At 43.9% G+C, this 288,358-nt stretch overlaps 1 protein-coding gene across 2 annotated transcripts; it reads left to right on the forward strand.

The window, feature by feature from the left end:
* The first annotated feature begins 36,182 nt into the window (after positions 1–36,182).
* Positions 36,183–222,587, forward strand: LOC120988657 (splicing factor SWAP). Of its 2 annotated transcripts, none has more exons than XM_040416260.1 (18): positions 36,183–36,418; positions 46,314–46,483; positions 46,962–47,102; positions 63,537–63,613; positions 68,424–68,649; positions 71,876–72,006; positions 79,332–79,464; positions 102,734–102,947; positions 114,656–114,787; positions 114,868–114,961; positions 135,461–135,623; positions 136,890–137,129; positions 150,536–150,723; positions 175,480–175,741; positions 181,040–181,168; positions 210,103–210,261; positions 210,913–210,985; positions 222,134–222,587. In XM_040416260.1, exons 1-17 carry the CDS (start codon positions 36,252–36,254, stop codon positions 210,978–210,980), a joined length of 2,694 nt encoding a protein of 897 aa, XP_040272194.1. In that variant the 5' UTR covers positions 36,183–36,251; the 3' UTR covers positions 210,981–210,985; positions 222,134–222,587. The 2 variants fall into 2 exon arrangements, with proteins under 2 accessions (XP_040272194.1, XP_040272193.1); XM_040416259.1 differs by having other exon boundaries at positions 175,500–175,741.
* The last annotated feature ends 65,771 nt before the right edge of the window (positions 222,588–288,358 follow it).

Here is a 288,358-nt window from a genome sequence, read left to right on the forward strand (position 1 = left end):
GTGTCCAGTGCGGTGCTTGTGGTCCTCGGCGCAAGTTAGGAAGCGTCCATTAACGGAAGGGGATCCGTTACATTGGTGGCAGCAGTGGGATGGCTTCCCTAGTGCGAGGAGCAGCATCCTGGGAACACCAAGCAGAGCTGGAATATTGGTATAGTCACGTATGGTTTGACGCTATGCTGAAGAGGCGGTTGGCTATCTACGGGCCCCACCTAACAGAGGAACTTGTACCGGAAGTGAGGAGAGAACTGGCGGCGTATCTGCAGCAGGAAGCAGAATATCGGGCAGAGATAGCGAAGTATTCCGTCCCTGCGCCCCAGCAAAAACGTGAGTTACAGGGGGCCGAAGGTGCCCTCCTTCCTCCCCAGCGGTAGTGTGTACCCCAGGGGGCCGAAGGTGTCGTCCTTCCCCCCCAGCGGCAGTGTGAACCCCAGGGAGCTGAAGGTGTCGTCCTTCCCCCCCAGCGGCAGTGTGTACCCCAGGGGGCCGAAGGTGTCGTCCTTCCCCCCCAGCGGCAGTGTGAACCCCAGGGAGCTGAAGGTGTCGTCCTTCCTCCCCAGCGGCAGTGGGTGTTACAGGGAGCTAAAGGTGCCCTCCTTCCTCCCCAGCGGCAGTGTGTACCCCAGGGGGCCGAAGGTGTCGTCCTTCCCCCCCAGCGGCAGTGTGTACCCCAGGGAGCTGAAGGTGTCGTCCTGCCTCCCCAGCGGCAGCCTGTGTTTCAGGGAGAGGAGCGCAGCACCCTCTCTCCCCAGCGGCAGCTTACCCTAACAAGGAGAGACACCAATCGCCCAGACGGGGCAGATGGGACCGTGGTCTCTGCGCCTGACCTACCGGGATGCTGGACAGCCTGTCCAGATCCCCCACTACCCTCACCAGGACAACAGGAGGAGGGGGTAAGTACAAATTCCCCTCCCCAGTTAACTCCTAACGTGGCCTCAGGGTTAACAGAGGCGATGTTAACCCCTACTGACTCCCATGTTCCTCTGGCTACTGAGCCGGACTATGGTCTCAGCACCCCAGCAGAAGAGCTGGCAGCTGGGCAGAGTGCAGTCGGCCTCTGCCCTCCCTTAAGTCCCCACAGCATGTTGCCCCATCACCACAGCAAAATACCCAGGTGCAGTAACTGTTTCTTGTGGGTGGGTCACCCTTGTACCTGTTTGTTGTGGGTGGGCTACTCGGGAATTTGGTTACTGTGGGTTGGTGGATCGACTAACGGAGGCACTGACCGACAGAAGGTCAGGTGCCTGGTTAGTCTTCCCCTAAAAGGGGAGATGTGTGACAAACTGCCATTTGCCACTGGGCATTATAGAAAACTTATGGCTAGCCTCCTGCCCTACGACTATGGCCCGGGGACATATTACCCTTAAAGAACAGTGTAACAGAACTATGCCGCATGTCTGGACTGTTAATAGGACCGAACGCGGTCAGCGGTGTATTCTAAAGATTCTGTGGAACTAAAATCGGATGCGCAAATACACGAACACCGCTGACCCTTACCTTCTTCCATACTGAACTTTCAGCTCCAGAGACTAAGTCCCGTTCGAAGATGGGACTTAGTCGTTTTTCTGCATGAAATTGACCGACCGCACAGGCCAAATCTATGGAACTGTTTTGGGCAGGAAATTGTGCTTGCGGTCGGTCATAAAGGACTTCCACTTAACTTTTGATCCGCTCGAGGGATTTGTGTGATTTTTGGAAGTGTTTATGTTTGATGTATGCTGAGTTTAAATTTGTAATTTTTATGGAGATGGAATGTATGGTTTTAAAGTTACAGTGTATGTTTAAAAACTGTATTTTTACTCTCTGTGATAGTTATGTTAATCCATAATTATATCACAGACAGAAGGGAGGATTTTGTGTATTTGGGTGGTAATTCCTGCCCTGTTGTTCCCACATGTGTATTGGTGATTTCCCTTTGTCCTGAGAGATAATTGAATTGCTCTTCGGGTGTCTCCAGGGCAGAGAGGAGGAAACCATGATGCATTGTGGGGACCTGCATAAATACGGGCGGGTAGCCCTCAATAAACAGTTCAGTTCATGTTTTTCTAACCCTTCAAAACAGAGCCTCGTCTCGTTATTGGAGGGAATTGCTGTATCACGCTGGGGATTGCTATGCTCTGCATATTCCCTGGAGGAGAGATCTTTCCCACACGGTCCTGAATGCTGGAGGTTCATTCAGGGTGGAAGGAAGACGGCGCGGCTCCAGTTAAGCTACGGCGTTTGTGGAGTCTGCGGTGGTTGTGGTGTCCAGTGCGGTGCTTGTGGTCCTCGGCGCAAGCTAGGAAGCGTCCATTAATGGAAGGGGATCCGTTACATCAGGTACACCCTGATATTACGAAATGTAAGCTTTTGGTACCTATAACAATATCTCTGGGGGTTAATAAATGGCCGGGTAAGGCCTTTATTGACTCTGGTTCAGCGGCCAGCTTTATTGACTCTGAGTACGCCATTAGACTGGGTATTCCAATTTTTTCTCTTCCTACACCTATCCATGTCATGGCTATTGACGCCACTCCCCTGGTAGGTAGTATGGTGAGGTCATGTACCTCAGAGATTTCTTTAACCGTGGGGGTGTGCCACTCTGAGAAATGTTTCCTCTTAGTCCTGGAGAACTTACCGGTCGAAGTGGTACTAGGGTTGCCTTGGCTCCGATTACACAACCCCACTATTGATTGGTCCAGGGGGGAGTTGGTGAAATAGGGACCTAAGTGTGACTCGTGCTTGTCTGTGGTACAAGCTGGGGTCTGTAGAATCTGATATATTACCCACAGTCATTAGGGAATATTCTGATGTGTTCTCATCACCTACCCCAAAGGTTCTACCACCCCATAGACCTTATGATTGCGCCATAGAGTTAGTAGAAGATGCCAGGTTTCCTAAGGGGCGTATTTATAATCTCTCTAAGCCCGAACGCAAGGCCATGGAGGATTATATTAAGGAAAGCCTCGGTAAGGGGCACATTAGACCTTCTGTCTCTCCTATGGGAGCAGGGTTTTTCTTCGTTAAGAAGAAGGATGGTGGTCTTAGGCCTTGTATCGATTACCGGAAATTGAATAAGATCACTATCCAGAATAGATACTCTCTCCCATTGATTCCGGATTTATTTAACCAGGTTCTGGGTGCAACCTGGTTTTCTAAGATTGACCTGAAAGGGGCATATAATCTAATCCAAATCAAGGAGGGAGACGAATGGAAGACGGCGTTCAATACTCCGGCAGGACACTTTGAATATCAGGTTATGCCTTTTGGACTCAGCAATGCCCCTGCTGTGTTCCAAAACTTTATGAATGATATTCTTAGAGAGTTTTTAGGTAAATTTGTCATTGTCTATCTTGACGACATTTTGATATTTTCAAATCTCATGTGTCTCATGTTAGACAAGTATTAGAGGTGTTGAGGGAGAATCAGTTGTCCGCTAAACAAGAGAAATGTGTCTTTGGTGTACAGGAGATACTGTTTCTAGGGCATGTCCTGACCCCTCACGCCTTCAAGATGGATCCTGGTAAGGTACTAGCTATTAAACAATGGGTAAGGCCTTTATCCTTAAAGGCCTTACAACGGTTGTTAGGTTTTGCCAATTACTACCGGAAATTTATTACGAATTTTTCAGTAATTGCTAAACCGTTGACCGACCTTACTAAGAAAGGGGCGGATTTGGAGAACTGGTCTACTGAGGCCATTACTGCGTTTGAAACACTAAAAACGGCATTCAGTAGAGCTCCCATTCTGATCCAGCCAGATCAGGAGAGACCTTTTATTGTGGAGGTGGATGCGTCTGAGGACGGCGCAGGAGCAGTCCTTTCACAAGGTCCTGCTAGTCTAACTAACCTGAGACCGTGTGCATTCTTTTCCAGAAAATTTTCTTCCACCGAGAGAAACTATGACATAGGGAATTGGGAGTTGCTGGCCATTAAGTGGGCATTTGAGGAGTGGAGGCATTTTCTGGAGGGGGCAAGGCATTGTGTAACTGTTGTCACTGACCATAAGAACCTTATGTTTCTCGAATCTGCTAAGAGGTTGAATCCCCGTCAGGCTAGATGGACACAGTTTTTTACTCGTTTTGAATTCTCCATTACTTTCAGGCCTGGAAGTAAAAACATGAAGGCTGATGCATTATCTCGGAGCTTCCATGCTTTTCAGCCTACAGAGGCACCGCCTGAATCCATCCTACCAGCAAATATCTTCGTAGCAGCCTTAACCCAAGATATCTCGGCTCTCATTAAGGCTGAACAACATCTGGCACCGGCAACCACCCCAACAGATAAGTTGTTTGTCCCCATACAATTTCGTCTCCAGCTGTTGGGTGAGTGTCATGATTCTGCCTTTTGTGGACATCCTGGTTTTGAGGGCACTAGAGAGCTGGTTTCTAGATCTTATTGGTGGCCCACTCTATTTAGGGATGTCAAGTCCTACGTGTCAGCCTGTGAGGTTTGTGCTAGGTCTAAGACACCTAGGACTCGCCCTGCTGGTAACCTACGACCCCTACCCATTCCCAGTAGACCCTGGTCCCATATCTCAATGGACTTTATTACTGACCTGCCGCCGCCGGATGGTAAGACTGTGGTTTGGGTAGTGGTCGATAGGTTTAGCAAGATGGTTCATTTTATTCCTCTGTCTAAACTCTCGAATGCCAAGACCCTGGCGTCTATTTTTGTGAAAGAAATTGTACGGTTACATGGTATCCCGGAAAATATTGTATCTGACAGGGGTGTGCAGTTTGTGTCCAAATTTTGGAGGGCTTTCTGTCAAAGATGTCAGATTTCATTGTCTTTTTCCTCCGCCTACCACCCTGAGAGTAATGGGCAGACTGAACACCTTAATCAGTCTGTGGAACAATTCCTGAGGTCGTATGTTGCTGATGACCAGCAATTATGGGTTAAATACCTTCCGTTGGCTGAATTTGCTTTGAATAACCGTGTTAATTCTTCTGCTGGGGTCTCCTCCTCTAACCCTAAAGAGGATAAACTCTCCTCCGAACTGTGCACAGTTTGGGCCCGGGTTCAATCGAACCTAGAAAAGGCTCAAGTTCTCAAAAACTCAAGGCCAATAGGAGACGTTCCAAGGGGGTGAACTTTCAGGTTGGGGATAAAGTATGGTTGTCCTCCAAGAATCTATCGCTCAAGGTACCTTCTAGAAAATTTGCTCCTCGTTTTATTGGACCGTATAAGATCACGGAGGTGATTAATCCGGTATCGTTTAAGTTGGAGCTGCCCGAGTCGTTCCACATTCATAATGTATTTCATAAATCTCTACTTAAAAAATATTTTGAACCTGTTGTACCGTTGAAAGCCTCGCCTCCGCCGGTTCTTGTTAGTGATGCTGTCGAGTATGTGGTGTCTAAGATAGTGGATGTCAGGAGAGTGCGTAATTCCTTACAGTACCTGATTCACTGGAAGGGGTATGGACCCGAAGAGAGATCTTGGGTATCCGCCAGGGAGGTTCATGCTCCTAGACTTGTTAGAAAATTTCATTTAGAACACCCTGAAAGGCCATCGCCTTTCAGGGCGTGAGGATCTGTGTTTGGCCTCGTTCCCAGGGCGGCTTTGCTAGCTGGGAGGCTCCCTGCTCCTAGGTCTGCCTTGAGCGCCGAGCTGATCACTCGGTGCTCGACTTGTCTGTCTGTCTGTCTGTCTGTCATGTGACGCTGGCCACATCACATGACCCTCAGACCCCACTATAAATACAGGCAGCCTGCTGGCCACAGGTTACCTGTTGATTCTAGGTTCCTGGCTATTTGTTGGACTACTGAATACAACCTGATCCTGTTCCCTGACGATCCTTTGCCTGCTCCTCCTGTACTGCGCATCTCTTCTGGTATCCTGACCCCGGCTTCCACCTGACGATTCTTTGTGGACTCCTGTTGTACTTAGTTTCTCTCCTGGTATTTGACCTCAGCTTTTCCTGACTATTCTCTGCTCATTCCTTAGTACTGCGTAGCTCTCTAGGTATTGACCAGGTCCATTCACGTTCCGTTATTTGTCTTGTCTGTCTTCCCAGCACGTATCCTAAGTCAGGGACTGCCGTCTGGTTGTCCCCTGTCATTAGGACTTGCGAGGCAAGTAGGCAGGGCCAGGTGTGAGGGTGGAGCGCAGGGCACTATCCTCCCCCCTGTGTGTAGTGTACGTACCGTCACAATATCCTTAATGAATACTGATGTTAAGCGAACCAGAACGGGTTTATCTCAAATAAGGGTACCCATTATTATCTTCATCGGCTGTTTATGAAAATTCAGTCTCCTGGGGGGGGGGGGGGGGTCTCTCACTCCATCCTGTCCTTGGATGCCTCCAAGGTCTTTGACAAGGTGGAGTGGAGATTCCTCTGGAAGGTCTTGGGTAGGATGCGGTTTAGAGAAAGATTTATAGACATGATTAATCTGTTGTATAAATCTCCTCTGGCGAGATTGAACATTAATGGGAGTTTGACAACGAGCTTTGCTTTGAATAAGGGCACTCGCCAAGGCTGTCCTATCTCCCCATTGCTATTTGATAGGTATATTGAGCCCCTAGCCCTGGCTGTTAGGCAGGATTCTAAGATTGAAGGGTTTGTAGCAATGGGGGTGGAGGACCGCATTTCTTTATATGCGGATGATATTTTTTATAGATTATACCAGTACAACAGGCCTAGATATAAACTGGTCAAAAACCACTCTTATGCCAGTGGATACTTTTGTACTCTGTACTGAGGGAACCTTGAGCATGTTGAATGTTTCTGATTCTTTTCAATATTTGGGCATAAATATATTTCTCAAGATTGAAGACTATTTACAGCTTAATTTGATTCCATTATTAACTAAATTGAGGTCAAAAATAGGGATATGACTCTGACTTCCTATATCCAGAGCTGACAGAGTCTCCTTGGTCAAGATGGTGATTTTTCCCCAGCTCCTCTATATCCTCAGGAATTCACCTATATGGATAGAGGATTTTTAACCTTATCGAGAGAATTATCAATGATTTGTTGTGGGGAAGAAAGCGGGTAAGGCTTAAATTGGAATATTTAATAGCCGGGCAATTATGGCTAGCAATTATGGCTATATCGTGAATGGGAGAAAAGTGCATTGTGTACCACTTTGGTGAGGAGATCCTCGTACAACAACATATTCACATTATTGGAATCAGGGCAACTGATTAATATGCAACAGGAGTACAGAGAGTCTAAAAAGCTACTATCCAAGGCATGGGACACGATTAGAAGATGGCAGGGAATAAAAGGATCTCTTCAGTGTACTCCCCTTTGGCATAATTCTCAACTAAAGGCTTTAGATAAAATAGCCGGGGACCAGTATTGGCAAAAAAAAAAATATTTTATATGTTACACAAGTGGTGAAGACTGGCAAGATGCTTCCGTTCTTGGTGTTAGCACAAAGGGAGACTATTGATGATTTGTCTTGGTTTAGATATTCCTCACCAATTCAATGTGCACAACAAAAATGGTATGAAAATATATTCTTTATTAATACATACAAGAAAAGTATACATAAACACTGGCGGATAAAATACACAAGACAAAAAATGGGACTCAATGCCTTGCAAAGCACAAATTAAGTTATACTACTATCCTCCTACTGGATGCTAGGACAGATGATTAAACGACCATATATACGACTTACGTCACAAAGATTGGATATACCAAATGCCTACAGCATAATACATTAAAGTGCAAAGTGCAGCACCACAATATGGTAACAAGAGGATAAAAGGTGAATAATAAGGTATACTAACCAGGCAGAGTCCCAAAAACCCTGACGCACGTTTTGCGTTAGCTTCCTCAGGGGATGTGTAGACATAGTGACAAACAGGGCTTTTTATATAGATATTAATAAAACCATATTAAAAACACTTGAGGTGTACCTGATGATGTATGGCCACACATAAGGATGTAGATGGCATGCGTTCCACGTTGGAACACACGCCGTCACTTCCTTTTCAAATAGGTTTGCCTATGTTAGCACTATCCAACTAATGATTAAAGAATTAGATCGGCACTCACAGATACAAGGGTCACGCAGATGCAACAAAAATTAAAATTTATTTGCCTAAAATGCCCTATACATAAATATTAATACTCAATTATTGAAAATTAAAAACATTGTACAGACATTAGTCAACCTGGACGGTTCTTGGAATAATATTGTATCAAATCCAAGGCTCATATACAATGGGTTTGATTAAATCCACATATATACGTCTTAATTATGAGACTAATGGTTCTTCAAATATTACAGTTGTGCAAACATCACACTTCTTACATAAATAGCTGTGTCTCTTTAAAGCAGACAGAAGTAGCTGGATGACTTTCAAAGGGTTACACAATTCTGTTATGAGAGCTTAATAAAGCAAACGTTCGGTAAGAACTTGGTGAATTGGAAGTTCAGTATGCATGCTTGTTTAAGCGGCCAGTATTGAATGTTCGTAGATATTTATCGATCGAACATTTGCGTATTGTATTTATGCGAACCTTCTGATCGAAGAAATTCGATATGGACACCATGAAACAACATTCATGAGGTGCTCACGATTTTGTATTTATGCGGACTTTCAGATCCGAAAGATTCAATATAGGCATAATGGAACAACGTTCATGAAGTACTCACGATTTTTTTCGGCCTTACGTACGATTTAATATAGGCACAATGGAACAACGTTCATAATGTAATGACGTTTTTTTTCGGCCTTACGTATATTCCAAGGCTTCCGAATTACCGCATGCTGTTGGCGTGTGTTGCATTCATTACCCGAATGTCCGGGGTATGTTATCGCGAGATTACCTCTGTGTTTCACTTCCTGGTTACTTGATGTCTTTTAGCGAAGGTTTGCTTGGCTTTCATATCAGGTTGATGTTTTTCAAAGATGTTCACTGCCGGCAGTATTTCTTAAAGTTGTTTATTCTTCTGATGGCACTGGAGACCAATTTATTTGAATGAACCAATCCAACTAATATTAATAATCTCATGAAGACAGTGGAGCCTACGCATAGCTTAAATAAAGGAGGTAAAGTGAATAATTGAAATAAGAAAGAAGAATAAAACTGTAGGGATTGTGTACCGATGTACTGGAAGTGCGATGCGTTCCACTGTGGAATGCAAGAAGGCTCATAGTAAACGGAAGTTCCGCCTCCCACAATCGAAGGAGATGCAACCCTTAGCGTTCCACCCTGGAAAGCATTCGTGAAGATCAAAGTGCATAAAATTACCATCATAGCTGACCAAAATCTATCATCATAATTTCATAAAAATAATAATAATAGGGCTACAAGTATATAAATATAAAAATATATCATATAAAAATATATCAATAATCATGAGTGTGACAATGTGATAAAATATCAACAAACACATATAAAAAAACGCAACATGTGAATAAATACAGTGATAAACTACATCAATGTGACCAGACAAAGTGCATATTAAATATACATGATTAATCAAAGTGCAAGTGCATATAGCAGCATAGGTTAATAATTGAACACAATAATGCTCTGTATAAACTGTCATTTCTATTGTAGATAAGAGTTGTGCATGGCGCACTGGGGAGTTGATTGCCCACGGATCCAATTAGAGGGATGGGAAAATATATTTGCAAATTTGAGTTTATTATCTCACAATTTTAATCACGTATTGATACAATTTAATATTTTACATAGATTATATGTTATGCCCTTAAGGCTTAATAAATGTGGGTTAAGAGATAGTTCTAAGTGTCTACGGTGTAATTTTTCTGGGGCTGATCTCCTACATATGCTCTGGTCTTGTCCAGAACTAAAATAATACTGGATTGCGATTAATAACTTTGTTACTCATAAATTGAGACTCCCGATTCCATTTATGGTGGAATGTTGCATATTGAGTATTTCTCTAAGGTAAATTGCCATAAATATAAAAAGATTCTTTTGAATAGAATACTGTTCTTGGCGAGACTTTTGATCACTCGAGCCTGGTTCTCACGAAATGTACTAAATTTGAACACTTGGATAAACTTGGTTAATAGGGTTAAAAACTATGAGAATGTCCTATATAGGCAAATAAATAGTTAGTAGAAATGGACTAGGATATGGGTCTTTTCCTTGTCCCCAATTTTATGATTCCACTTCCCTTGACTTCTCTTATTCTCTTCCTAAGGCTACTAGTCTTTCTTTCCTTTCTTTTTTGTTGCCTGTATTGGAATGATAGAGGGTTCTGAGAAGCATCGCAAGGGTAGGGAGGGGTGGGAAATGGGTGGATATGGGAAAGTTAAAACAATAATAATTTTATATTGTAATTTTGTATGAAAATGGTTTGTACATCTTTTATTCTAAAAAAGGAAAATGACAGGAAGGAAGATGATGGAGGATCACATGACACTGGGAGGGATGAGGGCTTGCCTTTATTGGCTCAGAGGCTGACAGACGGCCAGATCAGCCAATCAGTGAACAATATTCTGCCGGGTACTTCTACACAGAAAGAAACATCATTCTATGTGAATTTGGGGTTGTAATAGAATGTGTTGTGGCTGTGTCTGCCAAAAAAATAATAGCAAACACAAGACAGTTACTAGGGGCACTATAGGGGCACTATAGTGAGAGAACTGGAGATATGATTGGGTAGTTTTATCAGGTAAAGCTTAGCAAAAAAAAATTTGAGCATTCAATTTAATGAAAACAATGAATAAACTGAAACAGGCTGTTTTTCAGCTGATCAAATGTTTAGGACCACACCTCCAAAAAAAAACTGAACCCCCACAAAACAGATATCCAACTTCCAAACATGAACTCAGTAATGAGTAGCTCCGCCGTTATTGTTTATCACTTCCAAAATTCGTTTCGGCATGCTTGATGCAAACGTTTCCATGAGGTGAGTGGGAACATTTCTCCAAGTGGTGAAGATGGCCGCACGAAGGCCATCTACTGTCTGGAACTGTTGTCCATTTTTTTAAACTTCCCTTGCCATCCATCCCCAAAGGTTCTCAATTGGATTTAGATCAGGGGAACACGCAGGATGGGCCAAAAGAGTGATGTTATTCTCCTGGAAGAAGTCCCTTGTCCTGCGGGCATTGTGTACTGTAGCGTTGTCCTGTTTAAAAACCCAGTTGTTACCACACAGACGAAGGCCCTCAGTCATGAGGAATGCTCTCTGCAACATCTAGACATAGCCAGCGGCCGTTTGACGCCCCTGCACTTCCTGAGGCTCCATTGTTCTACTGAAGGAAAAAGCACCCCAGACCATTATGGCGCCCCCTCCATTGTAGCGCATAGAAAACATCTCAGGTGGGATCTGCTTGTCATGCCAGTAACGTTGGAAACCATCAGGATCATCAAGGTTAAATTTTTTCTCATCAGAGAATAAAACTTTCTTCCGCCTTTGAATGTCCCATGTTTGGTGCTCTCTTGCAAAGTCCAAACGAGCAGTTCTGTGGCGTTCAAGGAGACGAGGTCTTTGAAGAAGTTTTTTGTTTTTGAAGCCCTTCAGTCTCAGATGCCGTCTGATGGTTATGGGGCTGCAGTCAGCACCAGTAAGGGCCTTAATTTGGGTCGAGGATCGTCCAGTGTCTTGACGGACAGCCAATTGGATCCTCCGGCTCAGTGCTGATGAACTGCCTTAATTCTACGTGGCATTGAGTCAACAAGGTGATGATAGCATTCTTTAGAAATGTTGGCCCATATTGATAGGATAGCATCTTGCAGTTGATGGAGATTTGAGGGATGCACATCCAGGGCACGAAGCTCCCGTTCCACCACATCCCAAAGATGCTCTATTGGGTTGAGATCTGGTGACTGTGGGGGCCATTTTAGTACAGTGAACTCATTGTCATGTTCAAGAAACCAATTTGAAATGATTCGAGCTTTGTGACATGGTGCATTATCCTGCTGGAAGTAGCCATCAGAGGATGGATACATGTTCTCATTCTGTTTACGCCAAATTCGGACTCTACCATTTGAATGTCTCAACAGAAATCGAGACTCATCAGACCAGGCAACATTTTTCCAGTCTTCAACAGTCCAATTTTGGTGAGCTTATGCAAATTGTAGCCTCTTTTTCCTATTTGTAGTGGAGATGAGTGGTACCCGGTGGGGTCTTCTGCTGTTGTAGCCCATCCGCCTCAAGGTTGTGCATGTTGTGGCTTCACAAATGCTTTGCTGCATACCTCGGTTGTAACGAGTGGTTATTTCAGTCAACGTTGCTCTTCTATCAGCTTGAATCAGTCGGCCCATTCTCCTCTGACCTCTAGCATCCACAAGGCATTTTTGCCCACAGGACTGCCGCATACTGGATGTTTTTCCCTTTTCACACCATTCTTTGTAAACCCTAGAAATGGTTGTGCGTAAAAATCCCAGTAACTGAGCAGATTGTGAAATACTCAGACCGGCCCATCTGGCACCAACAACCATGCCACGCTCAAAATTGCTTAAATCACCTTTCTTTCCCATTATGACATTCAGTTTGGAGTTCAGGAGATTGTCTTGACCAGGACCACCCCCCTAAATGCATTGAAGCAACTGCCATGTGATTGGTTGACTAGATAATTGCATTAATGAGAAATAGAACAGGTGTTCCTAATAATTCTTTAGGTGAGTGTATATATATATATATATGGAGAGAGAGGGAGAGAGAGAGAGAGAGAGAGATCATTGACACAGTCTCTTAGTCTGCAGGAACTTGGGACATTGAGATTCTGCCCAGTGTAGATATTGGAGTTCATCTAATAGTTAATAAGAAAGAGTGACCAGATGTTTAAGAAACAGGATCCGTTTGTATTGTCTGTAAGGGCCCTTTCACACTTGCGTTGTCCGGATCCGGCGTGTACTCCATTTGCCGGAATTACACGCCGGATCCGGAAAAACGCAAGTGAACTGAAAGCATTTGAAGACGGATCCGTCTTCAAAATACGTTCAGTGTTACTATGGCACCCAGGACGCTATTAAAGTCCTGGTTGCCATAGTAGTAGTGGGGAGCGGGGGAGCAGTATACTTACAGTCCATGCGGCTCCAGGGGCGCTCCAGAATGATGTCAGAGTGCCCCATGCGCATGCATGACGTGATCCATGCGACACATCATCCATGAGCGTGGGGCGCCCTGACGTCCCTCTGGAGCGCCCGGGGAGCCGCACGGACGGTAAGTATACTGCTCCCCCGCTCCCCACTACACTTTACCATGGCTGCCAGGACTTTAGCGTCTTGGCAGCCATGGTAACCATTCAGAAAAAGCTAAACGTCGGATCCGGCAATACGCCGAAACGACGTTTAGCTTAAGGCCGGATCCGGATTAAGGCCTTTCAATGGGCATTAATTCTGGATCCGGCCTTGCGGCAAGTGTTCAGGATTTTTGGCCGGAGCAAAAAGCGCAGCATGCTGCAGTATTTTCTCCGGCCAAAAAACGTTCCGGTCCGGAACTGAAGACATCCTGATGCATCCTGAACGGATTTCTCTCCATTCAGAATGCATTAGGATAAAACTGATCAGGATTCTTCCGGCATAGAGCCCCGACGACGGAACTCTATGCCGGAAGAAAAGAACGCAAGTGTGAAAGAGCCCTAACATAGCCAAGACAGATCTGTCATGAACTCCACTTAAAGTCAATGGGAGACGGATCTGTTTTCTGTTGTGCCAGATTGTGTCAGAAAAAACGGATCCGTCTCCATTGACTTACATTCTGTGCCAGGACGGATCCGTTTGGCTCAGTTTTGTCAAGCGGATAGCAAAATGCTGCAAGCAGCGTTTTGGTGTCCGCTTACAGAGCGGAATGAAGGCAAACTGATGCATTCTGAGCGGATCCATTCAGAATGCATTAGGGCAAAACTGATCAGTTTTGGACCGCTTGTGAGAGCCCATGACGGATCTCAAAAACGGAAAGCCGAAACGCCAGTGTGAAAGTAGCCTTATTTAAAAGCAGTGTTGGACCGACAAAGTCATAATGGGACATTTGTTTTGTTTAATCCATCTGATGTGGCGGTGATTGAAAATGACACAAGGAGGTTTTTTAAACGTCACCTCATTGACAGCTCAAATTGCCAAAGACTAAGTTAATCCCGTTAAATTTATTTTGAAATGTTATTCCTGCTAGTATATGTGAAACTGTTCAAGTTTGTTTTAAATTTTTCCCTAAGTGCAGGATGCATCAGCTGTTTAGCAGAGCCAGGGCCGACAACCGGGGCTGAGCAAATTAACAATAACCACGTGTTGTAAGACACAGCTTTTGGTGGCCTGCCTGCCACCCAACAAGAAAAGACTTCAACCAACCGTCTGCCATGCTGAAGAAGGCCTTGCTGCTCGCACTACTGTTGTCCGGGGTTAGACCACAAACGTAATCGTTCTCTCAAGACTTCCTGCAGTACACCAACCAACCAGCAGGGCTGATGATCTTATACAATGACCCGCAAACCAGTGAAGGGAGGAGCTCCCAGTGTCACAAATCCTCCCACAGACCAGGTTCTGAACTGTTCTACAACCACTGAAAAAAAGCTCTGAAACCTGCATTTAGGATTGTGATTAAATTTGTAATCCCCTCATACATCAACACAGAAGGAGGAGGGGGTAAGAGACTGAATACCCCTGCAATCCTCTCATACATCAACACGGAGGAAGGTGGGGTAAGAGACTGTGCTAGGCAAAGTCACAAACACTGGACTTTAAGTAAGAGCGGTTAAAAACCAGGTTCAAAATTATGGTGGGTGGGGAAGGGGACAGGCCGACATTTAGGTGTAGAAAATGGTCTAACTGTAAGACAGCTTGGAAGCTGTCTTACATTTAGGACTGGAGCTGGATGCGCCGAAGTTATGGAGAAATCAAAGATTTATGAAAAATTTGAAAAAATTTGCAATTGTCTAAATTTGAATTTCTCAGCTTCTAAAACAGATAGTGATACCTCACCAAATAGTTATTAATTAACATTCACCATGTCTACTTTATGCTGGCATAATTTTGCAAATGTCAGTTTATTTTTTTAGGAAATTAGAAGGCTTAGAATTTTAAAGACCAGTTCAGGTTTGAAGTGACTTTGAGGGGCTTACATAATAGAAACCACACAAAAATGACCCCATTCTGGAAACTAAACCCCTCAAATTGAGGCATAGTGATTTCTACCGCACTGGTCAACAACTTCAGGGGCTCTGAAGTCAACTAAAATAGAAACTCCCAAGAAGAAACCAAGGGACGTTGTAAGCATTTTGCAAAATTAATGCACAGCAAAGTGAAAATTACAATTTTTACACAGATATGCCATTTCACTACCCAATATTTTGTGTCCAGTGTGTGCCAGCGTAAAAAGTCAGCCATCTTATTATTATGCTGGTTTTAGAAACACCCTACATGTGGCCCTATTTTTTTGCTTGAATATATGATAGGGCTCAGGAGTATAAGAGCACCATGTGCATTTTGAAAATAATAAAATGTAGCCTTCTGAGGATAGGTAATCAATATTAAAATGTCAGAAAACCCTTTTAAATAAATTTCACTGAATAAAATACCGGTCCTCACTCTTGCAATGCCTTGCTCCCCTTCCCTGTCATCCTGCCGGTTACTTGAACCCAGCTCATGTAGTTGAATGCTGCATGATGACAGGTTGGTTAGTGCATTCCAGCTCACTGGCTGTCCAGCTCTTCTACACTAGTCCTTCAGCTGATACTCTTTCCAGATCCTTTGATCCACCAGTCTCCACTTAGACACGAACTTACATGATTGAACCAATTTGCATCCTAGCAGCAATTAATACTTCCTCTGAAAGTGTCCAAAGGGACAATTTGACTCCTACTTTCCGGCCATTCCATCTCTATACTCATTCTCATTTTCCCGATGTAAGATCGCAAACTGGCCATATAATCCATTGAGAGAACTCCTGAGCACACACTTAATGTAAAGGACCACAGAAGGCGTCCTCTTCATACAGTACACGGCTGGGATGTGAAGCACAGCCAGGGAATATGCAAAATACTGGTCTGAAATCAGCAGGACTAAGAAACACTTTAATGATCTCTGTGCCAAGGTTTTAACAGAGTAAATGCTCTATATGTGTTTTGTATAAGTTCTAGTATATATAGTAGTTCTACTGTGCATTCTTCATATTGCCTTAAGCAATGCTTGGTGGTTCTTCAATTATGAAAAACATAATATTAGCCATGCCCATGCCAATAGGGTGCTGGGGGGAGATAAAGCCCCAGGTGCCATCATTGGTGGGAAAGTACAGCACAAGAGTGTATAGGTATAGGGATGCAGTCCCTTCATGTGGGCCATGGAATGTTCTTCCCACCTTTGGGGGGGCCTTGGGTCTTGTTAGGTGCCCATGTAATTGATTTACCCCTGTGATGAGCTGCAAGTCACACAGCAACTAGTACAGTAGGAAAAGGATGTGCTCGGAGTCTGGCATACAAGCAAGCCTTAATAAAATAGCCAATACACAATTACATGCCCCAGAATTATGGAAAAATTGCCAGTATTGCAACTACACCACGTTGAACAACACTGAGGTATTATAAGTTGGACTGTGTAATGTTTAAAACCGTGCCTCTCTCGTGAGACAAATACACTGCGTTAACCTGCTATTCCACAGCACCCATGGCAAGTTGTTTACACCTAAACTGCACGGGACATATAATGTACATGCACCTAGTTGGGGGATCAAGTACACAGTATAGGTACAGGTGTACTGTCACAACAGTGAAAAACACTGGTTAAGAGTTTGATAAATCTGTCCAGTACAGGTGGCTCAAATGCATCAATAAACATACCCTAATGTGAATGCCAATTAATCCTGGTTTCGACCTGCAAAAAAAAAAAATCAGCCTCCATATAATATTTTTTTTGTAATCCTAGAATAATCCACAAATAATTCATTATAAATAGAATCTGATGAGCACATTCTGACCAGCATCCTGTTTCCATCCCTATCTGTCTACAGTGGGTTCAGTGGGATCTAAAATGAAGAACAAAACACATGTGCTACTTAGAAGTCATTTTTTAAATATGTATGGACCATTAGATTTCTTATCATTGAATTCATCATAATTTGAAGGATGACATTTTATCTCCTTCAATTATCTATTTAATGGATGGCAATTATAAATCCATCAGACCAGGGGACTCCAGTATTTGCTCCTATAACTTCTCTGAATCCAGAGCAATGCATTACAAATCTCTTTGCTGATATTATTTCCTTCTTTGTAAATCTGTCTATTTTTTCAGGCTCCACTTAGTCTAGTGGAAGAGTCTAGTCATTGATGCCAATGTTTAGACATTGGCATCACCATTCATCCACAATAAAAGCAATAGTGATGTTATAACTTTGACACTTTCCTTTTGCATATTTCCACTTATTCAAGATATCAACTCCCCCCCCCCCAGTAATCACAAAAACAGGGTCCCTATGTCCGTTGTGCACATGAGTGAGCACAAGTCCATTCACTTTTATGGGGCTGCCGGAGATAGCCAATCAAGGGTGGACTGGGAACTTAAAGTAGCCCCATATTGTGGACGAATCCAAATTGACAGAAGGTGGAGCTACACTAGTAGGCAGGGACACAAAGAAGTAGGAAGGGCCAGCGATACCTTAGTCCAGCACAAAATACCACCCCAGAAGAACCAAACACCACAGTCAGGGCCGGCGTCATAACCCGGCATCCCCGGGCAAGTGCCGGGGCCCAATGCTCCTGGGGGGGCCCACTGAGCTGCTATGAGCACTTCCATCAATACAGATGGGAGCTCTCACTGCTGTCATTTCACATACGCAGTACCCCTCTGGTGGGCCCTCTGAGCTGCAGAGACTCAGGACACGCCCCCTCTACACAGGACACACGCTGCCTGAGGAGACTGGAGAGAGACCGCAGGGCTGGAGTTGGAGCAGAGCAGTGTGAACACAGTCTGTGAGTGAGTCTGCACTGTGACTGTCTCTTCTCTGTGGGATAGAAGGAAAGGGGGGGGAATCTTCGATCTGCTGCTTCATTCTATTTAGTGGTTTTACTGCCTCATTAAGCAGTTTTCCTCCATGACACCTGCCCCCCCCCCCCCCCATATACTGTCCTATATCACCCTTATGGAGCCCCTGCTGTCTCCTTTCCTCCCTCATGTATCCAGAGCTCCTGTCCCACCCTCCTATCTCCTATTGCTGCCCTGCACAGACCTCCTGCCACTACTTGTATGAATCCCCCTCAGAGCCCCTTCCACCTACTTGCTGTGTCCACCCCTCCTGTCCATCCAGGGCCCCGGGCCCCTGTCTCACTCCTCTCATTATGGTGGCATCTGAACCGCATTCACCATAAGGACCTTCTAACGTCACAGGGTCATGTGACTGTGCCCCCCACCCCGTACTGTGCCCCTTTATACCCTGCATTGTGCCCTCCTACCACACCCTGTGCAGTGCCCCCAGTCATTCCCTGTACTGTGCCCTCTACCCTTTTATCCGGTCACTGTATGGCGGTGTTATCACTATATGGCGGTGTTATCACTATATGGCGGTGGTATCCAATAACTGCATGGCCATAACTGTATCCCCTTCCCTGCCCACACCACTTTTTTTAGACCTGGCATGAGCGGGAAAAGATACAGATTGCGGTGTTAAGGACCTTTGCGCCACATCTGTGTCAGAAATACGCCTAATATAGACGTATTTCTATATAATAAATGACCCCCTAATTGTATTATTATTCGGGGGTAGGGCTAATATCTTTATATTATATAGATTCTAGTGTATTATACTGTGCACTGTATTTCCCAGTAGAAAATGATCCTTGGGAAGCACAGTCCTCACCCCTGACCACCAGGACCAGGTAGCGCTCTGTCAGTACATGGCGGCCTCCCCTTTCCGCCTCCCTGCTCCGCTGTGTACTGGTGCTTAGGGTACTTTCACACTTGCGTTTTTCTTTTCCGGCATAGAGTTCCGTCACAGGGGCTCTATACCGGAAAATAACTGATCAGGTATGTCCCCATGCATTCTGAATGGAGATTAATCCGTTCAGTTTGCATCAGGATGTCTTCAGTTCAGTCGTTTTGACTGATCAGGCAAAAGAGAAAACCGTAGCATGCTACGGTTTTATCTCCGGCTAAAAAAAAAACTGAAGACCTGAATGCCGGCATTTTTTCCCATAGGAATGTATTAGTGCCGGATCCATCCTTCCGGTATGTGCATGCGCAGACTGAAAAAAAGGTGAAAAAATAAATGCCGGATCCGTTTTTGCCGGATCACACCGGAAAGACGGATCCGGCATTTCAATGCATTTTTTCGACTGATCAGGCATTTTTAAGACTGATCAGGATCCTGATCAGTCTTAGGGCTCTTTCACACTTGCGTTATTGTCTTCCGGCATAGAGTTCCGTCGTCGGGGCTCTATGCCGGAAGAATCCTGATCAGGATTATCCTAATGCATTCTGAATGGAGAGAAATCCGTTCAGGATGCATCAGGATGTCTTCAGTTCCGGAACGGAACGTTTTTTGGCCGGAGAAAATACCGCAGCATGCTGCGCTTTTTGCTCCGGCCAAAAATCCGGAACACTTGCCGCAAGGCCGGATCCGGAATTAATGCCCATTGAAAGGCATTGATCCGGATCCGGCCTTAAGCTAAACGTCGTTTCGGCGCATTGCCGGAGCCGACATTTAGCTTTTTCAGAGTGGTTACCATGGCTGCCGGGACGCTAAAGTCCTGACAGCCATGGTAAGTGTAGTGGGGAGCGGGGGAGCAGTGTACTTACCGTCCGTGCGGCTCCCCGGGCGCTCCAGAGTGACGTCAGGGCGCCCCAAGCGCATGGATCACGTGATCACATGGATCACGTCATCCATGCGCATGGGGCGCTCTGACGTCATTCTGGAGCGCCCCGGGAGCCGCACGGACTGTAAGTATACTGCTCCCCCGCTCCCCGCTCCTACTATGGCAACCAGGACTTTAATAGCGTCCTGGGTGCCATAGTAACACTGAACGCATTTGGAAGACGGTTCCGTCTTCAAATGCTTTCAGTACACTTGCGTTTTTCCGGATCCGGCGTGTAATTCCGGCAAGTGGAGTACACGCCGGATCCGGACAACGCAAGTGTGAAAGAGGCCTTACTAATGCCATCAGTTAGCATACATTTTGCCTGATCCGGCAGGCAGTTCCGGCGACGGAACTGCTTGCCGGATCTCTCTGCCGCAAGTGTGAAAGTAGCCTTATTCTGACACTAGGGCTGGGTTCACATCCTATTTTTTTCATCCATTTAATGTATACCAAAAATGTCTGCGTTAACAGATGCCTCAGACTGATGCCGTACAGTGGCGTCCGTTCACCATACAGTTCCATGGTAGAAAAAACATATACGTTGACGTCTGCATTTTTTACTTGACTCTGCAGGATACAAAAACGTGGAGTGCTGCACATTTGTATACATCAAACCGATAGGAAAAACGTAATGTGAACACACATTGGGGGGGAGGGGGGCGTACTAAATTTCGCTGTGGGGCCCAGTCAGTTCTAGCTACATCACTGCACATCTCCTTCTCTCCTCCAGGCCCGGCTCACTGCTGCAGCGGGCCGCCGTAGAGAAGGAGCGCAGGGAGCTGCGGTTAGTGAATGACAGGACCACCAGCTCCCCTGCAATGATAGGTATGTGAGGCGGCCACTGGGGGGTCATTCATCACACTGTGAGGGCCCCTTACACAGTATAATGACTCCCAGTGCCCCCCATTTAGTATAATGATCCCCATTGACCCTCCATTTAGCATAATGATCACCAGAGCCCCCATTAAATATAATAACCCCTTGTGCCCCCTCCATACAGTATAACCCCCAGTGTGGGGGCGACTGGGGGTCATTATTCTGAATGGAGGGTCACTGTGGGGTCATTATACTGTGAGGGCCCTTTACATAGTATAATGACCCCCAGTGTCCCCCATTTAGTATAATGATCACCAATGACCCTACATTCAGTATAATCACCCCCAGAGCCCCCTCCATACAGTGTTCCACAGTGTGGGGGCTACTGGGGGTCATTATTCTAAATGGGGGCGACTGGGGGTTATTATTCTGAATGCAGGGCCACAGGTGGTCATTATACAGTGGGGGGGGGGATTGGGGGTTCATTATACTGTGTGAAGGGCCACTAGTAGTCATTATACTGTATAGGGGCCACTGGGGGTCATTATACCGTGTAGGAGCCACAGGGGGACATGTCAATGTAAAAAAATGCCTCATGGGGGCCCACTGGGATTTATCGCCCAAGGGCCCACATGAACCTGGAGCCGGCCCATGACCACAGTGCAGCACAAAATATAGTGCAGCACAAAATACTGCCACTCCCGCTGCAGTATTTAAAGGGATATTGCAGTGTCAGAAGTTATCCCCTATTCACAGGATAGGGGATAACTATTAGATCGGTGGGAGTCCTATCCTTCCTGGAAGAAGTCTCCCTGGATAGGATTGTTTAATTATCGATGGGCAGTCGGTGCTACTGCTTTTGTTATTGCATTGTGCATTATCTACAAGATGCTTTAATGGCCGTCTTGTGGCGGGCAGTTCGGCCTTTGGGTGTTCCCTCCTCGATGACTCCACTTTCTCCTTGCAGATGCTACATGCGAGTGATGCTGCTGCATCTGCACAGTCATGTGGGGAGGACGGGATTGATTTAAACCATGACAGCGTCCTATTCCTTGTGGCTCTGCCACGGTCGGCTGCTCTCCTGGTCAAGGTGAGATTTCATAGATCTCCTATGATGACTGAACTGGTCTCTGTAGTGCCGGTATCTTGTGCCCCATTCTGCTTTGCTCTGGTCAGCATGAGTTGTAGTATTGTCATGGTGAAGGCCAGGTGTACTAATCGGTATATGTATTCTTTGTCTAGCCTTTCAATCGGGGTCTTTGAGTTCCACAGTAGTTCTTATGCTTGTTAGTCCTGGTATAAGATGGTGCTTTTCAGACATTATTACAGACTGCAAATTAAAATCCTAGGGCAGGCAGAATAGCTCTATAACAGTTTTTATTCTGCTCTATTATAGATGTATCAGAGCTCTGGAGATAGAGACTCATCGAGTAGAACATCTTCTGGAAAACAGAAACATATATCCTCCAGATTATGTAACTCCCCCAGATGGGAGAGAATGTTATACAGGTGAAACTCGAAAAATTTGAATATCGTGCAAAAGTCCATTTATTTCAGTAATGCAAATTAAAAGGAATTGCATTAATGCAGCTTAAAATTAGAATTTTGTGAAAAGGTTCAATATTCTAGGCTCAAAGTGTCACACTCTAGTCAGCTAATAATCCATATCCCCTAAGCAAAGGGGTACCTGCAGCGTACTCAAGTTGTGTGCAATAGGTGTTTCTGGGTGATGTAGTGCAATATACACTAACCTGGTACAGCTGACTCTCTGCAAGGGCAGGTATAGGTAGAAATAGTTCGTGACGCCAGTGCCAAGTAAACGGTGGCACGCCGTTTGCGGATGCAGGAATAAATTGAGGAAACGTAGTATTAAAACAGAACTCCAACTTTAGTAGTTTTCAAGCAGAGACAATATTGGAATCGCAGTTCCTTGGCATACAGTCGATTTTGCAATTCGGTCGATGCAGGCAATTCAGTTACAGCAAGGTGATTACAGAGTGTTGAACACAGGACTTGCAGCACAGGAGCTTGCACTCTAATTCTGTCTGATCCTGGAATATAGCATATCTTCACCAAGGCCCATTAACCTAGTTCTGGCTTTATATCCTTGGTTATAGCTTTAATAAGTACCTCCTCTGTCTTTCTGAGTACCTCTTGCTTTCCTGATCTTTGCCTCTGTCTCTCTCAGCTTCTGGAAACTTCCTCAGGCTCTTGAGCTAACATATTCCTGTTTCTGCATATGGGAATTCAGGAGGGAATCTTCTCCTGGACAGCAGGCTTCAGGCCTGGACTTGTCTCAGACATGGTCTAATCTCCAACTGTAGATTACAGACACTAGACTCCGTCTCCCTTGCACTTCCCTGACTGGGCCTTATATAAACTAGGGCTCCCTAGCTCCCTCTATTGACTAGAAGCTGGAACGACACCCCTAGCAGGCCTGTACATGCAAGTTTCAGTAACAGGAAAATACATACATTACATGACATTTTATAAAACTGACATATAACAACTTCCCCATAAGTAGGAGGGACGACAGCACACCAAGTGACACTTTGGTAGTGACGGGTATTACAGTTCCCGTACACTACATACCTCAAAATCGTGACTTTGGGGTTTTATAAATTATAAGCCATAATCATCCAAATTATAACAAATAAAGGCTTGAAATATCTCACTTTGCATGTAATGAGTCTATCTCATATGTTAGTTTCACCTTTTAAGGGCTCTTTCACACCTGCGTTCTTTTCTTCCGGCATAGAGTTCCGTCGTCGGGGCTCTATGCCGGAAGAATCCTGATCAGGATTATCCCCATGCATTCTGAATGGAGTGAAATCCGTTCAGGATGCATCAGGATGTCTTCAGTTCCGGAACGGAACGTTTTTTTTGGCCGGAGAAAATACCGCAGCATGCTGCGCTTTTTGCTCTGGCCAAAAATCCGGAACACTTGCCGCAAGGCCGGATCCGGAATTAATGCCCATTGAAAGGCATTGATTCGGATCCGGCCTTCGGCGCATTGCCGGAGCCGACATTTAGCTTTTTCTGAATGGTTACCATGGCTGCCGGGACGCTAAGTCCTGGCAGCCATGGTAAGTGTAGTGGGGAGCGGGGGAGCAGTATACTTACCGTCCGTGCGGCTCCCGGGGCGCTCCAGAGTGACGTCAGGGCGCCCCACGCTCATGGATGACGTGTCGCATGAATCACGTCATCCATGCGCATGGGGCGCTCTGACGTCATTCTGGAGCGCCCGGGAGCCGCATGGACTGTAAGTATACCGCTCCCCCGATCCCCGCTCCTACTATGGCAACCAGGACTTTAATAGCGTCCTGGATGCCATAGTAACACTGAAAGCATTTTGAAGACGGTTCCGTCTTCAAATGCTTTCAGTACACTTGCGTTTTTCCCTATCCGGAGTGTAATTCCGGCAAGTGGAGTACAGCCGATCCGGACAACGCAAGTGTGAAAGAGCCCTAAGTTGCATTACCGAAATAAATAAACATTGCAGGATATTCAAATTTTTCGAGTTTCACCTGTATATCTGCTCGGACTACAGGGCTTAAAAACCTTTCCAGTGGAAGATCAACCCTATCCAATAAGGATGTGTTATTATGGATGAAGGAGTTTGTACATTACGCTTTTGCACGGTTTAAACAGTCTGTTATAAAAGATAAAAACGACATAAGAGAGGTGTCAAACAAAGAGGTGATTCAAGCAATGTACAGAAATTATCATTATTCATCTCCTAGAGAATCTGAGGTGGTCAATGAAAATAGCCTTATAAATGAAATTGAGTGGTCTGAGTTCATCCGAAGTCTATTCGCATAAAACTTTGTTGTAATACTGAACCTGAGTTCGGTATCAAGGTTTTTTACAGTAATAATTAATTCACAAAGTTATTACACAAAGTCTCGCAAGACTTTGCGAAGTAATAACTTCAGCTCATCGGAGCCAATACATTCTAATACTGTACGGAGCTCCCACTCCGTACAGTATTACAACAAAGTTTTATGCTTATCGACTTCAGATGAAGCAGCCGAAGTCGATTCGCTCATCCCTAGTCTGAGTATGAAGAAAGTCATCAGGAATTAAATTTCTCTTACAGATGTCTAAACTGTTTAAAGCTTTAGGCCGTAGTCCAAGAGAAAGTTGTAGATTAAAGGTATATCTAAGAAGTCTAGTGCATTTAAAGCAGGAAAACGCCAAATAAAAGATTTCAAACCATTTTTGTGATGGACCAGGAGGAGGAGAAGCAATGGGGAGACCCTCCAAAGGTTGATGTTCCTATTGCTAAGCTTTTTAAGTGTATGATTTAGTGAAGGCGGCTCAAATTTTACTGACCCCATTGCTCATAGAATAGATAATGCATTACACAGACATTATCTTTCAGCTTCAGCCCAAGCCAAATCAGGGCTGTCCTCTTATATTTTCACAAAGGTGGTTGCAGCAGTAGTGGTAGGTCTGAAAGAATATGGAAAAAACTATAATTCCATACCTAGACAACTGGCTGGTGAAGGCTGGTGGTGCTGAAAATTCTCGAAAAAAACACACCTGCAGATATTTTCAGCAGGCTACAGTCTCTAGAATGTATTATCAAATGGGAGAAATTAAATATCACACCAGCCCAACAGAAGCAATTTCTGGCATTCATCTAGGACACCAGATCAATGACCATCTATCTTCCTCCAGAGAGACTAAGCATTCTTCACCAGGAGGTAAAAATTATGAGGCAGCCCAAATCAGGATCTCTTTGTCAGATGATGAAGGCATGGGGGCTGATGACAGTGGCCAGCCAGACGGTACAGTGGATGAGATGGCATATGAGAACACTGCAGTGGGGAATACTGCAGAAATGGAATTGAGACTTCAGTACTCTGGACAAAGTAACAATAATCCCCAGAGAGACGAGAGACTCCCTGAGGTGGTGGCTCGACTTTAAGAATGACAAAGAGATTAATGTCTTTAAATCTTAGAGAAATGAGGGTAGTTTACAAAGTCCTGTTGCATTTTCACCTCTCGGTTTAAGGAATAGCCATTAAAGGGTTTCTGTCACCAGAATTAACCCTATTAAACTGGCTGACATTAGCGATGTGCTAATGTCAGCAGACCCTAACTAGCATATTCTTATGCTTATGGATGCGCCCCTTACTGCACAATTTTAACTTTTATTATATTCTAATTAGCCTCTAGCAGCAGGGGGGGCGTTGCACCTGCTCCTAGAGGCTCTGATTGACAGGGCCAGGCCAGCGTTGGTCTCCTCCTGTTCGATGGCGAAATCTTGTGCCTGCGCCGTCACATTCAGTATTCGCGCAGTGAGTGAAGGACGCTCGCCGGCTTCCTCACTGCGCCTGCGCTGAATACAGCTGGGCTCGCAGAGAAGAGGGAGGAGAGAGCTGTGACGTTGCTGGATCCTCCTATGTGGTAAGTATTTGCCTAATTGACCAGTGCTTTATTCCCACTGATACCACCAATGATTAAGGGGGCATTAGAAGAATAAATATTTTATACAAAAAACGTTCTACCAATAATAATTATATTTATGACCACTATATCACCAACAAATCAAATTAATTTGGCCACCAGATAATATATATATACAGTGCTGCCCATAATTATTCTTACCCCTGGCAGACCAAGGAGGACGCCACTTCTCCAGATAAGGCACACAAAAGCTCGCTTGACCTTTGCAAAAGCTCATCTGGACAAAGAAGAAGATTTCTGGTCTTCTGTGTTATGGTCAGATAAAACAAAAATTGAATTGTTTGGTCACAATGATGTTTCCTTCATTTGGTGTAAAAAAGGAGAAGCCTTCAACCCAAAGAACACCATCCCCACTGTCAAACATGGTGGTGGGAACCTAATGCTTTGGGGGTGTTTTTCAGCCAATGGACCAGGGAACCTAATCACAGTAAACGGCACCATGAAAAAAGAGCAATACATGAGGATTCTCAACGACAACATCAGGCAGTCTGCAGAGAAACTTGGCCTTGGGCACCAGTGGACATTTCAGCATGACAATGACCCAAAACACACAGCAAAAGTGGTGAAGAAATGGTTAGCAGACAACAACATTAACGTTTTTGAGTGGCCCAGCCAGAGTCCAGACTTGAATCCAATTGAGAATCTGTGGAGGGAGCTAAAGATCAGGGTGATGGCAAGAAGACCCTCCAACCTGAAAGATTTTGAGCTCATTGCTAAAGATGAATGGGCAAAAATACCTGTGGAGACATGCAAAAAGCTGGTCTGCAATTATAGGAAGCGTTTGATTGCTGTAATAGCCAATAAAGGCTTTTCTATTGATTATTGAGATGGGTATGAATAATTTTGGACTGGACACTTTTTGCTCAAATGTAAAGCTGATTATTCCACAATAATGCCTCTTGTACATCGTCTTATTATTTTTTGGGAGACACCTATGTCATTTCCCGTCAAAAAATTACTTGCTGGTTGAATAAAAGTAACTTTAAGTCAAAATTTGCCAGGGGTATGAATAATTATGGGCAGCACTGTAAATAAATATTATATACAGTTGGAAAAATGGACAGCACTCCAAAGCTATAATTCCTTGAGAAAGGCTCTATGGATGATCCGAAACGTCGCTGCTGCTATTTTGTGCCACATGGGTGAATACATTTTTCAATTTTTTATAGCTTTGGAGTGCTGTCCATTTTTCCAATTGTATTTTGGGCTATCAGCCTATGCCCTAGGACATAGCACCCGTTTATGTTTATTTTCATTTTCGGTGCTGCCAACTTTTCCTTTTGTATATATATATATATATATATATAATATATAAAAAATACGAAAAACCGCAACACATGCAAGTGGTGAAGAATGTGTGGTCCTTTATCCACCCATGCTGGGCTTTTTTCTATTTTATGTTTATCACTGCGGTCAAGTTTGTACTGCTGGCACTCCTTCCTTAAACTTAGAAATAAGGTGTGCTGCCCAGATTTTTGCTCTTTTTGGATAGATAGATATATATACTGAGCAAAAGAGCAAAAATATAAACGCAACATTTTCGGTTTTGCTCCCATTTTGCATGAGCTGAACTCAAAGATCTGAAACATTTCCTACATACACAAAAGACCCATTACTCTCAAATATTGTTCACAAATCTGTCTAAATCTGTGTTAGTGAACACTTCTACTTTGCCGAGATAATACATCCCACCTCACAGGTGTGGCATATCAAGGTGCTGATTAGACAGCATGAATATTGCACAGGTGTGCCTTAGACTTCCCACTATAAAAGCCCACTCTGAAAGGTGCACAGTTTTGCCTTACTGGGGAAGGGGGGGGGGGGGGGCGGTGTCAGAAAACCAGCCAGTATCTGGTGTGGCCACCATTTGCCTCACACATGCCGCAACACATCTCCGTCCATACAGTTGATCAGATTGTTGATTGTGGCCTGTGGAATGTTGGTCCACTCCTCTTCAATAGCTGTGCGAAGTTGCACAATATTGGCAGGAACTGGAACACGCTGTCATATACGCCGATCCATAACATCCCAAACATGCTCAATGGGTGACATGTCCGGTGAGTATGCTGGCCATGCAAGAACTGGGATGTTTTCAGCTTCCAGGAATTGTGTACAGGTCCTTGCAATATGGGGCCGTGCATTATCATGCTGCAACATGAGGTGATGGTCGTGGATGAATGGCACAACAATGGGCCTCAGGATCTCGTCACGGTATCTCTGTGCATTCAAAATGCCATCAATAAAATGCTCCTGTGTTCGTTGTCCATAACATACGCTTGCCAATACCATAACCCCACCGCCACCATGGGCCACTCAAACCACAACGTTGACGTCAGCAAACCGCTCACCCACACGACGCCACACACGCTGTCTGCCATCTGCCCTGAACAGTGAAAACCGGGACTCATCCGTGAACAGAACGCCTGTCCAACGTGCCAGACGCCATCGAATGTGAGCATTTGCCCACTCAAGTCGGTTACGACGACGAACTGCAGTCAGGTCCAGACCCGATGAGGACGACGAGCATGCAGATGAGCTTCCCTGAGATGGTTTCCGACAGTTTGTGCAGAAATTATCTGGTTATGCAAACCGATTGTTGGCTGGTCGGATGGCTGGTCTCAGAAGATCATGGAGGTGAACATGCTGGATGTGGAGGGCCTGGGCTGGTGTGGTTACACGGTTACACGTGGTCTGCGGTTGTGAGGCCGGTTGGATGTACTGCCAAATCCTCTGAAACACCTTTGGAGACGGCTTATGGTAGAGAAATATAAATTCATTGCACGGGCGACAGCTCTGGTAGACATTCTTGCAGTCAGCATGCCAATTGCACGCTCCCTCAAATGTTCCGACATCTGTGGCATTGTGCTGTGTGATCAAATTGCACATTTCAGAGTGGGCTTCTATTGTGTGCAGTCTAAGGCACACCTGTGCAATATTCATGCTGTCTAATCAGCACCTTGATATGCCACACCTGTGAGGTGGTATGGATTATCTCGGCAAAGGAGAAGTGCTCACTAACACAGATTTCGACAGATTTGTGAACAATATTTGAGAGTAATGGGTCTTTTGTGTATGTAGGAAGTGTTTCAGATCTTTGAGTTCAGCTAATGCAAAATGGGAGCAAAACCAAAAGTGTAGGAACACACCTCTGGGCTGACACAAAGTATCCAGTGCCAGGCTCATTAACAGCAACAGTGTGGCGACTTAGATACGTGCTCGTCACCCAGCAGACGGTCATGCACTATGCCATCCACTAATATACTTTTGTCGTTTTGAGTTTTAATGTCCTTATCAACATTTGCACTATCTAGAATTTTTTTGTCTAAAGCATTTATTCTTCTAATGCCCCCTTGATCATTGGTGGCAGGGGCGTAGCTATAGGGGGTGCAGAGGTAGCAGTCGCTACCGGGCCCAGGAGTCTGAGGGGGCCCAAAGACCCTTGTGCCACATAAGAAGACAACAGTATTATAGCAAATGCATACTGGTCAAGTTGCTGGCTGGAGGGAAGGGGTTAGGTCAGGAATTTGGCATGGGGGGGAGGGAGGTGCCGTTTCAATTTTTGCCTCAGGCAGCATGAAGGCTATGTGCTTCCCTGTCCCTGGCCACAAAGCACTGAGGGAAGGGGGGCCCAAGCTGAACTCGAGCACCAGGGCCCATGAGCCTTTAGCTACGCCCCTGATTGGTGGTATCAGTGGGAATAAAGCGCTGGCCAATTAGGCAAATACTTACCACATAGGAGGATCCAGCGACGTCACAGCTCTCTCCTCCCTCTTCTCTGCGATGCCGTCTGTATTCAGCGCAGGCGCAGTGAGGAAGAGGGCGAGCGTCCTTCACTCACTGCGCGAATACTGAACGGGACGGCAGGAGGAGACCAACGCTTGCCTGGCCCTGTCAATCAAGTAAACATGGGAGTTGAAAGAGGTGGGCGATCAGAGCCTCTAGGAGCAGGTGCAAAGCCCCCCCTGCTGCTAGAGGCTAATTAGAATATAATAAAAGTTAAAATTGTGCAGTAAGTGGCGCATTCATAAGCATAAGAATATGCTAGTTAGGGTCTGCTAATGTCAGCCAGTTTAATAGGGTTAATTCTGGTGACAGAAACCCATTAATATCAAAAAGGACAATATCACCACAGTAACATATCTAAACTGCCTGGGAGGTACTCGATCCTTAACCTGTTAGCTGTAAACATCAGGCAGAAGAGCACACTATTGAAGACCCGATCTGCCCCTCCAGGGAAAATGGTCCCCACACCAGGGTATCTTTCTCCAGATCACAGAGCACTGGGGCCAACCACAGGTGGATCTTATGGCTTAGTAGCCCAATGCCAAAGTAGCCCAATTCTGTTCCCTGCCCAATCGCAGTGGAGCGCGTCACAGCCAGCGAGAAGGTGAGCTTCTTTTTCTCCAGGGAGAAGCAGAAGACCCTTGAGAAACATGTCAGTCCCCTCCTCCCTGTACCGATGCTACTAATTAGGATATAAGGCGGCAAAAGTGAACGGGGGGCACAGCGGGGGAATGGAGCAGCCGATCTGAAAAAAGCGCCCTGATATCTACTATCAAGCTCTACACTGCCAGGTACTAATATTGTAACGTCAGGACCAGTGAAAAGTCCTCTTTAAAGACGTATGTAGAGCGTACTAATTGATTTAGGAAGACAGACCACCTGTTTGTTTCTCACACAGGAAGAACGAAGGATCATAGGTTACCAAAAGCTTCGTTAACCAGATGAATAAAAGAGGCCATTACCATATATTATGTGCAGAAGGGTCTTGAAGTTCCTAGACTTATGAAGGTTCACTCAACAAGGGCCATGTCCACTTTATGGTCAGAAAAGAACTCTATTCCGATAGATCTGCAGAACAGTATCTCGGAGTTCATCTAAGGCTACTTTCGCACTTGCGTTTTGGCTTTCCGTTTCTGAGATCCATTCAGAGCTCTCACAAGTGGTCCAAAACTGATCAGTTTTGCCATAATGCATTCTGAATGGAAAAGGATCCGCTCAGAATGCATCAGTTTGCCTCCGATCAGTCTCCATTCCGCTCTGGAGGCGGACACCAAAACGCTGCCTGTAGCGTTTTTCTGTCTGTCCCGGGATGCGTAGCCAAATGGATCCGTCCTGACACACAATGTAAGTCAATGCGGACAAATCCGCTTTCTCTGACACAATAGAAAACAGATCCGTCCCCCATTGACTTTCAATGGTGTTCACCCAGGCCAGTGATACTAGTCGTGATGTCACTGGGCCAGCGGTAAACAGTGAGAAGGCCGCGGCGCTGCTGGAGCGCCGATGCTTTCTCAAACAGCTGATCGGTGGGGGTCCCGGGTGTCGGACCCCCGCCGATCAGATGCTGATGATCTATCCAGAGGATAGATCATCAGTTTAAACAAAGTGCAGAACCCCTTTAAAGGATCCCAAAATGATTCATTCAATGATATATCCTGTCCTATCTTTCAGCCCCACTGGTGCTACTGCTTTGGACTAAAGAGAATTTATGGTGATTAAAAATTACACTGGTATGGCATCAGTGAGAGAAAAAGTCTTTAAAAAATCTATTAGATATTTCTCTCTAGTGATAGTCGAAATTACTGCAGCGTGTAATGGGCATCGCTAGAGAACTGCTCCCCATGTTTTACACTGAAGATGCAGTATGGACGGATGGGATAATGTAGGATGGACACTTTACTGATGTCTGTGTGTTCAGTGCGAATAATCTGACGCTGTAATCCGGGTGGCAAGTGCTCATTTTCTCACTGCTTTTTGGGGAAAAAAGATCTGGTTTACTGGACAGGCGGCAGCCCTAACTGGTTACGGAACCCTGTAAAAAGTAAATTTTTGAGGGGGAAAAAAAAGCAAACATAATTTCTGCTGCTAATTTGCATAATTGGTAACCTTTGCTGCAATTGTTGGCAAATCGCAGCAAAAGCCACTAAGCACCCTGTAAAGGCCACATACACTATTTGTCACTGTTTAAAAAAAATATTTGTGCTTTTTTTTATTTTTTATTGTGCTTTTAAGGGTGGTTTCACACTAAGGGGGGGATTTATCGTGAGGGGAATATTTGAAGTCAGTTTTGCATGACTCTGTTGGTGTACTTATTACATTTATCAATGTTGTTTGCCTTATACCTTATGTCTGTGGAGGCTCCAATTCTTTGGTTTGGCTCAAAGCACTGATCAAACATGTGAATGAGGCTTAATGCTGAGGAGAGGAGACCAGAACAGGACCTCTCACCGGCACACGCTGCAAGTTCCTTGCATTCAACTCACTTGTGTCTAGCCTAAGGCCTCATGCACAAGAACGTACGTATTTTGCGGTCTGCAAAAAAAGGATCCGCAAAAAATACGGATGACGTCCGTGCACATTCTGTATTTTGCAGAACGGAACAGCTGGCCCCTAATAGAACAGTACTATCCCTATCCGTTATGCGGACAATAATAGGACATGTTGTATTTCTTTGCAGAACGGAAATAAAGACATATGGAAACGGAATGCACACGGAGTAACTTCTGTTTTTTTTTGCGGACCCATTGAAATAAATGGTTCCACATATTGGCCGCAAAAAAAACGGAACGGACACGGAAAGAAAATACGTTTGTGTGCATGAGTTCTAAGGATGTCTGCACGTGTGGCAGATTTTGTGGCAGAAATATCTGCTACTGAAAATTTGTTTTGTTTCGAGATGCTTGCAGAAACCCATGTGGTTGCTGCAAAAAAACTCATTTGGATGAATGGAACTGATTTTCAGGTGCAGATATGTCTGCGACAAAGTCTGCAGCACGATGCACCAAATTATTACAGAGGCTCATGCGTCGGCAGAGACTCGGCCACAGTTTAGGCAAGACCGTGTGGCCATGCAAGCCATGGTGGTGTTCAACTATCTCATAAGGCCTCTTTCACACGGGCGTCCCGGATTTGCTCCGGATGCATCGCGTGCGCATTGCGGGAAAACCGCGCAAGTAGGCATGCAATTGCAGTCAGTTTTGACTGCAATTGCGTTCCGATGTTCAGTTTTTTCCGCGCGAGTGCAATGTGTTTTGCACGCGCGTGAGAAAAAACTGAATGTAGTACCCAGATAAGGTGTTCTATTCATTTTATTATTTTCCCTTATAACATGGTTATAAAGGAAAATAATAGCGTTCTTAATACAGAATGCTTAGTAAAATAGTGATGGAGGGGTTAAAAAATAAAAAATTAATAACTCACCTCATCCACTTGTTCGCGCAGCCGGCATCGTCTTCTTTCTTTTTCTTTCAGGACCTGCAAAAGGACCTTTGATGACGTAATCGAGCAGGTCCTGCTGAATGAAGATAGAAGATCCTTCTATCTTCATTCAGCAGGACCTGCGCTGACGTCACCACGCTCACCACGCGGTGAGCACGATTACGTCATCGAAGGTCCTTTTGCAGGTCCTGAAAGTAGAAGAAAGAAGACGATGCCGGCTGCGTGATCAACTGGATATTTTTTTTTTTCTTTTTTAACCCCTCAATCAACATTTTAGTAAGCATTCTGTATTCAGAATACTATTATTATCCCTTATAACCATGTTATAAGGGAAAATAATACAGTGAATTTACTTTAAAGGGATCCAGGGTAGCTCATCCCGATCGTTTCCTAGCAACCATGCGACAAAATCGCACCGCATCCGCACTTGCTTGCGATTTTCACGCAGCCCCATTCATTTCTATGGGGCCTGCGTTGTGTGAAAAACTCAGAATATAGAACATGCTGCGATTTTCATGCAAAGCACAAGTGATGAGTGAAAATCACCGCTCGTGTGCACAGCCCATTGAAGTGAATGGGTCCGGATTCAGTGCGGGTGCAATGCGTTCACCTCACGCATTGCATCCGCGCGGAAAACTCGCCGGTGTGAAAAGGGCCTTAGTGTGCTGGCACACGGTGCAGTTCTGACATGCATTCAGGATGCAGTCACAGAGACATGCACTACTTTGATCCTTGATGCGGACCAAGCACTCCCATTGAAGTCAATAGGTTTTTCACGGAAGACTAATAGGAGATTTTTTGGAAATTTATTTTCAGCTGAGCAACGTCAGGGAATTACGGATGACACGAGGATGGTAAAAACGGACACACGGACCAAACACAGATCCTTCACAGACAGCTTCGCAGATGAAACACATAAGCTTTTTTTCACGGACGTGTTACTGACACGTAAATGTGGACGAGGCCTTACTCTCTCCTTATTGGTTTTGCATGGTTACTGAGCGGCCATCAACAATGAAATGAACTAGCTGAAAAGAAGCACAAGCTGCACGGCAACACCATGGCTGTAACCTAAGGCACAGCGATTGCTCGGTCCTGGAAACACAGTCCATGTGTCAGCTGCATCTCCAGTGACGTCAACTGACTGCGCCTAAAGGTCCCTTTAGACAGGACAATGACTGACTGCTTGTCAGTGGATGAGAGCGCTGCTATTACATTCAGCAATCTCCTCCACAGTAGGGGGAGGAAAAATCACTAGTGCCACTGCTTATCCCTGTACAGAATTATTGCTTGCCGGCAAACAATGATTTAGGTGTTCACATGAACAATCCCATTACCCGATAAACCAGCATTTTGTACATACATCTGGTGAAGCCTTATTCACACGTCAGTGATCTCCATCAGTGATTGTGAGCCAAAACTAGGACTGGAGCCTCCACAGACATAATGTATAAGGCTTCATGCACACGAACATTGTGCGTCCGTTCCGTGCATTGGGGACCGTAATTTGCGGTCCGCAATGCACGGGCAACGTCCGTGCGGCGGCTGGGACGGATTAAGACCTATTCAACTTGAATGGGTCTGTGATCCGTGCGCACCGCAAAAAAATAGAACAGAAGCTCTCCGTAGTGCTTCCGTGGGGTTCCGATCCGTGCTTCCGTTCCGCATCTCACTTGATTGCGGACCCATTCAAGTGAATGGGTCCGCATCCATGATGCAGAGTGCACACGGCCCAGTGCCCGTGTATTGCGGACCTGCCGTATGGGCACACAACGGCTGTGTACAAGAGGCCTAAGGGAAAGATCTGCCCCTGTTCTGCGTTTAGAACCACACCTGGTTTTGGCTCAAAATCAATGATGGAAATTACTGACCGAACACTGACATTCCGTTCCGTTTGGTTGCGTTCCCATACCGGAGCGCAAGCTGCGGTTTTCTTTCCATCATGTGACGCGGAGCAAAACTGATCCATCATGATCCACAATGCAAGTCAATGGGAAGGGGATCCGTTTTCTCAGACACAACAGAAAATGGATCCGTCCCTTATTGACTTTCAATGGAGTTCATGACGGATCCGTCTTGGCAATGACAAAAATATGTTAAAGATAATACAACCGGATCCATTCATGACGGATGGAGATGGTTGTATTATCAGTAACGGAAGCGTTTTTGCTGAACCCTGCCGGATCAGGCAAAACGTAAGTGTGAAAGTAGCCTAAAAGGCCCTTTACAATAGTCAGTTCCTATCTGATCGCGGGTCTATTGCACTGTACTCACATCATGATATCAGTACAGTACGATAGCCCAACGATCAGATAGAAACTCACTGTATTATAAAACGGTATCACGGGAGCCACGGTCGGTCCAGGACTGAGCATGGTCAGGTGAATCCACCCTCAGTGTTTGGTCAGTATTTGATCAGTGATTGTAAGCCACAATCAGAAGTGAAGCCTGTGTAAAGATCAGGTATAATGGAAAGATCTGCACCTGTTCCTGGCTCACAGCCACAAGTCACTGAGCTCAAGTCCTTCCTTTTGAACCCACTTCAGGCTTTAGCTCAAAAATCTGCATGAAGAAGAGTGCCAACAAAAAAAGTTCTATTTTTCTGGGGGGAAAAACACACACCCTAAAATTCAATTCCAAGAAAGCATCCCTCTACGGAAAAGCGCCTCACACTAGTACATCATGCCACCAATAGGCTATGCCAATAATGCCACTGTGTGACCAGGATTGTATCAGACCCCAGCCTAATGATACAATCCCTGCTCCCGCCCCCGACCACAGCGAAATAGACTTCATTTCCAAAGAAGCACTTTCGCGCCCACGGAAAAATGAAAAATTAAACAGCGCTGAACAGAGGTTTATTTCACACTGGAGAGAATCCTAATATGAAATATTATTATTATTTTTTTTTACAAAGCCCGCTGCGAGGTCTGTAAGGAGTATGTCGAATCTGCCGTGAAGCAGAAGCGGAAGTGGGAGTTTGTCCATTTTGTGCAGGGCACGGTAGTGACTGAGGCCCGAATTCGTTCCGTCGTCATGTTATCTGGTACAGCACGGAAGAAGAGCAGCGGGAAGGCGGCCCCGGAGCTCCTGGTGTTCGGCTATGCCTGCAAGCTGTTCCGGGACAACGAGAAGGCCCTGTACCACGAGCATGGGAGGCACCTCATCCCGTGGATGGGAGACGCGCAGATTCTGATCGATAGGTCGGTTGGACGCTCATGACACTTGCCTAACATAATCTAATCTGCCTCGGATTTGTGTTTTCAGCGGCTGTGGTGACCCCTCCGCTGCTAGACTGGCCTGCGGTACCGTGTGCTGTGTGAATGGCGACTCCCTTCTGTGTCCCCCTCTCTATTACAATTGGTGGGAGATCAGGAGACAGGTGTTCTTGGCTGCCATGGTTTACAGGCAGTGCACTCCTTAGGTAATGGATGTGGGCCATAGGAACTTTAGACTTCGAGACCTTCCTATGGTTATGAGGAGATCTGCATGTAAAATGTACTAATACCATTAGGCACCTTGCAGATCTACAAGGGGTTAACATGATGGCTCCTGTGTCTTAAAGGGAAACTGTCACTAATTTTTTGTTGTTCAGAGTGTGACACACACACACACACACAGCCCTTTTTGTAGTCTGTTTTTATTTTCTGGTCTCAGATTTTCTCAATTCTGTTTCCAGAACATGACTATGGGGGCGGCCATCTTACCTGAGAGGCTCTTGCTTTACGGCAGCCCCATGGGCCATAGACACAGTGGACTGGAGGGGACCTCATTGACTTCTAAAGGAGAGATTTCTAGGCATACTCTGTCTAGGTTCATTGCTGTGTCCACCTATTGTAAATGGTCGATCCTGTGATATATATACAGTACAGACCAAAAGTTTGGACACACCTTCTCATTCAAAGAGTTTTCTTTATTTTCATGACTATGAAGGCATCAAAACTATGAATTAACACATGTGGAATTATATACATAACAAACAAGTGTGAAACAACTGGAAATATGTCATATTCTAGGTTCTTCAAAGTAGCCACCTTTTGCTTTGATTACTGCATTGCACACTCTTGGCATTCTCTTGATGAGCTTCAAGAGGTAGTCCCCTGAAATGGTTTTCACTTCACAGGTGTGCCCTGTCAGGTTTAATAAGTGGGATTTCTTGCCTTATAAATGGGGTTGGGACCATCAGTTGCGTTGAGGAGAAGTCAGGTGGATACACAGCTGATAGTCCTACTGAATAGACTGTTAGAATTTGTATTATGGCAAGAAAAAAGCAGCTAAGTAAAGAAAAACGAGTGGCCATCATTACTTTAAGAAATGAAGGTCAGTCAGTCAGCCAAAAAATTGGGAAAACTTTGAAAGTAAGGGCTATTTGACCATGAAGGAGAGTGATGGGGTGCTGCGCCAGATGACCTGGCCTCCACAGTCACCGGACCTGAACCCAATCGAGATGGTTTGGGGTGATCTGGACCGCAGAGTGAAGGCAAAAGGGCCAACAAGTGCTAAGCATCTCTGGGAACTCCTTCAAGACTGTTGGAAGACCATTTCAGGGGACTACCTCTTGAAGCTCATCAAGAGAATGCCAAGAGTGTGCAAAGCAGTAATCAAAGCAAAAGGTGGTTACTTTGAAGAACCTAGAATATGACATATTTTCTGTTTCACACTTGTTTGTTATGTATATAATTCCACATGTGTTAATTCATAGTTTTGATGCCTTCATAGTCATGAAAATAAAGAAAACTCTTTGAATGAGAAGGTGTGTCCAAACTTTTGGTCTGTACTGTGTATGTATGTGTGTATATATATATATATATATATATATATATATATATATATAGTGACTGTCATTCTAATCCTGTCAGTGATGATAATGAGATGACTGCTCAAAAAATAATCTATGCAGAACAATTCGGCTTAGTGGCCAGTGCAAAAAACTGCATGATTTTTTTCCCCTCTCCATTAAAAAAATGTAATAACTAAGGCTTCTATACCTTTTTTCTTACTGATGATCTGTCCTTTTGGATAGGTCATCAACATCTGATCAGCAGGGGTCCGACGCATGGGACCCCTGCAGATCAGCTGATTGAGAAGGCAGCGTCCCTCGCAGTAGCACCGCGACCTTCTCGCTGCTTCCCGCAGGCCAGTGACGTCACAACGGTTCCATGTGCCCCGAGCGCCCAGACCATGTGAAATCGTTGCAATGTCACAGACCTGCGAGAAGGCTGCGACACTACTGCAAGCACCGATGCCTTGTCAATCAGCTGATTGGCGGGGGTCCTGGGCGTCAGACCCCTGCTGACCAGATGTTGCTGACCTATCCAGAGGATAGCCTATCAGTAAGAAGAAGGTATAAACAATAGGTCATTTTCTGATGACACGTTCCCTTTCATGTCCCTCATAAGCCTCCATAAGTATTTGTGTGCACGGATGGTTGCAGGCCTTTCTACTAGCGAACTGGGTAAACAGCAAAGGTTGATCTAGAAGGAGTCTTGCTGTGAGACGGTTAACGGACTGCTGGTTAATGTTGGTTGGGATACAGTAGATATGTTTCATTGGAAGTCATGCTGAGTATCTCATTAGGCTTTCAAACAATAGGCATAAAGAAGATGGCGCTGGTCTGTTGGGGGGTCCTGACCCCGAGCCTGGACAGGTGACATGAGCGGAGATAATACAGGATCATCTCCTCACTTTGCAGATGCATAAAATAAAACCTCAATAATAAAATGCAACAGTCGTATCCATGAATTTTTTGAAAGTAGATGCCTGGCACGTTGTAAAGAGGCCACCCAGCGCTCTACAGTCGGGCGAGAAGTCTTCCAATTTTGCATTGAACATGTATAAATAATCCTGTTTATGGCTAAAAGACTAACCCAAGCAGAAGCTGAGACACACAGCACCATCTCAAGATAGTTTGTAATCTTCATCAAACGCCAACTGCACGCCAGCTCCTAATTAGGTGCAAAGAATGATTAGACTGTTATCAACCCTATAGGGTCCATCCACACGTCCGTGTGTGTTTTGCGTATCCGCAAAACACGGACACCGGCAATGTGCGTTACGTATTTTGCGGTCCGCGCATTGCAGGCACTAATAGAATAGGACCCGCATTTCCGAATCATGCAGCCCCATAGAAATGAATGGGTCCACAATTCCGTTCCGCAAAATGCAGAACGGAATTGCAGATGTGTGAATGGAGCCTTATTGGAATGAAAGGGGTTGTCACCTCAGCAAGTGGCATTTATCATGTAGAGAAAGTGAATACAAGGCACTTACTAATGTATTGTGATCGTCCATATTGCTTCCTTTACTGGCTTGATTCATTTTTCCATCACATTATACACAGCTCGTATACAGTGGTTGCGACCACCCTGCAATCCATCAGCAGTGGTCGTGCTTGCACACTATTGGAAAAAGCACTAGCCTATCTGCACTTTCGTGGCTCCAGCCACTAGAGACGCACTTCTTCCTGTAGTGTGCAAGCACGGCCGCTGGATTGCAAGGTGGTCTTAACCGTGGATACAAACGGTGTGTACTGGTACACTTCAATACATTCTAATATCATGGAAAAGTTCATTTCTTTTCAGTAATTTAATTCAAAAAGTGAACCTCCTATATTCTATAGATTCGTTGCACACAGAGTGATCTTTTTCAAGCGTTTCTTTTAATGTTGATTATTATGGCTTACAGCTAACGAAAACCCAAAAGTCGTCAGTATCTCAGAAAATTAGAAAGTGTTTCAGGAAATTATTGTAAGTTGATGCCATTGGATCTATAACTCCATAGAAGATTAGTAATTGGTTCCAAAGCCCCCAAATATCCTCCTAAAATAAAATATGAAGTTTTAAGAAATGCCCCATACAGATGAGCGAGTTCCACACATCAGACTTAGTGTGAGTACGCGGCAGCTCCTTTCCTGACCTCCCAGCACTGATGGGGTCGCATAGCATTATAATGATTTATGATGCTATGTAACTCTTAGGCTGGGTTCACACGGGCACTGCGGGTGAAGTGCGGGAAAAGATGCGGGTGCGTTGTGGGAAAATGCACAATTGTTCCGCGTGAGTGCAAAGTGTTTAATGCGTTTTGCACGCACGTGATAAAAATCTGCATGTTTGGTACCCAGACCCGAACCCGGTCTTCTTCACAGAAGTTTGGGTTAGATGTAGTGTAGTATTTATTATTTTCCCTTATAACATGCTTATAAGGGAAAATAATAGCATTCATAATATAGAATGCTTAGTAAAATAGGGATGGAGGGGTTAAAAAAATATAAAATAATTTAACTCGCCTCATCCACTTGTTCGCGCAGCCCGGCTTCTCTTCTGTCTTCTTCATGGTGATGGATCATGTGACGGACCATGTGATGAGCGCAGTGACGTCACCGCAGGTCCTTTTTCTCCTGGGCATCAAAGAAGAAGACAGAAGAGATGCCGGCTGTGCGAACAAGTGGATTAAGGGGAGTTAAATTATTTATTTTTAATTTATTTTTTTAACCCCTCCATCCCTATTGTACTAAGCATTCTGTATTCAGAATGCTATTATTTTCCCTTATAACCATGTTATAAGGGAAAATAATAATGATCGGGTCCCCGTCCCGATCGTCTCCTAGCAATCATGCGTGAAAATCACACCGCATCTGCACTTGCTTGCGGATGCTTGCGATTTTCATGCAGCCCCATTCACATCTATGGGGCCTGCTTTGCGTGAAAAACGCACATTATAGAGCATGCTGCGATTTTCACGCAATGCACAAGTGATGCGTGAAAATCACAGCTCATGTGAACAGCCCCATAGAAAAGAATGGGTCCGGATTCAGAGTGGGTGCAATGCGTTCACCTCCCGCAGTGTACCCGCACGGAAATCTCTCCCGTGTTAAAGAGGCCTTACAGTTCTGGAATGTATTGGATAATACTGACAGCATTATATCAGTGTTATAAAATACAATCCGTAACTCTAATGGTTACATATCATCATAAATCAATATAATGCTATGCGACCCCATCAATGCTGGGAGGTCAGGACAGGAGCTGCTGCAAACTAACGCTGTGATGTGTGGAACCTGTTCGTCTGAAAAGGGCCATAAATAAGGCAACTAAGCCAATTTTCCTTTGCACCAATTTTAATAAATCTCCCGCATGGTGTCGCAATCGACTCAGTTGATCAACACAAAACGCCTATAAAGGTTCCCCAAGCCTTTAAATGGTCCCTCAGCCTGGTTCAGTAGGCTGCACAATCATGGGGAAGACCGCTGACTTGACAGTTGTCCAAAAGGAGGGTAAGCCTCAAGGCCATTGATTAAGAAGCTGTCTGGGGACCACATCAGAAGTGTCTTACCTGGTATAAGGAGAAAAAGGACTGGAGTCCAGAGTCCTGTTTTCAGATGAAAGTAAATTTAGCATTTTACTTGGAAATCGTGGGCCCAGAGTCTGGAGGAAGAGTGGAGAGGCAGACAATCCAGGTGTTTGTGGTCCAGTGTGACGTTTCCACACTCAGTGATGGTTTGGGGAGCCATGTCATCTGGTGCTGGTCCACTGTGTTATATCAAGTCCAGAGTCAGCGCAGCCGTCTACTGGGAAATTTTAAAGCACTTTATATTTCCTTTTGCCGGCAAGCTTTATGGAGATGCTCATTTCATTCTCACCACTGCCAACACTGCCACAGGTACTAATACATGGCTTAACCACAGTATCACTGTACGTGATTGGTCAGCAAACTCGCCTGACCTAAACCCCATAGAGACTCTATGGAGTATTATCAAGAGGAAGATGAGAGACACCAGACCTAACAATGCAGATGACCTGGACTCCATAACACCTCAGCAGTGCCACAGGCTGATCGCCTCCACGCCGTATAGATGCAGTAAGGCTACTTTCACACTTGCGGCAGAGTGATCCGGCAAGAAGTTCCGTCGCCGGAACTGCCTGCCGGATCCGGCAAAACGTATGCCAACTGATGGCATTTGTAAGACTGATCAGTCTTAAAAATGCCTGATCCGTCTTTCTGGTGTCATACGGCAAAACGGATCCGGCATTTATTTTTTTCACCTTTTTTTCGGTCTGCGCATGCGCAGACTGGAAGGATGGATCCAGCATTCCGGTATTTTAAATGCCGCAACCAGCACTAATACATTCCTATGGAAAAAAAATGCCGGATCTGGCATTCAGGCAACTCCTCCGTTTTTTTCGCCGGAGATAAAACCGTAGCATGCGACGGTTTTCTCTTTTGCCTGATCAGTCAAAATGACTGAACTGAAGACATCCTGATGCATCCTGAACAGATTACTCTCCATTCAGAATGCATGGCGATATGACGGATCAGTTCTTTTCCGGCCTTGAGCCCTTTTGACGGAACTCAGTGCCGGAAAATAAAACCGCCCTGACCGAGCATTGATTGCATACACTGTACATCTCAGGAGGCCAACATTTCTGTATTAAATATCATATATAATATTGTAACTTTCCGAGATCCTGACTTTTGGGTTTTATTAGCTGTAAGCCATAATCATCACCATTAAAAGGAACGCTTGAAACAGATCACTCTGTGTGTAACGAATCTGTAGAATGAGTTTCACTTTTTGGATTTGATTCCTGAAATAAATTAACTTTAATGATATTCTAATTTATTGAGATGCACCTGTAATGAAAAACTGAATCCAGCCAGCAAAGGAGACAATATGGACGATCAGAATACATTAGTAAGTGCCTTGTATTTACTTTCTCTACATGATACATGTCATTTGCTGAAGTGAGACGACCCCTTTAAGGGTATTTTTTGGATCCGCTACAGGTCTGTTAACCATTTCAGTGTAGGACTCCTTGCTGTGTTGAGCTCCATGTTGCACTTAGGCATCACCTTTGTTTTCAGTAATGTGTAGGAGGAAGTTCTTCGTCGATGGATTGTCCCATTGTGTCCTGGATTGGCAGCTGTTTTTGTCATTAGCGGGGTGGAGGGGGTACCATCATGAAATCTTTTTCCTATGAAAATCTATTTGCACTTTGGAGAAGGACAGAACCTTACTCCTGTCTCCTTAATAAAGTCAGTTTGTCAACTCGTCTTTCATATGAAAAAGATTTAGGATGCTTTCTTAAAGGATTTCAATATTATGTCTATACTCGGTGTGCCTCCTATTTATGTTCACTTTCAACTTCAAGCAGATATTTAATTGCTTGGCAAGCCTTTCATATAACGGGTGTATTTGTGACACTGTGAAAGTCCTCAGAGCTGCTCCATCCTTCCTAGGTGGATTCTGTTGGCATGCTGCCAGCATTTTAATGACGCCTCTTCCAGTTATGTCATATGCAGATGAGCAGTTAAGTGCACCGCGGTCAGGCCCAGGCCACTCGTGCCTTTCTCTGCCAGTCCTTTCCTCTTCTTGATTGACAGGCTCAGGTTCCAGCGTAGAGGGAGGCGCAGGCAGAAGGAGCAATGCTGCACAGAGTGGCTTGGCCTACAACAGTTTCTCTCCTATCCACAAGTGTCTGATCTCAGGAGTCCATCGGTCAGACCCCTGCCTATCAGACACTTATCCCCTATTCATAGGACTACTCCTTTAACTACTCATTTACATATGGATTAAAAGTACTTTTTCTCCAGAATATAGCAAAGGTATCATTACATACAGCTGAGCTAGCCCTACACGGCATTTTGCCTGGTCTATGGCCACATTCACACGACTGTTAAAAAAAAATCCTTGCCTTTCTGAAAAGCAGACGTTAAAAATGGTCCCCTTCAATTGTATGTGAAAATGGGCAAAATACGACATGTTCTATTTTTTTTTTAAGTCTGTTACTTACTGGCCGTCAAAAAAACTGCAGTGTGAATAACCACCTAGACTACCAGTGTTCTTAAAACAGACGTGCGACAGCCATTAAAAAACATCCGTCTCACACATCAGTTTTCCACTGTAGTGTGAATGTAGCCTTACAGTGAATTTCATGGTGACAGGCTCCCTTTAAGGAGGACCCGTCAGCTCTTCTGATTTGCTTGGGTTAACAATAAAATGGGACATGCTTTTTTATGGGTTAGGGGGCATGGCCTATTATGGTAGTTTTTGCTCCAAATGTGCGTCACAATTCTGGTATAAAAACATGCCTGAAAGTAATCCAACCAATAGTTGGTGTAAAGACAGAGAACTATGCTTTAAAGAAGCACTCCCACAAAAATCTTTATTCTCTGATCTGTTAGGAATGTACATGATGTAAACTGTAGTGGAGATAATCTTCTTACCAGTCACTGTATTTGTGAGTTATAACCTTCCTTGTGATCCTTAGCTGTGTCATGTGACCAACACTCTGACTTTCCTAATAACACAGCATCTTATGTGTGGACAGAAAGTCAGTTTCTCTATGTATTCCTATGGGAGCCTCAATGTCAGTCTCATAGGAATAAATAGAGAAGTAACTTGACTTCCTGTCCTGTGTCAGTTGGAGATCAGAGTGCTGGTCACGTGACACAGCTAGGAATCAGAAGGGAGGTTATAACTGAAATACAGTCACTAGTAAGAAGGCTACCCTCACTACAGTTTACATAATGTACCCTTCTAATGGACACTTGTAACGGAGGATATGACAGCCTTGCCAAGTTATGCTACATCTACTGGATTTTAAAGCTTAAAGGGGTTGTCTCATCATGGACAATGGGGGCATATTGCTAGGATATGTCCCCATTGTCTTATAGGTGTGGGTTCCACCGTTGGGACTCGCACCTATATTGAGAACGGAGCCCCGCAAGGACTCCGGTCCGGCCACCACCAAGCCGGCTCCCCATAGAAGTGAATGGGAGCATGCGCGGCCCCCGCTCCCATTCATTTCTATGGGGCCGACAGAAATAGCCGAGCCAGCCCTCGGCTATTTTCGCCGGCCCCATAGAAAATGAATGAAGGACGGCTGCACATGCGCAGTGCGCCCTCCTTCACTTGCGGGGCTCCGTTCTCGATATAGGTGCGCGTCCCACTGCTGGGACTTGCACCTATAAGACAATGGGGGCATATCCTAGCGATATGCCCCCATTGTCCATGATGAGACAACCCCTTTAACCTAAATGGAAAGTACACTGTAATGCATCCTTTACAGGGTATGAGCACTATTAAGTGGGAGTGCCTACTTAATAGTTTATGGCACGCTTTAGTGGAGACACTGAAGCAAGCCTTCAATTGAGTTAATTACTTTGTAAGTTAAGGAGGCTTTTTGTGGACTATTATGTGGATTATTCTTCATCAACTTTATGTATGAAGAGTCTATCGTCTGTATTGATGGCAGCTCTAACACATTTTTAAATGTGTAGTTCAGGGATCAGCAGCCAAGCATCAACCACTGCCACTCCAACTCCCAGCATGCACATTTCCTTGGCTGTTCTCAGAGCTCTCATAAAATGAAGTGGAGCATGCTGGGAGTTGCAGTTTCACTGCAGCCAGAGTGCTGGAGGTCACTGACCCCTGGTGTAGCTACTTATCCAAAATGAGAGTATAGCTGTCAACGTCAAACTTTCTTCTTAAAGCCTCCTTAAACTACATATGTATGTTCTGTTTCCATATGTGTGTGTCTCTCTACTACATAACAAGAACTTATTTCCTCAGCCATTTGGCTAAGGGTCGAACCTAGCCATGATTTTACCACCAAGGGATCCACGTTTCTGCGGTGAAGATTTCTGCTGAGAGACACGGACTAGCAGAAAGAAGCGAGAAAATTTCCAGCATTTGGTTCTTACGGATAGGTATTTATGTGTTCGGGTTCGTGTGAATGTACACTAGAAGCTCCCCCCTAAAATATAAGTAATACGTATACTTTTAGTTATACGAATGGTTGAAAAAAAAAAGGACATACGGTAAGAGCTTACAATAGATTGCCAGCTGGCATTTTGGTATTCTGATCTATTTCTAAAGAAATGGGACCTCTACAATTAGACGTGGCAACTTTTACATTGATAGAACAGTCTACACAATGTACAGCTGAATGTCTCTAAGGAGTTAAGTTACTCTCCTAGAATACTTGAGACCTCTGTAGCGAGTCTGTTCTATGACAGGGCAGGTTAGACCAGTAAGTTCTTCTCAAGACGTATTGACTTGTGAGGTCCATTGTGCTGACCGTTTGCTTCATGTTGCAGGTATGATGGACGTGGTCATCTGCATGACCTTTCCGACTATGACACAGAGCACAACTCGTGGAACCGAAACTATAATTTATCCGAGGAGGAGGCTCGAATAGAGGCGTTATGTGATGAAGAGAGGTATTTAGCGTTGCATACGGACTTGCTTGAAGAGGAAGCAAGGCAAGGTACATTACCACTTACTGACCTGTGCCATAAAATAACTCCTGCCCTCTGTTATACAGTATGTACATTTGATTGGCATCTTTGATTGTGGTATACTCACTCTTTCTGATATTATCTATTTGACAGTACCCATTGGAATGGAAAACAGCTCTCTGAATGTGGACCGCAGGATAGTTTTATTTGTAGAGACTTATCTGTGCACTGGAATATACTCTCTTTACTTAATTAAAATAGACCCAAAAAGCAACAAGTCGCAGACAAATCTTCAGAATCCTGAACTTTGTCATGCATGTATGCTACCAAATAAACTTGTCAGGAAAAGTAGTTTGCCTTTTTTCCTGTTCATTGATGTGAATATATTCATATAAGACTATTGGCAAAAAGTGGTGGCATAATGGCTTTCACGCAGTGTGCTGAAGCATGACTTGATTGTATTTGCCTGTAGATTATTTTTAATACGTGTTGGTATTTTCCTTCAAGAGGAAGAATATAAACGGCTAAGTGAAGCCCTGGCAGAAGATGGGACATATAACTCTGTGAGTTTCCAATACAAAAGTGACTATTACGATCCTTCCCAGCCCACAGAGGAAGAAGAGCCACAGAAAGACAAAGATGACAAAGGTATTTAATGGATTTTTAATGCTATAAATCGGCCTACTGCATCCCATTAAACTTCCCAAGTTTCTTTGTTAAAGACACACTCCCACAAAAAAATCTTTATTCTCCTGCCTGTTAAAAAGGTACATGATGTAAACTGTAGTGAAGGTAATCTTCTTAGTAGTGACTATATCTGTGAGTTATTACCTCCCTTCTGATCCTCAGCTGTGTCCAATACTGATCTCCAACTGACACAGAACAGGAAGTCTGTTACGTCTCTATTCATTCCTATGAGACTGACACTGAGGCTCCCATAGGAATACATAGAGAATCTGGCATCCTGTCCACGTGTGTGTCAGTTGGAGAGAAGAGTGTTAGTCACATGACACAGCTGAGGATCAAAGGGAGGTTATAATTCACAAATACAGTCACTGGTAACAACATTACCTTCACTATAATTTACATCATGTACCTTTCTAACAGATCAGAGAATACATTTTGAGGGAGTTCTTTCGAAAAACAGCCTTTTTGAGCAGCAAAAGGCTGGCCTCACTGTGTGCCACATGGACCACTACACTTCCAGGTGTACCCAGATGTCAGTGGCACATGCATAGTTTGCATCTGCAATACTCAGGCGGCAGCAGCAGCAGATCCTCGGTGCTTGTGTCGCTACTCATGCCTGAAACGAACAGTGTACGGATGGAAGCAGAAGGCTAGTTGTTGTTGTTGTTGTTTCTGGTGCAGGTCTACTGACGCTCAGCTCCTATTCATTTTAATTTGACCTGAGGTGCAGTATGGTCACTACACACCATGCAGAGTGGTCAAGTGCAGAGAAAACTTTGCCTAAAATTAAATGTGTGTATTTTTGTGTCCACAATATTTGGATGGTCTGCATTTCTTTTAAAGGTGTATCCAATTTTAGAATGGTAAATTATGATCCGAAAATACAGTCAGTATTGTACATAAGCAGAGCTGAATTTATCATTCAACATTGGAAACCTTCATCAAGCTTGACACACAGTGCAAGCTGCTTAGTTGAGCATTTTATCCGGCAGTAGGATACTGTCATGGTCTTTGTGGTGTGCGCTGTGACACGGTGGCCATGCTTGCTGTTGCCAGTGGCAACGTGTTGTGGTTGCAGCATGTAGGTGCATCCTCCTTTCTCATGGGGCCTTCCCTGTCTCGTGCCGGAGGGGTTAATTATCTAGCTGGTGGGGATTTAGGTGTGTCCTGGTTGTGGCCACGAGGTTTATATTGCCTGTGGCCTGTTGGCTGGGTTTAGTGTTCCAGCCTTGCTGTGTGCTGGAGCTGTGCTCCTGCCCGGTCTCTACCATCTGCCCAGTGCTTGAGGGCCACCTTGTGGAACATTAAGGTCATCTATGTCATTCCGTTGTCTACCTTCCCTTCACTACCCTTTCATATGTTTGGTGATGTTTTATGTATAGGTGGTTGTTGTCTTGTCTAATGGTTGTTACATGTCTGGTCTGTTGGTGTCTGTAGTCCAGCATGTTTGCTAGACATGTTTCCTGTGTGGTGTGCCTCCGGGAGGAGGTCTCAGGGTTCCCCGGAGGAGGAACCACTAGTCAGTGTGCAGTTCTGCATGGGGTTCCGGTCGTCGTTGTTTGCTGCGGCAGGTAAGTTTCCGTTGTTTCTGGGCTCTTACCTGCCGATGCAGTAGCTGTGCACTGTCTGTCCCTTTTCTTGCTGCTAGGCATGTGAGACTCCTGTTCATCCGTGTCGTGGAAGAACAGGTCGTCTCTCCCCTGCTCCTATTCCAGGGATTATCAGGGCGACTTAGGGTCTGAGGTTCTTGGGTATGAGCTGTCTGGGTCCGCTCATATGGTTAGGAGTCAGGGCGAGGATTAGGGAAGCTCTAGGAGGTTACCAGCTCCCTTTTCCTGGTGTCCAGGCCTAGCTGCTTCCCAGTTTTCCCACGTTATGCGGTAGGGAGTTTTCCCCCACTCCCCATCGTGACAGATACTTGGTCTAAAGACCAAAAGAAAATCCCTAGGGCAAGCTTCATTCAGACTTCAGCTCTGAATCCTGCAGTATTGTGCAGCTCTACAGCATAAGCAGTGCCGTACTTAGATAAGTAATGCAGTATATTTGCCACAAAACCCAACATTTTATATAGAGTGACTCTAAATGGAAACTGCTAAATGCTTTTCAAAGGTAGACATCCGCTTTATACAATTAATTTCCAGTCTGAACCAGCATTTAGCTGATTTTAAGAAACTGAGGTTTTTTTTCCATCTTGCCATCGAAAAAATTGATGTCCCTTAGCTGTATTATAATGTCTTTATGAATGGGCTGAACGATTCCTTTCATCTCGCCTGATTAGTATTCATTGGGAACAATTGTTGTATTGACCCTGGGTAAATACATTTTTCCTTTGGACGCGTACTAATATTATTATTATTTTTTTCTGCAGAGATTTGATTTTGCAAATTGGCCAAATGTAAGGATTTTTTATGAACCGAGTCTGAGTAATAAAGCAGAGAGGGGGAATAAGTGACGTGATTGCCAATTTTTCTTATGGTTGAATTGGTAGAGGTTCATTCTGCCTCTTCGGGCCACATTATTCATGTCAATAAATAGTTTTCCAATTTGACTTTGACATTTATGCTGGGGTGTTAACAAAGGGCCTTCTTTTTAAAACCGGCAACAGTTCTTAATATTGGTATTAACTCCTCCAGCCCTGGTCACCTTCTGTAAAGGTGCGTATAATTGTGAATGTCGGTTTTTGGACTGCAGTCACTTTCACGGTCCAATTAGTCATTGTTTAGAACCGAGAAGACTATCCTCAGATGACACAGAGAGCTGTATATGCTAATGACTGTCTCTAGTGCACAGTATTTCATCTAGGTGAGTGGGAGTACAGATGCTGGAGTATGTAGGCAGCTGTTTGGACTACGTCTGCCATGTGTTCTTCCCCTCAGTTTATGCTGTATATTAGCATTGGTCTATTATGCATATTTAAATTAACTTAAACTGTAATAACACTGTCGGGCTTTGTAATAATTTTTTCATGTTACCCTGCACATAGTTGTCTCTTCATTACATTCTATGTCCTTTAACGGTTATTAGTATTTTCGTGGGGCTACTCATAATTATTGGGTTTGTTGAAGCATAGTTTCAATTCAGTTGTAATAGATCATTGCACTTACTAATGAAAAGCACTTTGCAGTATACACCGTAAAGAGACTATGCCTACTGTCAATAATCCATGCAGGACACCCCCAGTACCCCTTGTTTCCTGGGATTCTAAAATCACTGGAAGCCTTATTCCTTCTGGTGCAGAGGTGTGCTTTTTGTCATGTAGCTGCACTTAAAGTGGTTATGTCATGATTGATGGAAAATTGGACGTAATACAATACATGACAATCTTTTTAAGATTGCTGGAACCAGCCCTGTACCTCACATGGATCCAGGGCTCCCCTTATTCTTTGCTCCAATTGCTCTGCTAGATACTCTTCAGGCTGGCAGCTCAGGTGGCGTGTCCTTCTCTTCCTGTGACGGCTCAGGTGGCGTGTGTCCTTCTCTTCCTGTGACGGCTCAGGTGGCGTGTGTCCTTCTCTTCCTGTGACGGCTCAGGTGGCGTGTGTCCTTCTCTTCCTGTGACGGCTCAGGTGGCGTGTGTCCTTCTCTTCCTGTGACGGCTCAGGTGGCGTGTGTCCTTCTCTTCCTGTGACGGCTCAGGTGGCGTGTGTCCTTCTCTTCCTGTGACGGCTCAGGTGGCGTGTGTCCTTCTCTTCCTGTGACGGCTCAGGTGGCGTGTGTCCTTCTCTCCCTGTGACGGCTCAGGTGGCGTGTGTCCTTCTCTCCCTGTGACTGTCACAGCAGCTTCTAACAGTAGATATGGCTGGTGGCAGCTGAAGAATGGAACTTGGCTTGTGCGACCCCCCCTCAGTAAGTGGACGTGCACATTACTATGCAGATTAAACACCATGGAACGCCATTATAATGCGCTACGGATTTGACCGCGCAGCCGCAGTGGAAAAGGAGAGAGGAGGAGAGTAAACGGGCGGGCAGAGGCACACGGAGGGCAGGGTTATGAGCCGTTGAGGAGGTGCTGCCTGGGGCTCGGACGATTGAGACGCCGCCCTGGGCACTTGAGAGGGCGCATTTACAGAATCTTAAAAGTTCATTTTTGGCTGAAAGAAAACTCCATTAGATACAACAAAGGTACCGTTTTTTTTTAGTTCTGGGTGGCACATATAACGCTATTTGATCAGTCTAATATGCTCAAATGTGGTGACAGACTCCCTTGATCCTGGGGGTTATGGAACAAAAAAGTAAAGTGGAAGACCCAAAAAAATTTCATCAGCACTGAGCCGGAGGATCCAATTGGCTGTCCGTCAAGACACTGGACGATCCTCGACCCAAATTAAGGCCCTTACTGGTGCTGACTGCAGCCCCATAACCATCAGACGGCATCTGAGCATCTGAGACTGAAGGGCTTCAAAAACCAAAAACTTCTTCAAATACCTCCGTCTCCTTGAACGCCACAGAACTGCTCGTTTGGACTTTGCAAGAGAGCACCAAACATGGGACATTCTGATGAGAAAAAATTTAACCTTGATGGTTTCCAACGTTACTGGCATGACAAGCAGATCCCACCTGAGATGTTTTCTACGAGCCACAGTGGAGGGGGCGCCATAATGGTCTGGGGTGCTTTTTCCTTCAGTGGAACAAAGGAGCTTCAGGAAGTGCAGGGGCGTCAAACGGCCGCTGGCTATGTCCAGATGTTGCAGAGAGCATTCCTCATGACTGAGGGCCCTCATCTGTGTGGTAACGACTGCGTTTTTCAACAGGACAACGCTACAGTACACAATGCCTGCAGGACAAGGGACTTCTTCTAGAATAACATCACTCTTTTGGCCCATCCTGCGTGTTCCCCTGATCTAAATCCAATTGAGAACCTTTGGGATGGATGGCAAGGGAAGTTAACAAAAATGGACAACAGTTCCAGACAGTAGATGGCCTTCGTGCGGCCGTCTTCACCACTTGGAGAAATGTTCCCACTCGCCTCATGAAAGCATCAAGCATGCCGAAACAAATTTTGGAAGTGATAAAGAATAACGGCGGAGCTACTCATTACTGAGTTCATGTTAGGAAGTTGGATTTCTGTTTTGGGGGGGGTTTAGTTTTTATTTGGAGGTGTGGTCCTAAACTTTTGATCAGCTGAAAAACAGCCTGTTTCAGTTTATTCGTTGTTTTCATCAAATTGAATGCTCAAAAAATGTTTTGTCCCGCTCCCATTTCTTCTTGTTGCATGTTGAAGCTCTACTTGGAACCTTGTTAAGATCCAGCCATGCTAAATATGATTTTTTGCAATTTTTCAAGTGGTCTTAAACTTTTGATCAGGACTGTATATGCTCCCATCAACAACATCTCTTTCAGGAAAGTCAATGCTAAACCACATACCGCATCCATCACAACAGCATGGCTTCACCTGAGAAGAGTCCGGGTGCTGAACTGGTCGGCCTGCAGTGCAGACCAGGAAAATGACCCAGGACTGTTGAGCAGCTAGAATTCAACCTCAGACAAGACTAGGACAACATTCCTCTCCCAAAACTTCAGCAATTGGTCTCCTCACTTCTCTGACATTTGCAGACTGTTGTTAAAAGAAGAGGGGATGCTACTCAATGGTAGATATGGCCCTCTCCCAGCTTTTTGGAGATGCATTGCTGTTTTGATCTATGATCTATTATGTAGAAAATATGGATCTCGAAAATTATTGCATTCTGTTTTTTCTCTACATTTATTTACATGTTACACTGCATCCCAACTTTTTTGGAATTGGTGCTGTATGATAAAATAACATTTCTTGGTGGCACAACCTCTTCATCTAAATGTTTATTGTTCTAGAGTGTCATGTCCCCCACAGTTGGTTTGATGCTTAACATCTTGGCTAATACTTTATTAGGAGATAAAAAAAACTGAGTTTTGGTTAACCCCTTCAGCACCCTGCCATTTTTCACCTTTAGGACCCTGCCATTTTTCACCTTTAGGACCCTGCCATTTTTTAGCAAATCAGTCGTGTCACTTTATGTGGTTATAACTTTAAAACGCGGCCATTCTGAGATTTTGTCATCACATATTGTACTTCATGACAATGGTAAATTTGAGTCAAAATATTTTTTATTTATAAAACAAATAGCAAATTTACAACAAAAAACAAAAAAATTGAAAAATTAACACATTTAAATTTCTCTACTTTTATAATCGATAGTAATACCTCCAAAACTAATTACTATTTTACATTCCCCAAATGTCTACTTCATGTTTGGATCATTTTGAAAATTACATTTTATTTTTCTGGGACGTTAGAAGGCTTAGAAGTTTAGAAGCAAATCTTAACATTTGTACGAAAAATTCCAAAACCCAATTATTTAAGGACCAGTTCAGTTATAAATCGCCCCATTTTAGAAACTACACCCCTCAAGCTATTCAAAACAGTTTTTGTAAACTTTGTTAACCCTTTAGGTGCCCCACGAGAATTAAAGGAAAAGGGGAATGACATTTCAAAATTTCACTTTTTTTAGCAGACTTTAAATTAATCTATTTTTTTCTGCACCACATCCTTCATGTTAAAAGCCAAACAAAACCCAATCTATTACCCTGAATCTGGAGTTTACAGAAACCTCCCATATGTGCTCAAAAAACCATGTATGGGCGCACAGCAGGCTTCAGAGTGGAAGGAGCACCATATGGCTTTTGGAGAGCGGATTTAGCTAGAATGGTAATTGGGAGCTATGTCGTATATGAAAACACCCTGAGGTGACCCTACAGTGGAAACCCCAAAAAAGTGACCCCATTTTGGAAACTACACCCCTCAAGGAATTATTCAAGGTGTGTAGTGAGCACTTTGACCTCAAAGGTGTTTCCTACACCCACATTTTTCACTTTACCAAAGGGTAACAGGACCAAATGCGCCTCACATTTTTTTCTCCATCCCCCCCCCCCCGAATACGGTTACACCCCCTCCCCCCCATATGTGCTCAAAAATTACTTATAGGCACGCAGCAGGGCTCTAGAGTCAAAATATGGATTTTGCTGACTTGAATTGGCAGACATTGATTTTAGGTGCCATATCGCATAAAAAAATTTCCTGAGGTCCCCAGAAATTAAAAACCCCAAGAAATGACCCTATTTTGGAAAGAGCACCCCGATATGAACATTTTAAGGGGTGGAAAGGGGCGTCTCACAGAAGGTAGAAACACTTGTTAAACGATTTCAAAGCACACATTTGTGAAAATGAAATAAAATTATCAGACCCCAATTTTTCACTTTCACAAGAGGTTAAAGGGGGAAGTTCAAAGGATGCTCTCCTTTGCCCTGCGCTAAATTGCGCAGGGAAAAGGCATTTTTTGATCCGGTGACGTACCGGGGCTCTCTATGGGGCTGCCAGGAACCCCGGTGCCAGTAAAACGGCTAGGGCAGAGCTAAAGCCCGCCCCATCAGAGCCGGTGATATCACCGAACACACTGCTGGGCGGAAGTTTCCGCCCGGCACTGTGTTATTGAAAACAAGAGCCCCTGCCCTGCGCGATTTTAGCGCAGGGCAAGGGAGCGCATCGGAGCATCTGAGGCTCCGAAGCTAGCCTCAGGGGGGCTGTCCGTTTGAAAATAAGGGTATGCTCGGGTTCAGCTCTGAACCCGGACAACGCCTTTAAAGGAGAAAATGCACCCAAGTATGTGTTCCCCATTATCTCCCCATTTGGGAAACACCTACTTTTGGAACACTCTACAAGGAGAACGGGCCCCGCACCTACAAGGAGAACGGAGCAAAGAAAGTTGAGGAGGGCGCACCGCGCATGCGCAGCCTCCCTCCATTCATTTCTATGGAGCCGCCGAAAATAGCCGAGCACTGGCTCGGCTATTTCCGTCTGCCCCATAGAAATAAATAGGAGCTGTGGCTGCCCATTCACTTCAATGTGAGAGGCGGGGAGCTGCGCCCGGTGGTGGACCCCGGGGTCCTCTAGCCACAACTCTCCCCGACTCCCCACCTCTGGGACCTGCACCTATCAGACAATGCGGGCATATCCTAGTGATATGCCCCCATTGTCTAAGATGGGATAACCCCTTTAAGTGTAAGGGGTGTGTTTGTTGTGTTTTCACACGTGAAGGGGCTTGTAATAAATTTGAAATATAGAAAAAAGGAGTAGAGAGAAAAAGTAAAAAAAAAATATATATATATAAATAAGATGTTGCGTGTGTGTAAAAATCTGCACTAAAACTACCTAACTAAAATTGATCTCTATATACCGTACTTATGTGAGTGAGTGACCCAAAACGTGAGTAAAAGGTTGCTGAAAGCTTTGTTTTGTGAGCTGACAGGTAGAAGCCCTCCAGCAGATAGACGTTTTATGTGTAGTGAGTGCCGGACAGGCAAGGTTTTCTTAGGTTGCAGATAAAATAACAAAACAACAAATCAATAAACCTGGCTATAAGTTAGCTTAAAACGTATACCTCGGTGTCTGGTCTGAGTTGGATTGAACAGACAAGTGTCCTTTGACCCCAACAAAGGCGATCCTGAGCATAACCCCTCACAAGATATAGATCTCGAAAAAAGGATCATCATTTGTTCACTATGTGGCGTGCAGTAAGCTCTATATAGCTTTAAAAAGAGATGAAGGAAATCCCTGTTATCTTTTCCTTTTTAACCTGTAGGATACCAGCGCCGTACATGTACAGTGCTGGGAACTGGGTCTGAAATCGCAGGTACGGCACCTGATCAGCTGCAGGGTTACGGTAGTCACTGATAGCCGGACCCCTGCTGCATGTGCCGGCGTCTGTGAAAACACCAATGCCATGGCATTAACCCTCGCATTGCCGCTGTCATCGCTGACCGTGGCATGTGCGGTATCCTCACGGGTGTCCATCTGGTCCCCATGCTGCTGTGATGGGGACCATCGTGGCTGTCATCCCTGTGAGCCCCCTGGATCTCACAGGAAGCAGGATGTAAGTGTATTACATTGAGTAATACACTTACAGCCAATGCATTACAATACAGATGTTTTCTGGTCACCATGCCTCGCCTAAAGTGTAAGGCCAAGCGATCAAAAAGGCGTATTTAGCTAAAAATGGTAGCAATCAAACCGTCATCTCATCCCGCAAAAAATGAGACCCTACTTAAGACAGTCGCCCAAAAAAAAATAAAAAATGGCTTTCTGAAAATGGCGAGACAAAATCAAGATTTTATCCTGTTCAAAAAGGCTTTCACTGTGTAAAACATAACAAAAATAAAAGACATATTAGGTATCGCCACGTCCATAACAATCTGCTCTATAAAAATATCACATTATATGCCCCCTCAGGTGAATTCTCTAATAAAAATATTTAAAAAAACTATGCCAAAACAGCCATTTTGTTCACCTTACCTCCAAAAAAAGTGTAATGCCAAATAAATCAAATTCTTTTGTGCCCCAAAATAGTACCAATGAAAACGCCACCTCCATCCCGCAAAAAAAGAGCCCCCACATAAGACAATCACTTAAAGAGGACCTTTCACTTGTATAAACTATGTGAACTGAGTATGCTGCCATATAGAGCGGCGCCCGGGGATCTCGCTGCACTTACTACAGGGAGTGCAGAATTATTAGGCAAGTTGTATTTTTGAGGATTAATTTTATTATTGAACAACAACCATGTTCTCAATGAACCCAAAAAACTCATTAATATCAAAGCTGAATATTTTTGGAAGTAGTTTTTAGTTTGTTTTTAGTTTTAGCTATTTTAGGGGGATATCTGTGTGTGCAGGTGACTATTACTGTGCATAATTATTAGGCAACTTAACAAAAAACAAATATATACCCATTTCAATTATTTATTTTTACCAGTGAAACCAATATAACATCTCAACATTCACAAATATACATTTCTGACATTCAAAAACAAAACAAAAACAAATCAGTGACCAATATAGCCACCTTTCTTTGCAAGGACACTCAAAAGCCTGCCATCCATGGATTCTGTCAGTGTTTTGATCTGTTCACCATCAACATTGCGTGCAGCAGCAACCACAGCCTCCCAGACACTGTTCAGAGAGGTGTACTGTTTTCCCTCCTTGTAAATCTCACATTTGATGATGGACCACAGGTTCTCAATGGGGTTCAGATCAGGTGAACAAGGAGGCCATGTCATTAGATTTTCTTCTTTTATACCCTTTCTTGCCAGCCACGCTGTGGAGTACTTGGACGCGTGTGATGGAGCATTGTCCTGCATGAAAATCATGTTTTTCTTGAAGGATGCAGACTTCTTCCTGTACCACTGCTTGAAGAAGGTGTCTTCCAGAAACTGGCAGTAGGACTGGGAGTTGAGCTTGACTCCATCCTCAACCCGAACAGGCCCCACAAGCTCATCTTTGATGATACCAGCCCAAACCAGTACTCCACCTCCACCTTGCTGGCGTCTGAGTCGGACTGGAGCTCTCTGCCCTTTACCAATCCAGCCACGGGCCCATCAATCTGGCCCATCAAGACTCACTCTCATTTCATCAGTCCATAAAACCTTAGAAAAATCAGTCTTGAGATATTTCTTGGCCCAGTCTTGACGTTTCAGCTTGTGTGTCTTGTTCAGTGGTGGTTGTCTTTCAGCCTTTCTTACCTTGGCCATGTCTCTGAGTATTGCACACCTTGTGCTTTTGGGCACTCCAGTGATGTTGCAGCTCTGAAATATGGCCAAACTGGTGGCAAGTGGCATCTTGGCAGCTGCACGCTTGACTTTTCTCAGTTCATGGGCAGTTATTTTGCGCCTTGGTTTTTCCACACGCTTCTTGCGACCCTGTTGACTATTTTGAATGAAACGCTTGATTGTTTGATGATCACGCTTCAGAAGCTTTGCAATTTTAAGAGTGCTGCATCCCTCTGCAAGATATCTCACTATTTTTGACTTTTCTGAGCCTGTCAAGTCCTTCTTTTGACCCATTTTGCCAAAGGAAAGGAAGTTGCCTAATAATTATGCACACCTAATATAGGGTGTTGATGTCATTAGACCACACCCCTTCTCATTACAGAGATGCACATCACCTAATATGCTTAATTGGTAGTAGGCTTTCGAGCCTATACAGCTTGGAGTAAGACAACATGCATAAAGAGGATGATGTGGTCAAAATACTCATTTGCCTAATAATTCTGCACGGAGTGTATTATCCCCGGGCACCGCTCCATTCTCCCGTTATAGGCTCCGGTACTTTTGCTCCTTAAGTTATAGTAGGCGGGTCTTCCCTTGTCCTGTGGGCGTCTCCTTCTCCTAGGCTGCAGCGCTGGCCAATCGCAGCGCACAGCTCACAGCTGTATCAAGGCACCTCAGTGGGAAGTCTGTGGGAAGGAAAAAGTGTGGCAGAAAACGCTTCACAACGAGAAGAGGTGACCGGACCCTGAGGAAGATTGTGGAGAAGGACCGATTCCAGACCTTGGGGGACCTGCGGAAGCAGTGGACTGAGTCCGGAGTAGAAACATCCAGAGCCACCGTGTACAGGCGTGTGCAGGAAATGGGCTACAGGTGCCGCATTCCCCAGGTCAAGCCACTTTTGAACCAGAAACGGCGGCAGAAGCGCCTGACCTGGGCTACAGAGAAGCAGCACTGGACTGTTGCTCAGTGGTCCAAAGTACTTTTTTCGGATGAAAGCAAATTTTGCATGTCATTCGGAAATCATCAAGGTGCCAGAGTCTGGAGGAAGACTGGGGAGAGGGAAATGCCAAAATGCCTAAAGTCCAGTGTCAAGTACCCACAGTCAGTGATGGTCTGGGGTGCCATGTCAGCTGCTGGTGTTGGTCCACTGTGTTTTATCAAGGGCAGGGTCAATGCAGCTAGCTATCATGAGATTTTGGAGCACTTCATGCTTCCATCTGCTGAAAAGCTTTATGGAGATGAAGATTTTATTTTTCAGCACGACCTGGCACCTGCTCACAGTAAAAAAAAAAACACTGGTAAATGGTTTACTGACCATGGTATTACTGTGCTCAATTGGCCTGCCAACTCTCCTGACCTGAACCCCATAGAGAATCTGTGGGCTATTGGGAAGAGAAAGTTGAGAGACGCAAGACCCAACACTCTGGATGAGCTTAAGGCCGCTATCAAAGCATCCTGGGCCTCCATAACACCTCAGCAGTGCCACAGGCTGATTGCCTCCATGCCACGCCGCATTGAAGCAGTCATTTCTGCAAAAGGATTTCCGACCAAGTATTGAGTGCATAACTGAACTTTAATTATTTGAAGGTTGACTTTTTTTGTATTAAAAACACTTTTCTTTTATTGGTCGGATGAAATATGCTAATTTTTTGAGATAGGAATTCTGGGTTTTCATGAGCTGTATGCCAAAATCATCAATATTAAAACAAGAAAAGGCTTGAACTACTTCTAAAATATATGAAAGTCTAATGTTTATCAGTACATTACAGAAAATAATGAACTTTATCACAATATGCTAATATTTTTAGAAGAACCTGTACAAGTGAAAGGTCCTCTTCAATAAATAAAAACCAATGGCACCTGTAAACCAATCCATCAAAATCGGCGCTCCTTCCGTTCTGAATCGTGCCATGTGCTCCTACAGCAGTTTACCTCCACATGTGGGGAGTTGCCGTATTCAGGAGAAAGTGGGTAACAAATTATGGGGTGCTTTTTCTCCTGTTACCACTTGTGAAAAACAAGAATTTATTGGAAGAAATGAAACTTTTCATTTTCACAGCTAAGTGTTTCCAAATTCCGTAAAATGTGCAGGGGGTCAAAGTGCTCGGTACCCCCCTTTAATATATTCTTTAAGAAGTGTAGTTTCCAAAATGGGGTCACTTTTTGATGGTTTCCACTGTAGGGGTACGTCAGGGTCTCTTAACCCTTTCATGACCAAAGGTCATTGATGCCCCAGTGTCCAGGTCAAAATTTACAAATCTGACATGCGTCACTAAGTGGTAATAGCTTTGGAACACTTTTACTTATCCACGCCATTCTGAGATTGTTTTCTCGTGACACATTGTACTTCATGACAGTCATAAATTTGAGTCAATATATATCTCCTTTTTTAAAAAAAAAATCCCAAATTTACCCAAAAAATGTAAAAATTTGCAATTTTCTAAATTTCAATTTCTCTGCTTCTAAAACAGAAAGTGATACCTCATAAAATATTTATTACATAACATTCCCCATATGTCTACTTTATGTTGGCATCATTTTGGAAATGTTATTTTATTTTTTTAGGACGTTAGAAGGCTTAGAAGTTTAGAAGCAATTCTTAAAATTTTTAAGAAAATTTCCAAAACCCACTTTTTAAGAACTAGTTCAGGTCTGAAGTCACTTTGTGGGGCCTACATAGTGGATAACCCCATAAATGACCCCATTGTAGAAACTACACCCCTCAAGGTATTCAAAACCAATTTTACAAACATTATTAACCCTTTAGGTGTTCCACAAGAATTAAAGGAAAATGGAGATGAAATTTCTAAATTTCACTTTTTTAGCAGATTTTCTATTTTATTACATTTTTTTCTTTAACACATTAAGGGTTAACAGCCAAACAAAACTCAATATTTATTACTCTGATTCTGCGGTTTACAGAAACACCCCACATGTGGTCGTAAACTGATGTAAGGGCGCACGGCAGGGCGCAGAATGGAAGGAGCGCCGCATGGTTTTTGGAAGGCAGATTTTTTTATTTTTTTTTATTTTTCTACCGATCGTCTTGTGCAGGGGCTCATTTTTTGCAGAAAGAGTTGAGGTTTTTATTGGTACCATTTTTGGGTACATAGGATTTTTTGATCATTCATTATTACACTTTATGGGACAAGGTGGCCAAAAAATTGGCTGTTTTGGAACAGGTTTTTTTTTGTTTTTTTTACAGCGTTCATCTGAGGGGGTTAGGTCATGTGACAGTTTTATAGAGCAGATCGTTACGGATGTGGCAATACCTAATATGTATACTTTTTCTTATTTATTTAAGTTTTACACAATAATAGCATTTCTGAAACCAAAAAAATGATGTTTTAGTGTCTCCATAGTCTGAGAGCCATAGCTTATTTATTTTTTGGGCGATTGTCTTAAATATGGGCTCATTTTTTGCGGGATGAGGTAACGGTTTGATTGGTACTATTTTGGGGTATATTCGCCTTTTTTGATCGCTTGGTTTTGCACTTTTTGTGATGTAAAGTGACAAAAATGGCTTATTTTTTTACACCGTTTTTATTTTTTATTTTTTATGGTGTTTATTGGACGGGGTTGATGATGTGATATATTTATAGAAATGGTCGTTACGGACACGGTGACACCTAATATGTGTGGTTTTCTGTTTGTTTTTTGTTTTTTTATAGGAAAAGGAAATTTATTTTTTACATTTTTATTTATTTTTACTTTTATTATTTTCACATTTTTTTTTATCAGTTCCCTTTTGGATCTTGAAGATCCAGTGGGGCTGATGGTTGTACTATACTTTGCAATGCTCTTGCATTGCAAAGTATAATACAATCAGATGCCTGTAGGTGGCAGCACTGGACGCCTATACCATGGCAACCGGATGCCTTTGCAAAGCGTCCGGTTGCCATGGCAACCATCGGGCGCTGCGATCGCAGCAGCCCTGATGGTTGAGAGAGAGGGGGCCCCCTCCCTCTATTACCCCCATGGATGCCGCTACTGCGGCATCTATGGGGTTACAGCAGTGTCAGCATAGAGCTGACACACGCTGCTGATGGCGGCGGCTCAGGAATGGAGCCGCCGCCATCACACACACACACACAAGGGGGACCGCATCGGGGGCAGGGGGCAGCGCTGGAAACGGGGGAGGGGGGGCAGCATTTTACTTACAGATCGGGGCAGGAGGGGGCGGACCGCTTCGGGGGGGCAGGATAAGATGATCGACACGAAGGAGGCACAGATCGGTGCAGGAGGGGGCGGACCGCATCGGGGGCAGGACAAGAACAAGGAGGGGGCACAGAGGGGGCTTCAGGACACATTACCGATTTCAGGCTGTGATCTGCAGAGCGCAGATCAGAGCCTGAAACCGGCATTTTAACACTGCCGCGATCCGATTGGTTAGTCTGCACAGACTAACCAATCGGATCAATTGCCGGCAAGGGGCCACTCTGATTGGCCCCTTGCCGGCATTACCGCACTGTATGCTGTCCGTGACAGCAGCAGGACAGGGGCAGAAGCTTAAATCCAAGCGCTTTGCAGCGCTTGGATTAAAGAGCTGCCAGAACGTGTATATACGTGGTAGCTGCACGGGGCATGTGCAGCTATCACGTATATATACAGATTGCAGTCGTGAAAGGGTTAAAATAGAAAATGGTGCCTAAAAACATTATAGCAAAATTTGCCTCCAAAATCCAAATGGCGCTCCTTTCCTTCTGACTACTGCCATGTGCCCATAGAGCAGTTTACTGACACATATGGGGTATTTCTGTAAGCTGCAGAATCGGAGTAATATATATGGAGGTTTATTTTGCTGTTAACCCTTGCTGTGTTGCAAGAAAATATTTAAAAAAAATCTACCAAAGTGAATTTTGGAAATTTCACCTCAATTTTCCTTTAATTCTTGTGGAACCACTAAAGGGATTACAAAGTTTGTAAAATTTTTGGTAAATTTGGGATTTTTTTCATAAATAAAGGTGAAATATATTGACTCAAATGAAGTACAATGTGTCACAAGAAAACAGGCTCGGTACTTTCACACTTGCGTTGTGAAAATCCGGCAGGCAGTTCCATCGCCGGAAATCCATGTGCAAACGGATAGCATTTGTAGACTGATCCGAATCCGTCTAACAAATGTATTGAAACACCGGATCCGTCTCTCTGGTGTCATCCGGAAAAAACGGATCAGGTATTTATATATATTTTTTTTTGTTGCATTTTTAAAGGTCTTCTCATGCGGAGACTGGAAAACAGGATCCGTTTTGCCGGAACATTTGGTGCCAGCTCCAGGATTAATGCATTTTAATGGAAAATAATGCCGGCAAGTGTTTCGGAATTTTGGACGAAGAAAATACTGCAGCATGCTGCAGTATTTCCTCCGGCCAAATACCGAGTGACTGAACTGAAGACATCCTGATGTATACTGAACGGAATGCTCTCTATTCAGAATGCATTAGGATAAAACTGATCTTTTTTTTTCCGGTATTGAGCCCCTAGGATGGAACTCGATACTGGAAAACTTTAACGCAAGTGTGAAAGTGCCCTCAGTATGGCTTGGATAAATAAAAGCGTTCCAAAGTTATTACCACATAAAGTGACACGTCAGATTTGCAAAAATCGGCCTGGGATTTAAGGTGAAAAGTGGCTCGGTGCTGAAGGGGTTAATTTCATAATGAGAGAAAATAAAATCAATGAAATCGGTGCAGGAATAGCTGGGTAGCTTTCCGCATTTTCTGCTGAATACTATATATTGTATCGAGCTAAAGATCTATCAAATTGTCTTTTTTTTTTCTCTGACTTCACTTTTAACTTGGCTTTTATTTTTCTCCTTAAGACTCAAGTGATGTTGAAGATAATGAAGAACCCTTCATTGCACCAGAAGGGTTAAATGTCCCACCTGATGTTGAACTGGTAAGCATAAATTCAGGGCATGGTTTACACTTTTTAACATGTCCCAGTGAAATGCTCAACAGTAAAACAGTGGATGTGAACATAACAATCCCTTTTATCTGTGTTCTTACTAGTGTTTCTCTGTATTAGGCTACTTTCTCATTAGTGCTTTCAATTCCGCTATTGGGATCCGTCATGGGATCTCAATAGCGGAAGAAAACGCTTCAGGTTTGTCCTCATTCATTGTCAATGGGGACGAAACGGAATGGACCAAAATGCAAGCAGCGTTTTTCTGTCCGGGATGTGGTGCGCAGCAAGACGGATCCGTCCTGACACACGGTGTAAGTCAATGGGGACGGATTTTGTTTTCTCTGACAAAATAGAAAACGGATCCATCCCCCATTGACTTTCAATGGTGTTGAAGACGGATCCGTCATGGCTATAGAAGACATAATACAACTGGATCCGTTCATGACGGATGCATGCGGTTGTATTATTGTTACAAAAGCGTTTTTTGCAGATCCATGACGGTTCCGCAAAAAACTCTAATGTGAAAGTATACTTACTCTGTTTTGTCATAGTTCCAGAAGAACATGCTTGTTAAAAGGGTTGACCCTTCCCAGACACTGGTGGCATATCGCTAGGATATGCTATAAATGTCAGATAGGTTCGGGTCCCACCTCTGCGACCATCTCTTAACTCCTGAAGGGAGGAACTCCCTCGAAGTGAAGGAGAGCACATCATGCATGTGCAGCATGCTCTCTATTCACTGCTATGGGAGTTACGAAAATAGGGGACATCCGAAAATAGAGCGCTCTGCTATCAGTGAATGGAGAACGCCCTGCACATACAAGGACACCTGTTAAAGCAGCCCTAAATAATAAAATTCACACATCTTTAACACACCCCTCCATTCACTGCCATGGGATTGCCTGCCGGAAATAGACAGTGGTTGCATGATGCGCTCACCTTTACCTTGGTGGGCCCATTCTGGAGATGGGAGCTGCTCGAGAGCATATCCATAGGATGAGAATACCCACTTTTAATATTGCTTTTATTTTCAGTGAGATTTCTTAGTTTGCTTCAGTTGGCCTCCCTCCTGTCATGTTTCCGTTATTCGTGTGGCCCATTAGCCTGTTGAGTAGTGATTTTAATGTATTTGTACCATTTGGACATCTGTAGCATATTGCTAAGATATGCCTTAAATGTCCGATAAGTGCAGGTCACACTCCTCTCCAGAACAGGGCTCCTTAAGTAAATGGAAAGCACTTGGTGCAGGAGTGGCTCTTTTTTGCTTCTATCTTCAGTTCTGTGCTGTGGTCACATGACTGTCCATGCAGCTTTTATTTCCTGTGATCTTTTGTCCATGGGTGTGTCATATCAGCAGCAGGGGCAGTGATAGACACTCCCCTATGTAACTAGCTGGTGGGAGGAGCTATAAACTAGCTGGGTGGTGTTAGGGGCAGTGATAGGGGAGTGTTTATAGCTCCTCCCACCCAGCTAGTTACAAGGACACTCCCCTATCACTGCCACTAACACCACCCAGCTAGTTTATAGCTCCTCCCACCCAGCGAGTTACATAAACTAGCTGGGTGTTAGAGGCAGTGATAGAGAAGTGTCTATGTAACTAGCTGGGTGGGAGGAGCTATAAGTGTTGCTTTGGGGGCACTTCGGCAGCTGTGGCAGAGAGGTGCATCATGGGTTTGGTTGGATTCAGCACAGGCAGTGCCTACATACAGGATTTAACATAACCAGAGTGATTGGTTTACATAATGGAAAAGGGTCAGGAGAGTCCAAATTGTGGAAATAAAAATCCCAGGGATGGTGTACATGAGGTAAGCAACTACAGATCTGTTAAAAACCATAGTAATCCCTGAAAATCCCTTTTTTATAAACTCCTTAACATTGAAATTGCTACATCTACGAGGACAAGCTGTAAGGTTATGCAAGTGGAGGAATTAGCAGGTGTCGCTAAGATTTGCAAATTATCAAATTTTCAAGCACCTAGCTCCAATCTGTGGCATGTGGGGGCATAAAAGCCAGATGGAAAGCAAAGTTCTTTAGCCATATGAAACCTCAAAAATCAGATAGTCGTATGAGATGATTGTTGTTCTTCCAAATACACCAACGAACAGGAGGCATCACACAAACTGGAATGACAGCAAAAATTCACAGATGGGCACCTTTGCACAGATAAATAATCTAATTAGAAGAATGACACGTAGTAATACATTCTGTAGTTCAAGTGAACTTGGACGTCTCATCCCAAGCCAGGACAGCAAAGCATCAGAAGGCGTTTGCACAGCATTGGACTATGAGCTGGACAACCAGCTACAGGTGTTCCATTGACCTCACGTCACAGCTGTCAAAGGCTTTCATGGTGCACAGCTAGACGGCAATGAAGGTCTGTCCTCTTCAGTGAGAAGTCCTCCTTTTGTTTAGAATACAATGTAATGAAAAGGGCCTTCAAAAGGGAAAGTCACACCAATCCTATTCCTGGGATTATGGTGTGGGTTGGGATAATGTACGGTAGCTGGACCCCTCTATTCTTTATTGTACACAAACATCTCAGCATTACATTGATTTGGTTGTGGAACCAGCGGTCCGGCCATTTCTCCAATGTGTCCCACGAGTCGTCTTTCAACAGCACAATGTCAGGCTGCATGTTGCTCATGCTACTGTAGGCAGCCTGCATGGCCTAAACGTGCTGCCATGGCCTCGGGCATCTCCAGACTTGTCTCCTATTGAGCACATCTGAGACATCGCTGGTTGGCAATTGCAGATGGAGCTGCCAACAGCGGATCTAGATGATTTGCATGCCCGAGTGCATTCAGCATGGCAGAACATTCCTCAGACAACCATTAATAACATTATTGATAGCGTGCCATGGTGTGTGTATTTATTAAGTATCAAGTATGAGCACCATGTGCATCAAGAGATGTTTTAAAATTTTTAATATAGTTTCCATTTGATATAATTTGAATATCATTAATATGTCTATCAATCCCATGATTTCCATAACTACACGACTTTTTCTTTTTGGGGTAGCAGTTTCAATGTTGTATTTATACAGTTGGGCCTGGAGATGCTTTTAAGGCCTCATGCACACGACCGTATTTTTTTGCGGTCCGCAAAACGGGGTTCCGTTTTTCCGTGATCCGTGACAGTTTTTTCGTCCGTGGGTCTTCCTTGATTTTTGGAGGATCCACGGACATGAAAAAAAAAGTCGTTTTGGTGTACGCCTGGCCGTGCGGAGCCAAACGGATCCGTCCTGAATTACAATGCAAGTCAATGGGGACGGATCCGTTTGACGTTGACACAATACGGTGCAATTTCAAACGGATCCGTCCCCCATTGACTTTCAATGTAAAGTCAGGAGTTAATATACCATCTGATCGGAGTTTTCTCCAATCCGATGGTATATTTTAACTTGAAGCGTCCCCATCACCATGGGAACGCCTCTGTTAGAATATACCGTCGGATTTGAGTTACATCGTGAAACTCAAATCCGACAGTATATTCTAACACAGAGGCGTTCCCATGGTGATGGGGACGCTTCAGGTTAGAATATACTAAAAGAACTGTGTACATGACTGCCCCCTGCAGCCCCCCCCCTGTAGTTAACACATTGGTGGCCAGTGTTCCGGCCCCTCCTCCCTCCCCTGTAGTTAACTCATTGGTGGCCAGTGGGCCCCCCCCGTCCCCTGTAGTTAACTCATTGGTGGCCGGCCTCCCTCCCTCCCCCCCCTGTAGTTAACTCGTTGGTGGCCAGTGGGCCTCCCCCTCCTAATTAAAATCTCCCCCCTGTCACTTACCAGTAGGAGGAGCTCCCGACCGGACGCAGACCATCGCAGCTCGCAGGTAAGTATAATGGTTCTACAAATTGCTAAGTAACCATGGCAACCGGGACTGCAGTAGCGTCCTGGTTGCCATGGTTACCGATCGGAGCCCCAGCGATTAAACTGGGACTCCGATCGGTACACTCCGCTGCCACCAATGATAGGGGGGAGATTTTAATAAGGAGTGGGAGGGAGGGGAGAAGGCCCACTGGCCACCAACGAGTTAACTACAGGGGAGGGGGGGGCCGGCCGCACTGGCCACCAATGAGTTAACTACAGGGGAGGGGGGGGCGGCCGCACTGGCCACCAATGAGTTAACTACAGGGGAGGGGGGGGCCGGCCGCACTGGCCACCAATGAGTTAACTACAGGGGAGGGGGGGGGCCCACTGGCCACCAATGAGTTAACTACAGGGGAGGGGGCTGCCCCCTGCTGCCTGGCAGCACCTTCCAGGGGGCAGTCATGTACACAGTTCTGTTAGTATATTCTAACCTGAAGCGTCCCCATCACCATGGGAACGCCTCTGTGTTAGAATATACTGTCGGTTCTGAGTTTTCACGAAGTGAAAACTCAGCTATGAAAAAGCTTTTATGCAGACGGATCTTCGGATCCGTCTGTATAAAAACTAACCTACGGCCACGGATCACGGACACGGATGCCAATCTTGTGTGCATCCGTGTTCTTTTACGGACCCATTGACTTGAATGGGTCCGTGAACCGTTGGCCGTGAAAAAAATAGGACAGGTCATATTTTTTTTACGGCCAGGAAACACGGATCACGGATGCGGCTGCAAAACGGTGCATTCTCCGATTTTTCCACGGACCCTTGAAAGTCAATGGGTCCGCGAAAAAAAACGGAAAACGGCACAACGGCCACGGGTGCACACAACGGTCGTGTGCATGAGGCCTAAAATTGTTCTAAGGAACCTTTAGGAATGTTGCAATGAGTTTGTAAAATTATTTTAACTTTTTTTTTTATTTTTATTTTTTCAGCCAGCCACTGCAAAAATGCATGCTATTATAGAACGCACAGCGAATTTCGTCTCCAAACAGGGGGCTCAGTTTGAGATCATGTTAAAAGCCAAGCAAGCCCGAAACTCCCAATTTGACTTTTTACGTTTTGATCACTACCTCAACCCTTACTACAAGCACATCCAGAAAGCCATGAAAGAGGGACGCTATACCACACTCGCAGAAAAACAGAACGAAGAGAAAAAAAGTATGAACTAAGTTTTACTTGGTCCCATCTTATTTTTATTACTGTTTTAACATCAGAATTTACTTTTGTAGCTCTTAGAAATTGCCTGCATCAAATTAAGCCCAGACTGTGCTGCTTGGCTCTTCCAGCTGGTTGAAAGGGATCATGGTGGAGGTAGAACAGTGGAGTCACTATTTTAAAGGGAACCTGTCACCATGAAAATGTGAATTAAGCTGCAGGCGGAAAGTTACAGAGCAGGAGGAGCTGAGCAGATTGATATATAGTTTAATGGGAAAAGATTTGGTATAACTTATAATTAATTATTTAAATTCCTGCTCATTCTGGGCTGTAAAGTCAAGTAGGCGGTCCTGTCAGTGATTGACAGCTCTCTCTGTATACACGGTCATAGAGGGAAGGCTGTCAATCACTGACAGGACCGCCTCCTGGACTTCAAAGCCCAGAATGAGCAGGAATTTAAATGAATGAAATACAAGTTATACTGGATCTTTTTCCACAAAGCTGTCTGTCTGCTCAGCTCAAATAACCTGTTCCATGTGTTTCCCTTTAATGGATTTCAGCAGATGTTTTAACCATTTTGCTGCTGGGGGTTTGGGACTGTGTTCACACTTTTGACAAATTGTGAAACTTTCCACAATGTGTGGCTGAGATTTTTTAAAAAATGTCATCCACTTCGCTGCTGCAATAAATACTGTGGAAAAGCCACATCATTTACACCACTCGTGGCCATACCCTGAAGTGACAGGACACAGAATCTCTGTAAATGTTAGGGAAAGATAGGGTGAGCAAAAATTCTTGTATCAGAGACCTGGTGGTCACCGAAAGCCTGTACAGGAAAGGATGACAGTATCAGGCTGTTAACTTCCAGCTACCGCTCCCATGTACAGAACCAGGAGGTAACATTTTTCATCCAGCTGCAGACTTGTAATAAGTGCCGCTTCCGCATACTGCAGCTAGAACTTTGATCCTCCTTGGGTTTTCTTGACATATAAAGGGTAAAGAAAAAAATGGCACTGGTTTTATTTTCTTATAAAATTATTGCCACAATATAGATACATGTTCCCCTAGTGTCACTATATTCATTCAAGGCTACATGCACTCGACCGTATGTGTTTTGCGGTCCACAAATTGCGGATCCGCCCAAAAAAAAGGATGCCATCCGTTTTGTCTTTTTTTGCGGATCCATTGTAACAATGCCTAACACGGACAAGAATAGGATGTTATATTTTTTTTGCGGGGCTACAGAACGGACATACGGTGTGCTGTTCGCATTTTTTTTGCGGACCCATTGAAATGAATGGGTTTGCATCCTCAGGACTCCAGATGGCGACAAAATTGTCGCAAATGCGACCTAGAATTGCTAAATGGCGACAAGACTTTGTAGTCTTGTCACCATTTGCGCCTAGACCCGCCGCTTTCACAAACTGACATGGGACGCGCTGCTGTCAGCGCGCCCATGTTCTCAACAACACAGGGGAGAAGGAGGCAGTCCCTCCCCCCTATACTGCCGCTGCCACCAATGGGCTGATAGCAGGGAGGAGGAGGGGAGGGGCTATGGCCACTGCACCACCAATGAATATCGTTTATGTTGAATACAAACGCAGGTTGCGGGTGCCGGACATATCCCATACCTTGCACCCAGCCTCTGTCTGCGCGCTGCGATCCGCCGCTATTAGGCTCCATTCACACGTCCGCAAAATGGGTCCACATCCGTTCCGCAATTTTGCGGAACGGGTGCGGACCCATTCATTCTCTATGGGGACGGAATGGATGCGAACAGCACACCGTGTGCTGTCCGCATCCGCATTTGCGGAGCGTGGCCCCGATCTTTGGGTCCACAGCTCCTCAAAAAGATAGAGCATGTCCTATTCTTGTCCGCACCTGATGGGTTAATAGCGGCGGATCGCAGCGTGCAGTCAGAGGCTGGGTGCCGGGTATGGGATATGTCCGGCACCCGCAGCCTGCGTTTGTATTAAGCATAAACGATATTCATTGGTGGTGCAGTGGCCATAGCCCCTCCCCTCCTCCTCCCTGCTATGGCCACTGCACCACCAATGAATATCGTTTATGCTTAATACAAACGCAGGCTGCGGGTGCCGGACATATCCCATACCCGGCACCCAGCCTCTGACTGCACGCTGCGATCCGCCGCTATTAACCCATCAGGTGCGGACAAGAATAGGACATGCTCTATCTTTTTGAGGAGCTGCGGACCCAAAGATCGGGGCCACGCTCCGCAAATGCGGATGCGGACAGCACACGGTGTGCTGTTCGCATCCATTCCGTCCCCATAGAGAATGAATGGGTCCGCACCCGTTCCGCAAAATTGCGGAACGGATGCGGACCCATTTTGCGGACGTGTGAATGGAGCCTAATAGCGGCGGATCGCAGCGCGCAGACATAGAGGCTGGGTGCAAGGTATGTGATATGTCCGGCACCCGCAACCTGCGTTTGTATTCAGCATAAACGATATTCATTGGTGGTGCAATGCACCGAACCATCAACCGCAGTATTATAAATCAGAAACATTGGTGGCGCAGTGCACCCCCAACCCCCCCGCCCCCCCACCAAAGTATTATAATCATTGGTGGTGCAGTGCGAACCCCAACCCCCCCGAATGTATTATCATTGGTGGTGCAGTGAGCCCCCAACCCCCCACCCCTCAAGTATTATAATCATTGGTGGCAGTTCCGATCTGAGCCCCAGCAATGTAAGCCTGGGGCTCCGACCGGTGACACTATTGAAGCCCTGGCTGCCATAGTCAGCCTCCATGCTGCTGTGTGCACAGAGCAGCAGGGACCGTGTGAGGTCCTATTCACCCTGATAGAGATCTATCAGGGTGAATAGGACAAGGGATGAAAGATCCCAGGTTCTAGCCCCTAAGGGGGTAAATAGGTATTAAATAAAAAGTAAAAAATAAAAAAAGGTTAAAAAAAACAAAACGCCAAAATATTAACTTTTAAATCACCCCCTTGCCCAATTTTACATATAAAATATATAAACAATAAAAAAATTACATATCGCCACGCCCGAAAAAGTGCGAACTATTAAAATATTTAAAAATATCTCCTATGCGGTGAACGCCGTAACAGAGAGGAAAAAATAAGTGCAATTAATTTTACAACAAAGCTTTGCTTATGATTTGATTTTCTGATGATATTGCTTGTGTTTTATAGAATAGACAGTTTGTGTTGTTGTTTGTAATAGTGATCTTGTTAAATTCTTCTAGAAGCTATGGCTAACGGAGACAAAAACAGTGGCAATGATGAGGACGATGATGATTATGATGAAGACGGTGATTACTTACATCCAAGTCTTTTTGCTTCGAAGCGTTGTAGTAGATTGGAAGAGATTACTAAGGTATATATCATTACAGTGACTTGAATTTCTAGTGAATTCCAGAACTGTGAATTTGCATATTAGTCAAAGACCTTGTGTGCCATGCTTTACTTTTACTATTTTTTTAGGGTACTTTCACACTTGCGGCAGGATGGATCCGACAGGCTGTTCACCATGTCGGATCCGTCCTTCCGCTATTTCGCTGTGCCGCCGGACCGCTGCTCCGTCCCCATTGACTATAATGGGGACGGGGGCGGAGCTCCAGCGCAGCACGGCGAGAGCCGCCGGACTAAAAAGTCGGACATGCAGGACTTTTAGTCCGGCGGCCTTTCACCGTGCTGCGCAGGACCTCCGCCCCCATTATAGTCAATGGGGACGGAGCGGCGGCACGGCGAAATAGCGGAAGGACGGATCCGACATGGTGAACAGCCTGTCGGATCCGTCCTGCCGCAAGTGTGAAAGTAGCCTTATTTATTTATTTTTCATTTAACCCCTTGAGTCACATTCAAATTGGAAAAACCCTCCTTAAAATTTTACTTTTTTAAATTGTAGACTGAATTTGTCTGGCATGCTGTACATTGTGCATGTGATCCTTGCCCAGCTGTAACCCAGAGCGCATGCATGAGAATGAGTCTGTTACTGTAAGCAAGGGGGGCAAATTACGTAAACATTACGCATCTTCTTTAAGGACCATTAAGGCCCCTTTCACACGAGCGAGTATTCCGCGCGGATGCGATGCGGGAGGTGAACGCATTGCACCCGCACTGAATACTGACCCATTCATTTCTATGGGGCTGTGCACACGAGCGGTGATTTTCACGCATCACTTTTGCGTTGCGTGAAAATCGCAGCATGCTCCTCTTTGTGCGTTTTTCACGTAACGCAGGCCCCATAGAAATGAATGGGGTTGCGTGAAAATCGCAAGCATCTGCAAGCAAGTGCGGATGCGGTGTGATTTTCACGCACGGTTGCTAGGAGACGATCGGGATGGCGACCCGAACCTTATTATTTTCCCTTATAACATGGTTATAAGGGAAAATAATAGCATTCTGAATACAGAATGCATAGTAAAACAGGGCTGGAGGGGTTAAAAAAAAATAAAAAGTCATTTAACTCACCTTTATCCACTTGCTCGCGTAGCCGGCATCTCCGTCTGACTCTTTTACTGTATAGGACCTGTGGAGAGCATTAACTATAGTTTAAGGACCTGGGATGACGTCGCTCCGGTCATCACATGGTACGTCACATGATCTTTTACCATGGTGATTCACCATGGTAAAAGATCATGTGACGTACCATGTGATGACCAGAGTGACGTCATCCCAGGTCCTTAAACTATAGTTAATGCTCTCCACAGGTCCTATACAGTAAAAGAGTCAGACGGAGATGCCGGGCATCGCGAGCAAGTGGATTAAGGTGAGTTAAATGATTTTTTTATTTTTTTTTAACCCCTCCAGCCCTGTTTTACTATGCATTCTGTATTCAGAATGCTATTATTTTCCCTTATAACCATGTTATAAGGGAAAATAATACTATTTACAGAACACCGATCCCAAGCCCGAACTTCTGTGAAGAAGGTGCTCTTTGGAATGTGGGCCCCTTTGCCCACCTAGGCTGCAAAAAAGTGTCACACATCTGGTATCGCCGTACTCGGGAGAAGTTGGGGAATGTGTTTTGTGGTGTCATTTTACATATACCCATGCTGGGTGAGAGAAATATCTTGGCAAAAGACAACTTTTCTCATTTTTTTATACAAAGTTGGCATTTGACCAAGATATTTATCTCACCCAGCATGGGTATATGTAAAATGACACCCCAAAACACATTCACCAACTTCTCCTGAGTACGGCGATACCAGATGTGTGACACTTTTTTGCAGCCTAGGTGGGCAAAGGGGCCCAAATTCCTTTTAGGAGGGCATTTTTAGACATTTGGATACCAGACTTCTTCTCACGCTTTGGGGCCCCTAAAATGCCAGGGCAGTATAAATACCCCACATGTGACCCCATTTTGGAAAGAAGACACCCCAAGGTATTCAATGAGGGGCATGGCGAGTTCATATTAAAAAAAAAATTTTGGCACAAGGTAGCGGAAATTGATTGTTTTTAATTTTTTTCTCACAAAGTCTCCCTTTCTGCTAACTTGGGACAAAAATTTCAATCTTTCATGGACTCAATATGCCCCTCAGCGAATACCTTGGGGTGTCTTCTTTCCAAAATGGTGTTATTTGTGGGGTGTTTGTACTGCCCTGGCATTTGAGGGTCTCCGCAATCATTACATGTATGCCCAGCATTAGGAGTTTCTGCTATTCTCCTTATATTGAGCATACAGGTAATGAGATTTTTTTTTTTCCGTTCAGCCGCTGGGCTGAAAGAAAAAAATGAGCGGCACAGATTTCTTCATTCGCATCGATCAATGTGAATGAAAAAATCTCTGCCAAAAAAAGAAAAAGGAGGGGAAAGGCGTCTGCCAGGACATAGGAGCTCCGCCCAACATCCATGCCCACTTAGCTCGTATTCCCTGGCAAACCAGATTTCTCCATTCACATCAATCGATGTGGATGAATAAATCATTGCCGGGATTTTTTTTTTTATATATACAAAGTGTTTGCCAAAGTATATGAACACCGCCACCTCCTCAGCTCATATGCCTCGGCAAACGTATCTTTTACTGCAGAGGAGAAATCTCGTCTTGCAGCGCCGCATACACCGACTTGCGTGTAATCTGACAGCTGCGCAATGCTTCTGTCCGAATGCACATCAGTGCTGCAGCTAGTCGATCGGTTGGTCCACCTGAAAGGTAAAAAAAACAAAACAAAAAAGAAAAAACCAGGCCGCAACGCAATAAATTTATTAACTGTTGAACAGAACATAGAAACTTTTTTTAAACTTTTTTAACTGAACGTTTAACTTTTTTACTTACCGGTATTTTTTTTTTGTTTATTTTTTTTTACCTTTTATAGAACAAACCTCTCCTTCCCCATGGGACAATGTGCAAAGCGCAAATCGCCCAAAGATGTGGCGAAGTACGTTATGCACTTTATCCCAGGTGAAAGGAGAGGTTTGCAGCAGCTGTGAGTGAATAGGCCCTAATAGCCCTGTGTGCCTGTCCTGGTGAGATGTGATCCCTATGCTAGGTGTACCTGTGTGTGGTACTTCCGGAAACACTCTCCATAGCATAGGGCAGGGTGGTCAGCACAGTCAGGACAGAAATAGCGGGTGTCACGCCTTATTCCACTCCTGCTACGGTTGGGTTGAGGTACCAGGAACGACACTGGGGAAATGTCGCTCGTGTAGACGGCTAACTACACTGGTGGATGGGGCCACGGAACCTCCTGGGTAAAGGAGGTTCTCGATGATCTCTTCCTGGAATTTGAGGAAGGATCCTGTTCTCCCAGCCTTACTGTAGAGAACAAAACTATTGTACAGCGCCAATTGAATCAAATATACAGACACCTTCTTATACCAGCGTCTGGTTCTGCGGGAAACTAAATACGGAGACAACATCTGGTCATTGAAGTCCACCCCTCCCATGAGCGCATTATAGTCGTGGACACAGAGGGGCTTTTCAATGACACGGGTTGCTCGCTCAATTTGGATTGTCGTGTCTGCGTGAATGGAGGAGAGCATGTAAACGTCACGCTTGTCTCTCCATTTCACCGCGAGCAGTTCTTCGTTACACAAGGCAGCCCTCTGCCCCCTTGCAAGACGGGTGGTTACCAGCCGTTGGGGGAAGCCCACGCGACTAGTTCGCGCGGTGCCACAGGCGCAAATCCGTTCTAGAAACAAATGCCTAAAGAGGGCCACACTTGTGTAGAAATTGTCCACATAAAGATGGTACCCCTTGCCGAATAAGGGTGACACCAAGTCCCAGACTGTCTTCCCACTGCTCCCCAGGTAGTCAGGGCAACCGACCGGCTCCAGGGTCTGATCTTTTCCCTCATAGATCCGAAATTTGTGGGTATAGCCTGTGTCCACATAAAGATGGTACCCCTTGCCGAATAAGGGTGACACCAAGTCCCAGACTGTCTTCCCACTGCTCCCCAGGTAGTCAGGGCAACCGACCGGCTCCAGGGTCTGATCTTTTCCCTCATAGATCCGAAATTTGTGGGTATAGCCTGTGGCCCTTTCACAGAGCTTATACAATTTGACCCCATACCGGGCACGCTTGCTTGGGATGTATTGTTTGAAGCCAAGGCGCCCGGTAAAATGTATTAGGGACTCGTCTACGCAGATGTTTTGCTCAGGGGTATACAAATCTGCAAATTTCAGGTTGAAATGGTCTATGAGGGGCCGAATTTTGTGGAGCCGGTCAAAAGCAGGGTGGCCTCTGGGACGGGAGGTGGTGTTGTCGCTAAAATGCAGAAAACGCAGGATGGTCTCAAATCGTGTCCTGGACATAGCAGCAGAGAACATGGGCATGTGATGAATTGGGTGCGTTGACCAATATGACCGCAATTCATGCTTTTTTGTCAGGCCCATGTTGAGGAGAAGGCCCAGAAAAATTTTAAGTTCGGAAACTTGGACTGGTTTCCACCGGAAAGGCTGGGCATAATAGCTTCCTGGGTTTGCGGTTATAAATTGTGTGGCATACTGGTTGGTCTCTGCCACGACTAAGTCCAAGAGCTCCGCAGTCAAGAACAGCTCAAAAAATCCCAGGGCCGAACCGATTTGAGCCGTCTCAACCCGAACTCCAGACTGGGCGGTGAAAGGGGGAACTACTGGTGCGGCTGAAGTTGGTGACTGCCAATCAGGATTTGCCAGCACCTCAGGGACTCTAGGGGCTCTACGGGCCTGTCTGTGCGGTGGCTGCGACGGGGTAACTATTGCACGTGCCACCGTACCAGCTTCAACTGCCCTTCTGGTGCTCGCTACTTCACCAGGTTGTACGGCAGTGCTGGTACTAGGTCCAGGAAGGGCTGCGCTGCTGGTGTATGCCTCACCACGTGATCCGGCAGCGACAGCCCCACTCTGCTGCTCTTGAAGCGGATCCTGCGTAACCTGTGGTCTAGCGACATGGGGCCGGGTACGCCTGGTGCTGCCAGGGACCTCAACCTCCTCGTCCGAACTTTGGGTCAGAGAGCCACTGCTTTCTACAGGTTCATATTCTGACCCGCTAGATTCGTCAGATGAGGGTTCCCACTCCTCATCCGACTGGGTCAGAATCCTGTAGGCCTCTTCAGAAGAATACCCCCTGTTTGACATTTTGGACTACTAAATTTAGGGGTATTCCCTGAGACTACCCAAGAAAAAAAGCAAGCCTGTCTTACAAAGGGGAGGCTAGCGAAGTACCGGAGGCCGCTGCGGTTGATAAAAAATATCAAAACAGATTTTTTTATCGCCGCAGTGCGTGTAAAATGAATGTGCAGTGATCAAAAAATATATATTTTTTTGTCACTGCGGTGGGGCGGGCGTGGGTGAACGCACGTGTGGGCGACCGATCAGGCCTGATCGGGCAAACACTGCGTTTTGGGTGGAGGGCGAGCTAAGGTGACACTAATACTATTATAGATCTGACCGTGATCAGTTTTGATCACTTACAGATACTATAAAAGTACAAATGCTGATTAGCGATACGCTAAACAGCGAATAAAAGTGACTGCGGTGCGGTGGGGTGGGCGCTAACTGACGCTAACTACCTAACCAAGGGGCCTAAACTATCCCTAAAACCTAACAGTCAATACCAGTGAAAAAAAAAAGTGACAGTTTACACTGATCACTTTTTTTCCTTTCACTAGTGATTGACAGGGGCGATCAAAGGGGTGATCAAAGGGTTAATTGGGCTGCAGGTGCGTGATCTGGGGCTAAGGTGTAGTGTTGGTGCTACTCACAGTTCAGTCTGCTCCTGTGCTGGATCCAACCGACGAAAAGGACCAGCACAGGAGCAGACAAGCCATATAACAGATCATATTTACTAATATGATCTGTTATATGACTTGTGATTGGATTTTTTGAAAATCGCCAGCCTGCCAGCCAATGATCGTTGCTGGCAGGCTGGTGACGAAATACTTCTTTTAATTTTGCCGGCCCGCGATGCGCATGCGCGGGCCGGCTTTGAGCGAAATCTCGCGTCTCGCGAGATGACGCGTATATGCGTGACTCTGCGCAGCGCTGCCACCTCCGGAACGCGATCCTGCGTTAGGCGGTCCGGAGGTGGTTAAGGGTACTTTCACACTAGCGTTTTTCTTTTCCGGTGCCGAGTTCCGTCCGAGGGGCTCAAACCAGGAAAAGAACTGATCAGTTTTATCCCCATGCATTCTGAATGGAGAGCAATCCGTTCAGGATGCATCAGGATGTCTTCAGTTCAGTCTTTTTGACTGATCAGGCTTTTCAGAAAACCGTAGCATGTTGTATTTTTACCTCCGTCCAAAAATCCTGAACACTTTGACGGAGCGCCGGATCCGGTCTTTTTCCCATTGACTTGCATTAACTCCGGATCCGGCGCCGTGTGTTCAGTCAAACCGAATCCGGCTTTTGCATGTTAAACCCGAAAAATGTGAAAAAAAAGTTAAAGTGCATAAATGGCGGATCCGTTTTTTCCAATGCATTTTTTCATTGTGATCAAAATCCTGATCAGTTTTCACACGTTTTTCCGGATCCGGCGGGCAGTCCGGTGTCTGAATTGAACGCTGGATTTAAACAACACTAGTATGAAAGTAGCCTTAGATCAGCATTTATTCACTTGTGCAGCAAAGGGCTCTGGCACCTGGCTTTAACACTTGTTTCCATTCAGTTTTCTTGTATTAATGTATTGCAGCTCTGCATGTTTTAGATGTTGTTTTTTAGGCTACTTTCACACTTGCGTCAAAGTGATCCGGCAAGCAGTTCCGTCGCCTGAATGGCCTGCCAGATCCGGCAATCTGCATACAACGGACAGCCTTTGTAGACAGATCCGGATGTGGATCTGTCTTACAAATGCATTGCAAGAATGTATCAGTCTCTCTGGATGTCATCTGGAGAAACGGATCCATTATATATATTTTTTCACATTTTTACCGTTCTGCGCATCCGTAGACCGTAAGGACTGATCTGGCATTGCGGTATTTTTAATGCCGGATCCGGTACTAATACGTTTCAATGTAAATTAATGATCCAGAATTTTGGACGGAGATAATACCGCAGCATGCTGTGGTATTTCCTCCGTCCATAACACCGTTCAGTGACTGAACTGAATACATCCTGATGCATATTGAACGTATTTCTCTCCATTTAGAATGCATTATGATAAAACTGATCAGTTCTTTTCCGGTATTGAGCCCCTATGACGGAACTCAGTCCCGGAAAAGAAAAACGCTAGAGTGAAATTACCTTAATTTGTAATTTTCTTCATATTTTTATATTTTGCAGCCCTTAAAAGTGATGGATCCTGACCACCCACTTGCAGCCCTTGTCAGAAAAGCACAGAATGAGAAGATGGCCTCTCAGTTGCCTGTGAATGTTGCACCTGCTCCCACTACTGAGACAGAAAGCACAGCAGACAGTAAGTGATTATATTTAGTCTATTTCCAGTCCTTTGAGACTTTGTCTTCAAAGCTGCTGTTTTGAGGGGCATCTGTTTCTTTTGTCTCTTAAATTACCTGTTTTAATATCAAGGGTATTTTTAGGTTTGTAGCGATCTTTAAAGAGATTATCCAGGAATGTCATATTGATGACCTGTCCTCAGGATAGGTCATCAATATCAGATCGGCAGTGGTCCGACACCTAGGGCCTCCGGCAATCAGTTGTATGAAGAGACTTCAGCATGCCCAATCCTTTTCTTCCTTTGACATCAGCCGTTGTGGGAGTCAGGAGGTTGCCACACCATTTGGTCGACCAAGCCCGCCGCCAGGTTTGGCAGACAAATTTAATGTGTATGGCCAGCTAAATTCTTACTGGAACACACAAGATAATGCCTTATGTTAAAATAGCTGAGTGTGGTAATGCCAGTGTGGATCTCTTCTTTCAGGTGGCCCCATTGTTACATGGTCCTCTTGATCAGTTGGGGTCACAGTGTGAGGACCTCAGCTGACCTAAAATAGTTCACAAAACAGGGGCTAACTTGCTACCCCTTAAAGAGGACCTTTCACCAGAATAAAGTATCTAAACTGACTATACAGACGTGTAGAGCGGCGCCCAGGGATCCCCCTGCACTTACTGTTATCCACGGGCGCCGCTCCGTTCTCCGGTTATAGCCTCCGGTATATTCATAGTTAGGCTCCACCCAGGGGAACCTGCCGGCGTCTCTTTCTCCTATGCTGTAGCGCTGGCCAATCGCAGCGCTCAGCTCATAGCCAGGCATAGTCAGTTTAGATACTTTATTCTGGTGAAAGGTCCTCTTTAAGTGCAATCTGTTGTTTTTTTTTTTTTTGTTTCATTTCTACTTTGAGTAATGTTTTTGGATTATTTTGCTAACTTGTGTGCATTAGACTTTGTTTTTAAGCAGATCGTTGGTGTTGCATAGGATGATTTGCAACATTTAAATAGCTTTCGGAGGCCCTCATTGCCAGAAACATTGAACGCTAGCCTTCAGTAGCCGAAAGGCCTCATTACTTTAAGCTCATTTTCTCTGCTGTTTTTTCCCTTGACTGATTTAATAAATGTGATTCATTCAGAGACCTCTCAAATAAAGTACATACTGTTTGAGGGTAGAAAAGTACGCTGGTTAAGGGATGTATTTCTGAACTATTAGAAAAACATGCCTGCTTTATACTAGGATTAAAAAAACATGCCTGCTTTATTCCAAAACTTCTTTGAATTGAATGGGGCTGGGCTGTGGACAGATGTTTTTCGAAAGAAAACAGCCATCTTTTTTTCTAGTCCTGGCCAACCCCTTTAAACCATGGTCGGAAAATATTATTATTATGAGTCTATAAACTTGGGCCTGTACTAACATGGCTAACAGTGGATTTTCCTTAAATATAACTGATGACCTATCCTTAGGATAGGTCATCAGTATGTGATCGGTGGAGGTTCCACACCCGTGACTTCTGCTGATCAGCTGTTTGAGAAGGCTTAGCTTAACCTAGTCCAGTGACGACACGTTCATCAGTCACATGGCCTAGGTGAAGCTAAGCCTCATAGAAGTGAATGGGGCTGACTGTGATACCAAGCAATGTACAGCAGCGCTGTGCTTGGTGAGCATGGAGGAGGCCACGGAGCTCACAGGAGTGCTGGTGCCTTCTCAAACAGCTGATCGCCGGGGATCCCAGGTGGCAGACCCCCACTGATCAGTTAGAAAAGATATGTTCTATGCTCTCATGATGAATCTTGGAATTCAACAATGAAAAAAAAAAAAAAGGCCTAAAACAGACTGGCCACTAGGGGGTTAAAACTATTCTGCTTTGACCAGTGCCTATCTTTTGTGACATGCATGGTGATAATACCGTGAATATTCCTTTTTGTAATCTCCTTTAGCAGATTCTTTCCCATTGCATTTGCATAGGTGCTAATGATGGTGTTTCAGGTATGCATAGAAAAAGCGCCGACTATAACCGAAAGTGACACTCTGCGTCTGAATGTCACAACATTTCAAGTACTTGCACGCTGAAAAATAGATCCAATGGTTATAGCCGCCTGCTGAATCTCCCCCCTGCTCGCCGTGACGGCTTTTAGTCTTTGTTATGAGCAGCACCCTCTCGTAATCCATTTTATTTGGTCAGAAATGTCACGCTTCCAGTCTTCTGCTTCCTCCTAATAGGTTTTCACCAGGCGAAAAAAATAAATGACCATTTCCCAGGCAACTTATTTGTGCCTCTGTGGCAAGCCGGCTGCTTTTACTTGGCACAGTACTGGAAGGAGTCATACTGATGTCTCTAATGAATAGCGCATAGATACTGTGTTTTCACAGCCATATGCTTAAACTACACATCTGCATCATTGTAATAGCTTGTTTTCTTAGGCCATCCAAATGAATATCATGTAAGTAGTCTGCTCATTTCCAGCTGTACGGAGATTGTACAAAGCTCCAGCCTCACGTGAAACGAGATCTGATTCCTGGCTAATAAGAATAATTGTTGATGCTGAGTGCACACCTCTAATGGATTGTTTCCTAGGCTATGGGACATCTTGTACAGTCTGGCGTCCAATTTCTAAATTAGATACAAGCCACATTTTGACCTTCTTTTGATTTTGTAAGTCATGGACGTGTGGAAATGTCAGGGCATGTTACCAATTTGTCGCTTCTATAAAATTGTCATCAATTTGGGTTGTGACGTTCTAGTAACAAGGAGCCATACCACTGCCACGTCTAAAAAGTGAAGAGAATAGTGGACTTGATACAGCGTGATCGTCAGTTGTAAGATTATAGAATGTGACCGCAGTGGTCTCCATAAAGCTGATGGAAGATCCGCACCATAGTGCAGTGCTAGCAAAGTAGGTGAGAGTGAGTGCTGCAAAAATGATCCACGCATAAATGCAGTGTGGCTTTTAAAATCTGTAATATAGCAATGGATTTCACTAGCTCAGCGTGAGCGGTGATGGCCACAGCAAATCTGCAATGTGAATGTCTGCCCTGTGTGCAGATGCCCTAAAGGCATTTGTACATATTGAATAGTAAATCATGTGCCCTGACCCTGCACTAGTGACAGACAGAGAAGGATCGGGCATGTTGGATTTCAGGATGCTCAGTCTTTTGTTCCCATGGGAGAGAAGTGGCTCTCAGAATCTAGCAGGGCTGTATTCCCCTCCCTTCACAGAAAACTCATGCAGAATACAGAGGAATAGCTTACACCTAACAGCTATTGTAGGTATATGGGCAATTTTAAAGGGCTTCTCCCACGTCAAAAGATTCACTGACAATAAGCTGATCATAAAGGGTGCCCCTGCTGGGACACCAAGAAATCATCTGTCATCTCTGGGGAGACCTGACATTGAAGACCTGCAGAGGGAAGCATACTTGCCTGCTTCCTGACGCTGGCTTACGGCTCCTTCAGTCTCCATTTGTCATCATCTGGTTTGGCGTAGGTAACATGGTTACTGCAGCCAATGACTGGGTGCAGCAGTGACTTCTCCCCCATGTGACCAGGTGAAGTGGGAAACATGAATCTTGCCCTGAAAATTCTTAGTGTAACTGCCAAACTTTTTATCTTTTGCTAATGTGTAGGGACAGAGATAGGGAACATTTTTTAATATAGTTTTTTTAGGGAAATTGTATATTTATACTAGAAATATTGGGCAGAAATGTCCCTCAGCGGCGCTCCCTCAAATAAGCGTTGCTAAGGGACATCTGTGTTCCTAATGCAGTACAATGCTGTACTAACTAGGAAGATGTGCTGGGTTGGGAGCTGTTGGGTGTCTGCCCTTACTGTTCCCCTTACAGACTGGGGATAGTAGAGTAATAACTATAGATTAAATATATATGTCCACATTTAGTTCCTCTCTTGTATTCCCTACACACTGTGTAATTAACCAGCTGCCGGCAATGCAAGGAGGCAGGGGGAAGCTGCATGCAGTATAGGGACAATTACTTTACTGACCTTATGGAACACTCATTGTAGTTCAATTCTTATTTTACTGACAAGAATGGGGCTTAAAGGGGTTCCCCAGGAAAATGAAAATACTTAAATATTTTATTATAAATATATTCACAAATACCTTTCATTACTTAGAATGGCTTGTTTTGTCTGGGGAGCAATCATTAGGAGAAATAAAATGGCTGCCATCCTATTAGTACACACAAAACCTGTCCTTATCACACAGGAGGATAAGTTACTTCACCACAATGAGGCATAGTGCTGCCTCCTCATTTCCTCCATTCCTGTCAAGAATCCTAATCCTTGACAAGTAGAAAGGAGATGAGGCCGCTTTTTACCTCAGTGTTGTAAAGTAACTTGTCCTCATGTGTGATCAGGACACGTTTTGAGTGAACTAATGGGACAGCGGCCATTTTGTTTCCCCTGATGACCAAACGAGCCATGAAAGGTATTTGAGAATATATTTATAATAAAGTAATATTTAAGTATTTACATTTTCCTAATTCCCCGAGAACCCCTTTAAGGTGGATTTACACTTACACAGGAGCAGACGGTTATTGGGAACTAAGCATTCCTTCCCATCAACTGGCTGCTGGTTCAGTGGGGGTTAAGCGCTGTATTTACATGGAGCAGTCACCTCCACAGTATGAGGACATGGGGTCGCTATTGTGATCGCTCTTCCCTATACAGCTGCATTGTTTCTGGGCAGCAGATCTCTGTTTAGACAGCACAATCTGCTGCCCAGAAATGCCAATTTACTTGCCTGCACTAACGACAGTTTCACTTGTTCATTGGGTGATCGGCTGCACCTTTAGATGAGCAGATTGTCAGGAACAGGCATTCGCAGGAACGTTCATCCCCGATAATCTGCCCGATAATATGTGTTTATAAGCTGTTAGTATTTTAGAGAGAGGTTTATTAGATGATGGGCACAAAGTGAAAATACCAGACAATAACCCTTTATGACAGCTGCTAAATATTTTTAATAAAGACCATTTGAAAAAAATATATTAAGCCCAATGCAATCATAAACAAATTTGTCCCCAAAGGTGTATATTGCCTTTAAGTTTTTTAAAATCAGTAGAAGGAACAGCTCCCCTCTGCTAGATGCTTACAGCTGTGCTAATGGTGACTTTTCAGCTCTGTAGAGCTGCAGGCATCCATTGAAAACAGCAGATAGCCATTGATATCAGTGGGTACCCTGTTATGCATAGCAGGTTCCCATCACATCTAGTAAAAATATCTAAAACATGGCTTTGGGGCAAGTGATATGTGACGTCTACTTGGCGTGGTCCTGCTGTGTGCGCAAAACGTCATAGCCTGTGTGTCGGCCCCTTTCCTCAAGGGTCTCTGCTGCCGGCTCGTCTGAGGGAACACGCGTGTGCTATCCCATGAGAGAATGACAGAGCAGCCTTTTGCCTGTAAAGGTTAGGTTGTGCAGACCAAGCACTGCAGTGCAATGGGAGGGGACCACAAATATTCATGACGGAAAGCTCACTGATTGTCACACCACCCCCCCACTGCTCTGCTACTGCATGTAAACAAAGGGGTCAGAACAGAACTATGCAAAAGTGTACGTATGTGTTTTTTTTTTATTTATTTTTTATAAACTAAATCCTGCTTAACTAATGTATATAAGCCCTGATGAGTTTTATAATGTTTTTTTTTTTTTTTTTTTCATAACTCTGAAAACCCCTTAGTGACCACTAATACGCCTTTTTACTGACGTTAACAAAGGGGGTTTTAGCTAAACGGCTTGTTTTAATCAATCGTTACATGTACTTAAAATGGTGCATTAAAAACTATAACTTGTCCTGCACAAAATAAGACCTCATACAAGTACATTGATGAAAAAACGAAGTTATAGCTGTTGGAATGTAATTTTTAAAAAATGTGCGTGGTCACGAAGAGGTTAAGCCTATCTATGACAAGGTACTGTGACTGGAGTTAGGCTTGCGCCTGTTCTAAACAACCTGCTTGCTGCCAGCATCAGTGTAGACTATGGGTATGCTGCTTCATGGTGCGGTTTTGCTTGACTGGCACACTGTAGTTAAGTCCTGCATCACTCATGACAAGTGCGAATGCGCTATGCTGTTGGGTATCACCAATGTACAGATCAATGGCCTGCATGGAAAATTGAATGGGTTTCCATTCTAGTATCTTAGTAAATCCTGGGATTATTTCATTGCTGCTTTTTTCAAGGTAGCCAGCAGGTTCTGTCTTGATGAAGAGGGAGGCCTTTCTCACTTCATATATGCAGCCTCAAGTTTCGCTGTTAAATCCCGCGACAATCTGCAAGGGAGTATCTGATTGATCTATGCCAAAATAACACACGCAGCAAAACTAGCGTTTAGACTGTTACTACAATCATGTCATGAAAGCAGTGTTTTATTTCTACCTCCCTACCATTTCTCTACAAATACACTTCCATCTCTGAAGCTTCAGATGGTAAAAGCTTGTCTGAGTAACCTGATTTTGCTGTCCCGGAAACAAGAAAATTATAACTTGCAGCTTAGAAAATAGATGACTGGTAATAAAACTCTGGAAATCCATTTCGGTATTTGTATCCTAGTGTAATCGACACAGTGACTATATCTTGCACTAAACTATCATACCTACCGGACTTTACAGCATAGCACATTACCTAGCTCTTTCAATATTTAAAGGACACCTATTTATTTAAGGGTATCTGTCAGTAGATTTGTACCTATGACACTGGCTGACCTGTTACATGTGCACTTGGCAGCTGAAGGCATCTGTGTTGGTCCCATGTTCATATATGTCCACAAAAAATGATGTTTTAATATATGCAATGGAGGCATTGTTGTTACACCTAGAGGCTCTGCTCTCTCTATAACTGCCGCTCACTCTCCACTTTGACAGGGCCAGGCAGTGAAAATGTCATCACACCTGTCTCTGACTTCTCCTAAAGTACAGAGGGGGTGGCTGTTGCAGAGAGAGCAGAGCCTCTAGGTGTAACGGCAATGCCTCCACTGCTCCTAGACATGATAAATGCAATTTGTTAAGTTGAGAACTTCTTTAATTATGTTCGGCTCATATCCATGGTTACGACCATCCTGCAATCAATCAGCAGTGGTCGTGCTTACACACTACAGGAACAAAAGCTGGCTTATGTGTACTTCCGTGGTCCTGGCCACCAGGGAGGCCAGAACTTTTTTTTCATATGGTGTGCAGGCACGGGCGCTGATGATGGAGGGTGGTCGTAACCATGAAAAGAAGTGTATAATGAGATGGAAAAATTTATGAAGCCAGCAAAAGAGGCAATATGGACAATCACAATACATAAGAAAGTGCCCTGTATAAAAGGGGTTGTCTGGGACATATCCCCTTCTTCCCCCACTTAGCCACTCGGACATGAGCATCGGAGCCTTTCAGGCTTTGATTCTCTCCCTTGCCCTGCGCTGAATCGCGCAGGGAAAGGGCTTTTTCTGCAGATCTAGGGACGTACTGAAATTACCCCCTTAAGTATAGAAAGAGCAGAGTTTTAAATGTAAAAATTACAAGTTCAATTTGTTCAAAACAGTTGTCCCTTCCTTCCTGGACGAACTTTGTTCGGGATGTTAAGTGGGGTGAGGTTAAAGAGAACCTGTCACCATGATATGTAGTGCAATCTTCTGGTAACCTGTTTTAGAGCAGGAGGAGCTGAGCAGATTAATATATAGTTTTATGGGAAACTATTCAGTAAAACTTGTGATTTATTAATTTAAATATCTGATCTTTCTGAGCTCCATTTTAAATGTAGCTGTCTTCATCGGTGACTGACAGCTATCTCTGTATACTATAGACACACAGAGAATGCTATCAATCGCTCATAAGACTGCCCATTTGGTTACTGAGCCCAGAGAGTTTTGCTAAATATTTTTCCACAAAACTGTATTTCCCCTTCACCTATGACAGCACCCATGGAGAGACCACCGCCTCCTCCTCAGAACAGGAACCAGAAACCGCTTTAAAAGAGGGACCACCCACTTTACCTCCAGTTCGGTTTCCTGTCCTAAGGGGACAGGAGGGAATTTGGAAACCGCCAAGAGATAGCATAGAGCTGCGGGCGCCCCGGCTGTTTTATAGAGTATTATGGAGGGCTTTACCCGTGCGGCTTAAGTCTCCCTTAGGAGCCGCTGCTGAGTCTGGGCCTCTTTCTCTCTCCTCCCCGCTCCCCTCCTTCTCAGCCCAGGGGAGTTTCTTCCTTCCTGGACCTCTGCGGCCGTGTTGCATGTCCGGCTGTTGGCCCCTTACCCAAAGCCAGGGGAAGGGGCGTGCGCCCGGATGCCGGGGCATGAGCAGTGACGTACTTCCGGGGCAGAAGTAGAGGGAAGCATGCGCTTATAAGCCAGAAGTGGGGGGAGCCGGTGTGCGTGCCCGGGAGAGAAAAGCCCAGCCAGCTCACTGCCTTGCTGGGTGAAGAAGCGGGCAGTTCCTCCATTGGAAAGATTCAGTGTCTGAACATGGCGCAGTCTCAGCGTGCAGAAGCCACTGAAACCACCAATAATACGCCGGTACCACCATGGGGAAAGAGGGGTGATCCCCCTATGTGCATGTTGCTGATTACTCATGGGGGTCATCTTCTGTGTCTAAGGAGTCTAGAAAGGTCTCCAAATCTAAAGACAAGGGTTGTGCTGTATGTAAAAAGAAGCTTCCCTTTGCTTGGGCAAAGCCCATTTGCCAAGCCTGTGTGAGCCAGGTAATGAAGGAGGAAGCTCTGTCTCTGATGGGCAGCATCAAGCAGATGATCCGGAAGGAGGTTAAGGAGTTGGTTAGCGGTCTACTAAAGAGCCGTCCTAGTACCTCGACAGCTGCATCAAATCCTCCCTCTAACGATAGTGATGTACTGGAGGAAGAATGTCTGTCTTTCATCAAATGACTCCTCTGACGGCCAAGCTGCTGGGAAGCTGCTTTCTCATGCAGAGAACATTAATTTCCTAGTAAAAGTATTAAAAGCTACTATGGGTTTAGATAATCAAAAGCCGCCACAGTCTGTTCAGGACTCTATGTTTGAAGGTCTGGGCCCTAAGAGAAGAAAGGTCTATGATGTGCATAAGAATATTCGGGCTGTTATTGCTAAAGAATGGAAAAAGCCGGATAGCCTCAGCGGGGGCCTTTAACCCGGCTATCGCTGCTACTTTGGTAGCTAGATCCCTAAAGCATGGGTGAAGGAGTTAGAGGATCACATTAAAGGGAGTCTGTCACCTCCATATGGCCATATACAGCGCTTACATGTCTCTGTAGCACACCTATACAGGATTGTAATGGTACCTTTGTTCTTTTCTTTAGACTTGCACCAGCAGGAAAAACGAAGTTTAATTTATATGCAAATGAGCACTCGCAAGTGCCCAGGGGCGGCGTTCAGTGTGTAGGTGCCCAGGCTGCTCTGCCTTCTTTTCACTTTACTCCTCCCCAGCCTCTTCCTTTGCCTGCCCTCCAAGTCCGGACCTTTCGATGAGGCAAGAGACTTGGAGGGCGGGCAAAGGCAGAGACTGGGGAGGAGTAAAGTGAAAAGAAGGCAGAGCAGCCTGGGCACCTACACACTGAACGCCGCCCCTGGGCACTTACGAGTGCTCATTTGCATATAAATTAAACTTCGTTTTTCCTGCTGGTGCAAGTCTAAAGAAAGAAACAACACTGGAGAATGTCGCGCTCATCCACAGGAAGCCAGGAGCCCGGACCTCGCCCTGAACCTTGGCGCACAACAAATCCCAAAATGAAAAGAAAAACGGTCCAGCTTCACTGAAAATACTTGAGGATTTATTAAATCCCGTGCAGATAAAAACCAATGTACAGCAATGCAAGAAATCAACCGGTTTCGGATCACTATAGGTGCGGATACTTAGTCATGATGTGCACATCATGACTAAGGATCCGCACCTATAGTGATCCGAAACCGGTCGATTTCTTGCATTGCTGTACGTTGGTTTTTATCTGCACGGGATTTAATAAAGCCTCAAGTATTTTCAGTGAAGCTGGACCGTTTTTCTTTTCATTTTGGAAGTCTAAAGAAAAGAACAAAGGTACCGTTACAATCCTGTATAGGTGTGCTACAGAGCCATGTAAGCAGTGTCTTTGGCCATATGGAGGTGACAGACTCCCTTTAAAGGGGGTACCCCTAGGGAACAGTTGTTATCCTGGTTTTCTACTTTTTATAATGCCCTAGAAGCCTAGATTTTATGGCTGATGCTTCGGCGGACTCTCTAAGATTATCGGCCAGAGCTTTCCGCTTTATCTAATTCTGCCCGTAGAGCTATCTGGTTAAAAAGCTGGAACGGAGATGCTAGCTCCAAAGCTAAGCTTTGTGCCGTTCCGTGTCAGGAGGAGTTCTTATTTGGCCTGGTCCTCGACGATCTACTTGAAAAGGCCTCTGATAAGAAAAAGGGCTATCCTTCCACCAGTCAGCAGCCCCCTAAAAAAAAAATACTTCCGCCCCAGGTTTAACCGAAAAGGTTTCAGGGGAAGAGGGAGGTCTAGACAGTGTGCGGGAGCAGCAAAAAAGTCAAAGGGTTTTCTTTTTTCCAGGGCAGAGGCCTCAAAGAAACAGCCCCAAAGACGCCGGGCCTCCAGTGGGCGGTCGTGTGTCTCACTTTTCTAGTCAGTGGCAAAAAAATCCCAACAGCCCATGGATAAATTCCGTTATAAGGGAAGGCTTAAAATTAAAGTTTCAGAAGCTGCCGGCTGTCGCGGTCCCTCCTGTGACTGGGATCAAAAGATCTAAGAGACTAGCTGCACGTGATGTGATCTGACAGCCTCTCTGGTTTCACTTTTCTGTGTTATTGCTGGGTATGACCACACCTCTGGTCTCAGGTGTAGCTTAAGTGGTCATTCTAACTCCTCTATTTCGTCTGGCCTCACCCATCATGCTATGCGGTTGATAGCTCCTTTTAGGTTGTGAAGAGCTGGTGTCTGGTTCTCCTCTGAGTTCATGCTCGTCTGCATACTTCGGAATTAAGTGTCTTTTCCCTATTTCTTGTTCGTGGTTTCCCCTACCTTTTTGGTATTAGCCCTGAGGGAGTCTCCTGTTCCTTCAGCTGGGAAGGAATAGGTCATCTCTTGTCCTGACACTATTTCCAGGGCCCTTTAGGGTCAGATAGGGCCCTAGGTTCTAGCGTATGAACATTCCTACCATCAAGGTCTGTTTATACTTATAGTAGTTAGGGCTCGGTTTAGGGATTCACTAGGTGATCTTTTCCCCTTTCCCTAGTTTCCAGGCCTAGTACCTTTTCCATTCCCTCTTGTGGTCAGTGTGGAGTGATCTACCCACACCGAGTCGTGTCACCGGCAGAAAGATTAGTGATAACAGATTATCGTTCAGACCCCCCCAAAACAGGCAGCCATCATTTCAGAGGTTTTTTCCATGTTAGCAAATAGAGTATTGGTGGAGGTTCCAAAGCTGGAGGAGACAAGAGGATTTTACTTGACTCTTTTTGTTGTAAAAAAGCTAAATGGTTATTTTCGTACAATAATAAACTTGAAGTGTCTGAACCGTTATATGGTGTATGAAAGATTTTGGATGGAATCCATCAGGTCAGCAGTGAACTATCTCTTGCCAGACTGTTACATGGCCACAATGGATCTCAGGGATGCATATTATCATGTTCTGATCCATCCCCACCACCTAAAGTTTTTGAGAGTAGCAGTTCACCTAGAGAAAAGGATCCATCCTGCATGCTCAATTTCAGGCCCTTCCCTTTTGGACTGTCTTAGCCCCAAGGGTTTTCACAAAGATCAATGCGGAGATGATGGCTCATGTGAGAGAGAAGGACTAAGTGATTATTCCTTATCTAGACGACTTTCTTCTCCTTGCCCAGTCAGGTCACATCTTGGAAGAACAGATTACCTGGTTGAGGGAGGTTCTGGACAAGCTAGGATGGGATATAAACATCGAAAAGTCCAGTTTGCGTCCAAGTCAAAAGTGCAGTTTTTTGGGGATGATCCTAGATTCAAAATCCCAGAGGTGTCTGTTGCTTTTACACAAAGCTCTGCTGATCACATCAAAAATTCAGAGCCTTCTTTCTCAGCAGGTAGTTTCCCTGAGGGAAGCCATATCTGTGCTGGGGCTCATGACTGCCGCCATTCTGGGGGTAGAATGGGCCCAGTACCACTCAAGGCCCCTACAGCTTCAGATTGTGGAGGTTTAGGACAGGCGTATTCTCTCTCTGGATGTGAGATTTCAACCATCAACCCAGACGTTGATTTCTCTGGAGTGGTGTTCTTTGGCACAGAGATGCAGTCCTCTCTTTGACCACGGATGCCAGCCCTTTCGGTTGGGGAGCCCATGTAGAGTCTCCTCTGCTGCAGGGGACCTGGGACTTTGGTTCCCGAGTCCAGTCTCAAAATTTGAGAGAACTGAATGCCATCAGATTAGCGTTGACTCAGTCTTCCGTTCATCGGGGCAGAAATGTCAGGATCTATTCAGACAATATGACAGCAGTAGCCCATATCAACAAGCAGGGTGGTACCAGAGCTCTGAGTCTGATGGCCCTAAGCCATCAGATTTTCAATCTAGCAGAGGATTCTCTCTCATCTTTCTGCTGTGCATCTAAAAGGGGTAGACAACGTGAAAACATATTTCCTCAGCTGTCATCATCTATGCCAGGGTTAATGGTCCCTAGATCAGGGGTTTTTCAACAAGATTTCTGCCTTATGGGGTGTCCCGGAAATAGACCTCTTTGCCACTGGGTCAAACAAAGGTGGGGGGGTTCTTTTCTCTGTCACTGAAGGAACAGCCGAGGGCTGTGGATGCGTTAGCTCAGTCCTGGAGAAGAGGTCTTCTTTATGCCTTACCCCCTCTGAAGCTGTTGCCAAGAGTCCTCAAAAAGATTAAGGAAGATTGTGCTACAGTCATAGTGATAGCCCCCTTTTGGCCAAGGAGGGTTTGGTTTTCAGAGCTCCGCAAAATGTCAATTGCCACCCCCTGGATTCTTCCAGTATTCCGTGGACTACTAGCTCAGGGTCCAATCCTTCACCCAGAAGTAGAGTCTTCACCTGACTGCCTGGCTATTGAGAGGGAAATTTTAAAGAGAAGGGGTCTCTCTGATGAGGTTATCACTACTCTGTTGGCGAGTCGTATGAAGGTCACTTCTGAGATTTGAGAGTTTGGAGGGCTTTCTGCAGATTTGCCAATAGACCAGTTGATGTTCTAGAGGCTCCAGATATTCCACTTGTGTTAGAATTCTTGCAGGAAGTTTGGAGGAAAAAAACTTAGACCTAGCACTTTAAAAGTGCAGATTTTGGCCTTAGGGTCCATTCACACCTCTGCAGTGTTTTGCGAATCCGGATATTGCGGATCCGCAAAACACCCGGGCCGGCTCCCCAGTAGAAATGCCTATCCTTGTCCGCAGCTGCGGACAAGAATAGGACATGTTCTATTTTTTTGCGGAGACGCGGACCAGAGGTTCGGGGCCCCAGACCTGAAATGTGGATGCGGACAGCACACTGTGTGCAGTCCGCATCTTTTCCATCCCCAGTGAAAATAAATGGTTCCGCATAATTGCGGAACGGATCTGGACCCAAAGTGCGGATGTCTGAATGGAGCCTTAGGCCCCTTTCACACGAGCGAGTATTCCGCGCGGATGCGATGCGGGAGGTGAACGCATTGCACCCGCACTGAATACTGACCCATTCATTTCTATGGGGCTGTGCACACGAGCGGTGATTTTCACGCATCACTTTTGCGTTGCGTGAAAATCGCAGCATGCTCCTCTTTGTGCGTTTTTCACGTAACGCAGGCCCCATAGAAATGAATGGGGTTGCGTGAAAATCGCAAGCATCCGCAAGCAAGTGCGGATGCGGTGCGATTTTCACGCACGGTTGCTAGGAGACGATCGGGATGGAGACCCGAACCTTATTATTTTCCCTTATAACATGGTTATAAGGGAAAATAATAGCATTCTGAATACAGAATGCTAAGTAAAACAGGGCTGGAGGGGGTTAAAAAAAATAAAAAATTATTTAACTCACCTTAATCCACTTGCTCGCGTAGCCGGCATCTCCGTCTGACTCTTTTACTGTATAGGACCTGTGGAGAGCATTAACTATAGTTTAAGGACCTGGGATGACGTCACTCTGGTCATCACATGGTACGTCACATGATCTTTTACCATGGTGATTCACCATGGTAAAAGATCATGTGACGTACCATGTGATGACCAGAGTGACGTCATCCCAGGTCCTTAAACTATAGTTAATGCTCTCCACAGGTCCTATACAGTAAAAGAGTCAGACGGAGATGCCCGGCATCGCGAGCAAGTGGATTAAGGTGAGTTAAATGATTTTTTATTTTTTTTAACCCCCTCCAGCCCTGTTTTACTTAGCATTCTGTATTCAGAATGCTATTATTTTCCCTTATAACCATGTTATAAGGGAAAATAATACTATTTACAGAACACCGATCCCAAGCCCGAACTTCTGTGAAGAAGTTCGGGTTTGGGTACCAAACACGCGCGATTTTTCTCACGCGAGTGCAAAACGCATTACAATGTTTTGCACTCGCGCGGAAAAATCGCGGGTGTTCCCGCAACGCACCCGGACATTTTTCCGCAACGCCCGTGTGAAAGAGGCCTAAGTGCCTTATTGAAATTTTAATTGGCAGGTCATCCCTGGGTTAAGAGGATAATTTCTGCAGTTTCAAAGTTATCCCCAGTTTGTAAGGATAGGATCCCTCCCTGGGATTTAAACTTAGTTCTTTCAGTGTTGACTTCAGATCCTTTTGAGCCAATAGCCAGCATTTCCCCTAAGATGATTTCCCTAAAGCTGGCCTTTCTCCTAGATATTCTCCTAGGAGCGTTAGTGAGATTTCTGCTCTTTCCATTGACCAACCTTACTTAAAAATATTGGAGGATTGTGTGGTTATTACTCCTGATCCTTCTTTTTTTTACCAAAGGTATCTTCCTCTTTTCACCGTTCCCAGGAGATAGTTCTACCCTCCTTCTGTGCTTCTCCAAAAAATGAGAAAGAATCAGAGTTCCATTGTTTAGACGTGAAGAGATGTTTAATTCAATATCTGCAAGTCACGCAACCATGGAGGTCCTCCTCCTGTCTGTTGCTTTCCTTTCAGGGTAGGAAGAAGGGCTCTGCTGCACCTTCCCAGGCTATCGCTAGATGGATCAGACAAGCTATTTACTTAGCATACTCATCCAAGGGAGCTGTTCCACCATCAGGGTTCGCGGCTCACCCTACTAGATCAGTCTCTACTTCTTGGGCAGAGAGGGCCTCCGCTTCTATAGAGCAGATTTGTAGGGCTGCCACCTGGCGTTCCCTCCATACTTTTTTCAAGCACTATAGACTTCAGCTGCCTTCTAATGAAGGCCTGGGTTTTGGCCGTAAGGTACTTCAGGCTGTCCCACCCTAGATTAATCTCTCTTAAATCTCCATGGGTGCTGTCAAAGGCGAAGGGGAAAAATGGGATTACAATTACTGGTGTTGTGTGTGTGTGTGTGTGTGTGTATATACAGTGGGATGCAAAATTTTGGGCAACCTTGTTAATTGTCATGATTTTCCTGTATAAATCGTTGGTTGTTACGATAAAAAATGTCAGTTAAATATATCATATAGGAGACACACACAGTGATATTTGAGAAGTGAAATGAAGTTTATTGGATTTACAGAAAGTGTGCTATAATTGTTTAAACAAAATTAGGCAGGTGCATAAATTTGGGCACCACAAAAAAGAAATTAAATCAATATTTAGTAGATCCTCCTTTTGCAGAAATTACAGCCTCAACGCTTCCTGTAGGTTCCAATGAGAGTCTGGATTCTGGTTGAAGGTATTTTGGACCATTCCTCTTTACAAAACATCTTTAGTTCATTCAGGTTTGATGGCTTCCGAGCATGGACAGCTCTCTAAGTCACACCACAGATTTTCAATTCTATTCAGGTCTGGGGACTGAGATGGCCATTCCAGAACGTTGTACTTGTTCCTCTACATAAATGCCTTAGTGGATTTTGAGCAGTGTTTAGGGTCGTTGTCTTGTTGAAAGATCCAGCCCCGGCGCAGCTTCAGCTTTGTCACTGATTCCTGGACATTGGTCTCCAGAATCTGCTGATACTGAGTGGAATCCATGCGTCCCTCAACTATGACAAGATTCCCAGTCCCTGCACTGGCCACACAGCCCCACAGCATGATGGAACCACCACCATATTTTACTGTAGGTAGCAGGTGTTTTTCTTGGAATGCTGTGTTCTTTTTCCTCCATGCATAACGCCCCTTGTTATGGCCAAATAACTCTTTTAGTTTCATCAGTCCACAGCACCTTATTCCAAAATGAAGCTGGCTTGTCCAAATGTGCTTTAGCCCACCTCAAGCGGCACGTTTTGTGCTGTGGGCGGAGAAAAGGCTTCCTCTGCATCACTCTCGCATACAGCATCTCCTTGTGTAAAGTGTGCCGAATGGCTGAACGATGCACAGTGACTTCATCTGCAGCAAGATGATGTTGTAGGTCTTTGGTGCTGGTCTGTGGGTTGACTCTGACTGTTCTCACCATTCTTCGCTTCTGTCTATCCGCGATTTTTCTTGGTCTGCCACTTCGAGCCTTAACTTGAACTGAGCCTGTGGTCTTCCATTTCCTCAATATGTTCCTAACTGTGGAAACAGACAGCTGAAATCTCTGAGACAGCTTTCTGTATCCTTCCCCTAAACCATGATGGTGAACAATCTTTGTCTTCAGGTCATTTGAGAGATGTTTTGAGACCCCCATGTTGCTACTCTTCAGAGAAAATTAAAAGAGGAGGTAAACTTACAATTGACCCCCTTAAATACTCTTTCTCATAATTGGATTCACCTGTGTATGTAGGTCAGAGGTCACTGAGCTTACCAAGCCAATTTGAGTTCCAATAATTAGTTCTAAAGGTTTTGGAATCAATAAAATGACAACGGTGCCCAAATTTATGCACCTGCCTAATTTTGTTTAAACAATTATAGCACACTTTCTGTAAATCCAATAAACTTAATTTCACTTCTCAAATATCACTGTGTGTGTCTCCTATATGATATATTTAACATTTTTTATCGTAACAACCAACGATTTATACAGGAAAATCATGACGATTAACAAGGTTGCCCAAACTTTCGCATCCCACTGTATGTGTGTATGTGTAACAAAGGAGAGAAAAGAATATAGAATGCAGCACTCACCAAAAAATACTCTGACCTTTTTATGTGAATAAAACTGCAAAGAGTCATGCTGGTAAAACAGAGCTAGAAGGCAACAGCCGTTTTGCGCTTTTTCAGGCTTGAAAAAGTGCAACAAGTGCAAAACGGCTGTTGCCTTCTAGCTCTGTTTTACCAGCATGACGCTGACCTTTTTATGTGAATAAAACTGCAAAGAGTATTTTTTGGTGAGTGCTGCATTCTATATTCTTTTTTCTCCTTTGTTGCAAATACTACTTGTTTTTTATGCTGAGCACCACCACTACTCACATTCGATCAGTGCAGCACCAAATTAAATCCCACACCTACAGCAGTGCCGACCTCATCCTCTACATATTGCTACTATGTGTGTATATATGTGTGTGTGTGTGTATATAAATACACGGCTTGGGTGGGTGGGGGGGCGCACTGCGCCACCAATGTTTTTAATACTGCTATGGGGGGCGCACTGCGCCACCAATGATTAATGCTTGGGGGGGCGCACTGCGCCACCAATGATTAATACTGGGGGGCTTGGGGGGGACGCACTGCGCCACCAATGAAGAGAAATCTCTCATTAATTCATATACAGGAGGCGGGAGCTGGCTGCAGAATCACATAGCCGGCTCCCGACCTGTATGAGCGGTAGTTGCGATCCGCGGCACTTGAGGGGTTAACTACCGCAGATCGCAGCTATTGCTCATAGAGGTCGGGAGCCGGCTATGTGATTCTGCAGCCAGCTCCCGCCTCCTGTTCAATTTGAATGAATGAGTAAGTTAACATCATTGGTGGCGCAGTGGCCACAGCCCCTCCCCTCCTCTTGTCTTCTCTCCTCTCATTGGCAGCAGCAGCAGCACAGGTGGAGGGAGACACTGCTTCCTTCTCCCCTGTGCTGCTGAGGGAACACGGAGAGCGCTGAGCAGCGCGATCCTTGTTCCCCATACGCTATCTGAATATCGGCAAAATAGATGCCGATGCCGATAACTGTCAAAATCCTGAATATCGGCTGATAATATCGGTAAGGCTACTTTCACACTTGCGGCAGAGAGATCCGGCAAGCAGTTCCGTCGCCGGAACTGCCTGCCGGATCAGGCAAAATGTATGCTAACTGATGGCATTAGTAAGACTGATCAGGATCCTGATCAGTCTTAAAAATGCCTGATCAGTCGAAAAAATGCATTGAAATGCCGGATCCGTCTTTCCGGTGTCATCCGGCAAAAACGGATCCGGCATTTATTTTTTCACCTTTTTTTTTCAGTCTGCGCATGCGCATACCGGAAGGACGGATCCGGCATTCCGGTATTCTGAATGCCGGATCTGGCACTAATACATTCCTATGGGAAAAAATGCCTGATCCGGCATTCAGGCAAGTCTTCAGTTTTTTTAGCCGGAGATAAAACCGTAGCATGCTACGGTTTTCTCTTTTGCCTGATCAGTCAAAACGACTGAACTGAAGACATCCTGATGCAAACTGAACGGATTACTCTCCATTCAGAATGCATGGGGACATACCTGATCAGTTCTTTTCCGGTATAGAGCCCCTGTGACGGAACTCTATGCCGGAAAAGAACAACGCAAGTGTGAAAGTAGCCTTAAACCGATAATCGGTCGATCCCTAATTTGTTGTTTCATCGCTTCACCTCTCAAAAAATCTAACGCTCCAAATAGTTTCTACGGAAACGACAGTTCCCCCCTCAAAAACTAAACCCCTACTCTGCTCCATAGACATAACTATAAAAAAAAGTTATAATGCTAATGTTAAAAGAAAAACTATATTAATGTGCTATTGCTGACCCAGAGAATGAAGATAACAGGACAGTTTTACAGCCTAGGGAACACAGTAAAAATTGATTTTATTTTTTATTTTATTTTTAAAAAAAAAAATTCTAGCTTCCTATTACATGATATGCAGTATAAAATGGATCCATTGGAAAGTACAACTTGTCCCGCAAAAAACAAGCTGGCGTCTATGTGAATGGAAAAATAAAAAAGTTATGGCGCCTGGATGGTAGAAAATTGCCCTGTTTTTAATGGGTTAAACAACGCAACCTCATTCATCCACCTGCTGTATTGGGTTATTCCCTTATAGCTTTCCTTCCAAAGCCAGAATTCATACTGAAATGAGTTAACCGTATAAATCACTTTCTCCACCAAGTTATGCAGCTTTCCAGTAATCTACTTTATATACCAGTTCCTCACCATTTCCATTGTATCTTTTTGATCGTAAATGGAAACAATATATAGTTGCTGAAAACCTGTACAGACCTAAAACTATTCACAGCTGACTGTTTGCTACAATATGTCTGGTTAATGCAATTGTCTTGCTGATCAAATCGGTCATCTATTCTAAACATTGTACTACAGGTTCAGCAAACCTCTGAGGTTGAGTTCACATCTGCGTTATGAACTCTGGCACTCTTTTCCCGTATACATTTCTGCTTTCGGCCGGACCTATCCAGCTGAAATCTGACATATATGCCAGAAAGCGGCTGGATCCCATTATAGCGCATGGAGATCTAACTGTGCACGGTAGTGTCCAGCTATGCCATATACAGTGCACTCCGGCAGTCTGTTCCTCCGCCGGAACAGACTGCCGGAGTTCACAGCACAGATGTGAACGCGGCCGAAGGCCTCATCAACACGTCTGTTGCCCGGCCGTGGCCATATTGAGGCCCGCAAACAGCTGGTCCGCAATATGCGGGCACCGGCCGTGTGCTCCCCGCATCAAGGATGCGGACCCATTCACTTGGAATGGAGGCACGGAAGCACTACAGAGTGCTTCCGTGGTGGTTCTGTCCGTGCCTCCGCACCGCAATAAAAATAGAACATGTTCTATTTTTTTTTTTTTGCGGTGGAGACGGATCAAGGACCCATTCAAGTTGAATGGTTCTTGATCCGTCCCGGCTGCCACACGGACTTTGCCCGTGCATTGGGGACCGCACATTGCGGTCCCCAATGCACGGAACAGCCGCACAACGGCTGTGTGCATGAGGCCTAAGGCTGTATGTGCCGAGTATCATGTTTTGTAATTTCATGTACTGTGTAATGTCTTTGTTCAATGAAGCCAACAGCTGACATTAATAAAGAAGCCACAGTCTTTTCTAAAAGTTAAAAATTGCACCTAGACATGCCTTTAGAAATTGGCATCAGTCAGATGAAACCAATGTCTGTCTGTATTCTTAATAAGGGAAGGAAAATGCAAATTTCATTGCAGCCCTTACAGATAGGATTGGATGAGGGTACAGTGAGGCTCTCATTACTGTATATTGTGTATAATGTGATGCTCAGTCTCCTCTTGTAATCTTCAGTGATTGTACTAGTAGTGATCATCTATATATGTACTCTACACAGGTTCTGTCCCATCTAGGCGTTCAGTGTAGAACTGCTGAAGCCTTGTGCATGAACTGAAGGATATCCTGTGAGATTCTCTTTCCTGGCATCCTTTGTAGGGGCTACATGGGCCAGTGCTTGAGTTGTCTCCTTTTCATAGTTGCTTACATCTTATATTACAGATACACTAATCCTGATTTAGACAGCAAATGCTTAAAGGGAACCTGTCACCAGGATTTTGTGTATGGAGCTGAGGACATGGGTTGCTAGATGGCCGCTAGCACATCCGCAATACCCAGTCCCCATAGCTCTGTGTGCTTTTATTGTGTAAAAAAAACAGATTTAATACATATGCAAATTAACCTGAGATGAGTCCTGTCCCTGACTCATCTCACCTACAGGACTCATCTCAGGGACAGGATTCCTCTCAGTTTAATTTGCATATGTATTAAATCTTTTTTTTTTTTTTACACAATAAAAGCACACAGAGCTATGGGGACTGGGTATTGCGGATGTGCTAGCGGCCATCTAGCAACCCATGTCCTCAGCTCTATACACAAAATCCCCGTGACAGGTTCCCTTTAAGCCTGTATTAGACTTGCGGATTGTCGGCCAATTCATCATTAACAAGTTTTCGTGATAATCTGGCAGTGTAATACTGCCACCGATTACCCAATAAACGATTAAACATCCTTAAAAATCATCATTTGCTGGTGAAGCTTGTGCTGTGTAATCACCATCTGCTGCCAGCAAACAACTAGTCAGTATGATGGGGACAAGGAATGGCATTAGCGAATGCTCCTACCATACTGAGGAGGAGATTGCTTGATGTAAATGCAGGGGTCTCCTCTGCTAGCAAGCAGATGATTGCCAGGAAAGAACTCTTCCCTTAGTCCCGACAATCGCCTGCTAGATCGTTTAATCTAATAAAGCCCTTAGACTAGACTGTTGAAAGATGTGCTTTATCTATGTGCTTGAGGCTGGATGATGATTCTGGCGAGCGGTTAGGTGGCTCACTCTGTGCCAGAATTTGGCAAAGCTTAAAGGAGTTAACTCATGATCAGATAGATACTAAGGTGAGAAGGGACTAAGCCCCGACCATCAGATGGCCAGGACATAGCGGCATGGGCTTACGCTCAACGTTTTTAGTAGCTCCCATTGCAGTGCATAGGAGCTATGGAAACAGTACAGCACAGCAAGCTCGACTGTTTCCCAGCTTCCGGGTGGTTGAGGCTTAGTCCCTTCTCACCTTATTAACGGTGTGATGAGACAACCCCTTTAAAGAGGCACTGCACTATCGCACAGTTTTATTTCATTTAATAGAGTGTGGTGTAACTTGCAAATTTCTAAATCTCACATTTAATAAATATGCCTTTAGCCACCTAAAATAAAAATAAGTCATGGCTACTATGGGTCTCACTTCCGGATTAGTTGCAGTCCACTACCTGTTGTCAGGCAGAATATGTCCCTGGTAACAGAGACTCAGAAGACGGTTCACAGGAAATGGAGATGAGTCAGAGCTAGCAGAGATCCTGAGACTGGTAAAAGAACTGCTTCTACCCTGCTTCTGAACTTCAAAGGAGCCTCCCATGTGTCTGTGTGATTTCTCCCTTCTGATCTGTTCTGTGATCTCCAGAACTGAAAACAAACCTAGTGGAAAGTATGTCACAGCAGTACAGTGCTGGCAGAAGGGAGACGCCCCCTGCATCTGAGTGAAATGCATCTAACTGTGCAGCTGAAACAGGGAATAATATGGCTGGAAAAAAAACATTAGGGAAGCTCAAACAGATAAAAACTTCACAGTTCTGATTGTACAAAGAAGCTCAGCCATTATGCAAACTTTTTTTTTTTTAAATACTCAGATACGCTTTAAAGGGTTTGACCCGTTTTATTTTTTTTTTTGTTTGTTTTCTGCGCTAGCCAAAGGGCCTATGGAGAAATTCAGACTCCCCAGGTCCCTGCCAGTCTGTTCTAGCGACTCGGCTCCTGGGCTGTTTGGCAGACTTCTTGCTTGGATATGGTCACTTGCAAGGCTGCAGCCAGTGACTGGCCTCAGCAGTGATGTGTCAACCAGCAGCATATGACTTAGCAGTGACGTGCCGCTGAGGCTAGTTATTGGCTGCAGAGGTGCACGTGACTCCTTCCATACAAAGCATTGACATGCAAGGTCCTGATGGGAGAGGAATAAAAAATCCCAGGCAACCACTTTTAAGCCACCTCCACCTTTAAATCTCAGACCGTTAATAAATGCTGTGCTTTATGTGAGGTTTTATTTTTTTGGGTGGAAGGGGGGGGGGAGGGGAATTCTTCTGCCATAATGGAGCATAGGCTTCTTTATATGACTTTAAAAATATGCCACAAAAAGACCCATGTTAGGCTGAGTTCACACTTCAGTTATTTCCATCAGTTATTGTGAGCCAAAACCAGGTGTGAAGCCTACTTGGAGATAAGGTATAATGGAAAAATATTCACCTGTTCTGTGTTCTTTACACTCAGCCTTACAAATCTAATGAATAAAAGTCACCAAAATGCTTCTTAAAAAAAAAACAAAAAAAAACACAAAGCGTTACATGGTCTCTAACCTGGAAATTGGCGGATAGGTTACTTCTTAGATCCCCGATTGCAAATATATTAGCATTGCATTTAAGGGAGAACACCTCCATATTACGGTGCAGTGCACATGCTACATACAGTGGTGAGTGCGCTCCTAGGAACTGTAGAGGCTCATTCTGCTATTGTACAGTTTGTGCATTTTTAAATGTGCTTTTCTGAATATCTGCAGAATGACAATTGACTGACTAAAACTGACTAATTTTTTTTTTTTTTTTCAATAGCTTCTGTGACGTCTACTTATTACAATTACTACATGTTACCTGATGGGACGTACTGTCTTGCGCCTCCACCACCAGGAATGGACTCCAGTGCTTACTACAACCCGTTGCCAGCGGAAGACTGTGCACAAATTGCTACTACATCACAATCCAGCATCTCCCCATCTCTAAATAATGGTGAAACCAGCCAATTATCCCAGGAAGTGCCTGCACCAAGGTAAAGATGGGCCACTGCCCAAGGAATTTAGCTTTTTCCTCCTAAAATTTTGGTTTGTGTGCTCTTCAACGCACTCCTGCAGTAAGCACACTAGCTAGTAACTTCTATGTGTGTATTTCAGTTCTGCTAGACCTAGAATTGTGTATATGTGTATTAAAGGAGTCCCCATCACCTATAGCAGGGCCTTCTCAAACAGCTGATCTGTGGGGGTTCCTGGTGTCGAACCCCCACTGATCAATGCTAATGACCTATCCAGAGGATGTCATCAGTTACAAAGCGTTGAATAAACCCTTTAATCTGTATAAAAATGCACATGTCTGACAACCACTTCATTACGTAGTTTCCATCAGTGATTCAGTCAGTTATTTCCATCAGTGATTTTGAGCCAAAACCAGGTGCGGCTCTAAACACAGAACAGGGGCAGATCTTTCCCTTATACCTTATGTCTGTGGAGGCTCCAATCCTGGTTTTGGCTGCCAGTCACTGATGGAAATCACTGAGCAAACACTGACGTGTGACTGAGGCTTTAGAAGCTGTGACAGTTACAGGGGCTGCAGCAGAAAGGACACATCTCCTGAGCTGCAGCAGCAAGGTCACACCCCTGACCTCCTAGCCTGAACAGAATCCATTAGAGCGATTGGAGAAATGAATGGGGATCTCTGGATCCATGTGACAGGGCTGGTTCTAGCTTTGTCAGAAAGATATATGAATCAGGACATCACCCTTTATAAGGACAACTGTTAATGTATGTTATAATAGTTGCTGACATACTTTTGTGTTTTTGTGGAAAACTTTCAATTTAAAATGATGTAGGGGGATTTATGAAAGCTGTAATCTGGCTTTCTGGCATGCAGGAGTAGCAGGTTTTGCACCAGCAGCATTTTGCACAAATATTGTGGGATTTTGCAATGTTAACAGCACTTTTAAAAAAAGTGTTGCAGACTTGATGAAAGTGGATCCGGACCTCCTCTGCCCAACACATTTATCATCATTTACACCAGAAAACTGACGTAAATTGTAGCTGAAATCTGTTCCAGCCTTGTGTAGATTACGTTTTTGGCACAAGAAAAGCTGATGATAGCTTCTCTTAATAAATTCACGGCATCTTGCGTTATCTGACTTCTTGATCAATCATACACCGAATATGGCTTTGAAAATAAAAAAATATTTTCTTTAAAAAAAAATTTTTTTCAAGTATTAAAAATTAAAACGCAAGAATACCTTTACAAATGTGGTATCATTTGGCCCTATAATGCAGTGCACAGGTCAGTTTTACTGCATGGGGAATACCATATAAACTATGGTGGAATCGCGTTTTTTTAGTTTTTTCCTTCCCTCAATTCCACACCATTTGTATTCCACCTTCAAACTACATCGTATGCAGTGTAGGGTTGTTGCGATACCAAAATTTTGATTCGGTTTCGATACCATAAAAAAGTTTTGCGATACTCCATACCACGCGAAAAAATAAAATACCAAAAAAAAGCCGCATGCATTCTGCATTTTATGGAACGTTCAGCCCATAATCGAACAGTCCTATCCTATTTTTTGGGGGGACAAGGTGACAAAAAAAAAAATCGCGCGTTTTATTTTATTTCTGTTACGGCGTTCATCGCATAGGAGATTTTTTTAAAATATTTTAGTAGTTTGGACATGGCGATATGTTTATTGTTTTATATATTTTATATGTAAAATTGGGAAAAAGGGTGATTTATACTTAATATTTTGGTGTTTTTTCTTTTTATTTAATAACTATTAGCCCCTAAACCTAGAACCTGGGATATTTTAATCCCTTGTCCTATTCACCCTAATAGAGCTGTATTAGGGTGAATAGGACTTCACACTCTCCCTGCTGCCCTATGCATAGTACACACAGCAGCAGGGAGGGGACCCACTGCCACCAATGGTTTTAGTACTGGGGGGGTTGAGGGGGTCGGGGCGCACTGCGCCACCAATGATAATTAACGTCTAATACAGATACAGGAGGCGGGTGCGGCGGCAGAATCGAATAGCCTGCACCTGATCTCTATGACAGTGCTTTAGGATGTCTCTATGACAGTGCTCTGTGATTCTGCCTCCGCCTCCTGTTTTAGGCTACATGCACATGAACCTTGTTGGTTTCCGTGTCCGTTCCGTTTTTTTGGTTTTTTTTTGTGGATAGGATGCAGACCCATTCATTTCAATGGGACCACAAAAAATTCGGACAGCAAACAGTGTGCTGTCCGCATCAGTTTGTCCGTTCCGTAGCACCGCCAAAAAAATAGACCATGTCCTATTGTTGTCCATTTTAGGCATTGTTACAATGGATCCGCAAAAAAAAAAAAACGGATGGCATACGCATGTCATTCATTTTTTTTTTTTTGTGGATCCGCAATTTGTGGACCGCAAAACACATACGGTCATGTGCATGTAGCCTTAGACGTTAATTTTCATTGGTGGCACAGTGCAGCCGCCCCCCCTCCGCTCCTCTCTCCTCATTGGCAGCGGCGGCACAGGGGGAGGGAGAGAGTAACTCCTTCTCCCCAGTGCTGCTAAGGGAACATGGCCGTGCTGACAGCAGCGCGCTCATGTTCTGTGATGCTAGATTGCGCAGTAGCGCAGCCTAGTATCGATAATATGGGTATCGATATTTTGAACCCCGCAACAACCTTAATGCTGTGGTGCCATTAAAAAGTACAACTTGTCCCACAAAATACAATATAGCTATGTGAACAAGAAATTCAAAGGTAGTGGCTCCAGAAATGCAGGGAGTGAAAAACAAAAATGCGAAGCAGAAATTCCCTGCATCACGATGGAGCTAATCAACAAAATGATTATCCACCTTTCTAAATGTACAATAAGGGTACGACCACACTGGTTGCGCAACAGCGACCGTGGCCAGGATTGCAGACTGCCTCGTTCACACGTCAGTGTTCGATCAGTGATTTTGAGCCAAAACCAGGTGCGTGTCTAACCACAGAACAGGAGCAGATCTCTCCAGTATACCGTATGTCTGTGGAGGCTCCAGTCCTGGTGTTGGCTCACAATCACTGATGGAAATCACTGACCAAATAACTGATGTGTGACCGAGGCTTAATAGTAATCCCATAGTGTTGGATTTCTTGCAACTGGCGCAGTGATTCCATTCATTTGTGATCCTTGCCGTGAACAGTGTAGCCATATCCTTGGGTTGTATGTTCATCAGTACATGCTCCACCAGTAGTGGAAATGTTTAGCGTTGCACATAGTGATTTTGGATCCTTAGGACAGACTAATGACCGCGCCATCCACCCTCAAACACTTGAATTGTTCTAGAGAAACTGCACTGATTATAGGAAGATGGGGTACAGGACAGGCACCCAAATAATTCCTACTCGGTATTAAAGCATTCGTTCATTTACAGTTCCCTCGAGATTGTTGTGGTTAGGGATGAGCGGACTTGTGTTTTCGAGTTTAGCGTACAAGGTCTAGGTTATCTAAGAATTCTGTAATGGATTCCGCTACCACAGACTAAGTTATGGTCGGTGATAGTGGAATCCGTAACGGAATTCTTTGATAACCCAAACTTGAAAACAGAAGTTCACTCATCCCTAGTTGTGATGATCTCCCATGACATGTGCCCCATTGGTTATTACCATGTCCCTATATATGGCTGTATATCATGTCAGATCTGCAGGTAGCCAGACACTGAAACGTGACGTATGGAATATAGGTTTAGTGCAAAAATCCTCTAACTTGGGCCAAGCAAAGAAAAAAATCTTCCTTAGTTTCCTCCTTTTAGATTATATTTTTGAATATTCCATCTCTGTTTTTTTTATCTTGCGGGTGTGGAAGCTTACTTTCTGTTCGTGGTTACCTAATTAAATTTCCCATTTTGTCCCCCCTAAATAAGATTTTCTGTTTGAGTAGCTCAGAAAGTAGGTTATGATTTAATTCTGCTTTTTCTGCTGACCTGCCTGCTACAGATAATGTGCTGACACTCTGAAGTTTTATTCAGTAGCATATACATAGAATAGATCCTTCTCTAACATTTTATTCATTTTTGGAGTGAATGCACCTTGATTAAAGTACGCCCTGTGTTTCCTCTCCCTTTTAGTCAGGATATATTTCATTTTTATTTAAGCAAGTCTAATATCAGAGAACATTGTAGAAAATGGAGTACTGCACACTATGGCTACTGGTGCCAGCAAGGACTGAACAGTCACAATCAATAATATAGAATTGCGGCACTCAGATTGTTCATTTGCACTTATTGGTAATTTATTCATACAAAGTTCATCATCCAGGTACATAATTGAACATGGGCAATGATAGAAACAACTCTTTGGTAGTGACGGTGACCGGACGTTTAGGTCCTCGCGGACCTTCTTCAGCGGTCAGTTTGTCTGTCCTGGTGGTGAGGATTATGTAGGGTCTGAATCACCCTGATCCTCACCACCAAGACAGACAAATTGACCACTGAAGGTCTGCGAGGACCGAAACGTCCGGTCACCGTCACTACCAAAGAGTGGTTTCTATCATTGCCTATGTTCAATTATGTACCTGGATGATTAACTTTGTATCAATAAATTACCAATAAGTGCAAATGAACAATCTGAGTGCCGCAATTCTATTTTATAGTATCAGAGAACATGGAGCACGCTGCACTCAGCATGCACCATGTTCTCCTCAGCAGCACAGTGGAGAAGGAGTCTCTCCCTCCCCACTGTGCCGCTGGCCACCAATGAGAAGAGAGAGAGGAGGGGCTGTGGCCACTGTGCCACCAGTGAAGATAACTAACCCATTAATTCAAATATAGGCGGCGGGTGGCGGCCAACCTCTGACAGGGCACTGCAGTCTGCGGCAATTAACTCCTCAGGTGCCACACCTAACAGGTGAACTGCTGCGGATCGCAGCATCTTGGCATAGAGGTCGGGTGCCAGGTATGTGATTCTGCCGCCAGCACCCATAACGGTGGTGCAGTGGGCCCCCCCAAACCCCATTATTAAAAACATTGGTGGTGCACCCCCGTCCCCCCAGTATTAGTCATTGGTGCGAGTGGCCAAAGAGTCCCCTCCTCCCCTCTTCATTGGTGGTGCAGTGGCAGTTCCGATCGGAGCCCCAGCAGTGAAATCGCCAGGATGTCCTGGCTGCCATGGTAATCTCCCTGCACATAGCACAGGGCGGCAGCAGAGAGAGTGTGATGTCCTATTCACCCTAATAGAGCTCTATTAGGGGTAAATAGGACAAGGGTTCTAGCCCCTAAGGCCCTTTTCACGCGGGTGCAATGCATTCATTTCAATGGGTCTGTGTATATGAGCGTTTTTTTTATTTATTTTTTTCATGCATCAGTTCTGCGTTGAGTGAAAAACGCAGAATGTTCTATATTCTGTGTTTTTCACGCAGCCCTGGCACTATAGAAATGAATGGGTCTTCAGTAAAAAATGCATTGCATCTGGAAGCAAGTGCGGATTCAAGGCGTTTATCACTGATGGTTGCTAAGAAATGTTGTTTGTAAACCTTTAGTTTTTTATAGCGCCCATCAAGAACGCATCAAAACGCATTGCACCCGCGCGGAAAAAACTAAACGCAATCGCAGACAAAACTGACTGAACTTGCTTGCAAGTTTCACTAAACACATGCCGACCTAATCCGTCACGCTCCTGTGAAAGGGGCTAATAGTTATTAAATAAAAAGTTAAAAAAAACAAACACGAAAATATAAAATTTAACCACTTAAGGACCACAGGTTTATACCCCCCTAGTGACCAGGCCCTTTTTTACAAATCAGCACTTCACAACTTTAACGGTTTATTGCTCGGACATGCAACTTGGCACCCAAATGAATTTTACCTCCTTTTCTTCTCACAAATACAGCTTTCTTTTGATGGTATTTGATTGCTGCTGAGATTTTTCGTTTTTCTGATATTAATCAAAAAAGACCGCAATTTTCTCAAAAAAGGTGTATTTTTAACTTTTTCTGGTAAAATTGTTCAAAAATAATTACATTTCTATACAAGTTTGTGTCAGAATTTATTGTGCTACATGTCTTTTGATAAATGACATATTTAAATGATATATTTATCGGTTTGCGCAAAAGTTATAGCGTTTACAAACTATGGTACAAAAATTTGAATTTCCGCATTTTGAAGCAGCTCTGACTTTCTGAGCACCTGTCATGTTTCTTGAGGTGCTAGAATGCCAGGATAGTATAAATACCCCCCAAATGACCCCATTTTAGAAAGAAGACACCCCAAAGTATTCGCGGAGGGGCATGGTGAGTTTATGTATGATTAAAAAAAAAAATCACAAGTTAGCGGAAAATGACTGACTGAGGAAAAAATAATAATAATAAAGTTTCCATTTCTGCTAACTTCTGGCAGAAAAAGAAAAAAAAATGTCCCACGGACTCACTATGCCCCTCAGTGAATACCTTGGGGTGTCTACTTTCCGAAATGGGGCTAAATTGTGAGAAACCCTGTAAAGCCTAAAGGTACTCGTTGGACTTTCGGCCCCCTTACGCACCTAGGCTGCAAAAAAGTGTCACACGTGGTATCGCCGTATTCAGGAGAAGTAGGGCAATGTGTTTTGGGGTGTATTTTTACATATACCTATGCTGGGTGAGAGAAATATCTCTGTAAATTGACAACTTTGTATAAAAAAAAAATTTCGGCATTTACAGAGCTATTTCTCACAGTATTAGTATATGTAAAAATACACCCCAAATTTCCATTAGGGGTATGGTGAGTTCATGTAAGATTTAATTTTTTGTCACAAGTTAGTGGAATATGAGACTTTGTAAGAAAAAACTAAAAATAATAATAAAATAAAAAATTTCCGCTAACTTGTGCCAAAAAAAAAAATCTTCTATGAACTCGCAATGCCCCTCACGGAATACCTTGGGGTGTCTTCTTTCCAAAATGGGGTCACTTGTGGGGTATTTATACTGCCCTGGCATTTTAGGGGCCCTAAAGCGTGAGAAGTAGTTTGGAATTCAAATGCGTAAAAATGCCCTGTGAAATCCTAAAGGTACTCATTGGAATTTGGGCCCCTTTGCTGCAAAAAAGTGTCACATGTGGTATTGCCGTACTCAGAAGAAGTAGGACAATGTGTTTTGGGGTGTATTTTTACATATACCCATGCTGGGTGAGAGAAATATCTGTAAATTGACAACTTTGTATAAAAAAAATGGAAAAAGTTGTCTTTTACAGAGATATTTCTCACACACAGGATGGGTATGTGTGAAAAGACACCCCAAAACACATTGGCCTACTTCTCTTGAGTACGGCGATACCACATGTGTGACACTTTTTTGCAGCCTAGGTGCGCAAAGGGGCCCAAATTCCAATGAGTACCTTTTTAGGAGGGCATTTTTAGACATTTGGATTCCAGACTTCTTCTCACGCTTTAGGGCCCCTAAAATGCCAGGGCAGTATAAATACCCGACATGTGACCCCATTTTGGAAAGAAGACACCCCAAGGTATTCCATGAGGGGCATGGCGAGTTCATAGATTTTTTTTGGCACAAGTTAGCGGAAATCTTTTTTTAAATTATTTTTTTTTTTTCTCACAAAGTCTCCCTTTCCGTTAACTTGTGACAAAAAGTTCAATATTTCATGTACTCAATATGCCCCTCAGAGAATACCTTGGGGTGTCTTCTCTCCAAAAATGGGGTCATTTGTGGGGTGTTTGTACTGCCCTGGCATTTGAGGGTCTCCACAATCATTACATGTATGGCCAGCATTAGGCGTTTCTGCTATTCTCCTTATATTGAGCATACGGGCCCTAAGACCCCTGTGTGCCTGTCCTGTGTCACAGGATCCCTACACTAATAGTGTACCTGTGTGTGGTACTTGCGGAAACACTCCCCTATGCATAGGGCAGGCTGGTCAGGACAAAAAACTGTGGTGTCCTGCCTTATTCCAGCCTTCTACAGACACGACATCTTTTTCTTGGGGAACGGTGAGTTGGGGTACCAGGATAGACACTCGGGAAGTGTCTGTCATGTAGCCGGCTAACTACATCAGGGACTTGGGGCACGGACCTTCCTGGATACAGGAGTTCCGAAATGATCTCTTCCTGGAATTTTAGGAAGGATCCCGTTCTCCCAGCCTTACTGTAGAGAACAAAACTATTATAGACAGCTAATTGAATTAAATAAACAGACACCTTCTTATACCAGTGTCTGGTGCGGTGGGACACTAAATAGGGAGCCAACATCTGGTCATTGAAGTCCACCCCTTCCATGTGAAGGTTATAGTCGTGGACAGAGAGGGGTTTCTCAATGACTCCAGTTGCCCTTTCAATTTGTACAGTCGTGTCTGCGTGAATGGTGGACAGAAGGTAAACGTCCCTCTTGTCCTTCCACTTCACCGCGAGCAGTTCTTGGTCACACATGGCAGCCCTCTCCCCCTCTGCAAGTCGTGTATTAACGAGCCGTTGGGGGAAGCCCTGGCGACTAGGTCGCGCAGTGCCACAGCATTGAATTCCGACTATATGTAAGTGCCGAAAGAGGGCCACGCTTGTGTAAAAATTGTCCATGTATAAGTGGTACCCCTTGTGTAGTAAGGGTGACACCAAGTCCCAGACAATCTTGCCACTGCTCCCCAGGTAGTCAGGGCATCCGACCGGCTCCAGTTTTGAGTCTTTTCCCTCATAGACCCTAAAACGAGATGTATAGCCTGTGGCCCTTTCACAGAGCTTATACAGTTTGACCCCATACCGGGTGCGCTTCCTGGGGATGTACTGTTTGATGCCAAGGCGCCCGGTAAAGTGTACAAGGGACTCGTCTATGCAGATGTTCTGATTGGGGGTATACACGTCTGCAAACCTGGATGACAAATAGTCTATGAGGGGCCGAATTTTGTGGAGCCGGTCATAAGCAGGGTGGCCTCTTGGATGACAGGTTTTATTGTCAGTAAAATGCATAAAGCGCATGATGACCTCAAAACGTGCCCTGGACATAGCAGCAGAGAACATGGGCATCTTTAGACCAATAGGACCGCAATACATTTTTTTTAGTTGGACCTATGCTGAGGATAAGGCCCAAAAATATTTTAAATTTGGAAACTGTGACTGGTTTCCACCGGAAAGGCTGGGCATAGAAGCTTTCCGGATTGGCGGTTATATACTGTGTGGCGTAGCGGTTGGTTTCTGCCACAACTAAGTCATAGAGATCCGCGGTGAAGAACAGCTCAAAAAACTCAAGGGCTGATCCTAAATGAGCTGTCTCCACGCGAACGCCAGACTGGGCAGTGAAAGGGGGCAATACGGGTGCGGCGGAAGCAGGGGAGTGCCAATTTGGGGTTGCCAGCACCTCTGGGAGACTAAGGGCTCTACGGGCCTGTGAACGTGGTGGCTGCGACGGGGGAGTTAATGCACGTGCCACCGTACCAGCTTGAACTGCCCTTCTGGTGCTCACCACTTCACCAGGGAATACGGCAGTGCTGGTAGAAGGTCCAGGATGTGCTGCGCTACTGGTGTATGCCGCACCATAAAAAAGATCAGCGCTAGCACCACTCTGCTGCAAATGAGGCTCATCACGCGGGGTATGCAGAACACTGACATGGGATCGGGTACGCCTGACCATGTCAGGGTACGCAATGACCTCAACCTCGTCATCTTCACTAGCGGTTAGAGTGCCACTGCTGTCTACAGGTTCATATTCTGAACCACTGGATTCAGCGGGTGAGGCGTCCCCATCGCTTTCATCCATCAGGGCCAGAATCCGGTAGACCTCTTCAGCGGAATACCCCTTTTTTTTGGCATTTTGGGCTAACTAAATTTAGGGGGTATTCCTCTGAGACTACCCAGGAAAAAGAGCACACCTGCCTAGTAAAAAGGAGTGCTTGCGAAGTAAAGCTGCGATCGCTAAAAAAGATCCAGAAAGCTCAAAAGTGATCTTTATAGCGCCGCAGCGATTTAAGTGTTTTTGCAGTGATCAGAAGAAAAAAAAAATTCTGTCACTGCGGTGGGGCGGACTGAACGCAAGTGTGCGCACAAGATCAGGCCTGATCGGCCGAACACTGCGTTTTTTGTAGAGCCTAAGGTGACCCTAATGTACTGATCTGATTGCGATCAGTCTTGATCACTTACAGATACTATATAGTACTAGTGCTGATTAGCGACAGCGATGACGCTAATCAGTGACTGCGGTGGGCTGGGCGCTAACTACCTAACAAGTAGCTAACTACCTGGCGGTGATAATGGACCCTTACCAGGGGGGTGATCAATGACAGGGGGGTGATCAGGGAGTCTATATGGGGTGATCAGGGGTTAATAAGGGGTTAATAAGTGACGGGGGGGGGGGTGTAATGTGTGTGTGTGTGTGTGTGTGGGGTGCTACTTACAGAGCTGCCTGTGTCCTCTGGTGGTTGATCCAAGCAAAAGAGACCACCAGAGGAGCAGGTATATCAGACGCTATTTACAAAATAGCGTCTGATATACCGATTTGATTGGTTCTTTTAAAAATCTACAGCCTGCCAGCCAATGATCAGCGCTGGCAGGCTGTAGTTAAACTTGAATACTGCGCAATCCTGTGAACGCACGCTCCTGTGAGCGCGCGTTCACAGGAAATCTCAGGTCTCACGAGATGACGCCAATAGGAGTCACTGAGACCTGAGAGCGCTGCCGTCCAGACGCCTATCGGCGTTACCGTGACGGCAAGTGGTTAAATAACCCCCTTTCCCAGTTTTATATATAAACAATAAATAAATAAACCTATGCAGTGAACGCTGTAACAGAAAAATAAATAAATAAAAACGCGCGATTCGCCAATTTTTTGTCACTTTGTCCCCTAAAAAATAGGATAGGACTGTTCTATTATGGGCCGGACATTCCTTAAAATGCGGAATGCACGCGGCTTTTTTGGTGTGTTTATTTTTTTTTTTGCGTGCTATAGAGTATTGCAATAATTTTTTATGGTATCAAAATCGAATCAAAACCTTGGTATCGTGACAACCCTAGTAGCTATAACGTTAATTTAAAAAATATATGATCATGCAGCACATTGTCATAATTTGGGATGAGCGAATCGACTTCAGATGAAACATCTGAAGTCGATTCACATAAAACTTCATTTCAATACGGTACGGAGCGAGCGCTCCGTACAGTATTAGAATGTATTGGCTCCAATGAGCCGAAGTTGTTACTTCGCGAAGTCTTGCGAGACTTCGGGTAATAACTTCAAAAATTTATTTCTACTGTAAAAATCCTTTTACCGAACTCTGGTTCGGTTCCAAGGTACTACAGGTACCACAGCGCTGGATCGGAGGGGGGCGGGAAGCTGATTTGGTTTTTATTTTAATGGGATCTCTGCAGTTTCCCTAAATAAAAATTATAAATTGAACAATCCTTTTAAATTTGCACAGCTTAACTTTTAGAGCAGGAAATCGATATTAAATTGGTGTTGGTTTGACCCTCTGCACCTCCACCATTCAGCTATTTGGCAGTCTGGGGCTGCTGCGTCCTCCTCATTGTTGTACTTTTAGTAGTGTGTGTGCTTGGTGTTACAATACACTACAGTGAATGGTGCTGGCTGTAATACGAGGCACAGCCGCTACTAAAAGTACAGAGCTGTGTCTCACCAGCAAACAATGAAGTGGACGTGGTCTTCCTACCACTTGGTCATTGTGGGTACCAAGAGAAGGGGACCTGTCTAGCAATGATGATCGTGGAAGTCTATCTATCTGCCATGTTAAATGTCAGTGTTCTCTTTTGTTCTAAGAGCCTCTTTGAATTGTTTAATTGCAGCACATTGGCCCCAGTGGTTGCCATTATCCCTCCGCCACCTGATATTCAGCCTGTCATTGATAAACTAGCACAGTATGTGGCTCGAAATGGACTTAAATTTGAAACCAGCGTACAGGCAAAGAATGATTCAAGGTTAGTACTGCTTTCTGATGGGTGATTGACGCTGGACAGAATAATGAACCACATTGTAAAATATCCTTGCTCTTTCTTAGGTTTGACTTTCTACAGCCTTGGCATCAGTATAATCCTTACTACGAATTTAAGAAGCACTTTTTCATGCAAAAAGAAGGCACCCTCATTCCCCAGGTATGGACTTGAAACCTGAAAATCCTTTTGGTTTTATTGACCATTGAATATTTGTCGTCTAAGAAAGCTCACTGAAGAAGGAAATACTATGTAAATGTGTAGACATTGGATTTACAGAGAAAGTAAGCTTACTAATTAAAGTCTCCAAGACCACAAGAAGATGGCTGCTTTCTCTCAAAAACACCACCACACCTGCCCACTGGTTGTGTGTGTGTTAACGCAGCTCAGCTTGATTGAAGTGAATGGGGCAGAGCTGTAATACCAAGCACAACCTGCCTGTGGTGCTGTTTTTGAAAGAAAGCAGCCCTTTTTGTAGTCCTGGAGAACCCCTTTAAAGCCACATATTGAGATATATATATATATATATATCAGTTCAGATTTATGCCTTACTGCAGCCATATGCACCATAGGAGCCTGTAGTCTGGAGATGTTGATTGATTTCTATAGAAGAATTTTCTAGGCATGCTCCCTAACCTGTGGAGGTGAGCTGTGACCTCTTGTGAACCTATTGTGACTTATGTTCTCTATATATAGGAGTTATTTTTCATTGTAATCCTGTTTGCAAAGATAAGGAGCTGACTCTTGGAAAGTGATATCCACAGAACAGGAAGCGTCAACCTGTTAGGCTACTTTCACACTTGCGTTTGGTGCGGATCCGTCATGGATCTGCAAAAATGCTTCCGTTACAATAATACAACCGCATGCATCCGTCACAAACGGATCCGGTTGTATTAGGTCTTCTATAGCCATGACGGATCCGTCTTAAACACCATTGAAAGTCAATGGAGGATGGACCAGATTGTGTCAGTAAAAACGGATCCGTCCCCACTGACTTACATTGTGTCCGTTTGGCTCCGCTTCGTCAGGTGTCCGCCTCCAGAGCGGAATGGAGACTGAATGGAGGCAAACTGATGCATTCTGAGTGGATCCTTTGGCTTAGCGGTCAGTGTGAAAGTAGCAGGATTTCATTTTTATTTATTTTTGTTAAATATACATGGTGAAATGGAAAAATTGAAAAAGAGCTCTTAATCTGTGTCACATAAAAACTTTTAAACAGGACATGTTCTGATGACACATTCCCTTTTAAAAAAATGATTAGTGCATTAATAGCTGAACAGTCTGACAACCATCTCCGAACTATATCTTTTATGATGCCTCTTTTATAGACTTGTCCTTTTATATCGAAAGCAGCCTGCTTTTCATTTCTGGATTGTAGAATTAGCAATCATCCTGCAATGCAATTTGATAAATGAAAATTGCCTTCATTGAGGTTATGTGAAATCAGCATCTTTCCCTCATACATTGGCTATGCCTGAAGTAATTTTATGCAACACATCATTTAGTTTCATTTCCAGAATTGATATTTATTTAAATTTCCTCTAAAGAGGGACCTCTCCCAACCCTTCCACTCTTTGCAGAGTGCATGGTATGGTATATTTTTTGAGTTGTTTTATACTGTTGTGTGTATTTCTCAAATACCGCATTAAAACCCATTCACGTCAACCTAAGCAAACAGTAAAAAAAATTAAAATTTAAGTGCTAGTTTTATTTTTCCTTTAACCATGGTTAAATAAAATCGGATACTAACAAAGTAACACAATGACTTAAAGGGTTTCTCTGGGACTAAAATCTGATGAACTAGTTATAAGCTATCAATGTTAGGTCAGTGGGGTTTTGGCAGAGGCACATCATCTTATCCATAGTTTGACCTAGGTTCTCTGGAACACATCTAATTTTAATAGATGGTTTTTCCATTTTACAGTTTGCTTATACAGAAGGTTAGAGATTCACACTGCCAGCATACGTTCCAGTAGAGAACAGCCTGTTGGTGCTCTCAGGATCCGGCATTGCCCGATATTACCAGAACGATTGTGAATGGATGAGGTGGAGATCCGGCTGCTACCCAGCAAGTATGTCGGGATTCAGCTGCAGCGGTATTTGTCCAGCCAAATCCCAGCATATTTGCCAGATCTCAGCAGGAACTCATCAATGTGGCCGGCGTGCATTCTGATATCATCGGTCCAAAGTGCTTCGGTAGGCTGTTCTCTGCCAGAACTAATGCCAGCGGTGTGAAACAGGCCTAAGTCTGTTTTTAGTTTGTTGTGATTATGAATGGTTTCTATTTAGTTCAGCCTTTTTAACTAATAGGAGACCAGCGCCATACATGTACACAGAACTTACACAACTTCCCGGGGAGGGGAAGAGCAAGAGCCTGGAGTTGTGAGAAGTTCTGACTGGAGTCACCGGGGAAGGAGCGGGGTGCGGGAGGGGGGTGAAGGGTGCACCGAGACCCGGAGGTGCACAACCACTCCCAGGGTGTCATGAAGAAGTCTGAAAGTTTAGACTCATGGTGAGGGGGCAGGTAAAAAGTGCAGGTGGAGAATATTATAGGGGTGCAGTAGAGAAGTTCAGTTATTGGGGTGCATTATTAGGGTCTAATAGAGAGGGGAAGTTATTGGGGTGCATTATTAGGGTCTAATAGAGAGGGAAAGTTATTGGGGTGCATTAAAGGGTTAAAGAAGTCCAGTTACTGGGATGCACTATAGGGGTGTAATAGAGAGGGGAAGTTATTGGGGAGCATTATCAGGGTGTCAGAGAAGCCCCTTGGTTGGGGTGTGCTCCGAGATCCCGCCGACAAACCGGACCGCAGCCCCACTCCCTCCCCATCACAGCACGAGATGTAGATCCGGCAAGAGCTGGAACCAAATCCCGGCCTGGACTCCACAGCGGAGGGAGCACAAGGACGGCCCCGGAGACGCCGACAACCGCGACTCTATTATCCCCCGGACAGGACAAATAATCCGGGACAGCAGAAGGACAGTGATCCCGCAGTGATGGCGGATACAGGCGGTAACGAGCGACATTTCTCTTCAAACCCAGCGCTGCTTCAGTTTTATCTAGTCACAAAATAAGTTTACAAGAGAACTATTAGATGAATGATGAGCCTGGACCAAACATCCTGGAGACGGGATCTCAGTTCTGTCAGCTGCAGCACAGGGATTATACACACAGTGACGTCACAGCGCAGGGATTATACATACAGTGACCTCACAGTACACTGATAAACACTGAAGAGATGCTGCACACATTGACATCACAGTACACTGATCATAAACAATGCCCATGTTGTTTGGTTCTAGACTTCTTTATATGTTAATTTAAGAGGTGTTCTTTTTGTCGCTTAAAATAAGGCTTTATAAGGCAAAAAAAAACGGCTCCTAACTTTTTTAGCTGGCTCCTAGATTCCAAGGAAATTTGTCAAGCCCTGATCTAACCCCTCAGGTGAACAACGTAAAAAAAAAATATATATTAAAAACTGTGTCAAAAAAGCCATATTTTGTTACCTTACATCACAAAAAGTGTAATACCAAGCGATCAAAAAGTCATATGCTCCCTAAATTAGTACCAATCAAACCGTCATCTCATCCCGAAAAAAAATGAACCCCTGCATAAGACAGTCGCCCAAAAAATAAAAAATAAACTATGGCTTTCAGAATATGGAGACTAAAAAATATATATATTTTTTTTTAAAATGCTTTATTATGTAAAACTGAAACAACCAAAAGTTGTCAAATTTACTATTGTTACGTCTGTAACAAACAAAAAATAAAAATTGTGCCAAACACACTTTTCGTGAGGCAAGGTAACAAAAAAATTGCTAATAGAGCAACCAAAAATCATATGTATCCTAAAATAGTACCAATAAGACTGCCTCCTTATCCCGTTGTTTCCAAAATGGGGTCACTTTTTTGGAGTTTCTACTGTAAGGGTGCATCAGGAGGTTTTCAAATAGTGACCTGGCAACTTAAAATTATCCCAGTGAAACCTGCCCTCCAAAAACAATTTGGCGCTCCTTTTATTCTGTGCCTTGCCGTGTGCCCGTCCAGCAGTTTACAATCACAAATGGGGTGTTTCTGTAAACTACAGATTTGGGGGATTCAGAATCAGGGAATTTCAAGATTTGCTTTTAAACTTATAAGCCGTCTAACATCCCCAAAAAATAAAATGGCATTCACAAAATGATCCAAACATAAAGTAGACATATGGGAAATGTAAAGTAATAACTGTTATATGAGATATGACAACCTGTTATAAAAGCAGAGAAATTGAAATTTGGAAAGTTACAAAGTTTTACAATTTTTTTTTTTTTTGGGAAATTTGGGATTTAAAAAAAAAAAATTTAAATGGAAAATATTGACTGAAATTTACCACTATCATGAAGTACAATGTGTCACGAGAAAACAATCTCAGAATGGCTTGGATAAGTAAAAGCGTTCCAAAGTTATTACCACATAAAGTGACACGTCAAATTTAAAAAATGAAACGGCCTGGTTCTTAAGGTGAAATATGGCAGGGTTTATTCATCCTTGAATGTCAGACTATTTTGCCCCACTACCCAACATACCTGATCAACGCTGTAAACTGTTTTTACTAATATTCTAGGATTTTTTGTTACCAATATTGTAAAACTTTAATGTTTGTAGGAAACTTGTGCCCAAAACTGCATTTTTAAGATGCAGTTCCACCAGTACTAAAGATGACTTCTCATGTCAAAGCCATACCCTTTCTCAAATATCTTGTTGGCTTTAGTGTCACGGTCCCTTCTGTGACAGATGTCAGTAGATCAAGGAGACTGGCGGAGCGTGGAGGAATCTAACAGCCTCTTTAATTACTCTTTATTCAGTGTTCATTTGTGACCTCATCCCCTGTTTCAGGTGTGTAGCTTAGTACTCATTACTCTACCCTATTTAGTGTTGCCCCACCCTTCTGACTGTGCGGTAGATATCTTTATTTGGGTTTGGCTGAGCTGGTGTGAGGTCGTCTCTGGTGTTCCAGCTTGTCCATAACTACAGAAGTTAAGTGTCAGGTTTGTTTGTGTTTTGTTTTCCCTTCCTTGCTTGTTAATAGGCCTCAGGGAGACGCCTGTTCCTTCATCGGGGAAGGAACGGGTTGCCTCAGCCCTGACAATATTCTTAGGGCTCTAGGGTCTCCGGGTTCCAGTGTAAGGGCATTTCTACCTATAACGGGTGCCCATACGGTTAGGAGTCAGAGCCAGGAGTAGGGTTACTAGGAGGTGACCTTTTCCTTTCCCTAGCGTTGAGGCCTAGTGGCTTTTCCTTTCCCTCCTGGTTGTCAGATTGACATTGTCTGCTGTACTTTACTTAATTAGCAGTAATTGTATCTGAATCATTTTCTATTTTAAACTATGCATTCAAGGTATAAACGATGTGTCATTTAGTAGCCTGAAAGGAGTCAGATCCTTTTATGTAAATTTTAGCTGAGGACAGTGTATTAACTGCAGTGTTTTCCTTTTGAAATGAAGACACCTTTATACATGTCATGTCCTTGGTAAGGATCTGTGCAATGTGACCCTTTCTTTACTGTGATTGGTGGGAGTCACGCAGAACTTGCTTCAAGATGTTGGGACTGGACAACACTTGCTTCAAGATGTTGGGAATGGATTTTTTTTTTCTGGCCAATCCTTTTGTTCTCCCTGGAGATCAGCTGATGTCAGGTGTCTAGTCTCTCTGTCAAACAAGTGTGTATGTGGGAGTTGGGAGAAATAGCTGATGGCTGAATGGAATGTGTAAGGGCAAAAATCTATCTGAAAGTGTTTAGGTACTATGGTGAGTTGTGAAACCCTAACCCTAATATGAAACCCATTAAACTATGGCGGAATTGCGTTTTTCCAGTCACACCTTATTTTGAGTTTTGTTTTTTTGCCACTTCATTCTATTCAATACTAAATGGTGCCATTAAAAAGTGTATCTTGTCCCACAAATTAAAGCCCTTATACGGCTGTGTGAACTAAAATATAAAAAAGTTATGGCTCCAGGAAGGCAGTGAGTGAAAGACAAAAGTGGAAAATCTCCTGGGTCTGAAAAACTTAAGACCACCCTCGTACACAACAATCAGTGACTGCCAGTCATCTCTGTATACTTACCGTATTTTTCACTTTATAAGACGCACTTTTTTCCCCCAACTGCGTCTTAAAGAGCGAATCTGTCGAAAATCAAGCAGGCCAGCAGTATTGCAGAGTTGCAGGAGCTTTAAATTAGCCTGCTCCTGATCCCGCGATTTAAGTGTGGGGCGGGAGGCGGCAGTTAAGCATTCATTGAAGCTGAATGCCTCCAGCCCGCACGTCCATAGTACGCAGCTGCTGCCTGGGTCCGCTCCATAGAAGAGGAAGGGGGGAGGAGAGCAGTTCTCCTTCTCCACTGCACTGCCGCCTGCACGTAATGCTGATTGGTGGTGTGCGGCGGCGGGAACTGCCACCTCCACCAATAAGCTTACCCCCTCCCTCCAGTCCAGCGCTGTTGCCACAGACCACCAATGGAACTGCTGTGAGATAGGAGGGAGGAAGGAGTTGTAGTGGCCTCCGTCGCCCTGTTCTATCCCCTGTCACCTAAAGTCCCTGGTAAGTGACAGCTCAGGGGCTGACCTAAAAACGCTGTGTTAAATAGGACTATAACCCCCCTCATCCAAAAAAATGCACCCATGGACTGCAGTACATGGGTGCATTCTTAAGGATGAGGGGGTTTTACTCACATTTAATATAAACACATGTCAATTACATGACAGTCTCTGGACAGTATTAATATTAAATGTGACTATAACCCTCCATCTTTAAGAATATACTCATGTACTGCAGTAAATAGATGCATTCTTATGGATGAGGAGGGTTATAGTCATTTTTATATAAACACAGGCCAATTACATTATAGACATTATAGACTCTGGACAGTTCTAATATTAAATGTGACTATAACCCCCCTCATCTTTAAGAATACACCAATGTACTACAGTAAATGGGTGTATTCTAAAGGATGAGGGGGGTTATAGTCACATAACAGTGCGTCATCCAAAGATCTCCCAAATATCCTCATAACAGTGTGTCATCGCTAGATCCCCCATAACAGTGTACACGATTATTGTTATTTTATTAAATATTTTAGCACACCTTTTGGTTCAACATATTTTTTTCCTATTTTCCTCCTCTAAAACCTAGGTGCGTTTGATCATCAGGTGCGTCTTATAAAGCGAAAAATACGGTACTTACACAGACATGGGTATCAATAACTTGGCTCCGTGTACAGCTTAGATCAAAATTACCAAAGACTTAAATGTATAAATTACAAGTTTTACTGAATCTTTTCCCACAAAACTATTTGCTCAGCAACTCCCACTCTATAACATGCTACTGTCAGATTGCATTGCATTTTGTGATGATGGGTTCCCTTTAAGCTATGGCTGGTCATATACATTCAGTAGATGTCTGCTGAACAATCCAGCTTAACATCTCTTCAGACTTCCCCCATACACGTTTGGATCGACCAAGTGTGTATGTGTTCTCAATGGGGCGAGAGAAGAACAAAAGCATCGGGGGAAAATGAGTTCACCTGGTCCTCATCTCCCCTGACATCATATGTCAGGGTAAAGTCAGGAGCTTCCATTACTCATTAGGATATCGGCCAAAAGATGGGGGACCTTTTAAAGGGAATCTTTCACCAGTTTTATGGTGTCCTAACTAAGGCTTACAAACTAATGACAGGTCCTTTAATAAAATGCTGGGTCACTTTCTTTACTTGACTCTTGCATTGAACAGTTCCAGTGCATACTGATGAGTCCTAAATATTCATGAGCTCCTTGCTTTCCCCACCCACCTGCTGCTGTTTCAGGTAGAAACAAACTGTCAGTCAGAGGCAGGTGGGCGGGGAGAGCCAGAAGCTCATGAATTTGGGGACTCATTGGAGCTGTTGGATTTAAAGTGAGGCAGGTTCCCTTTAACAGTCCTCATCGGTGGCTCAGTGGTTATTAGTTAGCACTGGTGCCTGGCAGTGCTGGGGTCCTGGGTTCGTATCTGATCAAGGACAACATCTGCATGGAGTTTGTATGTTTTCCTTGTGTTCGCGTGGGTGGATGGATTACACTAATATTTGGATGCATATGTAAGATATATATAATCAAACATTCTGTAAATGACATCATACATGTATATAGTTTTTATAGCGTTTATAATCTACACTGAACAAAAATATAAACGCACTTTCGGTTTTGCTCCCATTTTGCATGAGCTGAACTGAAAGATCTGAAACATTTTCTACATACACAAAAGACCCATTACTCTCAAATATTGTTCACAAATCTGTCTAAATTTGTCTTAGTGAACACTTCTCAGAAAACCAGCCAGTATCTGGTGTGGCCACCATTTGCCTCACGCAGTGCAACACACCTCCATCCATACAGTTGATCAGGTTGTTGATTGTGGCCTGCTGAATGTTGGTCCACTCCTCTTCAATAGCTGTGCCAAGTTGCAGAATATTGGCAGGAACTTGAACGTGCTGTCGTATACGCCGATCCATAACATCCCAAACATGGTCAATGGGTGACATGTCCGGTGAGTATGCTGGCCATGCAAGAACTGGGATGTTTTCAGCTTCCAGGAATTGTGTACAGGTCCTTGCAATATGGGGCCGTGCATTATCATGCTGCAACATGAGGTGATGGTCGTGGATGAATGGCACAACAATGGGCCTCAGGATCTCATCACGGTATCTCTGTGCATTCAAAATGCCATCAATAAAATGCACCTGTGTTCGTTGTCCATAACATACGCCTGCCCATACCATAACTCCACCACCACCATGGGCCACTCAAACCACAACGTTGACGTCAGAAAACCGCTCCCCCACATGACGCCACACACGCTGTCTGCCACCTGCCCTGAACAGTGAAAACCAGGACTCATCCGTGAACAGAACGCCTGTCTAACGTGCCAGACACCATTGAATGTGAGCATTTGCCCACTCAAGTCGGTTACGACGACGAACTGCAGTCAGGTCCAGACCCCGATGAGGACGACGAGCATGCAGATGAGCTTCCCTGAGATGGTTTCTGACAGTTGGTGTAGAAATTCTTTGGGTATGCAAACAGATTGTGGCTGCAGCTGTCCGGATGGCTGGTCTCAGACGATCATGGAGGTGAACATGCTGGATGTTGAGGTCCTGGGCTGGTGTGGTTACACGTGGTCTGCTGTTGTGAGGCCGGTTGGATGTACTGCCAAATTCTCTGAAACACCTTTGGAGACGGCTTATGGTAGAGAAATGAACATTCATTGCACGGGCGACAGCTCTGGTAGACATTCCTGCAGTCAGCATGCCAATTGCACGCTCCCTCAAACGTTGCGACATCTGTGGCATTGGGCTGTGTGATCAAACTGCACATTTCAGAGTGGACTTTTATTGTGGGCAGTCTAAGGCACACCTGTACAATATTCATGCTGTCTAATCAGCACCTTGATATGCCACACCTGTGAGGTGGGATGGATTATCTCGGCAAAGGAGAAGTGCTCACTAACACAGATTTAGACAGATTTGTGAACAATATTAGAGAGTAATGGGTCTTTTGTGTATGTAGGAAATGTTTCAGATCTTTGCGTTCAGCTCATGCAAAATGGGAGCAAAACGAAAAGTGTTGCTTTTATATTTTTGTTCAGTGTACGGTATGTTTATATAGGCACACGTAGATTGATGGACAATTGATATGAACATGCTCCTGAACACAGCCAGTGGACACTGAGCCCGCGCAGACATCAGATCTCGGGGCAGTGAGATCACATAACAGATCTAGCACTGGGCTGGGGAACTGTGGAAGAGGCTGCAGGGAGCTCTGGGGACACAATATGCCTATTTGTATTGAAATGTAGACTTTGGTTTTTGGGAAAACCCCTTTTAATAAACCATTTTAGCTTTGGCTTTCAGAAAATGTATGCAACCCTTCAAGATGTCAGATGTACTTTGCTTATTCTTAATCTTATAGCCAGCTGTCTTGTTAAGTCTTTACTATGTTGCTGGCTTGGCATGATTGATTGTGGAGAATTCCTGTTAATGAGAAGAGTATGATGCGATGCAAGGCTGCCTTGTTAAATTGTCCTGGGCTTTATCTTTGGCTGATAATTAATTTCGGTGATCTGCACCCAGTCGACTTGTTTAGACAGCAATCTGATACCGCGATACTATTATAGAAGGTGTAGAAAACCATTGTCTGAGAATTGATGGTGCTCTTACATACACTCAAAGGAAACCTGTGATCAGTTTTTACCTCCCTGGCAAGTGTTCTGGCCATGCTATAAAACATGTAAGGACCTTTTTAAAGGTTTGCCTATATTGTGAAACAGCAAGCCTTAAATGATAAAAAGTCCAGTGCCATGTGTAAATGAGGCTTGAGGTGTCACCTGGGCATATACTCACAGAAACTTCCAACCTTTTTTGTCCAATTTTTTCCCTGACTGACACTAGCGATGCCTTGTGTGTAATCCTCCAGCTCGACCATAATGCAATAAACTGGAACAGGATTTTGAGAAATAAAAAAAAATTTTGATTGGCAGAGACCAAACTCAAAGTCTCCCCATTAATTAACAAGGATGAGCAGTTATAGTTAAACTGCGCCTCATCCCAAAAGGAGACAACACACAGGTCATTTTGAAGAGGAAGCAGTGCTTGCACGTGCCGCTACCTCTTCAAACCAGCGATGAACAAGGATTCCTGGAGTCAGTCCCTCACCGATCTGATATTGATGGCTTATTCTGAGGATTAGATATCAAAAACCTTGGTACCGAACTTGGTTCCAAAGTACCACTAGGAATCGAACAAGTTCGGTACCAAGGTTTTTTTACATTAATAATTCCCGAAGTTATTACATGAAGTCTCGCCTGACTCCGCAAAGTAATAACTTCGGCTCATCGGAGCCAATACATTCTGATACTGTAAGGAGCGGGAACTCCGTACAGTATTACAACAACGTTTTTTGCGAATAGACTTCGGATGTACCATCCAATGTCTATTCGCTCATTCCTAATTATAACCATACATTTATGTCATATGGGTGTTTATTCCATGTCTAAGAAAAGCACATTTATACCTTTGGAAAACTGCTCCCAAATGCACAGCTTGGCGGGATTTCTTTTTTAAGTGGCCAAGCCCACCACCCTTCCCTCCTGTTTGCCCACCTAACCTGCCAAGGCTTCCTCCCCTGACATCATGGCTATGCAGGGGAAGAAGTATTCTGTTACAGTATATTCAACCAGGTTTACACCTGTAAGTCACTCTCAAAATGATGCTTATAAACAGGCGTGTATGATGTGCAACCACACATCACAGTAGCAGATGGGTTCTGGTCTTGTAGGTGAGCAGTAAAATAGAAGTGTTGGAAACAAAGTAAAATTGTGGAAATGGGCTTATGCTTGGTAAGCTCACATGTGGCACTTTTATTGTCTGTGGGGATTTATTGTCCCATCTTCAGTGTGTGACCATGCCCTAATATAATACAGTAGTTTGACCCACAAGACCAAACTGTTTTTATGCACGTTCTAAACTTTTTTGACCTGTCATCTAAATATGAGTGGGGTTCTCTTTGGCCCATATTTTGAGCTTATTTTCAATAATGAGGAGATTAAAGAGAATCTCTTAACAGTTTTATGGTGTCCTGAGGGCAATATAAACTAGTAACAGATCCCCCTTTAGCAAAATGCTAGGACACTTTGTTTTGTGGCTTACCCTGCTTGTTTAGGGTGTCGATGACTGTCTTCTGGACAACTGTCAAGTCAGCAGTCTTCCCCATGATTGTGTAGCCTACTGAACCAGACTGAGGGATCATTCAAAGGCTTAGGAAACCTTTGTGGGTGTTTTGTGTTGATTAGCTGATTAACCACCTCCGGACCGCCTAACGCAGGATCGCGTTCCGGAGGTGGCAGCGCTGCGCACAGTCACGCATATACGCGTCATCTCGCGAGACGCGAGACTTCCTGTGAACGCGCGCACACAGGCGCGCGCGCTCACAGGAACGGAAGGTAAGAGAGTTGATCTCCAGCCTGCCAGCGGCGATCGTTCGCTGGCAGGCTGGAGATGTGTTTTTTTTAACCCCTAACAAGTATATTAGACGCTGTTTTGATAACAGCGTCTAATATACCTGCTACCTGGTCCTCTGGTGGTCCCCTTTGTTTGGATCGACCACCAGAGGACACAGGTAGCTCAGTAAAGTAGCACCAAGCACCACTACACTACACTACACCCCCCCCCCCCCCCCGTCACTTATTAACCCCTTATTAGCCCCTGATCACCCCTAATCACCCCTGATCACCCCATATAGACTCCCTGATCACCCCCCTGTCATTGATTACCCCCCTGTCATTGATCAACCCCCTGTAAAGCTCCATTCAGACGTCCGCATGATTTTTACGGATCCACTGATAGATGGATCGGATCCGCAAAACGCATCCGGACGTCTGAATGAAGCCTTACAGGGGCGTGATCAATGACTGTGGTGATCACCCCATATAGACTCCCTGATCACCCCCCTGTCATTGATTACCCCCCTGTAAAGCTCCATTCAGATGTCCGCATGATTTTTACGGATGCACTGATACATGGATCGGATCCGCAAAACGCATCCGGTCGTCTGAATGAAGCCTTACAGGGGCATGATCAATGACTGTGGTGATCACCCCCCTGTCATTGATTACCCCCCTGTAAAGCTCCATTCAGATGTCCGCATGATTTTTACGGATGCACTGATAGATGGATCGGATCCGCAAAACGCATCCGGACGTCTGAATGAAGCCTTACAGGGGCATGATCAATGACTGTGGTGATCACCCCATATAGACTCCCTGATCACCCCCCTGTCATTGATTACCCCCCTGTCATTGATTACCCCCCTGTCATTGATTACCCCCCTGTCAAGCTCCATTCAGATGTCCGCATGATTTTTACGGATGCACTGATAGATGGATCGGATCCGCAAAACGCATCCGGACGTCTGAATGAAGCCTTACAGGGGCGTGATCAATGACTGTGGTGATCACCCCATATAGACTCCCTGATTACCCCCCTGTCATTGATTACCCCCCTGTAAAGCTCCATTCAGATGTCCGCATGATTTTTACGGATGCACTGATAGATGGATCGGATCCGCAAAACGCATCCGGACGTCTGAATGAAGCCTTACACGGGCGTGATCGATGACTGTGGTGATCACCCCATATAGACTCCCTGATCACCCCCCTGTCATTGATCAACCCCCCTGTCATTGATCAACCCCCCTGTCATTGATCACCCCCCTGTCATTGATCACCCCCCTGTAAGGCTCCATTCAGATATTTTTTTTGGCCCAAGTTAGCGGAATTTTTTTTTTTTTTTTCTTACAAAGTCTCATATTCCACTAACTTGTGTCAAAAAATAAAATCTCACATGAACTCACCATACCCCTCACGGAATCCAAATGCGTAAAATTTTTTAGACATTTATATTCCAGACTTCTTCTCACGCTTTAGGGCCCCTAGAATGCCAGGGCAGTATAAATACCCCACATGTGACCCCATTTCGGAAAGAAGACACCCCCAGGTATTCCGTGAGGGGCATATTGAGTCCATGAAAGATTGAAATTTTTGTCCCAAGTTAGCGGAACGGGAGACTTTGTGAGAAAAAAATAAAAAATATCAATTTCCGCTAACTTGTGCCAAAAAAAAAAAATTTCTATGAACTCGCCATGCCCCTCATTGAATACCTTGGGGTGTCTTCTTTCCAAAATGGGGTCACATGTGGGGTATTTATACTGCCCTGGCATTCTAGGGGCCCCAAAGCGTGAGAAGAAGTCTGGTATCCAAATGTCTAAAAATGCCCTCCTAAAAGGAATTTGGGCACCTTTGCGCATCTAGGCTGCAAAAAAGTGTCACACATCTGGTATCGCCGTACTCAGGAGAAGTTGGGGAATGTGTTTTGGGGTGTCATTTTACATATACCCATGCTGGGTGAGAGAAATATCTTGGTCAAATGCCAACTTTGTATAAAAAAATGGGAAAAGTTGTCTTTTGCCAAGATATTTCTCTCACCCAGCATGGGTATATGTAAAATGACACCCCAAAACACATTCCCCAACGTCTCCCGAATACGGCGATACCACATGTGTGACACTTTTTTGCAGCCTAGGTGGGCAAAGGGGCCCATATTCCAAAGAGCACCTTTAGGATTTCACAGGTCATTTACCTACTTACCACACATTAGGGCCCCTGGAAAATGCCAGGGCAGTATAACTACCCCACAAGTGACCCCATTTTGGAAAGAAGACACCCCAAGGTATTCCGTGAGGGGCATGGCGAGTTCCTAGAATTTTTTATTTTTTGTCACAAGTTAGTGGAAAATGATGATTTTTTTTTTTATTTTTTTTTTCATACAAAGTCTCATATTCCACTAACTTGTGACAAAAAATAAAAAGTTCCATGAACTCACTATGCCCATCAGCGAATACCTTGGGGTCTCTTCTTTCCAAAATGGGGTCACTTGTGGGGTAGTTATACTGCCCTGGCATTCTAGGGGCCCAAATGTGTGGTAAGGAGTTTGAAATCAAATTCTGTAAAAAATGACCTGTGAAATCCGAAAGGTGCTCTTTTGTATATGGGCCCCTTTGCCCACCTAGGCTGCAAAAAAGTGTCACACATCTGGTATCTCCGTAATCGGGAGAAGTTGGGGAATGTGTTTTGGGGTGTCATTTTACATATACCCATGCTGGGTGAGAGAAATATCTTGGCAAAAGACAACTTTTCCCATTTTTTTTTATACAAAGTTGGCATTTGACCAAGATATTTATCTCACCCAGCATGGGTATATGTAAAAAGACACCCCAAAACACATTCCTCAACTTCTCCTGAGTACGGAGATACCAGATGTGTGACACTTTTTTGCAGCCTAGGTGGGCAAAGGGGCCCACATTCCAAAGAGCACCTTTCGGATTTCACAGGTCATTTAACTACTTACCACACATTTGGGCCCCTAGAATGCCAGGGCAGTATAACTACCCCACAAGTGACCCCATTTTGGAAAGAAGAGACCCCAAGGTATTCGCTGATGGGCATAGTGAGTTCATAGAACTTTTTATTTTTTGTCACAAGTTAGTGGAATATGAGACTTTGTAAGAAAAAAAAAAAAAAAAAAATCATCATTTTCCGCTAACTTGTGACAAAAAATAAAAAGTTCTATGAACTCACTATGCCCATCAGCGAATACCTTAGGGTGTGTACTTTCAGAAATGGGGTCATTTGTGGGGTGTTTGTACTGTCTGGGCATTGTAGAACCTCCAGGAAACATGACAGGTGCTCAGAAAGTCAGAGCGGCTTCAAAAAGCGGAAATTCACATTTTTGTACCATAGTTTGTAAACGCTATAACTTTTACCCAAACCATTTTTTTTTTACCCAAACATTTTTTTTTTATCAAAGACATGTAGAACTATAAATTTAGAGCAAAATTTCTATATGGATCTCGTTTTTTTTGCAAAATTTTACAACTGAAAGTGAAAAATGTCATTTTTTTGCAAAAAAATCGTTAAATTTCGATTAATAACAAAAAAAGTAAAAATGTCAGCAGCAATGAAATACCACCAAATGAAAGCTCTATTAGTGAGAAGAAAAGGAGGTAAAATTCATTTGGGTGGTAAGTTGCATGACCGAGCAATAAACGGTGAAAGTAGTGTAGGTCAGAAGTGTAAAAAGTGGCCTGGTCTTTCAGGGTGTTTAAGCACTGGGGGCTGAGGTGGTTAAAGTGTGACACTATGAGGGTCTTTCACAATATTCTAATTTTCTGAGATACTGACTTATGTGTTTGCATTAGCTGTAAGGCTACTTTCACACTCGCGTTTTGCGCGCATCCGTCATGGACAGATCCGTTCAGATACTACATCCATCTGCATCCGTTCATAACGGATCCATTTGTTTTGTCTTTAACATAGCCAAGACTGATCCGTCTTGAACACTATTGAAAGTCAATGGAGGACGGATCCGTTTTCTATTGTGCCAGATTGTGTCAGTGAAAACAGATCCGTCCCCATTGACTTACACAGGGCTCCAGATGGCGACCAAAATGGTCGCCAATGCGACTTAGAATTTACAAATGGCGACAAGACTTTTTAGTCTTGTCACCATTTGCGACTAGACCCGCCGCCGCAGCTCTGCCGTTGAATACAGCGGTGGGGCATAGGAGATGATAGTTCTCTGCCCCGCTGCCGATGTTCTTCCCAGCAGCGCAGTGGAGGAGTCTCTCCCTCCCCCCTGTGCTGCTGCCGCCGCTGCTAATCAGAAGAGAGACGGGAGGAGGAGGGGAGGGGTTGTGGCCACTGCGCGACCAATGAAGATAACTGACTTGTTAATACAAATACAGGAGGCGGGTGCTGGAATCAAATAGCTGGCACCCGACCTTTATGACAGGGAGCTGCGATCAGCGGCAGTTAACTCTTCAGGTGCGGTACCTGAGGGGTTAACTGCAGCGGATCGCAGCTCCCCATCATAGAAGTCGGGTGCTGGCTATTTGATTTTGTATTTGTATTAACAGGTCAGTTATCTTCATTGGTGGCGCAGTGCGCCCCCCCCCCCCCCCCCCAACACCCTAGTATAATAAACATTGGTGGCGCAGTGGGCCGCCCCAACACCCCAGTATAATAAACATTGGTGGCGCAGTGCCAATTAGGGTTAAAAATAAATAAATGAACTTACCTCCCCCAATTGATCGCGCAGCTGCCGGTCTCCAGTTCTTTCTTCAGGACCTGTGGTGACGTCACTGAGCTCATCACATGGTCCATTACCATGGTGATGGATCATGTGATGAGCACAGTGATGTCACCACAGGTCCTTTTATAGGTCCTGAAGAAAGAACAGGAGACCGGCAGCTACGCGATCAATTGGAGGAGGCGAGTTCATTATTTATTTATTTTTAACCCTCAATTGACCTTCTACTAAGCATTCTGTATTAAAGAATGCTATTATTTTACCTTATAACCATGTTATAAGGGAAAATAACACAGTTAATAGACTTTTATCCTAGCAACCATGCGTGAAAATCGCACCGCATCCGCACATGCTTGCAATTTTCACGCAGCCCCATTAACTTCTATGGGGCCTGCGTTGCGTGAAAGACGCACAACATAGAGCATGCTGCGATTTTCACGCAACGCACAAGTGATGCATGAAAATCACCGCTTCTGTGCACAGCCACATAGAAGTGAATGGGTCCGGATTCAGTGCGGGTGCAATGCGCTCACCTCACACATTGCACCCGCGCGGAAATCTCGCCCATGTGAAAGGGGCCTAAGGGTGAATAGGACAAGGGTTCCAGCCCCTAAGGGGGCTAATAGTAAGTAAAAAACAAAAAAAACACTAAGGCTACTTTCACACTTGCGGCAGTGTGATCCGGCAAGCAGTTCAGTCGTCGGAACTGCCCGCCGGATCCGCCGATCTGGATGTGACTGAAAGCATTTGTGAGACGCATCCGGATGCGGATCCATCTCAAAAATGCATTGCAAGGACGGATCCGTCTCTCCGCTTGTCATGTGGACAGACGGATCCGTCTTGTATCTTTTTACACATTTTTACCGGTCTGCGGATCCGGCATTCCGGTATTTTGAATGCCGGTTCTGGCACTAATACATTCCCATGGGGGAAAAATGCTGGTTCCGGCATTCAGGCAAATCTTCAGTCTTTTTCGCCGGAGATAAAACAGTAACATGCTACGATTTTATCTTTTGCCTGATCAGTCAAAATGACTGAACTGAAGGCATCCTGATGCATCCTGAACAGATTGCTCTCCATTCAGAATGCATGGGGATATGCCTGATCAGTTCTTTTCCGGTATAGAGCCCCTGTGACGGAACTCTATGCCGGAAATGAAAAACGCTAGTGTGAAAGTACCCTAAAATAAAGTTTAAATCCCCCCTTTCCCAATTTTACATATAAAATATATAAACAATAAACAAACCTATTACATAGCGCTGCGTCCGAAAAGTCCAAACTATTAAATTATTAAAAAATATCTCCTATGCAGTGAGCGCCGTAACAGAAATAAATAAATAAAAACCATGCGATTCGCCATTTTTTAGTCACCTTGTCACCCCAAAAAATAGGATAGGACTGTTCTATTATGGGCCGAACGTTTCATAAAATGCGAAATGCATGCAGCTTTTTTTATAATTTTTTTTAATTATTATTTTTTGCGTGAGATTGAGTATTGCAATACTTTTTTATGGTGACGAAAGCGAATCAAAATTTTGGTATCGAAAACAACCCTACCCCGATCTGATCGGCGTAGCGTTGTCACGATACCAAAATTTTGATTCGGTTTCGATTTGGCGACTAAAAATTTAATTTGGCTCCTAAATTTTTCAGTTCTGGAGCCAATGGCTACTAGGTATTTTTTTTTAGTCTGGAGCACTGTTACATTGTGTGCCAGGACGGTTCCGTTTGGCTCAGTTTCATCAGACACCAAAACTCTGCAAGCAGCGTTTTGGTGTCCGTTTCCACAGTGGAATGGAGACTGAACTGATGCATTCTGAGCGGATCCTTTTCCATTCAGAATGCATTGAATGCCAATTGATCCGTTTTGGACCGCTTGTGAGATCACTGAACGGATCTCACAAACTGAAAGCCAAAACGCGAATAAATGCTTTAAATAATTATGTATCTAATAAATTTGTATAATAGATAATTATATATACTTTATTTAAATTACTGAAATAAATGATATTTTCAATGATACTCTAATTTATTGAGATGCACGTGTATGGTTATGCACTCCTGGCCTAGAAAGCCATAAAATTTCATGAAATAGTTAAGTGAAGACTTTTTATAGAAACATGGGTTATCTGTAGTGTAATATGTACCGTATTTCTCACTTTATAAGATGCACCCCAGATTTTAAAGGAGGAAAATAAAAAATATATATTTTTCATCAAACCTCAGATCCTCAGATCAGACCCCCATAAATATCAGGACATCACATCAGACCCCCATATCAGCCCTCCATGTTAGACCCCCGGTCTGCCCTTTTCTTTTAGACCCCCATCAGACCTCAGATTAGACCTTTTCTTTCAGATCCCCATTAGACTAAAATAAAAAACGTCCTCACCTCTACTGCGCCGTGGCTCTGCTATGGGTCCAGCCTCGCGCCCCCCTGTCTTCTCCGGGCTGTTCTGCACTGTCACCTGACTGCGTGCTACGTCAAGGTCATAGTGTGCGCACTACATCCTGACTCTGTACAGGGTCAGGACAGTGGAGTTCGGACCCTAGCAAGAAGACCAGGGAGGGTGAGTATCAGAAGCGCTAGCAGTGCTTCTTCCCCTCTCCCGGTACCTAATGCATACTAGTAAGCGCTTCCATAATGGAAGCGCTCACTAGTATTCACTTCATAAGACGCACAACCATTTCCCCCTACTTTGGTTGGGGGAAGGGGGGGGGGGCTAGGGGGTGCATCTTATAAAGCGAAAAATACGGTATTATAAATTATTAATATAGAAGGGCAAAGGTGTTGATTTTCGGTAGTTTACACAGTTATGGCCCACCTGGCTTAATCTTTGTAGAGCAAGTTGGCAATCTTCAGACATTTCTCCCTGACAAACTCCTTTTTTTTCCAGTTCAGTAGCTTTTGAACATATGCATTTGTTCTGTTCTCAGATGTTGGGCTACACTGCTGAGCCCTTTGTCTGAAACTGGTCAAGAGGAAGCTTATTTTAAGCTATGGCTAGTCTGAAGTTATTACAGCTGTGTGATTAAAGTATTTTGAGAAGCCTTTAAAGTTCTCTTTATGCTTTGTCTTTTTCCTTTCCGGTAAAGAATAAAAAAAACTTTAATTAGAATGTAATCGTTCATCATATTTCCACATTGTAGTTCATCAGTATCTGATCTGTGGGGGTCCAAAACCCCAGCAGGGCCACTACACTTGATGCATAGCTGTGGTTACGGCTCCATTCATATTGCTGGTTTGGGCAGCTGATTGGTTGATATGCATGACGTTGTACCCCCACTGATTTGGATATTAATATTCTATTCTGAGGATAGGTAATCAATAGCTGGAGCTTAAAAAACTCGCTTTAATGAAGTCTTAAAAATATATGAATATTGCAGAAGTATATGACTAACAATTATTGTAAAACACAAGATAAATATTAAACCCCAGCCATCCCTCTTTCTACTGTAGCATATTCTACAGCACAGTTCGGGGATTGGAATCCGTCTCCTGCCCCAGTGGGGCTCACAATCTCATTTCTGTATCTCACATAACAACCAATTTCACGAGAAATCAATTAACCAGTCTGTGGGTTGTTGGAGTGGTGCAGTCTTATTAGATTCTTCACAGAATTTCCTTTTATTCATTTTTTATTTGCTAGCCACAGTCAGCTATGTCATATTAAACCAGTTAACATATGGAAGAAAATAAAAATTAAGTCTTAATGTGTATAGATCAGATAGTTTTTTTCGTTTTCTGTTGGCCTTTCTATTTTGGTCATCTCAAGTGCATCAGTTTCTGGCTTTGTGATTGATTTAATTGTGTTATTTAACGTTCCAGTCGGAGGATGACTCTGTCCTCGTGGTACTATCAATCGTAGTTTTTTCCTCTGCTGAACATTTTATGAGTAAAAACCCTTTTTTTCTTAGTTTAACTCCAGACTTGTTTTTCCCCAAACAGCCTTCTACAACATCAGACGCTAATGTTGTATCTGCGTCACCCTCAGAGGGCAATGTGATACCAAGTAGTACTGTTCCAAGTGATGGAAACAATGTTGGTGCCAGTGATGCCAAAACTGACTGTGCTGGTAGCAAGCCTGCCAATGATGGAAAGCTCATGAAAGGTATTTTCACAACCTGTTGTTTTTTCTTTTTCCTTTTTCATATGAGCCTTTGTAATGTTAGAATAAACTGAACTTTTACTCAGCTTTCAGGAGCCTGCAGAAGTCTTTCCTTGCCTTCAAGGCTGCCATAAACTCCTCAAAATCCCCTCCAACCTCAAACATGAGCTCCAGGCTAATCAACAGTTTTATGTTGCACTGTCTGTAGGAAGTTTACTCTGATGACAGAGACCCTGATTAAAAAAAAAAAAAAAAAAACTGGGTCACTTACTTGAATTTACCTGTCATTTTACTCAAATCGGTAGCAGTTTCATTCTCTGACCCAATGTATTAAACCGAAAGTTGTGCTCTGTTTTCTGGCTACCTGCAACCACCACTAGAGGGAGTGGAGGAGCTTACTGCATACTGTTATACATGGAGCTTAATAATAACATAGTATGTAGTATGATAGTAGTGTCTACATGCTGTCAGAAAGTCATATTGTACATCTGTCTCTGTGCTGCATGAGTCCAGGTCAGAAGAAATCACATTTAGGCCAGGGCTACATGGCGACATCCAACTTGGATGGAGTTTTTGCGACTGTGTCTCAGCATGTCGAAGTGTGACACAATTTACTCATTACAAAAAATGTTGCGTGACGTTGCTGCGACAAATGTCGTTGTGTAGCCGTACCCTTAGGCGAGTTTCACACTAGTGGTAGCCTTCTCCGGCAGGTGAATAGCCTGCCGGATCCGTGCTGCCGCTAGTGCACACGTGCCGCTGGAGGCCCGCTCCGGCCCCATTGACTATAATGGGGGCGGGCCGGAGTTACAGCAGCAGCACGGCAAACATGCCGCGAGGTGGCCGGAATGAAACTACGACATGTCGTAGTTCTATTCCGGCCACCTCTCGGCATGTTTGCCATGCTGCCGCCGGAACTCCGGCCAGCCCCCATTATAGTCAATGGGGCCAGAGCGGGCCTCCGGTGGCACGTGTGCACCTGCCGGAGAAGGCTGCCGCTAGTGTGAAAGTAGCCTTAGCTGCTAAGTCTAAAAATGTAGCCAATAGAAGGTATCCTTGCTGCACTTTTTACCATCTCCATTGTCTTCTGGAGCTCTAATCTGCAGCAAACTGTAGGTCTAAACTTTTGTGTGGATGACAACCTCCTCGTTTTGGATTATCTATTTTATTTTTTACTGCATTTTCTCTCCTCTGATAATGTTGTGAAATGTGATTTTGTGTTTAGTTCATAAAAGCTCATCTTGATGTTCTTTTTCATTATATTTTTAGTTTCCTTTGCTCCAATAAGTTTTGCAATAAAGGTGAAAGAAACCGACCTTCTGCCGCTTGAGAAAAACAGAGTAAAATTAGATGATGACAGCGAGGAAGAGGAGGATGGAGAAAGCAAAGAAGGCCAGCAAAGCAAGACCAGTAGCTATTCAAATAGCAACCAATTAGGTAGTGTCGGGAACGCTGCAGTAGAAGAGAAGAGACCACAGTTAACTCCAGAGGAACTGGAAGCTAAGCAAGGTACACATATGTTTCTTTCCTTTTTTGGAATAGGTTTTATCACATCATGTTCATCTCATCTAAAGCTTTATAGACTTCTGTTACTCGACTCTAGAGGAGATAACTAACATATGATACCTTTTAAGCTTTGCTTTTCATATATTCAAGGTAATGTGTCATGAGAAAATGTGGGCCCAGTTTTGGTTTTGCCTTTTCATGTTTTCCTCCCCATGTTCCAATTCTTTAATTTTCAGCTCAATTCTTTTATTTTTTGCTGGATTAGTTGTATTTTTGAAGGGCATCATTTAATTTACAATGCCTGTTATTGGAAAATGGGGGAAAAAATCTTTGTGGGGTTAAATTGAGGGGGGGGGGGGAATGACACGATGTCCTTATTCTGCGGCTCAATGTGAATATGGTTATACCAAGCTTGTTTTATTTCTTTTTTGTTTTATTAATTTAGAAAAAAAATTAAAACCTTTGAAAAAAATAAAAATTTTCTTTGCTTTGCTGTTTTCTGACTTTTATATTTTGGTCTACAGAGCTGTATAAGGGCTTGTTTTTTGCCGAACGAACAGTTTTTTTTTTTTTATTGATACAATTTTTGTTGCACGTATGACTTTTTGAACAATGGTATTCAATTTCTTTGGGAGGGAAACTTGACTTAAAAAAAAAAAGGTGAATCGTGTGTTATAATTTTTTTCCCATTACGGCATTCACTGCACAGGAAAAAAATGTAAAATATTAAAATTTTTCGGACACAGCGATACCTGTTTTTTTTTTTAATTTTTTCAAAAAAAAAATTTATTTATATATTTTTAGATGTACAATTGGGAAAGGGGTGATTTTAAACTTTTAATATTGACATTTTTGTAACTTTAAAAAAAAAAAAAAATTATAATAACTTTTAAAGGGATTCTGTCATGAGATTTTACCCCTATAACCTAAACATATGCTCATGTCCGGAGTAATAAGAATAATCCTAAGCTGGCCTTATTAAACTTCACTGTGGCTCTATTTGCCCAAAAAACAGGTTTTTATTACCTGTCAATCACTCACTTAAGGTACCCCCGGGGAGGTCCGTTAATACAGGGTGCCCGGCCGCACCCCTCGCTGTCCGGTGCCCAGTGCCGCCTTTGCTGTTTTCTGCGCCGCCTTCTACAGCTCAGCGCCGCCTCCGCAATCCTACCCGTCCCTCTGCCAGATCCCGCGCCTGCGCACTAGGCTCAGCCTGGTGCGCCGCGGACTCCTGGCAGCGGCTTTGTTGAGCGAAGTGCGCATGCGCCGGCCTGATGCGCATGCGCCGGCCTGATGCGCATGCGCACTTGGCTCAACGAAGCCGCTTCCATGAGTCCGAGGCTCATCAGGCTGAACCTAGTGCGTGGAGACGGGTAGGATTGCGGAAGCGGCGCTGAACTGTAGAAGGCGGTGCTGAGCTGTAGAAGGCGGCGCAGAAGACAGTGAAGGCGACGCTGGGCGGCCGGGCACCCTATATTAACCACCTCCGGACCGCCTAACGCAGGATCGCGTTCCGGAGGTGGCAGCCCTGCGCAGAGTCACGCATATATGCGTCATCTCGCGATGGCCGAGATTTCCTGTGAACGTGCGCACACAGGCGCGCGCGCTCACAGGAACGGAAGGTAAGAGAGTTGATCTCCAGCCTGCCAGCGGCGATCGTTCGCTGGCAGGCTGGAGATGTGGTTTTTTTTAACCCCTAACAGGTATATTAGACGCTGTTTTGATAACAGCGTCTAATATACCTGCTACCTGGTCCTCTGGTGGTCCCCTTTGTTTGGATCGACCACCAGAGGACACAGGTAGCTCAGTAAAGTAGCACCAAGCACCACTACACTACACTACACCCCCCCCCCCGTCACTTATTAACCCCTTATTAGCCCCTGATCACCCCATATAGACTCCCTGATCACCCCCCTGTCATTGATTACCCCCCTGTAAAGCTCCATTCAGATGTCCGCATGATTTTTACGGATCCACTGATAGATGGATCGGATCCGCAAAACGCATCCGGACGTCTGAATGAAGCCTTACAGGGGCGTGATCAATGACTGTGGTGATCACCCCATATAGACTACCTGATCACCCCCCTGTCATTGATTACCCCCCTGTAAAGCTCCATTCAGACGTCCGCATGATTTTTACGGATCCACTGATAGATGGATCGGATCCGCAAAACGCATACGGACGTCTGAATGAAGCCTTACACGGGCGTGATCAATGACTGTGGTTATCACCCCATATAGACTACCTGATCACCCCCCTGTCATTGATCAACCCCCTGTTATTGATCACCCCCCTGTAAGGCTCCATTCAGACATTTTTTTGGCCCAAGTTAGCGGAATTTTTTATTTTTTTTTCTTACAAAATCTCATATTCCACTAACTTGTGTCAAAAAATAAAATCTCACATGAACTCACCATACCCCTCACGGAAACCAAATGCGTAAAATTTTTTAGACATTTATATTCCAGACTTCTTCTCACGCTTTAGGGCCCCTAGAATGCCAGGGCAGTATAAATACCCCACATGTGACCCCATTTCGGAAAAAAGACACCCCCAGGTATTCCGTGAGGGGCATATTGAGTCCATGAAAGATTGAAATTTTTGTCCCAAGTTAGCGGAACGGGAGACTTTGTGAGAAAAAAATTAAAAATATCAATTTCCGCAAACTTGTGCCAAAAAAAAAAAAATTCTATGAACTCGCCATGCCCCTCATTGAATACCTTGGGGTGTCTTCTTTCCAAAATGGGGTCACATGTGGGGTATTTATACTGCCCTGGCATTCTAGGGGCCCCAAAGTCTGGTATCCAAATGTCTAAAAATGCCCTCCTAAAAGGAATTTGGGCACCTTTGCGCATCTAGGCTGCAAAAAAGTGTCACACATCTGGTATCGCCGTACTCAGGAGAAGTTGGGGAATGTGTTTTGGGGTGTCATTTTACATATACCCATGCTGGGTGAGAGAAATATCTTGGTCAAATGCCAACTTTGTATAAAAAAATGGGAAAAGTTGTCTTTTGCCAAGATATTTCTCTCACCCAGCAAGGGTATATGTAAAATGAAATCCCAAAACATATTCCCCAACTTCTCCTGAATATGGCGATACCACATGTGTGACACTTTTTTGCAGCCTAGGTGGGCAAAGGGGCCCATATTCCAAAGAGCACCTTTAGGATTTCACAGGTCATTTACCTACTTACCACACATTAGGGCCCCTGGAAAATGCTAGGGCAGTATAACTACCCCACAAGTGACCCCATTTTGGAAAGAAGACACCCCAAGGTATTCCGTGAGGGGCATGGCGAGTTCCTAGAATTTTTTATTTTTTGTCACAAGTTAGTGGAAAATGCAGTTTTTTTTTTTTGTTTTTTTTTTTTCATACAAAGTCTCATATTCCACTAACTTGTGACAAAAAATAAAAACTTCCATGAACTCACTATGCCCATCAGCGAATACCTTGGGGTCTCTTCTTTCCAAAATGGAGTCACTTGTGGGGTAGTTATACTGCCCTGGCATTCTAGGGGCCCAAATGTGTGGTAAGGAGTTTGAAATCAAATTCTCTAAAAAATGACCTGTGAAATCCGAAAGGTGCTCTTTGGAATATGGGCCCCTTTGCCCACCTAGGCTGCAAAAAAGTGTCACACATCTGGTATCTCCGTACTCAGGAGAAGGTGGGGAATGTGTTTTGGGGTGTCATTTTACATATACCCCTGCTGGGTGAGAGAAATATCTTGGCAAAAGACAACTTTTCCCATTTGTTTATACAAAGTTGGCATTTGACCAAGATATTTCTCTCACCCAGCATGGGTATATGTAAAATGACACCCCAAAACACATTCCCCACCTTCTCCTGAGTACGGAGATACCAGATGTGTGACACTTTTTTGCAGCCTAGGTGGGCAAAGGGGCCCACATTCCAAAGAGCACCTTTCGGATTTCACAGGTCATTTTTTACAGAATTTGATTTCAAACTCCTTACCACACATTTGGGCCCCTAGAATGCCAGGGCAGTATAACTACCCCACAAGTGACCCCATTTTGGAAAGAAGAGACCCCAAGGTATTTCGTGATGGGCATAGTGAGTTCATAGAAGTTTTTATTTTTTGTCACAAGTTAGTGGAATATGAGACTTTGTAAGAAAAAAAAAAAAAATCATCATTTTCCGCTAACTTGTGACAAAAAATAAAAAGTTCTATGAACTCACTATGCCCATCAGCGAATACCTTAGGGTGTGTACTTTCCGAAATGGGGTCATTTGTGGGGTGTTTGTACTGTCTGGCCATTGTAGAACCTCAGGAAACATGACAGGTGCTCAGAAAGTCAGAGCTGCTTCAAAAAGCGGAAATTCACATTTTTGTACCATAGTTTGTAAACGCTATAACTTTTACCCAAAGCATTTTTTTTTTACCCAAACATTTTTTTTTTATCAAAGACATGTAGAACTATAAATTTAGAGCAAAATTTCTATATGGATCTCGTTTTTTTTGCAAAATTTTACAACTGAAAGTGAAAAATGTCATTTTTTTGCAAAAAAATCGTTAAATTTCGATTAATAACAATAAAAGTAAAAATGTCAGCAGCAATGAAATACCACCAAATGAAAGCTCTATTAGTGAGAAGAAAAGGAGGTAAAATTCATTTGGGTGGTAAGTTGCATGACCGAGCAATAAACAGTGAAAGTAGTGTAGGTCAGAAGTGTAAAAAGTGGCCTGGTCTTTCAGGGTGTTTAAGCACTGGGGGCTGAAGTGGTTAACGGACCTCCCCTTGGGCACCTTAAGTGAGTGATTGACAGGTTATAAAAACCAGTTTTTTGGGCAAATAGAGCCACAGTGAAGTTTAATAAGGCCAGTTTAGGATTATTCTTATTACTCCGGACATGGGCATATGTTTAGGTTATAGGGGTAAAATCTCATGAAAGAATCCCTTTAACCCCCTTAGGAGGCTAAAACCTAGAATCTTTAGATACCTTGTCCCATTCACCCTAATATAGATTCCATTAGGGTGAATGGGATTTTCACTGGTGAGCTGTCTCTCTTGCACAGCTTAGCAGGGAGCCTACCATGGCAGGTCTGGGAAAATTCAGAAGCATCCAGGCTGTCCTGGTAACTGATCGGGGCCCCATGATTTCACTGCAGCAGCTCCGATCAGAAGGCAGACGAAGTTGATGCTGATCTCGGCATCTGAGGGATTAATTTACTGGGTTCGGCTTAATCGCCCTTCTCAGTCATTCCGGCTGTGGAGCAGGCTCACCACAGCAGCCCGCTCCATACATTACCTCAACCACATTGACGTAACAGTTTGTCAGGGTGGCTGAAAGGGGTTAAATATTTTTATTTTTACGATACATTTTTTATTTTATTTTTACAATTTAAATTTTACATATCACTATCTGTTTAAAAAAAAAAAACAGCAATTTTCTCACTGGCCACTAAGTCTAATAATAGGGAAGGCCAGCAAATTATATATGTGAAAGTCACTTATTGTGGTCTGTTTACAAGTATGCCAACTTTTCGTAAAGAACGACTGAGGAGAACATTCAGATGGTCTATTGCGGTGACAAGCAATGCATGTATGCAGTGTATAGTATCCCCCCCTGTCTTTACAAGCCCAATCAGATTATGCACCCTGATTGGCAAAAGTGGAAGCGCTTGAATCTCAAATTTGAATTAGTATGTGGCATGTCAGGACTTGTTCCAAATGAAGGTTGATTTGTATTCAAATGTGGCATTCTCTCAAATATACAGCCAAATATTTGTGGTGTTGCATTTCTCTCACGTAGCTTACATGAAAATGGTCATTAGTTCGATTAGTTGAATACTTATGCCTCATCTTCCTCTATTATAAAAAAGGAAAAATAAAAAATGTTATGTTTGAATGTAAATGAGCATGTGTCCGAACTACCTGTAATACATAATACATCCTCTGATGTCCAACACTAATCCAAACCAGCTCCTTGTTCGAATCTATTTTTTGTAGCAGATCCACATGCCTGTAGGCTTTTCGCTTTCATTCTTTAAAGACGATTGACACTTTTCTTTAATTTATTTTTTAAAAATTTCTGAAATGAATGTCATTTTAGTGGAGGATAATTGTTTCGAATTTGGTTTCAGTAAAATGTTTGTTGTTTTTGTCTTCTGCAGTCTGCTTGTATTTTCATGCTTTGCAGACTGAGTCCTGTTGTGTGAAGTCCATCAGACGGACTCGCTGACTGATCGATCTGTAGCCCTTTTCTCTGCTGTCCTGATTTTCAATCAGAAGAGTAGAAATAAGTGCTGTAGACAGAGCTGAATGGATTTCACTTTGAACAGGACTGAGCAGCCTGCAATGTACGAGAAAAAACAATGATTTTACTTGCATTTGAGTAAAAAAAATCCCCAAATATGTCCATAGCCTTTACAGGTAGTGTTGAGCGAACTTCTGTTTTTAAGTTCGGCGTCTAAAGTTCGGCTTCCGGTTAGCAGAGAATCCCGATATGGATTCCGAATTCCGTTGTGGTCCGTGGTAGCGGAATCAATAATGGCCGATTATTGATTCCGCTACCACGGACCACAACGGAATTCGGAATCCATATCGGGATTCTCCGCTAACCGGAAGCCGAACTTAAAACAGAAGTTGAACAGAATGTGTCACCAGATTTTACTGCCCTACCTGAGGTCAACAAAGATAAAGAGCAAGGTAATGGAGGTATACGTCCCTATAAGTTAATGTCAAAACAAGCAAATATGTAAAAGGACGTTAAAATGGAGCAAAAATAATAAATTTTTATTAGTGCTAATAGTGGAAATTTGTGAGAGGTGAAAACCTACAATTAATAAAGTTGGGCACTAAGTCGGTGCCGTATTATCAGAGTCGGGTGCCTAACCATGTGATCACAATGTCCACTAGGTGTATAGTATGTTAGAGGGACACTGTGGACACCCTATATTATTAATACGGACACCTAAAGTACGTGTATACAATTCCACCGCACTAGTGGTAGGATATGGTACTCAAGGAGGCAGAGCGCTGCCTATCCACTAGAAGTGAGCTGGTGGAGTGAATACTGAAAGAATGGTATAGCCTCTGGGAAAGACAAATTGTATGTCTAGATGTAGATTCCCAGAGAAACACAGAGGAATACCATTCGCAGCATAAGGAATACTGACCTGAGGTCAGTGTAAACTGGTGACAGATACCTATAGAAAACACTGGGTCACTTTCTTGAATTGACCCCAACCATTTTGCCAAAATCTGTATTAAAAGCTCCAGCATAGGCAGAGCGGGAGTCCACTTGATGCAGAGCATGCACCAAAGTGACCTCGTATTCATTAGCTCTTGGCTGCCCCCACCCTCACCCCTGATTTGCATTAGGAGTATCAGTTATCTGCAGGGAGAGTTGTGACTACCCGGCATGTGTACTGTATTGAGCGGGCTCCAGTGTCGGGGTGGTGCTGTTCTTTGCAAATTTTAGCTAAACAGCTGAGTCAGGTCAAAAAAGTAACCAAACTTTTTCATCAGGTTTTCTGTGGCTGCCGTCAGGGGGCAATATATTCCCTTTAAAAGTTATGGTCTCCTTTTGCATTCATGATTATTTTTTTTACCCATTAATGACTGTCAATACTCCTTTTTATGGAGGTCACTACCATACCTTTAGTCTGCAGCCTATTCTAAGCGCTGCATGGGTCTCTAAGGTGACTATACTGTTAAGATAGATGTTGGCCAAATACTTCTAATTTGGACAACAGTTGATTCTAGCAACGTCATCTTTATTTAAAGAAATTCTCCAGCTTTTTAACAAATTTTGGTTCTCTCCGCTGGACCTGTGGAGGGGGGAACCATACTTAAAGAGGTTGTCCGAGTTCAGAGCTGAACCGGGACATATCTCCATTCTGACAACCACTCTGAGATGAGCATCGGAGCATTTCATGCTCCTATGCTATCTCTTGCAAGGGCTTTTTTTGTATAAATACTTACACTACTAGACGGAGGCTTCTGCCTAGCATTGTTGGCCGGGACATCACTGGCACTAATAGGCAGACTTTATCGCTGTTCTAGGTGTTTTACAGGCTAGGGCAACGCTAAAGCCTGCCTATTAGTGCTGTTGACGTCACCGGGAACACTGCTAGGTGGAAACCTCTGCAGTGGCCGGGTTTCAGGTGGCTCCAATGCTACGCTGAGTCCCCCAGACACTGTCGAGGTGTCACCAGTGACTCACCACGTGTTGCTGCTCTCCGGAAGGGATGGTAAGGCACAGTGCAACTCAATGTGAAATAAATCCAGAGAGTCAGGGTCTGCAGTAAACCAGGGTGCTTCTTTACTGGAGGAATAAAGGCATAAAACAATACAGGCGAGGCATTGGGCTGGCTTCTCTATTGTTCTCCCTGGCAGAAGAAGGGTTTGATGCTGAGAAAAGGCCTGAGCTAGCTGTCCCTCTCTTCAGAAGGCTGGTACCCTGGTCCAAGGCTGGTGATCCAGGGTCTGTGGCAGAGTATCTCCTTTTCAGCGTCTTTTTCTGGTCACTCAGTCTGGCAGAGTCTCCTTCCAAGCACTGTTCCCTAACTGCAGCACACTAAGGGCTCTGATTGCTCTTTATATAACCAGTTTTTGCTGGATTAGAACCTTCTAGTGGGAGGGGTAGAGTGGAGAAACTCAGCACAAACAGATACATCGTTTCAGCTCCCGTCTGGTATAGACTTACATTAGAGCTTCAGTGATTCTCAATGGCAATGACACAGCAGGTTTTCCAGACAAAAACAAGTTTCCAGACATAACATTGCTAAAACCAGACATTTAAAAGGTCAGGCTGTCTGATTTTAGGTGGTAAACAAGTTTGGGGTTTTCCTCCAAAACATGGTCTTATTTAAACCCTATGGCAGCTGTGGAAAATTACCTGCTTTTCAATCAAAGCACTAACAGTGTCTCAGTATTCATTAACCCTTTCCACAGAGCCATGTAATTACAGTGATAATGAACAGGATATATATCACAACATATATATAAAATGCAATTACCCAGTAATAAACAGTAGAAGTTAACCCTTTCAAGAGAAATAAAGTAAGAGGTTTTAACTTTGCATAAGGGAAATAGGCAAATGTCAAAGTACTCCCTGCTCTAGGGCGCTACACTTCCCATTAGCAGAGATCCGTATGTCACCAGATCTAATGAAAAAGCCCTTGTCCTGCACAATACCGTGCAGGGCAAGGGAGTGCATTGGAGCATGAAATATTAGAGGGACTGCATGGGTGAAGAAGGGGATAAGTCCGGGTTCAGCTCTGAACCTGGACAACCCCTTTAACCACCTCAGCCCCCTTAGCTTAAACACCCTTAATGACCAGGCCACTTTTTACACTTCTGACCTACACTACTTTAACCGTTTATTGCTCGGTCATGCAACTTACCACTTAAATGAATTTTCTTCTCACTAATTAACACTTTTCTTCTCACTAATAGAGCTTTCATTTGGTGGTATTTCATTGCTGCTGACATTTTTACTTTTTTTTGTTATTAATCGAAATTTAACGATTTTTTTTTGCAAAAAAATGACATTTTTCACTTTCAGTTGTAAAATTTTGCAAAAAAAAACGACATCCATATATAAATTTTTCTCTAAATTTATTGTTCTACATGTCTTTGATAAAAAAATAAATGTTTGGGTAAAAAAAAATGGTTTGGGTAAAAGTTATAGCGTTTACAAACTATGGTACAAAAATGTGAATTTCCGCTTTTTGAAGCAGCTCTGACTTTCTGAGAACCTGTCATGTTTCCTGAGGTTCTACAATGGCCAGACAGTACAAACACCCCACAAATGACCCCATTTTGGAAAGTAGACACCCTAAGGTATTCGCTGATGGGCATAGTGAGTTCATAGAACTTTTTATTTTTTGTCACAAGTTAGCGGAAAATGATGATTTTTTTATTTTTTCTTACAAAGTCTCATATTCCACTAACTTGTGACAAAAAATAAAAACTTTTATGAACTCACTATGCCCATCAGCGAATACCTTGGGGTGTCTTCTTTCTAAAATGGGGTCACTTGTGGGGTAGTTATACTGCCCTGGCATTCTAGGGGCCCTAATGTGTGGTAAGTAGGTAAATGACCTGTGAAATCCGAAAGGTGCTCTTTGGAATGTGGGCCCCTTTGCCCACCTAGGCTGCAAAAAAGTGTCACACGTGGTATCGCCGTATTCAGGAGAATTTGGGCAATGTGTTTTGGGGTGTCTTTTTACATATACTCATGCTGGGTGAGAGAAATATCTCGGCAAAAGACAACTTTTCCCATTTTTTTTTTTTTATACAAAGTTGGCATTTGACCAAGATATTTATCTCACCCAGAATGGGTATATGTAAAATGACACCCCAAAACACATTGCCCAACTTCTCCTGAGTACGGCGATACCAGATGTGTGACACTTTTTTGCAGCCTAGATGCGCAAAGGGGCCCACATTCCTTTTATGAGGGCATTTTTAGACATTTGGATCCCAGACTTCTTCTCACGCTTTGGGGCCCCTAGAATGCCAGGGCAGTATAAATACCCCACATGTGACCCCATTTTGGAAAGAAGACACCCCAAGGTATTCAATGAGGGGCATGGCGAGTTCATAGAAATTTATTTTTTTTGGCACAAGTTAGCGGAAATTTTATTTTTTTTTCTCACAAAGTCTCCCTTTCTGCTAACTTGGGACAAAAATTTCAATCTTTCATGGACTCAATATGCCCCTCACGGAATACCTTGGGGTGTCTTCTTTCCGAAATGGGGTCACATGTGGGGTATTTATACTGCCATGGCATTCTAGGGGCCCTAAAGCGTGAGAAGAAGTCTGGAATATAAATGTCTAAAAATTTTTACGCATTTGGATTCTGTGAGGGGTATGGTGAGTGCATGTGAGATTTTATTTTTTGACACAAGTTAGTGGAATATGAGACTTTGTAAGAAAAAAAATAATAATTTCCGCTAACTTGGGCCAAAAAAGTCTGAATGGAGCCTTACAGGGGGGTGATCAATGACAGGGGGGTGACCAGGGAGTCTATATGGGGTGATCACCCCCCTGTCATTGATCACCCCCTATAAGGCTCCATTCAGACGTCCGTATGTGTTTTGCGGATCCGATCCATCTATCAGTGGATCCGTAAAATTTATACGGACGTCTGAATGGAGCCTGACAGGGGGGGGGGTGATCAATGACAGGGGGGGGGGGGTGATCAATGACAGGGGGGGGGGGGGGGTGATCAATGACAGGGGGGGGGTGATCAATGACAGGGGGGGGTGATCAATGACAGGGGGGTGATTAATGACAGGGGGGTGATCAGGGAGTCATTGATCACTCCCCTGTAAGGCTCCATTCAGACGTCCGTATGTATTTTGCGGATCCGATCCATCTATCAGTGGATCCGTAAAATTCATACGGACCTCTGAATGGAGCCTTACAGGGGGTTATCAATGATAGGGGGTGATCAATGACAGGGGGGTGATCAGGGAGTCTATATGGGGTGATCTGGGGTGATCAGGGGTGAATAAGGGGTTAATAAGTGACAGGGGGGGGGCGTGTAGTGTAGTGGTGTTTGGTGCTACATATTACTGAGCTACCTGTGTCCTCTGGTGGTCGTTCCAAACAAAGGGGACCACCAGAGGACCAGGTAGCAGGTATATTAGACGCTGTTATCATAACAGCGTCTAATATACCTGTTAGGGGTTAAAAAAAATCACATCTCCAGCCTACCAGCGAACGATCGCCGCTGGCAGGCTGGAGATCCACTCTCTTACCTTCCGTTCCTGTGAGCGCGCACGCGTTCACAGGAAATCTCGCGTCTCGCGAGATGACGCACGGATGCGTCCAGGAGAAATGAATCAACCACCTTCCGGACGCATCCGTGCGTTAGGCGGTCGGGAGGTGGTTAAGTGGTAGGTGACACATTGATGTGCCGCCTGGAGGATACGTCATCGCTGCGCCCAGGGTGCAGATAAGTATGCTTCCCTCCACAGATCTGGCAAGCATGGGTGGCAGCTAATATTTAAAGGGATTGTCCAGTTTTAGGCTCAAACCAAACAGCACATGTTATCTGCCTGCAGTAAAGAAAAGATTGTTACTTAGCCTGAGTTCACACTTCAGTTATTTGGTCAGTTATTTCCATCAGTTATTGTGAGCCAAAACCAGTAGTGAAGACTTCTTAGAGATAAGGTATAACGGAAAGATCTGCACCTGCTATTTGGTTTTGACCAGCACCTAGTTTTGGCTCACAATAACTGACCAAATAAATTAAGTGTGAATTCAGCCTTACCCAAGAGATCCGGTGCTGCCACCCTGGTTCTCCCGATAGGGCTCTGTTTACCCAGCTACAGCGGTGACATCACGTCGACAATATGTGACCGCTACAGCCAATCACAGTGCACTGAAGAGGCCAGTGTTTGTCTGCAGCTGTCACATGTTCATGTAATGTGACCAATGCAGCGATGGTGCAGGATAGGCCGGGTAAGTCACAATCTATGCTTTACTGCAGACTATAGCATGTGCTGCCTGGTTTCAGCTTGAAAAAGGACAACCCATTTAAAGGGAACCTGTCACCGGGATTTTGGGTATAGAGCTGAGGACATGGGTTGCTAGAAGGCCACTAGCACATCCGCAATACCCATTCCCCATAGCTCTGTGTGCTTTTATTGTGTAAAAAAAACGATTTGATACATATGCAAATTAACAGAAGAGTCATATCTTTCTTGTGTGACCAGAGAAGAGTCGTATTTTCAAGCTCTGACTCATCTCGGGTTCATTTGCATATGTATCAAATCTGTTTTTATACACAATAAAAGCACACAGAGCTATGGGGACTGGGTATCGCAGATGTGCTAGCGGCCATCTAGCAACCCATGTCCTCAGCTCTATACCTAAAATCCAGATGACCGGTTCCCTTTAAGCTAAATGATGAAGAAACTGATAATAATTTAGCTTAAATTAGTGTTAATAATCTGAAGAGGTAAAAGCTGCGCATCGAGGCATCAGAGCAGCTATGGCATAACAGGTGGAACTTGAAGGATATAGAAAACAAACGGTTGAAAATTTTCAATAAAGACCAATTGGGAAACATGATTTTTAGCACCAAGATAAGTTGAATGCGGTAATAATTTTTAAAAATGCCCCCAAAGTGTGTATAGCTTTTAGTGTTTATGTATTTTCTGCAGGAGTTTACATTGAATCTTTTATATAATTTTTAATTTGTTTTTCTTTGTAGCATATGATTACTGTTGTTACCCTCCTATGTTTAGTGGAAAGCACTTATAGCTGATGTGTTTTTCATCTTCCAACTTGTGCTGTGAGGGCCTCATGATTTTTGGAGAAACTACTGAAGAAAAACCGGCTTGCTGATGTGAAGTATTCGAATAGTTCTACACTTGATAGTTGAAAAATATTGCTGTTAAGACCTACATGTTTGTTCTTTCAGCAAAGCAAAAACTAGAGGACAGACTGGCAGCAGCTGCTAGGGAAAAACTGGCACAGGCAGCCAAAGAATCGAAAGAGAAACAACTGCAAGCAGAACGCAAAAGGAAAGCTGCTCTTTTCCTGCAGACACTAAAGAATCCTTTGGAAATGGAGATGGGAAGAGCGGAGGAGAGTACCTTTAATTCAGAGGTTGGTCTATTATATTTGTAAGGTATAATCTGTGATTCTCCTTCAGACTGTATCAATCATATATCTAGGAATCAGCGATCCTTTGTGCTCAACCTCACCAGTGCTGGAAGAGACGGCTGATTTAAATGACTTCCAATTGGTTTTACTTATGTTTTTGTTTTTATTTATTTATTTTTTATGCACCACGAGTCAAGTGTCAGATGAATAGACTACTAAATATAGAGTACAGAAATAAGAGTCACCTCATCTTGGACTCCAGCTGTTATTAAAGGGGTTTTCCCATTAACAACCTTTGTCACCTCTCCACAGGATAGTGATTAATGGATGATCTCTCGTGGTTTGAGCTGCTGGGACCTCCATTGATCACAAGAATGGAGTTTCCCAAGTCCTCTATATGAATGTAGCGGTGGTGCACTTGTGCAACTACTGCTCCTTTAACTTCTTACAAACATAGTGTTTTACTCATCATTCTCATAGCAATGAGTGGAGTGGTGTTCAGACTCTGGGCCCCCTATTCTTATGATCAGTGTTGGACCCTTAGTGATCATACAGTTATCCCCTTTGCTGTGGATAGGTAATAAATGCAGATAATGGGGAATACCTCCTTTTAAATTAGAATGGGATGACTCTGTTCATCCTTTCCAAATCTGTACAGCAAAGATGACAAGTGAGCTTCAGAAAGCAGGGAAGTGTGTGGCAGTGTATACATTTGTGAAAAATATTAGATATTTTGCTATTTTCTTGCTATGTGATTTGGTAGGGAGCACTGTGACGGCTATTTGTGTTTGCAGTTGCGGTATTGTAAGTATTTTTTGGACACCCCCTTGTTGCTCACAAAATATTAGCGTAACCCTTCAAATCAGGAAAAAAAATTCACATTAGTTGGGGAAGAAACAGAAGTTTCTTAGATAGTACCCATCTTTTTATCTGCAGATCCACCAATCCACTCCTTCTTTCGTCCAATATAGTCGCCCTGCTTCCCAGAGTACTTTTTACACACTGAGTTAGTAGTCTAAGACACTTCCTGCTTGTCCATCCCTGCTCTTGGATTGGCTAGCACTGAACATGTGAGCAATCTTGAGCAGCACAATGTTTTGGACTACCAAATGCACCAGTGAGGCTAAGAAGCAGTGAGGTCATCTTGGATGGCAGAAGGAGAGCCGGGAATAGATGTCGTCACCAGATAAGTGTTTTTTGTTTTGTTTTCCAGTTAAAGGGGTTGTCCGGGTTCAGAGCTGAACCCAGACATACCTCCATTTTCACCCCGGCAGCCCCCCTGACTTGAGCATCGGAGCAGTTTGTGCTCCGATGCTCTCCTTTTGCCTTGCACTAAATCGCGCAGGGCAAAGGCATTTTTTCGAGATCCGGTGACGTACCGGGGCTCTCCATGGGGCCAGTAAAAGGGCTAGGGCAGCGCTAAAGCCCTCCCATCAGAGCCGGTGACATTACCGAACACACTGCTGGGTGGAAGTTTCCGCCCGGCAGTGTGTTATGATAAACAAAAGAGCCCGTGTCCTGCGTGATTTAGCGCAGGGCAAGGGATGGCATCGGAGCATGAGATGCTCCGATGCTAGCCTCAGGGGGGCTGCTTGGGTGAAAATAAGGGTATGTCTGGGTTCAGCTCTAAACCTGGACAACCCCTTTAATGTGAATTTTTTCTTTTTTTTTTTTTTTCTTGAATCGGTTGTTCCTTTTAAGGGTAATTTTATATGTTAGGAATATTGAGTCTGTCATCAATATGAGAAAAGTATACAACCCCTTTTAAGCTGAGTGCAAGGAACAAAGCAAATTTCTAATGTCATTCCTTCAGCAACATGCATTTTAAAGCAGTTGTTTCTTGAAAAGCTGTGTCAGACATATAGTGGTTGACATTACCACTCTGTGTGAGGTTGTCCTGAGCAGCAAATATTGCCTGTGTATGCTTTGGCTTGGTATTCTGGTATCGCTGCATAACTAGGTACAGTATATTCACCATTTAAGAATCTTGGAAAATAGTTTGAGATCACCCTATATTCCTCTTTTGTTCTGCATCAATGTGACTGGATAGATTATTAGACAGGATAGGCCAGTGACATCGCGTTCAGCATTCATATGGCCTGTGTGCAAGTGGCTGGGCCTGGGCTGTAGTACCAAGGACAGCCTCTATACACTGTATGGTACTTGTGCTTAGTAAGCTGTAACGGGGCCGTAGCACTTACTGGAGTGCAGCGGTCTCTTCAAACAAACACCTGATCACAGGGGGTGTCGGGAGTCAGACCTCCACCGATCAGATATTGATGACCTATGCGGAGGATAGGTCATCAATATTGTACTCCCAGGTAACCCCTTAAGAATGCCATTGTACAGTGAAGCCTCAACTTAAAGGGAATCTGCCACCTACTTCATGCGGCCCTCTGAGGCCACATCCAGTAATTAGGGGCTTTCTGTTTTCAGCCACTCTGCTACTTGGAAATGTGCACTGCACGCCTGTGTACTATGTATCTGGTTTATTCATAGGCTGCAGTTCTCTCCACCCAGTGGCTTCTGATTGACTTTTTCCCTATGCTGAGTATTAGGGAGTAAGCGGAAGGTAGTGCTCACTGTTCATGGATATGCCAGACTCCATGTAAAGAGTGCTCACTTACTAGATGAAAATATCTAAATATTTATCTTTTTTATTTTTTTTATTATCTGACAGAAGATCTAAACTCGCACGTTTTTGCCTAATAACCATTTTTTTTCCTCTAGTTTGTTGTAGAACTGTCACCACTTTTGGTATTAAATCTGTTGTACTGCTTCACTGTGCACGCAGTAGAGACCTTTCTGTCTAATATGGGTATCATGGTTTAATATGAAATATCAAGCATATGCAGTAAATAGATTAAAAGCATGCACATTTATGGAAATCAGAGTGCATGCTCATTCCACTTAATTAATCTCTATTAATAATGTTCATGATTTCATTAGCACCAATCAAGGAGGGAGCCCAAACACCTCTAGAACCAGCAGCCTAAAAGGGGATAATGATGCATTCTAATTGCAAAATGAAATTGTCTTATCCTTACTGGCTGAACATATAACGGCAATAACGGCCGGAGTCTCTAAGTAGGAGACGATTGTAATAATGTATTGCACAGTCCTCTAGTGGAAAAATTCAGTTTCTAGGATCTTAACATCGAAGATGCATACTAGGGGAAAAAATTAACATTTTAAATAGGTTAATGATCTTGGGTCTCCATACTCTGTAGCCTGATACTATAGTCATTTTGCGACTTATCTGTCCCCTACTTCTTGGTAAGCTACTGAATGAATAGTATTAATCATCAGACTACACGGGATTTGTTTATAGTTTGTTACTAAGGCAACACATTTGTCTGTATAGTCATAAAATGAGGGCTTTTTGAAAATTTATATTTTTTGCATAGTTTCTAAAGTTTAGATACATTGAAACAATGTACAATATGGTTATGAAGGTGGACGTAGCCTTAAAAGCCATTATTTACCTACAAGTCATCTCTTTTGCTTCTTAAAGTTTTTTTTCCCCGAGACTTAAATACTGATGACCTATCCTGTTTTTTGCAGCACTCCTGATCATCCAGTTATGCAGGGAACTGTATGCTGCCCCATTCTCTTGCAGAATCAGGTGGCTGATGTTGACGCTGTGCATCACTGCCACTTCTTCCTTCTGATGACTTGCGGGGGAGATTGAAATACCCATTTAAGTTTCTATTCTTGTTTAAGCATAAGTTGCTTATAATCTTATATAGAGTTAGCTACAACTCCAATAGCTGATAATGGAGCAGTGCTGGAGCCGCATTAGGCAAAGCCTGCCATGTATGTTTATCCTTTATACTGGTAGTTATCCTATCCTGTGGATAGAGAGAGCTCTATGTAACATGAGCACTACAGACACCATACATGTCCATAGAGTCATTGTGTACCTCTGTATCCCTGGTTTCATGTGGAAGCATTGTTAAAGCTGCTCTCAATCAGAGCTAAATGTATTTGCTCTACTGCTCCAAATTGTCTTAATCCTAGGATTTTACATGGAAGAAACCACACTGACACCAGGCAAGGGTCAAAGCAGTTCTCATCTATTAAGGTACTTTCACACTTGTGTTTTTCTTTTCTGGCATAGAGTTCCGTCCTAAAGGCACTATACTGGAAAAGAACTGATCAATTTTATCCCCATGCATTCTGAATGGAGAGCGTTCCGTTCAGGATGCACCATGATGTCTTCAGTTCAGTCTTTTTGAGTGATCAGGCAAAAGATAAAACTGCAGCATGCTACGGTTTTATCTCCGGCCAAAAAAACTGAAGACTTGCCTGAATGCCGAATCTGACATTTTTTTCCCATAGCAATGTATTAGTGCCGGATCCGGCATTCAAAATACTGGTGAAAAAATAAATGCCGGATCCGTTTTGCCGGATGACACCGGAAAGACGGATCCGGCATTTCAATAGATTTTTCTGACTGATCAGGCATTTTTCAGACTAATCAGGATCCTGATCAGTCTTACAAATGCCATCAGTTGGCATACGTTTTGCCGTATCTGGCAGGCAGTTCCGGAGACGGAACTGCTTGCTGGATCACTCTGCCGCAAGTGTAAAAGTAGCCTTACACTAGTTAAGCAGTTTTTATATCATCAGAGAGGGCGTTCATCTGCTGAGGCTCATGCCATTTGTTTTATTGGCTTAATTACAAAAAAAGAGGAGATAACACTTGGCATCTGCGCATTCTGTCTGGCCTTAAAGCTACAATGTACCACAGTTGAGACCATTTCCATTACGATCCCCTCTTTTTGTGATTTTAGCAGATGGCAGGACCCCTAGGGCCGCGTACTTCACTTGACCTGAAGTCCTAAAAATCTGCACCAACCACAACATCCTGTTATGAATCGAGATGAAGTTGCCTCCAAGTGCATGACTTAATCCTAGTAAAGGAAAAAAAAAACATAGAAGTCAACGCATTTCATCTAATTAAACAATACTACAAGTAATAACTAATTATAGGTATATGTGTATCCTTCACTTACTGTGTTCAGTACTCTATGTGGTGCTACTTAGATTAGGAAAAGTACCAGTAACTAAGATGGCTGCTGGGCAGGGAGTAAAGTTCCCTCAGTTAAGATGACCGCCAGGCAGGAAAACAACAGTCACCTTCCCCTTTTTACCACCAAGCAGAGGTCACCCCTGTGCAGAATATTTTCCCTGGCTCCCACGTCTGGTCTGCCAGCCTGGGACTAATCCATCTGCTGCCTCCTCTGGGGGTTTCCCAGTCCAGGTCTCGCAGAAATTTATTGTAGCCTCCCTGGGGCTAATTCCTCTGCCACCGCAGGCAAAAATTTATAATCGCCCCTATCTTGAACTCCCCGCCCCCCCTGCCAGGGAAATTCTCTTGCTCTGCACAATTGTTAACCGTGAAGGTGCCTGACATTAAAAAACAGAAAAGAAGTACCCACAATAGAGCAAACCATCCTTCTAAGTCTAAGGTTCTAGGGACTCGAGATTTCAACATCAGCCGAAGCTGCTACTTAGGCCTCATGCACACGACAGTATTTTTTTCACGGTCCACAAAACGGGGTTCTGTGATCCGTTTCCGTTTTTGTTTCAGCGTGTCTTCCTTGATTTTTGGAGGATCACCAGACATGAAAAGTGAAAAACAAATCTAAGTCAAGTTTGCCTTGCAAATGATAGGAAAAAATCGGACACGGATCACGGACGCGGATGACATTCTTGTGTGCCTTTGTGTTTTTTCACTGACCCATTGACTTGAATGGGTCCGCGAACCGCTGTCCGTGAAAAAAATAGGACAGGTCATATTTTTTTGACTGACTGGAAATGCGGATGACAAACGGTGCATTATCCGAGTTTTCAACGGACCTATTGAAAGTCAATGGGACCACAGAAAATCACGGAAAACGGAACAACGGACACAGAACACAACAACGGTCGTGTGAATGAGGCCTTAGTGTAATAATCGTCCAGCAGAACAGACAGCTGTGACTTAAAGAAACAAAGCAACAAGAGGCAGGCAAGATAAACCAGCTTTCTTACCTTCTCTTGGGGCCGCCGTCCCCTCCTCAAGTGCCTTTCGTTAGGTCTCGGAGGTCATCTACGTCGGCTACCGATGTTACATTCTCTCAAGCCCCACGTTGGGCGCCACACTGTTCAAGCTGCTCTCAATCAGAAATGCATTTGCTCTACTGCTCCAAATTTTTTTAATCCTAGGATTTATTACAGGAAGTTAAGCAGTTTTTATATCATCAGAGAGGGCATTGTACTGAGAGGCTGCTCATGGCATATGCTCTTCTAGAAGGTTGTAAATAAAGGTGTTATCTTCAGACTCTCCTTGCCTTGTATTAAAGGAGTTTTCTGGTACTTTAATATTGATACCCTATCCATCATTATCCAGTGGGTGGGTGTCTGACACCCCAAACGCCCTGATCAGTTGTGCTGCAGTAGCACCTGCACCAGAACAACACAGCCTTGTACAGGGCTGCTGCCATTGAACTGAATGGGCGCAGTGCGGCAGTAAGCAGGTCCGTCCAACTTCACAAAAGGACTGAGCTGACCTTCGTATCTAGTGCTGTTGCAGAACAGCTTATCGGTGCCGATGCAGGGTTTTGGACTCCTGCTGAACACATATTTGTGGCCTATCCTGAAAAAAGGCCATCAATATAAGGGTCCATTCAGACGTCCGTAGAACGGGTCCGAATCCGTTCTGTAATTATGCTGAACGGGTGCGGACCCATTCATTTTCAATGGGGCCGGAAAAGATGCAGACAGCACACAGTGTGCTGTCCGCATCCGCATTTCCAGTCCCCGAACTTCCGGTCCGCAGCTCCGCAAAAAAAATAGAGCATGTCCTATTCTTGTCCGCAGCTGCGGACAAGAATAGGAATCCTCTATTAAGTGCCGGCAATTTGCAGACCACAAAACGGACGTCTGAATAGGACCCGTAAAGTACCCGAAAAAACCCTTTAACTATTAAAGCAGCTTTCTATTTCTTTAAACAAATTCAATTCAATGTACAGTTGCTGTTTTGTTTGTTCCCTTTCCTTCATTTTTCTGTCATCTTTAGAATGTCTACTCAATGTCCATGATCTTTTCTTTTTACTAATTGCTTTAGCTTACTGCACACAAGAACAGCGGAGTACTGTGTGACTGTAGTCTGCTATTCAGCTGAGAGGAAGCTTCATGCTGTTTGTGTTGTGCAATTTGCTCATCAATTAGCTCCTGGCAAGGAAAATCACTTTGCACAATCGTAGCATATTTTCTTTCTTAATTTGTGAACTTGGAAGAAGTAACTTGGAGAGAACGTAATGGCTTTTCTGGGGGGGGGGGGGTTTAATCTGAAGAAGCCACTCGTATGGAATAATCATTAGTGTTACTTTCTGTGAAACAGAGTTGTATGGATGCCGGAGAGTAGGTTATCTCAAGTAGTCTGAAAATATTTGAATATATGATTTTTATAGCATGTATTTTGGGCAAAAAGTAGTTTAATTTGTATTTTGCTAAAAATATGGACCTGTTTTCGTTCTGCAGGCTTCATGTAATATTGCACATTGCAGGCTGAAGAATGCTGGTTACTGTAAAATCCATTAGTTGGGCTGCCTGTGGGCTTGATCCCCTGAACACAATCTAAAACAGCCCTGATTTAAGCCCAATTGTGATTAGCTTGGCATTCAGGAGAGCGCAGTAGCCACCCGAGATCGAGCCCACAGGAAGCTCATCTGACGGGGGCAGACCACTATGCTAATTCTCGGCATTGTTCTAAAGCTATAGACCTATATATATTGTTCCTATGTCAAATTTTCCAAACAGGAATTTTGTTAGAATTGTCCCCAACTCCACGACCCCGCTTTCTCCACGTTGTTCTGTCCCATTTCTGTGTACTTGGGGCTCATGCACACAGCCATTGCTCGGCCGTTCCGTGCATTGGGGCCCGCAGTTTGCTGTCCCCAATGCAGAGCAATATCTGTGCGGCTGCTGCGGACAGATCCAGGCTGATTCTACTTGAATGGGTCCGTGGTCTGTCTGCACCGCAAAAAAATAGAACATGTTCTCCAAGTGAATGGGTCTGCATCCATGATGCAGTGCTAACCATAGAACAGGCTAAAGGGTTTGTTTCCAGTTTACGGTGCCATACAAGTAACCAATTAATAATTTTTCCAAAAGTTTTGAAACTTTTTTTTTTTTTTTTTTTGGTTTCGTTTTTTTTTCATTTTTAAATATGCATCCATAAAACAAGGCATACATCATCAGATTGCACTCCACCAGAGCAAAAGCCTGTTTATATTGGCTTTTAATGTAGACTATAACAGGTTTACAATAATTAGCTTGGGTTTGGCAAGTGCGTCAGTTCATAAAGAGTTTTCATGTCCTCGGCTGCCTCATTCGAATCGTTGATACAAAAACAATTAGAAAGGCCTGTGACAACCCTCTAAAACATACTCTGCCTACTATTAATTTTGTGTATGCAGCTTGAAAAAGGACTGATGGATGAGGTGGAGAGCGAGCCAATACTTACGGGAAAAGCAACGTTAAAGCTCTATCTTATCTATTTAGAATTTTAGATTCTAGCATTTATACAGGCAGATGCAGTCGAGTCACATTATGACCACTTCTACTTTCAACGTCGGCAGCACGTTCCTCATGAAGGAAGTAAGGTGTCGTCAGCTGGCTTGTTGGGTATAGAAGGTGTGCGATAGGCTGTCTGCGTACACATCCCTCGTTACTGTCATGGGTAAAAGGGGAAATTTCTCATATTTGCAAAATGGGATGATTACTTTCCCTTCAGGCCAAGGGTTGGCAGTATTTTTGAAACTTGGCAGTTTATGAACTGGTCACTTGCTGCTGTGGTGAAAGTGTATCCTGATAGGACAGATGGCACTATTGTGAATAAGCGATGTGGAAACACTGGAGCACCATGTGCCACGGATGTAAGGGGTGAATGCCGGCTACGAAGGTGCGCTGCTACAGTGGAGCAGCTCGCCAATGAAATGAACCAGGGGCTACCAGATGTGTCTAAAACAACGGTAAAGTGAACTGTACTGCGTATGGGCTCTGAATCAGATTGATGCAACTATTGCTGGAAGAGCAGAAGCTGGTGGTGGCTGCGTTATGGTCTGGGAGATGTTTTCATGGCATTTTCTGTGCCCCCTCATGCATGTGGAAGTCAATTTCAGCTGATTTTAGTATGAATCCATCCTTGCAGGTCATGTATACCCATACATGCTGATGATCTTCCAGTAAGAAAATGCAAAATGTCCAATGTTTGGAAGAGCAAGGCCAAGGCTTCAAAGTACTACCTTGGCCCCCTAAACTTGAAACCAATTGAGCATCTCAAGGACCACCTCGATCGCTGTGTTCGCTCTATGGATCCTCCCCCACGCACCGTCCAGCAGCTGTGGGATGCACTACACTCAGCAGGGCTCCAGATGCCTGTGACAACCTTATTGAGTCACTCCTAGCCCATCCAGCTGCTGTCCATGCTGGATATTAGCTGGTGGTCATAATAATGTGACTCAAAGACGTGTACTTTTCCTGCATTCTGTCTCATTTTGCTTTGTTGAAGGTTGCTGGCTTCTGATATCAGAACTGTAAAAACTGGCTGTTAGTCAATTCACTTTTTTTAGTTTGTTAGATATACTTCTGGAACATTTCCCAATGTATGCAGTACCTTCAGTGGAAGCTTTTAATGAATGCCACCGTATAGGCATCCCCATTGATTCCCATATCAAAAAAAATAACCTCATAAGGCTAACAAAAAGATAAGGATTGGTATGCCCGAGTAGTAACTGTAGATCTGACACTCTTGCAGCAAACTCCACCATAACCATTCATGTGTTCTAATTAGAGATGAGCGAATTTCATATTTAGAAATTCTTTCATGCTTCGTTTGGTGGTAAAATCAGAATTGTGTTATGGATTCCGGTACCACCTTTAGAGGCATTCCTTTAGTCATTCTGTCATAATAGAAGTCTATGGGCTACAAAACGGATCCGTCCCGTTTCCGTTATGCAGGGGAGTTAGTGGCGTTTGGCTCCAAGTCTGCCCGTTAACCCCTGAGGAGGCCAGGTTGGTGACGAAACATGTCGGGGGCAGGTTTAAGTTTTAGATGTGTTTGCGTACAGCTCAGTTCAGCTTCATTTATAAGCATGTTAGTAGATAGCAGTCAGTCCAGATCCTTTCAGTAAGTCAGTGGGCTCACTGCTATTGTTACAAGGCTGGCAGTATTGCTGCTGTGGGGTGGAGAGAGTGCACATCTCCACTGTAGGCACCATTTGCAAAAAGAAATCTGTACGCAGCGAACAGTTATTTTAAAACACTTTATTTAGTGCTCCAAGTTTTATATACAAAAATAAATTTAGCTATTGTAAATTTGTAAATCTGGGTCAAGTTAGTTAATAATCCCCAGTGGCTATCTGAATGGGGCTAGGTATACACCTTAACCCAGATTAGGTCCTTTTTGGCTGTTAGTGGTAACGGAATCCATAACGCAATTCTGCTTTTACCACCAAACGAAACGTGAATGAATTTCATAACATGAAATTCGCTCATCTCTAGTTCTAATCTCTGCCATTGTGTGTCTCCTGTACGAGATCACAAACCCATCCCACTGAAAGCAGTGGGTACAGTCAGTTTTTATGGGAATGGCAAGCTTGCCAAGGAGGCCGTACAGTCTAGTGAGGGTGCGTGTCCCCGAAAACATCACACGTGATGAAGACACGCTGAAGAGCTGGCGTCCTTTGTGATTGCTATCCATTTTTATCCTTATTGGAATATTTTGTACATTAAACAAAAGTATTCTTATACCAAAGAAAATGTATTAATTCTGTTCTCGCTGTGATATATTACGAGCTGGCTATTGATTTGCACATTATGGTGATTGTTGCCAAACAGTTGAAAACATTTTCTTAATTGAGCATAGTCCTCATGAAGTGCTCTGGCTATTTACTGAGAAAAAAGCATTGCAGCTATTGAATCACAGCCATAAAATCCTCTTAATCCCTGGCCTTCATTAAAGGGGTATTCCGGTTACAATAAAGGGGTTTTCCCATGAATAATGTACTATATGATGTCTGATTTTCATTTTTTACTTGACAGTCTCTTTCTTTTCTAACAAAGCTAGAACCAGCCCTTTACCTCACATGGATCCAGAGATCTCCCCATTCATTGCTCTGCTAGATTTGTATCAAGCTGACAGCCCAAGGGGAGTGTCTTTTCTGCTGCAGCTAAGGGGGTGTGTCTTAGCTCTCCCTATCACAGCTCAGGGGGCGTGTCCTTGCTCTTCCTATCACAGCTCAGAAGGCATTTGAAGGGTGAAACTGAGCATGTGCGGCCTTCTCAGTGAGCCGAACAAAAAAATAAGAAATTAAGTGGCACTATACAAATACATTTTATTGAATAACTTTTTAATTACATGCAGTTACAAAAGTGTTCAGATCCAGGTGCTGGTTTGAAAACTGTAGAATATTTTTTTGTGGGACAACCCCTTCAAGTTTTCCCCTATCCACAGGATAGGGAATAATTATTAGATTGGTGAGGGTCCTACCACACATCAGAAGTGTACCTGTCCACTAGTGCAGATGTCAAAAAATATTTATTTATTTTTTGTGGATTTCTGTGCGTTTCCGCACCAAAAAAACAGTATGTGTTACTTGCAGTTTTTGGTGTAAATTTGATGTGCATTTTCTACAAATTTCACCCTTGCACTTAAAAAGGTGAAATCCCCCCCAAAAAATTCCTCACCATGTCAATTGTTTGTGAGGTTCTTTCATCCTTTTCAATGGAAGGGTGAGATCTGTGGTAAATCCGCATCAAAAACTACAAGTAAGGCTAGATTCACACTAGTAGTAGAGGTCAGCCTGCTGGAGCTCTCCGAATCTGGCATAGCCAGATGTTAATGCTTGCCCGTTGGTCCCACTGACTACAGTGGGATCCAGCTGCTGCCCAGCAAATGTGCTGGAATTTGGATGGACAAAAAAATGTTTTTTTTTTTTTTTTTTGTCCAGCCAAATCCCAGTATATTTTCCAGGTAGCGCTCTTTGTATCCTCCGAATCTCATTATAGCCAGTGGGGAAGGCGGTAACATCCAGCAATGCCGCATCCTGGAACAGTCTGCCGGAGACCTATAACTCAGATGTGAAAGAGGCCGAATACAGGCATTTTTTTTTTTATGTGGAAACGCACAGATATCTGTGCAGATTTTCTAAGGGTATGTTTCTGCGTAGTGAGTCTTGCAGGATTTCCGTTATGGAAAGTCAGAAGTGGGGTTACCTGCAGCATAAATAGACATGCCACTGATGAGAACATGCAGCATAATTCCATTTATACCCTTCTAGGTAAAGTAGTAAAAAAAGGGGCCCTTTTCCCCAGCTCCTAGCTATAAAAAAGGGACGGCCCACTTGAGAAATCTTGGATATATTGTGAACAAAATATGCCGAGGATTCTCATTAATCTGATGCCAACAGAAGAAGAATGAGTTTATGCAAAGGAAATGATGGTGAGCTGCTCTAGGCATATATAATGTATGTATTAGGATTCATTCACACGTCCGCAAGTGTTTTGCGGATTCGCAAAACACTGACACCGGCCATGTGCACATGGCCAGCACTATAATAGAAAATGCCTATTCTTGTCCGCTATTGCGGACAAGAATAGGACCAGTTCTATTTTTATTACGGAGGTGCGGAAATGAGTCCGTTCCCGTTCCGCATAATTGCGGTGCGGATCCGGACCATTCAACGGACGTCTGAATGGAGCCTTAATAGGTAGTAAAAAAAAATAAACACAAACAAAAGTAACCACAATAAAAATACAAATATATTGACAGTCCAAAACGATATAAGCTGCGGGCCCAGCAGCAAATGATCAAAGTAGATTAAAAAAAAAAAGATAAATCATTAGCAATATAGTCACAGTATTGAGAAATATGTTTGTCAGTTAGCAGCTTTGTATTTAATTGCTGTCTCCGCACTAGTGTCTGATATACCAATCACTGCAGGTTTATCACAGTGCAATGTATAGTGCAGCGCTCACCACGTCTATCTTGACATAAATTTCTCTCTGCATATGAATATGTTGAGACTTAACGGCTCCGGACACTGCATTTACAATTCCTTTTTTAATTCTGTAAGCAGATATTCAGGTGGAAGCGCTCATACTCGGGTACGGGCATTCGACCGGCATGCTCCGTGCTGGTAATTGGCTGGCCTAGCTCTGTAGTGGCACTCCACATTGATCCAGTACTTGGTCAATACTTCACTTGCCAGATGCTTCAGAAATGATGGGTAAAGTCCTGTTGGAAGCAGATTTAACACACACAGAACTAAACAAATGGGTAACGCCATTGTTTCCAATAAATCAATGAGGAGATCAGTCTCTTGCCAAATAGTTGTGTAAGGCTAGGTTGGGCTAAACGCATTTTGGGGCTCCTAGTCCCCTCTTCGGTAGCCACACAGATAATTAAATGTTTGCTTTCTTTTGCCCCAATATATAGGTAGGAAGGTGTTTCATAAGCCCTGGACTGGAATCAAATACTTGAGAAAACACGCAGTGGACCAAACTATTTATATAATATATAGGGAATAAATCTAATATGTAATTAAAGAATTTGGATCCCATTAATAAAGACTTGATGGATGTAGTAGATGTGGATCTGGAATAACCTGTTGATTTTAGGGCAAAAATCTTTCTACCAAATTACTGTCATGGAACTATAAAATAGCATAAAATATTTATGCCTATAAAATACTGGGGTATAAATAATATATTTTAGTCCTTTCCAAAGATTAAGGGTATGCGTTTAATTAGATACATTTAAATGCTTCATTTATGAGCTTAGGGAATTGTCTACTGCCCCGCTGAGCCATTGCCATTACATTTAATTTTGAACATTTTGCTGCAGATTAGAAAGGATCTTAGTTAATGGTTTAGCAGTCACTGAAGTTTTGGCCTCTGTTCATGCTTTTTTTTTTTTTTTTTTTTTCTGGAAATTAACTAGACTTTGCTTTGGTCATAAAGCTGATATCTAGGAGTAGATTGGATGTGTGAGGAATTGGAAAGATTAGGGATGTGTAAATGTCACAGTCTGACATCTGCCATTTTTCTCTATTTTTAAAGAACCTTGTTTAATTAAAGTGGTTGTCTGAGTTATTTTTTTGTGCTTTCTATGTTCCTAACTAAGCAAATGTAACAGCTTTCCAATTAACTCAATATCTCCAGTGCCTGGTTTCTCAGATTTCACTGAGGGTCACATGACCTGTGATGTCAGCTTCTCTCCCTGCTCTGATAAAGGTCGTTTACAAGCCTGTAAACAAGACGTCACTGTGCTGGTTACGCCCCCCCCCCCCCTTCCACTGCCGTCTACTCTGCTAGGATTCTTAACCCCTTCAGCTGCACATACTGGCTAGCTCTGCAGGCAGTGAGGAAACAATGCTGGGCACTGGAGCTGACATACTAGAGAGAGCATTGCACAAGAAGGTAGGGGGAAGATCCTGTGTGTATTAGCAGTGTCATTATACAAGTGGGACTTGTAGTTCTACACTAAGTTGCTGTTGATTCTCCCAGCACTCAGGGCAGCTCTTGTATTCACTCCCTTAGCAGTGTCATTATACAGCTGGGACTTGTAGTCCTACACATACAACATGCTGCAGAGTCCCCCAGCAGGCAGACATGTCACTCAGGGCAGCTCTTGTATCCACTCCCTTAGCAGAGCAGGGGGAGGGGCAGAGATTGTTTGTTTGTTTTTATTGCATGTAAACAAAGGGCCAGAAAAGAACCAGGGAAATTAGGAAATAGATATATATTTTTTTTGCATAAAACTTCCTTAGCTCAGTTATATATCAGATTTTCAGTGCTATATTATTTTTTTTCATAACTCGGACAACCCCTTTTAACTCTCCAAAATTTAGCCCAGCTTAGTTTTTTCAACCTGTAAATGAATCATAGAGCATTTTTTATGTTTTTCTTTTCATTTGTTCAATAAAAGTGCACATCTCGGTATATCAGAGCCTCTCCAAAACGTAAAATGAACATGTACCAAACTGCACCAAAACTGTATCTCATCAGATACTTTATCTGACGCACCAGAATTGTTTACATGCGGTGTCTTGGGGTCTTTTGACTTGGGCCGAGGATTGGCCAAGTTGTTGCCCCCTGTGTAAACAAGGGTTTGATGTTGACGAGCAATGAATCTTTATTGGGGATGAATGATCGCAGTAACGATAGTTCATCCCCTTACACAGAGGTTTATTGCTGCATGGTTCCCTGTGTATCAGCTCATGTGAATGGCTTCTTAAAGGCTATGGAGACCTTCAGGACAATTATTTTTATTTATTTTATTTTTATTTTTTTTTATGGTTGCATTTTACTCATTTTCAGTATATCTTTATTAAAAATTTTCAGGATTAAAAAATCAGTCTGTGAGCAGGCTGTGTAGCGAGGTATTTAGAGGTTCTTTCCCCTTTAATCCCTTCTAATGTAGTAGGTTAGTGGTACCTGGCCGCATTCCTGAAGTAGCTGTACATTCGTACAGCACACTGAAGACCTTTTAGAAGGGGCCAGGAGGCTAAAAATAATCTAAATATGTAACAAACAGAGCAGCTCCATTGAGGACATCAACTCTCTGAATCATATGAGCGTCGGCTGGGTGCTGTGTTGGGAACTGGTCAATGAGGAGCTGGTTCATTTGTTCACAGTAATAGATAATTAATAGGCAATTTCGGTTTTCTTTGAATCCTATCATCTGATGGCTATTGTTTAGCTCTTATCTCTGGTCTCCTGTCCTCATAAACACTCATTATAGCTCAATTCTTATCAAACTGATAAGAATACGGCTTATATAAGGTGACTGTATAGTCCCTTCTTATTTCTACCTCAGCAGGGGTTTTCTCAGATATACTGCCTTGCTCCTACCTAGGCAAGAGCAGAAAGCCTTTAAAAGAGGATCACTATGCCTAGACCTGATTGTGGGGAGAGTCACTGACTGAGCATGTGTGTCCTTTAGCACTCTGCTCTTTAGATGAATGCGCACATTGCTATACACTTATACACCAGTTAGCACCATACTGTTAAAAAAATAATAATAATTTCATAACTTCTAGTTATATAACTTCTGGATAATTTTTTAGCAACATGCCAGTGGCAAACATAAATTATGATACATTCAATAAATATGATATTTAAGGGTGGCATGACCCTTTTAATTCTGCCTTATTATTCAGGGTGAGTCAAGTGTCTCAGGACACCCTTTTATTTCAGAAACAAAAGGGAAAAAGGAGATTTTTGTGGACTCCTCACCTGTAGAGTTCATTGAGGGACACAGGACCGTGGGTATAGCTGCTTGCTGCCACTAGGAGGCGACACTAGGCTAGAAAGTGATAGCTCCTCCCCCGCCAGCTATACCCTCCCCAGCCAGGAGAGAGCATATCAGTTTGTGCCCAAGCAGTAGGAGTAGCAGAAAAGAACTGACAACACAGTGAGAACACCGCCTACGTCAGTAGGTACGAACAAAAACAACCCCAACCGATAACCGCTGCCATGTGCGGTAACAATAGAGAAAACAATGGGTGTGCGCTGTGTTTCCCAATGAACTCAGCGAGAGAGATTTTACAGGTGAGTCCACAAAAATCTCCTTTTCTCGCTCGTATCATTGGGGGACACAGGATCGTGGCACGTCCCAAAGCAGTCCAAGGGGAGGGAAAAACAATCCTTGCCCATGCAAAAACTTCCCTCGCGGACGCTCAGGACACAGCTACCTGCAAGACTTTACAACCCAGGGCAGCATCTGCCGACGCCAGGGAGTTCACCTGGTAGAATTTCGTGAACGTGTGTAAGGAAGACCACGTTGCAGCCTTACACAACTGGACAGCTGATGCATGATGGAAGCGGGCCCAGGAAGCGCCAACCGCTCTGGTTGAGTGGGCAGTGATTCCAGGGGGCGGAGTTCTGCCCCGGGAACGGTATGCCTCAGTGATTGCTAAGCGTATCCACCTGGCAACCGTCACATATGGAAGCTGCGCATCCCTTACAAGGTCCGTCAGGAAGCACGAATAACTCATCCGTGCGGCGGAAGGAGCTAGAGATTGACAGATTCTCAGAGCTCGAACCACGTCAAGCTTGTGAAGAAAATGCTCCCTAGGATGCGAGGGAGCTGGGATAAAGGAAGGGAGGACAATGTCCTCGTTAACATGGAAGGCAGAGACTACATTCGGTTGAAAGGCAGGTATGGGACGGTGCACTGCCTTATCCTTATGGATTAAAAAAGGTTCCCTACAGGAAAGCTCTGCCAGCTCTGAGACATGCCTGATGGATGTGATAGCCCCCAGGAATGCAACCTTCCAGGAAAGATAGCTGAGGGACACTGTCCGTAGCAGTTCAAACTGAGCTGATTGGAGTGAACCCAGCACGAGGTTCAGATCCCAAGAAGGCAAGGGAGGCTGATAGGAGGGAATAACATGAGCCACCCCTTGAAGGAAGGTTTTAACCGGGCCTTTCAAAGCCAGAGGGCGCTGAAGCAAAATGGACAGCGCTGACACTTGAGCTAAGGGCAAGTCCCAATTCTAAACCAGATTGCAGAAAAGAGAGAAGCGTAGTGGAGGGAGATTACGTTTCTCACAGAAGCCCAGATAGAACCTCCAAGTCCTGTAGTAAATTTTGGATGAGGCTGGTTTCCTGGCTCTGATCATGGTCTGAATAACCCTATCAGGGAAACCTCGCTGTTTTAAAATGGTGGTTTCAACAGCCACGCCGTCAAACGTAGCGACTGTAAATGCTGGTGGAAGGCAAGTCCCTGAGAGAGCAGATCGGCCTTGAGTGGTAGGGGCCACGGTGCATCCCCTAGGAGAAGGACGACGTCTGAGTACCACGCCCAACGAGGCCAGTCCAGGGTGATGAGCATCGCCTGGATGCCCTCCGTCCTGATCGTGCGTAGAACACGCGGCAGGAGAGGCGGGAACACATACACTAGAGAAAACCCGTCCCACGGCGCTACCAAAGCGTCTGCGGCGCATGCCTTGGAATCTCTTGTGCGAGAGAAGGTGGGAAGTTTGTGGTTGAACCCAGTTCTCCACTCCCGGAATGAACACTGCTGAAAGAGCTGGGACATGTAACTCCGCCCAACTCAGGATTTTTGATGACTCCCTCATCAACGCAGGGCTGCGGGTACTCCTCTGATGGTTAATATAAGCCACAGCCGTGGCATTGTCTGATTGAATCCATATCTGCTGGCCCTTCCAGAGAGGGGCCCAATGGAGAAGGGAGAGTCGAATGGCCCGGAATTCCAAGATGTTGATTGGCAGTTTGGACTTCGATTGAGACCATAAGCACTGGACCGTCCTGGGAGGGAAGACTCCTCCCCATCATTGAAGGCTGGCATCGGCAGTAATGGTCGTCCACAAGACCGTGAGAAAAGACTTCCCCCGACTGCAAAGTCAGGGTCCGGAGCCACCACCTGAGAGCTAGACGCACCTGTGTGGGCAGAACAATGTGACGGTCCAGGGACTCTGGAGATTTGTCCCAACGAGTCAGGATCGCCAATTAGAGCGGACGGGAGTGAAATTGTGCAAATGCAATCGCCTCGAAGGAAGCGACCATAGCCCCCCAAGACTTGCATACAGCAACGGATAGATGGGGGTTTGCAATGGAGAAGCAGATGAACTGACCGTTGGAGTGCCAGCTGTTTGTCCACAGGGAGGCGGATCAACGCCTCCTCAGTGTCCAGGGTCATCCCCAGGAACGTGATTTGTTTAGCAGGGGCCAGTGAGGACTTCTGCAAATTCACCAGCCAACTGAACGGAGTGAGGATATCCAAGGTGATATGAAGACTGGCCTCGTTCTGAGCCAAGGTAGCCGCCTTGACCAGAATGTCGTCCAGGTAAGGAATCAAGGTGATGCCCCTGGAACGAAGCAGGGCAAGTAGGGGAGCGAGGACCTTTTGTGAAGACTCGCAGTACCGTTGCCACCCCAAAGGTGAGGGTGACAAACTGGAAGTGATAGAGCCCTAAAGCGAAATGGAGAATGCGCCAGGGCGACGGAGATGTTTAGGTACGCTTCCTGAATATCTATGGAGGAAAGGAATTCTCCCTGGTCCAGTGAAGCAATGACTGAGCGAAGGGACTCCATCCGGAAGTGTTGAACCCGAAGGTACCCTTTCTGCCTCCTTGGGTACTTGGGACCGGAAGAAGCACTCCGGGGGAGGGGAGGGGAGGTAAACTCTATTTTGTAACCTGATGTGACTACTTTGAGTGCCCATGCGTCTGAGATGTGGGCCCGCCAAATCTCCTGTTTGATGGGCCTCCAGGCCGATTGAGGCTTAAAAAACTGCCTTTTCTTCTGTTCATGTGCGGTAGCAGCAGGAGACACCACTGAAGCTGGCCGCGTACCAAAGGTGCGGCGAAAGGAATGTCCTGGTACAAACGATGACCTAGCGCGAGGGGTGCCCTTGGACTTACTCTGGGGAAGGTGAGTTCTCTTCCCGCCCGTCGCCTCTGAGATTCTCATCCAGCCGGGTACCAAACAAACTGGAACCTGAAAGGGCGTGTTTGGAAGAGGCATCCGCCGCCCATACCTTGAGCCAGAGCTCACGCCGTAAGGTGAGGACGGAAGAGCGGGCAACTAAAGTACCCGTGTCCAAGGAAGCCTCACAAAGGTACTTCCCTGCCTGACCAATCTGCAGAGCTTGGAACTGGAGCTCCGCTAGGAGGAGGTCCGTCACCAGACCCTGATGCAAACTGAGCGCCCATTCAGCCTTAGCTACCCAAGCGGAGGCGAAAATGGGACACAGAGCTGAGCCACTTGCTGCAAACAGGGACTTAGACACTGCCTCCATCCAACGGTCTACTGGATCCTGGAGGGAGGAGCCGTCGGCTACCGCAATGGCGGTGTTTTTGGCCAGACTCAGCCGGGAAGGAATATAGTAAATCATGTCGCTTAGGCGGGGCATAGCGACGATCTGGGTGGTCGTCATGCAAGGGAAGTGGTCATGCAAGGGAAACACTTTTGGAGTTTGCCTGGAGCGGAGGAAGGACACTCCCTGACTAGTGGAGGGAGGGTCGTCTTGAACCTGGAAGGTGTCCCGGACTGCCATTACTAGGCTATCCACCATGGAAGCAATGTTAGAAGATTGTTCTGAATCCATGTCAGATAGTGAATCGGCAATCTCCCCTTCGGACAGGACTTCCCCAGGAATGGAGGATATATCCGATCGTGACTCAAGGGAGGGGGGGGGGGGAGCAGTGATGTAAGATGAGGAATGTTCTCCTGCTCTGGTCGCTTCTGTAACGACCTGCTCCTAAGGGGTTCGCCCAAAGAAAGTGAGGACTGCTCTGGTGGGGACTTATCAACCAAGCAACCCATGAGGGATAGGGTGGATTGGGATATTTTAGTGAGGTCCTCCACCGCCCCGGATAGAGAACGTGCCCAGCCCGGTTCCACAGAATCAGAGCGATCATGTGGTTGCATAGGCTGGGGGGCAGTGTTACCCCAGACTGAGAGCATGCGGAGCATACAGGGTCCGACTGACCGCGAGGGAATTTCAGATTGCATATAGTACATGCAAAGTGCGTAATAATAGGCAGGCGGGGGTCATTGGTGGGTTCAGAATTAGCCTAAATGACCGACTCAAGGCTGGGGAGGGAGTAAAGAAACGTCCTACCAGCAAACAGAGGCTACCCAGGTCCTATGCTCCTCCTGAGAAGCGGCTGCAGCAACAGAAGCGAGGGAAGAAAAGGAACCGCCCGCTGCAGTGGCATGAAGCGAAGTCCCGCCACTTCCCCTCAGAGGAAGGTACCACATGCGGCCTCTCCAGCTGTGAAGCCGGGGCCTAAATTTGAGCCGCGGCCGACCGCTGAGTATGTCGGTCGGCCGCCGGAAAAAGTAGGACCAGAGCCGGAGTCATTGCTACCCGCGGCAGACCCTATTTTCAGCCATAGGGACAGAGCGTTCATCGGAGCGTGCGCAGGAGCGGCCTCCCGCCGCACATATAGGCGGGCGGCCCATGTGTAATAAACATAGCTTTGGGCCCCCGGGGAGTATTAATAAAGAGTACATTGACCGAGAGGGATATAGTGAATCCCTCTACCAATGCCCGATATGCACACTGAGGGGGGGTATACTCATCCTCTTGATGCTGTCCACTTCCTTCTCCATCCGGCAGAACCAGCAGGGTCACCCCTTCAGCCACTGGCACCTATGATATGGATTTCTGCACAAATTGGTCATAAAATGTGATCTGATCTTCATCTAAGTCATAACAATAGACAATCAGAGTCTGCTTAAACTAATAACACACAAATAATTAAATGTTACCATGTTTTTATTGAATACACCATGTAAACATTCACAGTGCAGGTGGAAAAAGTATGTGAACCCCTAGACCAGGCATGCTCAACCTGCGGCCCTCCAGCTGTTGTAAAACTACAACTTCCACAATGCCCTGCTGTAAGCTGATAGCTGTAGGCTGTTTGGGAGTTGTAGTTTTGCAACAGCTGGAGGGCCACAGGTTGAGCATGCCTGCCCTAGACTAATGACCTGTCCAAGAGCTGATTGGAGTGAGGTGTCAGCCTACTGGAGTCCAATCAATGAGATGAGATTGGAGGTGTTGGTTACAGCTGCCCTGCCCTATAAAAAACACACCAGTTCTGGGTTTGCTTTTCACAAGAGGCATTGCCTGATGTGAATGATTCCTCTGCACAAAAGAGCTCTCAGAAGACCTACGATTAAGAATTGTTGACTTGCATAAAGCTGGAAAGGGTTATAAAAGTATCTCCAAAGGCCTTGCTGTTTATCAGTCCACGGTAAGACAAATTGTCTATAAATGGAGAAAGTTCAGCACTGCTGCTACTCTCCCTAGGAGTGGCCGTCCTGTAAAGATGACTGCAAGAGCACAGCGCAAACTGCTCAATGAGGTGAAGAAGAATCCTAAAGTGTCAGCTAAAGACTTACAAAAGTTTCTGGCATATGCTAACATCCCTGTTAGTGAATCTACGATACGTAAAACACTAAACAAGAATGGATTTCATGGGAGGATACCACAGAGGAAGCCACTGCTGTCCAAAAAAAAACATTGCTGCACGTTTACAGTTTGCACAAGAGCACCTGGATGTTCCACAGCAGTACTGGCAAAATATTCTGTGGACAGATGAAACCAAAGTTGAGTAGTTTGGAAGAATCACACAACACTATGTGTGGAGAAAAAGAGGCACAGCACGCCAACAGCAAAACCTCATCCCAACTGTGAAGTATGGTGGTGGGGGCATCATGGTTTGGGGCTGCTTTGCTCCGTCAGGGCCTGGACGGATTACTATCATTGAAGGAAAAATGAATTCCCAAGTTTATCAAGACATTTTGCAGGAGAACGTAAGACTATCTGTCCACCAGCTGAAGCTCAACTGAAGATGGGTGTTGCAAGAGGACAATGACCCAAAGCATAGAAGTGAATCAACAACAGAATGGCTTAAACAGAAGCAAATACGCCTTCTGGAGTGGCCCAGTCAGAGTCCTGACCTCAACCCGATTTAAGATGCTGTGGCATGACCTCAAGAAAGCGATTCACACCAGACATCCCAAGAATATTGCTGAACTGAAACCGTTCTGTAAAGAGGAATGGTCAAGAATTACTCCTGACCGTTGTGCACGTCTGATCTGCAACTACAGGAAACGTTTGGTTGAAGTTATTGCTGCCAAAGGAGGTTCAACCAGTTATTAAATCCAAGGGTTCGCATACTTTTTCCACCTGCACTGTGAATGTTTACATGGTGTGTTCAATAAAAACATAGTAACATTTAATTCTTTGTGTGTTATTAGTTTAAGCAGACTGTGATTGTCTATTGTTGTGACTTAGATGAAGATTAGATCACATTTTTTGACCAATTTGTGCAGAAATCCAAGTCATTCCAAAGGGTTCACGTATTTTTTTTCTTGCAACCGGGAAAACAGAGAGGCTAGGCGACTGTTTCCCATTCTAAGGAGAAAGAAAAAATCAAAATAAAATAAAGAGAATTAAATAAAATGCCGCCCTGCAATATGCAGGGAGGTCTGCCTTCTATGACGCTAAGCTAAAAACTGACCTGCTCTCTCCTGGCAGGGGAGGAGCTATCACTTTCTAGGCTAGTGTCATCTCCTAGTGGCAGCAAGCAGCTATACCCATGGTCCTGTGTCCCCCAATGATACGAGGTTTGGTCTATTTGGCCACCTGTGTATGTGGTTTGCCAATATGTTGGCAAGACGATGCGTGAATTTCGTCGCAGAATCAGCGAACATATGAACGATATCAGGAAGAATGCTGACACTCCTATTGTGCGCCACATTAACGTACACCACTCCGGAGATGTGCACTCCATCTTATTTCAGGACATTGAAATTGTGAGACCATCACCAAGAGGGGGCAATTTTGACCAGCGTGTCTTTCAAAAAGAAGCCCAGTGGACGTTTAGACTGGGTACAGTCCGTCCTGCTGGATTAAATGATCACATTTCATTTGCTTGCTTCATTTAACCAATAAAGGTGTTTGTAGGGTATATCCACCACTGTGCGTTGTAGGAGTGTCCAGGTTGCCCTGCCAAGCCTTAGTTATATTGGTTTGGATCAGTGTGGAGGGATATTTGCTTTTATGACATCATGACACCTAACGTATCCTCCATATCTAAATTGCCTGTTAATTACTTGTTTTTTGACCAGCACCTCGATACATTTATAAGAATTATCTCTTACCTGGTTTCATTTTTTGGCCGCACCAGGTGACCGTGAAATTGTGGCAACAAATAACCACACACGAGTTCACCAAACAATACTTGTGTACCTTTCTGATACAGGTTGGCAGATACAATATGAGAGGGTCTTGTTGAGAACGAACTGTCTAAATTGCTGTAGCCTCTAATCCTTTCACTTGTCGCCCCTTACGCCTACCTGGTATCTACCTGGTATCAGTTGTGTTTTTTATGTTAATACACACATTAAGATTATTGAGGATTTATGATACATGTCCCCCTATTTTATTAATAAGTTATTAATTTTAACGTCTTCATCCATCCGTCAGATTATGTTTGGAACATAGCCCCCATCTTGAAAGCAGTCATATTGGATCAATGACCAATTTTTCCTTTGGGAAGGAGGTCATGTAGCATATCGGAGAAGGAGGGAATTTTCTCAGAAATCAGTCACAGATTTGCAATATCTTTTGTGGTTCAAAGGTTATCAACACAAAGTTGCAACAACAACTTTGTGTTGTCCCTGGTGCTGAACACAGTTTACAACCTTCTGTGATGTTAACTTTAAAGCACATAGAGAGATTGCAAATCTGATTACTGCAATCCCCCTTCCAATTGGAAAAATTTGTCCTTCTATGGCGGCCATGTTCTGGACATAGCCTAAAAGATAGGCCCCCTCACCCATTACTTGCTGCAGTATTCAGATATTTAATTTTCCCTTTCAGTTCTGAAATAAAAGGGTGTCCTGCGAATTTTGACTCGCTCTATAGAAGAATTTTGCTGTCCGAGTTCAGAATATCTGCGCAGACATGCAGTGTCTGTCTGTCATCAGCTCCCCAAAAATGTAGCTCTAGTGCTAAACTGTAGATTCCTGTACCATAGCATCCTCAAAACTGGAAAGAGTTTGCGAAGACTTTCACATTGAAGGCTTATCCTTCAGATGTTTGAGTTGTAATAGGACATCAGTGGTATAGTCTGGAAGAACTTACATTTGCAACTGTTAATCTGTACTGTATCCAGAAGAGATTTCCTGCCAAATATTCATAACATATTGATGCATCAGTTTTTTTGGGTCTGTTTCAGGCTGAGAATTATGATTTGCTCCCAGAGGATATCATTGTGCCTACAACAGAGTACCCTGTCACAGAAAGGTCCCCAATTCGTGAATTGCCACATGAAGAAAAGGAGAAAAAGAAGAAGAGGAGGAAGAAGCGGTCCAGGTCAAGATCTCAATCTCCAAGAATTCATTATGAATCCAAATCCCGATCTCATTCAAAAGTCAAGCATTCCCTTCCCACAGCTTACAGAACAGTTAGGCGTTCCAGGTATGTTTTTTTTTGTATATTAGTATAATATTTGGGTGGTTACTTTCTTCGAAGATTGGAAGTGCTAATGATTTTCACTGCTACTTTCTTTAGTACTACTTTGAGTCTTGTGCTTCAAGGCCTTTCCCTTTCAGTCATCTGGTCATGCAGACTAATGCCTGTCACACGTCAGTGTTTTGGTCAGTGATTTCCATTAATGATTGTGAGCCAAAACCAGCAATGGAGCCTCCACAGACATAAGGTATAAGGGAAAGATCTGCACCTGTTCTGTGTTTAGAGCCGCACCTGGTTTGGCTCACAATCACTGATGGAAATCAGACGTGTGAATGAGGGTTCAATGAGACATGGGAGGTAGGTGAAAGCCAGGTACCATTCCAAAGATGGCTTTCTTCCACTGGAGCCCTACTGCCAAGATGTCCTTGGTCATCACGGCCAAGCAGATCCCACTAAGCCCTGCTCTTTTGATAATAACCGTATATAAAAATAATGGCTTCACTTTGTTTCTCTTCAGAAATCTAGTGCTGACCAATTTTGTGCAGTAATTTCTATCTCTGTTCATAACTGTAGTCTTGATAATCCTATGTCCTTTAGATGTTATGGGCATCTACATGGTGATCCCATAAGCAAGCACAATGAAGCAGTTCTAGGGTTTGTCAAGGCAACATGGTAATCCTGTGCTACTTTCAGCTGTTAAAGGGTTTCTATCACTTCGTATGACATAATTAGCTCTCAGACACTAGCGATCCGCTAGTGTCTGCTCTGGCCAACCATCCTAATATAACTGTTTATTGGGCAGCCGTTTTGCTAAAAAAATAACTTTTATAAATATGCTAATGAGCCTCTAGGTGCTATGTGGGCGTCATTAGCACCTAGAGGCTCCGTCTACCTTCATACACAGCCACCGCCCAGCGCGTCCCTCCAGCCCGCCCATCTCCTGCTGAATGCGATCCTCCGTGTGACGCAACGGACGAATTCTCGCGCATGCGCCGTGCGCGGCTGTATTCGGCGCATGCGCAGTGAATGTCTGACCGCTTCCCTGCTCAGACATCTCCACTGCGCCTGTTCCTTGGAGCACTATGACGTCATCGGCGCAGGCGCAGTGGAGATGTCTGAGCAGGGAAGCGTCAGACATTCACTGCGCATGCGCCGAATACAGCCGGGCACGGCGCATGCGCGAGAATTCGTCCGTAGCGTCACACGGAGGATCGCATTCAGCAGGAGATGGGCGGGCTGGAGGGACGCGCTGGGCGGCGGCTGTGTATGAAGGTAGACGGAGCCTCTAGGTGCTAATGACGCCCACATAGCACCTAGAGGCTCATTAGCATATTTATAAAAGTTATTTTTTTAGCAAAACGGCTGCCCAATAAACAGTTATATTAGGATGGTTGGCCAGAGCAGACACTAGCGGATCGCTAGTGTCTGAGAGCTAATTATGTCATACGAAGTGATAGAAACCCTTTAAACTCTACTTTTTTTATTTTTTTTTATTTTTATTAAATGCTGCTTACTTTTCATTTGACTGCAACAAATTTTTTTTCATCCAAGATAATATATACCATTTCTTCTACTATAATAAATGAACCTTGTTTTAGATAAAATGCTCACAGAATGTATAGCATCTGCACTTGGCTTAGAAACAGAAAAGCGATGTTATAACAGTCTTTCAAAGTAGTTGGGCATCAGGAGTGGAAATTAGTCTGAAAGCTGCTGCTGGAGTTCCATTGGTGTGCACTTCTCCATCCCTTGGATAGTATCTGTTTTATTTCAGATGTTGACCTGTACTGTGGGTTGGCAGTGGGAAACTGTGCAGAAGTTCGATAAATCTTTAACACCCTGATATGCAAATGCAATAACATGAAATGCCTTGCATTAAGACATTCATCTGTGCAGGTCATAAAATGTTCTGCTGCATTTTTGTTCAGCTTTCATTTACTGTTATAATGCATACTTTCCCCTTGTATTTGGATATGGTTCCTAATGAATCCTAGTATTTGTGCAGCAAGATTCAGTACCAGACGACCGCACCAGCCACTGCGTATTTGGCAACAATGTCAGCTTGACACTCTTGCGTAGAAAAAAGTAGAGTTTATTTAGGGCTTGTTTACTTTTTGTTTTTGCCCTGTGTTTAGCGTGTACGCCAGGAACTGCGCGACATACATGGTAAGTGTGTTCATAGTGCTCCATCAGTTAGAGGCTTAAAGGGTATATTTTTAGCTTCCGTCTGGTAGGTATACGTACAGCTGGTCAGTTTAGCACAAAAAAAACAATAATAAAATAGCGTAGTAGACGGCACATTTCAGTCTTGTGGTGGTCTGGTAAAAAAAAAAAAAAGTAGCAATAAAAAGCCAATATGCCAATATGTGTTATCCGTCATTGGTCTCTGTTAAAAGGACCATTCGGGGATCTCCTATGACTTCACTGCCTGAATAGCTTAGTTGACGACAGTGAATGACAGTAGAAGTCATGTGCCATATCCAAGCACCTCTACACACTGCAGCAGGAGTACTGGGCAAGTGTCTCAAGGATATGTAAGTATATCATGTTTTTTATTTTAGGACATTGTAGGCCAGTGATGGTTAACCTCAGACTCCCAGCATGCTCCATTCATTTCTGTGGAGTTCTGAGAAAAACCAAGCAAGTGTGCATCTTGGGAGTTATAGTTTTACCACAGCTGGAGTGCCGGAGGTTAGCCATCACAGTTGTAGGGGTTGTCTGAGATTTTTCGTTATTTTTTTTGAATCAGATAATTTTTATTTGGTTTTTCAAAAAATCATAACAAAACAAAGGAAGACAGTCTGTATAGCATATATGCAACAGTAGATGACAAAAATACCATAGCATTACACGATCGGACAGATAGTTACTTACATAAGTATCACAAGTAACATAAACCATGATACAAGAAGCACATAAAATCACGTATTCAGGTTACAAAGTATATCTGGTACAGAACCACATTTCCCATTCAATAATTTATCAACAGGAAACCCACCCTCCCTACCCAACTAAAGCCCAGTACCCCCCCCCCCCCCCCCCTCCCTACCCAAGCGATGGAGCGGGTCCAAACTCCAAGATTGGACATCTTTTTAACATGTCAAAGGCACATCCATTGGTGTACAGATTTTTCGTTATTACAACCCCTTTAAGTATGTGCTATACAGGGCTGTGGAGTCTGAGTCGAGTCGTCGGAGGCAATTTTGGGTACCTGGAGTCGGAGTCGGCAAAAAATGAACCGACTCCTACTAGATTTAAATTGGAAGGTGTGCTTTTAGTGGGTTTTGAACTAATGGTCTGTGGATGAGACTATTATGGGGCATCTGTGGGTGGCACTGTTATGGGGGCTTCTGTGGGTGGCACTGTTAGGGGGGATCATTGTGGGTGGCACTGTTAGGGGGGATCATTGTGGAGGTATATATATATATATATATATATTTCATCTTATCTTCTGTGTCATCCACCGATTTTTCCCCCCCCCCCCATAACCCTGTGTAGTGAATGGGGGCCGGCATCTGTTTCTGTAATGGCAGTGGGGTCCCGGTGCCTGCTTCATTCATAAAGTGGGCGGAGCAGGGACGTGACTTAGTGAGCTGCGCTACGAGCGCCCACCCAGCCTCCTGACTGCCAAGAAGTTAGTAGTAAGTAGTACAGCGCTAGATTTAAGATGATTGGAATACTTTAACAATACCCACAAGTTAGATATGATTACTGTATACTACAGCGAGCGGGGCCCGGTCTAGTATGATACAGTGACTGCACCAGGCCCCCAGCCCCTCCTCCCTCTCAGCCTATTCACCGGACGGTCGCAGCATTCACCCCCATAAGATGCACTTCTATTTTCTCCCTCACTTTTGCGAAAAATACGGTACTTCTCTACTGTAAGAAAAAAGGCCAATTCATGCAGTGCGTCACGTTACCGCAAAACGAACACGTTAAGTGACCATGAAGAAGCATGCTTTTCATATGCTTCACTATATGGCACGCAACGCACAGTTAAGGAGCGGCAATACTTATACTTTCCATTGTGTTGTGTTCCGCTGTTACAGGGAACACAACGCCCATGGTTAACCTAGCCTCTCACTGATAACTGGTTAAGTAACTATGTTTTTTGCAGGACCAGAGACACTTGTATAAGTGAAGGGAATGGATGGTCAATAGTTCAAGACTGAAGCTGTAAACCATTTGAAAAACTGCTGTCATTCAGCTAAGGCTATAAAAACTTGTAAACTCAGATTGTTAGCTTAAACTTTAAACATGACTATGGGATTCTACTAGGGAAATCATGTTTTACAATAAATGCCCCTTCCTGGATCCCCCCACTGCCCTATCTTCAGCAGAAGATCAGCACACAAAGGAGAAGGCAGCAGCTTCCTAGCCAGTAGTTCTGTGGTAATGACATGTATGTTGCCTTTCTTTCCTTCAAGGAATGTATGAAATACATTCGCATATTAAATACAGAGGAGTCGGAAGTACCAAAAACTGAGGAGTCTGAGTCGGACCATTTATCTACCGACTCCACAGCCCTGCTGCTATATGGGTTGTACTGCATAGGAGCTGCATGCCTATACAGTAGGATATGTTGGAGCTTTCCATTCTAGTCAATGGGACTGGTGGGCACTCGATAACATCTGGCTGTGCCACAACCAGAGGCCTCTGGAAGGCTGCTAGAACAGCCTGTCAAATACCTGTAACGCAGATGTGAAAGCCTAACATGTACCTTCAAATGTGATATGAAGAGCCATTTATTCTATATCTGACATGTGTCAGCATCTTATGTTGTTTAGACAGCCATGGAATGATCCTCTGTGAGATATGAAATGGAAAGACCCAAGAACATCTTTCTCTGCATCCAGTGGTCTATTAATTCACTTTCCACAACATATCAGACACTATCCCCAGAAAAATGTCACTGTTCCGAATCAAATATACCCCTTCTTTCTCGCTTTGTGGAACTCAGATTATCTCAACTCTTTACATTCACAGAATCTAAAGAGTATATGGTATACAGCTCCCTGTTGAACTGGATGTATGTCTTTTAGGAATCGTGTAGGTATTCGTTGTCTATTATATCAAGTTAGAAAACTAATGGTGAAATATGGGATTCAGCCAGTAGTGCCTACTGGTTGGCTCGTCTGAATGTAGAGATTAGACTGAAAAATCAAGATTAATCCATACTGTGTTTCAGGTTTCTAGTGACATTGATATTTTACCTATAAATGGTATGAAACTTTTATTTTTGACCTAGTTATTGCACATCTTTTCCACGTATACTATATAATGTTCTGTTCATATTTATTTCAGATCACGTTCAAGATCACCTAGAAAACCACCACAGTCCACAGAAAGAAGAAGAGAGGAAGACCGAGAAAGAGATGTCTCATGTTCTTATCGTGTTGGACAAAACCCTGGATACAGCAGTAAACGGTCACGGTACGAATATCCTAATCTGTATCATGCAACAGATCTGGTTATAATCTTTTTATTTTAAGCACTTTGGGGGGGAAATTGTCCCTTACTTGCTTTGGAGGTTTTTACGGTCACTGACAATAAATCTCTTGACTGTAAAGGCTATAAGAGCAAGGAGTGAAGAATGGAAGAGCTCACCTTAAAGTGTGCCTTACGTTACACATTGCATTCTGTTCACACTTGGCTGTCTGTTAATTAGCTGTAGTGCAGACTGAATTTTTTTTTCTAACCTTAGGTCTTGTTCCATTCTGCACTGCTTTGGTATGTAAATGCAGGATTTTCATATGCAGGGCTACTAGTTGATGCTCTTTTATTTCTAGCCCCATTCACATTTACAGGGTAACCCAGAGGAGCTGTATGTGTGAATGCAAACATCCACAGTATCTGTCCCAGACCTTTTCTCCCCAGTGCCCTAGTACTAAATCTGGGTTTTGTCCGAGTGCACAGCAGTGAAATGTTAAGCAAAATCACAGATGATTTCCTCTAGTGAGAATGTTCCTGACATGGAATATCTCTGGGCTGATAGCTACATGTGTGAAAGGCCAACTCTGGTAAATCTCTGGACCTGATAATCCTGAAATATTCCAGTTTAGATGTGGAAACAGCTTCTGAGGTTTCCCATCAACACTAACATCCCATAATGCCAGGTACGGCACTGATCCCTCCTGTGCACACTTCTGCTATAACTCAGTGCTTTATACACTATGAGAGAAGATTTGCACTATGCGCGTCCTTCTGTAAGTGTCTTTTATCCTGATGTACGTGAGAATTGAAAAACATTGACCGGTATAAGTGAGATGTTATTTGAAACTTGTGCTCACAATGGACAGTCTTTATTTTCAAGGGAAGGCATTTAATCTGTGGTGGGAACCACTGTGCAGATATGATCAAGTATATTTCATATTAACCACTTAACTGTTTTGCCCGGTCCAGCTCGGACAGTGGAAAAGTAGCTAAGTGGAGGGGGGAGGGCTGCTTTAGATGCTGCTATCTCCTGAATGGTAGCAGCTAGAAACATGCAAGACTAAAATGACAGCTAAAGTCCAAGCAACAGAGGAGAAATCACTGTTGGGAATCGAGTCAGGAATAAACGCAGGTAAAACCTGCTTTTACTTTCACTTTTAGCTGCATTCACAGCATTCCGATTTTCTATCCGTGATATCTTCCCCCGTACTGAACATATTGCTGTCATTCTGGTAGTGTCTGAAAGCCTGGAATGCGTTCAAAGAAACAATTAAGAAGATATCACCATAATCTTTTTTGCCATTCTGACCTTGTTTACTGCACCATACAGCATTATGAATGATAATGACGTCACCCCTTTAGCTCCATGTTCCTGTTCATAACGTACACTATAAGAATATTTACTGGATTATTGAACAGATTTTGATTTTTAAGGGGCAGTGGCTGAATGGGCTTGCTGTGTGGCAACTTGAGCCATAAATACACTTGGAGCACTTGTCACTTCCCTCCTTTACGCCCCACGACAGGTCACACAGTGTTACTATGCAAGAGTTCTTCTCCCTGGTGAAAAACTATCTGAAAGATAATTTACTGTTCCTGGGGGTGCAGTAGCCACCCTGTCAGGATGTTTAGCACTTGAACATAACACTGAGAATTTTGTCATAGCTTTAGAGAGGGAATCTAACATGTTTTAAGTTTTTAATTTGTAAATCAAAAGTTTAGTAACTCATTTTTTTTTTTTCACTTACTACTCTGCGACAGGACGTGCAGCCTTAGGGTCCATGCAGACATCCGTAGTGTTTTGTGGTCCGCAAAACACTGACGCCGCACATCGCTGGCACTTAATAAAGGTCTCCTTTTGTCCGCAGCTGTGCTGTCCCCATCTTTTCCGGCCCCATTGAAAATGAATGGGTCCGCACCCATTCCGCATAATTGCGGAATGGATCTGGACCCATTTTACGGACGTTTGAATGGACCCTAATCAATTATCACACCGTATTTCTTTTCTCAACAACTGACGGTAAATGTTTTGTTACCTATAGAACATTCTGACGAAATAACTACTGGTTTTCAATTTCCGAGAAACTAATCCAAAGACTTCAACCATTCTCATTGCACTTTTGCTAAAAAAAAAAATTAAATAAAAAAAATGCCCATTGCCACTGCATGCTTAAGGACCTGCGCCGTACATGTACAGATCTGCCGGATGCTGGGGCAGGATCGCGGGGGCATCCATGCCGGGTAAGGGCAGCATGGTGTCTTTCCACCCCCCTGCAGCTCCAAGCGCTGCGATTGTCCGGTCAATGAAGACCGGCACATCGCAGCGCCGGAAGCAGAAGGAAGTTGCGGGGAGGTTCATGGGGAGGTAACCGCTGCTGAACTAGTCAGCACCTGTTTCCCCCGAGGTCAGGCAGGGGACACCAGTGTTTGGCATCCCCTGCCAGCCAATGGCAGCGCTAAAGCTGCACAGGAAAGGGTTGAATCTCTCTGCAGGCAGCCATTCTAGCTGGTGACTGCATGCAGACAGGTTCTGTGCTACTTGTGGTGCACCACCACTGCGATTTGAGATTTTCCTGCTGAAAGAAAAAAACTTCTCGAATTGCTGCACTGATTTTTATTTTAATTTTTTTCATTTGCAGCTGTTCCAGATCCCCAAACCACCCTCTGTCCCTTCCCGCCACTCCCTCCCCGTCCATTTTTTTTTTACAATTTTCCAGCTCTGCACCACTTTTTCTGCATGCGGGCTCTGACCGCCAAGCGCTGATCAGTCCATAAACCACTGTTCAGCACCTGGGCTCATTTTTTTTGTGCAGACATTTTATTTTTTTATTCATCTGTGCATTTTGAAGTAATAGTTAGAATCTTATATGTATATGTTGATATTTAGATATATGTATATGTTGATATTTAGATAGAGTTTTTTTTTTTTTTTTTTGTATCTGCGGTAAATGTTTATACTGCAGTGCCTGCACGTACGCACCAAACGGCAGCTTGCGTGCGATCTGCAGCCCTGAGCACCAATAAGTAGAATTTTTTTTACTGGTCGCTTTTGTGCTCAGTTTTTTTATTTTTTTGGTGTAAAAAATACTTTTTGTGTTAAATAGAAATCAATTTTAGGTAGCGTTAGTGTAGATTTTTACATGCACAGAATATCTGCGTGCGTGCGTCCTGCACCTGCTGAGCGCTGATCAGAAACATCCATTTTTCTGATCGGTCTGCTCAGTTTACTGTGCAGAATTTTTTTTTTTTGTGTAGTTAGTTGTAGTTCTCTACTCCTTTTCTCTATATTTAAAATTTATTACAAGCCCATTCACGTGTGAAAACACAACATACACACCTCACACTAAATAAAGGTTTACATATTTCACACCCCAATAAAATAAAAATGGCCCATCCGTCCCAACGAGGATGCCACTTTCCTCTACCCCCTCATCATCATCTTCCACTGATGAGGGACCCTCTAGAAGGCACCCCAGAACAGCTGAAGCAGCACCCCCAGAGTGAGCCCATATGGACCCCACCTCCTAACTATTATCAGCCCCAAATTCCGGATTTTGAGGGCTGCTCTGGAATACAGATAGACAGTGCAGGCTTCACTGAACTAGATTTTTTTCTAAATCTTCTTCTTTGAAGATTTTGTCAATTTAATGGTGGCCTAAACCAATTTATACGCCCAACAATTCATTCATCAGAACCCTACATCGGCATATGCTAGACCCCCTAGGTTGGACCTCAGTAAGTGCAGCAGGGATGATGAAATTTTGGGGATTCGTGCTGCATATGGGCGTTGTAAAGAAGCCAAAAGTCAGACAATATTGGAGTTCGGACATTTTCCACCAGACTCCAATTTACAGTAAGACCTGAAAGTGATTTGAGTCAATTAGGAAATTCCTACACTACAACGACTACACAGTGCCCATCCCAAAACGACCTGACATTTGACCATCTGTTCAAGGTTAGGCCTGCCACTGACCACTTTAACACCAAGTTTGCTGAGGTGTACAACCCTGATAAAAATGTCTGTGTAGACGAGTCCCTATTACTTTTCAAAGGGAGGATTAGATTCCGCCAGTACCTGCCTAGCAAACGGGCAAGGTAAGGCATAAAGATATACAAACTTTGTGAGAGTATCTCCGGGTACACCCACAAGTTTTGCATTTATTTACGAAGGGAAAGACTCCCGGATATAACCCCCAGAATGCCCCCCATCATAGGAATTAGAGGTGGTAACCCTTCTCCAGCAGTGGGTGCAGTAAGTCCCACATGATCTTCCAACTATCTGGATAACTATGATACCAGCATACCCCTATTCAGGTCCCTAACTGCCAGAGGTACTGTGGCTTGCGGCACAGTGCGCAAAAATCTGAGAGGCCTCCCTAGATCCCTGTTAGGGCAACCACTGAGAATGGGTGAAAGTAGGGCTCTCCGCAATGAGAACATGCTTGGAGGTTCAGTACAAGAGGGATGTCCTTTTACTGACCACCATTCACACTAACACCAGCTCCCCTGCTCCTGTACGAGATACCACAACCACTACCCCCAAACCAGTTTGTATCCTGGACTACAACAGGCACCGGGGAGGGGTGGATCTTTCAGATTAATTTCTGGAGCCCTACAGTGCCACATAAAAAACGAAAGTGTGGTACAAAAAGCTGGCCGTACGCGTTGTACAGATGGCAATGTGCAATGCATACGTGCCATTTCCATCTGCAGGCCACACAGGAACTTTCCTTCAGTTCCAAGAGGTGGTTATCAGGGCCCTAATTTTTCAAACCCAGGCCGGGGAGGGTCCCAGTACTTCAGGAAGTCATGTTGCCCGTGTTGTACCAAGGCAACATTTTCCTGGTGGAGTCCCCCAAACAGCGAGGAAGGGAAGGACCCAAAATAGATTCAGGGTGTGTTCCAAAAGGGGGATAAGGAAAGGCACAATTTACCACTGCAAAACGTGCCCTGAAAAACCTTGCCTGTGCATGCAGGAGTGTTTTAAAATCTACCACTCATCCATGGAGTATTAATTTAATTTCATCCATGATACACCCTGTAGTTTTACCACCTTATATCTCCGATTTAGTCTGCATAGCTTACATAGCCACTTTTCACCAACCACTATATATTTATTTCTGTGAAACACCTGTTAGGTCAAAAGTGCTCTTTCCCCCCCTTAAAATGTTTGTACGGGGGTGCTCTTTTCAAAATGGGGTCACTTTCTGGGAACCTCCAGGAATTTTTTAAATGCGACATGGCAGCTAAAATCCATGTCTGCCAATTCAGGCCTGCCATCGAAATCCATATTTTGCTGTTTGACTCTAGAGCCCTGCTGTGCGCCCATACGTCATTCTTTGAGCACATATGGGGTGTTGCCATATTCGGGGGGAAATGGGGTAACAAAATGTGGGGTGCATTTTGTCCTGTTACCCTTTGGGTGAAAAATGTGGGTGAAAAGCACCTTTTTTGTGGGAAAAAAAATGCAATTTTTCATTTTCACTGCTAAATGTTTCCTAATTCTAGGAAACACCTTAGAGGTCAAAGTGCTCACTACACACCTTGAAAGATTCCTGTGCACTGTAGGGTCACCTCAGGGTGTCTTCATATACGACATAGCTGCCAATTACCATTCCAGCTAAATCCGCTCTCCAAAAGCCATATGGTGCTCCTTCCACTCTGAAGCCTGCTGTGCGCCCATACATGGTTTTTTGAGCACATATGGGATGTTTCTGTAAACTCCAGATTCAGGGTAATAGATTTTGAGTTTTGTTTGACTGTTAACCCTTGATGTGTTGCATAAAAAAATTTTTAGTAAAATTTCAAATCTGCTAAAAAAAATTATGAATTTTGGAAATTTAATTCCCATTTTCCTTTAATTCTCGTGGGGCACCTAAAGGGTGAACATAGTTTGTAAAATCAGTTTTGAATAGCTTGAGAGGTGTAGTTTCTAAAATGGGGTGATTTATAGGTGGTTTCTTATATGTAAGCCCCACAAAGTGACTTCATAACTGAACTGGTCCTTTAAAAAATTGGGTTTTGGAAATTTTCTTAGAAGGCTTAGAAATTTAGAAGCAAATCTTAAAATTTCTAACGTCCCAGAAAAAATAAAATGTCATTTTCAAAATGATCTAAACATGAAGTAGACATATGGGGAATGTAAAGTAATAGCTAGTTTTGGAGGTATTACTATTTATTATAAAAGTAGAGAAATCAAAATTTGCTAATTTTTCCACATTTTTTGTAAATTTTGTATTTTTTTTAATAAATAAAAATGAACTATTTTGACTCAAATTTACCATTGTCATGAAGTACAATATGTGACGAGAAAACAATCTCAGAATGGCTTTGATAAGTAAAAGCGTTTTAAAGTTATCACTACATAAAGTGACATGTCAGATTTGCTAAAAATGGCAGGATCCTGAAGGGGTTAATGCTGATATATTTAATTTATTTTACAACTTGAAAACCCCTTTAAGGAAAACAATCAAAATGAATATGATTAAGAATAACTACTTATATGCCGCTGCACAATAAAATTGCCATTTCTTCTGTAAAAAAAAAGTCTTTCATCCATTTTTGAAAACTCTCAAGTCCAATTTATCACAGACTATGGGTTGCCTTCCCAACCGTGATTACTTTGCCTTTGTCATTGCCTATGGTCTTCTCAAGGATGAAATGTAATGATATTCCTTTCCTCACTGTAATTTTTTTTTAATAATTTTCATTTTTTTTCTTTTTCATGATGCTATATTGGCTGGGAAACAATAATGCCTTTTTCCTTGGTGTATGACTTGATTTTTTATTTATTTTTGTATGCTTCAGCAGTCAGGGAACATAAAGCCCTTGTTTGTGGAAATGATTGTCCAAGAGCATCCGCCGCATGTGTGATAATGAATATTGTCTCCAGACCTGGTGATCTTGCTGTGCTTTGTAGTACTTTCCACAGCTTTGGAGCCAAGCTAAGTTCAGTCTCGCGCTGTGTCTGCAAGAAGAGCTTTGTGTTTTTTGCACAATGTACGTTCCTTTTTCCTTCAGCACTTGAGCATTGTCCAGATTCCTAGCGCTTTTGTGTACTTCACTCTATACCACTGAAGGCAATGCACCGGCGATTATGAATTATGTAAGTGCACACATAGACATAGCCTGCTGATCAGTTTTATCATCGGGACCTATGAGTTATGTAAAAGTACAGGTTTGTCATCGCCTGCTGATTAGTTTTATGGTTTTAGACATCCTCAGGCTTATCTTCAGATGGGTGAGACTCCATCCATTACAGAATAATAATAATTAGCAGAAATATAAAGGGTCACGTTTTGGCATGGACTCTTGCTTGTCTGACATGATTTAAAAAGATCAGGGCAGCAGACAGTAAAGAGAATGTGTCGTCAGAAAACTACCTATTGTTTAAAACGGGTTTTTATGTTTAACATAGTTTTAAAGAATTTTTGGTGATATTTTAATTTTCCATGTTGATATCTATAAACAAAAACCGCAACATCTTGCGGTTTTCCCACTGGCCATTAAGACTAATAGGCGCCACTTCTCGTCTGTACAGATCACGTTACTGCAGTTACCTGCTTATCTTTCAATCTAATTTTACCTGTAAGGATATCACCTCTGTATTGAGAAGACAGGATCCACCATTCACATGCACAGGTCACAGAGCTTGCCTAGAAAACTCTCCCATAGAAGTGAATGAGATCCCCCCCTGACCATTATGTCTATGACCCATGTGGTTGCCATAAAGCAGTTTTCTTAATGCCTTTTAGATGCTGTTAAGAACAGCTCAGGCAAGATGGCCGCCCCCATGATCATGTTCTGGAAAACAGAATTAAAAAAATTCTGTAATCAGGAAATAGAGACAGATTAGAAAAAAATGTGTTGCTATCTGGTTTTAACTGGCAGAAAACATTTCTGGTGATGCATTTCCTTTTAACTTACCTTACCTAAAGGTCTCTCTGCTCCAGCACTTTTGGTCTGTTCCTCAGTTCGGGCTGGGATTGGTAACACCACGTCCATCGTTGACGTGAACGCTCAGCCAAACGCTGGCCTCATCAGTCAGGTCATGAACAGCGTGTCAGTAGGGGATAATGTCTTATTACTGGAATACCCCTTAAATGTTTACTTCCTGAAAAATTATACCATAATAACATTTTTGAAAATTAGAAATGCAGTGAGGCAAAAAACGAGACTGTGTCTTAAAGGTTGAAGTAAGCTACATTCTTGAGCAGTTTATGCAGATCTCCTGTTTATTATTAGGACTTTAGTGAATTTCCTATTGTTTAAGTGCTAAAAATAATCACTGCAACAGCTAATGGCGTCTTTTACTAACTAGTAAAAATATTCAAATTAATGCCACCCAGAGTGCCCAGAGGTCTATGGTTTGTGAATAGGTCTACTAAATATGCTGTGTTAACCTCTTCACATCCACAATATCATAACTCTGATCCATTGCAAGGGTTGTACCACTTGCTCCAAACCAGTCACGAGTAGAAAACCTATATATTGACTATCCACAAAGGTCATAAATATCAGATTTTGGAGGGGGCACAACTCCTGGCACTCTGCCGATTTAGCCTTTTGAAAAGAACACCGCTCTCGTACGAGCGCTGCATTCTCTTCACTGTTTACCTACCTGCTGTCGACATTGCAGCAGCATTCACTTCTGTACGACAACTCCTTCCTATTCAAGTTAATGTAGATGTAGCAGTTGTAATTACACCTGCTCGCCACTACAATGTCGACAGCAAGCAGGTTAACTGAGAAGAGAACACGGTGCTTGTACGAGCGCTGAGTTCTCTTCAAACAGCTAGTCATTAGGGGTGCTGAAAACCACCAAAATAGTAGCTATAGGACATGGTTGACCATTCCAGAAAATCAGCTGAGAGTGCTGCTGAGGAGATTTAAAGACCAGAGTCACATAAGTGGTATTGATGTCCTTTTCTAATCCAGTGGCTGGTATGTGTACTATTCTTCTATATGATGCTGTGTCATTGTCAAGAGCTGCCATACAGCTGGGGGATCCTGACTGACACTGGAAGTCCACATTCCACAACCTTCTTTGTAGCAAGCGCTCCGTGCATCTACCATAAGACATGCCTTTGCCTTCTATGGTCTCCTGGTTTAATGCGCTTCGTTTTAGCACCGAATGATATAAGAAAGATTACATTTCTGATGGAGCGTGCTTGCGAGTATGGCTTAAGATACATTTGTGAGAAGCTGTAATCCGCGCTCTTCTTGCTCTTGCAGTGACTCACTAGCGCACTGTGTAATAAGTGAGACAAATTAGGGCAAATTAGCTCATGTCCTCCAGGGGTCCTTTCTGAAGTCGGCCATTAACATTTGTTCTGTTCACTTTTCTAGAATATGGGCTTCTTTATAATGTGATTTTTTATTTTTAGCTTTTAAGATTCCAGACTGTAGATGTTGTGTACAGGCTTGGCTTTAGAAGGATTTAGTATAGCATAACTTGTCCCGTGTAGTTAAAATGAATAGAAGTCTTTCTGTGTAAAAGTTTAATGAGAATTTTGCATTTGTTGTACAGCAGGAACAGATAAAGATGAAAATGTCCCTCATACAATATGTATTTTGCAGAAAATTATAAAATCTGTTCATTATTTTATGGGTTTCTGCAGGCATACAGCAAGTCTAATTCATCATAATTATTTGGAGGGCAGATTAGGAGAATAAAGAGGACAACATTTTCTTCTGTCCATCCATAATGAATATAGGAAAAGTGGAGTTGCCCAGAGTCATCAGTGGGATAATCCCATCTCTGTATCGGACATCCTAGGGCAGTGGTCCCTAACCGCCGGGCCGCGGCCCAGGACCAGGCCCTGGAAGATGGTTTGCCGGGCCGCGGCGATCAGGGCAGTCTTTAATGTGGTACTAATAAAGCACTTCCATTATGGAAGTGCTTCATTAGTACAGAAGGACCAGGAAGCGGTGAAGGATCTGTACTTACCGCTTCCTGGTCCTCGGCTCGGCTATCGGCTGCGCACAGCGTGAGGTCGCTCTGTGACCTCACACTGTGCGCCGCGATACACAGCTGACAGCAGAATGAAGAGGATCGCGATGGTGACCAGGAGCAGGAGAGGTAAGTGTTTTTATTTTATTTTATTTGCACTGGGGGCTGACATGGGAGGCTTATGGCTGACATGGGGGGGGGGGGTCTGCTGGCTGACATGAGGGGGGGGGGGTCTGATGGCTGACATGGGGGGGGGGGTCTGATGGCTGACATGGGGGGGGGGGGTCTGATGGCTGACATGGGGGGGGGGGGTCTGATGGCTGACATGGGGGGGGGGGTCTGATGGCTGACATGGGGGGGGGGGTCTGATGGCTGACATGGGGGGGGGGTCTGATGGCTGACATGGGGGGGGGGGGGTCTGATGGCTGACATGGGGGGGGGGGGTCTGATGGCTGACATGGGGGGGGGTCTGATGGCTGACATGGGGGGGGGGTGTCTGATGGCTGACATGGGGGGGGGGGGGTCTGATGGCTTACATGGGGGGTGCAGCAGAGACCAGTGCCAATTTATATAGTCGTTATATAGTTATATATTTTAATATGCACCTTGTGTTTTTGTTATGCGCGTGAATCGGTCAGCCCTGCCCTTTCACCCCATCCCCCCCACCCGGTCCCTGGGAAAATTGTCTTGCATGAAACTGGTCCTTGGCGCAAAAAAGGTTGGGGACCACTGTCCTAGGGGATAAGTAGTGGCAGTGCACACTCAGTCCTTCTTAACCCCTTAAGGACTTAGGACGTACCGGTACGCAATGTTTGCCGAGTCCTTACCGGTACGTCCTAACTTTAAAACTACATTGCGGCGCAGGTTAATTGGAACAGGATGTCCGCTGAAATCATTCAGCGGGCATCCTGTCACAACGCCGGCGATTGCAGCAAACCGCAGGTCATTCAGACCTGCGGTTTGCTGCGTTTCCGGTCCATTCGGGTCTCCGGTGACCCGATGAAAAGGACAGTGATCGGTGGTGTGATTACACACCACCAATCGCAGTCCGAGCATTTGTGGGCGGCGGTGCTGTCCTTGGTGCGGGGAGAGAGGCGGGAGATTCAAACTCCCGTCGCTCCTCTCTCCCTTCCTCTTCCTGCTGCTGCACCAGCTCCTGTGATTCCCCCCCCCCCCCTTGGCACTCATCACCCTCCTGCACCCATCACCCTCCAGGTAGGTTAGGGTCAGTGAGGGAGAGGCACGATTAGGCAGGGATAGAAGGGAGAGTTAGTTAGGGGGGGGGGGGGAACTTTATCTGATTTATTGTCTCTGGTGGTTGGGGTCCACAACACTTAGCTGTGAGACCCTAGACCAGTGATGGCGAACCTATGGCACAGGTGCCAGAGGCGGCACTCAGAGCCCTCTCTGTGGGCACCCGCGCCTTGGAAAATGTCTATGGCGTACCAATATGCCTTAGACTTTTCCTGCCATTCATCAGCACAGGACGCACTATGAACAGCACAGGCAGCACACTGAATGTATGCTATTAAGCTATTATAGCTAAATGATAAAGTACATGGAAGATATGCTATATTGGTATTCAGGTTAAATTGCCATGTTGGCACTTTGCGATAAATAAGTGGGTATTTGGTTGCAGTTTGGGCACTCGGTCTCTAAAAGGTTCACCATCACTGCCCTAGACCCACCCAGGAGTGCTGCCACTTGCCCCCCCACCACCATCATCCCTTGTTCAGGTCCCTTGCCGCTAGATCCACGTCCGCTTGTGGGACCGTGTGGAAAAATCAACGCAGCCTCCCTACCTACCCCCTCCAGGTACCTATCCCCAGGGGTGAGACCCCTGCCTTTACCAGTGGAAACCTGTTGCTGGTCGGGTATAAGGACAAGAGGGATGTCCTTATACTGTCCAAAATCCACGGTACCAGCATCACCCCTGTGCGAGGTACCGCGGCAACGGTCCTCAAGCCCGATTTGTATCGTCGACTACAATCGGTATATGGGAGGAGTTGATCTCTCTGATCAAGTCCTCAAGCCATATAATGCCATGCGCAAAACCCGGACACGGTACAAAAAAGTTGCGGTCTACTTGGTACAGGTTGCCTTGTACAACGCTTTTGTTCTATCCCGAGGCGCTGGCAGCATAGGGACATTCCTCCAATTCTATGAGGCAGTCCTCAAGGACCTGATTTTTTCAGACCGGGAAAGAGCAGGCCGGAGTACCTCGGGAATTGGAGGCGCCCGGATCGTCCCTGGCCAACATTTTCCAGGTGTGGTCCCCCATACTGGAAAGAAGGGACGGACCCAAAAAAAGTGCAGTGTGTGTCACAGGAGGGGGATACAGAAGAACACCACCACTCAGTGTGACACTTGCCCCGATCATTCGGGCCTCTGCGTTATCGATTGCTTCAGGGAGTATCACACTTCCATGGAGTACTACATTTTTATAATCCCCAACAGTCCCCTAGAGAACATAAAAAACTATGGCTCTCAGACTGGAGACACGGAAACAATTTTTTTTTCCAAAAATATTAGTTTTAGTGCAGGCATCCTCAAACTGCGGCCCTCCAGATGTTGTAAAACTATAACTCCCAGCATGCCCAGACAACCTATAGCTATCAGCAGGGCATGGTGGGAATTTTCACAACATCTGGAGGGCCGCAGTTTGAGGATGCCTGCTTAGTGTCTCCAAAGTCTGAGAGCCATACATATTGGGCATCGCCGCGTCCGTAAAAATCTTCTCTATAAAAATAACATTTAACCCAACCCCCCTGGATGAACAGCGTTATAAAAAAGTGTAAAAAAAAAAAGCTATTTTTTTGTCACCTAACATCACAAAAAGTGTAATAGCGAGCGATCAAAATGTCATATGCACCCCCAATTAGTGCCAATAAATCCGCCATCTCATCCTGCAAAAAATTTGCCCCTACATTAGGCTACTTTCACACTAGCGTTCGGGTGTCCGCTCGTGAGCTCCGTTTGAAGGGGCTCACGAGCGGTCCCGACCGCATCCGTCTGGCCCCAATGCATTCTCAGTGGAGACGGATCCACTGAGAATGCATCCGCCTGCCAGCGCTCAGCCTCCGCTCCGCTCAGTGAGCGGACACCTGAACGCTGCTTGCAGCGTTCGGGTGTCCGCCTGGCCGTGCGGCGGCGAGCGGATCCGTCCAGACTTACAATGTAAGTCAATGGGGGCGGATCCGCTTGAAGATGACACCATATGGCTCAATCTTCAAGCGGATCCGTTCCCCATTGACTTACAATGTAAAGTCTGAACGGATCCGCTCAGACAACTTTCACACTTAGAAAATTTTCTAAGTTTTAATGCAGACGCATCCGTTCTGAACGGATGCGAACGTCTGCATTATCGGAGCGGATCCGTCTGATGAAACATCAGACGGATCCGCTCCGAACGCTAGTGTGAAAGTAGCCTTAGATAGTCGCCCAGCAAAAAAAATAAAAAACTGTAGCTCCCAGGCTATGGAGATACTAAAATAATGATAAATGATAATATAGTGTAAAATCTAAATACATTTTAAAATGTAGACATATTATGTATCGCTGCGTCCGTAAGAATCTGCCCTATAAAAATAACATTTGACCAAACCCCTCGGATGAACAGCGTTAAAAATATAAAATAAAAACGGTGCCAAAACACCAATTTTTTTGGCAAAATTTCCATTTGAATCCTTTCTTTCCGGTAATAAAGCAAGGGTTAACAGCCAAACAAAACTATTTATTGCCCTGATTCTGTAGTTTGCAAAAACACCCCATATGTGGTCGTAAACGGCTATATAGCCACACGGCAGGGCATAGAACGAAGGGAACGCCATATGGTTTCTGAAAGGCAGGTTTTGATGGACTGGTTTATTTACACCATGTCCCATTAGAAGCCCCTCTGATGTAGCCTAGATTAGAAACTCCAAAAAAGTTACCCCATCTAAGAAACTACACCCCTCAAGGTATTCAAAAGTTGCTTTACAAACTTTGTTAACCCTTTTGGTGTTCCACAAAACTAAATAGCGAATGTAGAAACAATTTTAGAATGAAAATTTTTTGTTACCTTGCCTCAAAAAAGTGTATCATAGAGCAACCAAAAATCATATTTACCCTAAAATAGTCCCAAAACAACAACCACCTTATCCCGTAGTTTCCTAGATGGGGTCACTTTTATGGAGTTTCTACTCTAGGGGTGCATCAGGGGGGCTTGAAAGGGTACATGGTGTAAATAAACCAGTCCAGCAAAATCTTCCTTCCAAAAACCATATGGGGTGTTTACAACCACATATGGGGTGTTTCTGCAAACTACAGAATCAGGGCAACCCATATTGAGTTTTGTTTGGCTGTTAACCCATTTTTTCCAGTAATAAAGTAAGGGTTAAAATGGAAAATTTTCCCAAGAAATAGAAATTCCATAATTGTTTCTCCATCTGCCATTAACTCTTGTGGAACACCTTAAGGGTTAACAAAGTTTGTAATCCCAGTTTTGAATACCTTGAGGGGTGTACTTTCTTAGATGGAGTCACTTTTTTGGCATTTCTATTCTAGGGGTGCAACGGGGAGCTTGAAATGGGACATGGTATAAACAAAACCAGTCCTGCCAAATCTGCCTTCCAAAACCCATATGGCGTTTCCCTCCTTCTATATCCTCCCGTTTGGCCAAACAGTAGTTTAGGACCACATATGGGGTGTTTCTGCAAACTACAGAATCAGGGCAACCCATATTGAGTTTTGTTTGGCAGTTAACCCTTGCTTTGTTCCTGGAAAAAATGGATTATATTGGAAAATTTTCCAAAAAAATGAAATTCTTAAATTTTATGTCCATTTGCCATGAAGTCTTGTGGAAGACCTAAAGGGTTAACAAAGTTTGTAAAATCAGTTTTGAATACCTTGAGGGGTGTAGTTTCTAAAATGGGGTCATTTTTGGGTGGCTTCTAATTACGTAAGCCTCACAAAGTGACTTCAGACCTGGACTGGTCCATAAAAAGTGGGATTTGGAAAATGTCTGAAAAATTTTCAAAATTTGCTTCTAAACTTCTAAGCTATGTAACATCCCCAAAAAATAAAATGGCATTCCCAAAATGATACAAACATGAAGTCGACATATGGAGAATGTAAAGTCATCACAATTTTTGGGGGTATTACTATGTATTACAGAAGTAGAGAAACTGAAACTTTGAAATTTGCCAATTTTTCAAAATTTTGTGTAAATTTGGTATTTTTTTATGAATTTTTTTTTTTACTTTTTTGACCCAATTTTAGCAGTGTCATGAAGTACCATATGTGACGAAAAAACTATCTCAGCACTTAAAGTGACACTGGTCAGATTTGCAAAAAATGGCCAAGTCCTTAAGGTGAAATAGGGCTGAGTCCTTAAGGGGTTAATCATGTCTGGCTCTACTTTCCTCTATTTTAGGGGCGCCCAACCTGCTGCCCTCCAACTGTTGCAAAGCTACAACTCCCACAGCATGCCCAGACATCCTACAGCTATCGGGCATGTTGGGAGTTGTAGTTTTGCAACAGCTGGAGGGCCACAGGTTGGGCATCCCTGCTCATATCTTTTGTCTTTCCAATGCCAATGTGCCAGCAAGTCTGAGACTCTACCAGGTGTCATTTTTTTTAGATCTACAACAATTAGGCCTTGTGCCCACAGAACATATATGTCCTTCTCCTTATTTTATTTTGTATACTTATGAAATATGAGCTTTGACTATTGCCACTCTGGGAGGGAATGGGAATTTGTCTTTTATAGCCATTCAGTGCTTTCAAATAATTTTTTTAAGTAGTTCAGTATGAGAGTAGAAAAACAACAAATTTCTTTCAGAAACTGCGCCACTTTTGTAGGTAGGCGGCACCTGGTAGTGTTGCTCAGCTAATTCCTGCCATTAGGACTGCAGTGCAGTGCCAGTCACAGCCCATCGATAAGAACGGCACTCAGTCTTAAACATTTTTATTAACGTCTTAAAAGGCATCTGTCAGCAGATTTGTACCTATGAGACTGGCTGATCTGTTACATGTGCACTGAGCAGCTGAAGACATCTGTGTTGGTACCATGTTAATGTGTGCCCGCATTGTTGAGAAACATGAAGTTTTAATTTATGAAAATGAGCCTCGAAGAGCATTCGGGGCATTGCCATTACACCTAGAGGCTTAGCTCTCTCTGCAACTTACGCACCCTCTGTACTTTGACAGGGCCAGGTGTGATCACGTTTACACTGCCTGAACCTGTCCATCAAAGGGCGTGGCAGGAGTTGCAGAGAGCGCTGAGCCTCTAGGTGTAATGGCAACGCCCCCATTGCTCCTAGAGACTCATTTGCATATATTAAAATTTCATTTTTCTCAGCAATGCAGGAACATGTGAACATGGGACCCACACAGATGTCTTTAGCAGCAACTGATTAGCACCAGTTTTGTATGTACAAATCTGCTGTCCTATACCCTTTAAGAGAAACTGCGCAGTAAGAGTATACATCAGTTATGTACATCAGCATTATATATTTATAATGTGTGTGTGTGTGTGTGGCGCTTTTTTCTTCCCACAAAGGTATTTATTTCGACCTATAGCACCGTCTTTTATGGGAAATGTGGCATCTCATTCATTGCTTCTGAAGCAGGTGCAGTAGTTCTGCGGGTATTTCCTGAGGAGAGTATAAGCTTGTTCCTTGTTTCCATGTCCATGATGTGACCCTGGATCTTCACGCAGGCTCCCCTGCCTCCTCCAGACCCTGACCTTTGTGATATATGGGGGACAGGAAATTAGCTGTGCAGCTGCAATCCTTTGACTACCTTTCTTGTCCAGAATCGTTTCTTCTTCCTCTGGTATCGCAGCCTGTTGCGAGCATCTGCAGCTCTCAGGTTGCCGCTAAATCTTTTTTTGTTAGACTTGCTCCTTTTACTGTTTGTTCAGAGGATTGCAAAGGATCTGATGTGCAAGAAACATATTAGCTGTCGCATCAAATTGTAGGTGCGTTCCTGTGTCATAAGTCTCCTATATCGGACTCTAGAGAAAGCAGTGTTTTCGAAATCCTCAAAATGTAGAAACGCACTTTAGCCAAAGAGTGATGAAAAAACATGTCACGTCTGTACATACAAATCATAGTGGAACTGTAGGGGAGTCAATGTTGGGATCTCCAATTTGCTACCTCTTCACAAGTCGTCGCACTTCTTTTCCTTATTGATGTCCCTTCTCCAGTGCCCTTCTTTATGGTTTTGTTTCTGCAAAGCACGATAGTCTCTCCGTGTGTACCATAGGGTTGTTGCGGGTATCGAAATTTCGATACCCAATCGATACTTTTGTCCCGGTATCGATACGATACCGGGATTTCCGTTTTTTCGATACTGGGCTGCGCTTCTGCGCAGTCTAGTATCTCTGAACATGAGCGCGCTGCTATCGGCGCGCTCATGTTCTCTCTCAGCAGCACGGGGAGAAGGAAGCTGTCCTCCCTCCCCCTGTGCTGCTGCCGCTGCCACCAATGAGAAGAGAGGGGCGGAGGAGGGGCGGCAATGAGAAGAGAGGGGCGGAGGAGGGGCGGCAATGAGAAGAGAGGGGCGGAGGAGGGGCGGCAATGAGAAGAGAGGGGCGGAGGAGGGGCGGCAATGAGAAGAGAGGGGGTGGAGGAGGGGCGGCAATGAGAAGAGAGGGGCGGAGGAGGGGCGGGCGCACTGCGCCACCAATGATAGGATTACTATCGGAGCGATGGGAGGAGACATCAGCTTCACTAGTGGGCGTTCCTTTTCCCTGCGCTGCGATTGGACAGCGCTACAGCCAGGGAGAAGGAACGCCCACTAGTGAAGCTGATGTCTCCTCCCATCGCTCCGATAGTAATCAGCAGCATGTGGAGCAGGAGAGGAGACAGTAATGGGGCACTGCGGGCGAACGGAGCGGCGCCCAGGACTAAATGGTGAGTGCTGAGACATCGCTGGGCGCCGCTCTGTGTGGCCTAATAGTGAAAGTCTGGACTCATATACAGTAGTCAGTCTTTAACACATACAGGAGGCGGGTGCCGGCAGCAGAATCGCATTGCCGGCACCCTGCCCCTGACAGGGAGCTGCGATCAGCGGCAGTTAACTGCCGCTGATCTGCTAGTACCCGCCTCCTGTATAAAGGGGTAAAATCATTGGTGGTGCAGTGTGCCCCCCCCCCCCCCCCCCCAATCCCCCCATCCCATTAAAATCATTGGTGGCACAGTGCGCCGGCCCCTCTCAACCCTCCAGTATTAAAATCATTGGTGGCAGTGGCCACAGGGACCTCTCCACTCCCCCTCATTGGTGGTGCAGTGGCAGCTTCTGATCGGAGCCCCAGCTGTGTAAGCCTGGGGCTCCGATCGGTTACCATGGCAGCCAGGACGCTACAGAAGCCCTGGTTGCCATGGTAACATCCCTGATGCTGTGTGCACAAAGCACAGAGCAGCAGGGACAGTGTGGAGTCCTATTCACCCTGATAGAGATCTATCAGGGTGAATAGGAAAAGGGATGAAAGATCCCAGGTTCTAGCCCCTAAGGGGGGAAATAGTTATTAAATAAAAAGTGAAAAAAAAAAAAAAACACTAAAATATGAAGTATAAATCACCCCCCTTTTCCCAATTTCACATATAAAATATATAAATAAACATATTACATCGCCACGTCAGAAAAGTCCAAACTATTAAAATATAAAAAAAAAATCTAGGTGGTGAATGCCGGAACAGAAAAAATAAAATAAAAACTGCGCGATTCGCCATTTTTAAAAATGAGGAATGCACGTGGCTTTTTTTGTTTATTTTTTTCGCGTGGTATCGAATGGTATCGAGTATCGCAATACTTTTTCATGGTATCGAAACCGAATCAAAAATTTGGTATCGCAACAACTCTAGTGTACCAAGCAGAGCTGATGGGAGCAGTCCACTGCATGGCTCTGTCATACATCCTTGTGAAAAGTGTATTGGAATAAGATGGTACAAATTTATGGAGAGCCATTGGCCTCTTAATAAATTTGGTGTATTTTCTGGCAGTCCACGTTACAGAAAATCAAATGTACACCAGGCATTTTCTGTCATAAATAATTGAAAATCTGTTGGGCTGTGGTAGTCCACATCTCCTCCCACTAAGCACCTCCATATACCGCAGATATGACGTACACCTTAAAGGGGTATTCCGGTAAAGTAACTTACTTTTTAAAAACTGCATTAAGACTGCAAGCTGTAACCCAACCAGAACCCATACCTATACATATAACCAGAGTTTCAATTTACCTTGCAATCCATTTGTCTAGCTCCTGTGTGAGTCTGCAACACACTGAGAGGATCATGGCGCCTGATCTTCCCTCACAAAACTACAATCCCCACAATCCCTAGCTTTCCTGCTGTGAGTGTTGATGTTTATTGATTGGCTGCCTGATATACAGTGCATTCACGTCCCCTCTACTCAGTAATCACCAGCACACTAACACGCCCTTTGTTTCACAAGACATTACGTTAGAGGATTGACAGCAACACACTGAGCATGCTCGACCTAAGAAAGGCTCAGAACTACAGGTCAATGCCATGATAATTTATGAGGAAACACAGTGGATAGCAGAGGAAGAAAACTACTTTTATAACTACTGAACAGTGAATATGTGAAATTTATATTATATTAGGTAATTATGGATGATGAATTAGTCTAAAACATGTTCTTTATTGTAACCGGAACACCCCTTTGGTTTGCGACTTTTTTTGCGCTATAAAAGTGGTGCCTAAACATGATGAAGTTGATCTTTTGTTTACTATGAAACACTGCAAGGTTCCCTTTTATTAACGCCATAGGTCAGTGGTTTTATTCGCAATCCAGGCAGTATATTAAAGGAGTGTTTCTAATATTTTAAAATGGAGTGCAAACAGTTTAAGTGCAGTAGGCTGTGTATCACTTACTAATGTGCTGTCCATAGCTGAAATGCCTCTGTGGGACACGGTAACAGTGTGGCCATGCTTCTGATCTTTATTTTATTGCTTTTGTGACTATGAATACTTAAAGGGAATCTGTCACCTATTTTGAGCATACAAAACTGTAACATAGCAATGTGCAATAAAGTACCTACATTCCAGCATGTGTCTTCTTTCTTTTATTCAACTTTTCATTTAGATGAAAAAGCGAGTTTTCTGATATGCTAATTAAGCCTCAAGGTGCCCAGAGGGGCATTATTACTCTCCTCTAGTGCCCAGTAACGCTCCTCTGCAGTGCCCAGCCCGCCTTTCTTCTAAGCCCAGCACGCCTCCTAAGAAATACATTTACTCCCACATCCACCCCCTTCACTACGTCATGTAATTTATTCACCCCACCATCCTTGCGTCTTCCTTTCTTGGCCTCGCTGACTGCCTGCACCTGTACGATACTCCGGCTCCTGAGGCAACAGCGCTCTGATTACGTCACTGGGCTCGGCGCAGTGACACTATTGAGGCTGTTGCCCTCAGGAGCAGGAGTATCGTACAGGCGCAGGCAGTGATACTTTTTTCATCTAAATGAAAAGTTGAATTAAAGAAAGACACATGCTGGAATGAAGGTACTTTATTACACATTGCTATGTTAGCAGTTTTATATACTCAAAATAGGTGACAGATTCCCTTTATTTATCTTATGCCCCCCCGCCCCCCAAAAAATAAATAAATAAATATAGAAACACAGGCACACACCATGTTGTACAGAATGTAACACACCACAAATCTGTTATCTTCGCTGCTGCTCTTTCCTTCTCCCCTCCTTCCCTGTCTCTGGAGGAATCATGTTTCACATGCTAGGCAGCAGTTCAAGCTGTGTCTGGTAGCAGAGCTGAATTATATGTTGAGGCAGTGAGTAATTTACAGCACTTTTACCTTACAATTCATAACAAAGTCAAATCTATGCAGCTGTAAATAGAGGTAATATATGTGAGAACAAACTTCTTTATATGGGTAATTTTGCCCACAGCAAGCCCAAGCAAAATGAAATCAACTTTGATAATGAAAGCTGGTCACTAATCGAAATAAAAAAAAAATGCCTACCTGTGAGCTATTTTGGCATCACCTGGTGAACATTCAGACACCTACAGTTACTTTTCTGTCTTGCTTAACCCGCTTTAAAAAAAATGGAGAGAAATAATTGACTTCCTCCATTAGGCACCAGTTTGTTGTGTATATCGTGTTATCAGCAGGTGCAATGTCTTTTTCTTGCATATATTATGAAGCACTGAGCTGAAACTGTTCATAGTTTGCAGCAGATGTCTACGACTTGTTTTAATTTCATTTAGCTGTACAATTATGATATAGTAGGAATATTTGTCATTGGCCATGAAATGCAATGAGCACAGTGTTTTGACTGTTTAGACGTGCTCAGATAAAAAGAAAACCCATTAAAGTAATGCTGCCATACCATGTTGATTCAACAGAATACCGCCGCGGGGAAGCCACATGGTCATAGACACCTATCTGATTAGAGCTAAGGCAGGCTGTAAAATAAAAGCAGCAGCCTGACTGCAGGGAGTGCTTTACCTTTCCTTTATACTGCAACAGTATATAAACTTCCAGTAAAGGTTTATTCTCTTATGTGACAATCCTGCCTTCAACAAGACATGAGTTGACTGGTTACTAGGGATGTGCAGTCTGTTCAACAGCCAGTCTTTTCAGTTGAGTTGTTGGTTTGTAGGCATTCCCCTGGTCAGCACTGTGCTAGATGAAGAAATACAGGAAATTATGGTAGAAGTCATGACATGCAGTGCCCTTTTCAGGTTGTAGTATTTACCAGGTTTTGGTGTGAAATTTCTTTACGTGTAGACAAAGTACAAAACTGGGTGACTGACTTGTGTACTTGAGTTCCAACGCAATAGAATATCTTAATTGGAAAAATAAAATATAGACAATTGCTGCCCTGCACATTTATCATATGTTCTGAGGATTCACGTTTAATCTGCTTTTCAGCTGGGCAGAACCATTAAAGTGGTGCTGAAGTTTAGGTGCCAGGCCATTGAACGTTTATGGTATGTGACTAGGTAATTACAGGTTAGTGATGGAAAGCATTGTGTGACTTAAAGGGGTTATCCCATAACTAGCATAAAAATTTAACTTCAGACATCAGAGTACATGACAGTCTCATTCTAACAAAGCTAGAACCAGCCTTGCACCTCACATGGATCCAGAGATCTCACCTATCATTGCTCTGCTAGATTTATATCAAGCTGACAGCTGAAGGGGAGGGTCTTTTCTACTGCAGCTCAGGGGCGTGTCCATTATCTCCCTATCACAGCTCAGGAGGCGGTTGAAGGATGAAACTGAGCATGTGCGGCCTTCTCAGTGAGCCGGATAAAGAAATAAGAAAGAGAACAAACAGCAGGTGGCGCTATACAGATACATTTTATTGAATAACTCAGTGGCAATGCTAACTTTTTAATTACATGCAATTACAAAAGTATTCAGATCCAGGTGCTGGTTTGAAAACTGTAGAATATTTTTTGTTGGACAACACCTTTAAGGTGGCCAAACACACACAAGCCAGCTGGAATGGCCAATTTCAGTCAACTGTCATTTGAAGAGCTAGTGCGAAGAATCATTCACTACGGCTGACCGCAAACTCTTGTCTACTGAAAATGTAATTGGCCATGCTGGGAAATTATCTAAGAATTCCGTTATGGAGAAGTAATGGTCCGTGGTAGCGGAATCCATTACAGAATTCTTAGATAACCCAAACCTTGTACGCCGAACTTGAAACACAAGTTCGCTCATCACTACTCCCTGGTCAGCCAGTTTAGTTGGTGGGATTGTTTTTATGAACAATCCCATGGATGACTGATCGGCCCCAATCAAATGTATGGCCAGCTTTAGATCATGTAAGCTCTCCTCCCCAGTACACGGTTGTGGCTCTGCCACGGTTACCGCAAGTGGGTTATCACTAATTGTCACACTGAACCTGTACTTGAAACAATAAAATAATGCTTCATATTCACTCTCTAGTCCTGTTCAGAAAAGCTCCTCAAAATGTATGTTTGTACTGCTCTTCCCAGCCCCTACCTAGTACTATCTGCTGTTTAGCATGGTCAAAAGTGCTGACACACTCCCTTTAAGTTGTCATCACTCAAGTCTTTAACCTTATCCGGGTTAGCCAAAGAGTACCACAAAGACTAAAATGTATACACCTAAATATAAAAATACTACCCGCTGTGAAAGAACCATACAGATTGATTTTGTATATAGAGGTTGTTTAGAGAATAAACTTTGCTTGCAGCTCCTTTCAGGGTCTATAATAACTTCACAGTAAGACTCCTTTACATCTGCTGGGCAGCAGATCAAGCTGTGCCTGGCAGCATGGCTGCAGCTTGTAATAAAAGGGAATCCAAGCAGCTGTAAATACAGGCAAAGTATGTGAGAGGTGCCTTGGTTATATTGGTAATTTTTCCCCAGCTAGCCCTAGCAAAATGAAATGAACTGGGCAACATAATGGAAGTGAAGCTACTTGGCGATCACATGCTGAGCACTCAGACACGTAAGGTTTCTTACTACTTAAATGGAGAGAAATAGCTGACTTCCTCCATTGGGTGCCATTTTGTTGTGTAGAAGATTGTTATTAGCATGATGTTGCTTTATGCATTTTTTTTTTTTTTTTAAATGACAGTGATCATTTAAAGGGGTAGTGCAGTATCCTCAGGCTAGGTGAATAATATCAGATTGGCAGGAGTCCAACTCTTCAGCTGTGTGAAGAGGGCTCATGACTTAAGGGTTAAGCCTCATGCAGTCGTCTGTGGAACACGGTACGTGAGATACCTGACTGGCATTGCAGCAGCGCACGGCGTCATTGGTTTCTAGGATGCCGTTCGCTCCTGCAATTCCAGTCCGGTATCTCACAGACCGTGTTCCACAGATGTCTGCATGAGGCTTAATACAGCACAAATGCTTGGTGGGAGTCCTGGGTGGCCCACCAATCTGATATTGATGGCTTACCCATGGTCATCAATATTGTAGCACTGCACAACCCCTTTAACCCCTTAAGGGTGCTTTCACACTAGCGTTAGAAGAATCCGGCAGGCCGTTCTGTTGCTGGAACGGCCTGCCGGATCCAGAAATCCATATGCAAACGGATAGCATTTGGATCCGGATCCGTCTGACAAATGCATTGCAATACCGGATCCGTATCTCCGGTGTCATCCAGAAAAACCGATCCGGTATTTATCTTTTTCACAGATTTAAAGGTCTGCGCATGCGCAGAACGGGAAACCGGATCCGTTTTTCCAGAACACTTGGTACCGCATCTAACTAACATTAATACATTTCAATGGAAATGAATGCCGGATCCGGCATTCCGGCAAGTGTTCTGGAATTTTTGCCAGAGAAAATACTGCAGCATGCTGCAGTATTTTCTCCGGCCAAATACCGTAAAAGGAACTGAACTGTAAACATCCTGATGCATACTGAACGTATTGCTTTCCAGAATGCATTACAGGGATCCAGATGGCGACCAAAATGGTCGCCAATGCGACTTAGATTTTACAAATGGCGACAAGACTTTTTAGTCTAGTTGCCATTTGCGACTAGACCCGCCGCAGCAGCTCTGCAGTTGAATACAGCGACGGGGCACAGGAGATGATAGTTCTCTGCCTCGCCGCCGATGTTCTTCTCAGCAGCGCAGTGGAGAAGGAGTCTCTCCCTCCCCCCTGTGCTGCTGCCGCCGCCAATAAGAAGAGAGAAGGGAGGAGGAGGAGGGAAGGGGCTGTGGCCACTGCGCCACCAATGAAGATAACTGACCTGTTACTACAAATACAAGAGGCGGGTGCCGGAATCAAATAGCCGGCACCCGACCTCTATAACAGGGAGTTGCTATCAGCGGCAGTTAACCCCTCAGGTACCGCACCGGAGGGGTTAACTGCAGCGGATCGCAGCTCCCTGTCATAGAGATCGGGTGCCGGCTATTTGATTCCGGCACCCGCCTCATGTATTTGTATTAACAGGTCAGTTATCTTCATTGGTGGTGCAGTGCCAGTATAATAAACATTGGTGGCGCAGTGCCAATGAGGGTTAAAAAAATAAATAAAAATGAACTCGCCTCCTCCAATTGATCGCGTAGCTGCGGGTCTCCTGTTCTTTCTTCAGGACCTGTCAAAGGATCTGTGGTGATGTCACTGAGCTCATCAGATAGTCCTTCACCATGGTGATGGATCATGTGATGAGCGCAGTGATGTCACCACAGGTCCTTTTCCTCACAGATGAAGACAGAAGAGAAGTTGGGCTGTGCGAACAAGTGGATTAAGGCGAGTTAAATATTTTTTTTTTTTTTTTTTAACCCCTCCATCCCTATTGTACTTAGCATTCTGTTTTAAGAATTCTATTATTTTCCCTTATAACCATGTTATAAGGGAAAATAATTACATCTACACAACCTTGAACCCAAACCTGAACTTCAGTGAAGATCGGGTCTGGGTACCACAGTCAGTTTTTTATCACGTGCGTGCAAAACACATTGCACCCGCGCAATAAAAACTGAAGTGAACAACTGAATGCAATCGCAGTCAAAACTGACTGCAATTGCGTACCTACCCGCGCGGGTTTGCCGCAATGCACCCGGGACGCATCCGGAGCCAAAATGTGACACCCGTCTGAAAGAGGCCTAAGGCTACTTTCACACTTGCGGCAGTGTGATCCGGCGGGCAATTCAGTCTTCGGAACTGCCTGCCGGATCCGCAGATCTAGATGTGACTGAAAGCATTTGTGAGACGCATCCGGATCCATCTCACAAATGCATTGCAAGAATGAATCCGTCTCTCCGCTTGTCATGCGGACAGACAGATCCGTCTTGTATCTTTTTACACATTTTTGCCTGTCTGCGCATGCGCAGACCGGAAGGACGGATCCGGCGTTTCTTCAGTTTTTTTCGCCGGAGATGAAACCGTAGCCCTTTTGACGGAACTCAGTGCTGGAAATGAAAAACGCTAGTGTGAAAGTACCCTAAAATATTAAGTTTAAATCCCCCCTTTCCCAATTTTACATATAAAATATATAAACAATAAATAAACAAACCTATTACATAGCGCTGCGTCCGAAATGTCCAAACTATTAAATTATTAAAAAATATCTTTTATGCGGTGAGCGCCGTAACAGAAATAAAAACCATGCGATTCGCCATTTTTTAGTCACCTTGTCACTCCAAAAAATAGGATCGGACTGTTCTATTATGGGCCGAACGTTTCATTTAATGCGAAATGCATGCGGCTTTTTTTTGGTGTTTTTTTTTTTTTTTTTTTTCGCGTGGTATTGAGTATCGCAATACTCTTTTATGGTGACGAAAGCGAATAAAAATTTTGGTATCGAAACAACCCTACGCCGATCTGATCGGCGTAGCGTTGTCACAATACCAACATTTTTATTCGGTTTAAATTTGGCGACAAAAAATTTAATTTGGCGACTAAATTTTTCAGTTCAGGAGCCATTGGCTACTAGGTATTTTTTTTTTGTCTGGAGCACTGCATTAGGATAAAACTGATGTAATAGGGCTCCATAGGAAAGTAGTAAAATCATCATAGATTCCAATGCTAGTGCATTGTAGTCTATGATAATAGCAATCAGATGATTGCATGTTATAGTTCCCTATGGGAACTATAAAAAAGTGTAAAAAAAATAAATTCAAATCCCCTTTTTCCCAAAATAAAAATAAAAGGACTAAAAAAATTTTTAAAAAATACACATCATGGGAGTTGCGATATGCGAAAACGCAGATAGTATAAAAATATATTCCCCATTCGGCAAACAGCAAAACGGAAAAAAGCGTCCAAATGGCCGATTCACCGTTTTTGGTCGATTCATTTTCTGCAAAAAAATTAAATAGAAAGTGATCAAAAAGTCATACACACCCCAGAATGGTATCAATGAAAAGTTCAGATCGCCCCACAAAAAAATGAGCCCCCATACAGCTCTGTACACAAAATTACAAAAAAGTTATAGGGGTCAAAATAAGGCGACAAAAAACGCAAGAAAAGCTAAACATATAAGGTATCGCCCGATTCTTATTGACCTGTAGAATAAAAGTAACTGGTCCGTTTTATCGAACGTCGTAAATAAAAAAGTAAAACTGTGGTGGAATAGCTTCTTTTTTTTTTTCCCGCTTCCCACTACATCATATGCAGTATTAAATGGTGGTGCTAGAATGTACAACTTGTACCGCAAAAAAACAAGCCCTCATATGTGAACAGACAAAAAGTTATGGCTCTGGGAAGGCAGGGAGCGCTAAACAAGAAGGCAAAAAAAAAAAAAAAAACCTCTGGGCCTGAAAGAGTTAAATCCCATAATTTAATACTACTGCAGACAGCAGTTTTGGGATGATTACCACTCGTCAGTGCAGAGAGAAATGATTTAGGCTACCTTCAGATTAGCATGTCCACTGCAGAAATGTTAATTCTTTTGTAGAGGAAGGGCCTTGGATTTTTGCCGCGGTTTCGCGTATGACAGATCCTCAAGCAATGGAGCTAATGCACATGCAGCACGCCCACATCCATCAGTTTTCACGTGAAAAAGGCAGTTCTTGGGAAATCCGTGCAGAAATAATCTGCATCTGGATGAGCAGCAATAAGGATTCCAACGCACAAATTCCACCCCTGCTTTTTCACCAAGTGAGAAATAAATGAGGGCATTGATTTCACACTTGCTGAAAAAGCAGGGGAAAGACTTGGACTTGTTCAAACGGTGGAATTTGTGCGTTGGAATCCTTACTGCTGCTCATCCGGATGCAGATTATTTCTGCACGGATTTACTCATATACTTCTGCACAGTTAGGATACAGCTGGCTTCCTTTTATGCTCTTTTCCAGGCAGAGGCCCATCTTAAATGTTTACATTTCATTATTGATGGGCAGATGTGCCCACTAGATGCTCATTTCTCTCCTTTTACAGTGTGTAATCTGCCATTAATATGATCCAACAAACTAAAGCTTGTTTGTTTTGGCTTATAAAACCTTTGATAAATAATTTCCCACATAAAACCCTGAGTGTAAAATGACTTAATTTATGTCTCTAGAAAACAGGATAAATGAAATCTCCCTTGTGAGCCACATCTCCATGTGTTAAACAGCCAATGACTAGACCATCCAGCAGCACACTATTAAACGCTCAGCGGGAGCTGCTTCTCCGAGTGCTTTACTAGTTTTATGTCCTTGGATCAGCAGCACTCCAGTCCCCAAACTTGTGTGTTGTACAAATGAAGGCAGGCTGATAATGTACAGGCCTGCTTATCGCAATACCACTGCGCTGCGCCCGCTTCTTGTCTAGCAAGCGTCGTGTAACATGAAGAACAGGTCTCAATCGCACCCCAGGGATTTTACACAGCATTCATTTTTGTAATTATCAATTGTTTAGTTCCTGATTGTAATAGGGTCGATAATTGGGTGTGGCAGAAAACCATGCTGACGTGGTTTTACCGCAGATCGGTATGCATTGTAAATTGGTTGCTAATGGCCACACTTTAGCAGTGGCGCATTTGATGGGAAAACTCACAAGCATTCAGAGCAGCATGAAAACCGGCGCGGTTAGCAAGTGCAGTATGCTGCTGTGAAAGCTCATGAATTTGCTCTTCTAATGTGCCAGCTGAGTGCATGGTAAAGCTATAAGGAAAGAATGCAGAGAGAAGCAGGTGATTATGGACTAATGTGAACATGATCAATGCCATCTATTGAAGGTTTTTAGATTTTCTAATGATTTCTTTTTTTTTTTTTGCACAATATTATACCAATAAAAGGTGGATTAAGGTTGTACCTATTGGTGTAGATTTCAGATCTGTCCTACAGATGGCCCGAGTTGCATCACGGTTTTTCAGAGCAGCGTGCCTGTTAAGAATTGTGTTGCATCTGGCGCCAGCACAGCAAAGATTAAAGCTGGCATACAAAGTGCCAATCTTAATAAATTCCCCTACATGTTTGGTGTATATATGTACATGTATATGCTCTTCTCCCATGTTATCTTGAAATGTCAGTTAGCCATTAGATTTGTATGTGTATTGTATTCATGATCTACATTGTGTCCTTACAGGAGCCCACATGGAAGTGGGAAGAAAAGATACTCCAGAGCGGAGTCTAACTCCAAAGCAAGATCTCGTTCCCGCTCACCCACCAGACCAGGGGCTCAGAGTTCAGTACACTCAAGTATCTCTCCCATGGAGAGCAGAGCATCTCGTCAGGAAAGTTACAGGTAACACGGTTCTGGATTGTTGACTGCTTCCTTTTAAAAGCCTGACATTTCAAGTGAAACTTATGTTCCTTTTGAAGTAATTTTTTTGTATTACTGAGTGAAAAGTGAAAAACATAAATGTTTAAATATTATCTTCACAAAAGTGAACTATAGGTTGTGCAGAGTATTGGGTATTAAAGCATGCACAGTCCCTTTTTTCCTTGTCTTTCATTGTTAAAAATGATTTCAATAGCAGGGGTGCACTTCCCTTTCTGCTGCCTTTCTGCACATGAAGGTTGTTTCACTTTATTGCTCCGTTCCGTGGCCCTGCACCACTGAAATTTCTTTTTAGGGCCCTTGCACAATACCGTATGCCCTCCGAGACGGTGCGCATCGGGCCGCCCGCGGCCTGCACTCGTATGATTTTATGAGTGCAGGACAATAGCACCGAGGGCGGCCCGACGTGCACACTGTCATTGTAATCTATGATGCTGTGCACTCCCGTGCGCACTATCAATGCCGCTCCGGGACATATGGTCCCCTCGGAGGGCATACAGTCGTGTGCAAGGGCCCTTATTTTTAGAGTTAAATGCTTCTTTTATATATTTTTTGTTATTTATCTAAACCGCTAAAGTGTGATAACATAATCTAACACTGGGTTTATGCTTTCAGGGAAAGGCCCCAGGACAAAGATGGCCACATTACGTCTGAAATTGTCTCTTCTGTACAGACCAAAATAACTCAGGTGATTTCTCATTGAGCGGGGCTTTAAATCTTCTATGGCAATTTAAGTGTAAGACCCAATGCCTTGGCATCGTTTGAATTTCAGTTCAGGATATGAAAGGAAAAACACCTCAATGAATACGGTCTACTGTTAAATCTAAAGAGTGGAGCTTTACCCATGGGACATAGTGCGTGCATCTATTTAGCACAGTGAAGCTGTAGGTATGAATAATGTACTCTGGAGCAGTCTGTAATTGGAACAGGATACAGTCAGAGGTTTAGATCATGTTAGCAATCTACAATCATCCATGTATGAACACCAGCAAAGCAAGGGTTAATCTCCCGAGTTCACATGTCACTTGTTCGTAATGACGTGTAATTGCTGTGTGAAATATCTTTAATTATTCGGATCTACTAAGCTGGCTTTCCATTGTTGGGTAGGCTGGAACAAATCTGGCCCTAATTGGTAATGTCAGCACAGGCCACAGGTTAAATGAAAGACTTAATTAAACAGCAGCAATGCGTGCAGAGATATGCGGTACATTGAAGTGAGAATCTGAGCCGTACATGAAGTAAATGTAGACGCGCCCAGATTGTAGGCCCTTTCATGGTTTACTGTGTTACAGAGCCTGTTGTGTGTCCACTGGGGGCATGATCTAGTGTAGTCCTCAGGTAACTTACTGAATAACAAGCAGTCCTAGAGAAACACTGAGCTGATGTAGAAGTTTTTTTCTAACGCAGGAAGTATAAATGGTTGGGTAACTTCCCCAATCCTGACATCATTATAGTCTTTATTTTTCATGGAATTGAGGTAGTAATGAAGTCATGTTTTCCGGGAGCACCCAGCATGAACATTTCTGATGGTCGAGAGAACCCTGGACGAGAATGAGCTCCTCCCAGCATGATTGAGTGCCTATAAGAAGCTTACACATAGATTGAGGTGTCTGAGCCAACATGGAGTTGGAAAGTTATACTGAAAGCTGCCTGCCGTTGCTTTTCCCATAATATCTGTAGTCCTCTAAAAAAAAAAATAGCTGAGTAAACCACAAATATATACAGGAGACGGGTGGATTCGTCTGTAGGCCGGTTTCAGTTAGTTTACGATGGCAATGAAGCTAAGCGCAAAACATTGTGATGGGTAGTTAGACTTCGGCTTCTAGGTATTGTGACCTATGAAATTCATTAGTTCAGTCACTAAAATGCAAACTAATAAGACCCCTTCGCTATTGCTCCTCCAATGCAGCTGCACAGGTCAAACATATGGTTTGTCCTCCCCCCTGCTCTGCCCCCAGAAGCTTTATCCGCCAAGCAATGAAATTTATGTTGCCCGGAAAAACAAATGGCCCATTAAACGTAAATGAGCATGCTTTTATAATTAAGCTTGACCATTACCGTAAGCGTTTTTTATTTTTTTGTTTTTGTTTTTTTTCTTGGTGCCTCATTGTCACATTGTTCTGTTTCAAAGGGCTGCAAATAAAATATGTTGATCAGTGCTTGTGTGCATCTGCCTATTAACACCCATTTTTCCATTATTCTTAGACTACCATTTACCTTATTTTAACATGTGCCTATTTATATCTCATATAAAACTTAACTTTTATTGACTAAATAATCCCCCCTTAGTAATAAAATATATAGTACGAAAAAAGACATCTGTCCATCCAGTTCGGCCTGTCATCCTGCAAGTTGATCCAGAGGAAGGCAAAAAAAAAAACTGAGGTAAAAGCCAATTTTCCCCACTTAAGTGGAAAAAAAATTCCTTCCCGACTCCATTCAGGCAATCAGATAACTCCCTGGATCGACGACCCCTCTCTAGTATCTATAACCTGTAATATTACACTCCAGAAATACATCCAGGCCCCTCTTGAACTCTCTTAGTGAACTCACCATCACCACCTCCTCAGGCAGAGAGTTCCATAGTCTCACTGCTCTTACTATAAAGAATCCCCTTCTATGTTTGTGTACAAACCTTCTTTCCTCCAGACGCAGAGGATGTCCCCTCGTCACAGTCCTGGGGATAAATAGATGATGGGATAGATCTCTGTACTGACCCCTAAAATATTTATACATAGTTATTAGATCTCCTCTCAGTCGTCTTTTTTCAAAAGTGAATAACCCTAATGTTGATAATCTTTCAGGGTACTGTAGTTGTCCCATTCCAGTTATTACTTTAGTTGCCCTCCTCTGGACCCTCTCCAGCTCTGCTATGTCTGCCTTGTTCACAGGAGCCCAGAACTGTACACAGTACTCCATGTGTGGTCTGACTAATGATTTGTAAAGTGGTAGGACTATGTTCTCATCACGGTAATCTATGCCCCTTTTGATGCAACCCATAATCTTATTGTCCTTGGCAGCAGCTGCCTGACACTGGTTTCTACAGCGAAGGCTACTTTCACACTGGCGTTTCTGGGTCCGCTTGTGAGACCTGTTTCAGGGCTCTCACAAGTGGCCCAAAATGGATCAGTTCATCCCCAATGCATTCTGAAAGGATAAGGATCCGTTCAGAATGCATCAGTTTGGCTGTGTTTGGTCTCGGTTCCGCTTTTGAGGCGGACACTAAAGTGCTGCTTGCACAACGGCCGTGTGCATGAGCCCTTATACTTTTTACCATTTATATAATTGAAGAACATTTTAGGGTTAGTTTTGCTCTCTTTGGCAAATAATCTCTCGGTCTCTAGTTTGGCCACTTTTATTTGTTTTTTTACATATTCAATTTTTTTTCCTTTTATAGTTTTTCAGTGCTTCCTCACTACCCTTCTTTTTAGTGATCTAAATGCTTTTTTTTGTAGTTTATTGCCTTCTTTACAGTTCTATTTATTTACATTGGTTTCTTCTTGTTCCTTAACCTTTTATTCCCATAGGGTATGTACCTCTCACAATTAGATTTTAGGATGCTTTTAAAAATATCCCGTTTTGTGGCAGTATTTTAATTTTTGAGGCTAAATTTAGCTTTTTTGAAGTTTGGTATTTTTGTTCCTCCCTGTAGAAACGCTCTTTTGAATGACAATTGGAAGGTTATTACTTTATGGTCACTATTTCCCAGGTGTCCTCCAACCTGCACATCTGTTTTTCTTTCAAGTCTATTGGTTAATACTAGGTCCAGTGTGGCTGTCCCTCTAGTCGGGTCCTGAACCAGTTGGGAAAGGTAATGGTCTTTGGTTACTGCCAGAAACCTGTTTCCTTTATGAGATGTACAGGTTTCAGTTTCCTAGTCTATATCTGGGTAGTTGAAGTCCCCCATAATAACGACCTCATTATGATTCGTGGCCTCGTCTATCTCGTTTAGTAGTAGATTTTCTGTGGACTCTGGTATATTAGGTGGTTTATAGTAAACTCCTATTAGTAATTTATTATTGTTTTTGTATTTCTACCCACAGTGACTCCACATGTTCATGTCCCTCACTTATATCTTCTCGGACTGTGGGCTTTAGACAGGACTTTACATAAAGGCAGACCCTCCCCCTCTCCGGTTTTGATGATCCTTTCTAAACAGACTATAACCTTGTACATTAACCGCCCAGTCATAGCCATCATCCAGCCATGTCTGAGTTATTCCCACTATGTCATAGTCCTCCTCACACATCACTAATTCCAGTTCACCAGTTTTATTAGTCAGGCTTCTGGCATTAGTATACATACAATTAAGAGGTTTATGTATAATTTTTTCCACTACACCTTTCCTTCTGAACTGTTCTATTCCCTCCTTCCATTCCTACCCCAGTCCCATTACCTTGCCCCCGGTCTCAATGTGGACTATCTTCCCATCCTATAACGTAATTACCCTCCCCCCCACCCCAAAAAGAGAAATCCTCTTACCTTCCCGCAGTAATTCTGTGAGTTCAGCTTGGTGGTCAATGTTCCCATCTTTGGTTTCCTGCTCTGCGGTGGTCTCCTCATCTTCACCTGATGATTACAGAAATAGGTTCAAAAGCATGGACTTTTACTTCTCATTCTATTAAAATAAATCTACAGTAATGGATGTGAACTAACCTTCCCCATCACTCCAAGAGGCACTTGCTTTTCGTTTTCTCCAAGTTGGTGAAATCTGTCAGAAAATACAAAAAATATTATTCAATTTCAGGATACTTTTTCATTCTGGATATTAGAAGGATTTCTTGTGGACATTGCTTCTATATGTCTCTAATTTGTGTCATGTGTACATCTATACTTCACATAAGTGTGTATTATCCTTCTATTTTCCATGAGCTTGTGTTACGTATTGCTAAAGTGTACCTATACGTTCACTTACAGTTTTTTTTAAACTGTTAGAAATAGCCTAAAAATAAGTTTTGTAATATACGGTAGTTTATTTATTGATTTTGCTACAAAAAAGGGCCCCTGAAGTTCCTGCCTCCTGAAACGCTATTCACTACAGCGCACAGAGAATCCGTACATGGCCTCCATGTATGAGTTGTACGGATACTGATTTGTATTAGACTTAAGGGGGTCACCTCTCCCTCCCTCTCTGTCATAGAACATCATTGCAGGATATCCTGCGCCATTGTTGTATGCAGAACGGAGCGCAGTGAGGACAGGCAGGAGCAGCGATTTGTTGTGTAGAGCTCCTGCCTCTTTTTGTGATAAAATAAAAAAAATCTATAAATGAACTACCGTATTTTTCGCTTTATAAGATGTACCTGATGATAAGACGCACCTAGGTTTTAGAGGAGGAAAATAAGAAAAAAATATTTTGAACCAAAAGGTGTGCTTTTGGTAGGTTTTGATCTAATGGTGGTCTATGGATGACGCACTGTTATGAGGGATCTGTGGATGACGCACTGTTATGGGGGTGATGTGTGGATGACGCACTGTTATGGGGGGATCTGTGGATGACGCACTGTTATGGGGGGATCTGTGGATGACGCACTGTTATGGGGGGATCTGTGGATGACGCACTGTTATGGGGGATCTGTGGATGACGCACTGTTATGGGGGGATCTGTGGATGACGCACTGTTATGGGGGGATCTGTGGATGACGCACTGTTATGGGGGGATCTGTGGATGACGCACTGTTATGGGGGGATCTGTGGATGACGCACTGTTATGGGGGGATCTGTGGATGACGCACTGTTATGGGGGGATTTGTGGATGACGCACTGTTATGGGGGGATCTGTGGATGACGCACTGTTATGGGGGGATCTGTGGATGACGCACTGTTATGGGGGGATCTGTGGATGACGCACTGTTATGGGGGGATCTGTGGATGACGAACTGTTATGGGGGGATCTGTGGATGACGCACTGTTATGGGGGGGATCTGTGGATGACGCACTGTTATGGGGGGGATCTGTGGATGACGCACTGTTATGGGGGGATCTGTGGATGACGCACTGTTATGGGGGGATCTGTGGATGACGCACTGTTATGGGGGGATCTGTGGATGACACTTATGTCATCTACAGATCCCCCATCAGATGCATCAGTGTGGAGGGAGGAGGCGGAGACACTCATGGCGTGGCCCGGTGCAGTGACTTTACTCTAATACACCGGGCCCCACAACTGTTAAGTACATTCAATCCGATCCTTATCTTAATGTATACAGCACTGTTCTGTACTTACTGTAGTACCGTTTGTATAGCATTAAGACGGCACAGACCGGCAGCTCCCTCGGTCATGCGCCGCCTGCCGCAGCTCCCTCCTCATGCACCGCCTGCCTGTTCATTCATAAAGTGAGAGACGCTGGCAGGAGGCGCATGAGGAGGGAGCTGCGGCAGGCGGCGCATGACCGAGGGAGCTGCCTGTCTGACCCGTCTTAATGCTATACATACGGTACTACAGTAAGTACAGAACAGTGCGGTATACATTAAGATATGGATCGGATTGAATGTACTTAACAGTTGTGGGGCCAGGTGTATTAGAGTAGAGTCACTGCATTGGGCCCCGCCTCCTCCCTCCACGCTGATACTTCGCTGGCCGCGCTGTGCAGCATAGCGGCCAGCGAAGTATCCACTTTATAAGACGCACGGCTATTTTCCCCTTACTTTTGGGGGGGAAAAGTGCGTCTTACAAAGCGAAAAATACGGCATATTAGAAGAAAAAAAATTCAGGTTATTTGTAACACTTTTTCTGTATATTAGGTGGTTTATAATAAACTCCTATTAGTATTTTATTATTATTTTTGCCTCCATGTATTTCTACCCACAGTGACTCCACATGTTCATGTCCCTCACTTATATCTTCCTGGAGGGTGGGCTTTAGACAGGACTTTACATAAAGGCAGACCCCTCCTCCTCCGATTTTGGCGATCCTTTCTAAACAGACTGTAACCCTGTACATTAACTACCCTTCTTGACCATCAAACAATCAAGGGATTATTTAGTCAATAAAAGTTAAGTTTTATATGAGCTATAAATAGGCACATGTTAAAATAGGGTAAATGGTAGTCTAAGACTAATGGAAAAATAGGTGTTCAAGTGCCTTTACATGTGCTAGGGTCCTGTATATGTAGGAACATATGCCTATTAGGACGCCTTCACATGAAGCAGATGCTGTAGTAGAAATTTTCTGAGACTGAAAATCCATTCTATTCATCTTAATCTTTTGGTGGGAAGTACATGGATTTCTACAAGGTCCATTCTCATCAATAGACCTTGCAGACTTAAAAACTCTGCCGCATGTGAAGGCTCCTTTACATAGACCAATGCAGAGTGAATGTGGGAGCAAGAATTGCTACCCCAGTCATTCCTCCCTCATTCAGTTCTAGTGGTTATCGGCAGCACATTTCTGGTTACACAGTGAGATGTGCTGATAGCAGTACATCTTTCATCCTGACAAATGAGTGATTGCTCATTCATCGGCTGATCAGCGGCATGATTGTACAGCCGGATACCAGGAATGAGCGTTTCTGTGACCACTTGTTCCCAGTAAGCAGCCCGAAATTAGTGCAGTGTAATAGGGTCTTAAGAGATGACATTTCCTTCTATCCTGGCTCCTATTCATAAATGAGCGCTTTCCTTTACTACAGAGGACGGCACTCATTTGTTGTTACCACCTCCTTCTCCCTGATTTCGGTCATACCTGTGTGACCAGTGCCCTGCAATAATCTGTAAGAACTTTCCAGGGAAAGGTCTCATTGGTTAACCTTTTAATGACAGGCATGAAAAGGCCTTAATGACGAGACACTGTTTTGTGATTTAGCGCATGTGGAGGTTTAGTGGTTGTAGCTTTTTATTTATGTGACAGACTATATAGCGGTCACTGTTAAAGGGGCGGTCACTGTGAAGGTCACTGTTAAAGGGGTGCTCAATGTTAAAGGGGCGGGCACTGTGGAGGTCACTGTTATGGGGGAAACTATCTTTTTTCACGACACGGAAACATAAAATGAAAGGGTCCTTCTGCTAGTGTATGTGTATATATGTATGTGTGTGTGTGTATATGTATATGTATATGTATATATATATATATATATATATATATATATAAATGTGTCTGTCTGTTTGTCTAGACGTCTGTCTGGACGTTCTTTATGCGCGACCAAATGACTGGACCAATCTTCACCAAATTTGGCACACAGGTACATCAGGTATCCGGGAAGGTTTTAGACCGGGTCTAGGCTCTCTAGGAAGTTTGTTTCTGAGAGATTACCAAAAAACGACCCACATTAGCCAATACAAGCCTGCAAGTCTTTCTCTTCAAATCTCAACTGCCATAAACACAGTTTTACTCCAGGTTTCCATAACAACCCAGCCATTTTTCTTTACTGCTTAAAGAGGCGGGCAAGTGTAGGTCACTGTTATTAAATAGGCGGGCACTGTAGAGGTCACTGTAATTAAAGGGGCGGTCACTGTGAAATGGGGCGGCCACTGTGAAAGTCACTGTGAAATGGGGCTGCCACTGTGAAAGTCACTGTGAAATGGGGCGGCCACTGTGAAAGTCACTGTGAAATGGGGCGGCCACTGTGAAAGTCACTGTGAAATTGGGCAGCCACTGTGAAATGGGGCGGCCACTGTGAAAGTGGTCAATGCTAAAGGGGCGGCCACTGTAGAGGTCACTGTTATGGGGGAATAAAAATTAAAAAAAGACAGATACACTTATATATATTTTACTTTCTTGCAAAAAAATGCCAAACATGTTAAAAAGTCATTCTTTTTATTCTACAGCTCCTTACTCTTTAAAGTGTATCTCATTTTTTTTTTATCTTTGTAGAGGCAGTGATGCTGACCATTTTTGTAATATACTTTAAAGGAGTTCTGCACTTTGTTTAAACTGATGATCTATCTTCTGGATAGATCAGCAGCTTCTGATCGGCGGGGGTCCGACACCCGGGACCCCCGCCGATCAGCTGTTTGAGAAGGCAGCGGCGCTCCAGCAGCGCCGCGGCCTCACTGTTTACCGCTGGCCCAGTGATGTCACGACTAGTATCAACTGGCCTGGGCGGGGCTAAGCTCCATTCAAGTGAACAGAGCTTAGCCCCGCCCAGGCCAGTTATACTAGTCATGATGTCACTGGGCCTGCGGTAAACTGTGAGAAGGCCCCGGCACTACTGGAGCGCCGCTGCCTTCTCAAACAGCTGATCGGCGGGGGTCCCGGTTCCCCGGTCCCCAGATGCTGATGATCTATCCAGAGGATAGATCGTCAGTTTAAACAAAGTGCAGAACCCCTTTAATTAGTGAAATTGTAATTTCTATTAGAATAATAGCTGTAAAGTGGCCCATTTTGAGCCTTAGCAACGCTCCTCTGTCTTCTGTTACATAACACAGTCAGTGTTGCGCAAGCCTCCACTGTTATGTAACAGAAGACAGAGGAGCGTTGCTAAGGCTCAAAATGGGCCACTTTACAGCTATTATTCTAATAGAAATTTACAATTTCAGTAATTAAAGTGTATTACAAAAATTGGCAGTATCACTGCCCCTATACATTAGAAAGTTTAAAAAAAAAAGGATAGCAGTTACACTTTAAATATCCAAGCTGACACAAAAATAAATGATTAAAATGGGTTCCCTATTTTAAGCCCTTTGCTTTGATATATATGTTTAGATTTACGTGATAAGGGCGACTGTTTCAGTGGGCAGTTTTACTTTTATTTTTTGTGGTGGTGGTAGTAGTAGTATTTTTTTATTTTTATTTTTATTTTTTATTGTATTTTTTTAATTATATCCTCTAAGAGGAGATAATGGTAACTCTTTCAGTTGGTGTGGGAGATTTTCTTAAAGGGAACTTGTCACTCCCAAAACCATCCCAAGCCGCCAGCAGTGTGTTTCTGATGATGCCTTTCTTCCTGAAAGCAGATGCAGCAAAAGTACTGAAAACATTTTTATCCCCTGCCCGTCGCGCTTCTCCACACATTCTTGAAGTCAAGCAGGCAGCGGCCTCCTTGCTTCGTTACGGTAACCACGCCCCCTTTCTTGCCCCTTCGCTGTGACTGACAGCGCTTGTGCACGAAAGTTCGGCTGCCTTTGCCGAACAGCCGGCTGTCGGTCACAGCGAAGGGAAAGGGGGCGCGGTTACCGTGACTTGAAGCAAGGAGGCTGCTGCCCGCTTGACTTCAAGCATGTGTACTTTTGCTGCATCTCCCTTCAGGAAGAAAGGCATCAGAAACACACTGCTGGCGGCTTAGGATGGTTTTGGGAGGTGACAGGTTCCCTTTCAATATTTTTTTTTGGTATTTTATTATATTTTGTACTTATGTTTTACATTTATTTTTGGCACATATGTCCCCTAAGAGACACTTGTTTTTTTGTATTTGCGCTTTTTATTGTAACTGGGGCATCCAAAGGAGCCCCAGTTACAGGGGAAAACGGCACCTGTGGGGGCATTGTACAATGCAGACCCTGATCAGCTCTGCCAAGACCCTGATCGATCCTCTTCTCTGCCCCCAAGACACCCGGCGATCATCTAATTGCCAGATCCAATAGAAGCATAGCCTCTTCCTCTGTTTACTGCATAGAGTTAATTAACCCTATCCTGAAAGGTTAAAGATCTGTGTCTCTGGAGTGTATCAAAAAAGCTTTATACCCCAGTAAATATGTAATATGCTTGTGTGCTATGTCAGTTGATGTGTGTCAGCCCTAATATTAGTGGTTTGAAGTAAAAGGGCATCTCTGCTTTATGAAAAAAAGAATTATGTTGGCATGATTTAATGGAGAAAACTCATGCTTCTGATCTCCTGCTGCTCTGCAATCCCCCAACCAGCCTTATTCCATAGTTTTTAGGTGTAAAGTGCTAACCTCGGGCCACAGCAGTGATCTCACTAATTTCAGCCCTTGGTAACTGCCTGGCATAGTCAGTGCTAGCATGGCACATTAAGAGTCCGCAATTACAAGGGTTATATATGAGCTCCTTGCACTAAATGATGCTATATGCATGTAAGGGTCCATTTACATGTCCGCAAAATGGGTCCGCATCTATTCCGCAATTTTGCGGAAATGGTGCGGATCCATTCATTTTCATTGGGGACGCATCCGCATTTCCGTCCCGCGGCCCTGCCAAAAAATAGAACATGTCCTATTCTTGGCACGGACAGGAAAAGGCATTTCTATTATAGTGCCGGCCATGTTTGGTCCACAAAATTCGGAACGCACATGGCTGGTGTCCGTGTTTTGCGGATGCGGACCGCAAAACAGTTGCAGACATGTAAATGGACCCTAATAGTACATTTTTATAAAGGACTGGTAACACTTTAAGATATTTTATTTGAGCACATTGTGTTTTATGTACGATTTGCGTATATATTTTATTGTAAATATATTGAGTCATTGAGAGAGATGTATAAAATGTATCCTAGCTCCAGTTTGAGGTTTTGTGTTCCAAAATGGAAATCTTTTATCATCATTCATATTTAATAGTCTATGTACATTCAGATATTCTTCTAACAAAGGCTCCTTTGCTTATGGTGCATAAGCTGCCTCTGATTCACAGAATTTTCTTGGCATTCATTCAGGAACATAAAGAACAAGCTGGCAGACCCAGTATAACAAATGTAATAACCTAAAATAGAACACAATGTAAAGTAGCAGCCTGGGTCATTTGACACCCTGATTATGCTGTTAAATTATATTAGCAGTTTAAGTAGATGTGTAAAACATTGTTTGTCAATTGCAGCATGGGGATTTATTCAGAATCTGGTTGTTTTATGTGAAGTCCTGTGTATAGCTGCATGGAAATGTCCTTTCTGTAGTTCTCTAATGCGTTTCAAGTAATATTCATTATGTGTGACCTTTTGTTTTCCAGGACTTAATGGCTAAAGTAAGAGCAATGCTGGCAGCCTCCAAGAACATGCGCACAGGAGCTTCCTGATATGGTCAATTATAGGGAAATCAACCCCTGTGTCACAGGCAGAGATCCTAGATGAGGGGTTTTCACGCATAAGCTGTAATTCCACACAATTTCCATGTGAAATTAGATTTACAAATGGTCAATTTTTCATTGACCTATTCCATTTATTTGTTGCCGAATTACATTTCTCATGATGCTTAGCAATAACCATTGGATGCTGCGTCCCCAGATCTCACATTTACATCATTGACTAATTGATAGGACATCCGAGGACATGTAGATCAGCAACATGTGTAGTTTTGAAGGATACTCTATAAATTGACCAGCAGCTGCCAATGTGTATATTTGTATATACTATGTTTGTCTATTAAAGTGCTACAAAATAAAAAATAAAAATTTAGGTTTTTTGAAGAGATGTTATCGTCTGTCTCCTATTTGTGTTTTATGTTTTTTTACATTTTAAAGGGGGGTTATCCAAGAGTATAAAAAGCTCCCCCATATGCCTGGCCCCTCACATTAACTATACTTACCTGGCTCCCTGCACCGCTTCTGGTCCCCACACCGCCACTACAGCTTCTCCCTGTGCGCAGGGGTTAACCTCTTTAATGCCTTCATCGTTTTCTTTAAAGTGTGTGTGATTCATGAAGGTCTAGGTATGTAAAAAGATTTTCCAGGACTACCATATTGATGACCTGACCTTCAGATAGGTCACAGCACAATGTACGGAGCTCTGCTAGTTTCGGTACACTAATGCTCCATTTATCAGTTGAGCTGTGGGGTTGCCAGGAGTCTGACCCCCACCAGTCTGATATTGATGACCTTTCCTAAGGATAGGTCGTCAATTTTTAAGATCCCCCCCCCCCCCCTGATAAGTTACCATAAATTTCTGTGCTTAGCAGATATATAGTTTTGTGGGAAAAGATTCAGCAAGAGGGATTGTGTACCTTATTTTTTTTCTACCAGTTAAAACCAGATAATTATACAGATAATTGTTTTCTAATATATTTTTATTTTCTGGTTGTATATTTTAAAATTCTATTTACTAAACATGATTATGGGAGCAGCTATCTTGCCTTAGCTTTTGTTAACAGCATTTAGAGATACACTTTACCGCTGCCTCTGTGGACCATAGACACAATGGACAGGGGGGCCCCTATTGACTTCTATGCGAGAGTTTTCTAGGCTCTGTCACCTGTACAGAGGTCATTGTACAAGGAATGAGTAGATAAGCTGTGATTATCACCTATTGTGAATGGTGGATCCTGTATTATCTATTTGTATGTGTTATCTGTTGTAATCCTGTCTGAGATAATGAGATGACTGCTGATGAGTAATGTGTATAGGTGTGGCACTAATGTTAGGCTTAGTGGCCATTGCAAAAGTGCAAGGGGGAGATTTAGCAAACTAGTGTAAAGTAGAACTGGCTTAGTTGCCCATAGCAACCAATTGGATTTCACCTTTCATTTTCCAAAGGAGTGAAAAATTAAAGGTGGAATCTAGTCGCTATGGGCAATAAGCCAGTTCTACTTTACACCAGTTTGATAATTATCAGGACATATAAATTTTAAAAAAATGCAAAAATTCTTTACAAATGTTTAACATAAAAACTGAATTTAAACAATAGGTCATTTTCTGATGACCCATTCCCTTTAAAGTTGACAGACTAAGCTGTTTCTAACGGCTGACAGAAATACAGACGTTAGAAACAAGTTCCAGTGAAAGCTGCATAAACCTCACCGCTCTCACTTCCAATCCGGTTTTATCAAAGCCATCACCATGCTTCTAGTCTTATTTTAACCCTTTCCTGACCGCTAAGCCTAAATATACATTGGGGGTTTGGGTATTTAAAGATGATTCCATAGCCCCCGGGTGCTTGCTGTTTTAAACTGGTGAAATTGTTTTGTTTTTTATAATTCCACCCCATTTGAAAAATTCTCACTACATTGCATACACTAGAAAGTACAACTTGTCCAACAAAAAACAACCTGCCATACGGCTATATGAATGCAAAGATAGTTACGGCTCTGGGAAGGCTGGGAATTAAAAAAAAAAAAAAAAAATTGCCTGGTCCTGAAGGGGTTAAAGCTCAGCCTGAAATAGTAAAGGATAAAGTCCCGCCCCTTCAGTGTGCTGCGACCTCCGCCAGAGTGGAGTAGTAGAGGAGCCGCAATTGGGGGACAGGCTACGAGGAGGAGAGACATAGATCATGTGTGACCGTATATTTCATTTCTCGTACATTCCATTGGGGGACACAGACCATGGGTATAGCTTAGAGGTATTACTAGGAGGGACACTATGCAAAAAAGAAGCTCCTCCTCCTCGGGCTATACCCCCAGGCTCATCCAGGAGGACTTCCGACTTTGCTTAGTGTCCGGTCAAGGAGGTTGACGCTTACTCTTCTCCTGTTTGTTATTTTTTCTGTTCCAGATGAGGACGCAGGTCAGCATTGCGCTTTCCTGGCCCCCGTGGAGTGTTTGCCACTGTCTTCTGACGTTTCCTGGCTACCTCCCATTCGCCCACAGAAGAAAAGTGGATCCAGGCTCGACCTGTCAGCTCTGGCATCCCACCAGCTGCTGGGACACCTGCTGCCTACCCTCCACCAGAGCACTGTTCTCCTAGGTTGGAGTCAGAAGTCTGAAGAGGTGCATCCCTGCTGGTCCTGACATCGAGGGAGCATACTGAGCAGATAAGTATTGCCTGCATCCACCTTCCCCCCGCCCCCCCCCCCCTCCCTCCGTGCCATCTGCCTGTGGCGCTTCTGAGGCCGCCTGGGTGAGCTTGAGAAGGATTTCCTGCTAGGGGCATATTTCCTTTTGGGGGCCAACTTGGACTCTCGGGGGCTAGGGAATTCTTTCTCCGTTTGAGGAGCAGAGGCATAGGGGGCGTTCGCTGCTGGCTGCTGCGTTCCCCTACCCACCTACAATTATCGGCAGGGGGCGCCCCTCTCATGGCGCTTCTCAGATTCATTCAGGCCCATGGCCGATGCGCTCTCCGCAGCACCCGCCGGCGGACCGCTCCTCCCACAATCTATTAACCTGCCCTGCGTTGGGCGATGGGGTGCTCTTATGATTATTCAAATTGTGCGCGCGCTTTTTTCGCGCCGTGATGACTCGTTCGGGGGCGGAGCCTCGGCGTCCCGCTCTGACTCTCCCTACGCCGGAAACTCTGCTAAGTTACGGCCGTGCAGCTCCTCGCTTCGTGTCTCTCTCCCCTGCTTCTCTACGCCGGAGACTTCTGCTGTTGCCTGGGTGGTAGGACTTTCAGCAACTAGTAGGAGATCTTTTTCTCTTTGGTTATCATCATGCCTAAACCTGGGGCCCCTAAGTCTGCCAAAGCCTCCTCTCAGGCTCCACTGGGGTCATGTAAGGTGTGCCTTCTGCCTTTCTGTCGCTGGTACCTGTGACTCGTGCCCTGCTCCTGGACAGGATCAGCCTCCTTCTCTTGCTCAGCCCAGTCCCCCCTCTGCCCCTGCGGAACCAGCGGTACCCGCCTGGGCTTCCGCCATGTCTAGTGCGGCCGCGGATCTGACCTTAGTTGCCAAGGCAGCCATGTCCTTTATGGAGCGTATGACGGCTACTACTCCAGTAGCATCCACCACTCCATCTCCTCTCAGTGATTCTCACAGGGGGCGCCTGACATCTAAGAGGCAGCATGAGCGGCAGCATGACTCCGCTTCTCCCCCCCCCCCCGCCTTGAGGCATGCCCGGTTGACTCTCCCTCTCTCAGGGAGCGCAAGTCCGAAGAGGAATTGTCCGGATCGGACGAAGTCATGGAGCGGGAACCCCTGCCTAAGCTTTCCACCATGGTAACCGAATTGGTGGCGGCTGTCTGTGACACCTTTAATATCCAAGGGGATTCTCCTCCCTCCACTAGTCGGGAGTTCTCCCCTTTTCCGCCCAAAAAAACGGAGTCCGCTGTGTTCCCCGTTCATGAGGAATTCACCGCGGTCATATCAAAGGCTTGGGGCAGCCCTAATCAAAAATTTTCGGGCACCAAGCGCATGGATACGCTTTACCCTTTTCTCTCTGACACAGTGGAAAAGTGGACTTCTTCCCCTAAGGTAGATCCTCCGGTGGCCAGGTTAGCCAAGAACACGGCCCTTCCCGTCCTCTCTGCAGTATGCGGTGGACAGGCGTCTGGATTCGCTTTCCAAGTCCATCTTCTCCCTGGCAGGCGCTTCCCTGCGACCGGCCTTTGCATCGGCTTGGGTCGCCAGAGCCCTTACAGCGTGGTTGCAATGCCACCACCAGGATCTGGCGGAGCAGGACACCCCTGCAGACACTGGATTTTATCCTCCAAATGTCTCAGGCTTCTAAATATCCCTGTGAGGCTTCGATGGACATCGGCTCCCTCTTTGCCCGTATTTCGGCCCTCTCGGTCATTCAGCGCAGGGAGGTCTGGTTGAAGGTGTGGAATGCTGATGCTTCATCCAAGCGTTCCCTCGCTAACCTTCCTTTTGAAGGGTCCAGGCTCTTTGGGGCCCAGTTGGACGAGTTCATTTCTGCCGCAACGGTGGGCAAGAGAACTCATCTGCCTCAACCCAGGACCAAGCGCCCTTTTCGATCTCGGGCTTCAGGTTTCCGGGTCCAGTCCTTTCGTCGCTTCTCCACTGCCAGGACGTCGACGTCCTCGTCAGCCGGGGGATCCCAGGACTCCCGCAAAAAGCCCTTCTTCAAGCCCCAGCCCTATTGGCGACCGCGGGCGCAGTCATCCTGTCCTGCTCCCAAGCAGCCCTCCGCATGAAGGGGTTCCCCCACCCCTCGTGTTGGGGGGCCGCCTGCTCTCCTTTCAACAGGTTTGGAGGGCTCACGTTCAAGACGCCTGGACTCTGGAAATTGTGACGTCCGGTTACAAGTTGGAGTTCGCGTCCAGACCACCGGAACGTTTTTTTCCCTTCTCACGTTCCGGGGGATCCGGCCAGGGCCTCGGACCTCCTTTTGGCGGTCTCCTCTCTTCTGGACTGTGGTGTCATTTCCCCCGTTCCCCTGGAAGAACAAGGAACAGGTTTCTACTCAAACCTGTTCGTTGTTCCAAAGAAGGAGGGGTCGGTGCGTCCGATCCTGGATCTGAAACTTCTCAACAAGTTTCTATGGGTGCGGAAGTTTCGCATGTAGTCCCTCCGCTCCATTATTGTTTCTCTGCTTCCAGGAGAATTTCTCGCGTCTGTGGACATTCAAGACGCCTACTTGCACGTCCCTATTGCAGACTCTCACCATCGTTTTCTGCGTTTTGCCGTCTGGGGTCGTCATTACCAGTTCGTCGCCCTGCCTTTCGGGTTGGCGACCGCCCCTCGAGTTTTTACCAAGCTTCTGGCGCCTCTCATGGCGCTTCTTCGCACCAGGGGCATCTCTTTCTTGCCCTACCTGGACGACATCTTGATAAAAGCCCCGTTTCTTCCACAGGCCGAGGACAGCGTCCGAATCTCTGGAACGGTTCGGTTGGCTGATCAATCTCCCAAAGTCCTCTCTGCGCCCCGGTTGGCTGATCAATCTCCCCAAGTCCTCTCTGCGCCCCTCCCAGAGACTTTCCTGGGGATGGTCTTGGACACCTCAGTTTCTCGGATGTTTCTTCCGGATTCCAAGTCCTCCCAGATTCAGCTGGCAGTGTCGCTCCTTCTACGATCTCCGCGTTCCACCATTCGGGAGTGCATGTGGGTTCTGGGCCTTATGGTCGCCTCCTTCGAGGCGATACCGTATGCCCAATTCCACACTCGACCGCTACAACAGATCCTTGCCCTCTGGGACAAGACCTCTCGGGGTCTGGACGCTCCCGTCCGCCTGTCCCGGCAAGTTCGGGCGTCTCTCCCTTGGTGGCAGTCCCCACTGAATCTATCGTCAGGAAGGTCCTTCCTTCCATTCTCCTGGACGATAGTCACCACCGATGCCAGCCTCATCGGTTGGGGAGGCGTTCTCCGGAACCTCACAGTTCAGGGGGTCTGGTCGACGGAGGAATCCCGTCTACCGATAAACGTTTTGGAGCTGAGGGCAATTTTCCACTCCCTCTCCCACTGGACTCCTCTCCTTGCAACTCGTCCGGTGCGTGTTCAGTCGGAAAATGCCACGGCTGTGGCTTACGTCAATCATCAGGGTGGAACCCGCAGTCGGGCAGTGATGCGGGAGGTGGCGAGGATCCTCCTATGGGCGGAGTCTCATGTTCCAGTGTTGTCGGCGGTGTACATTCCGAGTCGACAACTGGACGGCGGATTTTTTGAGTCGCACCAAGGTGGATCCGGGAGAGTGGTCTCTACATCCGGAGGTGTTCGAGGACATCTGCCACCGATGGGGCCGTCCGGACGTGGATTTGATGGAGTCCCGGCTCAACAACAAGGTGCCAGTGTTTCTGGCCCGCGTTTGGGACCCGCAGGCGTACGGGGTGGACGCGCTGGTGTCTCCATGGCAGCGATTCAGCCTCCTCTGTCTTCCCTCCACTTCCTCTGTTGCCGAAGGTGCTGCGCAAGATCGAGGCGGAGGGGATACCGACCATTCTCATCGCCCCGGATTGGCCTCGCCGCGCCTGGTTCTCCAACGTCGCTCAAATGCTGGCGGACGTTCCGTGGCCTCTTCCCGACAGAGAGGATCTCCTGTCTCAGGGACCGCTCTTCAACCAGAATTCACGGCGGCTGCGTTTAACGGCGTGGCTATTGAGACCTCCATCCTGAGGAAGCGGGGTTCTCTGATGGGGTGGTGAGAACCATGATCAGGGCTCGGAAACCGGCTTCTTCACGGATCTATTATCTCACCTGGAGGGCCTATCTGACCTTTTGTGAGAAATCGGGTTTTCCGCCCCTTTGTTTCTCTGTCCCAGTGGTGCTGTCTTTTCTCCAGTCCAGCCTGTCGCTCAGTTCTTTGAAGGGTCAGGTTTCGGCCCTGGCTGTCTTTTTTCAAAGGTCCATTGCCTTTTTGGGTCCTGTGAGAACCTTCCTGCAGGGGGTGGCGCATTTGGTTCCTCCGTATGTTCCTCCCTTGCCCCCCTGGGATCTCAACTTGGTCCTGCGCGCCCTTCAGACGGCGCCTTCTGAGCCTCTGAGGGAGGTCTCGCTGGTCTTACTCACCTGGAAGGTAGTTTTTCTGGTGGCCATAACCTCCATCAGGCGGGTTTCAGAGCTGGCCGCACTTTCCTGCCAGGAGCCTTTTCTGGTTTTTCACCATAAAGTGGTGCTCCGGCCGGTTCCTTCATTTTTGCCCAAGGTGGTTTCTCCCTTCCACCTTAACGAGGATCTTGTCCTACCCTCTTTTTGTCCTTCTCCGGCAAACCCCAAGGAACGCGCTCTCCACTCCCTGGACGTTGTCAGGGCCCTGAAGGTATATCTGGGGGCTACCGCCTCCTTCCGTCGTTCGGACTCCCTCTTTGTGATTCCCGAGGGGCCTCGTAAGGGTCTGGCGGCTTCCAAAGTCACTGTGGCGCGGTGGATCCGTTCCGCTATTGCTGCGGCCTATCGCGCTCGTGGCCAGGTTCCCCCGTCTCGGATTACCGCTCACTCCACAAGGGTGGTGGGAGCTTCCTGGGCTAGACACAATCGCGCATCCGCGTCCCAGTTGTGTAAGGCTGCCACTTGGTCGTCCTTAGAACTTTGTGAAAGTATGTATCAGTTGCACTCGCTGGCCTCGGCTGATGCTGTCCTTGGGCGCAGGGTATTGCAGGCTGTGGTTCCTGTTTGACTGCTGGACGTTTCTTCTCCTGGCGGTGTTGGGTTTTTTCTGTTTTCCCACCCCATGGACTGCTTTTGGACGTCCCATGGTCTGTGTCCCCCAATGGAATGTACGAGAAAAGGAGATTTTTTGTGAAACTCGCCTGTAAAATCTTTTTCTCGTCTTTTCCATTGGGGGACACAGCTCCCGCCCCTTTTTTCATTTACCATGCTGTGTGATGGTTTCCATTGTGTTTTTCCATTCTCCTTCTACTGCTTTTGCAACGACTGAAGTCCTCCTGGAGGAGCCTGGGGGTATAGCCGGAGGAGGAGGAGTTTCTTTTTGGTATAGTGTCCCTCCTAGTAATACCTCTAAGCTATACCCATGGTCTGTGTCCCCCAATGGAAAAGACGAGAAAAAGATTTTACAGGTGTTTCACAAAAAATCTCCTTTTTCCACTGCCCTATTAGATTTTGCCTGAAAGTTGTAGACCACTTCTCTAGCAATGCATGTTGCACACTACAGTAATACCAATAATGTTTATCACTAGAGGAATATCTAATATACACTAATTGTATATATGTATTTATCTTCTGTGACTTACTAGCATGTATGATGGTCCATTATGGAATTTTGGGAGATTTGAAACCAGTGTGGAGGTCTTATGAAATATATGTATGAAATAGTCCAGAACAAGAGAGATCCAAAGCATGACACTCACCATAAAAAGCAAGGATGGGAGGGTAATGCAGGAAAGCAGTAGGCCTACGGTCATTTCATGTCACAAGACGCCTTCTCAAGGCACTTTGGGAGCACCTGTGTGCTTCCTTTTATCAGCTGCTCCTCCACCCACCTCATTATATACACGTAACAATATATACCAACAGAGATACAAATGCAAACAAGATAATTCATTCTAAAAATGGAGACAATTCATTTCGGTCACTTAAACCATGAGGTCCGAAAGCATCTGCTTTTATAATCCATTTCAACAGGACCGTTCACCTGTCCTGACATTACAGTATAAGTACCTGGCAGTGTAGGGTATATTGAGGAGATGTGATATTATTTTTCCGATGGGCTGCTCTGTTCCCCCCCGTTCTGGTTTCCCACCCTGTATGCTAATCCATACCATCGGAACAGGGAGGAGGAGATGGCCGTGTTTCTCAGAGGGCTCTCGGTGAGCTTTTTTTTTTCCTCCCTGGCTGTGAAGTTCTCTGCTGTCAGCTCACAGCCAGGGAGAAGAACACCCCCTTAGAAACACTGCCATCTCTTCCTCCCTGTACCAATGGTATGGATTGGCATACAGGACGGGAAACCAGAACTGGGGGAACAGAGCATCCCTTCGGGAAAAAAATAATATATCTTAGCAGAGTTAACAGTCACAATTTAGCAGATATATAACTAGGCTGGGTTGAAACCCATACAATTCTGCTCAGCTCCTCCTGCTTTATAACATGCAGATTACATTGAATTTTGTGGTGACAGGTCCTCTTTAAGCCTTGCTCCTGAAACCGCATCTCCCTTTTTTACCTATGTAAGCTTGGCAGGTATTTTTTTTGGCAGCCCTAGGATAGCCACATCCATAACAACTTGTACTATAATTGTTATACATTATTATTTATAGGCAACAAAAAAAAAGTAAAAAGCAATACCAGAATGGCTGTTTTTTGTTGTTTTCTCACCCACAAAAAAGCAGACTTAATAGCAATTAAAAATAGTTAGTCATGGTAGATTCGGGTTTGGACAGATCCAAATCTATTTTATGTTTAACGAGTTCCCGAGCACCGTATTCACTATGTAATGTTTTTCCCTCGCTGTGGCAAAACAAGCAAGGCTGCTAGTAGTGCAAGACTATGAAAGTCTTGCACATGCGTCGTAACTGTAAGTAGCTCCGCATGCCGAATTGTATTAAAGAACAAATCCAAACATGGACTAATTATGGATTGCGCCTATTTCTTAGTGATAATCAATCCATTTAAAGGTGCAACTGATTACCCGATGAACGAGCAAAACGCGGTGACTTAAATTATCATAAAAAAAAAAATGAAGGAATAGAGGCTCACCCAACTGGAGGTATGGATAGGTGCTCTAGTCACGTGTTGACCCACCCGGTCAAGAGAAGAAACAAAAATTGAATGTAGAAAATTGTGACTGGCACTCGACCTTTGACACCATGAGATTACAATTTATTTATAGAATACAGGTGGATTATGTGTAGGATGGTTAATACAGTATAAAATAGCAGATAAGAACACTTAGATAAAAGTGTATATAAAATCGCAAATATGAAAGTGTGTAAAATTGCAGATACAAGCACCTATAAAAATCGCATAAGATGGCTAAGCAGAGATGTTCGTATATATAATCGCAATGTAAATGGGTATGGTATAGTCCCAATCCTATAGCCTAAGGGTGGTTTTTAGATGGTCCTCTTACTCGATGTTGAGCAGACAATATCCACAGTTTTGACTAAGGTAAGCAATGTCAATTAGAATAAAAAAGATGACTTTTTCGAATAATGGATCTGTAATAATTGATTGTCGGTCTGCACCTCCGCTACTATGTGGCGTCCCACAGAGCGGGCAGTAACCGACCTTACCTCCCTCCTCTAAATGACTCAGGGCGTGTTCGTTCGCCGCTTGAATGCGATACCCCGCGTGGTCCTGGAGGTGTCAACTCGGCGTCCCACGTGCTCAGGTAAATTTGATTCCTGGCTGTATGGTCGAGTTTTGATTATCAGAGGTAATATGAAAGTTCGTAGAAAAGAAGCGCTTCTATCTTTCAAATGTTTGTCCATGGAAAGTCAAGAGTAGATCCTGTGACAAGGGGATCCAAACCAAACATGTTTCGAAGTGTATGCTCACTCCATCAGTGGTCAATAAATTATAGTTTGTGGGCAGCAGATCGTGCTCCCTAAACAGCACTCTGCTGCCCACAAACAATGATTCTATATGAGGACAAGCGATGGCATTAGCGATCACTCCTCCCCATACTGTGGAGGGGATCACTGCATGAGAATCAGCACTCGTCCATTGACTAGCAGGCGATTTCAGGAAGAAACCCATTTTTCCCTACAATTATCTGCTCTCTTCGAGCACAGCAAAATTCACTGTTCGAAAAACTCGGTATAGCAGGGTATATGTGGTGGCATGGCTGGCAGCCAACAACCAACCACACCCTGAGCATAAACAGAAAAGGCAAAATACCTGTAATAAGGCATACCAGCCAGTTTGGGGAGAGCCGAAAGCCCGACGTACGTTTCGCAAGGTGCGCCTCTTCCACACGCCCCCCGGAAGAAGCACACCTTGCGAAACGTACGTCAGGCTTTTGGCTCTCCCCAAACTGGTTGGTATGCATTATTACAGGTATTTTGCCTCTTGTATTTATGCTCAGGGTGTGGTTGGGTGTCGGCCATGCCACCACATATACCCTGCTATACCCAGTTTTTCACACAGTGAATTTTGCTGTTCACATTGAGCTGCAAAGGGACATTTTTCCTGGGATAAGGGATGATCCATTTATGTGGTAGATGATTCATGTTTATTGTCACCCCACTATCAATACTTGGTATCCCCACACTACTGTTGTATTTTATCTCATTGATCAGTACTTTCTGTGTTGGATTAATTGGTGATGCAATATGTCTCAAGTTATGTGGTAATAAATATTTCATAGTTATATAACCATATTACCTCTGCTTTGGGGTTTGCCTGTTTTCTCTACTATTCAACACTCCCTGCATTTTTTTACTCATTGTTGTATTGACTAATAAAGATGTTATTTTTGTATTTATCTATGTGTGGTTTTGATTACTTTTAGGTTTTCCAATTGCCAAATGAATGAGCGTTTGCTTGTTCATCAGGTAATTGGCGGCAGTATTACACTGCCAGATCATCGCTGGCGAGTATTACTGCGAACACTCGTTAGTGGTGATCTTGCAGACTATCTGCCTAATACAAGCTATACTGTGGAGGAGATCGCTGCATATAATAGCAGCAGTCTCCTCCGCTGACGAGCAGACAAATGCCGGGAAGGACCGCTTCCCTCTCGAAAATTGCCTTTAAAATATGCCCGATACAGCCTTTAGTCAAACCTCTGACTGGTAGACCCCTGGACTGTTACTGTTCACTGTATGGAAAAACAGTGTGAACAAAGCATACCTCGTACAGAATGTTAACGCTGCATTCACATTATCGTGCCTATTGCTTCACACTTCCAGGGAGCTGCTACTTCTGCCTTTCAGTGCTGAACCATCCAAACTATTGTATAGCTCTGGAATAGTATAGCTTGTGACGTCTCATGTGGCTGCTGGATGCAGGGCTAAGAAATTATACTGCAATTTCAGACTTTTCTAGTTTTGGAATACATTCTCAGTGTCAGGCTAGAAATGCATATTCCAAAAACAGAAAATCTTCTTTCTATTCTATGAATAGTGATTCTCCTGAATTAACTAGCAACTGCTCTACAGGTGTGCGGAGGGTCTGAGAGGGGAAAATCTATAAAATGGATTGCACCAGTTATCCCAATATAAAATGGGAGTTGATTTTTACAGAGCATGAATTTAGCAGTACGCTGTATTGGGGTACATTGCCACGTGCTGCAATGAAGGTTTTCCAGTTATAGCAGAACCACAGTGTTGTCAAGACTTCAATGCTGGCTGTTCCAGTGCCCCATATAATTAGTATACAAAGAACGTCTTTATTATCCCAAACTCAGGAATAATAAGTTACATTGTTAGGCATCACCGTATGATTTTACATAAGATTATTTCTCAGTTCACACTGGCATCAACACTGTTTTCCAGGATCCTTTGGGTCTAGCATGGATACATTATGACCCATATACTAACTTTCTCCTGAACTGACTATAGGTCTACCAAGTTAACCTTACTCCTACTGGTCAGCATGTTAGGCAATTCTTACTTACCTGCTGATTTGGAGGACATTCTCCTTTTCTGTGGGGGTCAGAAGCTCATATGAGACAATCAAACACATGAATCTCCCAGGATGCATTGTGATAAGCTCTTGTGAACCCATTCCTTCCCCACATAAGAAATAAAATGATAATTAAAAAAAAGTAAACAGGGGGTTAGCATGTTAGGCTATTCTTACTTACCTGCTGATTTGGAGGACATTCTCCCTTTCTGTGGGGGTCAGAAGCTCATATGAGACAATCAAACACATGAATCTCCCAGGATGCATTGTGATAAGCTCTTGTGAACCCATTCCTTCCCCACATAAGAAATAAAATGATAATTAAAAAAAGTAAACAGGGGGTTAGCATGTTAGGCTATTCTTACTTACCTGCTGATTTGGAGGACATTCTCCCTTTCTGTGTGGGGGCAGCAGCTCATAGGAGACAATCAAACACGAATCTTCCAGGATGCACTGCAATTAGCTCTTGTTAACCCCTTCCTTCCCCACATAAAACATGAAATGATAAAAAACAATGTTCATTCTAACTGTAATGCAGGCAAGCTTATTATATTTGTTCTCTTTATCTGACTAAGTACGTCATCTATTTTGGTCCGCAGGCTTAGTAATGATCTATTTGATGATTCTGTATTGACATAAAGTCCGTGAGGACCGCTATGCAGTAAACTTTTTAATTTGTGTTATAAATATGCCAAAGTGCTGCTATATCCATGCCGGCTGCTGTAGCATGATTCACATCATAATGCAAAGTGCTTGGTCGTGGGCCAGTCGGGTGCTGCTCGTATTCATTTAGCCATTCTGCAGTGTGCCTTGTTCCTTTGCTTTGAGCCGTAGGACAAAAGGAGAAAAGTCTTATTCCATAGAAGTACCTGGTCTCTGTTCTGTGAGAACAATTAAGCTGCCAAAGTGGACTTGGCATTAAGCTCTCTTGAGTTTTGGCAGCAGAAAAAGTGACTGTAATTTGATTAAAAAGCTCTAATTTAATTGTGATAAGTAGGATACTCTACACTTACAAATACTCATCTGTCTGCTAATAGAGAGCTTTGTGAGTATCCGATAGATGATTAGTTAGTTCATCATCAGCGCTCAGTCTGTCGGTATGAAGTGCCCCTGTATTGCATCATTATTTACATGCCAGTCATATCACTAATTGCATTGATGCATGGGCTGTACTCCAAATAGACTACAATATCATGCTGTAGATTAGCTGATGAAAACTTTCCCTTATTAAAACAGCCGGGAGAAAATTGGCGAGAAAACATCCTTAATGTCATCAATCTTTAATGTGTACATTGATATTTATTAGCAAGATGAAGCTTTCCTAAATAAAATCGGAGATCGTGTCAGGCAAATCTGTTCATGCAGTTTGGACATGTTCCGAGATAAGACATTGCAGAATGTGTCGTAATTTACACCCACTGAAGGATCCGTGCCCTCACACTGCATCTTTTTGTCAAGAAGCCAATCGGAAAGACAGGCAACATGAGAACGAGTGTATGACTGTGTCCGTGGTCTGCGCCACTTATTTATTCTGCTTTGCACTTGAAAACATGTATGTATGACTGATTAGATATAGTCACTGTGTGCATACGTCACAGGTCTGTACACTAAAAATATCATCTATCCTTATGTCAAAAATTCATAAAAATAGTGTGGCGGATTTACAAATTCTCTAAAAAAAAAATGACAGTGTAAAATCAATAGGTGTTGTCCCTTGAATATTATGCAGTTTTTCAAACCAGCACATGAATCTGAATATTTTCGTAATTGCATGTAATTAAAAATGTTGTATAGCTGCTGACTTATTCACTAAAATATATATGTATAGCGCGTCTGTGGCAATTATCAAGAGCAAATTTAATTTCCAAGAATTGCCTGCTCATTCGGCTTTTATACATGGGCCTTAACAGAGGCATGGTGATTTTAGGTTAAAACATAACTTTTAATTTATTCAAGGTTAGAATAAGTCCCTAAATGCTATAATGAAAGATAAAGAAAAAGTGCATGATGGCACCAGGGATACAAATGTGCTAGGTGCACGGCGGCACCTTGAAATACAAAGGATAAATGGGTGCACGGCGGCACCTTGAATAACCAGTAGGTCCTACCGTTATGGCCGCGGTCCTCTGGTCTCTGGAGATGTCCAACGCAAGAAGGTTTTGCTGTAAAGAAGAGCGAAGGGGGCCCGGCTGGGATATTGGTGGGTTAGGGGTACCTAGACAGCCCTGATATATGGGTGCTATCTCGCCCCTAGCGTCCTATATACGGAGCACCCGTTCTGAAAAGAACGACCCCGTCCGGAACCTGGCCCTTTTTCTACTTGGCCCTATTGTGCCCTAGTGTAGCTAGTCCCTACACGCATGTTTTCATTTTTTATATAAAACTCATCAGGGGAATATTAGGCACACATAGAGGGGCAATGTGATCTAATGACATATAGTGTTGGTAACTTTTAATCAGTAACCAACACATACATCATATATAGTTAGGATGAAAATTTGACACAAATGATACTTAGACGTATTGGCCTTTAATCAAGGATCTAATCGTGTATCAGGGCTGGGTACTTGCCTAAGATATAAAGACAGAGTCGAGGGGGTCACCTGGAGATGGTCCGGTCCCTCTCTTGGAGCGCAGCGGCGTGTCCAGAGGCCGTGATAAAGCCTACTTGCCGGCAGTCGCCCGCTCCTATTTGAACAGCATATGGCCTCAGAACGAGGCTTGGAGCGCAGCGTGATGACGTCAGCGGGGCCGTCGACGCGCTCACGCATGCACTATCAGTGCTATGAGAAAACACTATTCGGCCTCAGAAGGAGGCTTGGAGCGCAGCGCCGTGACGTCAGCTGGGCAGCCGATGCAACCGCGCATGCGCTGCCCATGCTGAAGGTAACCAGCATGGTAATAGATCTACTGACGTGATCGGATGCCGACACGTCATTTCCAATGGCTGAGGATTATGTCATCCGCCCGGGACATGTGTTATCTACCAGCCAGTGTTTAGTTGGTTGCCTGGTGACCGGGACTCTGTTTGGCAACCATAAATTCAACACCGTCTATAGCAAATGCGGTGAATATTAATGTGACATTTCTTGCAATATGATTATATTAAAAGTGTTCTGGTCAGTAGTGCACAGGCACGGATGCATAAAGAGCAATACATGATAAATGGGTGCTCTTGTCTATCGGGGTGCACCTGTCAGGGTTTTAGCATCCAATAGACAATTTTTTTGAAATGCCTCAAGGCAAATTATTTGGTATCAGTCGATGCAAGTGTCATCACAGGGACGCACCCTATATCCGATTATTGTTATAATGGGCATGAAGGGTGCCCTATAGAGGGTACGGTTCCTGTGCCCACAAGATGTATAAAGCATAGACCTTGGTGTACCTTTTTCCTTTATTTCCGTGAAGTAGGTACGCTCTGGGTAAGGATACCTGCCAGAGGGTGCTTATTGTGTTACGTCTATCCGTTGACATATGCTGTTTACATGACGTGTGTTCTTCTCATGTCTCATTCTGCCAGCCTGTCCGGGTCATATAGGGATATGTAGCGCTTGGGATTCATTGGCTAGTCTAGTACTCATTAAATGAAACAGCCGAAGCACAATTGCTCATTTAGACCTTGGGGGGCTGTGGTCCGCAGCGTGTGCATCCAGCGTGCTTCATGTTGAAGGAGCATGCGATCCCAGTCACCTCCTCGCAAGGGGGGGGGGGCGAGTGCCTTGATGCCAATAACTTTTATACTGCGTGGGTCACCATGATGATATTCATGTATGTGACGTGATACAGCCGTATCTTTTTTATTGGTGATATCCCCCAAGTGTTCACCAATCCGCCTGCGCAGTTCTCGCTTCATTTTGCCTATATATTCTAAGGGGCATTCACACGTGATTCTATAGATGACACCCCTAGTGCGGCAGTTTATGAAATCCTTAGTTCTAAAAGGTTTTTGAAGGTTGATACTGACAAATTCTTTACATGTTTGTATTGTACTGCATGCAATACATCCACTGCACCTAAAACACCCTAGTGGTTTCCTGTCTAGCCAGGTTCCTTTTGTAGTTGATTTGTGGTGGCTATGTACCAGCATGTCTCTGAGGCTACTCCCCCTCCTGAACGTAATCTGAGGGTAGTCAAAAATCCTTTCTTTGATGTCAGGATCCATCATTAGTATCGGCCAGTGTTTTTGTAGAATCTTTCTTACATCACTGGCGGCTTCATCAAAGGTACCTATTACCCTGATTTTTTGTCTGGTATCTGGGGGTTTATTTCTTGGTACCAGTAGTTCAGTTCTTGAAGAAGTTAATGCCATTTGGTATGCTGACCTCAACACTGGATCGGGGTATCCTCTGGAGAGGAATCTACTCCTCAAGATCCCTGCCTGTTTCACAAATTCTGCTTTTGTGGAGCAATTGCGCCTTAGGCGCAAATACTGGCCCCTCGGTATACCCCTTTTGAGCCGTAGGGGATGGCTACTGCTCCAGTGTAATACGGAATTTGTTGCTGTTTGTTTGCGAAATATGGTGGTAGCCAACTCATCCGATCCATTTCTTTGGATCAGTATATCCAGGAAGGGTAGGGTGTTTTCATTTGTCTCGTGTGTGAAACGAAGTCCTAACCTATTTTCATTTAGTTTCTCAACGAGCGTCTTAAACGCTGATGTAGACGCGTTCCAGATAATGAAGATGTCATCAATGTACCGGGCCCACAGAATAATCGGCCCGGTCCATGATGACATCACCTCGCTGAAAACGTTGTTGGTCTCCCACCAGCCCAGGAGCAAATTTGCATACGATGGTGCACAAGAGCAACCCATCGCGGTGCCCCTGAGCTGGTGGTACCATTTGCCATCAAATACAAAAAAATTATGTGTCAAGATGTATCTAAGGAGTTTTAAGACGAACTGATTATGTTCCCTGAACTGTTGGCCCCTCATGCTGAGGTAGTATTCTACTGCTCTGAGGCCTGCCTCATAAGGTATGGATGAGTACAGGGCCTCTACATCTATGCTTGCTAGAATGGATTGTCGGTCTAGTGTGATACCCTCTATTCTCTTGAGCAGGTCCATACTGTCTCGTGTATAAGAGGGCAGGGAGGTGACGAAGGGTAGGAGGATCTGGTCGACGTATTTTCCTAGGTTGTGACATATACTCCCTATCCCTGATACTATCTGTCGTGCTTTCAAGGGGTTTATCCCTTTATGTACTTTAGGGAGACCGTAGAATGTTGCCGTCACAGGGAATTTGGGGTATAAGAAATCCAATTCTGTCTCTGAAATGATCTTGTTTCTTTTGGCCTCTGTTAGGATATCAAGTAACTCAGCCAGGAAGGGGGCTGTCGGGTTACAGGTGAGTGTGCCATAGGTCTGTTTCTCTTTCAGGAGTTGTAGGCACATCTTACAGTAATCCTCTGTGTCCATGATGATAATGTTCCCCCCCTTATCCGAGGGTTTGATAGTGACTGTGTCGTCCTTTTGTAAATTAGAGAGGATTTTCTGTTCTCTACTTGAGAGATTACCTGATTGTCCCGAAGCTGCTAATTCACCCAGGTCTGTGGTCACTAGTTTAAGGAATACGTCTAGACATGAAATGTCTTCAACAGGTGGCATTTTTTTACTTTTTGCTCTCAGGGAGGTAAATGGTCCTTTCCCTTCTTCCTGGTTGCTGGTATCAGATAGACTGTTTAATAGCGTCACATCCTTCAACATGTCCACTGGGATTCCTAGTTCGCAGCATTGGCGCATGTCTCCTGATTTAAAGCATTTATGCCATCTTAGTTTTCGGATGAACAAATTAAGATCCTTTGTCCATGAAAACTCGTTAAATCGCTGTGTGGGAACAAATGAAAGTCCCTTACTTAGTCCAGTCATCTCTGCGGTGGATAGCGGCCTTTTGGACAGGTTGATTATTTGGGGCCCTGTTGCTCCCGTTGTCTGGAGCGGTTCCTCAGAGGGTATGAGATTCCTTGGTCTAAAAAATTGGATGGACCGCCTCCAGGTTGACCTCTTCCCTTGTTGCCTTTTCCTCTTCCTTTTCTGTATGGGTTTCTCGTTTTATTTCTATTGGGTTGTTCCCGTTCACTATCGGAGATGTCGGTCTCTGTGGTGGAAAGTTCAGAGGCTGCCTCTTTTGCTATTGGTTTCTCACGTAGGACACAGTAGGCCTTATTCTCCTTAAATTCCGCCAGGTCGTGATTGAATTGCCGATGCTTTCTGTCTCGTGAGAAGAACTGGAATTTTTCAACAGATGTCTGTAAAAGTTTTTCAGCATTACTGAATTCAGGGTCTTGTGAAAACGTTTTTGTTATTTCGATTTGAGCTTTCAGTTTCTCGCTATAGCTTTCCAGTTGGATTTTCTCTTCCTCAAGCAATAAGGTCATGAATTGTAGAGAGCTTGCTGTAGCTAGTTGTTCCCATCTACCGTTGAAGCCTGCGCTCCTTTGTTTAGGTACTGGGACGATGGGAATTCTTAGACTGGTACAATACCGTTTTTAATGTAATTGTCTAGGCTTTGTACTTCCCACCAGCTGGAGATGTGTTCGCGGTATAGTTTATTTAACTCCTTAAATGCTGATTTAAATGATGGTGTGAATTTTTTTGGGGTATATGATTTATTTGAGAACACTTCCTTGGCTTCTGCAAGCCATGCATCCGTGTCTATGCCCCCCGCCATAAAACCTGCCATGTCACAGGGAGATACGTATAGTCTGGAGGAGCTATATGTTAGGTTGGTGACTTGATCACCAGTATTTAGAATATATGTAAACAAAGTAGTAATGGTGATTTTAGGTTAAAACATAACTTTTAATTTATTCAAGATTAGAATAAGTCCCTAAATGCTATAATGAAAGATAAAGAAAAAGTGCATGATGGCACCAGGGATACAAATGTGCTAGGTGCACGGCGGCACCTTGAAATACAAAGGATAAATGGGTGCACGGCGGCACCTTGAATAACCAGTAGGTCCTACCAACAGCAACAAATTCCGTATTACACTGAAGCAGTAGCCATCCCCTACCGCTCAAAAGGGGTATACCGAAGGGCCAGTATTTGCGCCTAAGGCGCAATTGCTCCGCAAAAGCAGAATTTGTGAAACAGGCAGGGATCTTGAGGAGTAGATTCCTCTTCAGAGGATACCCGGATCCAGTGTTGAGGTCAGCATACCAAATGGCATTAACTTCTTCAAGAACTGAACTACTGGTACCAAGAAATAAACCCCCAGATACCAGACAAAAAATCAGGGTAATAGGTACCTTTGATGAAGCCGCCAGTGATGTAAGAAAGATTCTACAAAAACACTGGCCGATACTAATGATGGATCCTGACATCAAAGAAAGGATTTTTGACTACCCTCAGATTACGTTCAGGAGGGAGAATAGCCTCAGAGACATGCTGGTACATAGCCACCACAAATCAACTACAAAAGGAACCTGGCTAGACAGGAAACCACTAGGGTGTTTTAGGTGCAGTGGATGTATTGCATGCAGTACAATACAAACATGTAAAGAATTTGTCAGTATAAACCTTCAAAAACCTTTTAGAATTGAGGATTTCATAAACTGCCGCACTAGGGGTGTCATCTATAGAATCACATAGGTTTTGGAACCGCGCTGCAGGAAAAATATGTATTCCGGTCCCAAATGGATGATGTACGGGTGTCGGCCCTTCTTCTCGACAACCAGAGGGTACGGTCCTCCCAGACCCCCTCCTCTACAAGATTTAAGGAGATAGGCAAGATAGTGAAGCACCCCTGAGAATGTTATAATCAAAGGTTTTATTCTACTTACAACAGGTCAGTAGACAAAAGGCATAAAATTACAAGATGATCGTCACGTTTCTGCCCGACCCGGGTTTCGCTGCCTCGCTTCTTCAAGGGCAATGACTGAGCATGCTCACACACGAGCCCTTTAAATAGCCCAGCTGTCTCATTATTCAAGCGGGTGTGGTTCCGATCCCAAAATAACAGTTTTAGAAATTCCATTCATACGTTCATAAATACAATCACTTTTAAAATGTAAACATAAGATACATAAAATACACATACAATACACATTGGTGTACATAGTCATTGCCAATTTATAAGTAAACCCCTTCGAGTTGCCGCTCATATCCAAAATCAATATATTCATTAGTAAATTCAGCCCCTTTCTCTGTATCCTCTCCCACAAGATCTTCTCATGTCCTAACATTTTCCACTCATTCTAATATAATGGTCCTATTACTCTATGCATGTTATCCACTCTTACAACATTATACAGGTATCCTCCCCCTATTCCCGGAGCGTCATTCATCTAGTCTCCGCCCCCTCCTGAAGTGTCATTTCCTCAGACGTCATCCGATCCTGGCGCGTCATTCTGGTAGTCTCCACCCACTTTTCGCGCGTCATTAGAAAGAACGCTATCTGCTATGGTAGCGTCATTCGTATGTTTTCGACCCCGCCTCCACCTCTGACGTTCCAGTCACGAGGCATCAAGGTCCAATGGAGCAGCCAGATAACTGACGTCACCCAAAGGTCCTTAGGAGGCCCGGTAAAGAACAGAAGAAAGACGCCACCAGTAAGATCGTTTCACAATAAACATGGTTTTAGGTCAAACTCAATGTTAAGCCCTCTGGGTTGTAGGGTTCCTAGCTGGTAAATCCACTCCACCTCTTTTTTATTTATTTGTGCCAGAGAGTCTCCTCCACGCCACTGGGGCTTAACAATTTCAACTCCTGCAAATTTTAACCCTTGCGGATTTTTTCTGTGCCGTAATTTAAAGTGTGCTGATACACTATGGGTCATTAGGCCCTTTTTGATGTTACGTAAATGTTCTTGTATTCTGACCTTTAGCTTTCTAATTGTCCGTCCCACGTACTGGAGCCCGCAAGGACATTCCAATACGTAGATTATGCCTTCATTTTCGCATGAGCAGTTATTCTTAATATGAAATTCGACCCCATTACTTTTAGACATAATGTGTTGGATATTTATTTGACGATCTTTGGAATTCCGGTTCTTGCAACCTGCACAGAATCCACACCAGGTGAACTTTCCTTCTTTTTTCACCTTTACACTAACTGGCGGTATGGCACTACGCACAAGTTTTTCTCTAATGTTAGTTGCTTTCCTAAAAATAAAAGAGGGATTCGCAGGTATCATTTTTCCTATTGTTGGATCGTTTCTCAAAACTCCCCAATTCTTTTTGACCATTTTCTTGATATCACCTGACATGGAGCAGAATTTAGTTACAAATGAAAATCTGTAGTCCCTATTTTCTTTTTCCACTATTCTTTTTATATTCTCCTTTTTTCCCCTTGTTTCTATCTCTACATTCTGTATGCATGCATCCAAATCAACCTCATCGTATCCTCTCTCCACAAATCTGCTTTTTAACACCCCACATTGTGATCTATACTCACTCTGTTCTGTACAGTTACGGGACATCCTCTTGAACTGTCCTTTCGGGATGTTCCTGAGCCATGGGCCGTAGTGGCAGCTCTTCATATCGATGTAGGAGTTCACATCGGTTTTTTTGAAATAGGAACTAGTCAAAAAGCGCCCATTTTCTATCCGGATGCATAGGTCAAGAAAATTGACGCTAGTGTCACTAATTTCCCCCACAAATCGTAGATTCCAACTATTATGTTTCAATTGGGAGATGAATGACTCGAGTCCCTCCCTCCCTCCTTCCCACACTAGGAGACAGTCATCAATATACCTCCTCCAGAAGGTCAACTTGCCCCCTGGAGTGTCCACTCCCAGTGTGGGAAGGATGTAGCTCTCCTCCCAAGCCCCCATAAAAATATTTGCAAAACTGGGGGCGAATTTCGCCCCCATCGCAGTGCCAATGCACTGTACATAATATGAGTCTTTGAACCAAAAATAGTTGTAATCGAGGCAATAGCTAAGGCATTCTAAAATAAAGTTACCCTGGAGATTCCCCATTTTTACATCATTTCTGATTCTCTTCTCCACTGCCTCCATTCCCAATTTTTTGGGGATAACTGTGTATAGGGATGCCACATCTATTGTGGCCATCCACGTATTCACAGTAGGGGGATTTAGATTTTTGATGAGCTCCAGCACCGACCCAGTATCTTTCAAATGAGAGGGGTTCTGCATAACATACCCTTGTAAATAAAAATCAATATATTCCGTGACTCTGCACGTCAACGAGTTGAGCCCCGAAATTATCGGTCTCCCCGGGGGATCTACTGGATTTTTATGAATCTTGGGCAGATGGTATATGACCGGCATAAAAATCAATATATTCCGTGACTCTGCACGTCAACGAGTTGAGCCCCGAAATTATCGGTCTCCCAGGGGGATCTACTGGATTTTTATTAATCTTGGGCAGATGGTATATGACCGGCACCAATTCGCCCCCAGTTTTGCAAATATTTTTATGGGGGCTTGGGAGGAGAGCTTCATCCTTCCCACACTGGGAGTGGACACTCCAGGGGGCAAGTTGACCTTCTGGAGGAGGTATATTGATGACTGTCTCCTAGTGTGGGAAGAAGGGAGGGAGGGACTCGAGTCATTCATCTCCCAATTGAACCATAATAGTTGGAATCTACGATTTGTGGGGGAAATTAGTGACACTAGCGTCAATTTTCTTGACCTATGCATCCGGATAGAAAATGGGCCCTTTTTGACTAGTTCCTATTTCAAAAAAACCGATGTGAACTCCTACATCGATATGAAGAGCTGCCACTACGGCCCATGGCTCAGGAACATCCCGAAAGGACAGTTCAAGAGGATGTCCCGTAACTGTACAGAACAGAGTGAGTATAGATCACAATGTGGGGTGTTAAAAAGCAGATTTGTGGAGAGAGGATACGATGAGGTTGATTTGGATGCATGCATACAGAATGTAGAGATAGAAACAAGGGGAAAAAAGGAGAATATAAAAAGAATAGTGGAAAAAGAAAATAGGGACTACAGATTTTCATTTGTAACTAAATTCTGCTCCATGTCAGGTGATATCAAGAAAATGGTCAAAAAGAATTGGGGAGTTTTGAGAAACGATCCAACAATAGGAAAAATGATACCTGCGAATCCCTCTTTTATTTTTAGGAAAGCAACTAACATTAGAGAAAAACTTGTGCGTAGTGCCATACCGCCAGTTAGTGTAAAGGTGAAAAAAGAAGGAAAGTTCACCTGGTGTGGATTCTGTGCAGGTTGCAAGAACCGGAATTCCAAAGATCGTCAAATAAATATCCAACACATTATGTCTAAAAGTAATGGGGTCGAATTTCGTGTTAAGAATAACTGCTCATGCGAAAATGAAGGCATAATCTACGTATTGGAATGTCCTTGCGGGCTCCAGTACGTGGGACGGACAATTAGAAAACTAAAGGTCAGAATACAAGAAAATTTACGTAACATCAAAAAGGGCCTAATGACCCATAGTGTATCAGCACACTTTAAATTACGGCACGGAAAAAAATCTGCAAGGGTTAAAATTTGCAGGAGTTGAAATTGTTAAGCCCCACTGGCGTGGAGGAGACTCGCTGGCACAAATAAATAAAAAAGAGGTGGAGTGGATTTACCAGCTAGGAACCCTACAACCCAGAGGGCTTAACATTGAGTTTGACCTAAAACCATGTTTATTGTGAAACGATCTTACTGGTGGCGTCTTTCTTCTGTTCTTTACCGGGCCTCCTAAGGACCTTTGGCTGACGTCAGTTATCTGGCTGCTCCATTGGACCTTGATGCCTCGTGACTGGAACGTCAGAGGTGGAGGCGGGGTCGAAAACATACGAATGACGCTACCATAGCGGATAGCGTTCTTTCTAATGACGCGCGAAAAGTGGGTGGAGACTACCAGAATGACGCGCCAGGATCGGATGACGTCTGAGGAAATGACACTTCAGGAGGGGGCGGAGACTAGATGAATGACGCTCCGGGAATAGGGGGAGGATACCTGTATAATGTTGTAAGAGTGGATAACATGCATAGAGTAATAGGACCATTATATTAGAATGAGTGGAAAATGTTAGGACATGAGAAGATCTTGTGGGAGAGGATACAGAGAAAGGGGCTGAATTTACTAATGAATATATTGATTTTGGATATGAGCGGCAACTCGAAGGGGTTTACTTATAAATTGGCAATGACTATGTACACCAATGTGTATTGTATGTGTATTTTATGTATCTTATGTTTACATTTTAAAAGTGATTGTATTTATGAACGTATGAATGGAATTTCTAAAACTGTTATTTTGGGATCGGAACCACACCCGCTTGAATAATGAGACAGCTGGGCTATTTAAAGGGCTCGTGTGTGAGCATGCTCAGTCATCGCCCTTGAAGAAGCGAGGCAGCGAAACCCGGGTCGGGCAGAAACGTGACGATCATCTTGTAATTTTATGCCTTTTGTCTACTGACCTGTTGTAAGTAGAATAAAACCTTTGATTATAACATTCTCAGGGGTGCTTCACTATCTTGCCTATCTCCTTAAATCTTGTAGAGGAGGGGGTCTGGGAGGACCGTACCCTCTGGTTGTCGAGGAGAAGGGCCGACACCCGTACATCATCCATTTGGGACCGGAATACATATTTTTCCTGCAGCGCGGTTCCAAAACCTATTTGACTTTGATTTTACCTGTGTGAAACCTACCGCACTACTCCGGGACCAGCAGCAGCGCTAATAGTGTCCGTGTTGTGACACAGGACTGACCTTCTGTTTTATCTGTAATTTATCTATAGAATCACGTGTGAATGCCCCCTAGAATATATAGGCAAAACGAAGCGAGAACTGCGCAGGCGGATTGGCGAACACTTGGGGGATATCACCAATAAAAAAGATACGGCTGTATCACGTCACATACATGAATATCATCATGGTGACCCACACAGTATAAAAGTTATTGGCATCGAGGCAGTCGCCCCCCCCCGATTGCGAGGAGGGGACTAGGATCGCATGCTCCTTCAACATGAAGCACGCTGGATCTAGTATTGAGCGCGAATATTCGAATTGCGAATTTTTTTCTCGAATATCGCAATTTCGAGATTTCGCGAATATTTAGAATATCGTTCTATATATTCGCGAAATCGAATATTCGTTTTTTTTCTTTTTTTTTTTATTATATTTTTTTCTTTCCCACTTCCCTAAAGTTGTTCTTACCTGTCCTTTGGATTCCTGGCTTCCTGGCTGCTCCAGTCAGTGGCGTTTTCAACTAGCTGCTATATTCCATATTAGCTAAATTACAATCTAATCTATATGTGTATTTTACGAAATTTCGCAATAGTCGCAATTGCGATGCGAGTAATATAACACGAAATATTCGCATGAAGATTTCAACTTAGCACTGCTATACTCCATATTCTAGCCTAATATGGAATATAGCTGTGCTAAGTTAGCACTGCTATATTCCATATTAGGCTAGAATATGGAGTATAGCAGTGCTAAGTTGAAATCTTCATGCAAATATTTCGTGTTATATTAGTCGCATCGCAATTTCGACTTTTTCAAATGTTCTTAATATTGCTCTAACTTCATCTTTTAGAAATTTCGTAATATTGCTCTAACTTCGTCTCTTAGAATATTACGAATATTCTAAAAGACGAAGTTAGAGCAATATTACGAAATTTCGTAAAATACACATATAGATTGTAATTTAGCTAATATAGTGCTATAATCCCTTTTTTTTCCTGTAATTTTTTTTTGCCTCTTCTGAACTTAAGTTTTGTAAAATATGTACACTATTAAAAATTATTACTATAGCAGTATATTAGCTTAAATACAATCTATGTGTATTTTACGAAATTTCGTAATATTGCTCTAACTTCGTCTTTTAGAATATTACGAATATTCTAAAAGACGAAGTTAGAGCAATATTAAGAACATTTGCAAAAGTCGAAATTGCGATGCGAGTAATATAACACGAAATAGTCGCATGAAGATTTAAACTTAGCACAGCTATATTCCATATTCTAGCCTAATATGGAATATAGCAGTGCTAACTTAGCACAGCTATATTCCATATTAGGCTAGAATATGGAATATAGCAGTGCTAAGTTTAAATCTTCATGCGACTATTTCGTGTTATATTACTCGCATCGCAATTTCGACTTTTGCAAATGTTCTTAATATTGCTCTAACGTCGTCCTTTAGAATATTTGTAATATTCTAAGAGACGAAGTTAGAGCAATATTACGAAATTTCGTAAAATACACATATTAGCCTAGCCATAGTCATTAGCATAGGAACGTTGCCTTATACTATCAAGATAAATTTTCGCAATATGCGAAAAAATAATTTCGCGATAATTGGAATAATTGCGAATATTCGATTTCGACGAATATAACACGAATATTCATGCGAATATTCGCGAAATATCGCGAAATCGAATATGGCACCTCCCGCTCATCACTAGCTGGATCCACACGCTGCGGACCACAGCCCACCAAGGTCTAAATGAGCAATTGTGCTTCGGCTGTTTCATTTAATGAGTACTAGACTTGCCAATGAATCCCAAGCGCTACATATCCCTATATGACCCGGACAGGCTGGCAGAATGAGACATGAGAAGAACACACGTCATGTAAACAGCATATGTCAACGGATAGACGTAACACAATAAGCACCCTCTGGCAGGTATCCTTACCCATAGCGTACCTACTTCACGGAAATAAAGGAAAAAAGTACACCAAGGTCTATGCTTTATACATCTTGTGGGCACAGGAACCGTACCCTCTATAGGGCACCCTTCATGCCCATTATAACAATAATCGCATATAGGGTGCGTCCCTGTGACGACACTTGCATCGACTGATACCAAATAATTTGCCTTGAGGCATTTCAAAAAAATTGTCTATTGGATGCTAAAACCCTGACAGGTGCACCCCGATAGACAAGAGCACCCATTTATCATGTATTGCTCTTTGTGCATCCGTGCCTGTGCACTACTGACCAGAACACTTTTAATATAATCATATTGCAAGAAATGTCACATTAATATTCACCGCATTTGCTATAGACGGTGTTGAATTTATGGTTGCCACACAGAGTCCCGGTCACCAGGCAACCAACTAAACACTGGCTGGTGGATAACACATGTCCCGGGCGGATGACATAATCCTCAGCCATTGGAAATGACGTGTCGGCATCCGATCACGTCAGTAGATCTATTACCATGCTGGTTACCTTCAGCATGGGCAGCGCATGCGCGGTTGCATCGGCTGCCCAGCTGACGTCACGGCGCTGCGCTCCAAGCCTCCTTCTGAGGCCGAATAGTGTTTTCTCATAGCACTGATAGTGCATGCATGAGCGCGTCGACGGCCCCGCTGACGTCATCACGCTGCGCTCCAAGCCTCGTTCTGAGGCCATATGCTGTTCAAATAGGAGCGGGCGACTGCCGGCAAGTAGGCTTTATCACGACCTCTGGACACGCCGCTGCGCTCCAAGAAAGGGACCGGACCATCTCCAGGTGACCCCCTCGACTCTGTCTTTATATCTTAGGCAAGTACCCAGCCCTGATACACGATTAGATCCTTGATTAAAGGCCAATACTTCTAAGTATCATTTGTGTCAAATTTTCATCCTAACTATATATGATGTATGTGTTGGTTACTGATTAAAAGTTACCAACACTATATGTCATTAGATCACATTGCCCCTCTATGTGTGCCTAATATTCCCCTGATGAGTTTTATATAAAAAATGAAACATGCGTGTAGGGACTAGCTACACTAGGGCACAATAGGGCCAAGTAGAAAAAGGGCCAGGTTCCGGACGGGGTCGTTCTTTTCAGAACGGGTGCTCCGTATATAGGACGCTAGGGGCGAGATAGCACCCATATATCAGGGCTGTCTAGGTACCCCTAACCCACCAATATCCCCGCCGGGCCCCCTCCGCTCTTCTTTACAGCAAAACCTTCTTGCGTTGGACATCTCCAGAGACCAGAGGACCGCGGCCATAACGGTAGGACCTACTGGTTATTCAAGGTGCCGCCGTGCACCCATTTATCCTTTGTATTTCAAGGTGCCGCCGTGCACCTAGCACATTTGTATCCCTGGTGCCATCATGCACTTTTTCTTTATCTTTCATTATAGCATTTAGGGACTTATTCTAATCTTGAATAAATTAAAAGTTATGTTTTAACCTAAAATCACCATTACTACTTTGTTTACATATATTCTAAATACTGGTGATCAAGTCACCAACCTAACATATAGCTCCTCCAGACTATCCTTAACAGAGGCAGTCTGAAAATCCACCAGGACTAAAGTCTTATTAAAAAAATCATTAATATTAATCACCAAATAGAAAACAGATACTTAAAACCAGTCCATGATAAAGGTAAGTACCCCAGACATCGAGGGTACCTTACAAAAGCCAGATTGCCAACCACATACAATTCGCAGTGAAAGGGTCAGATCTGCAGTCAATCCTTAACTAATCTGCATGTAACACAAAGCAAATTCGCTTTGTGTGGCTCAGCTCTCTCTGCAACTACCACGCCCTCTGAACGTTAATTGGCAGGCCCTGGTGTGATGATGTCTTCACTGCCAGGTCCTGTCAATCAAAGTGCAGAGGGCGTGGTAGTTGCAGAGAGAGCAGAACCTATAGGTGTAACGGTAACGCCCATGTTGCTCCCAGAGACTCATTTGCATACTGTGTAGTAAAACATTTTCTCAGCGATGCTGGGACCAACACTGATGCCTTCAGCTGCCAAGAGCACATGTAACAGATCAGCCAGTTTCATAGGTAAAAATCTTCTGACAGATGCCTTTTAAAGGAGTGTTTGCACATTAAATGGTAGGACTTATTCTTAATTTTAGAAGTATGTAATATTATAATATTCTAGCTTAACCACACTTTATCACCCCCCCCCCCCATTCTTTTTCTATTTGTTATTTCATAGTTTAACTTTATACTGGTTTGCTTTGTGACAGAACTTTGGTGCAAAATGTCACATCTTAAAGGGGTTATACAAGAATGGGCAGGGTTTTGGCAAACCGCCCAACTTGTCCAGACTTGTAAAGGCTCCTCACTCCTTAATCCCCAGCCTGCGATGCTCAGCTGTGCTCCCTTGCTGAAAACACACTTTTTGATGCCACCTGCAGCCAATCGCTATGTACAGCAGTGACTGGATCCCCTTGCATCATGTAATCATTTGTCATGATGTAAGAATAGCTGGTCACCACTGCAGCCAGTTATTGACTGCAGGCAGCATTAAACCGGATATTTACAACTAGGGAGCTAGGTGGAGCGTCGCAGGCCAGGATGAGAAGGAGCGGGGAGCCAGCAGATAAGTAATGCTTGCCTTTACAGGTCCAGCCAAGTGGGGGTGGTTTTCAAAAACCCCCATTCTTGCACAACCCCTTTAAATCATATTATCTTCGGCGAACACGGCACAGTGGATTATTATTTTTGGCTTTCTTGCTTCATACAGTAAATATGTCCAAATTAAGATGCACCAAATTGTGTCAGAACTGCATCAAATTTTAGTGAAATTTTTCAAAATGTTTGTGGGGGTTACGTTCATACAACGACAATTAGATGCATTTTTTTGTTTTTGCCAAACCATGATTTGATTCAAAATGAGCCTGGATTCACACATCTATTACACAGATTTTTTGGAATAAATATGAAGTAGTCTGGGTGATGACCTAATACATATTGGGAAAAGGAGCAGAATATACAAGTGTATTTGTATTGTACAGGCCTGGAAAGATCTTTAGTACTGAAGATGATCAGTTCTGGTGATGATCTTTATCATCAAATGAACATTGAGGGTGCTGTCAGACATACAGATTTAGTTCAGGTTCATTTATGTAGGTTTTGAAACCAAAACCTGGAATAGATTCAAAAACAAGAAGTGTTGCCTGTCCTTTATACTTTCCATGTGTTTATGTTCTACTTCTGGTTTTGGCTTCAAGGACTAAACACAATCTCCACGTATGGCACCACTTTTATTGTTTGTTTACAATTTTTTCTCAATGAGTAGTTGAAAAGTCCCCATCATATTGTAGCAACTGTTGATATCTAGGGTCAATATCACCCTTCAAAGAGCATTTTTTGTCACTGTAGTTTTTACAGCCCGTTAAGCTGACCATACATGATCGTATAATGATCGGCCGAGTTGTAACCAATTAGTCGTAAATGGGATCGTTCGTATGAAAAATCCCAAAAACTATACTGCCAACTGTTAGGCAATTTGGACTCTTTGCCTATGGTGTCCCTGACACCAGACTTTCGGTGGTAAGCTTGAATTAAGTATTTTCTGGTACCAGGAGAATGAATCAGATTGAACACTAAAACACGTGTCTTGTTCAAATTCACTCTGCTTTATTAACAGCATGTAAATGCTTGATATAGGGGGGGTTGAACTTCCTTGACATCCAATCATATGTTAGCACTTGTCTTAACCTATAGCATGAATAAGCTTTGCATTAACATAATAGATGACTCATAGTTACAGCATTTAACCAATCAGGTATAGACACATATGGGCTAGTATGCATTAAGCCAGGATGACCTTATAAGGTATGACTGTTTAAACTAAGGAATGTAAGGGTCTCCTAGAAGCTGTCCAAGGACAGGAAGTTCCTCAAATTCCACAAAAAGGGGAACTTGAAACTGTGCATGAACTAGATGTAATCGTAATACACATTGTTAAAACAGACAAAATGGAGTTACATATGTCCCTTCAATCCCCTCTTAGAACCTTATATATCTTATACTATATGGTTCTTTCTCTTTTCTCCCTTAGTTTGCTTGTAAGCCTTTAGATATTCCATATACCCTTCAGGAATATAATCCTCAGGCTTTGTTGAGGTTGTGTTTGCCTCTTCTACCTCTACCGGAGTATAGAGGAATGTTGAGTGTACCCCTCTTTCGGCCACTTTTTGACATATGGCAAGAAGGGAGGGCACACACTGCAGACAACAACAGAGACACACTATTGCAGCGAGCACGGCAAGTGCCACTCCTAAAACATATCTTATTTGACCAAAGTCAGGTATCCAGCCAAAAAGCCAGTCCCACCATCCTTGGTCAACATCCTGTTTTATATGTTTTATCATCTCTTCTAGTTGGCCTATTTTATCTTTTATTCCACGGGAGTGATCTGATAAATTGAAACAACACATCCCTGCAAACTCTGAGCATCCTATACCATGTTGAAGCAATAAATAGTCAATAGTTGCCCTATCCCGCCAGATAGCTTTTTTATATTATTCTATATCCAGCAGCATATCTTGCAGAATTGCACTAGTGACATCTATCTGTTTTACTATACAACAGGCAAGTTTTGATATTGTCCTGTGGTTATATATGGCCAACCCTGGTACCCCTATCAAAGATATCCCTAAACTCATGTATTCTGATCTAGAGAGGAGATTCACATTATAGTCACAATTTTCTGGTAGCTGTAGGGAAGTGTCTCTCGTGTGTCGTGTCTGCATTGCTAGGAATAGTGGCATCATTGCTAATGTCAACCTAGCTATTGTACAGGGTCCCTCTGTAATATTGGCCGGTATGTACTGTATGTGTGACTAGTATTTCCACAGGCCAATACCCATCCTGTTGGTAGAGGTACATGTTTGTCTAGGGATGGTACTGTTTTTGTAATTTTACATTGCATATTCTTCCCTGATACTATCTTTTTACAGCTACTTAGATTTCTGTCGCAAATATTTGGCTTAGTCTTGTTCTGCATTTTTGCTTGTATGCAGGGAGGCAATAGTTTCTCATCACAGGTGAAATTATAACATATTTCTGCTGCTGTAACAAGACCTGTAATTATTTCTATCATGTTACTTTGCAGAGTCTCATATGTAGGACAGTTATAACAAGCATGATAAGGATTTACATATCCATATTTAACATCATGATCCTGCAAATCAGTGTCCTTCCATTGGGAACGTAGGAGCCCCGTCCATACATCTACTGTAGTGGGGACTGCTACCAGACATGTCTCCAAAATGTTAAATACAGATAAAGTGGTTTGGAGACAAAAGTCAGTTAAGTTCAGAGTTTTGGCCAGGTACAGCCATAAGTTCTCCTTTGTCTTCCACAGATCGTCTTCCGCCCTGCATTCCGTTTTCAGGTATGTCTGTCTGTCTGTTTGTCAAACTTCACTGACTTGATAGTCCGCGTCGCTACATAGTCTGCCCCGGTCCCCCCCGCTGATTCCCGTACCGCTGGAGGCGCTGCATTTCCCTTTAAAACGCTGGTGCTGCACAGAGGAGCGTAGATGTGCACGTGACGCCTCTGCCTCACGCTGCCTTCAGATTAGCGTGCCGCCGCCTGCCACTGCCAGACAGTCAATTCTGGTTTGTAGGCTTGCAGCCAGGCGCGGCGGCGGGAACTTCTGGTTTCTGGAACTGGAACTTTTGTGGAAGCCTGCCCTAGTGCCCTCTTAGCCAGCCCAGGAAGGAGTCAGTGCTGGCTCCATGCTCCAGCCTCCACTGTCTCCATCACATGTTGCACGGGTCGGACCCCACTGATTCATTAAGTTGACGGTCCATTAGGTTGTTTCCATGATGTTATCATTACATTAGACGACATAAGGATCAATATGAAAAGAAATAATTTGGAGCCTTTGAAATAGCTCAGCTCAGTATGCCACCATTACTGTTAATGGTGGCATAATGAGCTGAGCTATTTCAAAGGCTCCAAATTATTTCTTTTCATATTGATCCCTATGTTGTCTAGGCAGCTCTATGTTGTGTCGGGGGTAAAATGCAAAGCTGTTTTCTGGATTATCCCACAGGGCCATGATCCTCCATCACTTATTGTTATTAACCCCTCCCTTGCCAGCCCACCCAGCCCCATTTAGCTGTGTGTTCTGCTTTGAAAAATTATTTTTTAGGCCATGAAGGGGTTAATTAAGTGTTGGAGGGGGTGGGGGGTGTTATTGTGCATATTGTGTTTGGGAGCCATTTAACAAGTTTGACCAGTTAGGTTTGAGAGTGGTTGAGTGTCATAAAAGTGTCATCCACAGATCCCCCATAAAAGTGTCATCCACAGATCCCCCATAAAAGTTTCATCCACAGATCCCCCATAAAAGTGTCATCCACAGATCCCCCATAAAAGTGTCATCCACAGATCCCCCATAAAAGTGTCATCCACAGATCCCCCATAAAAGTGTCATCCACAGATCCCCCATAAAAGTGTCATCCACAGATCCCCCATAACAGTGTGTCATTCACAGATCCCCCCCATAACAGTGTGTCACCCACAGATCCCCCCATAAAAGTGTCACCCACAGATCCCCCCATAAAAGTGTCACCCACAGATCCCCCATAAAAGTGTCACCCACAGATCCCCCATAAAAGTGTCACCCACAGATCCCCCATAAAAGTGTCACCCACAGATCCCCCATAAAAGTGTCAACCACAGATCCCCCATGAGTGTCATCCACAGATCCCCCATGAGTGTCATCCACAGATCCCCCATAAAAGTGTCATCCACAGATCCCCCATAAAAGTGTCATCCACAGATCCCCCATAAGTGTCATCCACAGATTCCCCATAAAAGTGTCATCCACAGATCCCCCATAAGTGTGTCATCCACAGATCCCCCATAAAAGTGTCATCCACAGATGTGTCATTCACAGATCCCCCATAACAGTGTGTCATCCACAGATCCCCCATAACAGTGTGTCATCCACAGATCCCCCATAACAGTGTGTCATCCACAGATCCCCCATAACAGTGTGTCATCCACAGATCCCCCATAACAGTGTGTCATCCACAGATCCCCCATAACAGTGTGTCATCCACAGATGCCCCAATAACAGTGTGTCATCCACAGATCCCCCATAACAGTGTGTCATCCACAGATCCCCCATAACAGTGTGTCATCCACAGATGCCCCAATAACAGTGTGTCATCCACAGATCCCCCATAACAGTGTGTCATCCACAGATCCCCCATAACAGTGTGTCATCCACAGATTCCCCATAAGTGTGTCATTCACAGATCCCCCATAACAGTGTGTCATCCACAGATCCCCCCATAACAGTGTGTCATCCACAGATCCCCCATAACAGTGTGTCATCCACAGATCCCCCATAACAGTGTGTCATCCACAGATCCCCCATAACAGTGTGTCATCCACAGATCCCCCATAACAGTGTCATCCACAGATGCCCCAATAACAGTGTGTCATCCACAGATGCCCCAATAACAGTGTGTCATCCACAGATCCCCCATAAAAGTGTCATCCACAGATCCCCCATAAAAGTGTCATCCACAGATCCATCATAAAAGTGTCATCCACAGATCCCCCATAAAAGTGTCATCCACAGATCCCCCATAAGTGTCATCCACAGATCCCCCATAAGTGTCATCCACAGATCCCCCATAAGTGTCATCCACAGATCCCCCATAAGTGTCATCCACAGATCCCCCATAAGTGTCATCCACAGATCCCCCATAAGTGTCATCCACAGATCCCCCATAAGTGTCATCCACAGATCCCCCATAAGTGTCATCCACAGATCCCCCATAAAAGTGTCATCCACAGATCCCCCATAAAAGTGTCATCCACAGATCCCCCATAAAAGTGTGTCATCCACAGATTCCCCATAAGTGTCATTCACAGATCCCCCATAAGTGTGTCATTCACAGATCCCCCATAACAGTGTGTCATCCACAGATCCCCCCATAACAGTGTGTCATCCACAGATCCCCCATAACAGTGTGTCATCCACAGATCCCCCATAACAGTGTGTCATCCACAGATCCCCCATAACAGTGTGTCATCCACAGATCCCCCATAACAGTGTCATCCACAGATGCCCCAATAACAGTGTGTCATCCACAGATGCCCCAATAACAGTGTGTCATCCACAGATCCCCCATAAAAGTGTCATCCACAGATCCCCCATAAAAGTGTCATCCACAGATCCATCATAAAAGTGTCATCCACAGATCCCCCATAAAAGTGTCATCCACAGATCCCCCATAAGTGTCATCCACAGATCCCCCATAAGTGTCATCCACAGATCCCCCATAAGTGTCATCCACAGATCCCCCATAAGTGTCATCCACAGATCCCCCATAAGTGTCATCCACAGATCCCCCATAAGTGTCATCCACAGATCCCCCATAAGTGTCATCCACAGATCCCCCATAAGTGTCATCCACAGATCCCCCATAAGTGTCATCCACAGATCCCCCATAAAAGTGTCATCCACAGATCCCCCATAAAAGTGTCATCCACAGATCCCCCATAAAAGTGTCATCCACAGATCCCCCATAAAAGTGTCATCCACAGATCCCCCATAAAAGTGTCATCCACAGATCCCCCATAAAAGTGTCATCCACAGATCCCCCATAAAAGTGTCATCCACAGATCCCCCATAAAAGTGTCATCCACAGATCCCCCATAAAAGTGTCATCCACAGATCCCCCATAAAAGTGTCATCCACAGATCCCCCATAAAAGTGTCATCCACAGATCCCCCATAAAAGTGTCATCCACAGATCCCCCATAAAAGTGTCATCCACAGATCCCCCATAAAAGTGTCATCCACAGATCCCCCATAAAAGTGTCATCCACAGATCCCCCATAAAAGTGTCATCCACAGATCCCCCATAAAAGTGTCATCCACAGATCCCCCATAAGTGTGTCATCCACAGATCCCCCATAAAAGTGTCATCCACAGATGTGTCATTCACAGATCCCCCATAACAGTGTGTCATCCACAGATCCCCCATAACAGTGTGTCATCCACAGATCCCCCATAACAGTGTGTCATCCACAGATCCCCCATAACAGTGTGTCATCCACAGATCCCCCATAACAGTGTGTCATCCACAGATCCCCCATAACAGTGTGTCATCCACAGATCCCCCATAACAGTGTGTCATCCACAGATGCCCCAATAACAGTGTGTCATCCACAGATCCCCCATAACAGTGTGTCATCCACAGATCCCCCATAACAGTGTGTCATCCACAGATGCCCCAATAACAGTGTGTCATCCACAGATGCCCCAATAACAATGTGTCATCCACAGATCCCCCATAACAGTGTGTCATCCACAGATTCCCCATAAGTGTCATTCACAGATCCCCCATAAGTGTGTCATTCACAGATCCCCCATAACAGTGTGTCATCCACAGATCCCCCCATAACAGTGTGTCATCCACAGATCCCCCATAACAGTGTGTCATCCACAGATCCCCCATAACAGTGTGTCATCCACAGATCCCCCATAACAGTGTGTCATCCACAGATCCCCCATAACAGTGTCATCCACAGATGCCCCAATAACAGTGTGTCATCCACAGATGCCCCAATAACAGTGTGTCATCCACAGATCCCCCATAAAAGTGTCATCCACAGATCCCCCATAAAAGTGTCATCCACAGATCCATCATAAAAGTGTCATCCACAGATCCCCCATAAAAGTGTCATCCACAGATCCCCCATAAGTGTCATCCACAGATCCCCCATAAGTGTCATCCACAGATCCCCCATAAGTGTCATCCACAGATCCCCCATAAGTGTCATCCACAGATCCCCCATAAGTGTCATCCACAGATCCCCCATAAGTGTCATCCACAGATCCCCCATAAAAGTGTCATCCACAGATCCCCCATAAGTGTCATCCACAGATCCCCCATAAGTGTCATCCACAGATCCCCCATAAAAGTGTCATCCACAGATCCCCCATAAAAGTGTCATCCACAGATCCCCCATAAAAGTGTCATCCACAGATCCCCCATAAAAGTGTCATCCACAGATCCCCCATAAAAGTGTCATCCACAGATCCCCCATAAAAGTGTCATCCACAGATCCCCCATAAAAGTTTCATCCACAGATCCCCCATAAAAGTGTCATCCACAGATCCCCCATAAAAGTGTCATCCACAGATCCCCCATAAAAGTGTCATCCACAGATCCCCCATAAAAGTGTCATCCACAGATCCCCCATAAAAGTGTCATCCACAGATCCCCCATAAAAGTGTCATCCACAGATCCCCCATAAAAGTGTCATCCACAGATCCCCCATAAAAGTGTCATCCACAGATCCCCCATAAAAGTGTCATCCACAGATCCCCCATAAGTGTCATCCACAGATCCCCCATAAGTGTCATCCACAGATCCCCCATAAGTGTCATCCACAGATCCCCCATAAAAGTGTCATCCACAGATCCCCCATAAAAGTGTCATCCACAGATCCCCCATAAAAGTGTCATCCACAGATCCCCCATAAAAGTGTCATCCACAGATCCCCCATAAAAGTGTCATCCACAGATCCCCCATAAAAGTGTCATCCACAGATCCCCCATAAAAGTGTCATCCACAGATCCCCCATAAAAGTGTCATCCACAGATCCCCCATAAAAGTGTCATCCACAGATCCCCCATAAAAGTGTCATCCACAGATCCCCCATAAAAGTGTCATCCACAGATCCCCCATAAAAGTGTCATCCACAGATCCCCCATAAAAGTGTCATCCACAGATCCCCCCCCATAAAAGTGTCATCCACAGATTCCCCCCCATAAAAGTGTCATCCACAGATTCCCCATAAAAGTGTCACCCACAGATCCCCCCCATAAAAGTGTCATCCACAGATTCCCCATAAGTGTCATCCACAGATCCCCCCATAACAGTGTGCCATTCACAGATCCCCCATAACAGTGTCATTCACAGATCCCCCCTATAACAGTGTGTCATCCACAGATCCCCTCATAAGTGTGTCATCCACAGATGCCCCCATAAAAGTGCCATCCACAGATCCCCATAACAGTGTGCCATCCACAGATCCACCATAACAGTGTGCCATCCACAGATCCCCCATAACAGTGTGCCATCCACAGATCCCCCATAACAGTGTGCCATCCACAGATCCCCCCCATACAGTGTGTCATCCACAGATCCCCCATAACCGTGCGCCTGTGCACTGAGGAAGAGAGAGAAAGGAGGGGAAAGAATCCGCAAAAGCAAGCAGAGGACAGCACAGCAGACGACTGATTAGCTTCTTTTGTAAGTAAATTGTTTTATTATAAATGAAATGTTTAATGTCTGTTTTTGTCTTTTATTATATTCTTGCTTTTGCTTAAAGTGACAGTAAAAAATATTTTTTTTTAGTTATGTTATGTATGATGCTTTTTGATAATAAATAAATGTAAATGTAGTGGTGCTATAATGTTGCATCCCTGCATACTGCAATACTCTCGTATTTTGTTTTCTTATTTATATATACTTATTTAGTTTTTTTCAGTAGTATGATTAAGCGGTGAAGGTAGTGTAGTTAGTGTTAGTGTAGGGTCCTGCTTAAAAGAGTCTACCTTGTCGTGGTAGCAGGCTTCATATTCTTTGGTCAAAAAATAATTCCTTACTGAAATCACTGATTATCACTTTTTACTGTCTTTGTAGTTGTAAAAAAATAATGAAATTGGGGGTGGGTCCTTGGGGGTGGAGGGGGCCAGGAGGCGGAGTCAGGATAGATTCTAAAGGGGCGGGCATAGGAGGGGGGGGGGCCTAGGCCTTGAGCTGTGTAAGGGGCCCCAACATTTCTGATGGCAGCCCTGCTAAGGAGACATATGGCTGGGACATAATATTAATATTTTCTATATATAAGGGTTTAGCACTGCACAGACGTGGCCATTTCTCCTATCAATTTGTAGTAGTCTAGTGTGCATGTCAGACTTTTTGCCAGCATGAAAAATGACTTCATCAGAGAAATGACACAGATAGCACTTGATAGGGCAACAAATCTTGCTGGAAAGAAAATGTGCCTCTCCTTTTATTGCACACAGGAAAATGCATTGAATTTAAAGGTCTCAATCCTTCACTTTCATTCTGCTTCAGAATTAACTTCCGGCCTTACCAATAGCATCTGCCTGTCAATGTAATACCATTCATCCCTGCAGCACCGTCCACCAGCATTCACTCAAATAGACCTATTACCTTGAAGCCAAATCCACACTAACATGTTATTTTTTTTTTTTTGTAATGTTTTCAGAAAATGAAATATGCATGGCAAGTTCGTCTTGTTTTTCTTACTACCTCCATATACAGCTTCGTCCATTCCACTTCTAGTTATTTCTCTTGAAAAAAAGTAAGAAAATAAAGTGAAACATTAATGAAAATGGTCACAATATTGTTTTGCTCCTTATGTTGTAATGTTTAGTTGAACCATTTTATTTGCAGGTTTAGAGTTCTGCACTTCTTGAGACTATATGTTATATGTGAGTATTTGAATGGAATTGCTACGTGTGGATTTGAGGTCACAGTGATGACACAAATTGGTCCGTTGATACAGACTGAGTGGTGTCACTTTCTCGTGGAGGGCACAGGAACAGAAAGAAAGCAAAGTATATAAAAGAAATTACAATCTATAGGAAATAGGGGTGACACAAAAGGTAGAAGGGATTGGGTTTGAAGGAATAATATAGAAGGGGGAATGGAGAAGAGTGCAGTTAGGGGAATATGATAGGCCTGGCTAAACAGATATGTTTTTAAGGCACAACTACAACTGGTGAGATTTGGATGTAACCTGATGGTCTGGGGTAGTGCAGTAGCCCAGGCCTGGGGGTATTTGCATATGTTTGGTTTGTAATGTTACTTAAATGTTTGCACTGTAAACCAGCAGATGAGGTATGGTTGGCATCAGGAATGGGGTTAACCACCCCATTTCTCCTCTCTTGGTAGGAGTGGGTGGGCCCTACTTCCTTCCAGCAGAGGGGATTTTTTTTATTAGCTAGGACTGTGAGGATTGAGGAAACATATTCAATTGCTCCTAGGGCCTTAGGGACCAGAGAACAAACTCATCTGTGAGACCATTACTCCAGAGAGACTTCAAGGACAAAAACAGATATTCTGCAAAGTTACAGCATTACAGGCAGCAGAGTGACATCATTCTGTGTTTAGCTGGTGATGTGAGAGAACACGTGTTGGATGTGTCTCGCAAAAAGCAATTACAGACACAAACCAGCAATCTTAGATTGTGGTAGGGATAGTATAGGGACATATTTAGTTAGTTAGGTAGACTGGTAGAAAAGTCAGAGTTTTATGAGACAGTGAAAGTATCTGGTCACTCAGAGTTCTGTGGGTAAAAAAAAAAAAAAAAAGGGGGTCAGTCAGCACATACCAAACCGCAGAAGCACATTGCTTTGGCAGGGAACAACATTGAAAGACAGAAACATGCAATGCGACAATTAACTGCAATATAGAGTACAAAATTGCATAATAATAACAAAGGCTACACTATAAGTGCGAGATACTTGGAAAATTGTTTTGTACAAAATTATTTGAGCCCGTCTGCCGAGCGTCAAGGCGATCTCTGTTAGACGGGTTCCTACGCTAAATTCTACCTGTTAGGTGCCATGACGGCTACCATACAATTCAGGGAGTGTAGGTTCCACATTCCTACGCTAAATTTTACCTGTTAGGTGCCATGACGGCTACCATATACTTCAGGGAATGTAGGTTACACAGCAGGCCCACTCCACGACATCACCGGCGCCAAATGGCTACCAAGGACTGCAGTGAGAGTCCACAAACTATCCTACTCCTGGTGCCATGGCTTCAGTGAGTGAAGGGGAGCAGGCCTGACTATGTACTAACACTAATTAAAATCAGCCTATAGGGCAGACAGGGTGGTCAGGAGTGCATGACTGAGGAGGCAGCCACACCTCCAGTACAAACTGCAAAGAAAAACCAAAAAAGGGGGTCAGTCAGCACATACCAAACCGCAGAAGCACATTGCTATGGCAGGGAACAACATTGAAAGACCTTGGTAGCCATTTGGCGCCGGTGATGTCGTGGAGTGGGCCTGCTGTGTAACCTACATTCCCTGAAGTATATGGTAGCCATCATGGCAACTAACAGGTAAAATTTAGCGTAGGAATGTGGAACCTACACTCCCTGAATTGTATGGTAGCCGTCATGGCACCTAACAGGTAGAATTTAGCGTAGGAACCCGTCTAACAGAGATCGCCTTGATGCTCGGCAGACGGGCTCAAATAATTTTGTACAAAATGATTTGCCAAGTATCTCGCACTTATAGTGTAGCACTTGTTATTATTATGCAATTTTGTACTCTATATTGCAGTTAATTGTCGCATTGCATGTTTGTCTTTCAATGTTGTTCCCTGCCATAGCAATGTGCTTCTGCGGTTTGGTATGTGCTGACTGACCCCCTTTTTTGGTTTTTCTTTGCAGTTTGTACTGGAGGTGTGGCTGTCTCCTCAGTCATGCACTCCTGACCACCCTGTCTGCCCTATAGGCTGATTTTAATTAGTGTTAGTACATAGTCAGGCCTGCTCCCCTTCACTCACTGAAGCCATGGCACCAGGAGTGGGATAGTTTGTGGACTCTCACTGCAGTCCTTGGTAGCCATTTGGCGCCGGTGATGTCGTGGAGTGGGCCTGCTGTGTAACCTACATTCCCTGAAGTATATGGTAGCCGTCATGGCACCTAACAGGTAAAATTTAGCGTAGGAATGTGGAACCTACACTCCCTGAATTGTATGGTAGCCGTCATGGCACCTAACAGGTAGAATTTAGCGTAGGAACCCGTCTAACAGAGATCACCTTGACGCTCGGCAGACGGGTTCAAATAATTTTGTACAAAACGATTTGCCAAGTATCTCGCACTTATAGTGTAGCACTTGTTATTATTATGCAATTTTGTACTCTATATTGCAGTTAATTGTCGCATTGCATGTTTCTGTCTTTCAGAGTTCTGTGGGTGTTTTATACCGAGGGCAGGTGCTACAAGTGGAAGCCTCACACTGCAATAGCCTAAATCCTACTGTGCCTGCTGAAATATCATTTCTTCAATAGCCAGCCTTTATTTTTAAAAACCTGAAGCTTCTACAGTTCATAATTGTTTTATAAGCATATTCCCAGCCCACGCTGCTCAATTGCACCTTTTTCTTTGTCAAAACCAGTACTAATTTTGCTACCGTTTAAAATTGTGCAGTTCAAAGCATTGGACTACTGTGCTAAAATACAGGTGCATCTCGATAAATTGTAATATCATTGAACAGTGAATTTATTCAGTAATTCAATTCAAAAAGTGAAACCCATATACTATATAGATCCATTCATTAAGAAAAAGGTCCAAAGTCCTGTTTTCAGGTGAAAATACATTTTGCATTTCATTTGGAAATCAAGGTCCTAGAGTCTGAAGTAAGTGTAGACAGGCACACAATCCAAATTGTTTGAAGTCCAGTGTGAAGTTTCCACATTAAGTGATGGTTTGGGGAACCATGTCATCTGCTAGTATTGGTCCACTGTGTTATATCAAGTCCAAAGTCAGCACAGCCATCTACCAAGAAAACACTTGATGCATCCTTCTGCTGTCAAGCTTTATAGAGATGCAGGAGTTGGCACCTGGCCACACTGCCAAAAGTACCAATACCTGGTTTGGCCAACAAACTTGCTCGATCTAAAGCCCATAGAGAATCTATGGTGTATTGTCAAGAGGAAAAAGAGAAACACCAGACCCAACAATGCAGATGAGCTGCAGGCCACTAGCAAAGCAACCTGGACTTCCATGACACCTCAGCAGTGCCACAGGCTGATCATCTCCATGCCACGCCATATAAATGCAGTAATTCATGCAAAAGGAGCCCTGACCAAGCATTGATTGCATACACTGTACATACAGTACTTCTCAGTAGGCCAACATTTCTGTATTAAAAATAATTTTTTAATTGGTCTACTCTTATATAATATTCAGATTTTCTGAGATCCTGACTTTTGTGTTTTTATTAGCTGTAAGCCATAATCATCAACATTAAAAGATAAACGTTCAAAATAAATCACTCATTATGTAATGAGTCTATTAAATATATGAGTTTTACTTTTTGAATAGAATTACTACAGGGGAATGGGCCACCATGGGGGAGGGTCATTATTTATAACTGGGGGGGAGCACTGTGGGTACATTGGTTCTACTGAGGGCTCTAAAAAGAGGCATTTTTTGAACTGGTGCACATTATAAGGGAGCATTTTTGTACTCGCACACATTACAACGGGGCAGTATGGGGATATTGGTTCTACTGGGGACACTAAAAAGGAGTATTTTTTTTACTGGTACATGTTATAAGGGGGCATTTTTTGTACTGGTACACATAAGAGGGCACTATAGGCACATTTATTCTACTGGGGGCACTAAAAGGGGGTATTTTTTTGTATTAACACACATTATAAGGGGGCATTTTTGTATTGGAATACTTAAGGGGCACTTTTTTTTACTGGCACACATTACAGGGGGGTATTTTTTGTATTGGCACACATTATAAGGGGGTATTTTTTGTACTGGCAAATTATAAGGGGGCATTTTTTGTAGTAGCACACTTTATAAGGGAGCGTTTGTTTGTACTGGCACACATTAAAAGGGAGAATTTCTGTACTGGTGCACATTAGGTGGGCATTTTTTTCTGCTGGAACACATCATAAGAAGAATTATTAGTACTGGGGGCATTATGAAGGGCTTTATTACTTCTGGGTAACTATCAGGAATGTGATTACTAATATGGACACAATCGGGGCATTATTACTTCTGGGATACAATGGGGGACATTATTACTATTTGGGGTACTGCTAACATTAAGTGGTAGCAGAGAATTATTACTATTAGTGGGGCTTTTGGGAGGACAGTTACCATGGGGAACACTATGTTTACAACACTATTATTTCAGTGACATTTGCGGGGCACAGTTATTTTTTAGGGCACTGCGTCCCCGTATTTATTGAGGGGGGCACTATCTGTGTAGTACTAGTATTTTCAGGGGGTTATCTGTTTTTACAGTATAGTATTGGGGAGCACAGTGGGCACAGTATTGGAAGTGACAGAATGGGGTGTTCAGAAGCTGGGGAGGATGACAGAAAATTAGGAAACTAATATGTCAGTGTGTCATAATCTGCAAGAGATGGCTGAAAGAAATCATCATGGCGATCTGTTCCGAATAAAGAGTATGAGGAAAGAGAAAATCTACATCAGAGGAGACATCACTGCATCTAGGAGGTATCTGGTGCTGTATTACCCTGTATGTTCTGTAGGTCTGGATGTAATGTTTTCCAAGAATGCTTCTGATAGTAGGGCTGGAGGACAGTGGTTAGGTTGAGAATTTGGCATGGGAAGGAAGGTGCCGTTTAAATTGTCACCTAAGGCCTTATGCACACGACCATTGTGTGCATCCGTGGCCGTTGTGTCGTTTTCCGTTTTTTTTGCGGACCCATTGACTTTCAATGGGTCCGTGGAAAAATCGGAAAATGCACCGTTTTGCAGCCGAGACCGTGATCCGTGTATCCTGTCCATCAAAAAAATATGACCTGTCCTATTTTTTTGACGGACAACGGTTCACGGACCCATTCAAGTCAATGGGTCCGTGAAAGAACACGGATGCACACAAGATTGGCATCCGTGTCCGTGATCCGTGGCCGTAGGTTAGTTTTTATACAGACGGATCCGAAGATCCGTCTGCATAAAAGCTTTTTCATAGCTGAGTTTTCACTTCGTGAAAACTCAGAACCGACAGTATATTCTAACACAGAGGCGTTCCCATGGTGATGGGGACGCTTCAGGTTAGAATATACTAAAAGAACTGTGTACATGACTGCCCCCTGCTGCCAGGCAGCAGGGGGCAGTTCCCCCCCCCTGTAGTTAACACATTGGTGGCCAGTGCGGCCGCCCCCCCCTCCCTCCCCTGTAGTTAACTCATTGGTGGCCAGTGGGCCCCCCTCCCTCCCCTGTAGTTAACTCGTTGGTGGCCAGTGCGTCCGGCCCCCCTCCCTCCCCTGTAGTTAACTCGTTGGTGGCCAGTGCGTCCGGCCCCCCTCCCTCCCCTGTAGTTAACTCGTTGGTGGCCAGTGGGCCTTCTCCCCTCCCTCCCCCTCCTAATTAAAATCTCCCCCCTATCATTGGTGGCAGCGGAGTGTACCGATCGGAGTCCCAGTTTAATCGCTGGGGCTCCGATCGGTAACCAAGGCAACCAGGACGCTACTGCAGTCCCGGTTGCCATGGTTACTTAGCAATTTGTAGAGCCATTATACTTACCTGCGAGCTGCGATGTTTGCGTCCGACCGGGAGCTCCTCCTACTGGTAAGTGACATGACCTGTCACTTACCAGTAGGAGGAGCTCCCGGCCGGACGCAGACATCGCAGCTCGCAGGTAAGTATGATGGTTCTACAAATTGCTAAGTAACCATGGCAACCGGGACTGCAGTAGCGTCCTGGTTGCCATGGTTACCGATCGGAGCCCCAGCGATTAAACTGGGACTCCGATCGGTACACTCCGCTGCCACCAATGATAGGGGGGAGATTTTAATTAGGAGGGGGAGGGAGGGGAGAAGGCCCACTGGCCACCGAGTTAACTACAGGGGAGGGAGGGGGGCCCACTGGCCACCAACGAGTTAACTACAGGGGAGGGAGGGGGGGCCCACTGGCCACCAATGAGTTAACTACAGGGGAGGGAGGGGGGCCCACTGGCCACCAATGAGTTAACTACAGGGGAGGGGGGGGGCCGGCCGCACTGGCCACCAATGTGTTAACTACAGGGGGGGGGGGCTGCCTCCTGCTTCCTGGCAGCACCTGCCAGGCAGCAGGGGGCAGTCATGTACACAGTTCTTTTAGTATATATTCTAACCTGAAGCGTCCCCATCACCATGGGAACGCCTCTGTGTTAGAATATACTGTCGGATTTGAGTTTCACGATGTAACTCAAATCCGACGGTATATTCTAACATAGAGGCATTCCCATGGTGATGGGGACGCTTCAAGTTAAAATATACCATCGGATTGGAGAAAACTCCGATCCTATGGTATATTAACTCCTGACTTTACATTGAAAGTCAATGGGGGACGGATCCGTTTGAAATTGCACCATATTGTGTCAACGTCAAACGGATCCATCCCCATTGACTTGCATTGTAATTCAGGACCGATCCGTTTGGCTCCGCACGGCCAGGCGGACACCAAAACGGAACCCATTTTTGCGGACCGCAAAAAAATACGGTCGTGTGCATGAGGCCTAAGGCAGCAAGGCTGGGTGCTTTCCTGATTATACTGTTGCATTAATATACTTGTTAAATGCAACGCATTAAACTGTTGTTGGGTAGATAAAGCATTTAAATTTAACGCATTATACTGTTGCCTTAACTCCTTCAGCCCTGGGTGGTTTTCCGTTTTTGCGTTTTTATTTTTTATTCCTGTCATTACTTTTTTATTTATCCATTGAAATAGCCATATGAGGGCATGTATTTTTGCAGGACAAGTTGTACTTTCTAATGCATCATTTACTATTGCATACAATGTAGTAGGAAACAATCAAAATAAAAAATAAATAAAAATGAGGTGAAATAAAAAAAAAAAAAGCTATTCCATTTTCTGGGTCAGTAGGATTACAATCATAATTAATCATGTATATAGTTTTTCTTGTGTTTTAATACATTTTTCTTGTATGTAAAAGTTTTTTTTTCCTTTGCATCTCTACATTCTGACCCCTGTAAGTTTATTATAATTATATCTGCGGGGCTATATGAGGGGTCATTTTTTGCAGGGTGAACTGTCAATTTCAGTGATACCATTTTGAGGTGTGTTTGGCTTTTTGATCACTTTTTAGTTAATTGGGAGGTGAAGAAACAAAAACACTATACAACAGTGTGTGTGTGTGAAGAAGGTGTAATGGCAAATTACTACTGTTGTAAAATGTAGTTTTTGGCTGTGCGGACCACTATAGGTTCAATTTGGCCTGTAAAATGCACGTAGCCCCGTGCTCTTAATTACAACATGTCGTTAAACTATGTTCAAACTATTGTCATGGCTTGTATTTATAATTTAGCCATAACAGCTATGATGGATCCCATTGTCTTACAATGTGGATTGTCAGGTTTCTGTTGGAATTCCAGTATTTATGATAGCAAGACTATTACTATTCATGCAGACCCCCATCCACAGTGTGCCATTTATTAATCCTGGGTTCTTCTTATATAGCAGAAGCGGTATTACACCCGTGACCAAAGACATCTGCACATGATGACCTGGACTAAAGAGAAGAGGAAAGTGAACAACTCAAATCTGTGCAGACGTCCCTGTAAGTCACTTTCTTAGAAAGTAGAGTGACACTTAATTGATTCCAAGGGAGGAAGCCGGGTGGTGCTCTGTGACCTCATTTTTGAAAACCAGAATAGAAACATAGAAACATAGAATGTGTCGGCAGATAAGAACCATTTGGCCCATCTAGTCTGCCCAATATACTGAATACTATGGATAGCCCCCGGCCCTATCTTATATGAAGGATGGCCTTATGCCTATCCCATGCATGCTTAAACCCCTTCACTGTATTTGCAGCTACCACTTCTGCAGGAAGGCTATTCCATGCATCCACTACTCTCTCAGTAAAGTAATACTTCCTTATATTACTTTTAAACCTTTGCCCCTCTAATTTAAAAATGTGTCCTCTTGTGGTAGTTTTTCTTCTTTTAAATATGCTCTCTTCCTTTACCGAGTTGATTCCCTTTATGTATTTAAAAGTTTCTATCATATCCCCTCTGTCTCTTCTTTCTTCCAAGCTATACATATTAAGGTCCTTTAACCTTTCCTGGTAAGTTTTATCCTGCAATCCATGTACTAGTTTAGTAGCTCTTCTCTGAACTCTCTCTAGAGTATCTATATCCTTCTGGAGATATGGCCTCCAGTACTGCGCACAATACTCCAAGTGAGGTCTCACCAGTGTTCTGTACAGCGGCATAAGCACTTCACTCTTTCTACTGCTTATACCTCTCCCTATACATCCAAGCATTCTGCTGGCATTTCGTGCTGCTCTATTACATTGTCTTCCCACCTTTAAGTCTTCTGAAATAATTACTCCTAAATCCCTTTCCTCAGATACTGAGGGTCAGGACTGTGTCAAATATTCTATATTCTGCCCTTGGGTTTTTACGCCCCAGGTGCATTATCTTGCACTTATCCACATTAAATTTCAGTTTCCAGAGTTCTGACCATTCTTCTAGTTTTCCTAAATCCTTTTCCATTTGGCGTTTCCCTCCAGGAACATCAACCCTGTTACATATCTTTGTGTCATCAGCAAAAAGACAAACCTTACCAGCGAGGCCTTTTGCAATATCACTTATGAAGATATTAAACAAAATCGGTCCCAGTACAGATCCCTGTGGAACCCCACTGGTAACATGACCTTGTTTTGAATGTTCTCCATTGACTACAACCCTCTGTTGTCTGTCACTCAGCCACTGCCTAATCCACTCAACAATATGGGAGTCCATGCTCAATGACTGCAGTTTATTGATAAGTCTTCTATGTGGGACAGTGTCAAAAGCCTTACTAAAATCTAGATATGCGATGTCTACTGCACCTCCACCATCTATTATTTTATTCACCCAGTCAAAAAAATCTATAAGATTTCTTTGACATGATCTCCCTGAAGTAAACCCATGTTGTTTTTCATCTTGCAATCCATGGGATTTTAGATGTTCCACAATCCTATCCTTTAATAGGGTTTCCATTAATTTGCCTACTATTGATGTCAGACTCACTGGTCTATAGTTGCTCGATTCCTCCCTACTACCTTTCTTGTGAATGGGCACGACATTTGCCAATTTCCAATCTTCCGGGACGACTCCTGTTACTAATGATTGGTTAAATAAATCTGTTAACGGTTTTGCCAGCTCACCACTGGTCACACATTGAAGAAAACGTAAAGCGTACAGCGGCTCACCCCCGTTCCGTATGGATAGGTGCTCACCCTCCGGTCCTACCCTCAGGACCCGAAAGGAATAATGGCAGTGTATAAAAAGTGAGGAGGCACTCTAAAAAGGGATCACTAGATAGATGATGTACAGATATTTATTAATATTTTAAGAACACACCCTTAAAAATCATTAAAACATACATAAAACAAATATGCAAAACGTCACTGGTGATGATCCTGGCCACTGAGGAAGGGGTGTATGACCCTGAAACGCGTCTGGCAAATACAGAGTGAGCGTGGATTCCTGGAAAGGATAAGAAAGCTCTTCATCTTAAAGATATTGATATACGAGATTCTTCTCCGGCATAGAACCGGAGCTCAAGTCGCACACCAGTGACGTCAGTCCAGCATCCAACCGGCACCCTAGACAACCAGGTCACGTTGGACGCCACGCTTTGGCCGAGTACACCACGTGGGATGCTGTGAGTGTACGGCCGCCTGGGAAATCAGCGCTGCGGAGAGTCAGCCAGGAAGGGTAAGACCGGAACACCGCAAGCTACGAGAGACTGTAAGTAACTGGAGTTCAGTCTCCGAGCTTGTTACATACCTCTGTACGTCCAGAATACCGGACAAAGGGACATTAGCATCATTATTGCTCCATCAGAACTGGGCCACAGGGCCGTTACTGATAGTATCGCTATTGCTTCAACGTCATTGGCCACAGTGTCATTCCTACACTATTGCAGTATACGAACAGGACTCTTATTGGGACATTTATCTTGCTACTATTACCGCATTACTATTATATTGCTGGCATACCAAATCCCATATATAGAGTTTGGTGTTAGGATCATCACCAGTGACGTTTTGCATATTTGTTTTATGTATGTTTTAATGATTTTTAAGGGTGTGTTCTTAAAATATTAATAAATATCTGTACATCATCTATCTAGTGATCCCTTTTTAGAGTGCCCCGACACTTTTTATACATGGTCACACATTGGTCAATAGTAGCCAGCAAGCAGCTAACCACTTTAATTTGTACTTACACTGCGTGCAGAATTATTAGGCAAATGAGTATTTTGACCACATCATCCTCTTTATGCATGTTGTCTTACTCCAAGCTGTATAGGCTCGAAAGCCTACTACCAATTAAGCATATTAGGTGATGTGCATCTCTGTAATGAGAAGGGGTGTGGTCTAATGACATCAACACCCTATATTAGGTGTGCATAATTATTAGGCAACTTCCTTTCCTTTGGCAAAATGGGTCAAAAGAAGGACTTGACAGGCTCAGAAAAGTCAAAAATAGTGAGATATCTTGCAGAGGGATGCAGCACTCTTAAAATTGCAAAGCTTCTGAAGCGTGATCATCGAACAATCAAGCGTTTCATTCAAAATAGTCAACAGGGTCGCAAGAAGCGTGTGGAAAAACCAAGGCGCAAAATAACTGCCCATGAACTGAGAAAAGTCAAGCGTGCAGCTGCCAAGATGCCACTTGCCACCAGTTTGGCCATATTTCAGAGCTGCAACATCACTGGAGTGCCCAAAAGCACAAGGTGTGCAATACTCAGAGACATGGCCAAGGTAAGAAAGGCTGAAAGACGACCACCACTGAACAAGACACACAAGCTGAAACGTCAAGACTGGGCCAAGAAATATCTCAAGACTGATTTTTCTAAGGTTTTATGGACTGATGAAATGAGAGTGAGTCTTGATGGGCCAGATGGATGGGCCCGTGGCTGGATTGGTAAAGGGCAGAGAGCTCCAGTCCGACTCAGACGCCAGCAAGGTGGAGGTGGAGTACTGGTTTGGGCTGGTATCATCAAAGATGAGCTTGTGGGGCCTTTTCGGGTTGAGGATGGAGTCAAGCTCAACTCCCAGTCCTACTGCCAGTTTCTGGAAGACACCTTCTTCAAGCAGTGGTACAGGAAGAAGTCTGCATCCTTCAAGAAAAACATGATTTTCATGCAGGACAATGCTCCATCACACGCGTCCAAGTACTCCACAGCGTGGCTGGCAAGAAAGGGTATAAAAGAAGAAAATCTAATGACATGGCCTCCTTGTTCACCTGATCTGAACCCCATTGAGAACCTGTGGTCCATCATCAAATGTGAGATTTACAAGGAGGGAAAACAGTACACCTCTCTGAACAGTGTCTGGGAGGCTGTGGTTGCTGCTGCACGCAATGTTGATGGTGAACAGATCAAAACACTGACAGAATCCATGGATGGCAGGCTTTTGAGTGTCCTTGCAAAGAAAGGTGGCTATATTGGTCACTGATTTGTTTTTGTTTTTTGTTTTTGAATGTCAGAAATGTATATTTGTGAATGTTGAGATGTTATATTGGTTTCACTGGTAAAAATAAATAATTGAAATGGGTATATATTTGTTTTTTGTTAAGTTGCCTAATAATTATGCACAGTAATAGTCACCTGCACACATAGATATCCCCCTAAAATAGCTAAAACTAAAAACAAACTAAAAACTACTTCCAAAAATATTCAGCTTTGATATTGAGTTTTTTGGGTTCATTGAGAACATGGTTGTTGTTCAATAATAAAATTAATCCTCAAAAATACAACTTGCCTAATAATTCTGCACTCCCTGTATTTAGAGGGGTGAATTATTTTGCAAGGCAATGCATGGTTGATCTTTGTTTCCATTAATTTCCAATTTACTTATGATTTTCAATACAATTTGTTATATAACTGACAGTCATCAATACTAATTAGAGATGAGCGAATTTCATATTTTGAAATTAGTTCACGCTTTGTTTGGTGGTAAAAGCAGAATTGCTTTATGGATTCCGTTACCATGAACCATAACGCAATTCTATGATGGAATGCATAACGGAATGCCTCTAGAGTCCTCTCCTGCATAACGGAAACGGGACGGATCCGTTTTGCAGCCCATAGACTTCTATTATGACGGAATGAATAGCGGAATTATTCTAAAGGAATTCTGTTATGCATTCTGTCATAGAATTGCGTTATGGTCTGTGGTAATGGAATCCATAACGCAAATCACCTTTTACCACCAAACGAAACGTGAACGAATTTCATAACATAAAACTCACCTCATCCACTTGATCGCGCAGCCGGTATCCTCTTCTTTCTGCAGGACCTGCAAAAGGACCTGCGATGACGTCACCGATGCTCACCATGTGGTGAGCGCAGTAACGTCACCGCAGGTCCTTCTATGTTCATTCAGCAGGACCTGCGATGACGTCATCGTGCTCACCACATGGTGAGCTCGGTGACATCATCGCAGGTTCTTTTGCAGGTCCTGCAAAAAGATGAGGATACCGGTTGCGCGATCAAGTGATGAGGTGAGTTTTTTTTTTTAACCCCTCAATGACCATTTTATTTAGAATTCTGTCTTAAGAATGCTATTATTTTCCGTTATAACCATGTTATAATGGAAAATAATAAAATCACCCGAACACCGAACCCGAACCTGAACTTCAGTGAAAAAGTCTGAGTTCGGGTTCGCTCAACCCTAATCTTACTTATGACCATTCAGGTTTTGTTTGGCTCCTGTCAATCTGTTAATAACACACCGAGCTCAGTCAGCCTTTCTGGAATCCCGGTGTTTAGTTAATGGCCATGGAAGTGCAGAGTTAGCTTCTAAAAACTACTATATTGTCTGCCAACTCTATCAGCAATTAAAAAAAACATCATTAAAGCTGACCCGGCATAATTGCTTTCACCATCCATTTATATTAAAGAAAGAATACCAGAGTTCTGATCTTTAGACCAAAAATGAGCAAATACTTATTAAAACAAACAATCGGATTGATGTGTTTGAACTTGTAAACCTTTTTAACTGTTTGCTGCTTGTAATCTCAAGACACGGTTACAAGTTTTTTGGTACTTGTGCCAGCATCAATAAATATAATTTGGTCTCCGGGATAAAAGTAATCATGCTGTATACCCTGGCTTGAGATTTGTGATTTATATTCTCATTGTGGAAGAAATAGGAAGGCGTACTTAAAGGGCTTGTCATTTTTTTTCTTAAAAGCTCAGAGTGGCATAAAAAAATCAAAAGGGACGTACTCACCTCCACTGATTCCCTCTGTTCTCATTCAAACACTCTCTGCTGGTCTCTGATTAATGAACACATAAAAAAAGAAAAGCAAGAGAGAGAGAGTGCTTGATATCCAAGATCATTTGGTTAGCTAAGAAGTCCAGTGTGGAAAAAGTACCATTACACTCACCCTAGTGTGCACAAAGGCACAATACTTTATAGTTTTTTTGTTGTTGTTTTTTTTGGGTGGGGGGAGGGGGTTGTGTCGGGGCGCTGCTTCTGTAGATCTCTTGTCTGACTTGGAGGTCATGTTTAAAAGTCGGAGGAAACTGACATGCAAAACACCTTGCTGGTGCAGCTCCTAAATATTTAGGTCATCACAATTAATTAAAAAACACCTTATTTGTCTGTGAAGAGAGTGTGCAATGAGCTCTTAACCAGCTCTGCCTCTAATGCCACCAGATGTAAGGCAGCTATCCTATAAGTCAATGTTCGACCCTTTGAAAGGCCTTGAGACATGACTTGGATAATAATTAAGCCAGAATCTCATCTGCAGCCAGCTGTTTTGGAGTGATTGCTCCTCATCAGTCCAGAGCAGATAGTACTGGCTTAACTGGGTGAGAGGCCTAGATCAGAATTTGGCAAATACAATATCTCCTCAAGGAGAGCGCCTTAAATGGTGTAAGGAGTCTTATAGGCCATGTGCGCTCTTCTGGAATTTTGGGAACAGGGTATGCAAATGAGCTTTTAACAAGCTCATTGATTTGCCTGTATTAGTTATTTCAACTTGATGAAGGTTGTCCAGTTTCAAAATGCATAGTTGATAGACACAATTTAAAAAAGAAAGAGGTTTTCTGGGAGTTTATTATGGATGATCTATCCTCAGGATAGCTCATCAATACCCAACACCTGAGACCCCCTGCCAATCAGCTGTTTGAAGAGGCTATAGAGCTCTTGTGAGCACAGTGGCCTCCTCACTGCTTATCAAGCACAGTGACATACATTATACAGTGGCTGTGCTTGGCTTTGTAGCCCAGCTCATTCACCTAAATGGGACTGAGCTGCATATAGGGCATATGACCGATGAACGTTATATCACTGGCCTACGAGGAGAGCAGAGCTCCAAGGCTTCTATAAACTGCTGATAGGTGGAGGTGCTGGGGGTCAGATTTCCACTGATCAGATACTGAGGATAATCCATTAATAATGAAGTCCTGGAAAAACCCTTTAATGAACTAAGTGTTACGATCTAAAACTTTTGAAGCTGTGTGAGAAATGATCCTGTAACAGCGACTGATGTGCGACGCTGTTCCCCTGCTTATCGCCACAGTCCTGGGCGCCGTGCTCTTCGATGATCAGTGGCCAGTGCTTCCCAGTTACCGCTGCAGTCTTGGACATTCTGTTTGTGTGAGTGATGTTGCTTCTGAGGATTCCGCTCCACAGCTTCCATTCAACCCTGGACACAGCATGAGTTTGGCTGGTTTCATGTGTCACTGCTCTAAGGGCAGTACGCATCACTCCCTGGACTGGACTGGGTTGGGTCAGGTGACCTCATTGACCAACCCTGGCTCTCCTACACATACTTAAGGGGCTCAGCCCTTTTCCTAGATGCCTGAGTGTCAAGGTCCTAGTCTGTTGCTAAAGAGATTGATAAACACTTGTTTTCCCGATCTATACTTTGTCCCTGGACTCCGCTTATCGTCTGATCCCTGCCTGCTTGCTTTGTCTCTCCCGTTGTCAACCCGGATTGACTGACCTGTTCCTGTGCCATCTTCCCTGACCTTCTGCCTGTCTGACTACACCTCATCCTTCAGTTCCTTCTTTGTTGCTCCTGGTAACAACCCCTGCCTGTCTACCACATCTGTACTGCTGGTACCTATCTCAGGTATTTTCTGGTCTGCCTGGACCAGTTGCTACTGACTCTGGGACTGCTCTGGAGTGGCACCTGACAACTACCCTAACGGCCAAAGTCTATCATCACCATCAGAGGCTCTAGCGAAGACCAGGTAGTTGCTTAGTCACCCCCTCCAGGGTACAGCCAGTCAATAGCACAGTGGGTTAACATCCGCTGATCATCCGTTACAGATCCATTATTTAATTCTACAAACCAGTTTCCCCATACTTATCCTCATCGACACACATGAAATGCCATTCTCTTCCTGCAGCGGAGACTTGCCTCAGCCAGTTATTGGCTAAGCTGGCATTTCCTATTCATTGAAAATAACGAATGAAAGCCTTCTCTGTACAAACACTAAAGAGGAAAGCTGTCCATCATTCTTTGTGGGTTAGGTATTCTGGGCTCTCAATGTCTCTCCTAGGAGTCCTGTCAGGATTTTTTCTGCTTTATACTCAGAAAATTTGCTCAAAATAATACAAGGATGAGTTAAAAATGATCCACACTCTGGCTATCAAATTTATTTTAATCAACTTTCATAAAAGACAAATACATAATTTTTTAACAATCTCCCTGCTTTTCAACACACTTTGTCCACTTGTCAATAAGCTTTTGTATTCCATCAATAAATATTTATTTTTAATATTTAGGCTGTTAGGCTGAGCTGCGAGCCTTGAATGGAGCCTACATACGCCAGAGACAGGAAACCCACAACTCTGCATGAGTTGAAAAAAATTCTTGAGGCTCACATTCAACATGGGAATTGTCAAAAAGCCCACAATTAGATCTTACTGTGCATCTAGTTCCACCCATGTCACCCCTGTATTCTCTGCAGTAATGACCAGACACCGCTAAGTGATGCGGTCTCTTCACTTCATGGATAATGAACAAGCCCTTACCAGAACACATGCAAAATTTGACTTTTTGTTCAAAATTTGGCCATTGATTACTTTTGTAAATGAGGCATTTAAAACCCATTACGCACCTGAAAAAATGTCAGCATTGACGAATCCCTAATGAGTTTTAAGAGAACATTGTCATTCAGACAATTTATGCCATCCAAAAGGGCACGAAATGGGGTAAAGCTGTATAAGCTTTGCAAAAGTGAAACAGGGTATACTTCCACCTTTGCAATTTACAAATGGTGGGACAGAGAAATAAGGGAAAAGGGTTTCACATCTGACAAGCACAAAACATTGTGCATAACGGACTACAATAAATTCATGGGTGGGGTAGATTTATCAGACTAGATATTGCAGCCATATTTGGTTAAATAAAAATCACAGACCTGGTACAAAAAAGTGGCCATATACCTTATGCAGATGTCCAGAATAGTTTTGTCCTTTCCAAAAAAAGGGTAGTCAGGGGTTCACAGTTTAAAAACCAGGAAAATATAAAGGTTTACCTTATATTTCGAACTGAAGACCCCAGGCTTTGCTATGAAGAATGTCAAAAGACTGTCCGAAAAACATTTTATTTGCCTAATCACTTCTAGAGAACTTAAGAAATGTGTACAGGAAAGATGCCGGAAAACATAGGAGACACAGAAATTCACACTACTATTACCCCAGCTGTCCCACAAACCCTGGATGTATCCATCAATGTTTTGAAAAATTCCACACTCTCCGAAATCAGAAAAAATATATATATTTATGCAACTTCCACTGGGGGGGACTAACTTTGGGGGGATTGAAATTGGAGTATATGTATAAATCCATTGAAAACACACAGTATTATAAAATCATATTCTGTAACAATTCAAATTGATTTTACTTTATTTTTATTCTAGCCCCTGCTACTTCACAGGATAAACAAAGTAGCATATCAGTCAGTAAAAATAGTGATATTATGCCATGCTATATATACAAAATGTTATGCATTTAAATTTGCATTTAAATTTTTTATCATATTCTATCAACTGCTACCACCCAATCCAAATTCTCAAAATTCCTCCACATGGAGGTGATTTGCCTGGTCACATGAGGCATCACATGGAGGTGATTTGCCTGGTCACATGACCATCCATCAGCAGCCATTTTATGGAAAGGACCTCTGTATGGACAGCACAAAAGACTTCGTAAACAAGGGAGTATGCCTTCTAAAATATAGAAAATGGTGCAGAATTTCAACAAAGGCTATATTAGTAATACATTGGACAACAGAATCCAGAAAGTGCCCAACCCATTTAAATTTTATTAGTTGTATTCCCCTCTTTGGATTGTAATTTTTAACCCACCCTCGTATAAACCTATATATCACAAGCCTCAGCTTCTCTTCCTCAATTATATCTGCTCCTCCATAGGGCAGAATAATAATCTCAAAATATAAAAACGTTAAATGTCCCAAACCGTTCCCCCACTCTGAGCGCTGCTGGTTCGTAGTGAAGTGGGTCCCATTCACACACAGTCCGAAAAAAAGAATTTGAACCGGGCTGCTCCTGATCAGTAGAAGAGATTCCTGCCATCGAAAGGCACGCAGAGAGTTCTTTGACGCAATCAATTACTGGTTCCAATAACCGCAGCCTACGCGATAGTCAGTGCTTATATTCCCTTTATTTATCAAAGAAAACAGCACAACATAGTGAACCTCCACGATTGCTTTTATCTTCCCAGCGCTTTTGTTATACTTAAAAAAGTAATAAAATCCTAAGCGTATACATTGTAAACCGGTCTCATCACCAAATGCCCGTCAGGGGCATACACACCTCCGCTCAAGGCGGTCCTTTTATAGCAACCTGGGCGTTAACACAAAAGTCTCTTTGTAGACCATTCATTAAAAATTCATAAAATTAACACTGTAAAATCCTTTACAACATTCAAAATCTCCAATATAAAACACATTAATAAAAAAATAAGACAAACTATTCAAGCTATACACCTCACTTTCATACCTTAGGGACCGGGCTCATTTTCGCCTTAAGGACCAGGCCATTTTTTGCAAATCTGACCAGTGTCACTTTATGTGTAAATAACTTTAAAACGCCTGGTAGATGGGCCCGATACGTATGTGCGCTAAGAGCTTCCATTACTCATTACTTTTAGACTGAACACGCCCATCTACCTGGGACTTCTGAGCAGAGTACGTTTGTAGCTGGTTCCTACACTGCCCTGAATATTGTAGGCTTAAGTAAGTCCAAAGTGAGGCAGTTTCTTTAGTGATAGGGACCCATCTGCGGAAGCCACTTTGACGCCTGGTAGATGGGCCCAACACGTATGTGCGCTAAGAGCTTCCATTACTCATTTATACTCGGTATTGTACCACTTTTATCTAGAATAACCCCCATTTCTGAGCTCTATTGTTTAAATATATAAGGGTGTGCAGCCATTTTGTTTTTTGTAATTATGTTTGCTTCATGGATATGCACCTGTGATTCTGAAGGTTTTAGTCTAAATTTTCTTGCAATAACTTTAAAATGATTTTGCTAATTCATGCCATTCTGAGATTGTTTTTTCGGCACATATTGTACTTCATGACACTGCTAAAATGGAGTAAAAAAAATTATTTTTATTTATAAAAAAATACCAAATTTACCCAAAATTTGAAAAAATTAGCAATATATAGCTAATATATATAACTAAAAATAGTTATTATTTTACATTCCCCATATGTCTACTTCATGTTTGGATCATTTTGGGAATTACATTTTATTTTTTGGGGACGTTACAAGGCTTAGAAGTTTAGAAGCAAATCTGGAAATTTTTCAGAAATTTTCAAAAACCCACTTTTTAAGGACCAGTTCAGGTCTGAAGTTACTTTGTGAGGCTTACATAATAGAAACCACCCCATTCTAGAAACTACACCCCTCAAGGTATTCAAAACTGATTTTACAAACGTCGTTAGCCCTTTAGGTGTTCCACAAGAGTTATTGGCAAATGGAGATAAAATTTCAGAATTTCAATTTTTTTGAAAATTTTCCATTTTAATCCATTTTTTCCAGTAACAAAGCAAGGGTTAACAGCCACCCAAAACTCAATAATTATTGCCCCGATTCTGTAGTTTGCAGAAACACCCAATATGTAGCCGTAAACTACTGTACGGGCACACGGTGGGGCGTAGAGGGAAAGGTTTTTGGAAGGCAGATTTTGCTGGACTAGTTTATTTACACCATGTCCCATTTGAAGCCCCCCTGATGCACCCCTAGAGTAGAAACTACATAAAAGTGACCCCATCTAAGAAACTACACCCCTCAAGGTATTCAAAACTGATTTTACAAACATCGTTAACCCTTTAGGTGTTCCACAAGAGTTATTGGCAAATGGAGATGAAATTTAAGAATTGTAATTTTTTTAAAATTTTCCATTTTAATCCATTTTTTTCCAGTAACAAAGCAAGGGTTAACAGCCAAACAAAACTCAATATTTATTGCCCCGATTCTGTAGTTTGCAGAAACACGCCATATGTGGCCATAAACTACTGTACGGGCACACGGTACGGCGTAGAGGGAAAGGTGTGCCGTGTGGTTTTTGGAAGGCAGATTTTGCTGGACTGGTTTATTTACACCATGTCCCATTTGAAGCCCCCCTTGATGCACCCCTAGAGTAGAAACTCCATAAAAGTGACCCCATTTTGGAAACTACGGGATAAGGTGGCAGTTTTGTTGGGACTATTTTTAGGGTACACATGATTTTTGGTTTCTCTATATAAAATTTTTGTGAGGCAAGGTTACCAAAAATAGAAATTCTGAAATTTCATCTCCATTTGCCATAAACTGTTGAGGAACACCTAAACGGTTAATAAAGTTTGTAAAATCAGTTTTGAATACCTTGAGGGGTGTAGTTTCTTATATGGGGTCACTTTTATGGAGTTTCTACTCTAGGGGTGCATCAGGGTTCTTCAAATGGGACATGGTGCCCCAAAAAAAGGCCATCAAAATCTGCCTTCCAGAAACCATACGGCGTTCCTTTCCTTCTGCGCCCTGCCGTTTGGTCATACAGCAGTTTCCGACCACATATGGGGTGTTTCTGTAAACTGCAGAATCAGGGTAATAAATATTAAGTTTTGTTTGGCTGTTAACCCTTGCTTTTTTACTGGAATAAATGTTTTAAAATGAAAAATTTGCCAAAAAATAGCTGTTTAACCACCGTTTTTATTTTATTTTTTTGACCGTGTTCATCTGAAGGGTTAGGTCATGGGGTATGTTTATAGAGCAGATTCTTACGGACGCGGCAATACCTAATATGTAAATTTTTTAATTTTTTATTTAGGTTTTACACTATATTATCCTTTTATAAAAATTAAAAAAACATTTTAGTATCTCCATAGTCTAAGAGTCAGTTTTTTTTTTTTTTAGCCGATTATCTTAGGTAGGGGCAAATTTTTTACAGGATGAGAGGACGGTTTTATTGGCACTATTTTCGGGGGCATATGACTTTTTGATCGCTTGCTATTACACTATTTGTGATCTAAGGTGACAAAAAAATACCTTTTTTTGCAGTTTTTATATTGTTTTTTTTTACCGTGTTCATCTGAGGGGTTAGGTCATGGGGTATTTTTATAGAGAAGATTCTTACAGATGCGGCGATACCTAATATGTCTACTTTTTTAAAAATTTATTTAGGTTTTACACTACAGGGTGGGCCATTTATATGGATACACCTTAATAAAATGGGAATGGTTGGTGATATTAACTTCCTGTTTGTGGCACATTAGTATATGTGAGGGGGGAAACTTTTCAAGATGGGTGGTGACCATGGCGGCCATTTTGAAGTTGGCCATTTTTATTCCAACTTTTGTTTTTTCAATAGGAAGAGGGTCATGTGACACATCAAACTTACTGGGAATTTCACAAGAAAAACAATGGCGTGCTTGGTTTTAACGTAACTTTATTCTTTCATGAGTTATTTAAAAGTTTCTGACCACTTATAAAATGTGTTCAATGTGCTACCCATTGTGTTGGATTGTCAATGCAACCCTCTTCTCCCACTCTTCACACACTGATAGCAACACCGCAGGAGAAATGCTAGCACAGGCTTCCAGTATCTGTAGTTTCAGGTGCTGCACATCTCGTATCTTCACAGCATAGACAATTGCCTTCAGATGACCCCAAAGATAAAAGTCTAAGGGGGTCAGATCGGGAGACCTTGGGGGCCATTCAACTGGCCCACGACGACCAATCCACTTTCCAGGAAACTGTTCATCTAGGAATGCTCGGACCTGACACCCATAATGTGATGGTGCACCATCTTGCTGGAAAAACTCAGGGAACGTGCCAGCTTCAGTGCATAAAGAGGGAAACACATCATCATGTAGCAATGTCGCATATCCAGTGGCCTTGAGGTTTCTATTGATGATGAATGGCCCCACTATCTTTGTACCCCATATACCATACCATACCATCAATTTTTTTGTTCCAACAGTCTTGGAGGGATCTATTCAATGTGGGTTAGTGTCAGACCAATAGCGGTGGTTTTGTTTGTTAACTTCACCATTCACATAAAAGTTTGCCTCATCACTGAACAAAATCTTCTGCGTAAACTGAGGGTCCTGTTCCAATTTTTGTTTTGCCCATTCTGCAAATTCAGTGCGCCGATCTGGGTCATCCTCGTTCAGATGCTTCAGTAGCTGGAGTTTGTAAGGGTGTCATTTGTGAGTAGCTAATATCCGCCAAAGGGATGTTCGACTAATGCCACTCTCCAGTGACATGCGGCGAGTGCTACAATGTGGGTTCTTGCTGAATGAAGCTAGGACAGCCACTGATGTTTCTTCATTAGAGACAAATTTCATGCGTCCACATTTTGGCAAATCCAACACTGAACCAGTTTCACGAAACTTATCAAGCAGTTTGCTAACTGTAGCATGGGAGATGGGTGGTCTCGTAGGGTGTCTTGCATTGAAATCTGCTGCAATGACCCGGTTACTGCGTTCACCAGACATCAACACAATTTCTATCGGCTCCTCACATGTTAACCTCGGCGACATGTCAATGGCTGTAAACAAAGAGAAACTTGTAAATAACTCATGAAAGAATAAAGTTATGCTAAAACCAAGCACACCATTGTTTTTCGTGTGAAATTCCCAATAAGTTTGATGTGTCACATGACCCTCTTCCTATTGAAAAAACAAAAGTTGGATTCAAAATGGCCAACTTCAAAATGGCCGCCATGGTCACCACCCATCTTGAAAAGTTTCCCCCCTCGCATATACTAATGTGCCACAAACAGGAAGTTAATATCACCAACCATTCCCATTTTATTAAGGTGTATCCATATAAATGGCCCACCCTGTATATTATCCTTTTATAAACAAAAAAAAATAAAAATTTTTACTATCTCCATAGTCTAAGAGTCAGTTTTTAGCTGATTATCTTAGGTAGGGGTTAATTTTTAGTGGGATGAGAGGACGGTTTTATTGGCACTATTTTGGGGGGCATATGACTTTTTGATCGCTTGCTATTAGACTATTGGCGATGTAAGGTGACAAAAAAAGACCTTTTTTTGAACCGTTTTTATTTTATTTTTTGAACAGTGTTCATCTGAGGGGTTAGGTCATGGGGTATTTTTATAGAGCAGATTCTTACTGACGTGGCGCTACCTAATATGTCTACTTTTTATTTTTATTTTACAAAATAATATTTTTGAAAAAAAATTATTTTCTGTTTTAGTGTCTCAAGTCTGAGAACCTTTTTTTTTTTTCCGATTGTCAGTGGATAAATGGAATTAAAATTGGGGAAGAGGATTATAAATTTAGTACTTCATGGAAGTGTGGTACTCCCTGAGGCAACCAATAATGCAGAGGCCCAGATGATCGGGGCACGTGTCACACTGAGTGGTGGTGTCCTTTCGTATCCCCCTCCTGTGATGCACTCTGCACTGTTTTTGTTGATCAGAGAGATCAACTCCTCCCATATATCGATTGTAGTCGACGATGCAATCGGGCTTGATGACCGTTGCCGCGGTACCTCGCACAGGGACAGGGGTGATGCCGTTACCGTGAATTGTGGACAGTACAAGGACATCCCTCTTGTCCTTATATCTGACCAGCAACAGGTTTCCACTGGTAAGGGCACGAGTCTCACCCCTGGGGATAGGTACCTGGAGCGGGTGGGTAGGGAGGCCGCGTTAATTTTTCCCACACGGTCCCACAAGCGGATGTGGATCTGGCGGCGAGGGACTGGAACAAGGGGATACTAGTATAAAAGTTATCCACGTACAGGTGGTAACCCTTATCTAGCAGTGGGTGCATAAGGTCCCACACAAATTTCCCGCTAACACCCAGAGTGGGGGAATATTCTGGGGGTTCAATACGGGAATCTCGCTCCTCGAACACGAAACTTGTAAGTGTACCCTGAGGTACTCTCACAAAGTTTGTACAGCGTCACACCATACCTCGCCCGCTTAGAGGGAACATACTGGCAGAAAATGAGTCTCCCCTTGAAAACAATGAGAGACTCATCAACTGCGACCTCCCTTCCAGGTACATAGGCCTGTACAAATTTGGCCCCATAGTGATCGATGACCGGCCTGATTTTGTACAGGCGGTCATAGGCAGGATCACCTTGGGGGGGACATGCTGCATTATCTGCATAATGTAGGCATTTCCGGATGGCCTCAAACTGGGTACGTTTCATGGCCGTACTGTAAAGTGGGGTCTGGTAGAGGACGTCCCCACTCCAGTAATGCCTGACACTAGGTTTTTTGACTAGGCCCATGTGCAGCATGAGGCCCCAAAACGTCCTCATCTTGGTTGCACTGACCGGAGTCCAGCCACCGTCCCTAGTGAAAAAGGAGCCCGGGTGTTGAGCAATGAACTGTTGGGCGAACACGTTCGTTTGCTCCACCATCAGATTCACAAAGTAGTCACTGAAAAAAAGACTAAAACAGTCATATTCAGTGAAGCCCACTGTGGGCATCTGGATTCCTGCTTGGCCAACAAAATCAGGAATTGCAGGCTCAAAATGCTTTGGGGTACACCATGCAAGTTCACCGGTGGGCCGGAAACCTAGTACGAGCCCCAGAGCTTCTCGTACTAGTGTGGGCCACAGGGTCCCTAGCATGGCGGTCCCCTTGCTCCGCCTGGTGGTGTCTCCGCCACCTTGGGGGCTCATCATCATCGCTAGATGATGAGGAGGACGCGGATGACAAAAGGAAAGTGGGAATAAACAAATGTAGAAGCAGCACCACACGGTCCTTTCTGATGTATTCTTATAGATGCAACAGCCTCACCAATGGCCCTGGATCCAATGGCTGGAACATATAGATGAATACAAGCGGTATCAGCATTATCTCACATCATCGACTTTATTGAGACTTCAAAGCAATGATACACATAGCAGCAACGTTTCAGCTGATAAACAACCTTTGTCAAGCCTGTTCACATTGTATTACATCCACATATTTATGTTAAAAACAAGTGCGCCACCCCCATACAGATTTTCCAATTACAAGGTACTACACCTTTTTCAAAACCCTCTTTAGCCTAATAGGCATTCATGTCTCACCTGAATGTCATCCAATCACACTGCATGCCCAACCGATCATCACATGACGTCCGACATTTCTGAATAATGTATGCACATATGTATTCAATTGTGTAGATCATAGCATCAATTAGACCGTTCGGCGTTCCTCACTACTATGTGCGCATGTGCGCACAGCTGTCCAATCATCTACGTCATGGTCTATGTTACCTCTGATGCGCCCGTGGGTCCGCCTCTCAGAATCATCTTGCTCCGTCCTCTGCTACCGTCGACATCATCGGGCCGTCCCAGGCGCACCCGGTTACATCATCACAACGTCGACACGCAACCATCTGACCTCACAGAGGGCGGCCCGAGGTTACAATGGCAACCCACAATGCCATCAGAGGTATCCAGGTATCCACAGATGCCCCAATAACATAAACTCCAATACAACTGAAGAGTGCTGCGGATTTCTTGTAATTTTTATAAACTCCAATCAGCCACCTGTATTTATATACCCCAATGTTGTAGCGATCCACACTGCATTATATAGATGAGGGACATAGATGCCAAACTACCCAAATAATTATTCAGTGTAATTCAGCAATGTCAGACCCACAAGTGTGATCAGGTCACGCTATATTTATGTCCCAATATCCCCAATTGGGAGGCACTATATATATTCATTTGTATATAACCTAACATATGCCCTAATTCTGTTCCGCCAAAATTACGTGCGAGCAGAATCATCTGCTCCGCCGTCCCAGCAAGACAGAATTGCCATACACTACCCCTCAGACAATCATGGATGGGGAAAAAGAGGCCACTGTGTGTAAAAACAATATACAAAATTGTACACCCACAAAAACATTGCACAACAACATTTCAATCAATGGTGGAGACATTGAACTCAATGTTTAATCCATAAGGCTGAAGTGACTGTATGTATCCATTTGAGTTCTTTTCTCCTCAGAATCTTATTTTTATCACCCCCCCTTCTTAAATATCCTACACTATCTATTGCACGAAAAAACGTAATTGATTTATAGAGTGTCCACATTTAATAAAGTGCTTTGCAACAGGTTTATCAATCAAGCCTTTCCTTATTGTACTCTTATGTTTGTTGATACGCTCTCTTAATTCCATTGTCGTCTCACCAACATAAATATAACTGCATGGGCACTGTATTATATAAATAACATCTCTAGATCTACACGTGTAATATCCTTTCATTTTATATATTTTACCACTGTATGGATGTGGGAAGCTGTCACCTCTCATGATGCCGCTACAGTTGCAACATGAGAGAACATCCGGCGGGCCATAGGGGAGTGTGTGTGTGCGTGGAAATCTTTATTTAGTGGGCGTGTGTGTGGGGGCACGAGTGTTTGCGGACTTTGCCCTAAAACTATCAGAAAAAAATAAAAATAAAAAAGGTCAAAAAATGTGAAAAAAACCAAAAATTATTTAAACTCGCTGATCAGCCGTCCGAGGCTGATCAGCGGTGGGGTGTGTAATGCGCTAACAGTGGCCGGACACTAAGAGTGCCGGCCACAGTCAGCGTACTGAGAAAAAAAAAGAGATGAGCAAATCAAAGCTGACGAAGTGGAATTAGATCCGAATTTCAGGAAAAATTTGATTCGCACCGAAGACGAATTTCCTCGCGCTTCGTGGTAACGAATC

Source organism: Bufo bufo, chromosome 2 (assembly GCF_905171765.1).
Source record: "Bufo bufo chromosome 2, aBufBuf1.1, whole genome shotgun sequence".
NCBI classification, from domain to species: domain Eukaryota; kingdom Metazoa; phylum Chordata; class Amphibia; order Anura; family Bufonidae; genus Bufo; species Bufo bufo.

What these genes read in the sequence shown, in the direction of transcription:
- LOC120988657 (XM_040416259.1), top strand. Translation starts at nt 36,252, where the DNA reads ATGTTATCTGGTACAGCACGGAAGAAGAGCAGCGGGAAGGCGGCCCCG. An exon ending in TCCCACCTGATGTTGAACTG is followed by an intron (nt 63,614 to 68,423) that starts GTAAGCATAAAT and finishes TTATTTTTTCAG; the next exon opens with CCAGCCACTGCAAAAATGCA. An exon ending in ACAGAACGAAGAGAAAAAAA is followed by an intron (nt 68,650 to 71,875) that starts GTATGAACTAAG and finishes AAATTCTTCTAG; the next exon opens with AAGCTATGGCTAACGGAGAC.